At 42.4% G+C, this 288,358-nt stretch overlaps 2 protein-coding genes across 9 annotated transcripts; one reads left to right on the top strand and one right to left on the bottom strand.

Moving 5' to 3' along the window:
• Positions 1-39,452: 39,452 nt before the first annotated feature.
• Positions 39,453-47,994, bottom strand: LOC114450898 (uncharacterized). 6 transcript variants are annotated; one of them, XM_028429326.1, is made up of 11 exons: positions 47,828-47,994; positions 45,186-45,262; positions 44,786-44,895; positions 42,002-42,103; positions 41,779-41,921; positions 41,592-41,676; positions 41,067-41,211; positions 40,623-40,816; positions 40,399-40,537; positions 40,116-40,234; positions 39,453-39,873 (listed from the first exon to the last, which is right to left on the bottom strand). In XM_028429326.1, exons 2-11 carry the CDS (start codon positions 45,250-45,252, stop codon positions 39,577-39,579), a joined length of 1,401 nt encoding a protein of 466 aa, XP_028285127.1. In that variant the 5' UTR covers positions 45,253-45,262; positions 47,828-47,994; the 3' UTR covers positions 39,453-39,576. The 6 variants fall into 6 exon arrangements, 5 of the variants coding, with proteins under 5 accessions (XP_028285127.1, XP_028285128.1, XP_028285126.1 ...); XM_028429327.1 differs by lacking the exon at positions 47,828-47,994 and adding an exon at positions 47,140-47,175; XM_028429325.1 differs by lacking the exon at positions 47,828-47,994 and adding an exon at positions 46,678-47,076.
• A 42,985-nt stretch (positions 47,995-90,979) lies between these two features.
• Positions 90,980-187,189, top strand: pcdh7b (protocadherin 7b). 3 transcript variants are annotated; one of them, XM_028429615.1, is made up of 4 exons: positions 90,980-94,913; positions 138,402-138,621; positions 184,413-184,431; positions 185,466-185,595. In XM_028429615.1, the coding sequence occupies exons 1-3, from the start codon at positions 91,839-91,841 to the stop codon at positions 184,427-184,429; spliced, it is 3,312 nt and encodes a 1,103-aa protein (XP_028285416.1). In that variant the 5' UTR covers positions 90,980-91,838; the 3' UTR covers positions 184,430-184,431; positions 185,466-185,595. The 3 variants fall into 3 exon arrangements, with proteins under 3 accessions (XP_028285416.1, XP_028285415.1, XP_028285414.1); XM_028429614.1 differs by lacking the exon at positions 184,413-184,431 and having other exon boundaries at positions 138,402-138,597; positions 185,466-187,189; XM_028429613.1 differs by lacking the exon at positions 184,413-184,431 and having other exon boundaries at positions 185,466-187,189.
• The last annotated feature ends 101,169 nt before the right edge of the window (positions 187,190-288,358 follow it).

Genomic DNA, 288,358 nt, shown 5'->3' with positions numbered 1-288,358 from the left:
AATGATACTGATGCAGCCCTACATTAAATTTCGTTTTTTTTGTGAGATGCTTTTCCTTAGTGTGCATAACCTAAAATAGACAGTAGTCAAGAATAAAGCAGGTTCCAAGCAGCATTATCGCTCTCTTCAGTTGTTGTTGCTATTGACAAAAACTGCAATTTTACCTTTCACAGAATTTGCAGGTCAACTATGGGTGATAATTGTGGATCCAATCAATATTGTGTTACACACCAGGCTCAAACAGTTATCCAAACTAACAAATCAACCAGTAACTCAAGTGTTCAGTGCAGTAAAATTCACATTTTGTCAATGAAGTTTAGTGTCCAGTAAACTCAAGGCCTCACACTTTAACTGCTTAGTTCACACTGGAGTTACCACCTCACGTAAACTGTTCCCACTCGCAGCTTTATCGTTTTGTGTTCTTCATAAATGGGTAGCGGCGTTTGTGGTCCCACTGCCATATTTGATATTGGTATGTTCTGATGGCTGCAAATGCAGCCGTTAGGACTGCGTTTGATGCAGCAGCAAGGCTACATGCTTGTTTCTGTTCTGTTGACAGTGAGGAAAAAAGATGAGGGCTTTTAGGTGAGACCCAGGGCCATGTTATCATCGAGATTGTACCACAGCTCTGGCACAGACTAACACTCCAGCTGCCATGTTGCTTGCACTGCTGGCTTCAGGTACTCACCACTGACATTTCCCTAAACGACTACAAACTGGTGTCGGACAGGATTTTGGACCACGTTTTACTTCCTGTACGGCGCTCTAATTTCCCTCTGCGTATGCTCAAACTGAAAGTGGATAACTGACCAGCACAATCCAACAACAGCACCTCTCCAAGTAGCATCAGTCACAATAGTCCCTCTGAGTGAACGTCTTAAATAAACGTGAGGAATTACGTGCTGAGTGCCGTACATCAATCACATTGATTCTCCAGGCCTCATCATCCTATATAAAGTCCTTCGTATAATAATGTTGTCAGTGGATTTGGTGCGAGGTGTCTTCACACTGCCAGTGTCAGTTCATTTAGATGCTCCCTCGGAGCCCTGGCAGCTATCATTGCTCATAACCACCATGTCAGTCAAAGACGGGGGCAGAAACACAGCTTCCTGCCCTTCGGAGGTGCTAACATAATGAAAGAAAGACGCCACGGCTCGGCAAGAGGGTGCGTTAAATGTTGTTTCTATGAATACCAGATGTGTGACTTGTGACTGTAATGGAAGCAAACTACTTTTGACACTCTTGACTGTCAGTTTGCTTTCATGGTAAAGCTCATCCACTAAGACACGAGCACTCCCCCAGCAGCCAGTGACTGCTCGCCCCTGGACCCTTCACTTGTCAAATATTATTCTGAGATAAGCATGCAGGATTTGTGTTTTGATAGCAGAGCCTCAAATGTCACCTTGTGTTCATCATCATAAGAGGACTTAAATGCTTTCAGAACGGCAACGGCAACTGAGCGTCACGAAACAAACGGCAGAGAATGTCAATAGAATTTGGCGTCAAACTGTACATTTTTATTTCGAAAAGAAAATCTAAATTCCAAGCCTGTATTGTATTTGATTGCCAGGTGCACACTGTGTGAGACGGCATTCGTTCTCCGCTCATCATGCATTCATGAGATGTATTTATCGACTGACAGACAGTCAGGAAATAAGACGTGGGGAAAACATGTGCAGCAGGTACAGCAGTGTGGTGTCGGCAAAGGATACAAAAAATTTTAGTAGGTGTTCGTCACCACAGTTACCATGAAAAAAATTCCTGTTCAACCTTGGTGTTGCTTAGGGAACCAAAGCTATGAGCAAATGATATGAAATTGTTTAATAAATACTCATGATAGATTTGTTAATAACCGCCAATTAGGGAAACGCAGATCAATAAGGTGAAATATGCCACAACTGTAAAAGGGCATGTATTCACAAGCTGTTGCTGCACATGTAAAATGCAAAAACCTTCCTATTCAACTTCAAGGTGACTCCTCAATGTTTGGCCACAAACAACAACGTGTTCATTAAAATGATGTGAGCGGTAAATCAAAAGGAAAGTTGCCTGCTCCCTCCATTCTCATTGTCACATTCATGTGAGATCAAAAAAAACAGAGTATGTATGATCAGAGAAGGTTCACTGTTGATTTGTTATAGGGAAGAGGAGTAAACAGCCCTGTTCTCCTCCTGCAAGAGTGGATCCAAAGAACAGAGATCATTTTAAAGTCTGATTTTTATCCTCAAGGTTTTGGATTTATTTCTAGAATTCTGATGGGGAAAAAAAGTCTGAAAGCTGAGTTTAAATTTCATAAAGAACTAGAACGTTTATATCCACTAAAAAAACATATTAGTTACAGAATTCATATTTTAATCTAATAATTAGTGTTAATAAAAGGTTAAAAAAAATACGTTAAATTTGACCCTGGACTCAGAACCTCAGAAATCTGACAAAAGAGGCTGAAGTTGGAATCTGATTTTAGCCTTTTACTTCCAGAAACATGAGGAAAAAAAAAATACAGAATTCGGACTAACTTTTAATAAGAGAGGAACAAAGGAAATGATCTAATTGTTAAATAATGTTAATGTCCACCCCTTTTTCTTTCCATAACAAAAAAGTTAGTTTTCCTGTGCAAGATCATTTTCTGTCTCTCCTAGTCTTCCCATGTTCCACAACCCAATTAGGCTTGCACAGAGCTGTGCAATGTCTCTGAAAAGCCCTGAGCAGTGCGATGGCTCCGAATGCCCAAGGTGTGTTATTATCTTGTATTAGTGCACCACCTGCCTTGCCATAATGATTAGGTAATTGGCTCAGCGCGTGTCTTGAAATAATAAAGAAAGGAGACATTTTGCTCTGAAGGAAATGGAGTAGATCAAGAAAGCCAGAGCAAGGCCACCAAGACTTATACAAACTGCACTGGCTGGATTATTTACCTACACAAAAGAATTGTTAAACCTAAAAGTAAAAACAAGTGACGGAATATTCAAAGACAAATTTTGTTATTGACCAAAAACAAAACAAAAAATACATATAATGGCAAATTGCAGCTGAAACAGACTGTAACATCAGCTGAGGTTTCTCATTAGCCCAGCATTTGCATTTGTATGATATATTTACATTAAACCTTGAGCCCACCTAACATGTGTTAAAGACTACATACTGACTATGAATGTCTTTCATCAGCGTCTAGACTGCATACTTGAACTCATACTTGCATTTATGAGGCTAATTTCTATAAATGATAAGAATCTCTTTCACTACCGCTGCAGCCTCTAAATTGCAGACGTTTTATTTAAAACAATTACTGATGCTAGTTACTGCTGTTTACCTCTAAATGCCAGCTACAGTCTAATGTAAGCAGTGAACCACTTCATTATACGTCACTTCTTTCCCATTCTATTATGAAATTGCATTTGCTTTTGAGACATATACTTTGCACAGCAGGAAGGAAGCCAGTGATGACTGGGTTGAGGTTGTCACAACATCACCTTGCCATGCACACTGACGAATTTCAAAGACAAGGTGCTCCTTGGAGAGAAAGAAAATGTAGCTTGATTACCCTAGAAAAGTTTCAGCAATTTGAAGGATGTTAGCATGAGGTTTGACCTACAGGGTGACTGATAAAGCTCTGCAATTCAATTCTCTATGATCAGGTATGGTGCCAGCTAAAAAAAACTACGTGCAAAACAGGAAGTAAAAAAACAGACCATCCTTCCATCCACCCAAATGATGTGGTACTGGATGATAACAGCAGAGAAGCTTGTGTTTGACAAGAGAAGTTTGTCTTGGGACATCTATTTAACATTGTTAATAGGTCTGTTTTAGCCCCGAACCACATTCTTATTTTAACCTAACCAACTTTTGCTTGCTGCACTAAACAAAACAGCAAATGACCTCATTTAAGCAAACTGTATCGAGACTGTTAAAGAGTTTTTAAACACTAATAAACCTAAACCAGTACTTTCTTTCTCTTAGATGGCACCATTTCTTTTGCAAACAACTGATTAGAATTAAAATGTTTGTGTCATTTTGCACCTGACAGCTAAATAACATGACCAGGATGTATTATTTTCCAGTTATATTTGCCACCTCTGGTCATCAGGGACCTGTGATATGTCCAAGGATTTCATAAGCACCCATCTTAAACAATGCTAGGGGGGTTGCCTGGCATCTGCTCGGTCCCAGCCGGGCTCAGCTACAGTACTTGGGTCGGGGTGGTTGTCACTGGCATAAATAGTAAGGGGAAGATGGCTAATTGTAGAGGTTGCTCTGGGGAGTCCCGAGGCAATGGAGATAACATGAGCGCTCCACAGGGGCCTTATCAATGAGTAATGACCTTAGCTGTCTTCCTTCACACATGCACATACACAAAGACACACAGCGGTGGACAAGCTCCCCCGGATAGGGAATGACATCATCTCAAGGTAACCAAATAGATAAGTAGGAGTGGTTTGGTGGTTAGGGGATTGGTTCCATCTTTTAGGTGCAGTGGGAGCCTAAGGAGAGTGGTGGTTAAATTGTCCATTAGCACAGTTTGAAGATGGACTCCTGGGCTTTAGGAAGCTTACTTCACCATACATACTGAGAGTGCTTGCTCTGTTAAAGTGGGGGAAAACATTTTTCCTAAAAGCCTTTTGGAATTTTTTCCCCCCCTCTCTCTGCTCTGTACCGCCAGTAAGATCATGGGTTGTTGGGTGGGTCACAAAAAACACTTATTCCAAGAAAATAAAACTAATAAATGACTGTAGAAAAATAAATATAATATATATAGAATATATTATTCTACAAATGCAATGCTTTCCTCTGCATATAAATGACAGCATGAGACGAAGTTCCATTGTAGGTAGTTGTCTGATTAACAGTACAGTGTAGCGACTGCATGAGCAACTCCAACAAATGAGAGATGTTGTCAGGAGAAACGTAGTGCTGTCTGCTAATTTGCTGTTTTTTTTTTCCTGCCTCCACTAATGGGAAACATCCAGCAAGAACATCGTGTTTGTTTTGAACAATTAAAAACTTGCAGGTTGGTACATTAACACAATAAAATGAACATTGTTTTTTTATGTTTTTGTTTTTTTGGTTGAGCTGTTACTTAAAGAACAACTAAACAATTTGTGCCACAGCAGAAAGTTAATTGATAACAAATGGATTCAGAGAAATAACTTGTGCACAACATTTAATGCAATAAATTAATCTTGAGTGACTGAGTAAGCAAATCCACTTAAATAAGACAAACATTTTACAGTGGAGTGCTATGGAAATGCCACAGCTAATGTAAGGTAATTAAAACAAACAAAAGACTTCCTGTTCCATTATAGCCACCACAATTTCCATTACTGTCATCTCTTATATCCCACCAGACTAATTTGTTCGTGTAGTGTAGATACAATTTACTAGCACACTGGCAAATGGCAAAATTGCAGTGTAAATTGGTTTAATTTAATTAGTCCAGAGATACATTTTCTTCACCTCGGTATGTAACATTACACAAAAACTGTGTGTAATTTTATATTACTAAATATATTTAAAATGTTCAAGAGTTTGTTTATTTTTACGATGCTACAGTAAATGACCATAGCATTGCCAGTTGTGGTTAGCCTATAGCTATTTTAGCTGGCACTTGTAAAGTAATTGGCAGCCTAACTTCGCTAGGTAACCGAGTAGGTATCTTTATTTTAAGTGAAATGCTAATAACATAAATACTTTTACACCATTTGTGGTGTAGCTATCAGGGGCTAAGGACGTTTTTACTTAGCTACGTACATTTTAAAGGTGCAAATTGTAAGCAAAGAACGACCACCATGTGTTATTTGTATAAATTATACCATTTGACTGTATGTTTAGCTCAAATACAGGTGTCCATGTGTCTTTAAGAGCATTTAAAAGCACAAAAAGACATGAAAACTGGAAAAAGGACTAAACTTTTAAAGGGGTATGTGGATGTACTCTTTCTATAGGTCGATCACCATCTAATTATGTCCTTAACTTTCAAATGATCTGTGTAATTTTACAAGCTGCATGTGTCTGGTGAATAGAAAAGGAAAACAACACTGAAATTAAAAAACAAACTGCTCTGTTGATGTGAACAAACATAATTCATGCTTGATTTTTTTTACTATATTGTGTTATATTGTTATAAAGGTTTAAAATCCCACACAGAAGCACTGATAGTCAAACCACAACACAGGCCAGATCAGCGATTAATAATTCATCATTTAACAGCATAGATAAGTTACTACAGCCGAATAAAGTGGATGGGTGGGGGTTGGGGGAGGCGCTCAACATGCTTATACCTCCAGTATTGTTGCGAGTCCGCCTCGGCAGTTGTTTTTTTTTTTTTTCTTAACCCAGTTTCAAACAGAGTGTGTTTCACCTTGGAGCAAGCAGAGAGGCACTATTCAAATGGGGATAAAGTAGGCTGACAGTCGCTTTCCCCCCGCAGATATGTCCTGCTTCAAAACCTAAACATCTCTCCCTCGCTTGCACCCGGCGAATAAATAAAGAAATAAATTGACGACAAGCAGAAAAAGAAGAAATACTAGCACTGCTGCATCCTCCGGAGGATAACAAGAATAATGCCTTCATTTGCTGCAGGGCCTCCACTCTGCGCGAGGTATAGACATGGCTTTTATGGCTGTAGTATTTCTGATTGGCATCCTAGGACAGCCATTTGAATTATTTAATAGAGCTCCCATTCCCTTAGTGGAGAGATAAAAAGAAATATGTTTGTGTTTGTGTGTTTGTGTTACTGGGTGTTACTATGGTGCCTCGCTCTTTATTGTCTTTGCTTCTGCATTCTCTCAGGCTTAACTTAAGTCAAGTGAGGCTATTGTTTTGGCAAATAACTCAAATGTCACTAAAACAAAGCTGTGACTGAACAAAGCCAAAATATCTTTTTTGATGATTAAAAAAGTGAAATAACTCAAACTCGGCCTCTCCCTATACATGCAGGTTCTCAGGGGTGAATCAGTCAATCTGAAATCACAATGTAGAACACAGAGAGAGGATATTGAAGGAATCTGGGCCTTGGGCTTTCAAAAAAAAAAAAAAAAAAAAAAAAAAAGGCCTGATCCATTTCTAGCCGTGGAAGAGAGAAAGAGAGAGATGAGTTAGTCTCTGTGTAGCTGTCTCTCCCCTGAGCCTCATGTGGGAATGTGCAGGTGTTACTGGATCCGATGCCACCACATCAACTTTCCTTTTTCAGCTCGCTCTCGACTTTCTTTTTCTCCCCCTGACAGCAAAGCTTCTGAAATTAAATTAGATAAACTGCAGCCTATCATATCCATCCTTGATAAACGGAATGCATCGTGAACCAACTACACAACATGATTTAGAGGATATTCGGCGCATCAGGGAGGCGAGTCTAAATGTGACTCAAATATAAAAGCGCCTTCCTATCAGGGGGGTTGTTTAGATATGACCATCAACGCGACCCGTTTGACCAGGCCCCGTCGCAACCCCTGCCACTGCCGCCTCTACACACCCCCATCTCCACATCTCCACATCCTGTCTTTATCAGGACTGATCGCCTCAAGCCTGTCTGACCTTGGCAAGCAGATAAAACAGCAGACAGATAAGGAAGAAGGAGCAGGGGAATGAGCAAGAGGGAAGAAGGAGAAAAGAGGAGTAGCTTGCTATGAGATGCATTTTTTTTTTCCTAAACTCTGGCTTTTTGAGAACCCCAATTTACATTGCCAGGGAAATCCTCGGGGAAGCTTTATGATAGATGAATAAGACTACACAACCAGGGGGAGGAGATGAAGTCTGGGATGACCCGCTTTTGCAAATTTGGCCCAAGGGAGAAGAAAGAGGAAGCCCGGAAACTTAAGCTTTTGCAGAGTGGATATCACTGTTGCGCCTCTGAAGTGACATTAGAGTGCTAAATTTATCATTGTGTCATGTTTGGGATTATGAATTAGGCTTAATATGCAATATGCCCTGTCAGCGAGTTACCACTTAAGTAAGACAGAACAGTTTATGTAAGCCAATGCCGTCTCCATTCACAGTCAGACATACGATTATTTGAAATTCCAAACACAAGTGCGTACACAGCCAATGTATATATACAACAAATAGGCTAATATAAATGAAAACTGCAGGCAGTGTATTGCTGTGTGTGTGTATATATGCTACACAGCTAGCCCCAGCCTCAGCTGTAATGCCATTTTGTACCTCAAAATGGGATTCAACATCTAATCTGATTAGATTATATCTCAAGGCCAAACCCTAACCACAAGTGATGGATACTTTTATGGCTTGCTAACATGTTCTGGAGGAAAGTGATTATTAATCTGTGCCTTCGTACTCTACATATGCTGATGCTAGAGCCCTGTGTGAATTTAAGCATGACTATTGCAAATGGTGTACTGGTGTCATGTTTTTGACATAAAAACTACTACTACTACACATCTTCTACAGATTAGCTTTGTTACAGTTGTGTGTTTTACCTGCAAACCGTAATATAAAACCAAACTGTGAAGTTGTATTTCAGTACATCTACACTGCCTTTATTTTTGTTTGCGATGAAAAGGGTAGAATTTAATAAATAAAGTGACACCAAGCTGTAACCCTGTATTATGCAGTGACTGGAAGCAATTATAGGTAGCTATTGTAGTTGATTTGCATGCTCATAAACCCATCTGAATGACATCCTACATACAAATTAATGTATGTAAGTCAGCAGTACAGAATATGTTAAAATGATGAAAACTGCAGTTGCATTTTTCACAGCAGTTCAATCTATAATCTGATAAAAATAGATCACAGTTACAAAGTGACCGGTGAGGCGTTATTGAAAGCGGACATCATTTGGTCAATAAGCTCAAATCATGCTGGGATTTATTAAGGCCTGTATAGATGGATGTGGCACCAAAGTCGCTTGTTATTGTGACAAACTAAAAGCAATTGTGATTTAAGGAATCAAAACCTTTGATTATGACCATGGATTATTAATGACAACACAGAGGCGCTTTGTTCAGGGCAGACACTAATAACCAAACCATGTGTGTCTCCATGTTCCCTCTCGGACACAGACTAATGAGAAGTGACCCTTAATTGTGTTGTTCTGTTATGGTGGCACGCCATCAATGAAGACAGATAGAGTGAAGGAGGAGCTTTTCTGTTTATTAAAAAAAAAAAAACAATCAAAACAAAGTGGAAAAAAAATCTCCTGGTTATTAGAATGTATCTCTGCGCTCACAGTTGTCTAATGTGGGTTCTTTTTACTTGCTATTATGTCAAAATGTCACATGTACAATATATATATATATATATATAAACGTATCAAAACAAGAGCTCAAAGTTTACTTGCCACAAACAACAAGTTTTCTGTGTGTACAACCACAAAAGGGTAGCGGAGTGTTGTCCAGGGGGCTGCATTAGTCTTAAACAGTCTCACTGAGCTGGTGCTGTAATTGCTCCGCTCAAGGAAGTGTTGCCCCATGGCGATACCATTCCACACCTCCGTTTTCTCCAATCATGACAGCTGTATCTCAGCTCTGATTGGGCGGTTGCTTTGAGGAGTTCTTGACCTTTCAGATGGAGCCTGTGTGGCCCGATTCGGTTGGTTGGTTTACATTCTGTCAGACATGAGTCTGTGAGGCGCAGGAAACTGCATCTCTTCCAGAAAATGTCAAACAGTTGTGGCAGGTCTTTGCTGGCACTGTACTGCCATATTATTTTTGAGGAATCTTGGCAGGGGTTGACACTTGTCTCGTGGTTGACCGGAAGAACTTTGATTTGCATTTGCAAAGTGCTTGTTCAAATAAACAATTCCTGATGTGGTTCAAAAAGATCAAATATTCTCTAGAAGTGCAACATTGCCGTTTCAGATATAGAATTTATAGAAAAGTAAAGCTACGCTTGGACTCGTCAGAGGGAGGGGATATTGTACAGGACACTGCAAAAGCTCCAATTAGTAAGTTAATTACTCTTGTATTAATACTTTATTTGTGATTCATGGAGCTGACTGCAGGCTTGACACTTGCATTTCATTATGTTTGATTTGTGGAGATGAGAGCCTGAGTCTTGCCTCAGATTGCCACAGATGTGGCAGAAACCAGGCTATTAGAAAAGTTTGTAAATGTATTACATAAAGTAAAGTTTAGACAACTAATAATACATTTAACAATTTTTGTTGGTGACAAACTATTATATTTGGTTGGCACCTGAGTGGACACTAGTGGACCTAGTAAGTCCTAGGGCATCCAAAACTGTAGCCGTACCTCTAAAGTGAAGTATCCAAGGGGTCAGAAAACAGTATTCCAATCAAACAATGGCACCAATATATTGTTACATTCCTACTTATCAGGTTCCTGAACGGCCTCAAGTGGCTTAGTTGGAGTAAAGCCTGAGCTTTTCCTTAGATAATGTTTTTTTGAAAGCAAGTTTGCAGAAAATTCAGGTTGCACCTTGTTGATGTGTTGGTAAAACTCACATATTATAAGCCCAGCCACCCACCACAGTACAGGAAGCCTCTTCACCACATGCCTCATGTTCTGACATCTTATTCACCATGTTGTGTGTGTGTCTAGCTGAATGTGTGCGATTGTCAGAGCACCAGTCTGTCAGCTGTTAACCACCGCTGCCCACCTGTGCAGGTATTACAGCCCATTAACACGCACAAACAAACACACATGCACAAGCATACCCAGGTGCATTGTACGACGGATTAAAGCACTGGGGAAGGCACTTCGAAACCCTGCATGAAGGATCCTTCGTACATCTCCCGTTGGCCGGCGTCCAAAAAGTGTTAAGCTACAAAAACCATTAATTAAGTAACATAATTAGCATACTCTGTGCTAAAGTGACATTTCCCATCCCTGCCTGCAGCGCAAAGGTCTGGGCTCTATCCTCCACCAGAAGTGTCATGCCTCCACTAATGTCAGCATTAATAACGCGACATGATGTCATCTCCTTAGCTTATGTCCAGCAGGAGGTGCTTGGCACCGCCTGTGCCCGTTGTTATGACGATTAATCTGCCCCGAGTTGTAATGCAGAGGGTGGGCCGGGGTGGAATGAGCAGGGACCCTGTCTGATGAGAGACAAGGTGATAATTGCCTCTGTGTTACGGAGGAGAAAGGGCAGGGGCAGTCAAGGGCAGCGGCAGGGCAGACTATGGTAAATCTCTCGCCGCACGTCTTGTAAGGTAAAGGTGAGCGCTGCAAACACAGACTGTGTTTGGTTTCTCTGTTTGGTGGGTGGGTGATTGATGGGGTGAGAGATGCATTTTTAGCCCGCACCAGTGTGTGTGTGAGTGAGTGTGTGTGTTCGTGGGTGCGTCTGCATGCACAGACAGCTTTCCTTGTTTGTGTTTATACAGTATTTGCCTTGGCCATGTTATCTTGTCTGCAGGATAAACTAAATGTGTTTTTCTTGTAAACACCATTTCAGCTTTTCTTATTATAGATTCACATCAGTTGACTCAGGCCTGTTAGATTGGTATCAACTCTGTAGTGGACATAATGACACAAGATTTTGGTGTGCTAAAAGTTCGAAAATGGGGGCATATGGGGGCTCCATTTACTTTCCTTCACATCTACCTCACTAAATAATTGTGACTATCAATAATTTATGCAATCTTTTCGGCATTTTGTTTAAGATTGTAGATGAGGGATATAAATTAAATATTTTTTTAGGCTTTTGAAAAAAGAAACTGTAGCTTTTATGTTAAATTTCAGATAAATGCTATATTTATGGATGCATTTTCAAGGTAAAGAATCAAAACTATTCTGTGTGGGTGTTTTGTTAACATACAGCCTTTTCCATCTCTATGAATAGCCTTGGAGCCTATTGCTCCTCTTGGTAGCAACTCCAATCATTACGCAAAATTATCCTTCAAATGGTAAGTGCTTGATGAATGACTGATATTATCTGAGCTTTTTCTCAGTCACCGTAGCTGTCAGTTCTAGGGAGAGTCCACGCGGGGAGAAAACTCAAGACGAATTTGGATTTTCAGTGAAATTGTGATATCACACAGTTGCCTATTGACAATGTTTAGGATGGTTTCTAAATCTAAATACAAAAAAAATAAAACTGGACATGTCACTAATAACAAGTCAAGGGACTGTCAGCCTGTGTGCCAAAGAGGAAGTACAATCACATTCATCTGTTGCTGACTGTCCTGAGTCAAATGAGGCAATTCTGATATTTTCCTTTGTCTACTTATTAGCATTTGTGGTAGTGGCTCATGGAATCAAAAGAATGACAGCCTCTCTTTGTTTTATGTCCTGTTTTTCATCTTGTGATTCGAAGCAACAATTCTGGGACACATTCAGATCTCCTGAACTGCTGCCAGGAGATGCGCGCTACCTTCATTAGCCACCAGGGATCTTGACTGTATCTTTATTGGCTAGCATAAATACTAATCAAATTATTATGATACTGCATGGCCCCTTTCTAAACCTTACCTTCCCCCCCGGTTCCTGTAATGTGTCACTGTATCGGTTCAGATCAAATCTACCGATCCCTTTGTGCTGTGTTTACACAAAGAGCATGAATGTGCTTGTTTATATATATCTAAAGACAGGAGTGTGTGTGTGTGTGTGTGTGTTAAGGAGATGAGTTTCTTTGCATGTTAGCTCTGCTAGTCAGGAATTGATCGGCTGCATGCATTAGCAGATTGCCTATTGATGAGAGACAAGATTTATAATGCTCTGATTGATGGTAGCAATCTAGGAATATAAATAAATGAATATGTGCCTGCCCTCGTTGGTGATGGCAGTAAAGCCTTGATTTGCAAGCTCATCTGCAATCGCAAATGTCACATTTAGTATGCCCTCATCACCAGGCACCACTGACTGGTAATGTTTACAGTGAAGTCAGATGTTAGGCACACTGAAAGGACAACAAGTCTCTCGGTGCTCTTCATTCAGAGCGGCACAACCTTTACTGATGCAGCTGAAAGACAAACAGAAATGAATTTGGCTGTAATCTACACCTTTTTGTTGGGGTTTATCGTTTGACCTCGACTTTAGTGAAAATCTCATGGATCCATAAAACATTGATGTTAAAGCAAACGTCTTGGGAAAACAAGAAAGTGTATTTTCAGTCAGAAAAACATCTAATCTCTCGAAGAAAAATGATACTTAAAGTAAATGATAAATGATCATGACTAAGTATGGTGAAAGTACAATGTTAGAGTCAAAAAACTTAAGTTTTACTTACAGATGTATATTGTGTTTTCAAATATAAAATAATATATAATTATATTAAATGAAAAAATATCTTATACACATAGTGTATTTTTAAACCTGTTATTTAGTTCATACAAATGTGTACATTTGACCAGACATGTGGACTGCCATATTTGTAACTTTGTGAAATTCCACATTTATATTAAAGGAAATAATAATTACTTATCTATAAAGAGATTAAAAAACATTTTGTGCTGAAATATTTAGCAAATAATAACTTTTTTTGTTGCTTTCTAATGCATTATTTAGATTCAGTTGATAATTGAGCACATCCACTGAGTACTTTTTGTCGTGGTGTATGGTGGGCCGAGTGATAACATTCCTGATTAAGAACAGATGGAATCGTACATCAGGTTTCCCTAAAACGTAAACATACGTTTTATGCCTATGTGCAGATTTGGGCCTTGAAAAGTTTTTGTGTGATCTAGCTTAGACTGAATGACTGTAGAGTTGACCCCGTTTCCAGTCAAAATGCAACAACAGTGCCAATCAATGCTGCATAATGGAAATGACTCAGGTAATGGAGAGACGAGACTGACACCTCCAAGTACAGAAATAACACAGCTCATGGGAGTCTCCGAGGTAAGGTGACCCAATTATGCTGTCCTTCTTCCACTGGAAACTTAATAATACTTATTTTTTAATCAAGCGGCCCTCTTAATAACCATAAAATAATTTAGTCTAGACATTCCTCGTTTCTCAAGATGAAATGTATTAAAAGGTTTTGCTTATTTTGCAAAACACTTGTGGACCGAGTTACTCATTATCCATGGTACCACTGTAAATAATAACATAGGCAATGATTTTTAAAATCAAAGGAATGAATGAGGTTCCAATTGTGTATCAATACCAGCTGGCTGTGATGTGTTTCTTAATGGTATTCTGCAGAAGGTCCTTTGGTTTCACCTTGCCTCCATCTACAGATGACCACAATATATCGGGACCCTTCTGCCTGATAGACCTCTGTATCCGAGTCACAGAGACACTCCACTGATGCCCTAGAATGTAACCCTTACAGTTAAATCATTTACTTGAGGGGGGAATCCTGTGATAGTGTGGCTTGTCTGACCTCCACTCTCCTCAAACCTCCCTCAAACTCTAACCCCCACGCGCCACCCTTCCAGCCATGCTAAGGGAATCTAATCACCCATATTTGAGATTTCTGAACCTGATACGAACTTCCTACTGCAACTAGAATACAACTGATACGATTTTTATCCACCAACTGTGTGCCATGAATTCAAACCAGCGCCTCAGTACATTATTTATCTGCTTAGAAGGACCTTTTTGCCCTTGGTGATTTTCACCCATATCCAATTTTACTTTTTTTCATTTTTGATGGGAAGATAGTTACCTGGGGTTAAGTGATTGCTCCTCTATACTAAGTGGAACGTTTTTCTTTTATTCTTTAAAGTGACAGTATTGTTGAGGTATTAACTTGAGGTGTACAGACATGTTATCATGTGCCCACTGGGGTCATAAACTGTGTCTTCTTTATTATTTATTTACTATTCTGTTAAACAAACACCAACATTTCTTTTTAGAATTTTTTCCAGAATTTGTAAACCCTGCATCTCTCTCTCATGAATATTCATGACTGAAAATAGTTACTAGATGAAGTTCCATTATAAATTTAAGTAAAAAGCAGGATGTAATTTCCCAATGATAAAGCATGCATTAGAGATAATTTCTCTGCCTGTGATGTGTTTTGATACCCTTGAGTCAAAGACCGAAAATAATTAAGACATTTATGCTCATTTGGAGTTAAGGAAAAGTAGTTAATTTATATACAGAGTGATTTTACAAGCTGCTGTTTAAATATGCAGACACTCGGGCAAACATGAAGACAGGGGATGCGCACACCACACACAACTCTTTGGAGGGACTTGGTCTCCTCCTGGACAGAATATATAAATGTTTATCCACAGCCAGTGGTCTGCATGCTGAGCAGTCCGTCAAGCTCTCCTTCTTGCTTCTGTGAAGCAAACAAATGCTTGCGCTGATTCACCTGCCACAGCGGCATATTCCCAAAGCGCTCCAAGCTTAGTAAAGTATAGAGCAGAAAACATAGGGCTATGTGATCAAACCCATGTCAGCCATGTCTGAGCAAACACTGTCCTGCCCCTTATATTTCCATAACCCAGCCCCTATGTTTTTTATTTCATCCCTCCAGTGGAGGTTTCCAAACGGAGCCACCATGCTTATAAATTATTTGAACTATTGAAATGAGAACCAAAGTGTTGCACCTCCATGAGATCCCCTCACTTTTAATTGGGTTGGAGATAATTATCTGGGTCCACTTGATGATCCCATTATGGACACTTAGCATTATAATCAATTCTATTTTGGTGTTTAGTGCTAAGCTTTGCCAGATTGGTTATATAAAGCACTTTACTTGATTTATGTGCTACCTCCATTTTTTCTTTGCATTATTATTTTTTTTCTTTGCCTTTGTCTACCATAATCAATATGCAATAAGCTATACAGAAATAGTTTGCATGGCTTTGGCCAAAATAAACAAAAATAAACTTCACGTCACATCTAGCAAATCAAAATTATGCTCCACAGAACGCTCCAAAAACATAACAAAAACTGGTTTAAACCCCAAGAGAGAGAACAACATGCAGACTACGCCTTCTAGTTTTTCACATGCTGCTTATGCCCAGTCAGCCACCAGTATTAGACAGCACTGAAGACTCAAGGCTTGGTCCCCACAGCATCCCTGATTATGGTTATGCATGCATGTTGACTCACCAGCTGCTAGCTAGTTAGCATACTAACTTCAATAGGACATATATCTCTGCAACACCATTAATTAACATCATCAATATATCTGTAGACATAAGGACTTATTAAATCTAAATGTGGATTTGTATCATATTTTAAACAAACATGAAATATTTCTGCAAATATTCTTCACATATGTCTTTAATTATATCTGCCGTGAATATAGAAATGTATCATACTGGGTTCTAATTATTCACATGCAATTAACATGCGGCATCGCCTGACAGTAAATATTACAATAAGCAAATGACTTCCTATTGCACAATATGCAACTCTTCTAATTGCACATCGATTAAAGCAAGATAACAATCACACTTAATATGACATGTTTCACTGTTCTAATAGTCTTCAGTAAGGGGGTAACAGATGGTTTTAAATTGGCTTTTAATTTCGAAATAGACCTCTGATTCCAAGAAGGGACAATCCATTGTGTCAACAGCACTGCAGTGTGTATCCGGTGCGTTAGACACACTTGTGTTTGGTAAAACTAAAGAAATACAAGTCACTGGAGGAAATGATGGAAAGAAAAAAAAAAAAATCAATGCATGAGTGTAATTTAGCTGCAGGGAAAATTCACAAGTTGCAAATTGCTGCTGCTGCTGTCTGTGTTTCAGAGCTTTGTGCTTCGCTTAGCTTTCAGCATCTTCTCCCTTGGCTGCTTTCTCAGGTAGTCCAGCCCTCATTTGAGCTCCAATCCTCTTTAGATAGATATTGACCCATGCATCCAGCCATGCTGAAGCCAGGATGATCCCTCACACCAATCCGTCGTGCAGGAGTGAGCTAAGGAAGAAAAGGAGGGCTGAGGAGCAGGAAGGAGAAAATGAAGGAAGCCGAGCAACAAAAGGGAAAATGAAGTATGAAAACTAATAGTGAAGGAGGAGACGAATGAATCAATAAAGCTTGTACACTGTGCAGTTAATCTCTTCTCATGATTCATCACATTCGGCCATTCCAGGAAGTGTAAAAAAGGCCACCTGACCCTCACAGCCTCTGTGTATATTTCTGTTGCTGTAGGCATCAAGGCAATACCCAAAGTATTGATCGTGTTACACTTAAAGCCATTGATTGGGTTTCAAAGTTAAGAACGGAGAGAAGTTGAAGAACTGTCTTGAGGGTGGTGCAGTGGCTTGGCTTTGTGGTTGCTGTGCCATTTAAGGAAAGGGATCAGTTTCACTGAAACAGATCACAGGCGACTCCACTTCCGATATGGTGAGGGCAGAAATTGATTGGTCAACAAATGCAGGCTATATTTCCTCTGAGTGTATCGTACTCATTAAAGATTCTTTGCATCAGTGTTGCCTTCTCTAAGAACTTGTTAGAGCCTGAATCATCACACATCAATTGTGGTAACAGATCCCCTATTTCAATATGCTGGCATCATGGACATTTAAGAAGTCATCGTCATCATGACGATCAAATTTAGAAACCGACGAGCTTCTTCTTCCCCTTGAGGTAAAAGATCGAGGCTGCCAAATCAGGTTAATACAACAGGTGGACAGGTTAAAATCTACTTTCCAGATGGCAGACATCAACACAGGTGAAAGAGCATGCCTCGTGTCAGCTTCCCACACTGAATCCTGATTTTCTCCAAGTAGCTGCCTCAGAGATCGCTATAGTCCTGAGCCCCCTGTTACGGTGTGACCTTTTTCCAGGTAGTCTACCTGCTGCACTCCCTTTTAATCCAATAAATTGAAGGCCTAATGGTTAATGGTGTTTCTTCTGTTTCCTTTTCCACTCTGTTTGAAAGTAGTGGATCTAATTATTCAGATGATTATGCTCAAAAACTTGTGCACATGCATGTAACATGATCTGAATGACTCAATCTGCCTTAGGCCACAGGTTTCACCCACTGATTCTCATCTTTCCATGCATGCAACTCTAATTAAAGAGCAATGCTGTAAAGTAGTTCAGCTTAAAGATTTTCAAACAATATATTAGGATTTTTTTTTCATAGAGTGTCAGATATTTGGTTAATGGTTATGGAAAAAGCCTAATTAGCCGAGTGCAAATTGCAAAAACGTTTTACGATAACATCCACAGATGACCTCCTGATGCAGAAAAGAAGACCCCAGGGCCAACCAGCTATCAAACTGGCTCATTACCCCTTAACAAGCTAGCAATGTTCAAATATTTTTGGATTCTCTTCTAAATAAAGCATCAATTGGACTTCAGGTCCACAGGTGTGGGTAGGGCAAGTGAGGTTTTACAATGAGACATACTCGCAAGACACACTAATATACACACACACACCATTAAATCCACCAAGGAAGACTCTCAGGATTATCACTTTAATTAGACGCTTACATGAGCATCACGTTTTGTGCTGTGTTCATTCCATTTGTGTATAATTTTCCAGCCAATTAACAAACATCCACCCACACTTGAGGATTTTACAGCATGAGAGGATCAAAAATTAGAAATAAATACTAATTTACATTACTATTTGTACTATTTTTCAAAATAAGAAACCTCCCCAAGCTGGTGAGTTCAGCTCTCGAAAGCTGAACTCACCAAGGTGAATACTATGTCCAGGAGTTGGTAAAGTTCAGTATATTCAGCAGTCAGCAGTACAGGACTCGCTTTTAGTGCAGGAAGTGGAGAATATAAAGGAGGGAAAGTGACACTACCCACAGTGCTAAAAGTAAACTTCATTTTGTCACAGACATTCAGACAGTATACAATGCTTGTCTAGCTCCAAGGTTCCTCATAGCAGCCATGACAGTAGAGGGAAAGAAGAGAACTCTTAAAAGTGTTTCATGTTACTCTGACAAATAGCTAGTTCTGCAAAAACATACTTTTTCAACAGCTAAGGTAAAACTAACAAAATGTTGTTATCCAGCCATTAAAAGTTACAAATAAGGCTGCTGTACGGATATATATGTTTATAAGAAAACACTTTCACCTGGACGAGAGAGACTTAAGAGTGACACAGTTGTTCGGACAGTTGGAGGTGTGCAACCTCATAACCAACTAATCTAAAAATTGGGCAAGATAAACCTAAACTGTAACAGCGACTACCTGTCACAAAGGTACCGCATATTATCACAGAGTTTAAAAGCAATAATTTGCTTTTGAAGCCATCCTCAAATAGCCATGTGAAGAACTGCAGTTTGTGGTACTTCCTTGCTGGTTTATTTTACCTTGCTGTTTGCTGCTATATGCAGAGAAGAGGTGATGGAAACGTGCCTAGCACTTTTCACTTAACAAATTAGCATTTATGAACAGAAATGAAACACTCTAGATGTGAAAATAATTCATCCACATCTTATTTGCAAGCTCACAAAAACTATTGTTTTAATCTTACTGCAGCAACTCCAGCACTGCGGACTCTCTCAGTGAAAAAATGTGAAACTTCATCACAAAGCTGTGACCTGCGGTGCTTTGATGTGATATTTGTCCAAGCAGAAAATATGAACCTGTGTAATTGGAGTAATTTGTCCCAGTGGTCCAGTGGCATCGTGTGGTGTTTTAAAAATCGTTTTATCGTCTGGTAAAATAGTTAAAGGGCACTTTTGTGTGTGCCAGGTCTGTCAAATCAGCTGTACTGCCTCTGCAGCAATGTCCTAGCCAGCACATTTGACCTTGAACATGGCTGGACTATTGTCTAATTGAATTAAATCTCTCTGATACCTCTCTCAGCTTTGGAAAATTAAAGATATCTGAAAAGAAATGTGGAAAAAAGAAAATCTTTTTCTCAGGCAGGGTTGGTCAATTCGTTGGGGTCCTTTGCCTCCCTGGGCTGCTCTGGTTCTTTATCTGTTATCTCCTCCTTTTACCCTCTGTGACTCACTGAACATTCATGAAAGGTGGAAAAGAAACCTGCCAACAGTAAATGTTACGTCAGCCTGCTGCTGATTTATTGACAAAAATCAATGGAACCGCAGACAATCCATGAATTATTAAGCCGACAGAGGTGTACGACTGCCTGAGCTTCCTTTTTAATTTATGTTAAAATAAAGGATGCGTGTAGTAATTTGTGAAATCTTTTTGTCCATTATTAAGGTGAACTTCTAAATCCTTTTTTCACACTAAAATACCTGGCTATGTCTAGTTTTTGTACATTATTTAACGAGTCCAGCTCTAACTGGCTGTAAACTAGACATATGAGTGGACACCATTCAAAAACCTTAGGGGCTGAGAAGAAAGAAAGTCCCAAAAATTCCAACCCCTAAATCCACACATGCATCAGTAAAGCACCTGAAGAAGCTTCTTCTCCACATTCACCAGTCCCACTCTGAAAATCCGACCAATCACACAATAGTTCTTGGACACGACCAATAACAAAAGTTCTGCTCAGATAACATGTGCAACAAGCTGCGAGACCTGTGAGAGAATGACCTATACATATATAGAACTATACCTAAGAAACAGAGTGTAGGGTCGCACTGCTATTCACACTTTGAGGAGTGTGTTACTGGCAGTGATGCCAGCCGGTGGCAAGGCTGCTAAAGTAGTTAATTATGGATGAACTCGCATGTAAGTCAATAATGCAAACATGCAGACAACCACACTGGCTTGTGGCAAACAAAGACATTAAGACAGTGTTTTTGCTCTGTGTTTTACAAGTCTCCAGCGTGCAGAAACAATTTTATCTGTGATTTATTGCAGTGGTTACCTCAGTGGTTTATGACTGTTTATATCTGTGCAACCCGAGAATTAAGTCATCAGTTGTACATTACAATTAAAATTAGGCATCTGAGGCGTGTGTATGCTCTTGCAGACGGAGCGACAGATGCAGAACGGCATCACAGTGGCTGGGAAGTGAGTCAGCCTCCCTTCATCCACAAACACGCTGTGGGTTCTTTAAAACAGTTGCGAGGGGCAGCTCATTTGCGTCACACAAAAGAACAATGGGGGCGGACGAGTACGTCTGCGGGGCTCTGCGGCACAGCCACATGCAACTTGACAAAACATTTTCTACCACACATGAGTACACTCCACATTTAATGACCCCCCATCCTTTCAACAAAATAGCGCTATTCTCAATTGCATGCTCTGAACAGGCATCTGTAAATTAAGTAAATTACAAATGATTGCATTCTCTTTCCTGGCATACCACTATCAAGAGTGCAATCAAGTCAACAATTCCCCCAATCTTGTCTACATGCCAAAAATCAGGAAGGTAAAACAGGCCTGGGATTCTCATGGCAACACTACTGACTTGTTAGTGTGGTTGTGGAGCTTACTTGCCAGGGAGTAACATACAAAAGGCAAGGCTACGGGTGCATGGATGTTTATTTACAGCTCTTTGCAGTATGTATTCTTCCCTGTGGCTTTGGATTTATGCCTCTAGTAAAGCTCCCAATGTCAATCAAAGTCAGTTTAACCCATCAGCAGGCATTACTGTCGCAGAGGCTTCTGCTTGGCGTCTCTTCAGGTCAGGAGTGATTTGTATGTAGAGGAAAAATAAGGTGTATCACAAAAACAACATTAGAAACAACAACATATCAAATCCCCGCTATCGCACCATGTCACGTTCTGCAGTACAGCATTTTTGATGGGAATCCTGCACCACGACACATCCTTGGTGAAAGCATAAAAAAACATTTTTTTTTGAGTTGCCTTATCGCTGCCTGTTTAACTGGTGCACTGTGCTGTTATTTACAGGTTTCCACATTTATACCCCCACAGTGTGACACATCCTCAAGTCCCTCCTCTCCCAGCCCCCCCTGCTGATTTCGCTCCTGTCCCTTCTTATCTGGCTTCTATCCAAAGGCATCGGTTGGGGACAGGATTATATTGAGAGTAGTTATTAACTGCATCTCTTACTTCCCTCCTCTTCCACCTCCACTGTGCCTCTTGCACTGTCTGCTGGGCACCTTTCTGGTGAGATCCTGAAAGCTTATAAGAAGCAACAGTGACATGAGAGAGAAACACAGGCTCTAATGTTCGCTAAAAACATCAGAAAACCCATGTGCCCATCAAACAGATCCAGCATCATTACTGTGAGTCATAATGCTGTATTTGAACGTCATCATGTCACTGGATAATGACTATGAAATATGCAAGAATGTTATTTTAGAATCGGACATTACCTACCGATCAGGACTCGGATATATATTTATCAGAGCTCTCAAAGTTAACGCCTTCTATGCAGGGTGGCTCTGTGACTTGTAGTGTAGGGGTATGACAGCTGCTTTTGGCGTGAGAGGTCCTGGGTTCGAGACTTCGATGCTGCGTGTGTGAAATCTCTCAGTGTGGCGGTAGGCACACCCACACACACACACATACATTTTGCCGCAATGAGTGCCTTTATAGAGAGTCCTGAAAGTATCGGATCGGGACTCAGTATTGGCAGATACTCAAAATCAAATGACTCAGACTCGGACTCAAGGGCAAAAAAACCTGATCGGGACATCCCTATAACTGAGTTAACTGAACATCTCTGTTTGGTTGCTAACTAGTTTGAAAGCTAATGAACAAACCCTATAATTTAACATCACCTTTTCCCTGCATATTGCAATGACATATCACATCTCTTTATTAGGTTAAAGAGGCAGCTAACTTAGAATACATGACAGTTTTCCAATACTGGATTCATTTTTCTTTACTAAAGATCTTAATATCAGCCTTAATGTGCACTGCAACATATACAAATGCCAGTTAAAAGCCATAAGCAACCAATCATTGCAGACCAAGCATCACTGAACTAAGCACAGAAGGATTTGACTGGGCATGACTCCACCTACACCGACACCTTAGCTACACAAACACATGAAACTCTAGCATGCAATACTGCATCCATAACCAACACTGCCAATAACCCTCCTCACTAATATACAGTATGAGGGACGGGCATTTCCTTACACTGTACCAAAACCGCATTTCATCACAGCAGAGCAATAAACTAACAGTTATATATTTATTTAAGACCAATCAGTCAAATTTTGACAACAGCAAAGGGGAAGTGTATTTCCTGGTAATATTTCTCTGAGAAGATAGCGGAAATGAAAGGCAGAAGGGAATAAATACAATCAAAAAGCAATAACCTGACCCTCTAATGGAGCCTGAGTGGGCACCAAAATAAATACAGACATATGTGTGTTTCCAGTGACAGCGAGACAAATTAATAACACCTGATACAGACACTGCTGGTTAACTCCCTCACTGCAGGTTGCACTGCACAGTATAGGGAGTACTGTATATAAAAGCCAGAGTTGGATAGTGTTGCAACCAACTATTATTTTGCAAATTAAACTTCTAAAACTCTTGAGAGACAAAATATGAAACAGCCAAATTGGGAAACTGATTGCACGTCTTTTCATTTGATTTTAATTCAGTATTTATACTGGGTAAAGTTACTTCCGTGCACAAATCTGTTTTGCTGCACAGCGCTGAGCAGAATGTGAGAAAATATATCACCAAAAGTGAGAAATGAGTAAAAAAGGAGCAAACCAAGAATCTATTCTTATTGCGAACCAGCACCACTGTCTTTTCACTTGCACCTTGTGCGTGTGTCACAGTCTGGAAGCTTTGTCCTAACAGATGGAGAGAGAGAGAGAGAGAGTGAAGGAGAGAGACAGACAGACAGAGGAGAAGGAGGAGGAGGAGGTAGTGGGGAGAATGGAGAGAGGCCTGCTGGGTTAATTCTCCTCAACCGATCCTGTTCCTGTTCTGTCAGGGAGCAATTCGTCTATCCAAACCCCTCTCCCTGGACCTAGCACCTGCTCCTAGGCATGGCAATGAGCCTCCGCACACACATACACAAAGGATGACAGAGACGGGTCCATGAAAAAGAAGAGAGGGGGGGAGTGGAAGTGGAAGTGGAACAAGAGACAGGAAGGGAACGGGAGGAAAGAAAGGAATCAAGGGGCTGGGGAAGGTGGGACAGAAAAGTTTGCGAGACAGTTGAGTGAGTGTCAGGATGGAGGGAACGTGAGGAGAAAGACATGGAGAAGAAAATGAATGAAGAAGCCCAAACAGATGGAAGAATAAGAAGAAGCAATGATAAACAGACAGCAAATAGAGAAGATGGACGGAAAGACAGATGCTCCATGAATTTTGATAACATTTATTCCAGTTGTGAATGAGCAAACAGTGTTTCACTGCGGCATATAATGATGTGTTAATTGAATATACTGTATTTTCAATGGGCACTAAAGGGGTAGTTTAAGGTAGAGTAGGCCGGGAGAGACGAGGGTTTTTACCTTGTGTAATGCACAGCCATTTGTATTGTTGCTCTGATGTGAACAAAGGCCCCCTCGCTTTGGCATTTCAAAAGGTCACAAGCTGTTGATATAAAGATGTGTCGGCAATCTGAGTGATGCCCACCAGTTCATCTGAAGCACAGGTGTCAATCCCCCAAACAAGCTAATGTTTCTGCTGGTCGCATTGTTTCAAATCATACCTCCAAAAATAAAAAGGAAAAAGAAAATCGCTGCCAGTCAGAGGTGTTACTTCACAGGAACAAAGAAATCAAATTTTCAAAAAGAAAAAAAACACTGTACCACCCACAGATGGGTTACATAGCCATAGGTTCAAAATGACATCTGACAACAATATGACTAATGGAGTCTAATGAGGACCCAGCCAATCTGCAAGCTGGCTGAAAAACAGCTTGTCCTCACCAGGAAAATGTAGAAAGATGTCAAGAAGACCACCTGTAAGCTTTTAACACTCAGTAGGGTTATTCTACTGCAGACCTGGGCAAAATATGGCCTGTGGGCCAGACCAGGCCATGGGGTCCCTTCAATGTGGTTCATGGACACTAAACTGTGTGTGCGGGGAGACACTGTAACATACAACGAAAGTAGACATGAGAACACAGAGTATAGGGAGAGAAGAGGTCGATGGGTTTCTCTTTGTAGCCTCATGTGACCCCAAACATCACTGACAACAGATGAACCGATATGGACATATGAGATAGCAGTACAGTCAAAGGTCAAAGAACCAGTTCTAGTGGTCAGTCCAGCATGAACTTCTAGCAACAATCTACAAGCAAGCTACTTCCATTACACAAAGCTGGACTTCTGTTAAAGTCTCTCCATTTAATGTATCTTCTATTTCACTGCTATCCATCTCAGCCCATTAACTTGTGGTGTTGAATTTGTTAAATCACATCTCTATTTGAGACCGTAGCCAGCTGCAGACGCAGCAGCAGCAGGGGCTTCAAAGAGAATAATCACATCAAAGTCATTTAACAATCCAACTTGTGTCATCTCCGTGAAATATCATACTGACTGCAAATCACTATGAGGTAAAACTGGAGCATTAAAACAAAAAGAAAAAAAAGCATTTAATCACTGCAGAAGCATGCTGTAGTAATAACTAAAAGAAGTTACTGTTCCAAACATTAACTTTGCATTTTCATTGTACTTTAACTGCAAAAACAAATCATTTAAGCAACACTTTCAACCACTTATTTTGCCAGCATCCTACACTGTATTTCCTGTCAACCATTAGCACAGGCATGCCACCGCTTTCCAGCTGTGATAAGAGATATTCAATTCACATTGAAAATTGTGGAGGTCGACAAACAATAATGAGGCTGTGACACACACAGAGCGGGAAAAACTCAGGCATTATATTATCTTGGCATGCTCCACATGCAAAACCACCTGTTCGTCAAACCCAACGATTGTCTGCACAGGTGATGATCACAACCGTTTTGCACACATGGGCCCCCTGTGGGTAAGACCATGTGGGTGTTTTTCCCTACACAGGCCGCCCATGGGTTTGTCTACATGGGGCTCCCTGTGGACTAACCTATGCAGGGCCCACAGCAGTTTAAGCCACAGTGGTCACATTGTGGGTTATCGTAAGTGTATCGTTGTGTATTTATACACAAAAATTACATTATCGCTATGTCAAAACTGTAGACCGTATATCTCTTTAAATACAGGTGAAAAATCAAAGATTTTTTTTTTTACATTTATGGTTTTTCATTTAAATTGAAAGAAATATTTTAGCGATACAAACAAGCTCATGTAGCATCCAAGCATCTGCAGGTGTGGGAGATTCTGCAGGTTTGATTGACAGGTGTGCCAGCAGGGGGACAGTGTGAGGCATAATACACGCTTGCTGATTTTTAACCTGTAACTGCAGGCAATTTATTTTACATGCATTTGCAGTATCGCTTATTATTCATCATCACAGTGTGCTATATACAGATGTTTGCTTTTATTCCTGTACAGGAATTTTTTTTCAAGGCGCTGTTGCAATTTTGGACACTCAAAAAAAGGGACGGACTGTGCTACGTGACACACAAATGCAATGTCAAAATTTGTCTTACTTTAACTTAGATATACTGCAGCAGAAAACAACACTCTTTACTCAATCACGAAAATATGGATCATAAGAATATATGCATACTAAAATCCATTTAAAAAACTATTAAATATTTACAGTAAATACGAAATAGTCTTGAATGTAGCTTGTGTCCAAAAGAGCTGCTCTGTGTCACACAACAAAAACCTGTGAGTGGCATCTCATTTACTTCATGCTTCCCATCTGTACTTCAGATTTATGAACATGTCAAGGGCTTGTGATATTCATTTCTCTTCCTAACCCTCTTTCTTTAGCTGATTAATCTCCTGCTTTTCTACCAGTGCTGGGCTAGTTTAGGAAAGTTATTTTTCCTCCTTGCCTTGATGGCAACCATGAAGAATATGGTTTGATATTGCCACGCTTGTCACTCACATAGTCAGAAAGGTGTGTGTGCTTAGAGCTGTGACAGATCAAATAGGCACGCTTTTGCCATTTAGACAGCCGCGTGCACGTCCACGCATGCACACATGTGTGAGCGTGTGCATCAGGTGGAGGCACACAACACAAAAGGAGGAGGGTGAAAGTACGGTATCTGTGACAGATGAAGTTGAAGAGTGGAAAGAGGGGAACAGGTTTGCCTGGGGAGCTGATACACTTCCTTGGATGGGTGGGACCAAGGGGAGCCTTGAGGTGGCCATGACAGATGATATTAATTTGTTTAGATATCCGAGCATAGTGTCATTGTCACACAAATTTGACATATAAGAGGGAGAAAGCTATACACTCAGTAAATGTGTGTGTGTGTGTGTGTGTGTGTGTGTGTGTGTGTGTGTGCGTGTGCGTGTGTGTGTCCCTCTTCCCCCTTTGTTGGTCTTATTGTTGAGAATATATTTTTAAGGTTCACATGGTGGTCTAATTGAATCACAATCGCTGTTATTTTGTCCTTCAACAAATCTCCTTAATCATTCTGACCTTATTAAAAAATTCTATCCAATAGTAACATATTATTTTTCTACAAACTAAGAATGTGGCTTCACTAGTGATATGGGGTCAGAACTACTTATGCCTTTTCACTTCTAAAATCAAAGAGCTTTCTGTAATATACTTCAAAGTTTTAACAATCTACCCTAGAAACTAACAAGGCCATGTTCTCATCAGGATGGTGATCTCTTGAAGGTTTACATGTGTAATTTTGATTCTGATCAAACAGCATACTTAACATTGTTCTAATAATCAATTCTTATTTATTCTTCAACCTTTTATGTTTGTAAAATAGTTCAAACTCTCTTCTCTTTTCCACCAGGTCAGGCTGCCCGTTCCAAGGCTGATTTGCAATAACTATAGTTAAAGTGGTATCAGTACATGACATGCCAACCATGCTTGAACTTGCCCACTCAGACACAACAAGCACCAAAGCACAAGCAATGAAACATGGTTAAAACATGGTGACACCTTACCTTTGAGACAGCAGTGATGAAGTCCAGTTAAAAAAAACATTCCTTGTATATTTATATTCCTTATATGGCTTCTTTGACCAACTTTTTCCCCATAAAAGTACTCCAAACTTCGATAGAAGTCCATTTTCAAAGTCTGCACTGGTCCTCAGTCACATAAAAACTTAACTTTTAATGCAGATGCCATCTTCTCCACCGGTTAATTGGTTTTGTGCTGGTGGCAGTAAAACCCTAATCATTTCCTGTTTACACCTGGACAGCTCGAAGCATAAGGACCAATAGGCTCCCTCCACTGCTGCTATTGGCTATCAACACTGTCAATCATCACTGGCCGCATGCCGAGTTTTTCTTAAAGGGGAAGAGACACGAGTGGAAGACACCATTATTAATTCACAAATTACTGTAGATTATATGATTATAGGTTTATTTAGGACTTTAGAAGTAATGCTTTTCATCCAGTATTTTGTCTCATTAATAATATGTTATCTATTTTAATTGTGTTTTTTGTTATTTAATAAATGAATTTTAATCTGATTTTATTACTAATTATTTTACCACAGTCCTCACTTGCTCATAAAACAAGAATTATGTTTTATTTTACACCTTTATGAGGGTGTGTAAGATATATAAATATAGCATATATGTGAATGTAGAAACAATTTTCAACTGTCAATTCAAATTTTTCACTTTAGTTACTTTTAATTCTCAGGCATTGTGTTGAGCTGACAAAGGCACAAAACTTATTTGCTTCTTGCAAAAGTCTGACTGTCAAACACAAATAAATTGCAGTGAAGTCACAGAAACCTGAGCTTGTGAGTGTACATTCTGTCCCGCCTTTCAAGATGACAGTTAGAGCTGAAACGCGCACCTCTGAGTCTGAAAGCAGGTAATTTGCATTTGAAAAATGACAGCAACAATGTCTACAAGTGCTCATTAGGAACAAGGTGAATATTGGGCTATGACACTGCAGAGATCTGTTCTGTGTAATTTGACACTTCACAGGTGTGGACCGAGTGTCTTTACATTTGCATGTAACTGCTTTAACTAAATCAGCAATATTTTTCTTTTGTACCATCAATAAAATATAAAATAAAAGCTGAGGATATTTCCTCTAGTGATATTATTTCACTCACAGCTCATCTCCCAGCTTCATGTTTTGGATGTTGTGTGTGCTGTTGTATCATCTGCCTGGAACAGTGGTAACGGTCGACGCCCACCGCCTCGGCAGCACCTCGATCTCAATCACTAACAAGAGGCCCTTCACCCACAGTGCAACTGCACATTGCTCATTCATCCTAATGAAGCAGGATACAAACACACAATCTCACTTAAAATGAGGCAAAAGCCTACTCAGTGGTCCTTTTTGAATCATCTGTTCCTCCTCCTGAACTGTGATTCAAGAAACACTGCTATTTGTGGATGGAAACTGGTACTCAACGGGAGCAAAAATTTGTCTTTATGTAATGAAATGCGCTTTTAACCACAGTTATACTTCATAATCAGATACTTCAGAGGCCAAGCAAGTATCCTTCTCTAGTATTCAGGGAACATATAGTCATTAAAAAGCTTCTGCTGTTTTGTACCATCTTTATATAATGTGAAGAGGATTGTGGGTTCTTGAAGCATACACACAAGCATCCTTGAAAATTATCTGAACAAGAGAGGTCCTTGGTAGGCCTCCCTAGACGTCAGAGTGGCCCTTTATAGGATTGAAAAAAAATGTAGCATGCTTACAATGCAGCTGTTCAGGGTGGTAGTCAGACTCTGAGAAACACATTGTGTCTCTATGGTTCTTGTTGTTCTTCCAGGAAACGTTAAAGAACTACAAGCAGTACAAAGTAATACACTTGCTTGTATTGTTTACAAGAACAGCATCTTTCTTATACAGTATGAGTGCACAGGAGAATACTGCAGACTCAGACTGTCAGTCAGAGTATTTACTGCTGAAGAAATGCAGAAAGACTGAAGCTGCAGCTGAATTAACATTGCACAAGGTTAAGGCCACGGGGGACCATCTAGTAACTGAGCTGCTGAGAAGAAATTGAAATGTCCTCCATACTTTACTAATACTAATCCTAATGGGGCTTATATGTGTACTAAATGATCCTGCATGCACAGTGGACAAGCATCACGAAGATAAGCTGGAGAAAACTACCCAAATTTGTGATTCATTGAGACTTTCAGGAGCAATGTACAACTGGACAAAAAGCGACCAAACAGTGCAATAACTTTACTTTATGTGACATCTTTGACAAACAGACAGTGGTTTTGTATCTCTGCTGTTCCTGACCTGCTTTTCTCTCTGACAGGCTAGCAGCTACGATGCCATATCACATAGCCGGGCTCGTTCTCTGATCACTGACCCGGTGCCGAACACGTCTCTTTAAAGTCCCTCTAGACACTGAAGATGCAATCAAATATGATCCGCGGATTAAAAAGTGAGACGTTTTGTGTCAGCCGTCAGATGAGTCATGCCTTCCTCTCTGCGCATTTCCATTCATTCCGTCGTTCCCTTTTGTGACCCCTACAGACAAGGTCCCTGCATGCATATGCCTGCATATCTTTACATTTCGTGGTCGTGGGCGACGTGTCACAAGCATTTAGTATGAGAAATGAGCAGGGTGGCACAAACAGATTGGCAAAATATGAAAACCGGATGACAATTAATGGCTATGTGCTCTTAAGTGCAGAGGATAATGATTGTGTGCGGTCCGAGGCCTCCCTCTATCAACGCCATTAATATTCAGTGTTTGAATAGGCACCTGCCACCATATTCTCACCAGTCTTCAGGCTTTTTTTATATCCTCTGTGCACAAAATTGTTAAATAGAGAAGCTGATGAGGTGGAATGTTGAAGCAGATTGCATACGACAGGCCCCGACTTGAGGAGAGAGAAATCATCGTTTTCATTGCTTTTCTTGGCGCTTTTTTCCCCTTGACCAGCAGAAACTGATGTGACAATCGGATCCGGAATTGCCTCACATTTCCTAAGAAGGAGGAGGAGGAGGAGGAGGAGGAGGTGGAGGAATCAGGCAGCAGAGGGCTGTGCAGCAAGCAGAGAATCTATGTTCGAGTCAGTGTGTCTGTCAGTTTTGTGTTTCAGTGTCATTTGAGCGCATGTGGAATGATAGTTGCTGGGATTCATCTCCTGAGCAGCAGATAAAAGGAATGAAGAGATATAGTGTCTGGAACAGGAGAGAAGATTGGAGCGTGACGGATAGCATGAAGCACATCAGGGCACAACACATCTCAGAATCATCTTCAAGGCCGTGCGCCGCCTTCAGATACAAGTTGCTCGTGGATTCTCGCACATTGTGTACAGTCATGTAAATTTCTTATGACAGTGTTGCTGTGAGTAGTCAACAGAGTGTCACACTTCGGCCACTTATGTATTTCCAAGCATAGAAGCGAAAGAGACAGTCAGGCTTCCCTGCTTGGACTTGTTTTTCACTCCCTCTCCAATGTGCTTTTTTTAAACAGCTTTCCATCCTCCACAACATAGAATATAGACAAAAGTATGTGGACACCCCCATGTGTTACCATTCCATTAAGCATTAGTAGTAGTAGTGGTAGATCATATTCGATTGTACCTTCACGGTCTGCAGGGACTGGGTTAGTGATCAGAGAACTAGTTCTGCTAGGTGCTAACCTGTTAGAGTGGTACAATATTTTAGAAAGTCCTAATAATTAATAATAATAATTAAATATTATAATTTCCAAAATATGTTCTTGTCTTGTCAGATCATCTTTTTTCATTTATAGTTGGCATCATTAAGATGTGCTATCTGCTGACGATACATTCATTGATTAATCATGAATGATCAATAAATAACGCAAACAATGATCAACTCTGTAAATATAGTAGACTGCAGTATGCTTTCAAGTCACACATGCTGTCCGTTTACTTTTGGTCACATGGTGTGCCTGATCCCCCTTCATAACAGCAGCTCTGTGTGATATCCGTATAAAGCTGAGCCAAGCCCTATCCAATTTGCTCCGCTTCCTCTTTTACCTTTCCTCTTTAAATAATAGGTCTCTGGCCTTTATTGCCGGTCACGGACATTGTGAGGCCATAAGACAAGACGGTAACCAAAATTAATGGGCCCCCACCCCTTTCACCCCCCCTCCCGCCCTGGACTTTCTCCTGGCTGACCGCTTAACGGTCTAGAGAGCATGGACACAGAATAAGAGACTGCTAATGGGAATTGGACGAGCTAAAGCACACACCTTACCGTTCAATTATGGACAGTAAGGCGGTATTGACAGGCTAGATAACAGGAAGATATTTCCTTATTCAGAATGATGTATAGCCGAGTGAAGTGCTTTGGTCGTTACAAACGTGCGGCTGAATTCCTTTATTAAACCTCCACATTTGCCTGATAGTTACAAACGTGCGCGACATGACTTTATTCCTCAACCTTAAGGTGAAAAGTACTTTCGGCGAGGCCTTGTATCATCAAGCCTCTCATCAAGCTGCCTTCCCCCCCGGTGACAGCATTTTGTTTTTCCTGACAAGAAAACACAAAGAGGAAACATATTGAAAGGAGGGGAGAGAGAGAGAAAGAGAGAGGAGACGCGCACATCTCCTGGCTAATAATCCAGCAAGAGGAGACAACAGTCATTCATCTGAGCGCCGGTACCAGCAGGTTTGACTTTTCTTGACTAAAGAAGGGGGGAATAATTGCCAGGCTCTCATAACTGATGAATGCAGCTGAGACTGTATTGCCGAGAGCGTCCCGATTCTGTTTTTTTTTTTTTTTTTTTTTTGTTCCTTTAAAGATGAGAAGAGGAAATACACACAAAGGAGCGTTTATGTAACAACACAAGGAGCATGTATCAAATAAGCTGTGTTCCATTTTGCATAGCTCCAAAGCCAGACAAGAGGAATCAATAGGCACCAGCAATTTTGCCCTCTTGAGAAGAGGAAGCTATGAGCAAACAAACACGCAAGGCATTCAGTTTCGAGTCAAACACCTTTTTTTTAATAATATTTGCCATTCGTTGTGGGAATTCTTTATTTATTTTCCACAACTAAAGTGCAAGGATCGGTGGTACTAATCAAAAACTTGTACAGTACAAAGCCCGGAACTCTATTCGCCGTCTGCATTATTCTTCAGTTTGATCATGCGACTAACAGAAGTTTTTCCCTTTTGTCCCATCTCTCCCTTTCTCTCGTCCTCAACCTTCACTCTCTTTTGTCTTTTTGCTCTCCATTTTTCTGACTCATCATTCTCCCCATCCTCACCCCCTCTCCCTCCCTGCCTCCCACCCTGCCTCCCACCACCCAACCCTACCCTATATCTTCTTTGCCAAACTTCATTTGCAACACTATCCCCAGGTCAGAGGGGTGGGTGTGGTACAGAATGTGAAGTAATCTTACTTGCTTGATTCTATCAATCCTCTTTTTTTTTTTTTTTTTTTTTTTTTACACCCGGGTTTTGAACACCTCAATCAAACCTCCCCTCAAGGTCGCCTTTGTAGCATGCTCGGCAGATTAAGTCCCCCGTCCATGCGCTGTGTGCGCTTTGAACTGGAGACATCACCCACAGAAAGATAAAGAAGAGAGGGAGAGAAGAGAAAGGGAAAGAGATGGGGGAGTTTTTTTTTCCTTTTTATCCTTTGTGGGGGGGTATATTTAGTTTTTAGTTCATAGCATAAGAATGCACAGCAGAGGAAAACTACTTCAGCAAGGTCATTAAAGGGGCAACTTGTTAAAACTGAAGACCACAATGTAATTTGCTTGAGATATCTTCTTAAGTCAGCATGCTACCAAGCTAGCTCTCTCTCTGCATCATTTGAAGAAGAAGTGAAGTGAAGAAGAAGTAAAGTGAAGAAGAAGTAGCTCTGCCTCTATAAAGAGTGTGTTCTAATGCATGTCTGAACATGAACATCAGAGCTACTGGTTTAAACAGCTAGCATAGAAATCATCCATCAATCATCTTGTATAATTTTGTGCTGTCTATAATTTCAGCTTTCTGCCGGACTAGGCCTCCAGTGTCAGCGAGAGGTTTGAGTTCCATGCTAGTTTAAAAACAAATCCTGCTCTCCAATGTCTGCTTCCTAGACAATGACTTAGACTATGTCTGACTCTAACAGCCAACCTGTATTAATTTCTAGTGATGAAGCCTCACAATCTTAGTTTGCTGCTGGAACAGGGCTATAGGCCTTGGAGTTAACTGAGCAGAAAGTAGTGGCAAGAGGCCTGAGGACCATTGTAAGCTAGAAATAAATCCTGCTCTCTAATGTTTGCTCCTTGGACAATACATTTGACAACATCAAGTTTTTTTTTCAAAGAAACATGGTTCAGCAGGACATCTGGACACAGTCATAGAGCCAGACTGGCCCATCAGTTTAAAACAAAAATGAATCTGGAGTATTGTTGGTTTTATTGAAATCGCTAAAGACAAATATGAGCAGCATGTCATGATGATAATCTCTCTATTTACCAGGTCCAGCAGTGAGAGAAAGGGGCTCTTTTAAATGAGTCGACCTTTCCCTGCCTAAATCATCTGTAAGTGTTGAAATCTGTCCATATTTTGGAAGTGTATTGATGTAGGCTTCCTATTGAAACTTGTGCAACATCATTTTTCTCAGTGCTCTGCCAGTGGTTTAACCCCCTGTCCTGCACTGTATTGTCAACACTTGAGCGTTTCAAACTATTCCATTAAAACCCAAGCCTGTCAGCGGAAGAGAGTACGCCGTATGATGTCGATGATAGCAGCAGGGAAGGCGCGGCAGCATGAATGGTCGGCTGGACGCAATGTTCAATTTACAGCGGTCTGAGATTTTCATCTATCACGGGGACAATGAAGGAGAGAGAGAAAAAGACAGCAGGAAGAGAGAGGAGTGTAGCTCCTTCCCCTGTTCTACCTCATGAACTGAATACCAACTGGAGCGCCGCACGGAGACGAGAGCCTGCGTGCGACTGTGTGCATTGCTCATGCTCTTATCAGAGCTGTGAATGTTTCCCACATTTCTCCGGCTCTTCTTTCATCCCAGCAGTGTGGAGTGGTGTATGTTTTTCTCCCCTACTCTCTGTGCTTCCTCATCAATAGGGATGTACAGTATCTCTTCCTCAGTTTCTCTGCTTTCCTTTCCCTTCACCTGCTACATTCGCATGCATCTTGCAAACATACATCATTGGGCATCATTGTTATGCTTGAGGCTCAACAGCATTCATCCTAATATCTGCATGCTATACAATTTGCAAGAAGAAGAATGAAATCATCTCACCAAGACAAACCAATCATTTATCAAACTACATGGCCGCACCAGTCATTCCAACCACCCTCCTTCCCCATTTTCTACACCTTCTGTAGAAAATGGGGAAGGCATGACGCATCCTGTAGCCAGCAGAGCTAACAGCCAATGTCTATCATCATCGTAAAATATGGAAGTTATGCTCACATACCAAGATATTAATACACTGTGCGCTTTTCAGGTCCCTTGGTGCCAACTTTTTTTTCTGTCCTTTGAATTCTATCCCATCTGCACGCTTAAATAAATCTTAATTTAGACCCTCCCTCTATACATACTATGCTATCATGGATAGCAAAATATATCAGCAATATATTAAATGAATAATGCTGCCAAGACCCACCACCCCAACCTGTCTAATTACATGCACTGAAGATCTGTTGCCCAGAAAAGAGGTTGCCTTAAAGCCACGATCCCCATGAGGTTGTTCCCCACCTCTCTTCTCCGATTTTTCCATCGTTCTTCCACCAGGCCTACTTCCCTCCATCTGTAGCCTCTGGCTCTACCCATGTATCGCTATGATTCAATTAATTAGTATGCTGGTCGTCCAGAGATTTAACGCATAATGATATGTTAGCCCCGCCACTGTGAATATCTTAAATTGGTCTAATCCCAACGGAGGGCGTGGGTAACCTCTTGTTTCTCGCAAAAAGGGTCACATTATTAGAGAGCAGTGAGGTGTGTGAAGGGGAATAAGGTGATGCTGGGATACATGTTGGACTTGTGGGACAGGGGGGAATGTAGGAATCAATGAAAGCAATCACCATGTACAATTGAATTTGTTGTGAACTGCACAAAGGATGAAAAACAGATGGATTATACAGAGGTCAGGTAATCATATAGTCATTGTGAGTAATGAAAAGAAAATCATGCTTCGATTGCAGCCCTACACAATACCCGAACATAGAGTCAAAGGCTATAGATTTTAGGCTAATACAACAAGAAGATGTTGTTTTTTCACCCTGTACAAAAGATATCACAGTGCAAACAAAGATTAATAAAAGAAAAAACACCATATATATGTCTGCCAAGACACATATATTTGAAAAATAGTAGCATAGTGTTTGAGTGGTAAATAAAAACAGAGTCATAATTTGGTATAAAAGCAGCTCGTAGACAAACTCTGCAGGGAAACATTAGCCAATGTTAGCCACTTACATAGTGTCTTCTGCTAAATTTTAGCCAAAATATTAAAATATGTGTCCACATCTTCCTGAACGTTATCATCATAGCTGACATGAAATCAAACACGTTATGTGGGAGAAAAGTGCATGTAGGATAACAACTATGCAACATATTAGCCGAAAATGTTCATGAATTATTGGCTAAAGACACAGTTTGATGATTTGATGTTTATTAAGCTAAACTAAACTGACTAGAAGTCAACCAGGAAAAAGTATGGTCCCAAATTATATACTGAGACGTTAGTATAAACATGATCCATCCATCCATCCATCTTCAACCTCTTATCTGGAGCCCGGTTGCGGGGGCAGCAGTCTAAGCAGGGACACCCAGACTTCCCTCTAACTGGACACTTCTTCCAGCTCTCCCGAGGCGTTCCCAGGCCAGCTGAGAGACATAGACTCTCCACCTGGGTCTTCCCTGGGGTCACCTCCCAGTGGGACATGCCCAGAACACCTCACCAGGGAGTCGTCCAGGAGGCATCCGAAATAGATGCCCAAGCCACCTCAGCTGGCTCCTCTCGATGTGAAGGAGCAGCGGCTCTACCCTTCAAAGAAAGCTCATTTCGGCCGCTTGTATTCACAATCTCATTCTTTTGGTCACTACTCAAAACTCATGACCATCGGTGTGGGTTAGAACGACAGACCGGTACAGCGACCACATTACCGCGGAAGCTGCACTGATCCGCCTGCCTGTGTTCCATGATCTATCAATGAAACAAACTTTGTGTTTGTGTCCCAATGTTCAACTGGCTAACAGCCTGACCCGTCATGTTTTGTTCCTTCATCCCCCTCGCCACACACCTCTGACACATCCCTCACGCCATCCATCATTTAGTGAAAAAGGAATGATCTGCCTAATGAATGGCCGGGCTAATAAATCGATCACTCGACGGGAGCTCAAGGTTAATTTTGCACGTCTATTTAACGGTTATCTAACGGTTTAAGAACATGATTGAGCACTTTGACATGACTGCGTGAAATATAGCTGCAACATCATCTCAGGAGGACGCTTTCTGCATGTCCACAGTGACGAATTATTTGGTGCTTCAAATGGAATACATGCCCTCACATTCGTCGGAAAATACTGTGTGAGCAAATGGCAGATTGTGCACATCATTACATGCAACACCAGATGTTAAATTTCCAGCATAACAAAAGACATTAATGTAATGAATGCAATCATTTGTGCATCCGAATAAACTGGACACAAATACATGTAAATTGTACCACAAACAACAATTTACTTCTTCTCGTTGCGCACTCTCCCCCTCCCCCCATCTCTCAGGAGCTCAGTTATTTAAGCAGAGCTCTTGCCAACAGAAGGTAGGGATCGCTTTTCCTGCGATTAGTTTCATTTACGCAGTTTTTCTTTGCTTGGTAAATTGTTGCCGGTGAATGGGGGCGGAAAGACGCCTGGTTGGCGGAAGCTAATTTTCCACTTGAGGGAACTGTCTGCAAAATAATAATCTACGGTTTGTTATGTGAAAATGATGATCTCCCTCAACCCTGCCTGGTAGCTGGGTAATGGCACAGCACAGAGGAGGCCTTCGTGCCACCACTGTGCTTTTCCACAACTGGCTTGTTAGCCAGAGAACCCAGAGCCTGTCACCGTGCAGCCAGGCAGGCAGACAGGGAGGCAGGCAGGGCAGGCTGAGACTGCAGCATCTCCGGGATGTACTGCGCCTGTCTGGATAACAAACATCTATATATTTTAGATAATCTAGCAAAAATGAAAAAGCTATTTTAGATAATTTATATACTTTTGATATTGTCTCACATTATTAACAATATGAATACTTTCCAGACATTGATATAGGTGTACTGCCATAAAATAAAATGCATATAAGTGTAGTGGCAAAAATTTATGCTTGGCTCTAAATTTGTTCTTCTCCAAAAGACAAGTCTCGACAGGCAAATTAGCAATTAGCAATTCTCCTCAAGGCACCTGTGCAAACCCATGCCTCAGTAATACACACTCCTGTTTCATAACACATCAACACACTGGTAATATAACACAACACACATCCGCATACATGCTTCAGTGTAATTTTTCCACCACACAATTGTCCCTATTGTGCTAACAGGCTGCCTAATTAGCAACCTAGCCATGGTGCTAACTAAGCTAGGCTAGGCTGATTCACAGTTAGCTAGCAATTCAGCAGACCTAGGTGGCCCTCTGTTGTTTGGCTTAAACTGCACTGTGTGTGTTACTAGATGAATTAATGTGTGTAATACTTATTTATATTACTGCATGCACAAATATTAATATCACATCAAGTAACTTTTATTATGTTTAATAGATACTAGAACACCTACGTTAGCTAGCATTAGTGTCATCGCACCATTTTACATCGCAGGGATTTTACATGAGCTGGGTATTGTAGTAATTTTTGGTAACATTTGACTCAGAAGCTTGTCCTCTTTTATGGGACTACAAAACATGGCCACGCCGAGGCAGAATTTATAATGATAAGTGTTTTGTGTGGATGATCATGCCTGTACTTTTTTGGCCCTTCGGCAACCCGATCGGGTTTAACAGGTTAAGTCACGTGCTTATATTTCAGACCTTTCCTTGTGTTTGTGCATTTTTACAGTGATACTGTCGCCCACTGTGTGTCTGAGAATTCTGAATGCTGTATAAATGTGTTTTCTTCTAACCTGCAGCATCTTGTCAAAATGATAGTTACTCCAAATAGGCTCTAAGAAAAGCTTTGTGTGCCATTAAGCTCATTAAACTATTCAGTCTCTGTGTGTGACTCGCTGTTGTACCAGTATAAAAAAGAAATAAAAGGTCATTCTTCACTGAGGAGTTATGCAAGTGGCCTTTAGAAAAAGGAGCTTCATTTGGTATGGGGCGTGTGTTCCTACACTCAAAAAACTGCTGGGTTAAAAAATAACCCAACCTTAACCCCACTGCTGGGTCACTATGGGACAGAACACACGCTGGGTTATTTTGGCCCAACTGCTGGGTTCTACCTTTTTAACCCAGACTGCTGGGTTATTTTTTGACCCAATCTAGTGAGTCAAATTAACCATATTGCTGGATCAATGTTACATATAATCTGGGTTGTTTTTTGACCCAACCTTATGGGTCAACTTAATATATTGCTGGGTAAATTTTACCTATAGAGTGGGTTGTTTTTTGACCCAACCTTATGGGTCAACTTAATATATTGCTGGGTAAATTTTACCTATAGAGTGGGTTGTTTTTTGACCCAACCTTATGGGTCAACTTAATATATTGCTGGGTAAATTTTACCTATAGAGTGGGTTGTTTTTGACCCAACCTAGTCAGTCAAATTAACCATATTTCTAAATCAATGTTACCTATTACCAATTTGTTTGCTCCAACCTAGTGGGTACTCATCCTAACTTGATACAGTAGATTAATTTACTTTGGAACTGTTTATTAGTCAAAATTCAGATTCTGACAACACATTTCTATGTAACAAAACACAGGTAAATGTCAGTGGAAACCAAACAAACCAAACAGTCTTCAGAGATAATCCACACTCTAGGTATGGGCAATGGCTGTCCTCAAAAATTTGACAGCTGAAGATTCTTGTCCATTTATTTCATAAATGCAGTGCTGCAAAAACTCCCATGTGGGTTGGCACTCCTTTGGGTAATTCGTGTCAAAAACATAAAAAGACTTAAAGCACAGGTCCACAGCTTCAAGCAGCGAGTCAGTCTCAATGGCATGGCCTTCCACAACCAGAAATGTTTGAGACACTCTCTCATGTCCCAGCGACAGAACGTGTGGAAAGGTGTTATCCACATTTGTCAGGTACTCCACTATATTGGTTCCAACCTGTTAAATAACATATCAGAAGGTTAGTGTCATAATAAAACAGAAATTTATATTCATATCAACATTGAGTTATTGATATCATATATAGGATAAATGTTGTGAAAGCCTTTCTAGTTATCATCAGTGTTCAACTTAGTTTATATTTATCATTAGATGTGTAGTTTCTGATACTTACTGTCAAGCATTTTAAGAAGTAAAAATCCTCACATTTATTAAAAGAAATATGTGAAAGATAAACTTACAGGCTGCATGTTAACAAATGCCCTTTGAGACTCCGCTGTCGTGGGTCTCACAATTTTTCCACCTCTTTTGAAGAGTGATGGGGGAAGCAGGTTTGGTAAGGCCTTTAAAGCTCTCTCACCTTTATCAAATACACAATACATAGTGCCCCGTTTACTAGTGCTGTTTGTGATTTCCATTATGATCAATTATGGAAAATATATTGTGGATGGAATATGGATAATAATTAATTATAATAAGAACAGGTTTCACAAGATGGATACATGGATAATACAAATATCTTACCAGGTGTGACATCATCTGGCACAACATTTATTTTTCCCTCTCGTTGGGCATATTTTAAGATTTTGTCTGCAATTGCAGGCCACTTCTCAAACATTTGTCCTGCTGCCTCAGGATGAAGTTGCTGAAAGTCTTGCGATATCTGATAAATAAAAAAAAGAACAAATTAATTACGATAGCACTGAGAGTTCAATAAGTACATAATAAAACAAACTTTTTTAAATTACCATGCCAGGATTGTCTGTCAGCCTGGGAAACTCCCTCAGGATTTCACTGATGGTTTTGGAGCCGTTACATCTAATCCATTTGCTTCTGTGTATGGAGGTTTCCTTCATCTTGGCCTCCACTTCAGAGACTGGATATTTGTTAGCTTTCAGCCAGGCAACCATCTCTCGAATATTTTGGGGAGATGAAAGTGAATCTGTTGAACAATAGTAAAGGCAGTAAAGAGTGTGAACTTGTTTGTGAAAGTGGTTGTCACAATTAGATGTTGATTGGCAAGAGAACAAAAACATGAGTATAAAATTACCATCCCATTGCTAAAGAACGGCTGCTAAATGTATCATACAACCTCAGCAGTATCTATAGTCCCTCAAACAACTACCCTGCAACAGAAAAATACTGGAAAAAAATCATGTAAATGAACAAATAATGAAAATATGATACCTTACCTGGTGTAAGGACAGCATGGTCCTCTTGTGGTTCCTGTTGGCGCGGGCGAATCAGGCTCCTCATACGCTTTCTGACATTTCTCAAGCGCTCCTCCAAAAAACCTGTAGCAGGTCTGTGTTTTCGGCCAGGTGTGTACCATGCTCCCTGTGACATAAGATCCAATTCAGCTTTAAGTGTAAACCCAATAATAGGTAATGAAGCAATTAACAAAAAATGTGTTTGTGTTAAAAACCACATTAATGGAACACAGTTGCCACATTGCCAAATTGACTATTACTCATTTCACTTCCTTGCTGTCCTTCCATGGCACGCAATTTTTTTTTAAGAACAAAATAATTTGACAGTTTGTGACATCTACATAACTCACTCAACTCTTAACTGAAACAATTACAGCCTTTTCCTTGAGTAAGGATGTACAACTAAACACATTTGTAAACAGTTCAAAAACGCACATTTTTAATTTATGCATTTACTTTATTGGTGGGATAAAATATACTGATTACTAAATATCTGGGTGAACTTACATAGCTGCTGCCTGTGTCATCCTTAAGACATGGAAATTCATAAATCAACGCCATGGCAAGTGCTATCTTAGTGTCTGAGGGTGGCCTGTAGAGGATAGCATTTAAAAATGGGTAGAAAGGTTACGATGCCATTATATAAATCAACTGCATTAAAATTTTATTTTTTCTCCTTGCAAAACTTGCTTACATTTCGCCATGTTTTTCAATAAGGTGGGATACCAGAAGTCTCACAAGAAGCTTCCTCTCTTTGGATGTAATTGATTGCTTCTCATCCAAAGTGCTTAATATAGATCTCCCTTCAAGGCTACCTCCCAACATTTGGCGAATCGCCTATATTGGATATAAACAAATTACTTAAAGATTTTTACGCATTGCACTGTTATCTAGGTGCTTAGAAAATTCAAACATACAAATTCTGGATGAAGCACCACAGTAAGCAGAGTTGTCGATGCCACCGTTTCAACATTCTTTTCTGATAAACATTGATCCTTTGTCGAACAGGCAGCTTGGAGCTATAGTAAGGAGGGATTCAAAAACTCATCATGCACTTAAAACAAACATTTAACACAATACATATAATTCAACACCTGATCATAACATTGTGAATGTCAGATGAAATGAACAGCGTCTTAAAAGATTCTGTATCTAAGTGAAACATATAAACAGTCATCATTATCCCTGAAGGACTTCACTGCATGGAGAGTGTGATAGTCAAGGAGGGAACCTTGATCAACAGCAAACACATCAGTGGTTGCTGTTACACCGTAGGCAAAGAAATGCTTCTCAAATCCTACTGTATCCCATTTTTGGATGACAAGCTTCACTCTGTCACCCAACATGAGAAGGCTTTTCACTCTACCAAACTGGGGCTCGCCATCAGCAGTGTAAGACAGAAATACTGTGGTTCCAGGTTTGTAGTGTGTACCATTTACTTTTACCCAAGCTGGCACAAAGATCTCTGTAAAGGGTGGAATATCCTCAAGACCATTTTGTACATCACAAAAGCCATCCATTACGGCAAGCAAAACACTCTGGCCTGGACCAACCTCTGTTTCATTTTTAAACACAGAACCAGAGAGGAGTGAGTAGCATAGCATCATCTGATGCCGAAATGCCATAGTCTTACAAATATTCTTAAAGTTACAGGTGACATGGCTGATGCGTTTAAAGAAACCATGTTTGGCTTCAAATCGCATCGACCAGAACTGAACAAGTGGTCCCAAGTGTAGGATTGCATTTGGATAGTGCACCATGAGGTGGTGCTTCGGGCGAAGATGCAATCTGGGGTACAGCTCAAGGAACAGAGAGTGATGCTCATCAATCAGTGCAGCCAAGTAAACTACAGCCTCTGGTGTAATGGAAGAAGAGAAAATCAACTCCATACATTCCAGAAGGAGAAGCAAGAGCTCCCAGTGCTTGTTTTCTTCAGGAATGAGGTCCCCAATCATACATGGCAACCATCTGAGGAGACACCATGTTTGCGCTGCAGACTGATGCATTGCTCCTTCGGGATTTTTAAGTTCATTCTTCCCAATCAAGGATGGCTTATTCTTCAGATCAGGAAAGCCATAATCAAAACTTGTGATCCGGAAGTTGAGTTTTTCAAGGGTCAAGTGTTTGTCCTCAATCAGTGAAGAGATTACCAGCTTCAACTCATATGGCCCCACCCCTTCCAACAAGTCATGCATTATGTCTGCAACTTTGTTGTCTGTGACATGAAAGTAGGACAGACTGTTTAGGATGCTGTCTCTTTTAACACCAGTCTCAGACACATTACCATGACAAACATCTTCAGCATGGTTTGTTTCATTTCTTATCATGGCAAGATCCTCTTTTGTCTGTGTCCTTGTGATGTTCTTGTGTGCCTTGCACATGCGACAGAAGAAATTACTTGAGAAGCTCTCAGTAAAACCTAGAATGGCATTTAGGCCAAGATTGTCCCCACACACCTGTGCAACAGAAAACCTCATTTCACCCTTGAAAAGAGGTGTGTTGAGGGAGATGCCAGTGATCTCAAGATCTTTCAGCTCCTCTACAATTGACTGTAGAACACTATCAATCCCATAGGTTTTTGCATCATCTGTTCTGTAAACTGCTATGAGAAAGTGTGATGAGAGTTTTGATAGAAACTCTGGAGGCAGACTCTTGATAGTGAAGTAAAGGAACCCCAACTTGTGTACCACAACCTTTGAGCCTAGTGGGTTAACTATTTCACAGTCATCGTTGTACAAAAGAAGTGGAACAGACACATTGCTGGAAAAGAGACAATGCTGCTTGCAATACTTCCCATCATAGAAGTCTATGAGTACTCCATTTTCTCTTTTCTGCCAGGTGAAGATGGCCTCCAAAATGCCAGGGATCTCAAGCAGTTGAGTTAGCAGAGTTTTCAGTGGGACACGAAAAAACACATCCTGAACAGCAACCTGTCTAAGTGTCCCAGTAGCAGAGTCCCTTCTCTGCACATATGAGACTCCAGGCAGAGCCTGCTCTACAGGCTGGATAAAGTATCCTGACTTTGCAAAATACTGCATTTGTTTGAAGTCTGAATCCAAACCTTTAAAGGGGCACACTGCCTTATCAAAATCACGGGCAAGTTCTTGCACCTCTGGGTCATCCCGATGGCCGAATTTCGCAAAGAGAGACAAAGACTTTCTCTGAAGTGAACCCACAATGTCTGAAATCAAGCAGGATGTCTGTGCAACAACAAAATTGACTGTACTATATGTCTGTGCTGCCTTGGCCTTAAGAGCTGCTAAAAACAGAGCTACCCGCTGTGTTACAGTCTCTGGCTGCAACTCGTCCCAGAAATCATCTTCGTTTCTGCCCTGTTGTGTAGGAGCCTCAGATGTGTCTGCATTTGCTAACTCTCTATCAATGGGACCTGAGAAACACTGTACAGACATTGTTGTGGTACCAATTAAATGCTGTCCAGTACTTTGGGCACTTTCTTGGACAGAATGTTGAAGAAGATGTCGTCTGAATGACCGAATATATCTGAATGTCCGTCTGCAGCCATCTTCGCAGCATTGAAAAAAGGACGAAGCGGTATTAACACCATGAACTGCCCTTAAATGAACAAACAGTCCTTTTGCATGACCAGGGATTGCCTGTCTGCAGCGAAAGCATGTGAATGACATTAGAGAACTTACCTTTAATCTTTACCAAACTTACAAAAACAAAAGCACTTTACTCACAAGCTCCTTGTGATGTTTTTGAAATTTGAGACGTTGACCAATTTTTGGAATAAGATGCTGCATGGCAGCATCATCCAGCAAAAGGAAACTCTCCTCATCCACTTCCTGCTCTGAAAATTAAACAGACAAAAACAGACAGTTGTAGTTTTGAGTCCACACACAAAATATGCCACAGATAAATGAAGTCAACTTCGGCTTAGTTGGTCATAAAACCAAGCACATCAGCTGAAGAAAAAATTAAAAAAACACCTTCTGTTTAAATCTAAAAAGTTAGTTAGTTTACTGTAGTATTGGTGTAGCTCTTCAGGAAAGGCTATTTACAATGAAAACCCTCATAACATGTGCTTGCATCTTGATAGACGTTTTAGCAATGTTAACTAAATATTAAATATTAGCTTACCTTTGAATGTATCCAACAGGGTGTCCAGCTGCCATTCATTTAATTTTGTTTTGACAAATTCATCCATCAAGTCTGATCTAGAATAATTAGAATCAGAATCAAAATTACTTTATTCATCCTCAAGGGGAAATTCGGGGATAATAATAATACAATATTATTTATAATTATTTATAATATTTATATAATAAAAATAATATTAAAGATAAAATGTTTAGGCAATGAAACAGTCTAACTTTGTATATATAATTTGCCAAGAAACATATGCCAAAAATATGTAAACATAAAAAATTTAATCTAATCTAATAGATGAAAATTGGTACTTCGGCTATAGGGCGCTGCCATATTTTCGACGCGTCACTGTTGTCGTCATGCGTCATGTGATTCGGTACAAACGCACAGCAGTGAAACCTATTGATTTGTTATTGTTAAGAGAAGCCGGTCTGTTTGCAGTCACTTTTAACTTAAATGCATACGGCAGCGATTCATTCTCCTCTAAAGACACAGAGACCCGCAAATAAAATCTATTTAACGATAACGTTAAATAAAATTTGTTGTTAGTGTTTATTTGATTGATTATTTTATTTACATACCATTAACGCATTAACCACAGAAAGTAAACAATAGTGTTACGCCTCAAATAGATTTTGGGAAAAGGCCGCTAGCTTCGGGACTCTCCCAGACGCTTACTCCTGGCCCACCGCTGCTCTTGCCTTTCACACAAACACACAAAAAAAAATCTGTTCCCCCAAAATGTACCACCACTATCAAGCTGATCCTGCCAACAACGCCAAATGTTATGTGGCTATGAGACCAGCTGAAGAAATGATGAGAAGGTGGGTCTAATCAAATCAATTTATTAATGCAATCAAACAACATAAATTTGCCCACCTCCACTACCCCACTTCCAAAGAACGGCCGCCCGGAATGAAAGAAAAGTCCACCCCACACTTTATGAACACTGCAACTGTGATTCCACCACACACGTGAGTCAGGCACTGCAATTGTGTTTCACTGCACACGTGAGTATTTAGACACTGCAACCGTGTTTCACTGCACACGCCTGGCAGGTCGTATGGAAGTAGGGTAGGTACGGATTAAGGGGAAAACAAAAAAACGAAATAACAATAAACAAATTAAGAAAGAAAGAAAAACTAGTCCGCCCCAAAGGCACCTCCCAGTTCTTTTGTGCCACACACCGGCTCACTTGCCGGGCGGACTAGACAAAGAAAAGAAACCGACAATTTGCATGCTATGGCAAGAGCAGCGATGCCCATCAACCCGACGCTCTGCAACAAAACAAATACTTTCTTTTAAAACCTCTTTACACTTTATTAAATCATGCTTAAAATACCGGCATCTGCGTGACCAAACTACTTGTGAATACCGTCTACTTCTTTGCCTGAACATCCATCTGTAATGTATAAAACAAAGTCAATCAACCACCCGTCAAATACTTTAAAACAAAAAGGTAGGCTACAGCCAACCCGCATACCTGTATGGCCTCCCTGCACGCCAGTGTGGAGCAAGGTGTGCACCTGCCTTACTCCACCGGGCGGAACCAAACCCCAACACCTTTGTTCCCCCGTACAAGGAGCCCTATATATGCGGGTCGACTTACCCTCCCCTTTTTCCCGACCTGAGGCAAATAGCACCCGCTACAGGATGTTTGTGTTTAATACCAACTCACACAGTATGAATAAATCGATGCGATGTCAAGTCAAAACTCACGGACGTAGTCGCGCACCTTAAATCTTCGGTGCGGCTTTTGGAAAATGACGGCTCACTTGACTGCAGTCACGATTGCTGTGCTCACACTGTACGGCTGTATGGTGCGATTGTCGGCTGCGACTTCAGGTGATCACACTGAACCCGAAATGAAACATGTCTAACCCGGTACTGTTGCTGTTTCAAAGAAAAAGTCAGTCAGAATTTGTGTTGCATGCTGCTGCATCACCTCTGTCCTAAAGCGATAGAGTATAAATATATCTCTCTCCATGGCTGTGCTCTGTCCAACAACGTATGGGCGCCGCCATGTGTGTTATCGTCTGTAGCAACTTCATGGAGGCTCAGAGACATCGCGTATTCGGCCAACGCATGCGCAATAAAGGAAAAGAGACTTCGGGCCGTATATCTACTTAAACAGTGCTTTACTCTTACGAAGGGCAACAAAAATATCAAACATGTCAGAAATTCAACCGATCATCCGATTGCCGCTCGTGCCACTTTAACCGCCTCCAGTAAGCCCATGTCGACTGACGCACGACAAAGCTAAAATTAGGCCCGAGTCAAACGGACAAGTCTGCAGTGTGCTGCGTCCCTAATGGTCACTTTAAATGCTAAAAGAAGGATTCTCATGTTTGTTTTTAATCGAACTCGGTACTAAAGAGACTTACAATATAAACGGACACAAAGGTTAGGACTGTGAATTCAGATAAAGACACACAATGTAACTTTATACTGACGGCTTGTCTTAGCTAGCATATTTGCTCTGGCATACGCCAACCAACAAGTATCACGGCACAGAATAAGAAATATGTACACCACAAGCATTATAATTCAATATTGCGACGATAAGTGACAATTAACATTAAAATAAACACAATATGGTGACCTTAACCGACAAATGAAGAATATTAACCTACCAGAAAGTCCAGCAGTTGTTTCCCCTGCCAGCCGAAAAAACTGGAAACTTCCATGGGCGGGAAAATAAATGACACTGTGGCTGGGTCAAAATAACCCAACCAGATGGCTGGGTGGTGAAAATGCCTTTGATCCAGCATGAGCAACCCAACCATTGGTTCACAGTACCCCAAACAACCCAGAATGGTGACCCAGCATAATCAACCCAGCAATGTGTTTACAAAAATAACCCAGCACTTTTTTGAGTGTATAGGGGAGGTCTAGTAAAAACAGCACAGGGGCTGCCTGGCGAGAGCAGGGCTTCTTGTATTCAGCTCAAGTGTGGCAAGGGCAACAATCGACTAATCCTCTTTCCCCCCCTGAAGTCTGTCTGTTGATTCAAATCCGCTGAGCTGAACTTTAAGCATCCAAGAGGAGATAAGATGTTGAGATACGGGTGTGGGGGTGTGAGATTCAAAGTCAAGGAAACAAGTTATGGGATCTTACTCTGTTTATTCCTTAATTTTGCGGTATATATTTGAACTTTTCTGCACTTGTGCATTGATGTTGAGGAGGATTTATGATCTAATCATATTCAAAACTATCTGTCTCCTGATTCTTCCCTTTATTCTCTCTCAAGACTTTCAGATAAATCCACTAGCCTGCTGTACAGTACATTAGCGTGCAGCTAAGACGTACATGAGGAATTAATTAGCCATAGCATAAATGGTTTGATAAAAGATATACCGCATGTTTTCATCTTGACTGCAGAAAAGAAACGCCCCACATTCACTGAACTATTCATGAGGCCATGTATTATCCGGCATGTAATTTTTCCTCATTTAGTATTGAGTCTGTGAGTGCCTCCCTTCTGCTGGAATTTAATTACTTGAGCTGACTTAATGTGGAGCTATTGAACAAGACAAAGAGCAGAGGTTTTCCTACTCAGTCTGATTTTGACTGAATATGACTCTACAACACCCACTTTTACCAAGAAATGATGTGTATAAATGGTTAAAAATGATAGCTCTCATTAGATTAGAATCTAAACTCCATGTGTTACAATACATATCCAGTTGCTGTGGTGTTTCTGTGGTTACTTCTTTTGTGTCTTCCACTTCAGTGAATGTGTGGCCCAGACAGGTTTACATTACTGCCAATCAGAGCTGGAGCCAACAGAAAATCAATAGAGAATGTAAGTTTACATGGTAAACCACGACCATATGGGAAGAGTAACTAAGGAAGCTCTTCGAAAAGGACACACCAGAAGGTTTCTATACAGCAGGAGGTCCTCCTGTCAGCAGGGGGCACTGCTTTAAACAATACTCATACATGCTATCAACAAGAAATAGCATATCATAATACACACACACACACACACACACACACACACACACACATATATATATATATATATATATATATATATATATATATATATATATATATATATATATAGTACAGACCGTAGTAGCTTAGCTTAGGTGTAAAAAGGAATTTCATCTTCAGCCAATCAGATCAACAAAGTGGAAACCCACTATGCTACAGATCTGCTACTTGCTTGCTTCCAAAGACTTTGGAAGCAAGCAAGTAGCAGATCTTTAGATTTTTTTATTGATCAATAAATCTTCACACAGGGTTAATTTGAAACCACACGTTAGCACATAGTTTAGCATTTGAAAGATCTAGAGTCCAGCTTCTGTGAAAGGTGAGGCAAAACAGACAAACGTACTGTAGCATTATAGTCCAATTGAGATTTTAATTGCATGGTATCAGTGTTCATTTTTATCTCTCAAAAACTATTGATGAGCCTCTTAAAAATCCCATTGATCTTCCTGTGTATGTGCCTTTTAGCGGGCCTCTGCTCTGTTTAGCTATTTAAAAGCAGGTTAAAGGGTCATGGCTCTGAAACCTCTGCCTATTAGGTTTGACCCTATAAACACACACACACAGATCGACTCCAAGTGCCCTGTCTGGTTTTCATGCGAGCATGGGCCAACTTTATCATTTCCCTGTTCAATAATCCATCAGCATTTACATTCCATTAATCATCCCGCTGTCTGAGTTGGAGTAGCGCTCAAGTAAGGGCCCCCCCCCTCCGGGCTGTGTGGTACCAGCCCTTCCTCATTAACCACACACACACACACACACACACACACACGTGACTTACAGCTCAGGACAATATTGACCTCAAAACTCGATCAATGTGCTAAAATGCAGCAAAATGATGTGCAGTAGTGTATTTGTCAGCAAGTAGGGTTTATATGCACAGATGAGTTCACATGATTCAGACAGGATGAAATGGTAGCAGTGCTTAAAGACTTCAATTGGTTTACATGGGACAACCAGCTCAGTAACCATGTCTGCACCACAGCAGGGTCTCAGGCTCCCCATCTATCCAACAGGATCACATGTACACACACACAGACACACACAGAACATGCATCCTCATGGGCCTGAAGAGCTGTGAAATCGGCGCGTCACTAAGCTGCAGCGGCGTGGCAGTAGGGGGTGCTAGTGAGCCGGTGAGGCATGATACAACCCCTACTGGACTCTGTGTGTGTGTGTGTGAGGTTTTACTGTATGCACCCATGGATTTTAAACTCTCTCCCTCTCACAGCACACACATACACACTTTTTCTTAATCTCTGACTATGTGTTGGTCCATAGAATAAAATCTAGAATTAATTGTACAGAGGAGGAAACTGACATTAACATATTTCATTGTCACAGTCTAGTATCTCACTCACTGAAAGCATCCTTAGGCTGCGATGAAATGTGAATTTCCTCTTTTTTTTTAAGTACCTGAAATAAACACGGCTGCTTCAAATGGATGATGGGAAATACAATTTTAAATCAAAGCAATATAGTTTTCCTGGAACTGATTGTTCTGTATTTTTAATGGGCAAATATTGCCCAAACTGCAGGCGCTCCACTTGTGTTTGTCATCTTGGTTTTCTTTCAAAACAAGTCTTTTTTTTTTCATTTCATCAGCAAAGCCCTGTTTGGAAGCAAATTTTTGTAAAAAAAAAAAACAAAAGCACTACAGTTTATTTACTGGTGACATTTCAAAAAAGGTAATAAAATATGCAGCTGTGATAATAAGTAGCTGTGAAAGCAAACAAAATGTATGAATAAAGAAAAAACACCATGAGGGTTGTCCTCAGTACTACTACTTGTGAAATTGTCACCCTGGATTTACACCGGGTGCGTAGCGGAAGAGAAGTCCGCTAGATCAGAAGTCTAGAAGTCTAGATCTGGTGGTGGTGGAGAAGCTGGAGAGCAGGAGATAGGAGGCCTTGAACAGGCGTGAATCTGGTGGTGCTTGGGGTGGAGGAGGGTTGCCGAGTCGATCAGAGGACAGCTGGAAGAGACGAAAGACTTACATTTTTCTGCCAAGCTGTGATTGGGCAGGAGAGGGATGGAGTGAGTTGTGGAGTTGTGTCGCAGACCAAGACGCATGAACTTGCACCAATCGCACCGAGAAGTTAGGAAGTCAGGCACCAGATCACCAGAGAGAAACCGGTAGATTTTCAAAATAAAACATGGTGAGCAAAGTCTCCCTCATTTAACATGCAACCGGCAGAGAAACACTGTGCACGAGGAGAGATTCATTTAGGAGTAAATGGAGGTTTCAGTAATGTGCTCTGTAACCCAGCCTGACACATGTAGAGAGGACATTAACCATCAGGTAATCAGGCAGATCACTATGTAATCTACTGACGACACGCTTACGTCGTGCGGCCGTTACAGGGTCGGTGTAAATCCGGGGTTATACTCCATCACTGCCTGCCAGTCATGGGCTAAAGTTTCCATCTAACTGAGGGGAAATAACTTTCAGCAGGGTCACACAGACTGCAGTGCCTGCAGAGAGATTCAAGGCAGGAGTCCACACATCAAATATCCTTTCCATTAGAAGACTAATGACAGGCCTCCCAGCTGGCATATCTACACTTTGCACATTAAGGTAAAATATGCTAATGTGTGCATGTGAATATCACATTTAGAAGATTACAGTCGTTTATAGGTACACTGAGCTTCAAAATACTGAGCTGGCTGTAGATGAATATAATGTCTAATAAGAGGCTACAATTGTCTCCTGTTGTAGATGATACCGAAGATTTGTACATACATTATACATACATATATTCAGAATTCCAACATGTCAGCTGTGACCGCCTCATGAATGTCTATATGTTTGTGTGCACCGTTATAGTGGTGCATAGGCGGATGAGTGAGTTAGTTCAGTACAAAGTGGAATGAGATTTCTCTACAACACAGTTGTCCCCAAATTTGAATGTTTTTTTTTTATTGTGGTCACACATTTTACATTATTGTGCTAGCTTTTGCTCATTTTTTGTTTATTTTTTTTAATAAATCAAATTGGATTAAATAAATAAATTGAAAGGTGCTGAGAGAAATCACACTGGAAACAATGAGTGTCAGATGCAAACAGATCATTGGACGTGACAAAGAAAAAGGTTCGTCTTTCTTTCTTTCATCATCAGATTTTAACATACACAGACAGGGTAATAAGTTATGGTAATCATAGGGGCTGTTATTCAGACATGACTAGATATATTTGATGGTAAATGTGTGATTAAGTAACAAACACACATGTTGTGTCATAAGGTTTGTGTACTTTTTTTTTTATCACCGACACTCACTCTCACTAACAACTGATGAAGCCTGTAGTCAGACATCACAGATCAGCCTCCTCATCACAGCAGAAGATGATGAAGAATCACAAGTGCAAACATGATGGTAATGAGACGAACCATGTTGCTGAAAGTCTTGTGTGTTACGTCTCCATCAGGCCAAATGCAAATGTTACAAATTCTCATCCTCCTCACCTCTGCTGTTATCACGCCACCTCTTAAAATGGCTGCTTAAAATAGTACGATCGCTTACAGGTGAAGAAACCGAGATGAACAGTTAATGCTGAGGAGTCACGACTTGAGAAGACGTGCGGGCTGTTAACTAGTCGAGTGCAGATTTTAGAACACAGCGTGAGAAATAGCACAAAAATAAAGATTGATACTGGATTATGTTACTGTACCAGCCACAGACTGGTTCATTCTTCCAGCGTAAATGAAAACATATTGGTTAACTATGAATTACACACACACACACACCAAAGGCCTGGCAATCCAAAGACCTAATTAAATTATTTCCGTATTTGCACGCCACAATAGGGAAGAGTAATTAATTTTTTGCTCAAGTGCAATTCATTACCAAAGGCAATATCAAGTTTATTAAATGTGTCACAAATTAGTTTGATTAATTATATTTGCTGGAAGTTGGGAAATTGAAACTTCATCCACTTATAATTATACCTAATGGAGATATTTTCATGTTACAAAGTTTGAAAAAAAAAAGGTGGAAGAAAAGGAGGTGGCGGTGGTTGGGTGGTGGTGGGGGGGTGTCTTTGTTGGTCATTAGCACGTAGTGAATCGCCTCTCTGTAAACGAGGAACAGTGACAGATCGAAAAAGAGTCGTTTCACACGTACGCACACACACTCTCGCCACGACGCGAAGGAGAGGACAGCAGGAATCCACTGTCACTCCAACATTTTGTTGTATTCAAAAACTATTTATATTATATTCTCATACGCTCTCGCACCACCTTAAACCCCCCCCTCCCTCCGCCCCAGTAATTAAACAACACCTGTTCTATTCTCGTCAAAGGATCTGATGGCTGCTCGCGCTTCCCTATGGAGCGAGGCTGTTGGCTGGTGCTTCTTCTTTTTTACTTTGTTGCTAAATCTACAGCTAATAGTAACAATTTTTGGCTTGTGAGCGCTGAAACTCAGCATTAAAATGCATTTTAATGTGTGTGTCTTTCTGCTTTTTAGCCAAATTTTACAGTAACAGGTTCATTCCAAAGGAAATGTTGCCATTAGTGAGAGAGGAGAGAGTAATTTACTCTCTCACAAACACTAAGATTGGCACAAGCGTCCTTATTGTAATAAAATTAATTTCCCCATGGAAGCCTTTAATGTTAGAATTTAGAAGTGAATCCATATTCTAGCTTTACTGGCTAGCCATGACACAACTGTATAGTAGCTCCCTCTTCTTACTGTAGTACCATACATCCACGTCCCTCTCCCCATCCACCTCCACCTCTCAACCAGGAGGATACCGAGGTGTTCCCAGGCCAGGTGAGAGATCTGGTCCCTCGAGCGTGTCCTGGGTCGGCCCTGGGGCCTTATCCCAGATAGGCATGCCCAGAACACCTCACCAGGGCGGCACCTAGGGGGCATCTGAACCAAATGCCTGAATCACCTCAACTGACTCCTCTCAATGTGGAGGAATAGAACTGAGTCTGGCCACCCTGCGGAGGAAACTAATTTTGAGCTGTATGTCTTTGCGATCTTGTTCTTTCAATCACTACTGTTAGCTCATAGCCATGTGTGAGGGTAGGAACATAGATTGACCAGTAATTGTCTTTTGGCTCAACCCTTCGTTTGCCGCTGTGCCCAGACCTCCTCCTTAGAAGCAACTCCCTACCCCCCTGAAAAAGCTCAAGAAAGCTCAAGAAAGCTCCAACAATGGTTCCAAAGGTGCAATGTGACCTAACACAGCCTGTTAGTTCCTGCAGTGGAAAAACACAATTGTTTTCTCTTTCCTTAAAAGATGCATATATTTATTTTGCTGTGCTGCTCGGCAAACATGGTGCGGAATAAACAGGACGGATGTTTGTGTTTTGTTACCAGGCTGGAATTTACAGCTTCGCTTATGCATTACTGTCATCTGCATTTCATCATTAATTTCATGTAACCATCGTCTACATATTATCATCAACTCTGCATCATCAGCTTCCTCTATCACTCTCTTTCCTTCACTACTAAAAGGTAAAGCAAAGAAGGGAGGATGAAGGAAATAAAAAAAATGTATCCATCTTCACTATCTTCTATCTCTCAGAAGCTTTTTACTCTCTCCGGTAATCATGCAGCGCACCTCTCATTTCAATACAGGGCTGAGTGCGCTGAGTGAACGCTGCAATCTGGTCCATGTAATGAAAACGTATATTCCAGCTCCCCTTCCTGAAAGGAGGCCCCATTAGAAGACTCAGTCTCATTGATTGAAATGCTTTTAAAACTTGCACATGTCCATTAATGCAGAAGGGGAGGTTTTTGAGAGGCATAGGACAATGGTACCATACCTAAGCTGCTCCAAATGAAAGCAAGACCGAGTTTCTTGTTAAAAATGTGTTTTTAAGACCGATGAATGTACATCCCAGCACTTACCGAATTAACTCCACATTCTGATACTCAAATGACTGATATGCTGAAGTTTTTTTTAATCTTAATAGGAAAATTAAGAACCTGACTGGAATATTAAATAATAAATTACTCATTAGGTGCTTTACCACTGCAGAAACCAGTGACAGTCACACATTCTTGAAAACTTCCATTTGCAGTTGGTCTTTTTTTCAGACGAGAAGGTAGAAAAGTTTTTCTGATTAGCAAGAAGGTTCCTGGTCTGAATCAGGCAGGGGCCCTGTGTGGGTTGTCTCCAGGTACTCCGGCTTCCTCAGACATACCAAAAACCTTAAGATGCTGTTCACACTGGGGAAATCAATCCGGCTAGGGAGTGATTCAGGCCATATCTGGATATATCCGGATTGATTTCAATCCACCTCTCGGAGGTGGATCTAGCCTGATTGGCTTACATCTAGCTCAGGTCTGAACACAAATGTGGCTAGCGAATCCCGCTAGCTACGTGATACTTCTGGTTCAAGGGGACAGTGTTGCATACAAAAGCCGTATGTAAACAACCATCGAACTATGACAGCTTTGCCCCAAGTTTATATTCCACAGGGCTACAAAGGAATAAACTGCTTTTTGAACCGAAAAAAAATGAAAGAACGAGCAACGCGGGACCAAAAAAAAATGCACGACGCATGCGCACATGCGGTCCTACCACGGCCTGAACGGACTCTGTATATTACTAAGGAGATTTGTCCAGGGAGGACCCCCTCCTGGGAACCTGTAAAAATGGATAGATGGACGACTGATGATGATCAGCGTTTTGGTTCCCCATGTTAGTCAGTTAGTCAGTAAATTAGGGGCAGTTCCTGCTTCAGATTACTGCAGTAGACAAAAGCCTTCTGATACCTCCGCAAATAAGGGCATCTGAATTAGTAATGGGTGTTTTAAAACCAACCAAAATCCAATTTGATGGTGTTATCAGGGTTATGAAGAGACACCTGCCCAGCCTGGAGCCAAGACATCCCTGATAATATAAGGAAGTAATCACTAAGTAAACGGTGAGGTCATATCGGCAGCTTTAAAGGTATAAGTATGCAGGCATGTCTGGTAGTAGGCTCAGATGGCTTCTGCTTTAATGAAGGCAGAGAAATTGATTTGACATGCTTGGGCCCTGCGACACCATTAAGAACCCTGCTTTCACATGTAGCCAGAAGCTTCCATGTGAAGTTAAGATCTCAACGTTTTTTTTTCTTTTCTCTATTATGCACACTATCAATTATATCTAACATAATCTAATCCCTGTGAGGGGAAAAATACAGCCTAAACACATACAGTAAATGGCTCAGACTCTAAACCTGCTAGATTTAATCTCTCCTGCTCCCACTGGAGTTCGCCTTGGTATTCCTCTCGCTCTTTTCTCCGGAGGTTATCGTAGCTGTCAAGGGGAAGAGCTGTGCGTTTGATCTGACCCCTCAAATTCAATTATGGCCCAATCAGATCCTCCCCCACCCCCACCCTTAAAGACTGACCCCCTCGAGCCAGTCGAAGTGGTCTTGTCTAATTTGAAAAATAGAGGTGCGGGTCCAGTTGTGCGTTCGGAGAGACAAGTCTAGGAGGTCTAGAAGAGGGTGTTTGAGATGATTATCTAATCTAAAGGTGAGATAGGTAAGAAAAAGGCAGCGAGGCAGGCAGGCAGACAGATTTCGAATGACAACAACGACAAATCTCTTGATTCCACAAACTAACACATGCTGTTTTTTTTTTCTCCATCCAGACTCGTGAAGTGCTTATGTAGCCAGCAGGTTGTCTCAGATCAGAGATGTGTGGGATGCAAGAATCCATCCAGCACAGCCTCCTTGGTTTAATTTCCCTGAGTGGAAAGAGAATAAAGTGTGCATTTACTCTAAAAGTGCTGCAGGATGCAGACGGATCAATTTTGTTACTGGTGTGCAGAACGCTGTCAGAGCCGCCCTACCCTCACTGGAAGGACGTGATATAGAAAAGATAGCTTTGGAAATAGATGGAAAATAATCACACCTCCGATGTTGAATCTTCTATTATTTAATGTCTCTTTATAATGCAACGTTTAACTGACATAACATTTTGACAGTGAGCTGTTTTTGTGGACCAATTGCTTGACTGGCACCAGACTGGAATTATTCAAAAAACATTCCAAATATCACGCAATATCATTCTAGCAAACAGAAGAAGAGAGATATTCATATTTTATCATTTGACTCCTGACCTTTTCACAGGCCTGTTTCTCATTCACTCCCATTGCATCAGTATAAACCAATAAAATCCGACGGACAAAAGCCTTGATCAAATAGCAGCACCGCGGAGGCATCAGGGAAAGGAAAACTGGAGATGAGACCGCAAGCACTTGGCAAGTAAAAATAGCTGTAATCTGCCTCAGGTAAGTTAACTGTCTGAAAGTCCTCAAACTGATTTTTAGGTGGAGCAGCAAGTGGGGGTGTGAAAATGGCCCCAAGAGTCGTTAAGCTGCTTTAAGACAGGCAGCTGAGAGGATGCAGTGATAAAATATAAAGCAGCGGGATAGTTTAAGGAAACATTCGCACCTATTAGCACCGTTTTCAGGCTTTGATTGTGACAAGATTAAACACGATTACACTGGCTTTTATGAGCTCTCAGGTTAAATACTTGAAGGAAATTGTAAGGCGCAGTACTGAGGCCGTCAAAGTCTTTGTGACTACAACTGTTACGGCATAAAAACACACACAAAACTACAGATATGGTTGCTTATGCCTGAACCCCAAAATGACCCGATCCTGTATCAAACACACCCCTCCTTTAGCTTGGCTGCTAACAAGCGATACAGAAGCATTACTCTCATTATTGACAATGCAACTACAACATTGTAACATAAGCAGTTTGCAAGGAAACAGGAGCACAGCGAAAGCTCCATGCTATGCTAAACACAAACCCTAGTTGATCATTTTTGGGGTTAATCCTGCAAGCTTCATCCACTGCTGCACTTGCATGTTTCTCATAGGCTGTGTTTGAAATCACTTACTACCTACTCCCCATGTGGGGAGTTCAATGTAGGGCAACATACAGTAAACTCATTGTAAAAGCATTTTCGGACATTTCGGACACTACCTCCGTCATTTTCTGTCGCCGTTAATTACGTCATTGCTGTCGCAAATTAAACAAGCCGATCTCTGCCGGATAAACAAACTAAACTAACTAACTAAACAAACAAATTATAGCCGTTATAGCCCAATAAACAGGTAACGTAACTTCTATTTCTGTTCTTTTCGCCGGTCTGCGCAATGCATGACAGTACATTGCAAGATGCATTGTGGGATAGATTAAGGGCCCTATATGGGGTCTATAATTTCTTACTAAGAAATCAGACAGTACTACAAAATGACAAGCAGCTGGAGTTACAGTCCATCATGCAAACTTACGTAGATATTCAGATTCAATTCAAATGTAACTTTATTGTATCCACGGGAAAGCAATTGTATCTCTGCAACACAGGCATAAATTCCCAAACATTCATGTCCAGTAGAGTTCAGATGTAACTATTAACATAATGAATAAAACACAATACCCCTTGAGTGTGGAATGGAATAGATGACACCTTTCCATTAATTAATTGGTCCTGCTATGCTGACCATCTTGAACCCCCTAACAGCATTTTTCAAGTATTTGTTTTCCACTCTACCGCTTGCAGAAGTGAAGTAGAAATGATATTCAGTTACAGGAATAAACAGGTCAGATGTTAATGGATTATCCTGTTCTAAAAAAATAGAATAAAATCATCTGCCAAAGGGCATAAAGGGAAATGAACACTATCACTCTCTGTGTACTAAATGCATGTTTTTGTCACATTGATTTGTTTTTTTTTTTTTCGAAACCACACTGAGCGCCTGCATCTAAGTCCGTGATGGTCAGCCTCACTCAGTTTTGTAGCCTGGAAGCGAGGGCCGCTGCCAGGCCTGAGCTCCTCACAGGGGGTCAAGATGTGTGAGGGCTTGCATGATGAGACCAGCAGGAGTCTGCAGTTTTCTTCGACCAATCACAATCTGTCCACACTGTGTGGCTGCATGTATTTGTTTGCAAGTGGGAGTCGGTGACAGATCGATGTGTTGAAAAGTGTCAAAATTTAGCGATATTCCCACCTGGTAGATCCCCTGATTAGAAACACAACTACTGATAGTGTTTTACCCATATTGCATTATTTTTTACTTTACAGCAGCCAGAGGGCACAGGATGAACATTCACCAAAATATTATTGGATGACTTTAATTAGGTGGAAAAATACAGGATCAGCCTCCGGTAAGTCTCCATGCCTGCTGTTCATCAGACAATGACGGTCAGTATGCGTGCAGTAAGAATTAAATCAAAGTCAGCCTTAGAAAAGGAACAAGCAATGAACGGTATGCTAGATTCTGATCTGAAGTGCTTCACAGTGCATGCTGGTGTTAGAGGGACATGATCCCCTAACCCTGCCAGTGTTACGTCCACGTCCTACCAGCTGTGATAAACATCAGTCTTGCAGTCTGGACATGTCTTGTGGGCTGATCACACTGTGAAACACATCTGGCACACTCAGAGTGCTGAAAGTCGACAGTCGCCTCGGTTTTTTGGTTGATGGAGTATGACAGGTGTAAAACAGGGCTACTGAGAATATAACATGTTTTACTAAAACAGGCACAAATGGATCCTGGTAATTCATTTGAAACATTTTTGCCAATATGTCTTCTTCAGACTAGCTTACTAAGCTAAGCTAGCTAACTGCATATTTATCTAAAACAACATAAATAATACTGATCTTGATCTTCATCAAAAATCAAACATAATTCTCAAAATACTAATAGAAAATAGTTTGACCTCAAAGTTTGATTGGTGTAAGCTTGATTGCTAGCTGTAGCTAGCAAGCCTAGACAGTACACACCCAGTGAGTCATATCCTGTATCTGTATCACATGGGTTCCCAATAATGACCCGCCCCTTTTTGGAGACTTCTGGCGGGTCAATGGGAGGATAGTTGATGCTAAAACTTCACTTCTAGGTAATATTTATAAAGTTAACTATGGTTGCTAGTGTAGAATGAGCTTTTCATATCTGTTTAGGAAGCAGGTGCTCTACAACAGAGCCCACCATATTGCACCGCCATGTTTTTCTACAACTCATAAACCCTGAATCACAGACTGATTTAACTGTTTTTACAGTGTATTGTCTGCAGTATGGTTCCAGTCTGAAAGTTTACCACAAGCTGTCACCAATCCCAACACAATGGTCCTTTAAAGTGAACTTGGTTGTTTAGCGTGCTTTAGATTGAGCCACATTGTAAGAAACATTAACAAAGAGACACTTAATGTAAAATTCAGCTGCTGCCTGTCTCATAACAGTATTCATTACCATCCTCAGGCTACTTCAGACTTAACGGGTCAGCACAAAGCAGCTTTAAACCCCTCGGAGAAAAAGGGCCTTACCTCGTAAAAGCTTTATGCTGTAGCACTGGCAGACATTTGGCATTTACATTTATCGCCAACCTGGGTTAATTAAACTCGACCTGACCACCATCTTGATAACACAATGATAAATAAAGAAACAATATTTCTCTGCAGGGGTGTCAGGGTGACAAAGAACACTGGACAGCTAAGCAAACACAACAGAGACGTCTGCAGGAGGCTCTATGAGCAAAGTTATTAGTTTGCTTGTACTTCCTGTTGTCCTAGCAAACAACAATAAAATGACATATTTGTTTGTCTCACCAGATTTTGTTTTCTGTGCATGATACAGCACTTTTGTAAAGATTTTAATTTCCTTGTCAATCCTCCTAATAGCACAGAAACAATGGTTTCCCCCTAACCCCACCTCTGTGCGAGCGCTCAGCCTTTAAAATTGATCCTAATGACTCATGGCTTGTGCTGGGACTGTTTGTTTGAATGGGGGAGTTACAGTAATTGCCCGGTCATTAGAATGATCCAGTTTGTTTTTGTTTGATTTTTTTTCTGTGGTAATTTATAAAGCGATTCACTGCTCATCATCTGAAATGGTTTGTTAGGGCTCAGGCTGTTAATTCTGTAAACTGTTGTTGTGACTCTGTAAAGCTGCACTGAATTATTTTCTCACATACTCATTCTTGAAGCTTTAGAATTTGGTTTTCTGTCGCTGTCAGTCGCCGTTTTTGTCTCGTTTCAGCACAAAATCTACTTTGGGTTTCGGTTGCTATGGCAACAAGTCCTGCCCTGTTTGAAATAGCAAAGTTTGGCTACAGTCTCATTGAGTCTCTTCCTATTGACTTCCATTGAAGCCTAATGCGCTTATTAGGTCTGATGCCAATAGGTTACTAGCAACATTATAATGTGACATCACTGGAACCCCAGAGTCCAGTGATCGGCTCGCTGAGGCCCCCGCCTTCGACCGCCAACCCGATCCTCTTTGCATCGGCCCCTCATGGTTCTTCCTGCAGGTGGTGAGCCCATGTGAGTCGGCCCCACGTCGCTCTTTCAGGCTGAGCCTGGCTGGGCCCCGTGGGACAAGGCCTGGCCACCAGGCACTCGCTTTCGAGCCCCAACCCCAGGCCTGGCTCCAGGGTGGAGCCCCATTGGGCAATGTCACGGAACTTGAAATTTTCTTCATCATGAGGAGTTTTTTGGAACGCACTTTGTCTTTCACCCAGGACCTGTTTGCCTTGGGAGACTCTGCTTTGTCTAGGTGTCCCTGCTTAGACTGCTGCCATTTCTTATAAACATCGGCATCGTCTCACACCAGAACAAAGTTTCTCTGGTTGACTGTATAAAAAGATGGACAAAGTGGTGCCACCTCCACCCATTGTACAAAAGTGAGGTCAAAATACCTTGCTTACGGGTGCTATCTACTTTCACAGCTGCTCCATTGGCTGCAGACTGTGACGCCACTTCCTCCCGTTTTTAGCCAACAATAACTATGTATATACACATGTCATATATCTTTATATCCAGTCTATGGTGGAAACACACAGTGGTTTATAACAGTTAATGTAGCATCATCGTGTTTAAATTACCTAGAATGTCCGGATGCCTGAAACAAACACACTGTACGCGGCGGTATATGACATAATGACCGACTCACCAACGCACTAAAATCAATCCCATGTTATTTGCCACTGCCACTTGTCGTTCTTTCACTCTCATTTACTCGCATCACTCTGCTTTGTTTTGTTGTTGTTGTTGTTGTTGTTCCCTCAACAAGCAGCAGAAACACATTGTCAGTGGACCATCACTGACTCGGCTCAAATGACTTCTGAAATTGCTTTGCTTCCCCTTCCTGGCACACACATGTCGCAGATGTTGTTCGGCTGAGTGCGGGGCCGCGTGCCTGAATCAAGCGTGACGTGCCATTAGCGATTGAGCTGACTGCGCTCGCTTTGGTCTTTCCACCATTATTCTTTTACTTTGTTGTTTGAACTGAAGAAAATAAGTGTTGCAGCAGAGTGCAGCTGAGTCATCTTCATGTATTTTATGTATAGACACACAGATATAATAATCATAGGGGCCATGAGCAGCTTTTCAAGCTGAAAATCGGTGATGAATTTGCATAAATATCTGTCCGCGTGTTTTGCAGGAGGCCTGGCAGAGTCTTCAAGTTTCTCTGAGGTCAACTTCAGATTAACTACTGTGATGCATCCCTGCTGCCACCGTGCATTACCGCTCACATTGTTCTCCAGGTCCACTCACACGGCAGGCATTGCTTTCAATTACACCCTTAACTTTTCTTTTTAATTAAACGTACAGGCAGATTAATTACAGGACAACTTAAATGATGAAAAAATTAGTGGTGTCCTGAAACATTGTGTTTGGGTGTGAATCTGCCGGGCCTCCTCCTCCTCTTCTTCCTCCCCCACCACCACCTCCAGCCCCTTAAGCTGTCACGCCCCGCTGTTCAATAAGCAATCTGGTAGGGAGGCGTACAAAACGAGCCGAGTCGTGCAGGGCAGTTTGTTTCTGTTTGCCAGACAGGTTCGATTCTTTGAGAGACACGAACCACAAAACCAGACACCCAGGGCTGGAGGCTGGGTAAAAAAACTAATTATGGTGGTGTTAAAAGGCAAGCTCAATGAGGCACGGAAAAGACAGCTAGGTTCTCAGCACCTCTTGACTTAGGCTCTGCAGGCCGGCAGTGGAGACATGGGAGGGGGGGGACTAAACAGGCCTGTTTATGCAGGACTGGAACACAGTGTAAAGCCATTTAAATACTATTAGATCAAACCAAGATAATACATCATATGTTGAACTAGAATATTTTAGAAACTAAAAATAGTAAATAAATATTAAATTAAACCAAGTCAGTAACATAATTAGACTATAAAGAGCTGGATATAATGAAATTTGACCTTTGACCTGCAAATTTAGGACAGAAACCCCACCTAATATGGCTACTGAGAGCACAAAAGTGTAACAAAGTCCAGAAGGCAAGGTGAGGTGAGCTGACCAATCAAAATACTTTGTTATAGTTGGATGTAGAGGTATGTATTAGAGACCTGCAACAGGCGGGAATTCCCACGGGTCCCAAATCTCGTAGGATTGGGTGGGATTACATTGCCTCGGGCGGGAGCGGGCGGGCATGCATAAAGGTACAGGGTCCTGTCCAGTCTATGGTCCCGTCTCGCGAGGAGTATAGGCTGTTGTAACTAAAGTGAGGGAGCGCTGTGTAATTAATATGTTCATGTTCTCTTAAAAACACACATAAATAGCCCCAATAATAGCCTAACTTTTCATGTCTCGGACCCGATGGAGGTTCGCGGGCGGTCAGGTTGGGATCGGCTTTGGGATCAGGTCGGGAGTGGGATTGAAAATTCAGTCCCGTGCAGGTCTCTGGTATGTATCTTCAACACACACCACACTCCACTCATATTACAGCATAACTCCACTGCTTAGGAGTCCAGACCTGTCACATCCAGTGGAAACATTCAGTTATATTTAATATTTACATTTTGGAATATAATCTATAATCTGTTGTGGAAAAATTCTCTTTGGTCTGGGTGATCGTCAGCACCAATTAAAGGTTTTACTCAACCAGGAGCATCCGAGTGGGGAAAAATGTTTACACATACATGTATCTTCTGATCAATACCGATTGATTTTCATTCATTCAAAAATAAGAAGAGGAATGACAGTGCGGAAACATCATTTTACGTCAGACTACTCGGATCACTGTGTGAGACCAAAGTGGACAGATATCCATCACGTCGTCCAAATGATCATTGTGATAGAGCGCTGGTCTATATCTGGAAGACACCAGAGGGCTCTTTAAAAAGGCAGAAGAGCGGATATGTGGGTATCAGATGAAGGCATTAGGGAGAAAGTCGGAGTGACACAAACATGTTATGAGAGATGAGCAACATCTGCTGCGATGGATCTTATCCTCTGGCCGGGTTCACATGCGGAGGCAGTATTTGCTCCATAATCTTGGCTCCTAATTCCTCCATGTATCCCCTGGCCTAATGGACTCTTTAGGGTATTAACATTTTTACTTTTAGAGCATACTTTAATGTGTCTCCTTTTACACAGTTGTCGTCCTGGTACAGTGTGTTAATGCTTATTTAATTGTTCGCCCTGTTTAAGTAGCATAACAGGGGATTTTCAGGCCCAAATGAAGGTATTCATTCTAAATGATCAAAACAAAGAATGTTATTTCTAGCTGCAGTGTTTCTTATTCTGGTGTATAAATATATATATATTAGCGATGCACCGAAAAATTTCGGCTGAAAACCGAAAATGCACTTTTGGGCCACCGAACATTTTTATCACCAAACCAACTCGGCGGAAACAGGAAGTTGTGATGGTGCGACCAGCACAGGCTTGTCTGGATGCTCCAACATGTCTGCGGTGTCTTTTCTTGCCCCATATGAGCAGCTAACTAATGAGATCAGCTGCTCTGATTCATCTAGAGCAGACGTTATTCTTTTAAACGCGTCTTCTAAGCAAATAAAAGAGGTTGAGACGGACTGTGAAGTGAAAGTATTGAAAAGTACACTCATAGTCCATCAGCACGCGTTTCACTGAGATCTACCCGGATTCTCTGCACTTGATCGCGACGGTGCTCGATCCACGTTATAAAGATCATATTTAGATAATAATCTAAACGAGAAATGATCCAGGCCGTGTGGACAAGTAGAACCAGCTTGGAGACAGAGTAGGACACAGCATGCCACACAGACATTTTTATATATACGAGCATTTGGTCATATATATATATAGAGCTCCCTTTCAAAACTAGTGAGGAAGGAAGGAGTCAGAGAGCAATACAAGGGGTTAGAGAGGTGGTCGAAACTGCCTCCAACAAAATGAGCGCAGCCCCTGAACTAAACCCGGGGGGGATTGAGAGTCGATTGAATGCATCTCAGTGTATATAGACAGCCACTGGCAGCGTGGGGACAGCGATAGGGAAGAGGGGACCTGGAGAGAGTCAACGAGTGAAGAACAGGAGCAAAAAAAAGCGGTGGTGTGTGTGTTACCAGCTGACCACTGAAGCTTTTCAACTACCCCCCCTCTCCCATTATACCATTACTGAGAGACTGAGGGGGGGGGGGCGGTTTTCACCCAGCCGTACCAGAAGTGTGGTACACTGCGCCAAAGGCCTCGCCGCCGCGCTCCCACCATCTCCTCGCTGCACACCGGGACACAATTGGAAAAGAGTCAGACTAATTCCTGGATGGATGGCGAAGAGTAAAAGGGCACCGGGTTCCCAGGGGTTAAAATGCCTTAATCTTTTTTTTATCCTCTGCTAGAGAGGACTATTCACAGATTTGATACACTCACCCTAAATCCTTAAGTGGCATACGACAGCGAGGCTAAAGGGGGAATTCCCCACAAACAGATGAATCCTGGCAGCCAGCCCGAGGAGCCATAAAGCACGAAACATACAGCGCGAGGATTAAAGCGTGCGCCGTTTTCCTCCTGCCATCCAAGCCTGTGTATTATTTGTCAAAACAATATCACGCGTTGTGATGAAAGTTGGTCTCTCTCTGCAAATCTTTTCTCATCACATGATCGCCCCGCACTTCCTCAGCTATAGCGTCTACACTCCTTCCTCTCCTCTTTTCCCCTTTCTTACTACGCATTCTCAGCATCCCCAGTTCCCTAATGAGGCGTGATCGCTGTGTTAAACTGCTAATTAAAATCAGATATTAAAGCCTACTACCCATAATCCCTCTTGGCTTGCGCTACAAACACCAGCCTGGCTGTCGCCTGGTGTTATGCTCCGACGGATCTCAGGCAGTCGCTCTCCTCTCACCTTCACAGAGCAGCCAGTGCATCAATCAGCGGCTAATCTTTAAACTCAGTAATATGGAGCATCACGAGACGACGTAACCTTTGATTTTTCGTCTCCTGGCAGGGCGTGACCCACTTTAGCTGGTCACATTCAAGTTGTGAAAGGGAGGGAAGTGCATAAGTAAACAGATTACAGCAAACATGTTTGAGGCATCTGGTGCATGCCAGCATTGTACATATTTGAACAGAGAGGCTCTAATTTGAACAAAATGAGGCCGACGTGTCAGCGTATACGCCGGCTCCATTGTCTGTGAGGGATGTGGCTTTCACAGAACAGCTGGCGTGTCATTACGGAGCACACGCTAATGATCAGACATGCAAAATTGATGAGTCATTGATCTCTGGTGTTCATTGGATTTTAGGTTATGAAATGTGCTCTTAATTTGAAATACATTATATGAGGTGATGGAAGAGTTACCTGCTTTTATTATGGAAGGGAAGGAAAGGAGGTGCTGTTTGGAGGAGGCGCTGTTAGCATAGTTACTGTTTGTTCTGTTGGATTTATACGCCAACAGTTTTGCATATTAGAGCACATTATGGTCTATATATAGCAATAAGAGCAACTCTAACAGATTTGATAGACAAACCAGCTAACAAAACTAGCTTTTTTGCTAACAATGCTAACTAGCAAGTCATCAGCTAGCAAATTGGCTAAGTGTTTAGATATAGATATAAATCATTGTACATTGACTGGTCTCCACTTGTTTGTGGCACAGGCTAAGCTAGCTAGGCTAAGCTAGCTAGGTACAAATCAGCAAAAAAACTACAAAACACTATTCTAAAAGTAGCACAAAGACTACAAAGACCATCTGTTACAAGCTTCTCTGCCATTTTGTTGGCCACCATGTTGAACAAATGTAAGATTTATGTGCACCACATGAGGACATATAATAATTTAATGCTTTAAAAATTCAAACACTGCTCATATGCTACACGGTCCTTCCTCTCAAATCTTTCCACAGCACTGAGGGGGAAAAAAAATAAAAAATGTTTCTCCACCAATTTCCAATTAATATTCTCTGCTGTAGAATGGTCAAGACCTTAGTGATCTTCTGTCTCCTCTGCTCAGGGCGATGCAGCGCTGAGGGCGCCGCTCCAAACCAACTCGGGTCTCCACGGTGGAAAGCGGGAGTGAACTCTGAACCTTACTCTGCTACCTCATTAGCCTGCATACACACCGGCATCTGTTCCATCATGAACCCTAATATGACCGCACGAAAGCGGAAAGTAAACGCTCTCATTGGACCCGCGCGGGATTAGAACGGCAGCGACCCGAGTTCACAGCCCGCATGTCACCGTTCAGCTTTCATTCATTTGGAAAGGGATTGTCTATTTAATGGTCCAAAGAAATAAGCAAATGAATCTCCTCAGGTGGGATGTGGTTGTATTTTTCTGCTGCGAGAGAGGAGAAGCGATGAAATAAAAGAACAGGAGAGAGGGAATCGACAGACAGAACGAGAGGGGTCATTGAGCACAACAGGAACACGGGACCCCGCTCAGCTGGAGGGACTCTGGCGAGGACGCAGCCACCTATCTTGTGGTGACAAGCGGCAAATGGGGGCCCATTACCGTGCAGAATGCTAATGCCAAACTTTTGGGCCCCCAGGGGACTGGGGACTGGGCCCTGTTCCCCAAACACAAGGTAGGAGAGGAGGAGACCTGCCAGGGTGCATGCATGACAGCCTCAATTCACACCCACAAGTGCAAGAGATAATAACGGTATAAATCACCAGAGACTGTTTCTTTCTCACTCCTTCGCTACTCTCAATCTGTGTCCTGACTGCTTCTAACACTCGCTGTTCCTAATTGTCCCTTCATCTATTTTTTTTTTCCTCCTGCTTCTTCCTCCCACTCCCATTCTTTATTGTCTCTTATTAACAAACCCCTCCGCACGCGCTCTCACACTTCCCTTCAATGTGCTGCCGTTCACTCCGAGGACAGCTGGTGGAAAACCCATTCATATAGATTAAACAATCTATGTTCATCACATCCAAAAATAGAGCTGTCAATGTGCTGTAGATGATCAGTGTAACAATTAAAGGAGCCAGTGACTGCTAACAATATGTTTCCTAGAAATGAAATCCATTATTTTGATGACAAAATCACAAAATTGTGTATTTTTTGTTGTCCGGTTGTATTTGTTAAAGGGTAAAAACAAACAAATTTTAAAAAAAATCAAGAGAAAGATGAAGAGAAGAGAGTCATGCAGGAAGAGAGTGTTCCCTCAGGCCTGTGGTGTGGGCACTGACTCTATTTGACATCGAGATGCAGCGCTGAGAAAGACGGAGTGAAGCCGAGACAGAAGCACAGAGACGGAGACATCAGAGCTCCGCTGCCTTCAGGGGTTGTGTAAAAAATGTGAGTCATGCCATGATGGGGCCACTTGTTCAGGGTAACATCGCTCCTTATAACTTTCATTTTGTTTAGGGAGTTCAGATTCAGTTTCAACTTCTGCGCTCCTTCTACTTTCTAAGATGTGAAAAAAAACTGATAAAAATAATACAAAAAAAGTGGAAAACTGAGATTATATTAGGGGGGAGACAAGGTGACGTCTAGCTGTTTCTCATCGTGCCTTTCATCCACCTTAGAAAAGCACATAGAACTCAAAAGAGAAAAATGAATGATACAGTTAACAGTATACTGTAATCACAAAACCACAGTGCTAGTACATATGGATTATAGATGTTTAGCTAACAAGCTAAACAAAAAACTACTAAGGTAATATTTAAGGGAAACAAAGACAAAACATAGGCTATTTGATTGCCTACAAAAGCTTGATTGTTAAAAAAAATCAATAAAAAAAAATCAGATATTTCTAAGAAATGTTGCCAAATCTGAGCCAATATACTGTTGGCAAATCACAATGGATCACTAGATCCATGATGTGACATGCTAGCGAAAAGTTCTCTGTCATATAATCAGTGTTGCCAGATTGGGCGGGTTTTTAGAAAATATTCCAGTTGTCATTTTATGCAAAAAGTAAATGTCATTTGATTAATTCCAATTAAAATGGCAGTGTCCTCCCCCTCATACTATCAGTTAGTTTGTATTAAAATGATCGAGTGACATCAAGGATGAAGTCATCAGCCTCATGCAGACCGGCAGTTGTTGGAGGTTTGATGTATCGGTCCGCTGACCTGGCTTTACTGAGGGTAGCCTGATCTTCAGCGTTCAGTCCAAGAGAAGGACACATGACTTATTCATTCAACTGGTGAACAGAAAACATTTCATGTTAAAGAGAAACGTTTGATAGAGCTACACTAACATCCCTGATGATGTTAGCATGAAGGCATTTGTTTGCTAAGAGTTCATTCCTTAGTAAAGACATACATACATGTGTTAACTCCTGTAATAAAGTAATTTATTGTTTACATATATGCATGCTATGTTAGCTAGCATTATGTTGCTCTTCTTTACTTCCTGGAAAAACTACTGAAAGTATTATTATTAGCACTGTAGGGGACCTTTCAACACAAAGAGAACATCACACACACACACCTGTGTGTCCCTACATTTTATCTTAATCCCAAATGAATGCAAAAAAACATCTTTTTGAAAAGGGTCCCTGTGCACAGATGCATTATTTATAACAGTAAGTACCATTACTGTTACCATCTGAAGGAAATGTCTGTAAGGTGATTTTCACACTGTACTGAAACTAATGGAAACTAATAGTTGCCTGGAGGGTGTAAAAATCAGCCTGAAAGTGTGGCGTGCTTTGAAAAGGAGGTGGCAGCAGCATCGTATGCATAATTTGTAGTTGACAGGCTAAAACGCGCAAAAAGCTTCAAGTACGGTCCTTTGATTAGTTTTTGGTTACATCATTTATTTCAGTTTTTCAACACAACCCTGGTCCTGCTGAGTTCTCTGCAGAGTCCCTAAACCCACCGAGATTCTTGACTTCCACAGTGAAAAGTGAGGCCGATATGAGACCTGCCACAAAACCACCAGACACGGGAGTAAAACCTTCGGGTAATGCACTCCACACAATGCTTCTATTTACCGAGGCACCTGAAAGAGAGCTCCGATGGTGCAAAACAGCACATTACTGTGTGGGAGGACTGTGTAGGATTTCAGACCGATCACATGCTATCCTTCATGCAGCTGACAATAAACGTGCAGGAGGGAAAAGTGGAGAGTGGCAATCCCAGCGTGTGTGTGTGCGTGTATTGATGAGAGAAAAGCTATTTTCTTCCACATAGATGTGTGGGTGATTCACTGTATGTCTGTGTCTACTGTACATACACTATGTAGGAATCCAGAAAGGGTTTAACTAAGGGTCCTGTATCAAGTCACACTGTGAAGAAATAAATGATCATTCACTTTGGATTACTTTATGCTTTTAAAGGTGTTACACACACACACACTATATACACAACAGTTAACTGACGCTGAAGGCACACAGCAAAGTAAACAAAAGCTAAATCTAATTCAAATTAGTGCAAAGATGTGGAGTTGAACATGGAGGTCTACGAGGGTTGACTCACTTTTGGAGACACCCTCAAGTGGCCAATTGAGGAACTACAGTTTTTTTGCAGTATATACTGTATATGTATATATACAGTGCGTAATTTTTCAGCCACGGAAACTGATGGCTAACCAAGCTAGCCTAGCTTTACCTGAGAGACTAGGGTTCAGGTACCTTACTGCTGGAGAGCTGTTCCAGTAAGAGCCTCCAGGGTGGGACACAGTGGCGTGATTACACCTCTCAGATGGCCTGGGAACAGCATAGCATCCCCCTCCGCCCTGGAAGAGGTGATCATGGAGGTGGAGGGTCTGCCTTTCCCTGCTTAGGCTGCTGCTCCTGTGACCTGAACCTGGATAAAGTAAAGAAAATAGATGGATGGTTAGACTTCAGGCACCAAAACTACTATGTAATAGACCGTAGTTTGGATTTAAAGGAGACTCACAAGTTGTTGTATTTGACTCAAAAATTTGTTCTTTTTACCTTTCCTTTCTACATCATTTTTCTTTGCCACCATGATTAGAAAGTTTTAACTTACATTTCACACATAACCCCAAGAGAACACCTAGCTACTAAAACGGAGCTGTCACCGGCGACAGAAATTGACATGCGCTGTTCAAACTAACGTAGCTCTGGTTATGTTTGCACTATTGAAAAAATCTCAATGGATTCTGAAAGCTGAGAAACGGCTCTTTCTATTATTCATTATAGCAATGACCACATTGCGTGTGTGCCAGGGGCAGGAGTTTTGTGGGGTGTAGGAGAGTTCATGTAAAAGAGTTTGAGTTTGATTTTTGTAATCTCTTGTTGTCTTGTCTAGTCTTGTTTTTTTTACTTTTCTTGTTATTACACACTGTTCTGAGCATTTTTAACATAATAACAAATATGTGGCAGCTTTTGAAAGTTAGATTTCATCTGTCAAGAAAAACAGGTAATATAATGAATACAAAGAACATTTTCTGACAGGATCATTAAAAAAAAGGAGGTGAACTGTTATAATTATAGTAGTGAAAGGGTTAAAATCACTGTATAATCATTCTATGTCCAGCCATCTCCAATAAAGGCAGACACACACTGACAGAACACTTCTATAGTGCGCTGCAGCCTCTCCCTGTGGTTTGTGTGTCATTGTGTACCGTGGTCCATTTGGCCCCACACACAGTAAGAAGTGGAGTGGTTGGTGTTACAAATCCCATCTGAATTCCTCAGTGGAAGGGATTGAGCGCCCACCTTCTGACCGTGCATTCCAAAAAAGCAGCGGGGCGCGCTCTTTGATATCTGCCCAAAAAAAAAAAGAACAAAACACACAGCTCCGTCGCCTATAAGGTGGCATTTTCTATCAAAGCAAAAGGCCATAATCCAGACTTATACACTAAATCCTATGTACACTGACATAATGCCCTCTAAGCTGCCTAATTCCTTCCAGAGCCCTCGATGTTTTCTCCTCCGTCACTCTTATTTCTGTCTGTCTTGCTCTTTTTCTCTCTCTCTCTGTATCTTTCTTTCATGTCTCTCCATGCCTGTCAGTTCACCCACTTCACAGTATTGTTCTTTTATTATTGCCTTCCTTCTATTCATCTTCCTCTCTGGCCTTCTCTTTGCCTCTTTTTTTCCTCTCTCTATGTACTGTATGTATGTTTTATCCCATCATAACAACAACAGCATTCCCGACGATGCCCAAATAACCATCTGCCCGGTTGCTAGGATACCCCGCGGGCCATTATAGCATCTCATTATAGCTGGGATTTGCCATTTAATCCAGGCTATGTAATTGGCCTGCTTGTTCATTCAGGCTCGACTCTTCAGACAAGCATACATGCTGCGACGCTATCATGTAGCAACAATTGAAGCTAATATAGATATAAATATAACTCAAGCACCAACGTAAGTGAGGACCGAACAACCGCTGCATTGTCGGCCCTGGTCATGTGACCCTGAAAAGGTCAGATGACGCGGGGGTAGAATGATAGAAACCACGCACGCAGGCGAGGTGGTTACATCAGAAGAAGCACGCGATGACTCACAGACATATTGACCAGCCTGTGGAAGTGACACATCCACGTCGCCTTGTGTGTACATCGTGTGTCATTGTCAGCATATCACACAAAGAGTGTCACTGCATCCAGCCTTAAAGACTGACTCAATAGAAGAATGTAACATGGCTCAAACCATTAACAAATGGTTACCAAGACCTTGGTCACTCAATCGCACTTCACAACAAGGTCTGTGATGTCATTTTTAACACTTAAAACACTAAAAAAAAGAACTCAGGTTTTGGAATTCTGCACCAAAAATGGCCGTGCCATGAACTTCCAATATAAACACTATAAACATTCTTTCAAAGAACTAGAGTCTGCACCAGGCTGTAAACATGTTTTGGCTGTAAATGTTAACATGGAGGTCGGTGGCGATTTGGACTCTTCAAGTCTCCCTGTGGCCAAGTGGCCATTTGAGGAACTGCATTTTGGCACTCGGTTCCATTTTTTTCTGCTTGGTATCTAACAGATTAGGGTTATAATCCCGAGTCCATTGATCCATTTCCTTAACAGTAATTTACCAAAACTGCATGTCACTCATAAAGTGTTCAGTTAAGTTTAAAGGAGAAAGAAAGCTAAAAAGTCGAACTAAAGGACAGCTTTAAAAAGGCACAGATAAATTATATATAAATACATAAATAAAACAAAGTACTAAAACACACCAGACAAAGGACATGGGGAATCCACAGGTAGCCCACAGGAAGACAAAGGAAGGCACGAGGCTGAAATATGAGGGATAACAAGACACAGGTGAAACACATCAGGGCGGGGCAAGCAATCAGCATGGAGGGAACACAAGAGGAAGTAAAACAGACCAACAAGACTTTCAAAATAAAACAGGAACCATAACTATTCATCCATCCATTATCTGCATCTGCTTTGTCCTGCAGTTCAGGGTCACAGATAAAAATATTTGATTGATTATCATAAATATGTTCAGGTTTCAACACAACTCCTGCCTCTGTGTGTGTGTGTGTACTCATGTCTGGGTCCCACCCAAGTCAAGCCTCGCAGACTGTTTACGTGCTAATGGAGATATGGCTCCCCATATGGCAGCCGTCATGGTGTCGGCTAATACAGACACACAGACACAGTCATGCACTCACATCACATGTGCGTGAAAACACTAATACACACAACACAACTCCCACAAACAGAGTATGTAAACAACAACAAAATAAACTGTTGAACAAATGAGTAATGATATGCAAACAAATAAATCACACCTGTAGTTATTGACACGCTTTATGTTGTTCTTTAGAATTTTCCGATTGTTATTCTCTGCGCATATTTAGCGCCGCATGTGAAAATGCATGTTTTGTATGCTAATTAGCCAACAACACGGTACTGCCTGTGTATGACAACCCCCACCTCACATCTTGATTAATAGCTCAGAGAATGTATATGTAATGATTCCCTAAATAAGGATTAGCAGAATGTGGCTGCATTAAACCTGCTGGTCAGGCAGAAGAGCGCTGGTTCACAGCGTCGCCTCCTCCGCCTGACATTCATCTTCATCCTCACTGTTCTCACTCCATCACCGCTGAAGGTCAAGCCGAGAGATACATGTGAATGAAATGCTCCCCCTCTTTTTTTTTGCGGTCAATTATATGTCCTGGTGTCAGAGACATGATGGAGAGGATGTGACAATGTCGCATTGTGGAGGACTGTGGCTTCTTCTTCTCCTTTTTTTATGTCAGGGTTGGAGCATTACGCCGCCTGATATGGAGCTATATCATGTGAGGTGTGCTGGTGGGGAAGATAGGAGAATGTATGGCATCATAAAATGTCTTAGCTTGCTTTTTCTTTGTCACCTTAGGGTTTTTTTTAGATGAGATAATAAAACATTAGAGGCACTCGCTTCATGTTGATCACATATTTCTTCCTCAAATGATCACAGTGTTTGAGGACACTTTAACTTAAACACTAAGAAGTCATATTTTAAAGGACTGTTACAAGTGAGTGATGTGATTGTAGTAACTGGTAACATGATCAAAGCCGCAAAGGCAGTATCGGCTGAAACTAGAGAATCAAGAGCTGTCAACCCATTGAATGGCTGTTATCAGTGGTATAGTAAGCATCAAGAGTCAGTCCCCACAGACCTCCAAAGACTGGACAGATACACACCTCTCATCTCTGCATTAGGATTAACCAGGAGTTTAGGTGGACTACTAACTGAAGGTTCATCTATATGTATTTACAGGCTTTGCTGGATGAAGTCGTGTTATCATCTATCCTAATGAGATTATTTCTCTTCTGAATGTGTGAATAATGCAGGCATTTATTTTGGGATTTGTCACCATGGTAACCCCCAAAAAAACCTTTCTTAAACCTAACCAAGAAATTTTGTGTTGCCTAATCTCAACCTATGTGCGACATAAAACGATAAAAAACACCAAAAATGAAGCAAAAAAAGCAACCGAAAAAATGACTAATAACATAAGTGATGTGAATTAATGAGTGATAACGTACCTACTTAACTTACTGGGATGATATCGTCCAATCAGACACTGAAAATGTTTGCTGTGGTATTAAATTAGTCATTTTCTTAGACTGACTGATTAGACACCGATCTTATACTCATCGCCCCGATTGCCACAAAAAATAACGCAGGTTTAGACCATTTGTGTATTGACTATGCTCGTTGGCGATCCAGTTAACCCTGCACTCCAGTGATCACTTACTACAAATTTTTTCTCCTCTCATGTTGGAATGAGGGCAGATAAAGGGTTAAAAGTGGTATTACACAGCAATACAGGGGTACAGTAGGATAGTTGTTTTTTCTTTTGTAGACTTACAGATGAGTCAATCTTACACTCGTCGCCCCCTTCTGGCCATTAGCTGTAATCAATTCAGGTTACACACTTTAATGCCATTGCTTTCTCTTGGGAACTCTTAACAAGGCCATTTCTGAGTTGCTGCAGAGCTCCCAGATTCAAATGCATGCAGCTACAGCATGTGAGTGGTGACAGTGGGAAAGGAAAAAAAAACAGCTCACATGCTCAGCAAACCTTCCCAGGATGTGTAAAGGGCACATTAACCAGTGCTGCTGTCCATCCAACTCCCCCACAGCAGTCTCTCCTCAGCATCGCCCAGTCGAGCTGCCGTTTTCATGTGTCTGACTTGTGTTGTTGTTGTTTTCTCCTGTGGGCTGAGTTTTACACAGTCTGTCAATCTCCTGAGCGTCACACATTAGAAGGACCAGTGGAGTGAGACACCAAGAGTGATCCCTCTGGGGAACAACTCTTCTCCCACCTCCCACCCCAACCCCTTTGTGTTTGTCTCTCTTTATCTCCCAGCTCTCTTCTCTCCCTCACTCCCTTTCTCTCTCTTTTTTTTTCACTTCTCCTTCTCTACTTCAACAACTCCCCAGACTCCTGGCCAAGTTTGAGAGCGTCAGATCCCCTCTGTTTGGAGAGGCTACGCTACATCTGTTGACGCGCTCAGCGCTCGAGTGGTCGGCCAAGCCCAGCCAACATCCCCCCAGCATGCATCACAGCGAGCGTGCAAACTAATGAACACGACTGAGGAGGGAATGTGCCCACGGCCCCCGTCCCCCTGCCTTTTTTTTTTGTTTGATAAGTTTCACTCTCAATAGGGGTACTGTTTACAACTATTCGGTCCGGAACATGGAGCGGAAATATGGAGTCAGATGACCGTGAAATGTTTTGTGGAAAACCTCTCAAATGGATCCAAACTCCTGACTTTTGAAGAGTCACAAGTGAAACTTTAGAGCATCCTGACCCAGTAAAACACCTGACAGGCAGAAACTTTCATTGCCCTCTGTTCATTTAAAAGGATTGTAGAAGAGAAGACGTGTGCAGTCGGACATTTAAAGAAATATTAAAAAAATGCTTTTAACCTGAATCTCTTTGTGAATAGTCATGGCATTCTTTTGGATTTAATGAAAACCCTCAAAGTGGAATCCTGAAATAGCATTAAGTAGCACACAATGGTAGCCTTAACTCCAGGTATTAAACCTTAACAGCCACGACCTAATTGTCTGACCAGTGAATAGGCCGACGGGTGGCTGACTCTTAGGATACAATGTTGGAATGCGTCTTTCAAATGTCCCCCTGCAAATGAGAAAAGTTTCATCATGTATCACCTTCACATCTTGACCTATTCAGACATTTAACGCACTTTCATGTGAGAAAAAAACACACTCAGTCAAGCGAAGAAAACACCTGGATCTTTTACCAGAGGCGGGTGGATATGAGGAAGGAGGATGTGGGGGGGGGGGGGTCCTGTGGTTCATCCAATCACTGAGTCCAATGAAGTGAAGTACTCCCCGGGCCAATAGAAGAACAAGGCAGTGGGTATGGTGGAGTACAATCATGCAGTGAAGCTCCCCTTGTCCAGCCAAGTGTGCTAATCAAAACCTTGTGTGTCTGATCAATACCAGTGGACAACAGATTGCACTCCTGGGGAAACTGCTGCAGGCTGGAGGGGTGTATCAAAGGGCAGGGCGGGGGGGCTGGGGTGCAGATAAGAGATGAAGTGCATGGAAGGTAGGTTGGTGGGTGGAATGGGTGAGGGCAGGAGGGAGAAGGAGGATGTGGTAACCAGGGACAAGTTGAGTGATTTGAGCGGGTATGAAGTGAGACACTGCCTGGGCTCACAGAGGGGAAAGGATCACACACACACACAGAAAACACACACACACTGTGTAGTGGATAAATAAGGCTGTGTGGACAAAAAGTAACACAAAGGCCTCGTCTCCTCTTAAAACACATTTAGTTTTACCTTTGCTGTTTTGACTTGACTAACCAGTCGCATAATCAAACATGAAAATGCCCATCATGTGTCTGACGATAATATCATTAATAATAATATCAAGATAACTGCACAGGCATATTGTTAGGAGCCCTTAAAGGAAGGGTCGGAGATTTCAAAAACTTAGTGAGAGTCAGCCAGATTTCCAAAGTAAACACACGCCCCTTTCTCTCGGAGCTCACCCCCAAAGCCACGGCTCCCAATCACATGGACGCGCATTACCTGAAGATGAGCTGCGGTCTGTGACTTCGGCCATCATGCACGTACCTCTCTGGTGCGCGCAAAGCAGGAAGAGAGTGACAACCAGCCAATACTTGGATTGGCTGTTTTTGTCTTCCACAGATGATTAATATTCATCGTTTTAATGCGAAACTGCCAAACTAATCGGATTGTAAAGAGAATTTACACTCATTTAACAAAAAGGGCATCATGCATGTTTCATGCTACCCAGCTAGTACAAGCCTCTACATTGTTACATTACATGTGTAATACCAGTTTTTATTTTATGTTAATTTTCACATGTAATACCACTTTTTACCACAAGGTGAACCTCTCAGTTCAACGTGAGAAGAGAGGCTATAGCGCTTGTTGCACATGCAATCTTAGCTTAGCCATCATGCTAATTTTGAATCATCTTTATGCTTCTTTAATTAGTACCACATTAAAGTGACATTTTTATTACAATAAATAAATGGATTTTTTTGTTAGCGTATATAACTTTTTGTGGGTGGGGAAACATTCACAGGACTGCCAACGCATAATAATATGAATTCTTGCATTTTATTCTATATTTATTGGGCTGTGAGTCACCACATTATTAAATGTATGCTAGAGAAAAACAGAATATAATATTTAAAGTTTTACTCACTCTTTCTTTACTATTTAATAATAAGTACTTACTTAACGATATTTTGACACTGACTGATTAAAATACTGCATTCACCCCTCTTCCCCTGCTCCCCCCACATCAGCTCGAAGCGTGAATTACACAGATGCCAATTTCCATAACTGCACACGGGATCAGATTTTTAAAAAATTTTGCCCGACGAAGCTGAAGAGGAGCAGATTTGTCTTTTTCATTATCTGCTGAATACCTTCTCCTATGAATGTATTAATGCTAAACGCTATGATGCTCAGCTGTAATTGATGCACGCAGCATCTGCAACAAAATTAACAATGTTCTTTAATCCGTCTGTCATCTAAGCATGCTTTGAAACAAAGGAGATCATGGAGGGGGATTTGAAGCATTATACTTTTAATTCTTAAATCACATCAGCAAAGCCGGAGCCTTTAACCCCTGAAAAAATTCCTTCCTGTTTCAAAGAAGGAAACCTCCAATCAGTGGAAGCCTTTTATTAATTTTTCTCCTCTTTGTTTGATGACCATGACCGAGTCCTGTTTAGTGCCATGTGGAGGATAAATAGATGTGAGGCGTGAAGGTTGGAGATTAAGTTTGTAAGTTTGAAAAGTAGTTTATAATCTATGTCACTGTAACATTAATCTAAGATAATCTATTGATCAGTCCTGATGATCACATAAATCCTGGCAAATCACTGTCATTGATACGGGCATGTAACAACAAGAGCACGAACACTAACAAGAGCTGCGAGCTAAGGAAACAAATTAAATAGATAATTAGTGATAATAGGAGATAAATTATGATGCAGATTAAGTTGTATAACATGTTTTTACTGCTCATCATGTCTGAACCAGTGGGAGGGGAAAGGCTTAGTTATACAGCTACAAGAGGATGTCGACTCAAATTCCAAATATTCAACCTTACTTGCATGTTGTAAAGGCTGTTTCAGTGTCTGTTGCTTTAAGTGAAAATGAGTTACTTATGATCACGCCCCCTTATGAGGTAGGGGTCACAAGCCTGAGCCTTTCCGCCACTAGAAGAAATGTAACCAACAAAACCTGCAGTACCCTAAACGGCCACTTGAGGGTGGCTTAAAAATTGAGGTAATCAGTGACCCTTCCTAGAGGGCTCAATGATGCACACCCGTGTCCACCATCTTGGATTGCTAGTTGTCTGGTTAAAGGCCACCTGCCAACCTCAGATCCCCCACTTTGCACATATTTTACTGGGAGTCAGAAAGTTCAAGAAGAGTTCAAGATGGCGACAACCTGAGTCTCCACTGGTCCACTGTAAAAAAAAATTTCAACTAGTTTCAGTGTCCCTTCATGACATCAGAAGGAGCAAGAAACTCTTTCTTGTGGGTTTCCAGATACATTAGGAACAAAGAAGAAAAGTGGAGTTTGCATTTTACCTCTCTTTAATTTAGAAGAGTGAATCTGTCTTAAGGGCCTATCACCATATGACATCACAAGGGGCGACAAAACAAATGAGACACCTGGGACATTATTATATAATTATATTGTATGAAAAAGTGGATTTTTTTCATATATCTCTCCCTTTATTTAGACGTTGACTTTGTTGTTGCCAAGGCACCTATCCCCTTATGACATTAGTAGGGGCAGCAAAAGTGAACGACTTATTCAGACACATTTTTTGTTGTCATGTGGACACATTAGGAACATTTAATTAAAAACAATTAAGTGGGTTTACATTTTATCTGACTCTTCTGATGCTTTGACTGGGTTGTTGTTATATAGACCTATCCCTTTATGACATCACAAGGGGCAGTAAAACCAAAAGAGACAATAGGGATGAATAATTATATTAAATATAAGTGGATTGTGCATTGTGTGCCCCCTTTAATCCAGACACTTTGCTGTTGACAGCTGTGTCCTCAGTGAAACAATAACAACAGCAAACATGAGCACAACAGCAATTTATCTGTCAATTTTTTTTCAGCCTCTTGAATGCAGCTCCTAATTAGTTGTAATAACACTGTTGCTGTTCCATCATGTCTGAAACAGATGCATGAGATGTGTCTGTTTGGGCAGAGGCCATGCAATTTTTTTTATTTTTTTATTTTTTTTCCCCCTTACCGGCAATCTTAGGGCAGGGCTGCATGCTGGTTTGGGGTGTTATTCATTGAAAATCAATATTTTCCATTTCTGAGGATGCAGAATGAATTATTACTGAGATGAGCATTGTGGAGAGATTGAAGGCTTAGTCTGAGGCATCACTCATCTGAAGACTTTCACAAGGACATTTACTTCTTTTCCCTTTGGAGTTAACTCAGTGAACATGGATCTCCCTTTTTCTCTCACCACTGTCAGGGCACATATCACCCCGCCTGTCCTGAAGACTATATCTGAAGACCCAGCAGATATGTAGTGTTTTTTTTTTTTGGGTGTGAATGTGCTTTCTTGTGGCTCCTCCTCAGGGTTATCAAATGTACTCAAGTTCTACGCTGCCTAGAATTGCCATTTTTAATGAACGCGTCCAAAGAATGCCAACCGTGTAATTCGACGATGACCTCAAATCTTTTTTTTTCAGAAATGATGAGCTCAGCACGGGCGCGCTCTAATTAACGAGCCACTCACAACAGAGATGAACAAATTATGGGAGCCAGTTTGAAATGTCAAGATAACCAATTATCAAATGAAAATGGCCATTAGGTAGTTTCCTTCTGGCCACACCTGAAATAATGGGAAGCGCGCAGGCGGAATTAGACATCGTCGCAGGAGGAGTATTAAATCAGCCTTAAATGTAAGAAGCCGCAGGGATCAAAATTTAGTCAGACAGATTTATTGCTGGCACTATGAAATGAACAATCACTGGCTTTCTATATGGTCATATTTTAAGGTACTTTCAGATCAGGTCTTCATAGTGCTGGTGGATCCTTTAGAATTCTTTATGTGTCTTTGAGCTTCTTCTTCACAACAAGAAGTGTTCTGTTTGTCCGGGCTATACTGAACACAAGATCCTGACTATTCTATTCTGGCTATCATTAGCATTAGCTAACCTTCTTTGATGCTGCAGAAAATCCTGTCAAGACCATAGACTGTATATAAAGACGGACGACATGGCAGCTGCCCAATAATGAGGCCAAAATATCTTAATTCCTTCCTGGAAACCCCGCCTTCCACACCTTAGAGAATGGATAGGAGGATGTGATGTCATAGTCCTAGGCTAAACATTAAGAGAGGGGGTGGTGTTCAGGCAGAGCAGTGACAATGTGACTTCCACTCCTGACCTCTTCTGCGCAGACACTGGTTCCAAGATGGCAACGCACAAAAGAATCGCACAAACATCGTTATCATGTAAGAAAACCTTCAGAGAAGAGCGGAGCCATGCTGTTGAGGTGTCCACATACTTTTGGCGACCACTCGCTCATTACAGCATCCCCATCCATGTGAAATGACCCTGGCTGACGAATTTTATCCGCTTTGATTTTGTTTGCAATCGTGCCGACTACACAGATCATAATCGCTTCTGACAAAGGTACCAAGACCTGCACTGTTGTACAGACAGGACCCGGGAGATAGACATCATGTTTTAGTGAAGAATGGACTTCTGAGTGACTGGCAGATACCTCACCGAGACAGAGAGCTCTGGCAGGGCTCCAGTGAGAGAGAGAGAGAGAGAGAGAGAGAGAGAGAGAGAGAGAGAGAGTTTTTCTCGAAGCAAAGGCAGCATTCAGTGAGAGCTTCACTGAGATGCCCTTTCTGTGTGCGATGAAGGATGGACAGAAGGGGGGGTAGAGAGGCAGTGGAAAAGAGAATGAGGGAGCAAGAGAGGAAAAACAACGGGGGAAGAGAGGAGAAAGGAGGAAACTTTTCAGTCTGTGTTTTCCATTCAAAGACATTTTGACAGGGCAGAGCCCACTCTGTGGCAGGGAGTGGAGCCATTTTGAAGTCTCCTACCAGCAGCTTGAGGGAAGCAGGGAGCCAGAATAGATACATCTCGGGGCTGCCTGGGTGTTGTGTTGCTCTCTCTCTCTCCCCCTCTCTCTCCTACCATGCTTTCTTTCCTGTTTTTGACAGCCAGCTCTGAATCGGCGAGCAGGTGTCTTCTCATTTTCTGCCGAAACAGTGGGACAGTGCACACAAACACTCCCGACGCTGTTCATAAACAGATAAACACACGGGCAAGAGCAGACAGACAGGCAAACACACACACACAAACATAGCAGTGGCACTCAAGTAGTAACTATGCATTGGAAATGACTACCCTTCACACTTAATGTTTTCCACGGGCGTGAGAGAAAGGGGACAATCTGTGTGACTATCTACAGTGACACAAAATGAGTGTCACAAAACAGAGCCGCTATTTTCCCTTTAATGCATGCAAATAACAGACAGGCGCTGACACGAGGGCAAGATTTGGTATGCTCTGCAATTTTTAGGTCACAGGAAAGGGGGGGTAATTCATCCTTATTATTCCCACACCAGATCCTAATAATGTGTCTAGTGTTGCATGCCCGGGCTGGTGTGTGTGTGTGTGTGTTTTCCTGGTGCAGAATTAGCAGGGTTATTGTGCTGAACTTCCCTTTTTAAGTGTCAGATTTTCTCCTCTGTGTGACAAGTGGTGAGCTCATTGAGGATCAGCGGGTTGAGGGGAGGACTGCAGAGCGTTGACACTGGAATTATCACAATATAAGTTGCTTCGGATCCCCCCCCCCAAATTGACCCATTCACAGTGACCGCAGGCGACACGTTGAAAAAGAGGGCCTCTGAATGGGCCCTTTGAGAGGACCCCGCTTTTGATGTTTGAGGGGCTTTTGAAAAGCAGTGAGTCCTCTGTGTCACTGGTGTCAGTGATTAAGTTGTGACTGGGTGACTGACTGTGTGGGTGGGGGTGAGTAATGATGACACAGTGTATACGAGTCCACAGACTGATTGGAGCAATACACCGCTAGTAGCACTAAGTGCTTCGTTTTTAGCAGCTCAATACAATTATTGAAAAAAAAAATGAACAATTACTTTTTAAACTTAAAAAAACATTCACAAATACAAAATAAAATTATAGAATATGATTATAAAACTATAAAATCTGTGCCATTAAAAAATAATGTAAGGGTTAAAATTTATTATGTTTGTTATGTTATTTGTTATGTTACTGTCAATACAGTGCCATCATGGCACCATATGTTTTGCTAGCTGTAGCGTTAGCGTTGAATCACAAGTTTGGAAAGTATAAAGAGCAAAACAAATACTTTGTAGTTGATTGGATGAATCATTTGTCATATGTTAACAACCAATCAGATTGCTTCTTCCTAGATGCTGGTAGTTCCATGCAGTACACTGATTTGTCTAAACTACTGTTGTTGCTTGAAACCTAGTGAGACAACATATGATCTCGCTTCACAAGGTGAAGTCTTTAGTCTCCGGTCCAGCAGGTGGCGCTACTGCACCTATGGGTGTGGTTGCTAAAAAAAAAAAGAATAGCAAAATGCAGAAAAGTGTTAGCAAACACTGGTCACCAATATTGATTCATGCTGATGAAACAGGACCAGAGTCACAAATTAAATCCTTCATCTTCCATCTTGGTTATTTCCATCATTTGCATGACTCAGGTGTGTGAATGCTCTAATATGCTGGGGCTGGCTTCAATCTGCGTTCTGTTAGAGTGTGATTTTTAACACGTTTTTAGCCAAAGACACCCTCCAGAGTCAAAGATATGCTGATGCACACCAATAACCAGCAGCACTTGCAGTGTGAAATCGACAGCAAATTTAACTCCTGAAGGTCTCACTGGTTTTTATTATTCTTAACTGAACGAGACCCACTGCTGCCTCTTTATATTCAAAGCACATCTCTATCCATTTTACCCCCCTGTACCTGGATGATGTGGGCCTTATTGAAACTTTCTGAACCAATTCTATTGTATTGTGATCTCTTCAACAGTTCCTGCAAAGCCCAGAGGGAGAAGGCAGTGGGATTCTCAAAATAGCAACTCGCCAGAGGGAGTTGGAGAGAAAAAGGCTCGCTGAGCTGCACCACCACCACCGTGCCGGACTCTCTCCTTCTCTTCTGTTGAGTCACCCCTTGTTGATGTTTCTCTCTCTGCCGTTCAAAGTGGAGGATGCCGTGACATATTACCTCTGGGGCAGCACTACAAAGAGTTGCCTAAGAGTGGCCTGGCTGGCTGCCCGCTGCACGCCCGCCCTCTCGCCATCCTGCCAACTTTTTTTTTTACACGTTCTTGACAGGCCGTTGTATATTTCCCTTCCTGAGGCCATGCAGTCAGGGACAGGCTCCGTGCAGCTAGCGGGACAATGACTGACACATCCACACAGCGGCATACAAGGGAAAACCTATACATATGCAAAAGAAGTGTGAATCCATGCCGGCACCCACGCATGCAAAGACACATATGGAAGATAAGGACATTCAGAGATGATGCGTTAAGCCCGTTCCTGTAACATCAGGGAGTGTCGGCAAAGCGTCGATAAGACGTTGAGTGGGCACAGTTTCTGCGGTGAGATCTGATAATGGAGAGGGGAATCGTCCGAAGATTCAAACCACATCACGTCTTTGGGCTTCTGATTCCGAGCATGACACAGAGACTGGAATTCATAAATGATCTTCACATCCGTGTCCACATGGGAATCAACGTTACTGGTAATAAGACAGGAAATAATGTTGAGATCACCAAGAGACTGAGTCCAGGGTTAGCATTGTAGCACTTGCACTAAAGTCCATGTTTTATTTGTTAGATTCCTTTATGTCACCAAAAAGCTTTTAACACAAAGCACCACAACTAGGGATGTCCTGATCAGGTTTTTTTGCCCTCGAGTCAGAGTCTATTGATTTTGCTTATCTGCCAATACCAAGTCCTGATCCGATACTTTTAGCGAATGGTCACTCATTCACTCATCACTTCAAACCTACTACCTGTTACTGCTTGCATTTCTTTTTGCATAAGCAAAACTCTATGTGTCCGTGTGTCTCGAAAGGTGCAGTCGCCACCACACCAACTACCAAGTTCCACGGGCACAACACTTCAAACTGCCCAAAACGCATTGCCCCAGGCTATAAATACTTCATCCATCCCCAAACCAGGAAATTTCACAAATAAAACGGCTCATCCGAGTCTTGAAGCCAGGACTTCTGGCACCCAAATTGGCACATTCATACCCCTAGACAACGCGCCAGAGAGTCATTGATAGCCCTAATACATACAAACAACATATATATATCTATATATATATATATATATATATATATATATATATATATATATATATATATATATATCTATATATATATATATATATATATATATATATATATATATATATATATAGATATATATATATATCTATATATATATATATATATATCATATATATATATATCTATATATATAGATATATATATCCTAGTACTGATCGGGAAGTAATGTCAGATTCTGAAAGCATGTAATCGGGCCCAATTTCAGATCATGTGATTGGATCTGGACATCCATAACCATTACCTCTGGCACTGTAGCAGCAGACCCCACATCCTCGAAGTTGGGATTCCATATATCAGACATAACTGTATAGCACCATAAACTGTATATAAAGATGGATGCCTTGACTCTGCCTCCACCCATTTATCAAAAGTGAGGCCAAAATATCTTGCCATGGTGGGAAAAGACCCCAGAGTCTGAACAATGGATGACATGTCAGGAGGAGGTGAAACCACACATCTCCCTTCAACTTTTCATATGACACTCAGAGTCTGAATGTCACTAACTGGCTGCTGTGGCTGCTGTGTATCTAATAATATTCAACGTGTGACTGTCACCTGACTTTTTTTTCTTTTTTTTTTTTGGAGAGCATCTATTTTCATTCGGCAAAGTCATAATTAGTGCAAACATTGTGGAGCTCATCGCCGGCTCATACACACAGCAGTGTGATCCGCCACTTTTGCTGCATTATTAACAGTCTGAGCTCACAGAGCCAGCACAGAAAACAAACCAGCACAATTGTCTACAGTTTTAGGATGAGGAGAGTAATCCTGCTGTCACGGCGTACCATTAATGCCAAGATGACAATTACTGAATATATGGGAAATGTTGAAAGCCAATTAAGCAGCTGCATGCATCCTGAATATATAGTCCAATTGTTGTTGTGCAAATTAAGTATGGTTTTATAGCTTCTCCTGGATTGCAGACCTGTTTACTCACATTTTCTCAAGACTAACTTTTACACCCAGTAAACACAGCACACAGACATCTGTACACCATCTCTCAGCTGAGATCAACAGTAGCAGTGGTACTGTAGCTTTAAGTCCTTTAAAAATATCGCACATTAAGTAACACTGTCAACTTTCTCCTATCTGAAATAGAACACCTGAAGCTCAGTGGGAAAGTTGTGACAAGAAAAAATCAGTGTTGAATGCCAGTTAGTGAGAGTTCTGTGCAACAAAATGAGACTGACAATCACACAGTTTGAACATGTACAAGTGGCCAAATCATGTTGAGCTGAAATAAACTGCCTTTTTGTGGATTCCACGGATAGATGGGGAAAAAAAACAATTACTGTAATCAAACAATCTTTGTATGTCCTCCTTACATTGTTATGTATTTGTATGCAACATTATGCAGACTGTCTGCTGCAGCTTTTCAGTAAAGCTGTTGCTAACTATACATATATACACCATATTTTCCAGACTATAAGTCACATGTTTTTCCATCCTTTGGCTGGGTATGCGACTTATACTCAGGTGTGACTTATATATTAAAATATACAGTTAGTTAGCCTTGTGTCCTGACGTCCCATTACAAATATAATGGTAGCTGTTCTGTCCCTCTCCTGATGGTTATTTTCCACCTCCAGCTTGTCCACACTTTGCGTTCCGAGCATGATGAGCATGTTTATGGAACGTGTGCTTGCAGCTGAGAATGAGCCCTCACCTGGCAATGGGGAATTCTATTTTCTGATTGGTCGATAGGTCGCTAATTCCAGACAAAAAAAATCTATCTATCATACAGGAATATTGTCCAAAGTGACCAACATTTTAACATGGATATCTATGGAGACACCCTCCAGTGGCCACTTGTGGAACTGCAGCTATCCTTGAGCATTTTTGAGTGATATTCATATATTGTATGATATATACTTATAGAAAATATTATTTTAATAGTATTTTGTGTAGGTTTAAATATAAATGGGCTGTAATGCATATTTTATTTTCCCAGAGAAGAAGAAAACTAATCTTCTTCTGCATATGAAACTGTACTATGGCTCTCACAGGGTTAACAAGGACGTAGGCGTCTTTCTCAAAAAAAAAATTCTCATTGGCAAAATGTGTCAAATCAATGGTAGCAAAACCTGTAATAAGAATAAGGTGTATTTTTGTATTTTTACTCCGCCATGCTCACATCAGTGGACAACAAGAGTGTAATTTCATGTTGACAGCCAACGTAATTGCAACTTTATTGCTCAAAGTGTCACAGCACTACAATAAGCATTAACCACCGCAATGTGTTAAAGGACAGGCAGACATTTCAGCTCATATTATATTTATGAAATGGAAAGCATTAATTCAGCAGACTGTGCAATCATCTCAGTTTTTCATTTTCTCTTCCCACATTTCATTAACGCTTCAGGACCGTCCACTGGGACTGTGCAAAATAAGCACAAATATATAGAGAGACGTAAATCTGTTTTTTTTTCTGAAGCTGCAGCCATTTTGGAATTCAGCCATTCCTTTTACATTTAGAACGGATATTTAAAATGCAAAACATTTAGTCAGAGATGACTTTTTTTTTGAGCGAGCCCTGTATCATCTCTGATCAGAACTTGTTTTAATCTGGATCAGTCACAGCGTGGGAGTATGACTCACTTCTTTTTTTTTTTTTTCGCCGACATCTCGTTTTCAAAAACACCTCATTTGAGCTGATGAGGTCTTTGTAACAGCACTCGCATCATTTTCCAACACTCATCCACTTGAGAAGAAGATCGATCTTACGCACGACTATGATAATGATTTTCTGTGGTGATTTTTTTAGAGCCTTGATTTTGGTGGTTCTGATGGTAAACGCTGCCTCAGGATCACCTGTGTGCTTCTTCCTTATCTGTATCTGGGTCTTCAAATAGAAGCATGAGGTCATATTGACCGCTCCACTCCTGACTTCACTGTCTCTTCATTTTAGAATTGCTTAATTGATTTTACTGATCACTTTTGAGCTGGGTCTGCCTCGAAAATATGCAGCAGTGACCCTATTTGGATGTGTTTGCAGCCTCAGTTTTTCCCTGCCACAGTCTGTCTGCTAGAGCTTCCTTAGGGGTCAGGCTCGGGTGTAAAGCTCTTAGAGACAATTCTGATTATAAAACAACGTCTATATACTACACAAACACTACACAACACAATGAAACAACCACATTCACTCCTACAGCCGTTTTAGAGTCTTTAGTATGTGGGAGGAAGCCAGAGTTCTGGGAGAAAAAACCCATGCAGGCAGGGGGAGAACATGCCAAAACAGCAGCCATATTCAAACCATGAACCTTGTTGCTGTGTACCAGTTGTGCTGCCTGTGTACCAGCATGTAAATCTGGATATTTTAACATGGAGGACTAACTCACTTTTGGAGCCAACATCCAGATGCTACAAGGGGTACTGCAGTATTTTAGTATACAGCTACTTCATGTGTAGTAGGTACATGCATCAGAGTGGGGTGATGGCCCACCTTTCAGCTATTACTGGTTTTATTTGCACCTTCTGGTATCAGGTTTTTACCTGCCAAAGCATTTTGTGCACTTTGTTTTTGAAGGTGCAATAAAAATTTTTGCTATAACACACTTCTCCACAGCACACTCCACGTCTCTCCACAGGCTGTGGATTATAACCAAACTAATGCTGGGTCATTTATCCAAAATGTAGCTGTTAAAATAAGTTGCATAAGTATACTCTATCTGTTAGAGTTTTATGTCATGTGCATGCTGATTTGTGTGACTAACAATGCATACTTTTAGGTAAAAGTTGAGGCTTTGTCTGTCTGTGAGAGTCCGTTAGAAATAGAACTAGAAAGAACAAAACTTAATTGGTGATTTATTTATATTTATGGACCTGAATTAAACCATGTTTACTGTTCTGAATATCTTGTATAGCATGTTTAACTCATAGATGATGAAAAATTATTATTCATAATTGAAAAAGGCTACATTTCTGTTTATAATCAGCAGTTATTATAGTGCATATGTTGATTAGTTTTGATTAAATGAGTGTGTGTGCCCTCCTTCAATGCCTTTTTTAAGGGGGTTTGATTTTAATCTGCCGATAGAGGGCGCTAGTAAGCAAGGATAAAGCTACTGCTGGAATTCAGACAGCCGTCTGAGAGAAAGATGCAGCTGCTGAGACTGAGGCTGCCTCTCCTCCTCCTCCTCTTCCTCCTCTCCCACTGTCCCTCACTCCTTCACTCACTCATTACACTCACTTGCTGTATAATTTTACACACGCACACACAAACACACACAGAGAAGGCGCCGCACTGTCCCCATATTTAAACAGATCCTATTTAAAGTTGAGGAAATCCTCACGCACGGCAGTGTGAACGCGGATAAATCCACCTTAATGTGGCAATTTACCTACATTGAAGGCTACAGTGCGTCCACGCGTGGAGGATATCATGAGCATGGCATGACATGAACGTGCCCATCACTGTCATGCCAACTGTAGCAGGACACAGACACACACACACACACAGCAGCGTGTGGTTTGCGCAGTGGTCGATTATCAAAGAACTCTTGCATTTGGATAGAAAGAGCGTGTGTAAGAGTGTGTGTCTGTGTGTGTGTGTGTGTGTGTGGGGGGGGGGGGGGGGTCTGTATTAACCCCTCCTTTACACAAATGATTTCGCGACCACAGTCTTGCATTTCTGGGTGATGGGTGGACTGTACAAGCGAAAAGAGACACGCCGCGGAGAGAGCACATCCACCGGCGACCACACGCATTCATATTTAGTACCCAAAGAAGGGGGGAAACACACACACACACACACACAGCACTGCGCACACGACCAGCCCTCTGTCTGTCCCGCGTACAGTACCAGCAGCAGCAGCAGTCGTAGTAGTAGCGCTGCGTGGAACTGCTTCACATAAAAACAAAGCAGATAACTTGTGCGTAAAAAGTTGCGCTCTGAATCCTTTGCGGCAAAACGCCGCAGCACAAGCTACAAAATGTGTCCATATCGTTTAATACGACGACTGTAAAATACACTAAAGCACTTCTTTTACGCTACGTCGCCCACAGGAGCGTGCAGGAGGCATCACATGCACAGAACACAGAGGGAAAACGAGCATATTAACGCAAAGACCACCTCTGTTGTTTTTTTTGGTCAGTTATTGTATGCTGGCCTCAGGACCCGGCGATCGAGACCAAGTCCGACCCTGTTTACGTGCGCTGCTTGGGGAGAAGAAACCAGAGGGGGGCGGAGAGAGAAAGCGAGAGAGAGAGAGAGAGAGGGAAGGAGAGAGAGGGGAAGAGAGGGACTGCAATATCATTTGTGAATCCCTCTCACAGTGCTGCAGATAGGGGCTGCCAACACATGCGGCGCGTCTGCAGGTGAGGGAAACAGGCTGAGGAATCCAAGCAACGTTTCCTTAAAAAAAATATCTGGATATACGCTTCTTTATTTTTTTTAATTCTTTTTAACACAGACCTGAATTTTCAGTGTCGTGGAGTTGGCTCGCAGGAAGAAAAAGGAGCAAGAGATACAGAAGAGAACTGAACCATTCTGCTATAAGTGACTTGGAGGAAAGAGAGCAGAATAATAAACCGGACAGCTCTCATTTGCTTCCTTCATTCTCTTCAGGACCGGAGAGTTGACGCGCTCCGTTTCCTCGCCGTGTGATGAGTTTGGAAACTGCGCGGGCATTTAAATGATCCTCTGGACATATCACTGACAGGACAAGAGGAATTATTGCAGCCTCACCCAACAACAACAACAACACAAACAAAAAAAGGACATTCCACAAAGTGTGAGTAAATAAGCGGCGCGGACGTGGACTGACTTTGATTTTTGGCTTTTACGCGCATGACATTCACAGATTTGGGGCATCGTCCGGAGCGCACGGAGCCTCTCTCTGGTGTCTCTTATTAAATTAATATCCCAGCGTGTTTTTTAAAAAAAGATCTAGCACTAACACAAGGAAAGATCAACTAATAATCAGAGCTGAAGGGAGGAAAGAGAGAGAGAGAGAGAGAGAGAGAGAGAGAGGAAAGCCCGTGCACTTGCTGCTTTTCACTGCAGCAGGAGCGTCCGGAGGATGAAGTCTCACGCATCCCGAAGCAGAGGGCTCTGCTCTGAATGAAAAATAACATCCTCGGACTTTCCCTCAGTGATTAAACATCATTATCTCGGACATTTTTTTTTTCTTTAAGTTTTTCTTCTCCAGGGCTGAACAATGAGGACTACTGGTGCAGTGGACTATTTGTACTATTGCATGCTCATCCTGCAGCTTGTGAATCAGCCCGCTGCCAAGCAAGTGCTCCGGTATCGTCTGGCTGAGGAGGGACCAGCCGATGTCAGAGTAGGAAACGTAGCCGCCGACCTGGGCATTGTTGCCGGGTCTGGTGAGGTGACATTCACCCTCGAATCGGGTTCAGATTTCTTCAAAATAGACAACATAACAGGTGAGCTCACCACCAACGAGAGGCGGATAGACCGTGAAAAATTACAGCAGTGCCAAATGATCTTTGATGAGAATGAGTGTTTTATAGATTTTGAAGTGTCAGTGATCGGACCTGCCCAGAGCTGGGTCGACCTCTTTGAGGGAAAAGTCATCATATTAGACATCAATGATAACACTCCATCCTTCCCTTCTCCTGTCCTGACACTGTCTGTGGAGGAAAACAGACCCATTGGAACCCTTTATCTGCTGCCCACAGCCACAGACAGAGATTTTGGCAGAAATGGAATAGAGAGATATGAGCTTATTCAGGACAATGGGGAGAACTCGAGGCGCATGGGCTCTTCTGGGGATTCATACTCGGGGAAGAGGAGATTTGATGAAGGAGCGAGCAGGAGCAGCGTCTTTGAACTGCAAGTTGCTGACACTACTGATGGAGAGAAGCAGCCCCAACTCATCATTAAAGGGGCCCTTGATAGAGAACAGAGAGACTCCTATGAGCTCACGCTGCGTGTCAGGGATGGAGGAGATCCCCCTCGGTCCTCACAGGCCATTCTGAGAGTAATGATCACCGACGTGAATGACAACAGCCCTCGGTTTGAGAAGAGTGTGTACGAAGCCGACCTGCCTGAGAACAGTTCCCCCGGCACCCCCATCCTGCAGCTGAAAGCGGCTGATGCAGACGTGGGGGTTAATGGTCAAATAGAGTATGTGTTTGGGGCAGCCACAGAGTCAGTGAGGAGGCTGCTGAGGTTAGATGAGAGCACTGGGTGGCTGAGTGTGTTGCATCGCATCGACCGTGAAGAAGTCAGCCAGCTGAGGTTTACAGTAATGGCCCGTGACCGAGGACAGCCACCCAAAATGGACAAGGCCACAGTGGTGCTAAACATCAAGGATGAGAACGACAACGTCCCTGCCATTGAGATCAGAAAAATTGGACGCATATTCTTAAAAGACGGGATTGCCAATGTGGCTGAGGACGTGGTGGTGGACACACCCATCGCCTTAGTTCAGGTGTCAGACCGTGACCAGGGGGAGAACGGCATCGTGACCTGCACAGTGGTGGGGGATGTGCCCTTTCAGCTCAAACCAGCCAGCGAGATGGAGGGAGAGCAGAATAAAAAGAAGTACTTCCTCCACACGTCTGCACCGCTGGACTACGAGGCCACACAGGAGTACAACGTGGTCATAGTGGCTGTGGACTCCGGAAGCCCCAGTCTGGCAAGTAATAACTCTCTTATCGTCAAAGTGGGTGACACTAATGACAATCCTCCTATCTTCAGCCAGAATGTAGTGGAGGTGTCGTTTCCAGAGAACAATGCCCCTGGCGAGAGAGTGACAACGGTGGCAGCCATTGACGCAGATAGTGGCAAGAATGCTGAAATTGCCTATTCCCTTGACTCATCAGTAAATGGGATTTTCTCTATCGATGCAGACAGTGGAGACATCAGAGTAAACACCATTCTGGATAGAGAGCAAACAGAGCGCTACGAATTCAAAGTGATAGCCAAAGATAAGGGCATAAACACCCTTCAGGGTTCTGCTACAGTGGTCGTCCTTGTGGCCGACAAGAATGACAACGAACCAAAGTTCATGCAGGATGTGTTCACCTTCTACGTCAAAGAGAACCTTGATCCAAACAGCCCGGTTGGCATGGTCACAGTCATTGATGCAGATAAAGAACAAAACGCACAGATGGGCCTTTTCATTGAAGAAGACGAGGAAATCTTCTCTATAGAGAATGAGACAGGGACTATTTTCTCCACCCTGTCTTTTGATAGAGAGCAGAAAACCACATACACCTTCCTTGTCAAAGCTGTAGATGGAGGCGACCCTCCGAGATCAGCCACTGCCACCGTGTCACTCTTTGTCATGGATGACAATGACAACGCACCCACAGTCACCTTCCCAATCAACAGCTCCTATACCCTCCTTCCCCCCTCCAGCAACATCAGGACGGTAGTCAGGACCGTCATAGCCACAGATACAGACACAGGAGTCAACGCAGACCTGAACTACAGCATCATTGGGGGAAACCCCTTCAAGCTGTTTGAGATTGATGGGGGCACTGGGGTCATTTCGCTCATGGCCAAGCTGGAGCAGAAGCACTACGGCCTCCACAGGCTGGTGGTTCAGGTGAATGACAGCGGGCAGCCCTCACAGAGCACCACCACCCTGGTTCATGTGTATGTTAATGAGACACTTTCCAACTCCACAGTAGTGGAGGCCCAGGTGGCAAAGAGCCTTAGCACATCTCTGAACACCAACATCGCCGGTGACCCCAACTATGACCTCAGCAAACAGCGGTTAAGCATCGTCATCGGAGTAGTTTCGGGCATCATGACAGTGATTCTTATCATTCTTGTCGTCGTCATGGCCCGTTACTGCCGCCCCAAGAACAAGAACGGCTATGAGGCGGGCAAGAAGGACCACGAGGACTTCTTTACACCGCAGCAGCATGACAAATCCAAGAAGCCCAAGAAAGATAAGAAGAAGCAGAAGTCCAAACAGCCGCTGTACAGCAGCATCGTCACCGTGGAGGCCTCCAAACCCAATGGGCAGCGCTACGACGGCGTCAACGAAAAGCTGTCGGACAGTCCTGGCATGGGCCGCTACCGCTCTGTCAACGGAGGGCCAGGGAGTCCCGATCTGGCCCGACACTACAAGTCCAGTTCACCTCTCCCGACTGTGCAGCTTCACCCGCAGTCACCCACAGCTGGAAAAAAGCACCAGGCAGTTCAGGACCTGCCCCCTGCCAATACCTTTGTTGGCACCGGAGATAACATTTCCCTTGGATCTGACCACTGCTCTGAATACAGCAGTCAAACTATCAACAAGTACAACAAACAGGTAAGAAGACACATCTCAGTGTTCCTTTGTTTTCCCTCCACTACTCTTAAATGTCTTCTGCTTCTTCCTCTTAGTGTTCTCTCTACCATAATGCTTTCTGACAGGGCTAGTCTCAGTAGTCTTGTTGCCTTTATGGTGCTAATGTGTGTCAAGTTAGCAGTATTGATCTGTTTTGGTTTGGAGTGCCATTCACATGTAATATTGAAAGGACAGAAAAAAAAAAGATTAGATTAGCTCAGGACGGGGTTTTGTTACCACTTGACCAAACAAGTTTTTTTCATCACAGCGTGTGTGTTGAGGCCGCCTTTTCCATCACGGAGACTAACCCCAGCACACGTGTGTGTGTGTGTGTCGGGCAGCAACGCTGTAGACAGCTCACATAAGGGATTGGTTTGCAGTTATTTTATCCCAGAGGGGGGGTGCGTGGCAGGGGGCCCAGCTACACTTCCCCCTTAGCCGTGTCAAGCCCTGGCCTGCCCTCCATGTATGTGTGTGTGTGTGTGTGTGTGAGACAAGGCTTCCTTTTGTAGCTTGAATTTAACACCAGCGTGGCTTTTTGTGAGGTCTGCCATCTTGTACCTGCGTCTTCCTGTTTCTAAATTGATGGTATTAAATAAAAAAAGGAGGAATTGTGTGATGTCATCACATATTTTTATGTGAGCCAACTACATTTGCATTTCTTCCAGAGGAAAAAGACGCTATTGTAGTACTTTTTTGTTGTTGTTTGGCATCTAATGAATTATTGATCGTCCTTTTTACTTGGTGTCAGCACTACTCTGTTTGAATTCTTGCTCACTTTCCCTTCTATATGGACGCATGCTTGCATGTTTCCACCCACCTCTACAATGGCGCCTTTCCTTCTTTCTTTCTCCTCTCCCTCAAATCATTTCAGTCCTCTCTCTCTCTCTCTCTTTTTTTAACTTCTCTCCCCTCCTTTCCTTGCTCTGTCTCTAACAGCTTCTTATATGGCGTATTCACTGAGCTGCTTCCCAGAGTGTGAGGAGTGCTGTTGCTTTCCGATGTCTCCTGCATAATTAAAAGGGCACTCTATTTGCTGCAGCAGCAGCAGCATGTATTGTGTGTCGCTATGCTCCACTTAAATAATTATTTATTGACTCTGTACATTAACACTGCTGTAACTTTTATGGACTGTAACGTTATTTTTTTAGAATGCAGGGGGAGTGAAGAGTTTAGAAGAATGAAATCACATGGTGTGTTTGTTGTCTGTAAAGTGTCTGGAGGGCGTGGAGGGGATGGGGGTGATGAACAGGGCTCGATTGAATGTCTAATTGAAGAGAAGGTGTGCATTCATGTGCTCCAATTACGGCATTAAATAGCCACGTTTATATTACATTAAGTGGTGGAGCGGTCATGCTCTTGATTTTAGGCATCTAAAAATATTCCGTTGTGCCACGACCAGCTAAAGATGTAATAAAACACTCAAGGGTGCTTGTGTGGCTCAGAACAATCTGTGCCTAATTTATTATACTTTACATATTATTTCTGATCTCAGATGTATGGCTCCTTCTCTTTTTTTTTTTGTCCATCTGGGGGAAGAGATAGAGACGGGCCCTGTTAGCCGTAAAGAGAATGGGCCCTACTGTTTTCACAATGGGGGCCTGGGTAGAAACAGAGGAAGACAAGGGGGAGAACTGTGCTGACCGTTGACTGTAATCTCTGAGGTATCGGGTTCCGTCTTCCCTCCCTACTCGCCCACCTTAATCTTACAATAACAGCGCAGGCAGGCAACCTGCTCGGGCAGGTAACCAGGCAACTGAGGGAGTTTATCAGTGAGGCGAACCCTTTCGTTTTTAGCCCATCAGGCATTTATACAGTCATTAAGCTATGAGCTAACTATGGAAGGAGAAGCCAGCGTGTCACCTCGAGCAGGAGGGGCAGCAGCAGACCTGACATTTCATCTCTTCCTGTAACTCCATTGATTGCGGCTTGTGTTATTCATATGTCCCCCCCCCCCCCTCCTGTGTACAACAGGGCGTCTTGCCGCTCCTCACATGCCTGCATCCTGATGAGTATCTACTTAACAGATCACTTAACTTTATTACATCTGGCAGGAGCTTGTGTTGTGTCCAGTGCCAGCAAATAACGCTGTCCGACCCAAATGCAGCGAGCGAACAGAATCACTTAGCCACCGAATTAGCACAAGCCCATCAGCCCTTTGTTTTATCATTGCACTTCAAAGCGCCACTCGTGCCCAGGTGGATCACTTTTAATCAGTGGTGAGCTGCAGCAGCTTGTATGCTGTGCTCTCGCAGCACAGCCCCTCAGGGCAGGTACAGACCCCCCCCCACACACACCCACACCCCCTTCCCCCAGTCCCCGGTCTGCACATTTATACCAGGTTATCCTGCCTCTGGGCAGATGCAACAAGCGTAACTGGACGCTGGCCTTAACCCTCTATCTCCCGCACGCTGGCCAGCTGTTCCTCCTGCACCCCCCCCCCCCTCTAATAAGCTCTCCAGCACAAGCCTGCACAGGGCTGTGTGAAGCATCTCATTTGCATAGGGCACATCCTCACCCCCGCCTCACCCCTCATACAGGACAAAACAATATCACCATGCAAATGGAGGTCAGCAAGGTGGTGTTTGTAGCCAAAACATAGGATGTGATCTCGCCTTAAGGTACTAGGCAGATCCGGAAACCAATATGGAAATGTATCACTTTGCCTGTGGCCTCATTTGTTTTAACCTTACAAAATGTAGCTGCCTAAATACTTAAGAAAGCCACAACTAATCCAAATAAAACTCAAATCAAATCAAAGCTGCTCTAACCCGACACTTAAAGTGAATAAATGTTTGTACTGAAGTTTATTTTTGATTGAAAAGTTATCTAAAAGCTTCAGACATGTAAATCCACTAACAGGCTAGTCAGCTGGCAATACAGCTGAGAAATCACACAGAAACAACTTATTATGTTTACACTGGACAGTCTTTGTTTGCTACTTAGGCACCCTGCAGAGGATGCTAACAGACTGACATACAGTCAGCCATATTCCTCAATATGTTAAACATGCATATTGGCTAGCCAACAGTGCTAACAGGCTAATCTGCAGCCAGCTAGCAACTCAGCCGAGGTATTGGATACGTTCATTATATTAATTATGTTAATTTTACTTGATTATTTCTGTGTAGCTTCTATGCTAACAGACCGACCTCCCCGCATTTCAGACAATTTATTGAAAAACATACAAAAAACAAAATCAACACTTGGTCGTGTTTTTGTTTTTGTTAGCTAAACCAGCCTAGCAAGGATGCTACTCAAAGCAGCAAAAGCAGCTATTTGTTTGTTAGCAAAACTGACCTCTTGGTTTTGACAGTGTAAGATTATAGGCTCAATTGTTACTGTTACCAATTATTCCTGAAGAAAGCATGTAACTTCACAGGAACAACAATGTGGAACTCTTTCATTTAGCAAGAAATGAGATGAAGCTTCGTTTATTGCTATGTTTGCTTGTTATTAGTGCTCGTCCTTTTCGTATACCCCTGACTGTGGCTAACGTTATCACAATTGTTTTGGATCTATCACGGCTTAAATTCAATCTATGGCTCCTCTGGCTTTTTTGTTGTTTATGTTTCGGAGGGGGAAAATGGAAGGAGTGAGAGACCACAGTAATACTCGTGAAATTGCAGCGGGCAGCATTTTCTGGCATAATTTGGTTTGGTGATTTGAATGCATTTGCTCTAAGGCAATTACTAATCTAAGGATTAGACTTACCTGATATGAAGGCAGAAATAGTGGAAGCCGGAGAGAGAGAGAGAGAGATTGCTATAGCTGGTTGCTATATTAGTCTGCATAATATTTTAATACTGACTCTCTATACCTATAGGGGAAACCATGAAAAGGAGTGCGTCACTTTTATTTCTTTGTCTCCCCCTTTTCCTTCCTCTGCACACAGGAGACATTTGTCTCTGTATAAAAACAAATACTCACGATTGAAGAAGCTGGAGAACTTGTCACAGAGAAAGAGAAGAGCAAAGGGAAGGAGAAGACATGAAATTTAAGCCGCATGCCACTTTGATTGCTCTCCACGCCGCTGATTGTAAGTGGCAATGTCGAGGATACCACCTTCTTCTCGCCGCTTCTTTCAATTTGATGTCATCCAAAATGGAATTTCATTTCATATTCAGGCAGCGATAGCATTAGATAGGGCTCACCAGGATAAAGCTGATTCATATTTGCAGATTTGCCTTTCCTCTGGCACTATCAATCACAGTGCCCTGCTCGCCATATTGCAGACTTTTTTTTTTTTTTTTTTTTTCACAGCGATTGTTAGGAGGAGTTTGTACAGTAAATTGACTTTTACAAGGCTCCTAAGGTTTATGATAAGCTACGCTAGTGCCCGGTTGTTTTCTCTACAGCCTGTCCTCTTCGTATCGACTCCAGAAGCCAGAACCAACTAAATGAGAACATCACTTTAGCTCCGCCGCTCTACAACCCCGGGGGATAGTTGTTTGTCGACGGGGACGGATCACAACACGGATCAAACGCACGTCGAGACTATAATTGGCAAAAAACAATAGCGTTTACTGTGGCACCGTACTTCATCAAAAATGCAGCAAATGCGGATGTAATCATTTTTGTTAAAAGGTCACAAGGTCACAGGATGTGTTGTTGTGGGGGGCTCAAACAAGTGGCCGCATGCCCCCCCCCCACCCCCACTAACAGACTCAACACAGGCTGTTTGCAGGGCTCAGTCACAGTGGTGGAAAATTAATCGCTCCCCTGTCAGCGTCACTCACACGGGTGCAAGCGTGTCAAGGGACCTGCCAGCAGGGTCCGTGCCCCCCCACCCCCACCCCACCTTGTGTCAGACGGACGGGCGATTTAAGCCCCCCCCTCCTCCCGCCTTTCCACATCCAGCATCGCCGTGGTTGCGTGGCCTTCGCGAAAATGAGAACACGAGCCGCGGAAGGCAGACAGGACGATCCCGTGATTTACTCCTCTAAAGTTCCACCTTCTGCTCCCGCCACCCAACTGTAAAGCTCCTCAGCACTGGACTGAACTTGTTTATTAAAAACCGAGCAGACAGGTGAAGAAAAAGAGCCTTTAACTGACATGTTGTCCCAGAGGACGGACGCTGTGAGACACTATGTGTGTGTCTATGCATAGGTGTTGACGGGAAAAGTCCAACAGTGTAATTGGAGCATATTTAATAGGTACAACCTTCACCCTGGGTTCAGGTTCACATTGATTTTTTTTTAAAGCTCTGACAGATACGCACCTGTTCTATCGCTCTCTCTCCCTTCATTCTTCCATCTTTTGAGTTTCACCATCAGAAAACTGCTAAAATATTAAGATGCACTGAGATCTCCTGGCTGCACAAGACAAAGTAAGAATTGTCAGTGATAAATAATGCATCCAAAAGCTTTGTGTGTTTTTTTTTGTCCAAAGGATATGGCTTTTTATTAACAGGGTGCAGTCATACATGTTTTGCTAAACAGCAGATTATAATGGATATTACTTGACTGAAAAAAAGGGGGAGGAATAGGACAGCTTGACTGCTTCTATTAGCCCTGTTTTGGTAGCGGCTCCCACCGTGCGGCCCCCAAACGAGATTATACGTGTATGAAACAGGAGGTAGAGCACTCACCGACCATCAATCAAAGCCTGGGGGGACGTGAGTGAAAGTTTGTGCATGTGTACTCAGCAGGTACACTGGCTGCGCACGTGTGTGTACAGTATGACTGAATATGTGTGTGTGTTTGTGTGTGTATCCTGTGAGGGCTGGAGAAGAGAGAGCAAACGTGGGCCTCCACAGTTCAGCCTCTCCATCATCCGGCACGCCAGGCACACGCGCAGCGACATGCCTGAGAGGGTTTCAATATCCTGTGTGTGTGTGTGTGCATCAGCGCTGCTGTGTTTACCCAAGGAATGCAGTTCATTATATTTGTATGTGTGTGTCTGGTTATTACATATACTCTGTACACACACACATGAGGCAGATGGAGCCTGGAGGCTGCAGCAATACTTTATCACCTGTTAAAAACTCACAACAAGTTCAAGTAGTCTGGGTGGGTGACACACCTGCTCCTCACTCCTGCAGTGCCCCTAAGCAAGAGGGGAGGGGGAGGGGGGACTTATTTGGTTGTTTATTGGACGGTGCCATGACTAAGATGTTTTACCATGCACATATACCCACCTGTATGTGCAGAAATATTCATTAGCAAAGCCCTGGCAGGGGCAGCAGAAGCCTCTGTATCGATGAGGACCCTACCTGGCAGAGGAGCAGGCTATTAGCCGGGCCCCGATAAATCTTGTCAGAGCCTGGAAGAATCTGCCTGCCTGCTGAAGAATGAAGGTCACGGGGCAGCTGGAGTTACGGCCGGCCTCGCGAAGGGTAGCTGCTATCAAATGAACTGAAATATGAAGTCCGGCCTGGCTCTTTTTTTTCAAAATGCTAATTTTTTTTTTTCAATTTGCTGTATACTTCTCTCTGCTTGCTCTTTTAGCATGCGGCACATACAGGAATGTAGGATTAAATTCAAATCTGAATAACTTCTTCTACATAATATTGTTTTCTCGGTGTGTCTGCACTCAGCATTTACAGCATTGTGATTGAATGTCACAAAAAAAAACCCTGTGTCACTGCTGGAAGGGTGACTCGACAGATCAATCAGTATGACAATCAGAAATCTAATCAATTGTAGTGATGACAATAACGACATTCATGCTTCTTTCTGTAGCTTTTTGTAATGCACCTTGGTGCCACCAACAATAGAAGAGTAGAAGAAGACAACTAGCTGGGTACTTATCAAGCTACACAAGGCTAAAGTAAATCACAATAACAACACTTCCATCTACTTAAAAAATGCTATTAGCCAATTGCTAACTTTATCATGAATTCTTATTGTCATTTTTTAGCCTTTATTGGACACTTCCTGGTATTTCATAAATTAGATTAACTAGATTAGGATTAGAAAAAGTCATTAGTTAGCATATGGGTGTTCTATAGCTCATTTTATGCTGCCAGATTAATCTGGACTGTATATAATCTGACACCTCATAGGTCGGGGCTCTCTGTTGGCCGGTCCTGTTGGAAACTGCAGTAGAAAGCAGTGATGACTGTAACGCTGGCTTTAGTCAGATAAATTCTGCTGTGGATTGAGGAGCTCCAGACATTTAATATGGTTTCACGTATCGATTTGCGGCACCTTGCCCTATATAGCCTGTTTATTATCTAGCTTTGGTTTCAACCTTTTATTCTTTCTTTCTTTTGTCTCAGGAGTCCTTCTTATTTCTTACCAGCAACAATGTTCTCTGTAACAACTACAAATAGTCTATCAAACTGGCCGCTGGCAAAGAACCGAGCTGCCATTTTGCCGTTAGCCGCTTAACTCAGGTGTTTGAATAATAAGATGTTCCGAGCTGCAGCTTTTTCATCTTATTTTGCTGCGATTATGGGAGTGGAGGGTGGTTGTAATCAAGACTGAAAGACCCGCTCTTTGACACGGTTCATTGACTCAAGAGTCAACACATGGGACACAATAGCCAATTGTAAATTACAGAGTGGATTCAGTGGCGAGAATCGCCCTGAGGGGGAGCTAGTCCCATACAGGTGGGGCTGCTGGGGGTGAGGTGTTGTTACATTTGGTTTGGCTCTAGGTTGATGAGGTCTGGGATTTGGGGGGGAAAAGGGCGAGGATATCCATCAAATTGACACGTGTGAGGGAGGTACAAGAAATGTAAACAAAGCAGCTTTTTAACATTTCCACAACTTCATAATAAGCTTTGCTTAATGTCAGATTCGTCACTTTTAATCTGCCTGTAATGATATATTAATAACAGTCTTCAGTGGAAGGAGGCAGACCGCTGGGGAACATAAAGTGCACAAAGGAAGCCCGTCACACAGCGAGCAGCTCTTATGAACTGGTGACGAAGACGGGAGCTCAAAAGCGGGCGAGGAGAGCGCCTACGCGGCTGACATTTACGAGTGTGTGTATCGTAGAGAGAGATTCCCCGGCTGCACTTATAGAGCCGGGGGTGGGGGTGGGGGGGTGAGGGGAGAGACAGTTACTTTCTGTTTAATCACCGTCAGGATTCTGCAGCAAATGTTTGAGTAGTGCAGATTACTTTTCCCCCCATGAAGCCAATCGCGGGCGATCGTTTGATGTCTACGCAAATGTGCTTAACATGCAGAACCGCTCCCGCCTTTCCCCCGTTCCTCTGCACATTTTGAAAGAGTTTACGTCTCGGTGTGTGTGTGTGTGTGTGCGCGTGTCGACACTTTTGATTCTCTCTGAATGAGCTTTTCTCTAAGTGAATTGGGGACATGACATGACAATTGGAGACCTTGTAATTTATGGTAAAAATGCCAGTCTTATCCGTGCCAGTGAGTTTTTAGTTTGAACAAGTGAGGAATTACCGGCGAGGGTGGCGGTTTAAAACCGTATGTCTGTGTTTGCTTGGGAATCCTTGGTTGGGTTATCCATTGTTACTATGGCAATATACCTCCGCCACGCTCTCTCCCACCCACTGCGACTTCTACCAGTGGCCATATGCCTGGAGTTTTTTTTTTTTTTTTTTTAAAGGTTTCCACTGCTCTCTCTCATCTTGCTTGTACCCGGTAATTCACACTAGTTGATGCCAAAAGCTGAGCTCTGGGGTAAAAGAAGGAAAAAAAGGGGGGGGGGGGTGTCACGGTATTTTAACAGCGTTGGCCCGAAGTTGAGATGAGGCGTGGGAACGTCATGTTCCACTAAACTGTTTTGATAAAGCCATCTGGGCAAGCAAAGGGAGCATTTCAAAGATGAAGGTCCCCGAACACTAAAATTGGCAGCAGTCAGTGAGCTCATCTCATCCCCGTGTCACAGCTCTTTAGGGAACCTTCGGAATTTACTGCCCTTCCCACTTTGAGTTCTTGATTCATGAGATCAAATTAGACAAGTGTGAGGGGAACATCAGTGGTTTGCTCTTTTTTTTTAACTCAAGGCCAGTATTTTGGCACCACCTCCAAAGCGCTTCGCTTTGGTGGTTAACCACATCCTAAACTCTCCGTAATATTCATATCCCCATCTAGTCCTGCTTTGGGAACTGTCTGTGAAAGCTTAAAGAGATTTGAAATATGGCATGTGAAAAAGTATTTTAAGAAGCTTCATGTGGTAAAATAAAAATAAAAAGATCTTTACTCACATTTCAAACCGACAAGACGTGATTTTCAAGGTCAGGCCTGTCGTTAAAATGTGAAATCTAGTGTTTTCAGACATTTCGGCACATCAAATACCCATGAATTTTAAAAGACGGATGAAACAAGTCGTCTGTATTTCATTCCAGTATCTGAGGAGAATGATGGCTGAATAGCAATGAATTCATTCAGACAGATTAAAGGAGGCTGGTGTCAGGGATCAAACTGAAGGAATGTTGAATACATACAGTAAACGCCTAAGGAGAAGAGAGAGCGACAAATGTGTGTGTGTGTGAAAATTTTGCTAGAGAGTCACTGTAATGACTTTTGACACACATGTGGCCTGTAATAAAGGGCACTTCAGGGAAGATGGTGCAAACATTGTGTTTATAGACCAAAGTTAGCACCTCATAGGTTCCCATGTCAATAAGTGAACAAGCTAACGTTCACTATGAATATATTACAGCATAGTTGCATGACTGCGTGATTGTGTATCTACAGTACAAATGCCCGGATGCTGTTTGTCGCCACTTGTTAACAAACACGTAAAAGCTGGGAGGGTTTTCCAGTGTATTTTGTGTCATAGAGTCTCATCAGCTTGTATTTCAGGCGCCTATTTAAAAAAATACCCCTGATTTCAAATCAATGGAAGCAAAGGTGCTAAAATGCTAACAGATTTTTTAGAAAATCTAAACCTTCGCCTGTTTTAGGCAGATATCTGCTCCTGCTCTGAGATGTCAATGCAAATTTGAGTCAAAAATAAAATATTACATTTGCTCATGTGAGATTCATAAGGCGTCGCAGGTGAGGCCTAAACCTTGGGTCTAAAGCTGCCTTCAGGAAGCCGCGGTGGCTCCTGTTTGATTACCAGCCTCAGTGTCTCTGTAGACTTTGTGTCAAAGCTCATAATGAGCACTGTGGGCAGTGAATGGTGTGTACGTCCCTCAGACACACACTAACACACACACACACACACGCCTGCCTGCCTGTGGTGTGCTCGTCTGTAGCACGTATCTGACTGCAGGCTCAGCTGTATTTATTATTACCATGAGCAGGTATAATGCTGCCCATCACTAACCCATCATTGTGTACACACACACACACATATTATAATGTGTGTGTCCGTCCCCACAGTAAACGCCTTACAGTGTGATCTGAGAGTGACGCATTGTCGGGGGATGGGGGGGTGAAATGGACGTCGCTGCCTCACGTGTTTACCTTGCACGGGCACAATGACAACAACAATTGCGACAGCGCTAGGAGGAGGCCCTTTTGTGCAGCAGAAGCTGATACACCGAGAGGGAGTGACAGGTTTGAGAAATTGGCAAACAGTGTTTGCTGGAAGGCTTCCTTGGGGCTTGGGTACCTTTGAAATCATGTGCGAATGCAGAGGAGTGTGAATGAAAAATAGCTGTGTGATCCTGCCATGTTGCTTCTGTCAAGAATGCGTGATTTTTCTTCCCCCCCCCCTCCTCTCTCCTCCCTCCCTCCCTCTCTCCCTCTCTCTCTCTCTCTCTCTCTCTCTCTCTCTCTCTTCCACCACTTGCTGTCATCCTCATCTGCCCCTCAAAGCTTGCTTTTTCTCTCTCTCTGCTTCTCATCATCTCTGTTTTAACACTCCATTCTCCCTCCTCTGTAATTTCTCTCTCTCTCCCTTCCTTTCTCACAGTCCTATCCTCCCCTCCTCCTCCTCCTCTGTTCTTCCAGCTTAGCGGACGTGGTTATTTAAGGCTTAGAATCCATAAAACCCGCCTTAGGTGTGTTTGCTTTTGTTACTCTCCCAAAATGGTGCATTCACTGCCACATTGTTAGCTGTTGATCCTCGTTCAGCCACTGCCCGTCAAAGGAGAATTTCATGTGGTTTAGCGGCGACTTAAAGTCCAAGGTGGAGCACAGCGATCACATCAGCAGGTTTTTTTAAGTAAGTGGAGTGTACATTCTCAGGATACCTGCCCCTACCTTTCCCCCCGCTGCAGGGATGTTAGATATTTAAGCTCCTTATTGCAAAGATTTGCATGCAGTCTGAGCGAATGGGTACAACAAGTGTTGGAATTTCCAACAAGTCGGACACATGTGGCCGAGGTAGTAAAGTCAACAAACGTTACAAAGTTGTGTGTTTACCCACGCAAATCCATCCTGCATAGCTTCAAGCTGTGTACACGTAGCAGCTGAATTACAGGTGAACCAATCAGAGGCCTGTGAGGAAGTAGTGGCAGTTAGAGGTGCATTTTGTTTGATGTGATGACGACAATAGGGTGTGTGCTTTTTCGTAAAAGCTCCCAAAGATAGCAAATATCGACACGCTAACTTCTAGCTTTGATCATCATCAACAACTTACTGGTTCAGTTTTTTGCAACTGATCATTGATTGGTTAACAGACATTCTGTCCAAGTTCACACACATCACTGTATTTGTGCCTGCAATACATTCACGACCACAGGATGGCGCACAGCTACGTCAATGTACGAATCACCTTCAAAGCTGTTGTCATCCCTGGTGGAGTAGGGGTGGGAATCTCCTATTCCCCTTTATGTTTTCTGGTACGGTTGTGTTTACGTATGCGTGCACACAGGAAGTTATTTTTCTAGAATATTTCTCTCTCTCTCTCTCTCTCGTGCGACAAAAACCAACAGCAGTCACAGCAGGGTCCCTCCTGCACAACATCTGTCCCAGATTGCTCTACCCTTCCTAATTAAACCCTGTTTACCTCAACATTCTTAAAGCAGACTACTGACTAATTATTAGGCACAAGCTCCTCAAAGCCCCTGCTTAAATCTCACAAGCTGATGATAAGAGCGCGGGCATAAAAAAAAAAAGACGACAGGCAAACCTAACAAGAGACTTTCCCTTCCCTTTCCTTCCCTTGGGCATCTCCCCTCTTTGTGTCCATGCCTGGCCTTGATGACGCCATGTTTCACCACCAGAAAACGTATCGGTTAGGAAAAGAAAAACCTTAATTAATGCTCTGAACAGTGCTTAAATATTGTTTTGGTACGCTCAATTGAAGGCGCTATAAAAGAAGAAGGAAGGAATCTAGAACTTGCGGCAATTTCCAATCATACATTTTTAATGTTTATTCCGCTGTTTCTTAATTAAATCCATGCATCAGAATACAGTATCAGAAGTAGGTTTTTTTGGGGGGCTTGCAAATTTATAATGCATAATTTTCATGGGAATGTCCATGAGGGATTGTGATAGATATATTTTTTTTTAAATAGTTATACGTTGGCCCTCTGGGAGAGACCGTACACCAGCATTCCAACATGTGGAAATATATTGAAAAGTTATCTGATGTGCAGGTCAGACACATTTTAATGGTGGTCTAACACACACACACACACTTCCCACAGTTCCTCACACACACACACACACACACATAAAGAATTATCCTGGGCAGCAGCCTGATTCAATTAGTCAGAGGTGAGGAGCAGAGAGATGAGGGTCACGCTTGCCATTCCAGCCCAAATGGAGATGCATCCTGGGAGACCCAGTTCGTCTCTAAATTTGGCTGCTCCTGGGTCATTGTTTCATCACAGCCAGCAGAATGGCTGTGGGGCCTTGCCGTGACCCCGGCTATCTATACATCTATGTACATTTGAAAAAGCTCTGGCTTTGTTGTTTTCTTTCAGTGTTTGTCTGCCCCCCCTGCAGCTACTAGGGGAAAAGATGTGTTGGTTTCTTTACATTAGCATAGCAATGAAGCGGAAATGCACAATTTGCAGCACTGTGTGTAGGTTATATGTACATATGTGTGATAACACTGAGATCCAGTAAAATCCTAGCTGAAGGAAAAGATGGGAGGATTAAACACATCCATCCCCTACCCCTGCAGGTATAATGATAATAACTGCCCATGCTGGTCTGCTATTGATGAGATTTAAAATGAGCATCCATAATAAGACGGGTATTAGCTATGGATTTCCTGTAATGGTAGTTACTGACAACGCTGTCATCCAGGTGTAATAGACAGCAGGGGGATCAATGGTGGACAAACACCAGGCCTTCGTATTAGAAAGTTATTCAAACAAGCAGCAATAAGAGCGTTTATAAAGAGCACCTGGCTCTGCGGCGCCTCCCCACTGCCCGTCTAGACGCCTGAGGAACCTTTTTGGCTTAAAGGTCTGAGAGGACAAAAAGGGAAAGCATGACACTTACACAGTAAATAATGCTCCAATGCAAATGTACAAGAGCTGCCTCATACATGAAGGTCTCTACAGGTTAATGATTCTTTTTTAGTGACTCACAAGCCTCTATTCAGTCCTTTAGCTTTGCCGCTAAACATTCCTGACCTTTTCAGACGAGCCTTTTGCCGTAGCGCTGTTTTTTTCCCTGAGACGATTTAATAAACAGTAACTCAGGCCAGAAACATCTCCAGGAGGGCCAGCTGTGTGAGTTACAGAAGTTTAGCTGCACTTTTGCCAAGAGTGGGCGAGATGATGTGAAGACATAACGAGGCAAGAAAGAGCTGTAACAGCAGGGTAACAAGGGGGGAAAGAGGTATAATGCAGGTGTTGTTTTTTTCATAGTACAAGTGGTTCCATAGCTATCGGAATACACCTATTGGTTGTTTAAGTGCATGTCAGTGAGGACTATACAGTCCTGTAGATATCCAGATAGTAAACATGGACACAAGCTGGGCTTTAACCCTTTCAACCCATGCAGGCACCCAACAATAAAAGCCATAAAACACTGTACTAACCATGTAAAAAAATAATCATATTGCATATCAAATTAAACAGGTGAATCTCTACTACAAGCACATATAAGTCATATTTACACACATCAAACATAACTCCAACACCGTGCAAATCAATTATTACTCATCAAAATCAAACTCTCATATCAAAGTCGACCCACTTGCCACATGGTTCAAGCCACACAAACAAACAAGGTGTCATATGAAAGCTGAGACTTTCCCACATGACAGTTGTTTTGCTATATTATGAATATTTAGTAAATTAGAATATAAAGAATGTTACAGCGTTTGTGGAGGACTTTTTGGGGGAGAATGAGGGAACGGTCGTTTAGCATATAATGCATTTTCTTCCATGTGGCTGGTCACCAGGGGCCTATGTTCAGGGGGGCTGTCACATTATTCATCTTTATATACAGTCTATGGTCTTAATTTGTGTTAAGCTACCCCTCAGTTTACAGAAATGGTTCGACCCAAGTGCTATAAGAAGCCACTAGCAACTTATGACTGTTCAATCTTGACAAGTGGTGAAACTGGTGTGTGTGAGAGCAGCGTGTTATTGACATGTTGTTAACATGTTAAAGTCTGACAAGATTAACGTGTTAACTGTACGTGTGAACATGTTGCAAACAAGTTAAAGTCACGCCGTCTACACGCTGCATATTTTTGGACTGTTTGTGAACGTCCACAAAGGATGGGGAGCGTTCGGAAGCTTCATATTTTGTCTTTATTTTTAAATACTGAGTATAGTTAATATTAATATAAAAAAAAATACATTTTTTTGCCTTGAAGCAGTGTTTTCTAAATTCTAGGCCTCCATCGGTGTCACCTCTGTAGAGAGAGTGCTTCATATCAAAGCAGAGAAACAAAAAGGCCTTTGAACACTCACAGAAGCCGCCCGGGTCTTTGCTCTGCTCATGACGAACAAAACGAAACACTAAGACATCAACAACACCCACAGGATTTAGTGTCTCATCCTTTTCACGGCCATGTCTGCTTTTATTAATGGCAAAAAAAAAAAAAAAATCTTGCAGGTTTGTGAGTCTCCAAGAGTTAACACTTGTCTGAAGTCAAGTAAGTTTTTCTGGCACTCTGGCTCAGAATCAAATTATGTGTGAGGCATCTTCCCCTCGGGGGAGGAAAGGGAAGACAGAGAGAGAGAGAGAGGAAGGCAAAGGAGCTCAACAAAAACAAGTCTTTCTTGTTTTTTTTGATTCTGCTCAGTGATCATTAATTACAGACTGACAAGGCTCTTGTTAAGAAAGTACAAAAGGAAAAAAATACATCAAAAAATAGTTAAACAGCCAGCGTAATTACATTTATTGTGATAAGTTGGAACAAACACACTCCTCTCATCCTCCGGGGACTATGAGGAAATGAGCTTATTTTATTAAACAAACAGTGATATGTGAGTAATAGGTCGTTAAAGTGCTGAAATATGTCAGAATTTAAGGACCCTGTTGTGAGTTTACAGTGATTTCAGAACACCCCACTAGAAGTTTTGTGGGAAATAAACAAGGATGCCGTCAACAGAAGGCGCCCTAACTAGGCCAGGTTTGAACTTTTAACCACAACTTCCTCCAACTCACACTGCTGGAACGCACGCCTCAGCATACCTGGCTTAAAGGAGGACTCCGAAACCTTTTGTGTGGCTTTCCTCCACGGATCAGGGCGCAACGGATGTGGTGCACTCTGGATTAATAATGATCAACTGGCTCTTTTAAATGAAAGGCTACGGAAATAATTAAAGCTTTAACACACAGACTTTCTAAAATTATTTCTTAAGGACGACACGCACAACTGTTGTGTTTCTTGTTTGTGAAGGGTGTGTCCATTGTGTGTTGACACGGTGGAATGTGGCTTCGTCTCCTGTGTTTCCTGTCGTTCGGCGTTAAAGGTATGTCGCGTGGCGACGCCGCTCGTCTTACGGCTCCGTGCGAAAGCGTGTTGCGTGCATCTCTTTTAGTACGTCTTGTTGAATGCAATTCTAAGAGCGTTCCTTTTTTTATGAGTGCAACAAGGTCACAGCACTCTGCAAAGTTATTCCACTTCACAGCTACAGTATTTCTAGAATCAGCAGAGAAGAGTTGAAAGCCTGAAGAGAGAGAGACAGAACTGGCAGGCTGCTCATATCACAGCGCTTTTTTAATTCCAGACATTTCCCCAGCCTTTGCAACAGTACAGTCAGAGAAGAAGAAGTAGTATGAGTCACCTGTAAATCTTAGTGCTGCATATTTTAGGTGATTTTAGGTGATTTTGTGAAATGAAGTTCCAAAATAGGATCATTTGGAGGCAGTAATTTCTCTCTAAATCATCCCTATATTCATCATTTATTATCACAAATACATTCAAATGATGAAATACAAGGATTCATTTACAAATGAATGATTTAATTGATGCTTTCACAGCTACTGATAGTGTAAATTTCAACATTTTAGTGTCAAATGGGAAGTTAACAGCAATATATGAGGCGGTGATGGCTTCCATATAACTTCGATACAATGACGATCAATACAATGTGTACACGTATGACAGTCGACTGCCTTCTGCTGTGTAGCCAAGATGCTAATTAAGAGTGTGGATGCACTTGTGTGCTCAAATTAGCATGCATACGGTTTGCTAACTGATTAGCACTTTAGCAATGCAAGTTTACAGAGGACACACTTGCTAAGCTAATTTATTTTACCCATTGTTCGTGAAGTCTGATTAGCATGTTGGCTAATTAGTTTTATCCAAATGTCCTGCGCACAGGGTGGTCCGTCTACATCTTGTTGGAAAAGTCCCAATATTTTAGGGTTATCCAAGTATATATATCAGACCAGAAATAAAGGAAAGACGTCAGCAAACAAATCAGGAATTACAATTAGATGTTTTAAGAAGAAAAGACTAGGTTTTCCCAGCGTGTTCAGATTCCAGAGAAGAACTCCTTAAATCTTTGAGGCCGCCATGACACTTGGCTTCATGTCTGTGTTATTTTTTTTACTAGATTTATGTGATGCTACAAGGAGATGTTGGATTTTTGTATACAGTAATAATTCAGCTCATGTCTGGAGCTCACAGGAGCTCTGTCTGATGCCCCCCCCCCCAACCCCTCACCTCCCCCCTCCCCGCATCATTAAAATGCCTCTGGCAATGCACTCCTCGTGTACGCTGGTTTTTTTTTTTCTTGTCTTACATTCGCGCTCCCAACATCTTATTTTGGCAAAGCACGGTTGGATCAGCCCAGAAAAGTCCAAATAAGGTGTTTTCTGCACAAACACCTTCCCTTTTTCCTCTCTCTCTCTCTCCTGCCTCCTGCTGCCCCTCATTTTTCTAAAGCAGCATGCTCTATTAAAACACAGCCAAACAAGGAGCTGCGAGTGAGGAAACAAACTTAGAAAATTCATTAGTCAGGGCGTTGTTTTCACAAATTAAACATTAACTTTTTTCTCTCTCTTTCTTTCTCGGCAGCTCACATGAGACACGGCTGCTCGGGCGTTGTTTGTCGCGGTTTCATTCGCCGGGGATAATGAGAAAATTCTGCATATCAATATTAGCAAAAAAAAAAAAAAAAGAATCTCATATCCATACTCGGGGATGAGGCTGGTTAATTTGAATTTATTCTGTGGGATTTACAGTCATTCTGAGGGCGGGCAGAGGAAAAGAGAAAGAGGAAAGTCTGGCTAACAAATGGAGTCCGCATGGTTAACACCAAGCTCTCTGTAGGTTTGGTAAATAAATGATATTAGGCTTTTTTTGGGGTGGGGGTGCCTGAGTCTGTCATGAGTGGGTCTCAGTGGAGGGAAGCAGCTGCCACTGCTTGAAAGCAGGTCTTAGGCCAACCAGTGTTGTAGGGAGAGAAGTAGATAATGCTGGTAAATGGTCGGTTTTATGGTACGCTGACAGGCCTGTGTTTGTTTGGGGGCTCTTCATGGCCTCCTGAGAGCTAAATACTCAACCTAAAATTAGTCTGTTTTTGGTCTGGCCTTTGCAGGATTTGACTTTGACTTACTGCATCTCTTCATATTATCTCATCTAGTCTCTTAGAGGAACTATTTTCTTCGGAATAAGCACGCATGTGCACACATGCAGAACCTCATTACTCCACAGTGCTGTCTACATAACTTCCAAACCTGCTAGGTCTGTCTGATTATCATCATCAGTGGCTTATCAGTCCTCATGTGAAGCACTTTGAAGAGCAACAACCTGCTACATAACTGAATGACTGACAGGCTGAATGACTGGCAACCTCAAATATCCACATTTAGGTGATGGAAAAGGTGTATTTTAGGTCAAACTGTGATCTTCTCTTCAACCTAACCAAGTATTCTGATTGACAACTGAACAATAAGTATTGCCCAAAATCCTGAGCCCACCTAGTCTCTACAGCTATTGAGTGCGGTGGTTTAACTTTCCCTTTTCAGAACTGAAAATCTGTTCACATCTGCATATTTACCATGTATGAAAATCAAAGAAGTGAGTAAATAAACCAAAATGTGGAGCAGCAGAGTGGAGTATTTTAAGAAGTCTTTCTGGACCAATTGTTACTGACTCTGCTTACACACCTTAATAATTCATCTACTACCAGAACTGTGCTGTAGGCTGCACTACTACTACTACTAGTCCCAGTGCTGTACAGAGAGTGAATACAGATGTCACGCATCAGCCGAGGAGGCGGATAATATACATCCTAAGGTATAGATCCCATTAATATTCCATTCAAATCGAGCTTGAATTGCTGTAATTGCTGCGTTTAGAAGGTTCTGACATGAAGGATTTTCTACAGACTACACACACACACACACAACCTCATTATTCCACAGTGCTGTTTACATGACCTAAAAACCTGCTAGGTCGCGGCGCGCCACCACCAGCGCGGCCTTCAACTGCAAACACATAAATTTGAAGCCCATTGGTTATAACTCTTATTTTCAATTCATTACTGGAGGTAACCGAATACATTAAGTTACCTCTGCATGCGATGAGTAAAGAAAGGGCAGCTGTAAAAAGTCCCTTGGAGTGGGAGTGAGTGCAGGATCGCAAGAAGGAAAGCGGAGGAAGAGGAGAAGCAGGCGAACAGAAGAATAATAAAGGAAATGTAACACACGGCGCAGGGTTGCGTGAACGCATTAGGTCCTGGCCGGATTAATAATGTGAGCCCAAGACATACATAGCAAACGTAGCCTCGCCAGTGGCAGCAGCACCAACCGGCATACAAAGCAGAAAGATAATAATATCACATATTGACGGGATTGAGGCGAACATGCTCTAATGATAGGAGTTGAATTGCAAATTTCCTGGATTATTAGCCAAGCCTAGTTAGCGTGTTAGCTGTAGCTCTTGGAGTGACTCACAGCTGGATCTCAAGGAGCATAGAGCCTGCATGGATGATGATGTGAATGAAAGTATGGACCGTAGTATGACATGTGGTACTATCGTCAAGAAAAACTGGTAAAATAATGAATACAAATCACATTTTCAGACAGAATCATTAAAAAAAGAAAGGGTTAATGGATGGATGGATGGATGGATGGATAACCGCAACCACTAAAGTTCCTTTCAACACATGTATAGGTGCATACAGGTTTTCGGATTGACCCCCCCAAGACCCCCATGCATTTGGCACCAGAAGGGAAAAAAAATAGTGGGATTTGACTGAAAATAGAAGCTGGCAGTCGGGTGTCTGTTCAGTGAGATTTGGTGAGATTTCTCCTCCAAACAATAACCTGAAATCAGAGAGAGGCAAAAAAAAAAGCTGGGACACAATCTCGCTCAGCGGCCAAAAGTGGGATAAGAATACAAATGCCCGTTTTGTATGTGGGGAGAGAGAAGAAGGCAAGGCAAGGCAGGCTGGGATTGCACACAAAGTCCTTTAAAATCCTCTGAGGCGCTAAGGGGCCGTCATGTGCCGAGCGGTAAATTGATCATGACATAGGAGCCAGAACGTACAAGCGTGTCAAAGGCACAAAAGATGAGGCAGCAGTTGCAGGGCCAGAAGAGAAAGGAGAACACACACAGACCGCATCGTTTCAACATCTTGGCTGGAAAAGCTTGCACTGGAGCTTATGCGTTGCTGTCTTTATATGGACGCACGTGCGCGCCTTCACCTGTGTGCAGGCGTTGCTGCTGCTGCTGCACCCTCCTATTGCCTCCTGAGTTGAGTTCAGAGAATCAGATCCTCGCAGTCTGAAAGCATCCATTTGACTGAATTGCTATATATTTTCTAGGTTAAACGCAGCCTTCCTTTGAAGTGAATTTGCCCGTCCCAGAGCATGCAAGTATTATGGCTGACAACCTTGAAATATTAAAAGCAGAGTGCTGCAAAGATATCCGAGCGGATCCTCTCTCTTTTGCATTTTCACCCAGGCGCGCACTGGATAGTGACCATCTGGATAAACCTTGTAGGATTTATAGTAACGTATCCAAATGACCAAAGAAAGTAAATCCAGCAGTGAAGCATTGGGAGCGACCAGCTTAACTTAAACAATCTGCCGTCCTCTGACTTTTCAACGTTGAAATATTAATGGTGAGATGTTTCACATGACAGGCTGCTTTGTTTTTTGGGATTGAGTGCTGAGGACCTGGCGGAGACGACAGCAGCTTTTTATGTTTTTCTTACATGTTAGTTTTAATAGTTAATCAGGGGCCTTGTCCTGGATAGGAGGCTGGATTGCTTTGTTTGGACTGGAATGTCAAAGTGATGAAGATGATGCTCAAAGATGAACCGCTGCAACTGGAGACAAGCTGTTTCTTTCTGTGCGAGTGATGAAGCATGTTTAACCTCATACGTTCCATTGGTGATACTTCTGGTAGTATTGAGGAAATATTTCAGCACATCTTTACATTTTCAGTTTCTTCACATTCTTTTTTGATCATTGTTAGCTAGCTGGTTAGCAAGGTTTCTAGCTAGGTTGTTCTTGCTTTGTCACAGTTTCTGTATTAACAAATTAACCCCTGCCTTTAAACATGAAGAAAAAGAACAGGTTTCATAACTGATCCAATGTGTGACATGTTTAGAAGTCTATTCTGGTTGTTGTCTGGCAAAAAAAGGAGGAAACATCAACACATTTACTAGTTAGCTCGATTTTGCCGATTTTGCTGACAAAATGTCATTAGCTTGCTAGCAAAAGAAACTTTTTTTTAAAACTTCTGGTTACAGTGGAAGGTGATAATGCCACTTTCTATGAAATGGGGAAAAAAGCAGGAGACAACAGCATAGTAACTAGCAAATAAGCTAGTAGTATAGTGTAAAGCTACTTCCTTAATGGTAATAAGCTAGCTAGCCACTAGCATTCTGTGCTCCTGCCAAAAGGGACATATTTGGCTTTTTCACAGTAGGCAGTTACTACTGTGTTGCTAGTACTGCTGTGTGAAATAGTGTTGGAGGATTCTGTAAATTTATCTCATTGGTTTGTGTTACCTTGAGCTATTTGAGTCAAAGATAACCTGGACACACATCATTATGTTTTAAAAATTCTCTACATTTCAAAATATTTCTGTGCAAACCTGGTATTGTGGCATCCCTACCTTTAAAAGTGCTCTGATTCATTCTGTTTTGTTCTGCTTCAGTCATTGTCTGACTGCTGTGCAACTAGTCTGCTCCCTTTAAAGAGGTGCTTGCCCTCGGTCTGCCCTTTGATCAGGCCTGGCCTCCCTTGAACTCAGCGGAGTACGGCACGTAACATGAGGAATTAAAGAACAGGCACAATGGACGGCGCTAAATAGGGGCCCCGTCATTGTTACTCCTCCTGGAATTTCGAGGAGTTCTGGAGTGGCTGACGTCTTTTGTTGGCAGATTTTTGTTTTGCTCTAAGAGCCTCCCTGCTGTGGTTTAGAAGGATTTACCCAAACAGGTGCCCTTGCAAATAAAAAAAAGCACCATTGTGTTGTGGAGAGTAAGTGCCTCACACATTTTGCCTTTGACCACGGAATTACGACGGAACATTTCAGTCTGTATTCATGAGATATCCTGTCCCGTTTCCCAGCAAGGTTTGGTTAACCACTGAGCAGCCGGTGGGTGATACTCTAGGACTCACACAAACATCTTTTTTTTTTTTTCCCTTGGCGCAGTAGGGGAGCTCCCACTTTGTCTTTTATACACCCGACAACAATAGGAAGTGCTGTTGAGTTTTATTCTTCCTTTGACATCAATACAGTTTCAGAACTGTGCTGTTGAGGTGCGGCGGCTGAGCTGGCCTCTCTCCACCTGAGGCTATAAACGACGCGAGCAGCATACCTCAGCGCAGCCGGAGAACCTTCGCACCGGTCCCTTCTTGTCTCCGGTCCCCCCCCTTTCCCAATTACCGATTCCCTTTTGAGATACAATGACATTGAGTTTTGACAGCTGAGGTTTTTTTTTGTTGTCATTGAACTTTCTTTTTCTTTCTGTCTATTTTTGAAGGTCTTTAATCTTGGCTCCAAAGACAGGTGGGGTGGTTGAGCCGAGCCGATAAATGAAAGTGCGCGGAATCATAGTCGCCTCTTTGACCTTAGGTTCTCCTTCCTCGAGAGCAGGGCTCGTTACCGGCAGCGGGATGTCACCGCAGCACAAGCAAGATCAAACGCTGTGTGAAGTTCGTGCTCAGGCTCACACATACAGCCATGCATGTGTGTGTGTGCCACAGTCCTATCAGAACGCTTGTTAACGTCAAAAAAACTGATAGGGGAGAGATAAAAACCCTCAATGTGGACACATTTGTACTAACTTTCCTGGGTTCAAACTTCTCTGACATGCCCAAAATTTAAGCTAGGTGGGGGTAAATCTGGTTCCTCCTCTTGGCTGTCAGTGTGTTTTACATTCTCTCCTGATAACCATCTGCAATTTACAACCTAAAGGTCAAAGTCGGCATGAGGAAAAACTGAAGCTAATCCATCCGCCGAGGATTTCTGATGACACTCTGTGATGGTGACATCCCTAGTCTGGAGAAGATCTGATATTTGCTGATACACGCTGCGTTATTGAAAATGAGATTTTTCATCACGAATAGGAAAATAAAGCCTCAATAAAACTTTAAAACTATTTCTAATACTCTTCCTCCTGTAGCTGTCTGGTACTTTTCATGCCCAGAGCTTTTTTTTACTCGTCTCCTGTTTATTTAGTTCTCTCTCTTTCTCCCTGGTCCTCCCTGTTCAATCTTTTCTCAATCTGCTGTTTCTGTCTCTGGTACTGGGGGACGGGTCAAGGGCGGGAAAATGATAACATTCGCTCATTCTCTGGTCAAATTAGGAGCGCAGCAACCTGCACGCAAACACACGGCGGTGATGGATGAAAGGTCTTACGCCAAGGGTGCAAACATGATTCATGGCTCCCTTCGTTGGTATTAGTCCTAACACATGAACATTCACACACACACACACACACACTCAGCTGTACTCGTATTTCAGAAGTGTGCTCTTTTGTCAACACGTTTCTTTTATAGTGCCAGATGGATTCCACCTCTGGCACTTCACTAGCAACAAAACCTACTACACTGTCTGAATGTCAACAACAAGAAAGAAGCAAAGAGCATTCAACACACTGCCTCCAGTCAGTCACGGCAGGTGGAGGAAAGGTTCAAGGAGGTGTGTTTATACCCAGACATGCCGCCGACGCCGCACGCCGCCGCCCCACTGCCGCACGCGCTCACACACACACACACAGATGTCGGAGGCCTCTGATAGTATTAGCTTTGTTTACGTGCGCACATCAAGAGCGAGTGACGAGGCAGCTCTTTGTTGATGAATGTTCTACTTCCGTCTCTTAAACAGGCGTACATCAGTCTTCATAGAGTCGCAAGAGCCGAGTGGGAGGAAGAGAAGGCAGACATAGGTGTGAGGAGAGGAGGCACTGAAGAGACAGACAGATGGGAAATGAGGGCCGTTTACAGCATTTAGGTGAACTTAGATGGTGTGGATATTTCGTAGGGGTTCACTATTACACAAAAACAACACACAAGATAGGAAGTAGGGAAGCAAACATGATGAAGACGACGTCAAGATAAAGTAAGGGTCGCCTCATCTTAGGGGGACCATGAAAGTCTAATAGCCGGTTTACACTGTCTCAGACAAAAGAAGACCGCTGTTGTCGGCTGTTGTCAGCGTCTAGCGACCAAAGACAAGCTGAGATAAAATTCTAGCAGTGTCAGCAATTTAGGATGACTGTCTCACAGTGTGACAGCTGCTACGACCTGTCCACATCCTCGTACTCCTCCTCGCTTGATGACGTATGTCGTAACCTGCGTTCATTCATTTCAACTTCTTTCATCTCTTCACTGTATCATCATATATAGAAAAGTCTTTTTCCTCTCTGTGCTCTCTGAGGTGTTTTTTTTATTCACACAGTAGAGAAGATGTCTGTTTTGTCCCTGTGCTTGATGCTAAAAATCTGACCTATTTCTGCTAAAAGACTTGGAGGCAGGTTCTTTCTCTCCTCGCCGAGCCCAGCGTAGCAAAGCTAATTGTATAAAATCCTTACCGCATCATCTATTGTGAATCCCTCTGAGAGAATTATTTAAGATGGCCGACCAGGTTGATGTGGATAAATGTTCCCATCACCGCTAAAGTGAAAGCCGCTGCTCGTCTCTCTGATTTTAGACGACGGCGCAGACGGCTATTTCTCAAAAGAAATCTAATTCTGGTGCGCTCGTGAGTTTTTCATCATTTGTCGCCACACTTTGCTCTTTCTTAAGCTTATTTCTCCCAGTGGCTGTTAGTATGTGAGCACGGGGAAAGGCTCATAGCTCACCCATTGGGTGCCATCCAACGGATTTGATGCCCTGCTCTGGCCACGGCCATCTGTGTCTGTTGGCGTTGTAATGAGAGGAAAAATCGCCCGCTGGTCCTCTCCTCCAATCCCCAACCTCGGCCCTTGTGTACGAGCACCACCGGACAGCAGTAATTTGGTATCAGCCTTTTTTTTTTTCAAACGTACAGCGACCTCGTAGCCCCTGCCTCTGCTCATTGCTTGCATAACCTTGCGGATGATGAAAACCGGATAAAAGGATAAATATATATTTGGAAATGGGAAAATGAGCCAGGCAAAAAACAAATAGTATTTTAGCTGTCTCTCTGCTCAGTTAGGCTAAAGAGATAAGGGAAACATTTCTGCTTATCCCCACAGCTAATCCCTTTAGACAAACGTCCAATCCCTCAAAGCATGGTGCTCATTGCAACACTAGCCAATGTACCGCATTGTCAGATGATGATTGTTTACAGTCCTGTATTTAAATATTTGATCTATTTTTGTACAGAAGAGGGGATTGCGATGTCTTTCATACATATATATATATATATAAATATCAGATGTGCCATGTTTGATTGATACAAAAGGTCACAGTCTGCATCCAATCCACAGTGAAAGAGTACACATAATTCCATTTTCAAAACTTATCAGCAGAGTACAGGTCCTAATTTTGATTCCACAAATCCACAAATCTCATTTCCAACAAATTGAATATATTGATTTAAAAACACAGAAAATACGAATGTTTTAAGAGTAGAAAGTAAAAGTGATGGTCTGAAGCTGTAGCTAGCTATAGCTGTTATACACATACATACAACATGTTGATATATGAAATGATGTCACTGTATGTATCTAAACTTCAACACATAGGACTGTAACATAGTTTATTTTTTTTTTTACCAATGCTAAGCTAACCGGTACTGGGTCATTGCTGAAAGTTGAGTGTGCTTGTTCCAACTGTCTAATTCAAATTTCTGCAAAAAATGAAGCATGATGGGAGTTATATATCTGCCATGCCCTTAAACTGTGGATTAATTTTACTATCTTTTTAAAGCCAACCTCTTCTGGCCATTTAAGGAACTGCATCTTTTCATCCAGGAGTCAGAAAATGGCATCAATGAAAATGTGACACTGCTCCTTTAATAATGAATTAGAACAGGGTGAACAAGTGTTTAAACTGACTTGAACGTGAGTGAAAGTGTGTGTGTGTGTTTGCCTCTAAATCCCACAGTGGGTGCCTCCCCATAATAATGATGCTATTAAACCCAGCGCTTAAGCTGACTTTGCTTTCCTTTTCCCTTGTCCTTTATCCCCCCCTCCCCTCCTACCTCTACGCCCCCTGTCCCCTCCCACACTCTGAAACACTCAGTTGACCCCACCACCACCACCACCAACCTCTCTACACCGAACGCCCAATCCCTCTACCCCCCCCCCCCCCCACCCCTCCCACTGCATTATTAGTGCGTATAGCTCTCTCTGGCTCTGCAGAAGCCATTAGCTGAGATTAGCAGCAGAGGAGCCAGGCCCGTCTCTCTCTCTCTCTCTCACTTTATTTCCTTTTTTTTCTTTCAGGCTAGCCGTAGCCGCCACGCTTGCTGAATGATTACCATCCATTATAGGGCCTTATTGTGCTGACAGAAGCAACTTCAGAAGCTAGCCCCGGTCATAAAGAAAAAAAAAAGAGAAAGAGTCACTCCCTGTAAGTGTGTGTGTGTGTGTGTGTGTGTGTGTGAGAGAGAGAGGGAGATGATGTGCATGTAGGCAAAGGAGAGGAGGAGGAGGAGGAGGAGGAGGAGGAGGAAGAGATAAGGCAAAGCAGAACTGGGATGTTAGCATAAGGGATTTGGAAGCAGGAAGCGGCTGTGGGGAGTGCAGCCATGAATGTGAAGCAAGGAAGAAGAAATTTTGGTTATTTCTATTATTTGTTTCAAATTTGATTGATGGCAGAGCAGCCACGCACACACACACATACACACACACACACTGCAGTGAGCCATGTTAACCTGTCCGTTCCCCTCATCTCTTGCTCCTCTCTATGATCCCTTCATGCAAGACGCTGTCACAGGTGGCAGAAAAAAGAAAATACACACAGCGAACAAATCAACTGCCACTTTTTCATTTAGGATATATACACAAAAAAAGAAAAGAAATAAGAACAAAACAGCCTCATTTCCTGGCTGCTGGCTTGGAGTTGTTTGAGAGATAGAAAAATACAGGGAGAGAAAATTTAGTCACTTGACTGGAACAAGACAGGGATGGAATATCAATCGGATGTTTCTGTTTTCCACCCTCCTCTAAAAGCAGAGGATGTCTCTGTGCAGCTGAAGCTGAGTCGTACGTTGATGTTTGTGTAATGATATTTTACATGACATGGATCTAACATGTCAAAAAAAGCGATCACCTGACGAGGCAACACATCTGACTGACTCTCTGCTTTTTTGGACTTATATTTATATAATGATGGACTTTGTGTGACACGGATCCTAGATAAACCTTTACGCAGCATATTGTTCTTTAAAGAACGGCTCATTTCATCAATTATCACATGACTGAAAGTACAGATGGTTACGATGGAACTTGATGGCTGTGGAATTGACTCATATGCATATAAAACTTTGCCAAAAAAACACAGATGGAGGCAGCTTCATGTCCCCCCCCCCATGATACCCTGAATGTGTTTTTTTAATTTATGCATCATCACTTTACTTTTCTTAAAGCGGACCAGTACTGGTAATTTTTGGCTCACATTGTGACCACTCCTACCTTTAAAAAGCACATTAAACATCACATTGATAGGAAAAGTGGTTCTTTCAGATGCCTACAATCATTTTTTTTATTTTTTTTTTTTTGCCGCCGGCGGCTTTTAAAAGAGGTGTGGTGAAAGCAGAGAGGGTTAAACAGTACAAATCTCGGATTTTATGTAACACGTACAGGGATTTCTTTAACAACTCTCAACACCTCCCCCTCCTCCTCCCCTTCCCTCCCCCTTTTTTTCTATCTATCTGCCTCTATCTGTGTTTGCTGTGCTGCATTTCAATGAGTCTGTCCCAAAATGCCCCGTCGATATTCTTGACAGATCTTTAAAGCATGATAGGAGGAAGAGGAAAAAAAAGAATTTCACCTGACTTTAAATCTGTGTTTTAGTGCTAAAAAGATACAGAGAGAGTGGTGTGTAGACAGTGTATCTCTGCCATCCATCCGCTCATGGTCATGACTTTTTTTTTTTACAAGGCCTGGATTAGCATACCTCTCTCACTTTAGCGCTGATCTGCTATCCACCTGGTGGATCCGATATAATGTGACAGGTTTGTTGCTGGTTTATACTCCAGCTCCGGCATTGGTAAACATGAACTTCCTACATTTGTAGCCATACATTAGCACTTCCTGTGATTGCTTCCTCCTCCTCCTCCTCCTCCTCCTCCTCCTCCTCCAGACGCATCACTCTCAATCACATCTTTGGATCCTCCACCTTTCTCCACCTCAAGCCCCCTTCTTTTATTTGTAATCTATTTTACTCAACCGTCTTTTTCCCCTTCTCCTCCTCCTCCTCCGCCAATACCCTGCTATCTCTTTTCCACTTCTCCCCTTCTTTACTACTTTCAATCTCTCTCTCCACTCAGCCATGCTATTCTCTTTTTTTGTTTCCATCTCTCTGTCTCTCTTCTTTTTTTTTCTCCCCTGCCTGTGTTTCTCACCAGTCAATAATGAAAATTGCTTGCTACCTTGAATGGATTATGGGTGGTGCGCGGGGGCCCTAGGTAGTTTGTTTGAAGGCGCAGCGGTGTCAAATGAAAAGGCCCGGGCCATTTTCTACCTGCCACGCGGCCTTCTTCCTCCATGCACACACACATGGAGACACATGAATGGCCACATGATGAAAACAACCCAGAAATAAACACACACATCGTGAGCGCATCTGATCAATGACAGCGGATCAAGCGTTACCACACTCCTGTGCTTCCACTCTCCACTGCTCTCCTGTACCTTTCTTCTTCTTCTTCTCTGTCTAACACACACACACATGCAGTCTCTCCTCCTCCTCCTCTTCTTCTCTCCCTGCGGTCATGTATTATGAATGTTGCCTAATTACGCAGCCCAGAATTCTTCATACGGGCTGGCACATTTATTTGTTTGCTTTGTATCTCTTTGCCTTTCTCTTGTATGCAAAATCCTTCTGTGATAGACTTGTTTATTCTTTGGCTCTGCCTCGCCGAGATCAAACAATGAGCAGATTGAACGGGGACGGCGAGCGATTGATGGTCGAATCTCGGGTTGATACTACGCCGATGGGGCGGGAAAAAAAAAATCAGGAATACACGTAGCCAAAGCACATATGCTAAGACTTAAAATGTGTTTTGTTTTCTCCTGCTTGTCTGCCATCTTAATTATGCTGCCCAGTTTGCTGCAAGAGAACCTGATGTGTGTGTTGTGTGTGTCTTGTACTTATTGGCGCTGTTGTTTTTTTTTCCCCTCTTGTCTTTCTTGCAGCGGTGACTCATGACAACTATTGAGCAGACCCGCGAGTGGGAGTGTGTTTTGAAATTCGGTCAGCTTTGACTGACAGCTGCTGTGTGTCATTATTGAAAACAGAGTCACATAAAGCTCTGCGTCTTCCTCCAGCGAGTGTAAAGTAGCTGCATCTGTTTGACAAATATGTTAAGACGTCGTTATTTCAACATTGATGCACAGTGTGTGTGTATTTGAACCAATCCGCTGCCTGTTTTAATGTCATATCCATTTATGAACAGCTCGCGTCCTGTTTGTGTGTGTGGGAGTGTGTGTTTGTGTGTGCGCTGGATTTATTAATGTATGAACATTTTGCTCATGTGGGCTATTTTTTTTAAAGATCTGAATCCGAGGTGGCTCGTTGCTGAGCTGTCCAGGCAATTTTTTTTTTTTTAGGATAACGAAGAAGCAAATTGAGACAGAAAACACAGCTGAGGGATGAAAACAGGAGCAGGCCACTGTGAGGTCAAAGCAAAGAGGAGAAAAAAACAGCCTCACAACAGCCTCAGCATGTGGTGTGGGAGTAAACATTTTATATATATATCTATACGCTGATTTTTAAATATGTATTTACATATGTATGGATAAAGTTTATAAAGCTGAGAGAGCTCAGAGAGTTTCACAATAAAAGCCTCAAAACTTTATGAATCTTAGGCTGCAGCCATTAGCAACAAAAACTAAAGCAAAACCACCAAAGTGCAGTTCCTTTAATGGCCACTTGAGGGTGGTTCCAAAAGTGAGCCAATTCTCCAAGGGTGTAGATTTGCTTTTGGCATCGGTGGGGACCAAAACTCTGACGATTATTATTATGATGAAATAATTTAATAAGCAAACTTGACTTTAAGTCACTTACAAGTTTATGCCATCTCTTTATATGCACCAACGTAGCCACACATGTGACAGCAGGGACGGGCACAGCCAATCACATGGCCACGTGTGTTACGGTCGGACCTGAGCCCTTGATATAACCCAATCAGAATCAGAATATCAAGGGCTTCGGGACAGGAGGATATCTATTGGTAGGACGCTGCAAAAGAACGGAATTTAACCCTTCAAGCACCAATGAGAATCTGTTTTTTTTTTGGAGGGGATCAAATTATTGGTGGGGACTCGTCCACTCCGTCCATGCTAAAACTACGCCCTTGCAATTCTCTATAAACATACATACGTTTTAAAATGTCCAATTTTACAGCACAAATGCGCATTTACACACCACAAATTTGGCCCACCTTACTTACATTTAATCAGATTTACCATTCCACTTCCATTTTTTTTGTCACCAGGGTCATGAGTCTTGCTTAAACCAAAAACAAAGGCACTTTTTTCCCCTTTTTTTTTTGAGCTTTTATTGTGAAATTTGCAGTGGACCAGCTAATCCACATTCTTCTGTGAGACGGCGCTGGCATTCCTCCAGCACACAGTTGAGTGGGATAAAGAGAAGCTTCCAAATCTCTGGAAACATACTGTATCAAACTACTTCTTTATACAGTTAGTGGGAGATATGTTGCCTGTTTACAGCATCAGGTCTGGGACCTGATAGTGGTTCTGTGCTGCCGTCCATTCTCTTCTTCTACTCCTGTATAATTTGGTGCAGAAATGCTTTAAAAAAAATCCTCTTAAAAAAAAGAAATCATGCTTTCTGACTGAAGCCTGTGAATGCAAGCGGGAGCTTTGGGGCTAAGATTTCACAGCCACTAATAAGCATTCAGCCTCATCTCCTCCTCTGCCTTGTGGTGACTTGGCTGCTAATGTGTGACTGACAAGCCTCGGCTTCTGTGTTGATTGGGGCAGTTTTGCAGGTTGGCTAAACACACAGTTTGATGGACAGATCTGGGCTGGATGTGGGATGGGCGTGTCTGTCGTCTGGCGCGCGGCGCATCATACGCGCTTATATCAAAGTTTTATTCTGTGTCGGCTATGCTTTTACACAAAAAAATTAAAAAAAAAAAAAAAAAAGGTGCACGCTCTGTTCTCTCATTTGAATACTGTGTTGACTGACTGGCTTGCTTTTTGAGGTTTAGCGGAGGCTGAAAGATTCAGTGGATTTTAGCCATTTCTCTGTGATGGCCTTGGTTGGCTGGCTGCAGCGGGGAGCATTGGTTTTTATTTTGCCAGATTGCTGGGCTGCCTCTCTTGTTTGCCTGCTTAAATTAGCCCAGCAGGGACCTGTAGATGCCAGAGTGATTTTTTTTTTTTTTTTGGTCAAATTTTTAACATATCTCTTCCTGCACACACACACACACACACACACTATCCTCCCAAACAACTGATCAATACATATTAGCTTTAAGCAGGCTAGAGAACCGAAAGGTCAGAAGGTCATCGCATTAACATGCATTGCATGCCAGGCTCTCAATAATAAGCACTGGGCCCAACTCTGCAGTACTCCTGACCAACATCACTGCCAATCATCAAAGAAGCCATACATGAGAGCACTATTGGTATAAAATCATATTTATCTGACTTTGATTTGATTTGCAGGAACTGAAATGTTTTTTTGTAGCTTGTGAAGAAATATTACAGTTGGGCTACGTTAGCTAACTTGCTCATTTATTTAGCAAAACAGTGTCACATGTGGACAACTAGTGTCTAATTCATGCTGTGAGCTAGTTTGGTTACTTGGTCCATCCAGCATACTGAATTTAGAGCAAGCTAGCTGATGCTTAGCTTCCTGATGGTTAATAGCATTGACTTCTATTGGATCGTATTTCTACTTTACATTAACCCGCTATTGACACTATCATGTGGTGCTCTGTGAGACCAGACAGATCCTTTTGTTAAGCCTCCTAGCCCTGCGAGGTAAAGGCAGGGTTAATCAAACGTCTTCCAATAAATGAAGCATTGTTAATCCACTTCAGATCCAGTATCTAGGGTAAACCCACAGAATCCAGCATGCACTTAAGACCTGCACACGCTTAATGCGGCTACACAGATGTCCTTCAGTGAGAACATGTGTAATTACACACAAACAAGCGCCGCAATTGCAAATTTCAAACACACAATGGAATATTTAAAGGCACACGCAAACTAACCGGTGAGCTATAATTAGCATGGGTTTCCAGTTGAGTGTATCTCCGGCAGCCATGCTGCTATGACGTCTTTCCTAAACGAGGGATTTGTCTTAGACCAAAGAGACTCTGCACCCAGCAAACGACTGCGGTCGCTTCTCATTTAGCTGTGCAACACTTTAAAAACCCGGAATCCTATTTTATTCATTTGGATCCGGGTGGTCTCTCTCTCTCTCTCTGTCTCTCTGCTATCTCTGACTCTTGTCTGTATCTCTCTCATCAATGCACCACCACCGCACTCTACCACCACCTCCTCCTCATCCTCCACCCTTCTTCTCGGCCCCCACCATCACTCTCACTGTAAGGACTGCAGCGAGGGCTCAAATTAATTTCAACTTGCTAATTCCCTTTGATAAAAAAAAGGTTGCGCAGAAGGGTGAGGTGAAAAAAGAAGAAGAAGAAGAAGAAGAAGAAGAAGGAGAATTAAAGAAGCAAGCCAGGTCGCTGTTTGAGTTTCTAATTGCCAGGGCCCAGAATGTGACCTACAGATGTGAAATTCCCCACTTGATGAAATATTAACTAGATTGTAGGACTCGACAGAGATCAGCTGTGCTGGCAAGGACTGTATAGAGAGAAAGAGAGAGAGAGACGGTGGCATTGCAACTCAACACGGCTGAGGTTGATAGGGTCATGTAAAGGAATGTGGGAATGAAATGGAACTCATTAGTGGAGAGGGGGAGGGATGACAGGGACCTTTATTCGTGTGTGAGTGTGCATATGAGTGTGAAGACACCTGAAAATTTCTCCGAGGTCTAACATGGTGGAAAAAAATGCTCACCTTATCTACGGATTTACGACCCAACATCCCCATTCGTCTTTCCTAAAACCTTGTTAGTATTACGCCTCGGTTCCAAAGATAAGCAGAGCGAGAGACACGTGAATTAGGGAGTGTGGATTGAGTGTGATGGATGACATGGTGGGTAATATTCTTGACAGATGGGTAAGAAATGAAAAGTTGTTGGTGCTGAAAAAAAACAAACTCCTTAATGGCAATGATCACATCTGGATGGGCTGATACCTGCACGAACATCAGTTAAATTAAAATAAAATGACAACTGGATCGCGGCGCTCGTCTCACGGTTCCTGTTGCAGGCAGCGCTGTTACAAAACTGCTGAGGCACTGAACACACTCAGCAGATGCATCTTGGGAAAAAAAAAAAAAAAAAAAGGACAGTCACCTCAAACCCAATTCTCTTCAAAAGCGCTCCCTCGGGAGTGCATGTCAGCGGTTAGATTTACTACAAAGGCAGCGTGTGCAGATTTTCAGCACCTGAAATAATATTCAAAGACAGTTTTTTTTGCCTCGTGGTGATGCATGCCTAACCCTAACAGCTATGGCCACCACTGCTGTATTATACTTAGCTTATTGAATTGTAATTTTTTTTTTGCCTGACCTGCTTTTCATTCTAGCCAAAGAACAGGACCAGAGGCTCAGTGATGTGAGGAGGGGGGGGGGGGGTGGCTAAGTAAATACATGGGGGGAAATAACAGAAACTGTAGCCTTCTAAATAACCACTCTCCCAATGCCCTAAATTCATAATAATACAGTCTGCACTGCAGATAAATAAAACACACCCAATTTCCTTGTTAGCATAGAAATGTGGGCCAGGCGCCTGTTTTTTTTACCTCTTTTTTTGATCTGATTATTGTTTTAAGTTGAACTCCATGAACTCCACCTCTCAATTTACACAAGGGGTTAAATTAGCCGGCGTGATGAGGTCCATCATTAGTGCGGTGGGGTGCTCTGCCGCACTCTTTTTTTGACTAGGGAGAAAAACCTGTTCTGCAGAAACCAGGTACAACAGAGCAGAGAGGGTTTTGGAGACAATCCAGTCTGAGGCAAATCCTGGCTATTGTTGCTAGATCAAAGGGGGAGAAAATGGCAATGTAATACGAGCTCAAATTAAATGGATGTTTTGTCTTTTTATGTGACAGCTTCAATTCTGGCCTTGAGTTCTGATTTATGTGTGTGTGTGTTTGTGTGTGTGACTGGGTGTCAGAGGGAGAGAGAAAAAAAAAGAAGACAGAGAACCACATATTTCTTCTGTTCTCACTGAAGATCCGCAAGGACGCAGGAAAGCCTATTCATAGCAATCACAAACACACATATCGCTAACCCGACTTCATGCCTTTTCTATTGATCCGACATCATAGATACTTGATGTGTGCCGCACGTGACGGCCGGCGCGGCTCGTAATGCTATTATCTGTCACACTGAAGTCACTTTAAATCAATAACTATCTCAGAGTCGTTGACCCCCGCCCACCAGCCGCCACACTACCCACTCGCACAAGCTCTGTCATGGAGTCGTTGAGCAAAGATGAGAGCTGCCATTGTAGGCTGTGTGGTGTTTACAGCTCATGCCAGCTCAGCTATAAATGGATCCGGTGAGCAATGACGGGAGCCGCCCTTGTAGACTGAGGAGTCTACTTACCGCTTACAACAGCTCGTCAATGGAGTCTGTGAGCAGTGAAGAGAGTTGCCATTGTAGACTGCATAGTTTAAAAGTGTTCTGCATCGCAGTGCCGCTCACATTAGCTCAGTGAACAAAGATGGCAGCTATCGTGTTAGACCGTGTAGTCTAAAATATCCATCAGCTATCTAGCCACTCACCCCAGTAAAGATGGGAGCTGCTGTCGCAGACTGTGCAGTCTAGAATGTCCCATTAGCTTAGGTTACTTCAGCAGCAGCCATTCATTGTCCGAGCTCCTGTTTCTATCCTTCTCTTGATTAAAAAGGGGGAGAGGGGGAAAGTCAGGTGCATTCACCTGCAGCATGAGGAGAGCAGTTAAAGGGGGGGGTATATCAATTCAACATAGGATCCATTCTCCCACCCACCATCCTCCTTCATCTCCTGAATTTCGCTGACTATATCACAGGCAATTCTTTTATTCCTAGGATACCAGCTGCCAGTAACTCGATAGGTGAAAGACACACAAGGATGCGCACGCACGCACACACACACACACACACACACACACACTGGTCGGCAGGGATTGATTGGCACCGGGCGCATTGGTACACTGGCACAGAGAGCAGATACAGGTGTCCGGTAATCATGTCTGTTTGACCTTTCTGTACCCTTTGCTTAGTAAAAAAAACTATATTTTCTGCATTCTGCCTGTTTACTTCACAAAGAGCTCCATTGTTGGCCCTCCTATGTAACCTGACCACCTACTTATTCAATAAGGGGGAACAGCTTGTAGACTGAAGAGGGCAAAAAACAAGGCTGTGAATTCCTTCCATGGTTTTTTTGTGTGGTGTTCTTGGAGGGGTGGTGGTGGTGGTGGTGGGTTTAGATACCAGGAGAAGCAAAGCAGCCTGCACTGTTAATTGTGTTTTTGCACACTCCTGTGCCCTCTCCTTTAAAAACTGCAAGCGCTATGACAGTGGGGACCACAACAACCTGACGCCATTATCAAATTTCTCCATTAGCTGCTCAAAAAAAATGGCTGCCCAGTCAACAACTGAGTAATGAGATCTAATAGAGCTGGAGCTGAAAACGAGACCTTAAGAGCATGTTTGGGTTTTTTTTTCTCCTCTTCTCAATTCACCGGGAATCATGTCAAAGAAGAAGGCAAGGAGGAGACTGTTAGCTAAGTGCACTCGAAGAAGCGCCTTGGAGCAGAGGACTATTTTACATGCGGATTAGTGTGCATATCGCCGTCATCAGACAGTGATACAGGGCCTTGATAGACTGTCTCTTTGATGCCTTCAGAGGCAGGGGAGTGGGTGGAGGGGTGCGCTTATCCCTTTCGCCTATCTTCTCTGTAACACACACACACACATTGCACTGATCCAGCCCTTCAGAACTGCTGAGATGGAGCAGATTGGATTGTAAGATATATGTCATTTTTTTGGAAAGTACATCATATGCCTTTCAAAGTGAATGCAAATGTCTGAATAGGCACATGTCAGGATGCAAACTGGCTGCGATTTGCACACATGTTGATCTCACACAGAAATTCTCCGAATTTTTTTCCACCTTGGCCTTTCTGGTTGAAAATAACACATAGGGATTGTCTGGGGCATGAGCCAAACACACATAAATTTCAATATTAATTTGGTCGGCACCTCAGCAGCCTCCCCAGCCTCCTAATCTCCCGCTGCATATCTTCATTATCTGAAAGTGTGCTTTCATCTTAATTCCATTTTCATCCATCAAACGTCGGGGAGGTTTGACCTTGCGTGATCTCGACGGAGATAGCGAGTTAGGAAAGGGGAGCGGGCGGAGAGTGACGGAGAGATGGGAGGAGGGGGGGGGGTGTGGAGGTGGGGGAGATAAAGAAGTGAGGGAGGGGAGGAGTTAAATGTGTGCACCTCTCGTTATTCATTCCTTCCATCTCTATGTCTCGCCTTGGGCATTTCTTTTTTTTTTTATTCCTTCCTCACCGTCAGTTTGTTTATTCTGACATTAGGGTTTAATTACTCATTTGTAGTAATTGTTTTCATAATGGTTTGTATCATAATTGTCCTATGCTTCTGTTGTCAGGAACAGGTGGCGGATGGGACCTGTAAGGGAAAAGTGTGTGTGTGTGTGTGCTGATACGATCAGGATGCACAGTTTTTGCACATTGTTTCCCACGCCACCTGGTGGCACTATCCTGATGACTTTAGGAGGCTGCTTATGCCACATGAATGATACATGCCGCTATGATCATACTCAAATAGAACGGCTCATTAGCGGATAAGCTGGATATGCTCTCTAACCTCCTCCAATCTATCTCCCCCGCGCTCTCTTTTTTTGCCTGTTTGGATGGCAGCCCTGATCTCCTAAATGCAGGTTATCTGTCATCAGTGACTCAGGATGGTAAATAAAGAATCATTTATCAGCCTTATTAAAGCCTCTACACTGTCTCCTCCTTATCTCCGTCTTTATCCCTCGCTCTCTCTCTCTCTCTCTCTCTCTCTCCCTGTTTGATCATATCACTGCTTTTATTTTCTTTTGACATTTATTTCTCGAAGGCTTTCTAAATCTCCCATCTGCGCTTGGTGTGGGACAGGTAGCTCGTATCCTCAGTTTGAATCTGGCATTTGGCAAACCGTCGCCGCTTTTTGCGGGCATCCCTGACACCATGTCAGCCAGGACCTTTGCCACAACAAGTTAGCGGCAGCCTCAGGCTTCATCGCACGGCGACTAGTAGCAGTAGTAGTAGTAGTAGTAGGATGCGCACATGTGACACACCTGAGTGCGCAGACGTGCGCACCGTGCAGCTGTCAGCATAAAAACAAAAAAAAAAAAAAAAACAGGAAATGTGATCGTAGGATTCGAAGGCAGACTCTCTATGTAAGCAACACCGAGGTCGGCAGTTTGGTTGACACTCATTCCAAAGTGTCAACCCGTGTGAGCAGGACACAGGAGACGGTCCCATCTATTTCTAATGACAGGATGTAACACAATTCACAAAAGTCTGCCGCAGAATAAATGGAAGCACATCAGCCTCCCTGTGTGAGTTACGAAGCTTTCATTTATCCCTTTTTATGTTTTTTTTTGCTATCATGACACTGTCTTTCTTTTTTTTTTGCTATGAAAGGCTGTTATTTGTCAGCTTGGAGCTAATCCACTGCCACTCAAAGCCACCCCCCCCCCTTCAACCAAAATAAAAAGTCCTTCTTTGGCATTCAGAGCAGGTCAGGGGTTGGGCTAAGCTTCTTCAAATGCGCCCCCCCCCCATCCTTCTCCCCCTTTTACTACCACCTCCACCACCACCACCAGTACCAGCAGAATAGTATCACTAGTGGCCTAATCCGCCACTTGAAGAGCAATTAAAAGTTTAGCTCAGACTTTAAGAAAGTAACCATGTGTGATCTTTTTTCTTTCTGTCTTTCCTGTCTGTGTGCATGGGGCGCATGCTAATAGGAAAGCTGTGGCACTCATCCAAACAGAAAGACAAGAAAGAAAATGGAGCTTTTGGATGGAGGGATCTCTCGTTTTACTTATTATCTGTTTCATTTCTTTTCTTTTTTTTTTGGTGTGCAATCCAAAGCTGTTCCCGAGGCGCAAGCTCGGAGAATTTGATCCCTGCGGAGTTCCTTAGGAGGACATCTCTCTCTCTCTTTCTTTTTCTCTTTTTTATGGCACAACCCCAACAGCGAGAAGCATCAGGGAGTTTTGATTTATTTATTTTTTTTGTGTGTGTGTGTGTACTTTTGAATAGATTTTTGTCTTGCGTGTATTTATACAACTCCTGCCAAATGAGCGCAATAAAGGGTCAGCGAGGCTCCAGAGACGTGCGCTGAAGGACGTTCAATTGATCGGCGTTCTGTCAGACTATAAAACCACCACATGGTAAAATGGAAGATAGAAAGGGGAGGGAGGAAAAAAAAACTACTCTTAAAGATCGACAAGAGAGTGCTAATGGCATCATCAACCGTTAACGAGGCTGTGCGTCCCGCTGCCCGTAACGCCTGCACCTCCTGTAATAAAACTATTTTTAAAGGTGTTTAAAAATGTTATTATCAAGCTCCGTGCCCATGTGTATTGTACGACCTCCCGGCTCACTGACATAATTTTAAATGAGGGATTGGCAATTCAAATATGTTATTGTGTGCACAACTGGCAGCTGTGTGTATGTTTTTTTTTAATTCTACTGGGAGAAAAAAACAGACGTTGAAATCACAAGAGCGCCTTTCATCTTTTGTTTTTTCTTGATTTTTCTCCCGGAGTCTTGTGTGTGTGTTCTTTGGAAATGTTACCTCTGTCCTGGGAGGAATGTGCGTGTGAGGGAGTGAAGTTTGAAGGAGAACGTGAAGAGGAGCGCTGGAGCTTGACAGGGGCCGAAGCTATCAGTCAGGCTAGGACCGTGATACCTGAGACTCTGCAGGCGGCTGCCCTAACAAAGCTTCAGCCAAATGCTCCGCCGCCGCCGCCGACATTCCCAAAACTTATTGGGCCCAAACCGAAACTGCACCCCACCAACCTCACTGCTTGGTCACTCACAGGGAGAGGGAAAGAGAGAGAGGAGGGGAGGGAGGTGGGGTGCACCTGGGACACTTGTGTTTTTGACTGCTCAGGCTGCAAAGAGCATCCACGCAGTAATTAGGTACAACTGAGCAGCACCCAAATAGAACCTGAATCCACCTCGATCAGATTCCAATTGATTTCCAGTCAGTTCACCTTGAGGGCATTCGTCTCGTTTATCAGCCCGACATCAGTCTCTATCTCATGATCTCTGTAATTCTCCGTCCTGGACCAAGTTTCACTTGAATTTGAGCTTACCAAAGAAAGCAGGCAGGGTTACGCCGGGCTAATGTTGTCTCCTCGGTGAGGACACATGACGTCTTACATGCACACATATTTGTCTACCTGCCAGCAGCGAACATTAAGCCTTTTCTGATATCAACTTGAGTCACTTTGGTGCATTAACATGCTAATTTACATCTGAACTATTGTGTTGACACAATAAGATCGACAAACTAAGTCACTTAAGTCACTAAGACTGTGTTCTGTGAGCTAAAATGACTGATTTTGTCAATGAAAGCTGGTAACTTAATGGTAAGAAGCTCATACAACAACAACAAAATCTGTTTCTTTAAGATCCCTGCAGCCATGTTTTTTGGTGTACTGTGGCTATTTGGCACTCTGTGTGTGTCTCAGGTGGCATATCACAGGTCACTGTCTGGTTGGCCATTAAATATGAAACATAGGTTCTTAATTACCGAGTGGCACTTTTGGCAATCACGGCTGCACTCATGTGTCACTCCCCTCCCTCAAAGTCTCTTTGTCTCCCGGCCCTCCTTCAACCTTTTTTTTTTGTCTGTATCTTTCTTTCCATCTCACTTACTTCCTTCTCAGTATCCCTCCATTTTTTCCCTGGTTGACTGCAATAAGACACTGGTCCTGCAGTTTGTGTTTGCTCTCTTTGCCCCGAGTCCAGCCCAGCCACAATTACTTCCTGTGGTTCACGGTGGTGGGTCACTGCCATCCGCCAAAGGTATTTACAGCTGAAATTACACACACACAGTGTGTGTTTCCCGACCAGAATCACACGTTCCATTATCCTTCACGTGGTCCAGAGGCTCTGGTGAGGGTGGGCTTAATTATAACCCCAGACGTCCAGAGAGAGCCGGTTTTGTGCGTTAACGTCTGGCACCGTTGTAGGTTTAAACTGGTGTCATTGTTCTGAGGTGTCTCAGCAAACCTGCTCAGCGTCAGGCTCAAACAGAACGCGGCTGACAGTTTAGTTTGTGGAGGAGGGGGGAGTCGTGCGGCAAGGAAATGAAAATCAAATCCAAGAGGTCACACATTATTGACATCAGTGGCACGGCCCTGTTTTTATTGGCTCCAGGCAGCCCATGTGTTTTCCCTTTAGCATTCAGGAAATAGGCCAGGCCAAGCTTGGACCAGAGCGCCCGGTAAAAACCTGTGGCTTGTTTGCATTGTTCCTTTTTTTTTTGTTGGCTGTCACAGCTGGTTTTCAATCACAGGCCCCTAAAAAAAAAGAGGCTGGGGTCCCCCCCAGCATCTGGCACGAATAAAGCTAGTGCTAACTTGGAGTGAAAGCCCGGCTACTCCCACAGCGGGAGGGGGTTAGCCACCTAAGGCTACAAAAACAAGCATCCATCAAGTAATAGACAGTCAATACCTGGAATTGGCTCTTAAGTAATTTTTTAGACATAACGTGCTTCTCCTTTAAAATGAAATGGGAATAGAGGTCATGACATTTTAGTGTGTTTGCGTGCTCTCTCGTTGAATTGATTGAGTGGATGAGGGAGGTCAGAAGGTCAGGGAGTAGGAGGCAGAGTCACCGGCATCACGTAGGCTTAACCAACGTACAAAAACGGGTGATAAAGGGTTTTTTTCCTCCGATAAATATTTCAACGATAGAGAGAAGAGCCAGACTTCAGCCATCGAGCCACCACACACGAATGGCGGATGGTGTTGTATTTTATTCATTGATTTGAAAAGACACAGAACGGAGGGAGGGGAGGTTGCTGTGCAGACGGTGCTTGCTGCAGATTCTAATCCAAAGCCTCCGGCGATCTCTGCATGAACTCCATTTCTGGTCTGCAAACAAATTAGCTTTTTTTTTTTCCTCTCTCCCCCATCTCTCTTTCTCTCCCAGTGAATATAGTGAGGGAGAAATCCAGGTGAATAAAATCTATTTGTTCATTTACCTTTTTTTTCCCTTCCAGTCAGCTTCTTCTCTCTTTCTCTCTCTCTCTCTCCCCAAACTCAATTTTCCCTCGGTGCGAGCTAGCTGGAGTGTTTCTTTTCTTTGTAGCGGCCTCGCCGGGCAATTTATTAGGCAGCAGTCATTTAATTTGTATCATTAGAAAAACTGCGTTTTCCCGAGGAGTACGGCACTCCACTAAATCTGATCTAAATAAAGTAGTGTGTTTTTGTTGTTGTTGTATTATTTCTTTAACCCTCGCACAAACTGCAGGACTTGTCAACACACACCTCTACACGACTACAAACAAACGAAACATGCTTTAATATCTTAACGTCTCTTCAAGTGTTATTACACCTCTTATAGAGAGCAGTTCTCCTTCTGGGGCCCCTGGTTTTAATTATGCAACAAATGTTTGACTATCCAAGTGAAATTTGCATGAATATTTATACCAATTCATTTGTTGAGTGTTGATTGTAATTACATGGAAACATGATTTATTGCCAAGATTGCTGTGTTAGCCAGCCAGCCAAAGAAAGAGAGAAATATATAAATAAATGCAAATTTACAACACACACACACACACACACACACACACACATAAAGAGAGAGAGAGAGAGAGAGAGAGAGAGAAATGGAAGCCCATTTTTTTCCCAGTGGCTTATGGGAAATTTCATTATCAAAAAGAGATTCTTCCAACAGTGTGTGCACCTGGCAGAGTTTCAGAGGTGCTTACAGCAAGTGTCTCAGGATGGCAAAAATAACAAAGAGGTCCAGCTCGCTGAGGTTATTCCTGTCAGCATGTGTTTCTGCTACATCTGTGTTTAAGAATAATAAAAAGAAAATAGGAGCTGATGGTGGTTTTGCGTCCATCTTTAGGTCATTTTTGCACCTCTATGGAAACAGCAAAAATGTGGCTACAAATAGAAAGAACTCAAAAATATATTTTCTTGTGCAATATGGTGGCTTCACGTGCTGTAGTTTATTTTTTACAACTTCTACAAACTATTTTGAAGTCTAGAATGATGCAAAAATCCTATAATTCTTAGAATTTTAGTCATGTGACTGTTGCTTGTGAGTGGATCAACAATGGCTTATTTGTTGCGCAGATGAGTGTAGAATTTTTTGTTTTTTACAACAACCTGTTAATACAAATGGTTGATTTTTGGTGAATTTCTAAATGAAACATGCAGTATAAGGTGATCCTTTCAAATGACTCCTGTTATTGTTTTTGATAAATGTTGTGTTGATGATTTAAAAAAAGAAATCATGGCTTTAAAACATGCTTTTAAGTGTTTAGTTTCAGGGGCTTAGGGCGCAGTCGGTGTCTGATAATAGATTTCGTCCCATCAGATGAGACACAAACAGGAGAAGGCGGGAACATGAGCAAATTTTTGAGTAATGGGCTTCCGTCTTCTGTAATATTCTCGTGATGGAACAAGGAAACAAGGGGGACAGAGGGACGAGGGGGGTTGGGGGGGTGCTGGGGCGACGATGGGGGAAAGAACATGAGAAAGCGATGAGGTCCCGCAAGAAGATGTGCAGCAACAGAGGCGAGCTCTGACAGTGTTTGTATCTAATTAATGAACGGCATTAGCCATTCGTTATGCCATTTATTCTGGTAACGACCATAGACTCGCCTCATGCCCTACCCCACCCACCCTTTGCTTTTACCTTTGTGTCCTACACAGGGATTGAGAGACGATGCAGAGAGAGGAAGGGAAGCCGGCTGAGAGACAGTGAAACACAGGCTTTGTCTTTAAAGACAAGCTCGGTTTCTACACAGGATGCTGTTCAATAACGTGCTAACAGGCTACATGTATTGACACGTAGGAAAGAAGTCGTTCTGTGTGGTATAGTTGTGCGCTCCATGTTCAGACCTCCTGTTGAGCTTGTCCACTTTGTCCTTTTTTTTAAAAAACAAGCAAGGCTGCTTTCCTCTTTAGCTCTATTTAACACACAGGTTTAGCTGCCATGTCTGCTTGGTCCCCTGAGCCTCAAGCAAGCTCTAAAGACTCCCATTGTGTCCCTATTAGGCTACAAGGTCTTCCTATTCAGGGCTTTGAAAAGGTCTTTGTTGTGAAGTTTTGTGTCAGGACATTATAGCAAGCTTGGATGTTCATACCTTTGCTCCCCCCCTTTTTTTTCTGACCTATTCCCAAATCCCCCCCTTTCTTCTGCTTCCCAGCGGACCCACCTCCCTAGCTGACATCTTAACAATTAAAGAGTCCCTTTTATAGTGACCCCCGGCCGTTTGGTTTCTCTTGTAGCCGTTTCGCCGAGTGACCTTCTCGGTGGTGAGCCAGCCCCAGGACCCTCACCAGCAGGGATCGCTGCAGAGCTGCTACGACAGCGGCCTGGACGAGTCGGAGACACCCAGCAGCAAGAGCTCGTCGGGCCCCCGGCTGGGCGCCCTCCCCCTGCCAGAGGACAGCTACGAGAGGACAACGCCGGATGGCAGTGTCGGTGAGGCAGAGCACATGGAAAATGGTAGGGGCAAACACTGAAAGGAGATTAAGAAACCGCTAAGATGCAGGAAGCACACATGCACATGCTAAGTAGAAAGTAGGGACGCCCGATTGTAGAAGCCTCACAAACAGAAACACATCTCAGGTGTGGCTGCTGGTGGTGTAGTAGCTGCTATCAGAGCTAAAGCCCATTCACAGATGTACGAAGATGAGGTCTGGGATTTATTGTTAAAACCTCCAGTTTCAGGCGTATCTGATCAAAGGCGCTACATGAGGGAAACATCGTCTTTATCCTTTTAGTTTTGGACTATTTTACAATTCCCGCTGAATTTCATATGCTGCACAAGGTTAACAGAGTAAAGTCTTTCCATAAGATCTCTCTCTTTTCGTATTTTTTCTGAGATAAAGCAGAAGAGGTGTAACGATGGGGGGTTAATACTCAACCTGAAATGTTTAGGAGCTACGCAGGCAGCTGCCGCACTGATTTGCAATGCGTGTTTGGCTCCAGGCCCTTATGAAGGAGTTCATTTCCCTCCAGGTGGGAGATAGAAGTGATTTTTTGTGTAGACTGTAATGTTAAAAGAGAGAGAAGAAGAGTGGGAGCGATGCAAAAAATAAAAAGATTCTGTTGTTAAAGCAGTCTCCTGGTAAAGCACTGGATCTCCTTTTGCAGAACCTTCTCACAGCTAGCCTGAGCTAGTTTCCCACCAAGGCCAAAATATATGTATGAGTGTGTGTGTGTGTGTGTGTAGTGAGAGATGGGGGTAATGGTCCCATTCATAGTCTAGGAGTCTGAGGCGATGCTTAACAAGGAGTAGCTGTCTTGAGAGTGCTAAGCCTAAGTGCAGAGGCTTCCCCGCTGCAGCTTAGGATCAGGATATTCAAATTGCTTAAAGAAGCACATCCTCTCTCTGTCTCTGTCTCTCTGTGTCTTTTTTTTAGATGGAGCTGTTTGCTAGATGATGCCTTAACTTCTGTCTGTATCTGAAATATTTTCGTTATAACCTCCAGAGACAGCCAATAGAAAGTCAGGCAGATGGGGGACATCAAACAGGCAGTTACACAGGCGTCCACTGTGAGATTTCTCAAATGATGGGCCTTAAAGCTGATTAACATGTATTTGAAATGCTCTGATGTAAGCTGCTCGTTTGTATTAAAATTCGGTCTCATTTTAGTTTAGTTTGACGGCTTGTAAGACTTTATCAGCCTGTCAATCAAATTCACTTTCATAATATAGCACCTGAATGCCAATTATACACGTTGGGAAGCCTTTTCCTGTAGCGTGAATAGGAAGTTGCCATGGCAACTACAGCGCTATAGCCCTGGAATGTAGTAATTTTAGCAATAGCTAGCAAAATGTCCACAATGCAGCGTTTGTCTGTCTCAAAAGGACACTTATAAATCTATACTTCATCAGGTGCTACTTTCAGCCAATCAGATCAACAAAAAAAGAGGAAACACAGCGAAACAGCTGAGTATCATTGAAAACTAGCAAGTAGCATTTAGCGTGTCGCTATCAGGTTCAGGTACAGGACCCAGGTTGGACTGAACCACTTATGGTTCAAATGCAAACTCATAGCTCAAAGCCTGCCAAGACAGATGCACAATATATAACCTGCACACTGAGTCCAAAAATAATATATATATATATATATATATATATATGATGTTCTAATTCCCATCCATCTCAGCCTGGGTCTCAGTGTGCACATAATTCCACGGCTCCAGAGGTTACTAGTAAAAAGTATGGCAGAGCTTTGGAGGAGATTTGTTGGAGAGCAGAGTCAAGGTCAATTCATGAATCAGTCTCCATCTAAGAGAAACAACAAGCTCTGCTGCTGCTCGCTATCTTTAGTGAGATCAGCTGAACTGCTGTGTGTGTGTGTGTAGAGATGGAAAGCCGGGAGAACAAAGCGAGTGTATGTGAATATTGGAGCATTTTCAAATCTTTTTTTTTTTTTTGTACAAATATAATGTGGATTTCTTTGCAGGCAGCTGTGTAGTCCATAAAAGCATCCTTGAGGACGACTCCGATCCTCTGCTTGCTCACTTATGCGAGGTCGCAGCGGATGAGGGCATCAGCTAAATACCTAAGTGTAACACAATCATCGAAGGTTAGGGCAAATATTGGCAAACTGCTTCAGCCTCTTCAGGGAAGCTTGTCATTAGCACTCCCCCCTTGTGTTGTTAAAAAGCTCACATGGACACCATTGGCTGCTTTTGTTCTCTGTTAAGCCTTTTTTTTTTAGAAAAATTAAGTCAGCAGATGGCGTGCTGTGGTGTTCACTGCTGACACGGGCGTCATTTAGAGTCACTGCAGACATTTAGAGTGTAATGCTACAGCAGTTTCTTACAGTGGACACAGGGTTTTGTGTCAGTCTGGTAGCTCGGTGTATCAGTTTATAAACGTGAAAAAGTGAGGATTGTATTGTTGTTGTGTTATTGATTCATTGTGTTTGATTGTTTTGTGTCAGGGCGAAAACGCAGACAAAAGGAGAAATGTCCCTTTTTGATTCTTTTCCAGCTCTACGCTTGCTTCTTGTCAATCGATCGCTCACACTGCAGCTGCTCACATACATGAATGCATGCCACCCTACTCTTACACAAACACACACACACAAAAGGCTTCTTAACCTGCAGAGGGTGTGTTTTCCTTATCTCCCTCATCAAGGTCAGGTATCAAACTTTTATTATTGTTCTGTTGGGGAACTTATTTCCGTGGGGAGCGTCAAAAGAATAAGAAAAACAACTTCTCCATCCAACACAGACTCAAACAAACAGGGAGTGCCGGGGTCACCGCGGGAATATCAACACATTCTCGACCTAGTCCTCACTGCACTGACGAATCTTTGTTTGGAACATGTCGGGCACCTCTGAGACTTCCCGCTGCAGTTTGTTCAGCTGAATAAAAGCTCAAATTTGTAGTCTTTAGTTGCCATTTCAGATCACATCCCATTATTCTTGTGTACAGTATAGTGCTCGGCTCCTTCGCTCGGTTATGATGATCTTCCTTGATGCACAGCTGGGCCGCTCACTTATTTATAAGCTTACCCTGCTGCTCATCAGATATTCATAAATGCTGAGTGTTTAGAGTCAAACAGACGATTAGGCTGTTATATATGTCAAAGAGCCCCCCCCCCTTACCAGATGTACTGTGCTATCAGAGGGTCAGAGCCTCGTGCTCTATTATTGATCTCCTTATTGCCGGAAGGTTGGGGGGTGGCGGCAGTGGTGGATTTTCCAATTTTTTTACGGTGTTAGTTCGAGTGCATCTCGAAATAACACGCTTTCACGTTACTCTTTCATGATGTCTGAAGTGTGCAAAGTGTTTTCGTGTGAATCTGAACGGCTCCCAGCGCTGAAGATGTAATCGCTTTTCAGTGCAGCTGTGTGCTTGTTGTTGTGGGTCATGCTGGAGCTTCTCTATTTAATCCATCACGTGAATCAGGTGGACTGGAATGAGTGGACTGCATAAGTATGACAAGAAGGTCCATGAGGACATGGTGGCAACACCAGAGTGGAGGGTGATCCTTGTCCTGAGGCAAGATCCCAACATTTGACCAAGCTCTTAGTTTTTACTACTTTGGCCTTACAGGAAGTGGGAGTTAGGAGGGACACTCTGCCATTATTGAGGCAGATGTCTGTGGAAATCGAGCACCGCTTTGGTCCACCTCTTCTCTGGTTCACGAAAGCCAGATCAGAGGTGAGGTTTGCATAATGGTGATGGGCATTTTCTGGGAGTGCTGGTGGCAAAGGGTCGCAATATTACCTGGCGCTACTCTACTAATTTCTGAGCATTCTTCCACCAGGGCAACACATCCATCTTGAGAGGTGGATTTGATGCCTAATTCCAACATAACCCCTCAATTTTGGGGGTTATATCGGTCCTGGAATCATGTTAAGCCTAACCTAACCATCTGCGAGATATGATTATTGACTGATTGTGCCATTTGGAGTAGAAGGAGCTCAGTGGTCGCCATCTAGACAGTGATAATAACATCATTGCTCTAGTGGATATCTTTCTGATGGTCTAAGATGCTGCCTAAGTGTCAGCAACCATGATTCCAGGCTTACAAAGGGTCATACATTAGTTTACTCAACTTTTTATTTACTACATCTACATCACTGAGAGCATCTCACAGAGGCCTGGTGCCTGATTTCATTTATGCTGGCTGCAAAGACAGACAAAAAGTGCAAATTTAGTGTAGCCTCTAAGAGAGTAATAGCACGTCCTACTGGCTGCTAACATTTCTATTCTGCCTTGGCTGCCTGACACACACACACACACACAGCACCTACCAGACTATCACTCTCCTGTCTCTCCTGCTGAGAAATCTTGGGGTACCAACCGTTGGATTACAAACATATCATCATTTAGTGTTGGCTAGTCGGCTCGATAGAGTCAGACAGACAAGTGGCAAATCGCAGCAGTTATCAGTTAGGTGCAGAGACTGTCCGAGCAAACCTCTAAAGAAAACACAGTGGACAGACAGACTGGAATGTTCGCCTTTTTTTAACACACTAAAAAAACACACATGTTCAGAAAATGCACAGATTAGCTTAAAAAATGGGGCCCTGAATCATTTTCCAGCTTCATGAAGCACCTCACTAGATCACTTCATAGTTGTTGTTTCTCCATTTATAAAGCTTTGCACGTTGGAATGCTGCTTAGCCTGGTTAATAATGTTTGTGTGTAAGTCTGTTCATTAGGCAAGCCCAATTGTAGGGCCAGATGGCAAAGCGAGTTTGTTTAATTAAAACCATTCATATTTCAAGAGCGGAGCAGCAGCAGCGCTGGTCTTAGGTCTGATTTCCCTCAACTCGTTGGAAGGATGAGTGTGTGTGTGTGTGTGTTTGTGTGTCTTTGTGAGAGCGATGTAGTGAAAAATCACCCTGTGGAAGGCGCTATCAATCAGCATGTTACACACAATTCACGCCGTCCCCAAGGTCACAGTGCATGCGTTGAAGTTAAAAACAGGATTGAAAATTAAAATGATGCATCTAAAACGTCTGGATGTTTGCACAGCGGGGTTTGTATTCTGTGCAGGCTCGCCGTGCCTCTCTTATTCATTTCCATCTGTCCCTTACCCTCGCCCCTGATATCTCTTTGCGATATCCTGAGGCAAGGCAGCAGCCGGGGAGATATAGCGAGAACACGAGAACCGGGTGGGTTGATGTGAGAGGAAAGCACTGATGGGAGTGGGGGGGTGTGGGGGGCAGAAATGAGTAACACACTGCACAGGAGCCCAGAAAATGGGCGTAAGCAAGGGAGGCTTGAAAGACACCAGGAGATGGAGAAACACAAGTGAGGGATGGAAGTTACATGCATGGAGAAGTTGGCAGCAGGGAGTGACGGCTGACAGTCGTGGAGATGATTGATCATTGCTCAGCCGGAGCAGACAGGTATTCAAATCATACCACAGTGTCACATCCACAGTCCCATCCTCCTAATGTGCAGGTTGTAAAACCCCCTTAGTGGAGTCCAGTAACACTGAAGGAAAACCAGCCCCGTAAAATGAAGTACAGACGCACTGAACCAGTTCAAATAAAGTGCAGCCCGTGATATCCTCTCATTAGTAACTGTGCTTATAGAGGGTTTTCAGATATCTACCATTTTTTAGCCACCCATTTACAATTAGGTGCCTTCTCACTGCCTTAGGCTTTCCATGTATGTACATCAAAGGTCAAGGAGGTGTGCTGTCACCATCTTAGGCTCTCCCTGTATCTACATTGTACGATGTGGAGGTATGCCTGCCTTAGGCTTTCCACAGATATACATTGAAAGCCTTAGGCTTCCCCTGTATGCACACTGAACGGCATGGAGAGGTACTCTCATCATAAAAGGCCTAAGGGGGCTTTAATGAACGTATACTGAATGACAGGAAAATGTGCTCTCCTTGCCTTAGGATTTCCTTAAATATTACTTATTAACTGTAAATCAATTGAAATTAATGATGTAGAAAGTTGCAGAGGAGTTGGAACAAAAAAAATGATGAAATTCATCTACAAAGGAGCCTGCCAAAACATATGCAAACATACACACACACACACACATATGTATGTATGTATTGTTAACGTCCGAGTGTGGATAATGGAATTGTCGCTGCGGTGCATTGTGAAGCCAGAGGCGGACTGACACCCACTCCTGACAGAGATTACAAAAAGCCATTCAAGCAGGCTTACAAACACCGATACAGAGAAACAGCGTTACACAACCACAATAGCCGTTTGGTGCAGAAGTGCACCCACTTTATGTTGCACAGCTGCATGTATACACAAACTCGATTGAAATTAAAGCCACAATCTGGTAGGGTGGCCATATTGTTTTTTTGTTTTTTTTAAATAAACAAACTTTACATGTGTTGATGTTTTTTAGTTTTAAAGACTGTTCCTACATTGCAGTGTGGATGCAATGTTAATAAAGCAAGCACTTGTAGCAGTGAGAGAGAGAGAGAGAGAGAGAAGGCAGAATGGCTTTTCACTGCACTGCAGAGACATGACTGTATTTTCAATGAGGGCCTACAGTCAGACGCCATGTGCATTTTGTCTTTTTTTAGGCGCAGCGAAGCGGTGACTAGCAATTTGGCATGCCTCCAAATGACATTTGTTACGTTTAAAAAAAAATCGCCTCTGTCGACAGATGTTAATACGGAGCTTCTTTTTATATATCATCTCTCTCGTGATACCATCATCGCTCCTTAAGCTGTCAGGGTGTTTGAAGGGAACCGGTGGGGTGTTCTTCAATGAAGACAATTAAACACCTCAGCCAAACCCCCCCCCACCACCACCACTTTTTTTCTTCACAAGGCATTCTGTCTTATTCTCCCCCCTCCCTCCTCTCCTGGTCATCCTTTAGGATCCTGTTAGGATTCTGCGCATGAGGTGTGCGGTGAGTGAAGGATCACGTTCGAGGGAGCACGCTGGAACATCAGGTGGGGACGCAGTGGGCGCTGTGTCTTTCCCAGTGTGAGGTCTATAGCAAGGGAGGCAGACACGGGCGGGGCGGGGTGTTCTACCTGCAAGGCATGTCAATAATAATAATAATAATAATAATCTCCCTCGCTGAGTGTTTATTTATCTATTTATTTATCCATGATTTGAAAACAAGTAGCGTGTGTGTGTTGGTGTGTGTATGTATGTGCATATGTTGCCAACTTCACACACCAGAAGCTGAGAGGAACACTGAGAAAGACAAAGAATAAGGGCCGCCTTCTTTTTTTTCACACTTCAGGGAATTCAAAAAAACACAAACAAACAGAATTCAGTAAAAAAAAAATAAAATAAAAAACACATTCAGGTGTTCACACATTCTGTAGACCCGCGCCGAGCCGCGGCCGCTCATGCATTCATTCATGCCTTTTCCAAACATACTACACTTTATGTGCAAACACCGTCTCTCACTACACCCCCCCCCCCCCACTCCTCATATCTCACAGTTAAGGCGCCGACACAAATCCATGCATAATAACTCTGCTGGAACTCTCCTGCTCGACACATCTGAAAACTTTCAGTTTTTTTTTGTTGCACACAAGAAATGCAGCGCTGATTACACACAAGTTTCCAACAAAGCAAACAGATGTAACCCAGCTTCTGGCCAATATACATAAATCTGACTTCAAGCTTCGCCAAAATAGGTAAAAGATATTCTTTGTGTGTGTGTGTGTGTGTGTGTGTGAATATAAGCGATGACACTATTTTTGACCTTAAAGGTAGGAATTGCAAATTGCGTACTTTTTTTTTTTTTCCCTGGCTGTGTGTTTGTGTATGAGCTGACTCATGCGTGTTCTCTGTTTATGTATGTGTGGCGTCCAGCCTGGCAGCAGCTTAACCTTTGACCTTTCACATTGTGCTTTTTTTTTTTGTCCACCCACAACACATTTGAAGAAAAAAAATTCTCAAACTTGTGTGTGTGTGAGTGTGTGTGTGTATGTTGCACCTGGGTTTAAACCCACTGCGTGCATATTTACAGAACAGCTTGCCGCAATACACATCTCCAGCAGGAACGGGTGCCGACTGGCATTCCTTCTGGGAAAAGGATTTTGTCAGGATACTCCTCACTCTGCCAGCAACGTCGGGCTGCTACCGCTAATTGATAGCAATTAGGTCGTATTATTTAGGAATTTGACATCGTGTTCGTCTTTAATCGGGCTGCTTTGATGACTCAGAGACACGGCTAAATGCTGTAAAACTGTCAAAACACAGGCAAACAAATGCCTGTTTAGCTGCAGGCGTTATGTGAAACGCTAACGATAATCAGTATGTGTGCCTCAGTGTGTCGTCTGGGGTGTGTAGGGGTACAGCAGTTTAGGATAGCACAGATTGATCAGCTAGCCAACTAGCTTTAAATGTCACTCATGGAGAGTGACATGTAAAGCTAGTTGGCTAGCTGATGAAGATTAGTTCACTTTGATTATGTGACATTGTTTCTCTAAATAACAAATATAATATAACTGAGCTAGCTTAGCATAGATTTAGTGACCTAAGAGAAATGTTGTCTATTTGATGATGCACCAGGCTTGTTGACACAACAGCTAGGATTACCCAGGGCTAGCCAGCTAGCTAATACACAACTATTGCTCAGAGAACTGAGGAAGACTCTCCTATGCCTACAGGCAAACTCATTGCTGAGACATGGATTAGCTAAACTGAAAGATGGAAGATAGCTAAACTAGCTTAGCATAGACCTATAATACAATTTATCATTGGTTGTGTGATGACATGGTGTCTGGGTACCTCTTTAAGCAACCTCATAGAGGTTGAGTACAGTTGCTAATTTCTTTAGCACTAGCAAGCTAATCAATGCTAAGACAAAGATAACAAAGCACGTATAGCAGCAGCAGTACGTGAACTCATATGAGGTTCATTCATAGGTAAAAGTTTTACACTTTAATAAGTGCAACGGTGGTGTGTGTGTGTGTGTGTGTGTGCATTGAAGCATATACAGTACATCTGTGTGTGTGTGTGTGTGTGCATTCCCAAATCTGAGCGTAGATGGATCATGCTCTCAGCGGTGCACCAAGCCCACCAGAACTTATTTTTACTTCCCTCCTTCCTCTCGCCCCTTCCACTCCTCGCCTTATAAAAATAGATGAAAGCGTGTAACAATGGAGGAAGGGGGATTATCCTCCCGCTCTCCCCCTCTCCCTCTCTCGCCTTCTTCTCTCTTTGAGGACACAGTTAATGTGTCTCATATGGTGGAAGGGTGAAGAAATGAAAAGCTAACACACACTTTATTAAAAAAAGGAGGACTTCCTCTCTTCTCCTCTCTCTCTCTCCAGCACCACCTCCCCCTGTGGTAGTTTTGCATGCTGTGACCTTTGACCCCTATCATAGGCTGTGCTCGAAGGGGTTTCATAACACGCGTGCAGGAAACACACTGCATACAGCTGTAGGCCTACATACACCTAGAGGGACAATATCCTCCTGAGCTGCTGTAGCTGAGGAATTTCATTATTCTCCTCTCTTCTTATTTCCTTTCAGCTGGAATTTTTCAACTCATGGACACAACTAGTCAGGGCCGCATATGTATCACATTCATTTTTTTCCTCTTTAGAACTCAGAGAGCTGTAAGTGACTTAATGCTCTAAAAAACAAACTAGGGTTGGTGCATTTAGTGCATCGTTTCCTTGGTGACTGTGAGCCACGGTCAGCATTAGCACCATACATGTTTTATGAAGGCCGAGAGCTCACCCTACTTAAGACAAAAGAGGGAGCGGTGTGGTTTGTACATTTACTGTAGGTGCGTTAAAGAGGAGGAAATGGTGCGTGTGAGCTAATATTTCTCCTGCCTCCCTCATCCTGTGAGTGTGAAGCTGCTTGCTTATGCGTTGTTGACCCATTTAAAGGGCTTTTTGTGCCGTCTCTCTTAGCACACACACTCTCTTTTATTCCTCCGCATATAGCACCTGCCGACTTTTCTTCTCCTCTTCCTCTATCACTTCATCTCGGATTGTTTTGAAAAAGTTAAAGCATCCAATGACAGCTCTGAATCATGTTTTCCAGTTATATTGTTGTATTGGCTCCAAGTTGTGCTCACCTGGAAGAAGCATCCAAACACATTGCAGATCCCCACACCCTTCTTCTTCCAGGTGTGGTGGTGTGTGGTGTTTTTTTTTTTTTTTCCAACTCGAGGTCACAAAACAAAGAAGAAAAAAAAAAATGAAATGCTTTGTGCGCCTTTCACTGTGGCAGCTGTCTTTTCAAGCCCATAAAGGCTGCAATCACCTAACAAAGCTGCGGCTCAGCCGTGCAAGGCTGTGATGAATAACAGTCCTCATGGCGCAACTTCCTGTCAGGGATGCAGTCAAAATAAGCCTCCGTTTGAAAAACCACAACGCAACACTGCAACCACACAATAGCGGTGAGTTGCTTTTCTTTGCCTGGAGGACGAGGAGAGGACTGGGTGGGGGGGTTAAAAAGATTAACCCTTTGAAGACATGCACCGAGGGCACACCTGTTTCTGCACCACTTGTGGCAAAGTGTGTGATTCTTTGTCTGCTTTCTGGCCCCTTTTTTGTTATGTTTGCAGTCCCGCCCGCAGACTAATGGCTACCTCCAAGGCTAAAACAATAGCATTTATCTTGTCTGTGGTTGAAGCTAGCCCTCGGGCGATCGCTTAAGCAGGGGGGGGGCTAGTCGCTAAAAGTGCCTCTGCGGGGACGACACAGGATTGGATTTAAGTGGAGAGAGAAACAAACTATTGAGCAATGGTCAACAGAGAGCAGCTTTGAATTCCTGAGACTGACATAATGACAAAAGCACCCCCCCCCCCCTCCCTTCCCTCCCTCTTCACCTCTTCCCCTGTGCAAGCTGATGAACTGACAAAACAGAGCGTCCTAATCCGGATGATGTGCCTGCAAATCCACTCACATCTGCACACACACACATAAGTAAATAAATACATATGTGCAGGGCCAGATTCAAACACATGTAAAGTGAAAATCTCTTTAAGTGAATGCCTTCAGATCAGCTTTGGGCTGCCTGGAACTCACTGCAATAGGGGGGGAGTTCGTGCAGTCATTGGAAGGATGCTACAGGAGAGAGGCTCACTGTGTACACAAGCAGGAAGGTGCTGCAGGTGTGCAAGAAAAGACGACATGAGTAAGAAAGAAAAATCTTATCGAATTAGCACTCAAACTCCTAGATGTGCTTCACAGGCTACTGTATTCCTCCCTGCTGTAAGATGCAGTGTAGCAACTGTTTAGCCCGCCACCCACACACAATGTAAGGCTTGGATTTGAAAATCTGTCTGGAAGTGACAGATTGGGTTCACACACACTGCGCAGGGAAACAAGTTACAGTCATTATCCAGTTATAGCTGTTATGATGAACTCACAAAAAACTACTCTTTGGGTAGACTGCCACTCCTATAAGCTGCTGTGTATATGATGTTTGCCCATGCTGGGCGTCCTTTAGATGACACACATAGCCTGTTTGTGCCTTTTACTGCTCCACAAAACGAAACCACACTCAGGCGACAAGAATAATTGTTCAAGTTTAGGTTTACGCAGATTTTCTGTGACAAGAATTGCGGGCGTCACCTTTAATGACATCGACTGGGTGAACATCAGATGGAGTTTGAAGCATCCTAAACTAGCAGTTTAGCATTGTGGACTAATAATACACTTTCGTCATGCTAAGGGTTGTTAGCCAAATACCAGACGAGTCAACGCTTTCAGTAGAATTGGGTCTAATAGATGGATTTTTTACTGATGGAGAGAGAGAGAGGAGGAGAGGTGAATGATGGTTCCATCACCACACACATTGTGAATCTGAAGTCACGCCAGGGCAGCATAAATCATCTTAATCCCTGAGCGATTGCAGACGGTGCAAGGACACACACACACACATGTGTGCACATACCTCACCTTATCCAACTCCCCAAATTACTCCTCAAATCACTCATCTTTATTTGAAAAAAAAAAAAGATGATGCTGCATGCCTTTAATAGCTTGGCGAGGTTTAATCTTAATCAGAAGCAACTGCAGATTATAAAGCAGCAGATGGTTCGAGGGTGAAAATTATTATTTTCCAGACATCTCTTGATTGTTTGCGCTTTTCTCCCTCCCTTCCTTGGTGTTATTATTATTATTACTACCCCAGCTTTTGGCTGATTTCATTTCGGTCTTATACACATTATCTGGGCTTAAGACTGGCTGACCAATTTTCCCCCCTCCCAAAAAAAGAGGCTCCTGTCAGGACCTTTCATTAGCGTCAAAGTCTTAATCCACCTCAGTGCATACATGCGGTAATCCTCTGCTCCTCTTGAAAAGACCATAGCTGTCAACACTCATGTTCTTTGGCTGAACTCTGCAGCGGGGACAAAGCAATTTGCTTCTAAAGCATCGGAGGAGGAGGAGGAGGAGGAGGAGGAGGAAGAAGAGCAGTGTTTGGGGGGGGAAAGTATAAACTGATTTTGACTAAAAAAAATCAGCTCCATTTTAGTAGTTTTTGAGCCTGCAAGCCAAACAGTTTATCCTTTAGCAGAGGTGACGACGGAGGAGAGCAGATGTAGGAGTGTGTAGACGCCATTGTGCGTCTTTTTTAGGTGTTATGCAACCCTTCCCTCTTCTTGTGATTAATGTGTGTGTGTGTGTGTGCATCCTCTCGCTCAGGAAGGAGATCAGTTTAATCTGAACACTTCCCCTAATGAAGAAATACACAAGATTAATACTATGCAGAACAATCTGTCAAAGCTGGACGCGTCACACCGACCTTTTGTCGAAAAACAGGAAGTTAAAAAATTACAGTTTCCCCCACGTTTCTAATGTGAACTCACTTGTTTATGTTGGAGCGAAAACGAGGCCACACACTAATGTGCTCCCCTACAAAAAAAGAATATAGCAGAATAATCTACAACAAATCAGGCAAAAAAGGCAAATGTTCACAACCCACTCAGTGACACCAGGGTTTTGATTTCTGTGTGTGTCTGTGTGTGTGTGTGTGTGTGTGTGTGTGTGGACTGTAAAGGTCTGCTGGACAGAGCTCTCTTTACTCACCCTGACAGGCAGAGAGCTGTAAAGAATTGCACCATATTTCCTCTCAAGTCTCTTCTGATACATAGAAGCAATGTTTTCACAGCTGCCTCACTCTCTCTTTTCTCCATTTTCCCACTGCATATTTGTGTGTGTGTGAGTGTATAAATGCGTGTATCATTGTGTTTGCATACTGCAGGAAAATAAAAGTAGGTGTTCGAGCCGCAGAGAGACAGAGAAGTGAGGGTCCTTCTTTGTTTTGCAAACTTCCCTCTCCTCCTCCTCCTCCTCCTCCTCCTCCCCTATTCCTTCTTGTCTCTCATCAAGGTCCACACCTCCCTCTCCATCCCTTGCCGCCGCCACATCTACCCAGACATAAGTCATCTGTTTATGGAAAGAAAAAGACCCTCAATAATAAGATATTCAGAATAATCAGCTTGCCAACCTCCCCAACAAATGTGGCTTATTTAATTGAAAAGTTGATTCTCACCGCTCGATGGCCGTTCACGGCGTGTGAAACGTGTATGTGGCCTCCTCTGTATCCAATTAGAAGCCAGTCATCTATGATGACAGCGGCGCTGTGTGTCGGCAGCGAAGAAGGAAGAAGGAGGAGGAGGAGGAGGAGGAGGAAGAGGAAGAGAGAGGACTGTACCATAGCTAATAATAGACTAATAACTCTGACGACGTCTGCGAGGCGTGCTATGTTGCCATGAGATGTTCAGCGGTGGAGTTTCAGGTTATTACTGCCAACGTGTTTGCTTGAGATTTGCATATCTCTATAATAAGGCAGACATGTTCTAAATAGCAAGATATATAACTGAGAAGGTTTGACGCTTTAATGCTTCTACCGTTTATGATGAAATTCCATACAGCATCACATACATCCAACAGAAAAACAACTGCAAATACTTTTAAGACTTTCCTTCCTCCCGGACTTTAAAATATTCATTGTGCATAAAGCTCACGTCTCCCTCCATCCTTGAGTCTTCACTTTTTTCCTCCTGGAAACAGGCCTGTGTGTGTTTTTACTGCCCATGTTGTTCTGCTCCCCATGTTCCAGCAGCTACTACTCGGAGAAATATTGATCTTTGTAGACAACCTTGACTGTTGAAGGGCAGATATTTGTGCTGTATGTTACTTGACCTAAAGCCGTCTCCGCCTGGCTAAATGAAAAAACTCATTAACGATGGGTGTTTTTCTTCTGCTGGTGAAAATAGAGCTTAAACAGGTCTGAATATTTGGCGTGTCCCTTGCGAGAGTGAGGGTGGTGGATTCTGCAGGCGAGACGGTCACACCTGCTCGCAGAAGCCGCCGCAAATGAAAATCAAAAAGAGTAGCTGGAGAGCTCTTCTCTAATAATAGAAGTTAAGGTCTGGGAGCAAGGCAGAGTGTGAGGAGAGGTGTTTGCATAATGGGAACGGGAGTGTGTGTCATACTGGGATATTGTGTGTGTGTGCAACAGAAAGTGAGGACACTCTTTGTCTGAGTGTATTTTTCTCTCTGTCATATCTAAACAGCTCCTCACCCACATACTGTACATCACCTTGGATTAACTGTCACCCATATGCCACACCGAGCGCAGCAGAGCTGCTGACTGACTGTTGTGAGGCCAAAGGCTTTGGAACATTGGAATGAGTGTAAATGTCAACCCCTCTTAAACAAGTCTCAAACCTTGGCTGCCAAACTCTGCCCTTATTCACCTTTCATAAGGCCAGTGGAATGACACTGAACTGTCACAACTATGAACATAGCACAAAAATAAATAAATAAAAAAAACTGGGACAACTGTCTTTCTAACATCTTTGTCTTAAAGTACTATAGAAAAAGGTTGTGTGATATAGAAAGCCTAAGGTGAGGAGACAATGTGTCTTTTAGTAGAATGCCTAAGACAGGGAGAGTCCATACACGAAAAGTCTCAGGTGGGCCTAAACCGAGGAGAGGGTGGATGGACAACCTGGAAAGCCTAAGGTGGGAGAGTTCATATGTTGATATGAGTCTAAGGGAAGAAGAGTGTAACTATGAAAATCCCAAGGCAGGGAGAGTGCAAATGTGGAGAGCCTAAGGTGAAAGAGGTCATATGTGGAAAGACTAGGTGTATGTAAAGTCTAAGGTTTAGCGAGTACAAATGTGGAAAGCCTAAGGCAGCGAGAGTACACCAATTCTATATCTAAAAAAACTTTATCAGCTGTAAGACTTAAAAGCAGACCTGCTTTACTTAATCAGGGTGATTTTGCTGAGAGAAAAAAAAACCTTTTAATGTTTTTTTTTTTTTTTTTTTAAATGTGGGTAAAACTTGTGTAATTGCAGCTGAAGGTAGCAGCCTAACAGTAACATTCATAGTAGTAGCAGTAGTGATTTCAGTGAGGAGAGTGTGTGCACTGCTGACAGGGAGATGATATACCGGCTGTGGCAAGTGCTGTTTGACAGTAAATGTCTTCCCCCTCCTCCGTGTTTACAGTCATAAATGGATTATGGTCCATGGGCAGCTCGGCGGTGCACACATGCCTGCTCTCGGGTTCACGTGCGCCTCTGTGATGGTAAAGAGAGCACAAAACTAGCACCTTCACAAGAGCTAGTGTAGCCCGTCGTTTGATGTTAGCATGGCACTAATCACGTTAGCATCGATCATGTGAGTGCCCCGGCTTTGACCTTGCCGCATTGCATTCTCTTGTAGCCAAGCTGCCCCCCCCTCTCCCGACACAGCCGTTAAAAGCACATGGTGTCAGTGCATTAAAGGAGCGTTGATATGTGGAAACCGTGCAGAAGCCATCTCTCAGCACACACATTTTGACTGTGGTTGTGGGGTTGTGAGAGCTTACATGTTTTATCCCACATGTCAGTGTGATGTGTGTGTGTGTGGGCTGCTTCCCCCCCACCCCACCCCACCCCACCTCTACCCCTTGTAATGCGCTAATATGCATTAGAATTAAGCTTGTGCCTCTGAAATGAAAACACCGGAATTAGCCGTCAAAATCAGAGCCACACTGAAGAGAGCTGGAAAGAATGGGGTGTGTGTGGGAAACGATGGAGGGGGGGGTTGGTAATATTATGATTGTAATGTTTCTTTTCATAAAGTCGGGGATGAGGTCGCTACAAATGATTCCTCTCCGACGTAAGTCCGGGGAAATGAAGCTTGCTCTTTTCAGTCGGGATAATTAGCTGGGTTGACAGTAGATCCCCATTTCTGACACTGATACCCCCCCCCTCTCTAGTTTGGGTCTATAATCCCTCCTTTGAGGATGTTCAAGTGACAGTATTTTTGTCCTTCTAGAATATTCCAGCAATTAGAGAGCGTGCAATAATATCCATCAGGTCGCTGTAATTAGTGAGCATTTGAGAGAAACCGAGAGCCCCTTTGACCTCGCCGGGGACTGAAAGCACTGATACATCTGCCTTGCTACATATTTGTGTGTCTGTAGGTCTCGCTGTACACAAGGGAGTCAAGTTAGGATGACTAAGCAGTGTGCCTTTACCAGAGCACAAAGTGTACCAACGGCATCCTTCATCGCAAAACGGCTGAATCAGCATTAATGCGCGCACACATTCAAAGAGCACCAGCGAGGTTGTAACTAAAACCTAAGCCCGAGAATGTGTGTGTGTGTGTGTGTCTTTGAAAAGTTCTCTGTAGTTGTTTTCAGCTGCCAACTTGCTGTTGACTGTCTGTGTCCGGCGATGGTTATCACAGCTGATGATGCCCTTCCCTGTCAGGCCGTGACCCCGTACTCCCACTGAATTATCATCTGTCAGAGACGAGAGCGAGGAGCAGGCGGGAGGAGGGGGAGGAGGAGGAGGGAGGGTACAGAGAAGCAAAGGGACAGAGGGAAGATTTGGCCGAGTGCCTCCGAGGTGTTTAATTGTCTTCATTGATGACCGCCCCACCTGCTCGCTTGACACACATTTCCCAGCCAAGGCATGTCATGCATAAACAAATAACTCACGCGCTCAGAGATTTATAGCGACCGAGCAAGCCTCAGCGTCTCACCGAAAACAAATTCATTAGATCCTGCATGACACACTTAACTGCTGCCTTCCAACAGAGGTGCCTCTAGAGTCTGTTGGGACAAACGGATATCTCTAATCAACATTATGTTAAAAATAATCTAACCACAACAAACGTTCTTAGGCCTACTTTAGTTGTAGTGTCAGGGGCCCCTGACTGGCCTGGTGCCCCAAAGCATGCTGGGAAAGCACCACCTCTGCCTCCATTTGGAGCATAACCTGTAAAGAAATATCAACGATGTGACAGCTTCTCAAACAAGAGGTCACTATACGTCATAAACTCGCCTCCTCCGTGTTTGTGAGGAAGTAATGTCATGGTCAGTAACCAAGCTATGCAAAAACAGTTCAAAGAGATGTGTACACAAACTTTGGTTCCAAGATGGCGTCTCTTTCCAGTACAGCAGCTCCTGTAAGTGAGCTACTTTGACCTCATTGTGTACAACGAATCGATCAGTAAGTACATGTCCACAATAATGACAAAAATTCAAATCACATGGATCCTTAAAGACGTAAACATTATTGTCAAATCAGCCAAAAAAAAAGCACTTTTTTTTGCTGCTTTCAACAACAAATCTTCCGTTCTGCTCTCATCTTCAGGCCTCCTCTTCCTCGCTCCGTCTGATATACTGACTCTTCGGAATGATTGAATTAACAAGCAGACGCTGGGGGTCATTAAATTATCTAACACAAGGAGAAATATAACATCCCGGGTCCTTCGACCTTGTCCTCTTCCTGCTCCCTTTCGCCAGCAAAAAACCTAAGTTACTTCAAACGATGAGACGAGTGCTCATGTCATTAAATTTAATTGCAACCGAGAAAAAAAAAACCTGAGCTCCAAATAACACCCTCTCTCTCTCTCTCTCCTCCTGTATTCCTGCAGCAACCTAGATTTGAACATAAACACATTAGAAAAATTGGAGAAGTGTAAGTTTGTGTGTGTGTGTGTGTGTGGGAGAGGGGAAGGGGTTTCTAAAAAAGATCAACAAAACAGAACCTACTCCTCTTTTCATTTTCCTCGCCTGGAGGTTTGCTCAACGGCGAAAAAGAGCTGAAAAGTTTCAATTAGGAGTTTCAGCCACGGCGGTGTTTCGCTTTTTCCTCCCACCACCACCACCACCCCGTCTCTCCCTCTCTCTTCCTCGCAGACGGTAGTTTGTAAAGGTCAGCGCTGTCTGTCGGCTTTATTTGAGGGTGTCTGAAGACCCATTTAAGACTGACTTTAACTTCGAATGTGCTGACCTAGACGGCGCTGATCTGCTTGAGTCTGGGGTAGCAAGCTGTGATTTCTCCTTGGTCTCTCCGGTCATCTTTTTGTATTAGACTTTCAGCCTGCTTCATTCGTTTTGATCACTCTCCCAGAGAGCTCAGAAAGCCCTAGTAAAGTGCTTAGGCAGTCTAAATAGCACTTATAAAAATTTAAACAGATAAAGATGTGGTTACTTACAGGCCTTGAAAAAAACACAAAAGCATGGAATATGTTTTGTTCTTTTACATCAAGGGACGTATTGTAACCAACATAAATCTGTGACAATTCTGTCATTTAGGCATACATTGTTTTACTACGCCAAGTTACTTAGAAGATTCTTCTAACTTTGTTCCCGTGTCTTAGTGTGGGGGTACCAGAGGTAAAAGCCCGGCAGCACTGCCAGATGGGAAATGTTGAGTCTTAAAATGATCATATTTTGGGAACGAATTATGGTTGTGAACATTTAGAGGAACGCCCAATCACATCATCATCACAGCCAGGCTAGATATAAGGCAACCGAATCACAAAGTGATCATATATTGTGGGTATTGATGATGCAGAGAATAAAATTATCCAGCAAATTCACTCATTTTAGAACAGATATAATAATTATTTGTTAAATTTCACTATAGAACATGATTATTTTTGATGCTCCTTGTGATGTGCAGGAAGTTTCACTGATTTTTTTCTCCATGCTACAACTACAGCTGTTAAAAAAAACATGCCTAATTATGTAAATCCTTTATTAAATATTAAATAAGCCCCACTGTTTTTGTAAGCTGCCACAACTTCAACTGTTTTCCTATCATAATAATACTTTGGACACCCCACATTTTGTTTCATTTACACTTTCATTTTCATCTTGCAAGGACGGATTATATGTGCGCAGAAAAGTTCTTTAAGAGCACCGCCTCTGTTTTAACCTCATATCCAGGTATGACGCTAATCGTTCCAGACGGGAATGGAGGCACCAGGGGAGAGAAAAGACATGAGTTGGGGGGTGGAGTGGTGGTGGTGGCGGCGGCGGCAGAAGAGGGTGTAATGGAAGAAAAGGAGTCAAACAGAGAGAGCGAGGGAGAGAGCCGTAAAATGGCTGGAGGTGATGCTGTTGGCCAAAGTGGGCCATTTGTGTGTGTCTGAGTGTGTTTGTGTGGCTACGGTAAATAGATGTCAGGCCCTATCATCCTTGCCAGCTTAACGAGCCATGGCACTCTCACTAGGTGAGGCCACAAGGCCACACAGGTTAGTCGTTGTTACAGTGGCGCGCACACACACAAGCACACACAACCCCTCATGTGGATAAGCTTTTAATAAAAGATAAATTTGTTTAGAAGCAGCTAGGCGACAACACAATGACAAGAAGTGCAAACTTCCACATTTGTTAGTGTTTTTGCTCATAACCTCACACACACTGGGTATGATTAAACAGAAGTACTGTAAGAACACGTCCGGTTTATTTCCTCTAAGCACCCTTAAAAATACAAGCGTCATCTGCTGCTTGTGCACATTCGGCCTGAGTGTGTGTGTGTGTTTGCGTGGAGGACGCTGAAAATGTCCTGCCCCACTTCTCTCTCCTCATTTCTTGGTGAGAGTGTAGAGGGAGACTGCTGTCTGTCCCTTTCTTTAAATAGCTTCACCCACACCACCCCCCTGGGGGCACCACTGGACACATGCAAAGTCAACCCTGCTAACCCACCCACATTCTCCAGCCCATTTACCCTTCACAACACTTTTTTTTGTTTCTATCTGAGCATCAGCGGCGGTAGGAAAAAAAAAAGGTTTAAATCAATACTAAACCAGCACCTGCTCTCCGTTTCCACAAGCCATCCTCAGACCAACTCGACTACTTGTCCATCAAATCCTTCCGCCACTCACTTTTTTTTCTCCCCCATCTCTCTCTCTCTCTCACTGGCTCACAGCACATCCAATTTGCAGGGAGTGAGTTAGAGAGCAGCGATATGAATCTTATCTCAAGGCTGCTTTAATTATTCCATCTTCAAGGTGTGTTCCTTTTGGAGGGGGGCCGGGGTTATTAAATAGTGTCCATTTTAATCAAGGCATGCTATAGCCCCAAATTGGGCAAGTAATTAAAGGTGGAATAATGAAATTGAATTGGAGAGTCGACTACATTTTTCTCTGAACTGGATTTGCTTCATTTTGCGGTGGCCAATTGGTCCTCACCGACAGGCAGTAATCCCACAGGACTGAATGGGGGGGGGATTCATTTCTGAAGGGGTTTCTCTCTCATAGATCTCATGCACCTACTCTCCCTCAAACTCTACTCCGTCGCCTTTTCTTCCTCTCGGTGTCCTCAGTCTTTCCTGTACTTTGTAATGAAGCATTACCGCCTCTGTCTCCAAGGCAGACAGTGATAATTACCAGCAAAGTGAAGTAGACCGCAGTGTGGTGGCTTCATACACCACAAAGACACCTTTTATGGGATTAGAGTGTCCCTTTTATTGTGTTCCTGTCATGAGGAACAAGAGCACATTTGTGCGTATGCGTTTGGGTTTCCTTAGCAACGTCAAATCACAGTGCCCGAGAGAGATGTGTTGTTCGTCAGTCGGTGTTGAAGTATTTACATGCTACTTTTAGCATAGGTAAGAGCTTTTAGCTGGAGCCTGCTGGTTGTTGTTTACCATCAGAGTACAGTATGTGCTAACACTTCCTCCATCTAATATCTAGTATAGTTCTGCTGCCTGGACAATAAATTAAACTTTTAGTTACGCACACATGAAATGCACCGATGCTAATCAGCCAGCCGTGCATTGTAATCACACTAGATGAGCTAGCATCTAGTCTGCTGGAGGAAAAAGTGCATGTTGACAGAGTGCATGTTGTTGCAGCAGCTAGCTGAATAAGCAGTGCTACTCCTTAGCAATGCCTGATGCCAGTGGCAGGAAGTAACATAACAAGTGATGTGCAAAGAAGTGGAACTAAACACAAATTCAGCTCTTCCTTCCATGTTGCTCTCCAGTGTCTGCTCTCCAGACAATAAATTTAACATACATTAGGGTTAGGAAATACTGTTTACATACTGTTATACAGAAAAACTAGGTCTTTGTATATTAATATAGGATTCCCATGGCACAAGACTGTATACACCCATATATCAAAACCAAGAAATTGCTGATTATTGTGTTTTTTTCTGTGACAGAATTGTGACTTTTTTACTACTACTTCAACATGCGGTTGTACTTCACTTGTACAGGTATAGCAAAAGTCACACCAAACTTGTTTAGCCTCAGGCTATAACATGGCGGAAAACCTAGCGATCAATGTTTCCAGCTGCACTGGTGTCACCCAAACTTTGGGTTACAAAAAAAAAAAAATAAGTCACCATCTTGCTGGGAGCGAGTGCAAATACAACGGCAGCGCAGCCTTTTACCTCACATGCCTCTTCTTGCATCCCTTCTTTGCGCCTCAAGGTACCCAAGTGCCCTATCAACTGCACTCCAAACAAACAGCCGCTGGATCAGTCAGGCTCCCTAGGATATGCCTTAGGGAGACAGAGGGAGAGAGAGAAGGGGAAAAAAAGGGAAAGGAATGCACAAGGAGGTATTGCAAAGAAAAAAGGGTGTCGGAAGATGGAGACGTGACAGAAGACGGGGAAGGAAAATGAGGTGTGAGCATGTGTGATATATAGTGGAGGGATTGGGCTGCACAGAGAGTGAGCTCATTAGTCCTCAGTGTTCTGTAGATTCCTCTCTTCCAGGTACACGCCACTTGGAGTGTGTGTGTGCGCACATGTTGTTTTTGATGTTACTGTATGTATTTGCATATTCAGATTCACATGCATATGAGGTTATTTGTTAGCAGCATCATGTGTGTTTGTCTGAAGCAAACAATGAGGAGCGGTTTTTGTGCGTCTGGGTTCTTCACATGCCCAAAGAACACGAGTGTCTCTCTCTCTCTCTTTTTGCGTTGGCAGGCCTAACGCAGAGCCTCTGTAAGCAGGTAATTAATGGGAGTGAACTCTGCAGCGACGAGCAGGAGGAAGGGCTAGTTTAGAGGAAAATAAAAAAGCGGCTGAGAGACTTTAAGTCTGTTGAGGAGAAATAAAAACGGCAGCCCACGACTTGACGTCGCGGTTGTGAAATCAAAATGGCTGCCAGAAAATGGCTTTTATCCTCCGTGAATGTGCCGTTTGCTGAGTCACAGCTTAGCTCTTTAGCAACGCTTTATTACTCATTTCACACATTTTGAGTTTCCCATATGTCAAAGGCAGCGGTGAAAAGAAACAGATCCTCGTGAGGGAGGAAAAAGGGGACCAGACGACATTGATTGACTGTTAGTAACCCGGTTGTGTTAATGCAGGTAGCTGCATGATCGACACACACACACACACAGAGGAGCGTCACTGAAAGGACAAGTCATTTAGGCTTAATGATGCAACCGCCGCGTGCACCACCTGCATCGAGTCCAAGTTGGAAACCCAGAGCTCACTTGTGTCCACACGCTGGCATCATTAGCCGGCTTGTGTCCACTTCCTGAGTCAAGGGTCACAATGACAATTCGCCAGTACCGTATTTAGGAACATTACCACCATCACTCACAGCAGTAATGAGGGAGCAGCAGATGGATGCCATTCTAGAAACTGCTTTTAATGACCGAACAGGGGATTGGGCTCCCCGTCTCCAATTGGACCCCACAGACTCTCACTCTTAAAGGGCAACTGCCAGATATCCATGCCAAACGGAGGCAGGAGGGCTCATTTCTACCCTTTTTCCTTCTTGTCTTGCTCTGACGATTATTCTCTCCCTTGTGCTCGTGGCGAGTGGAAACAGTAGATGAGAGGGAGAGCATTATCCTCTGGTTTTTCTGTCTTGCCGTCTGCGCAGGCTCAGTGAAGCTGGCTTTGGTTTTATCCAGTGTCGGCCATTTGGGAGCGCCTTGTGTTGCGCTTTGTCCACCCACCCCACGCCCCCGCCAATCACTGACCCCCCCCCCCCCCTCCCCTAGTCGCAATCCTCTGTTTTGTAAATGGATGCTTGTGATGGCCAATCAATACTGGCAGATTTAGAATGGGATTTAGCATTACAAAGGTGGTCCCACAACATTGTAATCCCCCGCCCCCTTTTCCCTCCCTCGCACAAAACAGAAAACACTGTATAAATATAGCTTTTATCAACATAGACAAGCTTAAGAGCTCTTTTCTGTCTCTCTCTTTTTTGCCTTTGCCATTCTGCCGCCACATTGATCATTAATGCAGCCATTTTGCAGACTAATATTTCAGGTTTTAATTGCTGCACAGAGGGGCTGAGAGCTACAGAGAATAACAACATGCCTATTTCCCTCCGATGTGCATAAACCCCTGTGTGTTTTCTGCTTAAACCACACCGCAGAATAAGACAATAACTGTTGATGTGAACCTCCAGGGAGGAAAGGGGGCACGAAAACAGTGTCAGGGTGCACATCCAAAACCCCTTTGAGGATCTCTTGCCCTTACCTCATTTCCCCTGTTTGTAATTAGCGGTGTGTATTAGCAGTTAGCCGGTGTATACGAAAGGGCTTTCAGGACATGGAAGAGGCCACAGGGGGTACGCTGCAACAGGATATCAGGGCCGTCTTCCTCCACTCCCAGAGGGCAAACCAGAAAAACAGCTTAAGCAAACAGCCTCCCAGGTAGTGTCCTCATTAGCACTATCATCGCTATTAACAGCATTAGTGCCAATGTTTTGATTGCCGTCATTATCATTAGCAGCTTGAGCAGCGCAGCTACCTAGCAGGAAGGGGTTGGCAGTGGGGTATGACAGGTGTTTTAACTCACTGGCAGCCTAACAGGTTGTTGTTCAGTGTAGCCCTTTAAGATTCGGGAGATCTACTTTGACCTGCTTCAATACAGAGACGGCACACATTAACCTGTAGGTTAAGATTTTTTTTGTTGTTGTTGTTGTTGTTGTTGTTGTAAAGCTGCATGTACCAGGTCTCTTAACTGTTCCTGCTCTTGTCCATAGTGACTTGATTCATGAGCCTATTGAGCCTTTCTGCAGCAAATTGCTTTTTTCCCATAATGCCCTGCTGGTACCTGTGCGGCTTTAGAAATCACATGCAGCCCTCAAGATTCAGGCAGCACATGTCACTGAGTCTGGAGTTTTAAATCTTAACTAAAAAAACAGCGGCCTTTGAAAACAATTATCTGCTGACAACCAATAAAACAGGTAGACGAGAAACAAACACCCTCTGCTGAAAGCTGGATTATACAAGGTAGAGAGGAAAAGAAGGAGGGAGGGAGGAAGAGATAGGGGTGTAGAGCGGATTTGTATTTTTTTCCAGCTTGTTGCTGCACTGAAGCGCACATTTCTCAGGCCATCATGATTGACAGCTTTGGTATCAGCCAGGGAATGTGTGCATGAGGGAACGTTTGTGCGTGCGCATGTGTGCATTCCCCTGTCAATGTCATTCGTTGTGTTGCTGACCCCGATGTGCTGTGTGCATGGTTGGACAGAGACAGACACCTGGGAAAAGAAAAAGGGAGAAGGAAAGAAAGACAATGCTGTGCTTAGATAAGAAACTTTTTTTTCCCTCATCATGGCACAGATACATCAGATATAATCACATAGTACAGGGAATGGAAACAAGAAACATAAAAGTATGAATCAAAGATGGCAGCCCTTCCTCTAGCTCGTCCATGTCTTCCTCTCATTTCAAATGGTCCTTTTATACATGCTGTGGCATCTCCCACTCCGGGCCTATGATCAGGTGGTGGTACTAACAAGCATTCCACAGGGGGAGATTAAACGTGCGACTGTCAGACGCCGCACCCGACGCATTAAATTACAGCTGCTTACATGTGACATTAAGAAACCTGCCAGTACCAGACACATCAACAAAAGAGATACAGAGAGTGAAAGTGAGGGGAGGGAGATAGGCGCTGGATGTGATGTCAGAAGAAATTAAAGCCTTTCAACTATTTAGTGACTATTATTCAAGACTTAAAGAGGAGAGAGGGAACAAAGAGGGAGCAAATTCGAGTCTGGAGACACCGTGTGCACATATCAGCCTTTTTCCACTGCAGGCACCTAGAGGCTACTCTTCAACTACAGTTCTGCATCTGCGTTTTACCTCCAAACTTAACTGAAAGGAAACTAAGATGTCAAGTTTAGTCGTTCAGTATTATAGAGTCCTGTTGTAAATGTGACAGTTCAGTTGCCTGCCCTAAATGAAAATGCTTAAAAGCGCGTGCAACCAATAAAATGGCTGGTGAGTTCCTAAGAGGAGAAAGTTTAAAATAGCCATGACATAATTGGGTGACAGGGCGGACCAACCAATCAGCACTGAGCCTGGCTCTACAGTTTTTGAGAGTTGCTCAGTTATACCTATACCTTTATACCTTTTTTCCCTGCCAAAAATGGAGTTCCTACATGGAAAATTCCAGCTGTGGAAACATGCCAAAAGGTACAAGTTGTTCTAAAATGGCCTATTAGTTCCTGCGGTTAAAAAATATCTTTTGTGCTAAGGCTGCTGCAATTGCCACACTGATTGATTAAAGTCAACATCTTAGTTTCCTGATAGTTGTGTGCTGACACCACATCCCTGTTCAGTAAAACAGACATTTACATGTACCTGTCCTAATATCCCGGCAACGTGCAGGATTTATGCACCTTTTCTCTACAGCAGCCATTTGTATACAGTACACTTGGAGAGGGAGTTTGAAAATAAGTATTGGCATCAACCCAGGATACCACCATTTTTAGAGTCTAATCCTTCATTGAGGCCATTGTCAAAGCCATGGGGGTGATATTGATTGTAATTTGAAAAGAGAAATCTATGGTTTTTACACACTCAATGGCTGCCTCCCTGGTGCCTAACATTGGAGATGAATCAGGCTCCCCTTAAGGAGCCATTATTCACCCATTATTGGCAAGTGCTTGTGCTCACTTAATTGGACAACTTGTCTGCAACTGCCAACCCCCTGGGCTGGCCAAGACAGAGCCTAGGCCAATCAGCCTAATTGATCCCAGCAAATGGTATTAGTCACCGCTCATGGTTGCTCAGAGTGAAATCTTTTTCTTTCTTTTTGGAGAGTGCGTATGTGGTGTTTCATTTCTTGTAGAGAATGTTGGAAAATTTTTAAATTATGTTTTGGTACCAGCAAAAAATGGATGAAAATGTTTATTTACTTATTTATTTGGCACCCATTTCCTTTAGCAATCATGCCAGTTCTTGCCAGTTCTTATTGCCAGATCCATCTCACAGAGAAGTAAATCCTCCAATTAATCCACAAAATATTGGAAAAACTTTAGCTTCACAGCACACAAAAGTTGAGATATCTAATCAGCAAATGAGAGCACTACACTGGAAAGAGTCCTTTTGTCCCCAAAAAGGGCAAAGTGGGCCACCCAGGCAGAGGTGTCCTTTTCTTGGTGAGGCAGAAAACAAAAGGAGGACTCTTCCTAAGTGATTTAGCGTGGTTTGTGTCAGCAAACATCATTCCATGTCAGTAGCTTCCAAAGCTAATGTGTCATGATTGTTCAGATGAACTGCCAAAGACAGAGCTGTAATTTCTTATCTCATTTCTGCTGTGCAAAAAGAAAGAAAGAACGAGGTGGTTGTTAGGGCTGCAAGAGGAGAGGGGTGGGGCACAGAAGAAGAGACTTGTCCTGGAGTCAAACCTTAACTTGCAAGGCTTCTTGTGTTTCTTGTTAAAGTGCTCACAGCCAAGAATGATGCACTATTCATGGGTCCTGAAGGAGAAGAAGAGGCCTTGGCCCAAATACAAATAAACAGCACGAGGAATGAAATGCATTAGGAGCGGACTATTCAGATTTGTGAGATGTCACGGAGGTACAAGCGAACTGTTGTGCGATAAGGTATTATCTAATGGGTGAAGGGGGATGGAGGCAAGAGTCTGCTGCAAATGGGTTCAATCAGCTGCACCGGAGTCCTAATGTTGTGTCTTCTGCATAGTCAAAGTCAGAAGAAAGGATGACAGGGAGGGGGGTAAAGATAGATAGATAGAGCGGCACTCAGCGGGCATTTTAAACACTTTGGTGTTAAGCAGACACAAACTGATTCTGGTGGTATCGCTCCAGCTGGAGCCAAAGACGCATTTAAATTCCGCTGCTGATTAGAAACACAGAGAGGATGAACGTCGGGGAAAATCTGTGGGAGTTTGAGATTTCTAATCACACACACTCTGCCTTTTTTTTGTGAGCGTACCTCTTCAAGTGTTGAAGTTTGTGATAAAGGAGTACCTTTGAATTCGATGTGCTTTTGATCCAATCTGGCAACCCCCAAGTATATATGGAGGGGCAAAGAAAGAAAGAAAGACATGGAGATAAATAAATAAATAAATAAAAGAAAGCGAGCAGAGGACTTGTGTGTGTGGACGCCTGCTGTCAGGTCCTTCTGTCAGTGTGAAATATTGCTGATCCCACCACACTTCCAGTGGGGAGGTGCTTGTAATGATTCAGTCCTTGCGGGGGTTCAAAATGTCATCTGTCTCACCTACCTCTGAGTGTACTGGTGTCCTCTAAGTGCAGACTTTTTTACTACATAGGGATGGCTATTTGGGGCGATAAGGGTAGTTAATCTAATGCTATTATTAGCGGCGTTATGGGAGTGGCAAATTCACCCGCCGCAATACCCCTCTGTACACTGACATAAGTGCATCTATATGTGGGTAAACCCAGCAAAGAAGGATGATTGGCTCTTTTCCCAGTGTAAGCTGATGACACTGTAGCTTCAGCAAATAGTCACTGGTCTCCATGCTGGGTTTGTGACATTGTGAATGACTAACGCTGCCTAAATGGACACAGATGAAATTTACGGTTGGAATAGCAAAGAGTTGCTGACTGGAGTTACACCTTAAAAGGGCCAAAAATGAGCGTGTCCGTCACGGCGTCATGTTTTCGTCTCTGCTGATCAGAGGTAAAGGCGGAATGAAGGAATGAATGCCTTTGCAGAAGTCATGGATATTTATCAGCCTCAGCTCTGCAAGAAATGTAAACATGATGCACAGGTGGAGGAGCTAGTTTCCATTTCATCTATAACTTCAGCAACCTTTTGCCATCTCAGCCCCCAAAGTCCATCCGTCTCGGTTCGTAGCGGTTAAAAAAAATCTGCATATGCTCCAATTTCAAGGTAAAACAGGTATGAGTGTGACTTTGCTGCACTAGGTTAGGTCTTTAAGTGCTCGTGGAAGCAAGACCGTTTCCTTAAACAAGCAAAACGTTGACTTTGCAACAGTTTTTTTTCTTACGAAGACAAAATTGACTGCATTTCACACATTAATTACTGGCGTCAGAGATCCCCGGCTACACTTCGCCTTGTCCAATGGGCCACATTCCAACTCATGCCTGTTTGACCCCTTAAGCACCCCTGCTGCTGCTGCCGCTGCTGCTGCTCCTCACCCTCAGCTAATCAATAACCCATCCTGATGAGCGGAGACTCCCTGTCACCGGCTCCTCGGCCAATGGCAATCAATAAAAAAACAATACCCATCTACATCCAGGAGCTCAGAGACCATTTGTTTTTTTCTTGTTTACCAGCGACGGTTGCTATTCTATCAAACAATGTCTTCACAGAACTTCTGTTAGCATCTGTTGGGTGCACAGATGGTGTCATTTTCATGTCTGGAATCAAAACTCAACATCATTCAGCTAATTTATTAACAATTTATTGCACAACAAATCTTCAGTTTGAAGGTTAAACCGAGATATTTGAGCATTGTCTCTGTTTTTCAGCACACTCTGCACCTCCATACGGTCCAATTTAACATTCATATGCTGGCGCTCAGCAATCCCAGTAATATGCTCCCTTAGCTTGTCTGTGTCAGTAAATATGTGCTCACTTTCAGGAAGATGGTCTAATCTGCACTCAGCTGTTAGCGGCTGATATGTTTGTTGTGTATTAAATATTTGGTGGGCTTCCCTGCCTCTTTGAGATATCCACAGCTCCAATCGATTGGTGGAGATTTAGTACCCAAGAATTGCTTCCAAAATCTGTGCATAGTGCTGAAGATTGGTTGCCGTGTATATGCTATTGCACTCCCACACACACACACACACAAAAGCTTTGTTTCAGGCAATCTGAAGGATGACACAATATAGTGTATCCTTTATATAATGCCCTGACAAAAATAAAGAAACAGATAAATGGGCTAGTGTTGTATATTCTGTGGCGGTGCAGGCCTTTCACATGACACAAAGCCATTTGAAAAGCACAATATAGCATGTTTATTTATGCTATGCAGTAACTCCCAAAATATAGGACAAACAGAATCCAAGAATAGATAGCCTAAGCTCATTCCTTTGATTCTTCCTGAGGCTCCTGCGCTACTAAATCCAATGAATATACGGTTTTATTCTCCCTTTCCCTTTTCTAATTTATTTCACGAGCCAGACAACTTGTGTCAGAGAGAGTAAGGTATCGGATAAAAATCATGGAATATTCAGCGATAAGAAGGAGGATAAAGGGACACATCTGTGGCCAGTCTGACCCGCAGAAACAAACCAAGCAGTCATTATCTCCTGAGACCAGAGTTGGCGTTTTTACCCCCACTTTTCCGTACAGTGTGTCGGACTCACATCAATTTATTTCGCTCCCGCCGGCGCTCACATAGCATCCCCGTTTCATCCGGACAGATTTGAAGACTAATCTCATACTTTAGGCGTAATACAATTAAACTATATTGAACCGATGCATTGTTCCATACATGCAGGCTCGGTATTTGCCTGCAGGACCGGTGGAGACATATGAGCTGAGGTGAAAAGGTTATGATTGTGGCTCCGGGTAGAGGGCCGTGAAATAAATCCTGCGGTCCTCTGGTGGACCGTTATGGGAGAATGTATACATGACATTCATCTGCTGCCAACTATCTTATATGTTCACGTCTGCGTGAGTAATTTAAACATGAGTGATGTTGCAGATTCGTCTGTTGAGGCTGTAAAAAAACTCCAAGTGCCTCATAAAACAATGAATAAATGAGCTGCTGTGCTGCGTAGGAGGGTTTAAAGGGCAAAGACCGTCGCACATTTACACTTGAATTATTGATTGTGCAACATTTTTAGGACTCGAAAACACAAAACTAAGTGCCTTCCTGTGGTTGTACATGACAGGCAAGAAAATGGCAGAGAAGCTTGTTGCTGATTCAGCAAGTTTAAACCACGTCGTATGAGCTCCTGGGAGAAAGTCAGGATTTGGTTAAAGACTGCTATGGTGCAAAAGCAAAGAAGACAGAGGTGTATTATGGTGCTTAAACATCATCCTCCATATGATCAAACATATTCTTTGGCAGCTAACCTATAGGTCCTTATCTAGAAAGAGCCTAATTGTCAATAAGAAATTGACAATAATCATAACTCACTCAGACAGGTGGATTTACAGTAATTGAGTGTGTATTTGTTCCTCTGTGCCCTTCCCATAGCCTCAGCTGGAATGATGCAGCCTGGTGTTGAAAGCTCAGTACACCAAAGTGGCTATTCATAGACGAGCATTCGTAGTTGTGTGAAAGATTTAAAATATGACTTCGAGAGCGCAAAAAAAAAAGTGCTCTAAGTCTGTTCTCAAGGTCTGGCCACAGGTCCAGCAGGTGATTTTCAGCCGTTGGCAACGTCATGCTCAGACCCTCCATCATTTTGTGCTCGCTGTCACAGAGAGGCTGCACACTGTGCCCTGACAAGACAGAGAACATTCATAAAGTTCCTGCAACGTCTCAGCAACCTTGACAGAACGCAGTGTGCGTGTGTGTGTGTCCCACCCACCACCCCCTTAAACTTATCTCCAGAGGCAGGAGCTGAGGGCAGTTCTGCTCTTCACAAGTAGCCTAAGAGCAGCTGCCACATTCAAGGCGCAAAGACGTCAATAAATCTGGCCGCTAATGTACCGCAGAATCTTTTTCTTTCCCGCTCTCCCTCTCTCTCCTTCTTCTTCTGCTTCTAATATTAATGAATGCCGGCTGAATGCTGCCACAGGCAAAGATAGAAACATGTTCTTTCCACTATGCTAACATGAACAAGGTTATAGCCTCTTCTTAGTGGAAGGAGGGTACACTCGGCTAGCAAAGTTTTAGATGGGCATTAGCCTGTTGGTGATAGGCAGGAATTAAGTGCTTTATCCATTCACACTGGTTATTATTGCAAGCCTGAGCCATGAACCAGGAAAAAAGTAGTTCTCAGCTAAGTGATTAAAAAGTTGTAATGAAGAGAATAAATTAAAAAAAAGAATATAATAAAATATTTCCACCACTTCTACTCACACAGTGTGTGTGTGTGTGTGAGCGGAGAGAAATGGGTTTACAGCACATGAAACCTTGAGGCTATTTTTAGAGGCCGCCTTTGCCTGCAACTCAGCAGTTGTAGCAACCAAAGAAATTGTTATTCTCCTAAAAGAAAACTGTGATAATGAGGCCTCACTTAATATTTGATGCACGTGCATCCAGACGATATATACGTATACATATATAGTACAATTGAGGATATGATGCTCTATAGTGAGTGTGTGTTCTCACATCCGACCACTTCATCTCTCTTTAAAAAGGTAGTCATCAGGGAGTGTGTGTGTGTGTGTGTGTGTGTCTAGATATACTTGGCCTATTTCCTGTTGTGATAGTCACATGGCTTCTTTGAGACAGCACCCATTTGTTACTGTCCTTTTAATCATGCTAATGCAGCCCCCTCCTCTCTCGCTCTCTCTCTCTCTTTCTACTCTCACACACACTCGTATATATATCTGCTGAACACACACTCACAAGTGCACAGACATTAAAGAAGAAAGGGAGAAAGAACGGAGTTCCCAAAGTCCCCCGAGGCATATGAATATCTTAAGTGGAGAGTTCTATAACTCTGTATGTTTGCGTGCACACTTTACACGCGGTCGTATACGCGTATTCACATTAAATCGACGCACACGCAACACAAGAAGAATAGAAATCCGAGATGGTACAGTATTGAATCTAATTAAGTGGTAATTTTGTTGCACCAGAACACGCCGCCACTGTCTTTTTTCCCTCCCTCCCCCGACTCGTTTTCTCAAGTGCTCCACTTTATTAGTATTCTGCTCAGAAGCTACTCCTCTTTCTTCTCCTTCTCTCCCATAGCCCCTCTCTCTCTCTTTCTCTCTCTCTCCTCCTGGGAGTTGAGCCCAGTGCATGTTAAGTGATATGGCTTCAGAGTCTTACCGGCAGGGGTTGTGGGTGCCACATAGTGAGCAGTGAGAGGAGAGAGGAGAGAGACGAGAAAGGAGAGAGGAGAGGAGCCCTTTTAGTAAATCCGCCCACCCGTGTAAAAATGATCAATCTCATGAATTTGCCAATAGGGAGTCGTTGGCCGATCAGCGGAGACAGAAGCAGATAATGAGAGAAATGGGATGGAGGGGTGGGGGTGATGGGTGAGTGAGGAAACCGCAGGGATGACAGCGAGGAAGTATTCAAAGTTAAGGATTAGACAAGAGAAGGTGTGCCTTCATAAAGAGGGAATGTGAACATCAATGTCTGCTCACAGGGAAGGAGGAGGAGGGAGGAGAGGAGAGAAATGGTCCATGTTTTTTTCCCCTTTCATGCTTTGCGTCCCCCGTCTGAAAGCCAACAGGCAGTGGAGCAAGGTACATGTTTGGGATTCTTTTTTTTTTTTTTTTTGTCAAGCGTGAGTAGGTCCCAGTGAGGTAGTGACAAAAGAGAGGTGGGTTTGTTGGGTGCAAAAAAAAAAAAAAAAAAAGTGTCTGTCCTCAATTCAAGGCCTAGTATAGCCAAAGGGTGATTCCTACACCAGCAGGCAGTGTGGTATGTAAATGTCATAGGACTCAACAGAGCGAGAGGCTGTCTTTCTCTGTTCGTTTGACAGGACATGACAGGTCAGGGGGGTGCATTTCTCGGTTGTGTTGGTGTCAACATAAACGCATTGAGTTTGACATACTTGAGAAGGGTCTCAGTGAAATGCAGGAAAAGTCAGGGAAAGTAACTCATGTTCTTATACTAACTTGGCATCGATGCTGCCCACTTATTACACTGAATTTGCCACTAATAAACACAGTTTCATGTCACTATGCCAGGTAGGAACCAGGCGGCAACCTCAGGAAACACAAACACCTGTGGGTCGACCTCCATGCATTAAACAAGTTATTTAAACTAGCATGGATAAATAAGGAAGTGCCCATCTTGTGTAACAAGTGCCCCACAAGAGGTTGCCCCCTCAAATGTGACAGTACACATACAAAACTGTGGTGTCAATCACATCGCAGGTTTCTCTCTGTTCAACCTGGCTGGACGGGGTTCATAGACACACAAACACACAAGTCCCATATATCCCCCCCCCGCCCCTCCCCACTGCGTCCACCAACAATTCTGTGAATACAGCTAACATTATTCAGCTGCAGTCTGAATAAGTGTGCGGCGTGTGTGACCTTAAAGAGGGGGGAAGATTGGAGAATCGCAGCATAAGGAGAAGAAAGTGAATAATTCTTTAAAGTGTAGCCTGGGGCGCATTAGCATGAGCGCTAGCTATGGCTACGACACGTGGCTGTTTTTTTGTGTTTTTTTTTTTCCCTATATTTTTTTTTTTCTTACAGCGCTTTTAGCACACCCCGTTTGTCAGAGGGAGGCATCATCCTTTATCGGCACATTTCATGTTTCCCAGAGGACTCTGTGAAGCGGGTGATATTATTGAGGAGCGCTGAGCCTTATTAAATTCCCAAGCATATTACCAGTCTCTCTCTCTCTCTCTCTCGCTCTTTCTCTTATGCACTCTTGCATCTCTCACTCTTTCCTCCATCACTGATTATTTTCCTCTCTCTCTCTCTCTTAATTTGGTTGCACACTCCACAGTAGCTCAACAAGCTCCCTCCCATTCCACTCTCAAGAGGAAACAAAGGAAGTAAATACTTATTATTATTACTTTTATTTTCTTAAGACACTCATCAGGTAATAATGCAGCATGCGGCTCCACAGTATGACTCACACACTTCCCTTTCTGCTTATGCTATAGTGGGCTCTCATCTATATTTTTCCCATTCTTATAGACAGAATGCAGCAGAGATGGCTTATTGTTGCAGGTCAATGCTATGCTGAGAGCTTCCTTTGACAAAATATTGGATTATTGTAGAAAGTAACCTGGTAAACTAACTGACACTTGACATCAGAATAAATGGTGACCTGTGTAATGATTCCTGATGTATATGTGGAGTATTCCTTAGTTCATTTTGTGATAATCTGGGCATTTTATGTAAGAATTTTACATAATTTGCAAATATTCTGGTTGAACTGAACCACAGGTGGCGTGGACCAATCAATGGACAGCTAAGGGCACCTAATATTTTCCTACATGCTACCTGCCACCCTCCATGGTCTGTTGTATTGTTATTTAATAGTGCCTGTGTTAGCTTTTAGCTATGGGGCTACTTTGCTAGAAACATTTGTCTTTTCTAAGAAAATAAAGACAACCAAATGTACAGGATTATTTGCGTGGACATGCATACGGAGTGCAGACACTAGGCAGTACAATAAGAACCTGAAATCTTCCTCCTTTTATCAAGAGACAATGCTATTCTTTATTCAAGTGACCAGGATAGAAGGCGTACTCTGTGTGAGCTTTACTAGAATTAAGTTGGAAGTCTTCAAAGGGATTTTTTTTTGGTCTCCCTCTCTCAGTACAGGAAGTGATCATTTTTAAACTACTATTAGTTCAATATCATTTTACAACAGCTACCAGCTTTCCTCGTGATTAGTTATCAGTTATATGGGGGGCAGACCTGTTTGTAGTCTAGGAGTGTGTACAGTAATGATAATGAGGGTGAATCTCTTCCCTCACACTCTGTTTGCTCAGGCCGTGGGAACGAACGTGCGCAGACTGTGCACCGGGTGCATTTATCAAAACACGGCTTTTGCCATTTTTTTTTTTTTTTTATGATGCTGCAGACGCGCTGTGATGCCGCCGTCTCCCTCGCTGAGAGGGAAACCTATTTACATATGACCTTGCATGCAGTAAAGTGGGGGGTGGGGTGGGGGGGTCATGGAATTTTAGTGTGTCGGAATGATGTGCTTTTAGCTCACGTGTGACAGCAGAATATGAATATGAAAATAAAAAAGGAGCAGTTGAGTCAGCACGGGTGGTGATATTCATGAGGATTAGACATAATGTGTTTACTAGCTTGGCTGCTGACTGTACTGTACCGTTATGTCAGTGTACTGTTGTGTGTGGGCTGTTTAAATGTACATATGTGTGTGGCTCACTTTCACAAATTGTTTCCTGTGTACGAATGAATGGCAGCTGTCACTGGATACCAGAGCAGCATGTGTGTGTGTGTGTGTGTGTGTGTGTGTGTGCGTGTATACGATGTACATCAGCGCTGAAGGTGTGTGTGTTTGTCTGGGGAATAGAGAGCACACAGAAGGTCTATGAGGAATATACCGCCGTCTGTGACACAATACTACGTCTATATTGAATTCATTCAGAGAGATGCACACGCTCTAAGAACTTCATCATTGTTAGGTGTGTGTGTGTGTGTGTGTGTAGACGGATGAAAATTTGATGCAGAAAACATCCTGTCGGTGCTGCATTTTTAATGGGGGACCACGCAGATGCAGGAATTATCACCAGACTGCTCCCCTCCGGCCATCGATAGCACATCATGCACAAGCACCCAAATAACTCTGCACCTCGGGGACAAGGCTTGTCTACAGTCTGCTTCAGGTCTTTCAATCATTCGTAGAAATTCGGACCACTGACAGCTCGCAGGACTCATCGCAGAATCCACAAACACTCCATCACCGTTCAGACCGTTGCCCGTCTGCTGTGTATATATATATATATATATATATATATATATATATATATATATATATATATATATATATTTTTTTTTCTGTTCTCTATTCAGCTGTAGGAAAATGAGTCTGGCCTTTAGGGCTTTATTGCCCTAATCTGCAGTCTGGCCCCATGCTCCCCCCCCCCACACTGGTGATTGATATTTGGAGACATCATTGGGACAAAAACAGTTTGAGTTCTAACACTCATGAAAGACCCATCAGCTCTGTGGTCAATCAATGTGAATAAATATTTCCCACAACTCAGAAGCATTAAAAAATCAAGGACGGGAAGAGAACAGGGACAGACAGAGGAAAGAGGAAAAATCAATTGGTCGAGAGAAAACAGGTGATGGGAAGAGAAGTTCGGGGGGGTCTGTCAAGCCGGGTGAATAATGAAGCATGTTTTACGTGCTTCAAAGGAAGAGGAGAGGAGAAGTCATCTAATGTCACATTAATTAGCCAGGAACAGAATGCTGCTGAGGTGAACATGAACTCTTCGAGAAGTAAATGTACAACTCTGAACTATCTGTTTGAGGTGCAGTTTGCACAAAATATCTGCAGGCAAGAATCACTGATCAATGTCAAAAAAAAAAAAATCAGAATGCGGATACAGTTTTTGGCTGAGCTTCAGGCGGCCCATGACCAAACAGGCCCCTGAACTACACCATTTAACTACGTAGCATTTGAAACAGATGCCCTTTCTGTTCAAATGCCAGCTTGTAAGCAGTTAGTTTAAGCCATTTCAAGCCTCGTGAGCCAAAAGCTATTTATTGTTTTGACTGGACTAATTGAAATGTATGCCTGTTAAGATGGTGTGAGTCTGTTACCGGCCATACGGCAGAATCACATTGGAAATCGTGCAATTGCTTGGGTAGTCTGTGATGACGTTCCTGCCAAAACACGTATTTCCTGGTTAGCAAGCTAGAATAATTACACCACCGATCTCCCAAATACACCACTAAAATCATAAGCGTACGGTTAGCAAGCTAGCATGTTTAATCAATTAGCTGTAACAGTATTATGAGCTAGTTGCCTGTGACCATGTTCCTGCCTGAATCATCACATCCACAATTAGCAACTTAGTAAAGCTAACGAGCTATCAGCATGTTCAATCAACCAATCATCCATTAACCACCTTCAGGGTCACGGGGAGCTGGATCCTAGGGGGGCATGGCAACCAAAATCTAGCAGTGATCATCATGTAGCGAAGAGGTTCAAAAACACACCTACAATCAGATTTACCCCTACATCTGTATTCTAATCAATCAAGATGAGGCCATAAACGTGTTGTCTTAGCATGTCTTATACAAACAGTTGGCGTTTTGTTCAGTGGAGCTACACTAGTAAATGTCATTTCTGTCCTCCATCCAACAATTTCCTGTCTCCATCAGAGAGGGTTGATTCCCCAGTTACTGCCCACCTGCCCAATCCTCACCCACCCGCAACATGAATCTCTTTCTCTCTGTCGCTCACTCTCGTTATTTTGATAGGGGATCCATTTGCTTTAAATTGACTCATTTTGTCAGTGGGAATCAGAGCAGGGAAACTGAAGGAGGGAGAAACGGGCAGGGCTGCTGCTGCTGCTGCTGCTGCTTTGATCCCTCTGACAGGCAGCGTGAAAAGTGCATTTCATAAAGGATGTTCGCCTGTGATGAGCCCGCCAGAGTGACAAATTGGGCCCCCGGTGCTTTAAATAATACACTGTGTATGGCTCTAGTCGTGGCGCTGCTGTATTTCTATATTGCTAACCTGGCCTGTTAAAATGGGTGTGGGTTGAAAGAAGGTTTAATGGCTTCAAATCCACAGCCGATCCCAACATGTTCGTACAAGCTCCACTTTTAAGCGTCCGCTCGAATCTAGATATGAAGCTTCGAGGATGTGGAGTGATGACTGAGAAGAGCCTTGTTGTCTCCCCTGTGGTGTTTGCATGTGATGATAAAAGTTTAAGATGTGGTGCAGATAGTGGAAATGTTCAGATTTGTGCTTCTTTACTCTGAAGGAATTGACCTTTGACCCTTTGAGACATGCTAAAAACAAATGTATACAGTGCAGAGACATCAGACTACATGATGTGTCCAGCATGACAGGTGTCACTACCGTCCCATTCATCCTGTTTGTATGCTCCTTCATCATCATCATCATCATCATCACAAATGGTCATGTGCAGATGGTCATCCTAACACCATGCAACAGATCTCACACCTCCCTCCCCCCTCCCTTCTCTCCCCTTCTCTTCCCTCTGCATGCAGACTTTAACAGAGGAATCATAGGAGGAAAAAAAAAACATGGAGGCGGAGTGACCGGCAGATAGTGAATGAATAAGGAAGGTGACAGCAAGCAGCAAATCCAATATACTGTTCCAGAAGGGAACAAACCGCGGCCTATCTGCGAGATAGTCTATAATCCGGGACACCTCAGCGTTATCAGGCTGTATCACTCTGAGCTTCTGCCTGAGCAGGAGTAGATGGAGAGTCTTTAAGACACTCGAGAAATCAAAGATCTTGATTCAAACCGAGTGGAACAAGGAGGCCTTTAGTCATTATGCAGCATGTTTTTGTAGACTACTATGCAAATTTGTTCTGATTAAGACTCCGTCACCAAATGTCTTAATGCTGTCATGGAGGCTTTCGTTCCTGAACGCAGTGGGAGGTTTTACACAGCAGAGGCACCCTGGTCAGGCTCAAGGAGAGGTGCTGGAGAACCTATTTGCTGACTGGCACATCCTTTTAGCACTTTAATCATCAGGAGCTGCACTGAGGAGCACAGCCATTTGATGCAGTTTGTTTTTAACCTTCCCCAGTAGGTGTTCAGTCTGTCCTGAGGGGAGAATTCACTGAAATCTGCCTCATCGCTTGTTAGGTCTCCCAGGTCGTTACAGTGCAGAGCTCTGTCCGGAGGGGTCGGTGCGTTCCAGTATTTTAATATTTAGGAATCTGAGTCAATAATAATCATGTCAGAAAACTGCAGACCTGCTTCAAGTCCTAATTATGATGCATTCATTTTACTCCCACAGGAGGTTTATTCTATCATTATATATTTCACCTTTGAGAAGGAGTCTGTCTTCAGTTTTATTTACATCATTAAAATTAAAGGTTTTATATCCATATTAATAGATTTTTGTTGATAATGTGTGATGAATGAAAAACTAAAGCAGCACTGACATTCTTTTTTGTGATTTATTAAAAGACTTTGAGTAGGTGAGCAACACCGGCTAATGATAGCTAGTAAATTGTGCCTTAGCTACATGGCATGCTAGCATTGAATTCAACTTTGTTATTATACTAATAATAAAACAGCTTTAAAACAATAAAACACAAGAGAGAGCGATACTTTTAGCTGGCAAAAACACAATTTGAGTTAGCTTAGGAGCTAACATGATTCATAACACCAACAAATCAGTGTCCAGGATGCTAACTAGAGTTAGCACAAGCCACATTAACAAGGGTTTTGTACTTCTTGCAGTTAAGATCTCACATTAAAAAGGTACAACTCGCAATAAAAAAAATCATCCTAGTTGTTTCCTCTGAGTTTTAAAATCTAAACACATAACTAAAAGCTGGTCCCTTTAGGTCAGCATAATTACCCCCACCACTAGCTTTCAATTAAGGTCGTGACTCACCGCGAGCTGCTCACGCTGGTGTGGAACGTGCTAGCAGCTGAGAGCTAATTGCCACACTCAGGATGACAAGAATGGTAGATGGTGGGTGTTATTTGGCTGACTCACGAGCTAACTAGTGAACACAAGTGGAGCTTTTGTTTTCTGTTTTTGTGTGCATGTGTTTGGACTTTTATTTTGGGGGGGCAGGGCACATAATGATATTGCTAATATTCTACTTCCTGTGTAAGGATCAGGAAAGCCGCAGGTTCTTTAATATTTTCTTGGAATGACCCCCATTTGTACGTTTCTTTCTCCATGTAGACCTACAGTAGAGTATGTCCATACAAAAACCAGGATTTAGATGTTTTGGTACAATCAGTTAAAAAAAAAGAGTTTTTTTTCCCTTCATTTTTTTTCATTTTATTTTAGGGAGGATTTAATTGAAATTGTATTTTGACAAATAACCATTTAATGGTGTAAAACAGGCCATTGTGTGAGCGTGCCTGGGAGTGTGTGATAAGAGTAACAGTGGAGGAGAGGCAATGACACTTCTTTTTCTAAAGACTGGAGACAGACAGACAGACAGACAGACAGACAGAGATGTGTGTGTGTGTGTGTGAGGGGAGAGAGAGAGAGAGCGAATTTAGAGAAATTGTAAACAATATAAAAAAACACATCTTTAACTGATTTAACCCCTTCAGTAAGCCCTAACATTTTCTACACACTCCCTCTGTGTGTCTTATCAGTAAACATTGTCTGTGCCTCGCAAAGCAGCACACACACACACACACACACACACACACTGCATGGTTAATGTATGGTTTAAAAAAAAAATGAGCCCAGGCTGCCATATTGTTTTATCGGCTGCTAGCAGCGTCGCATGTGTGCACCGTAGCAGAGCGGCTAATCCTTACGGTGCTTCCGGAGTACACCGGGGTGAAGGAAACAGGGCGACAAACTGAGCGGGGGGGGGGGGGGGGGGGGGGGGGGTGGGAATACTTTTTTAAAATGCTGTAATTGGTTGTTTTCTGAATTGTATACACAAATATGTGAGTACGGGCTTGAAAAGGTGATTAGAAGTGTTTATTCCTCGGTGATGATATGAAAGTCTGGTGAGAAAATCCCTCTGTTTTCAAAGATTCCGTGGTATTTTTGAGTTGTTTCTGTGTGTGTGTGAGTGTGTGAGGAAGCCATCAGTGTTATTAGCAGAGTGGATGAGTCACACTGCTGCTGCTCCTCTCGCCAGCGTTATCCTTGCTCTCCTCTATAGGCGAGGTGAAGAGTCAGAAGTGCTCTCAGAACGAAGGCTGCGGCGTCTACATGTGTGTGTACCTGAGAGCGACGCCACATGCATGGCGAAGGGGGCACGGCCAGCTTTTATTTATGGCGACCGTTGGCTTTCGGGAGACCTGTGTGCAGAGTGTGCGTGCACAAGCCAGGGTTTGATAATTGGCCAAGAGATTGTCACCAGAATGAAATTATGCCAGTTAATCTCTGCTCAATTAATTACCTCAGGAGCAGGCTGCAGTACATTTATTATTCCAGAAAGAGTGTGTTGACCCTGCTTGGAGGACAGGAGCGGCCATGTCGTATGCCGCAGCGCAGAGCTAACGAAGAACAGGAAGTATCTGTTCTTTCTCTAAGCACTGGATGGCCTTGTGTGTGTGTGAAGCGACGGCTTGATAGGATCGCACCTCTCCAAGGCGTGGTGGGGATCCAGATTATTCACTTAGACCCTGTTCACACTGGAGAAAGTCAATCCAGCTAGAGTGGGATTCGGGTCATATATGGATATATCCGAATCCTCTCGGAGGTGGATCTAGCTGGACTGGCTTACATCTGGCTCAGGTCTGAACCCAAATCCGGCTAGCGAATTCCGCTAGCGACGTGATACTTCTGGGTTCACGGGGACAGTATCTGGGTTGCGTACAAAAGCCGTATGTAAACAACCGTCGAATTACGACAGCTTTGCCCCGAGTTTATTTTCCACAGGGCTACAAAGGAATAAACTGCTTTTTTAACCCAAAAAGAAACGAAAGAACAAGCGACACGGGACAAAAAAAACACACGACGCATGCGCACACGTGGTCCTAACGCAGCCTGAACGGACTCTGTGTATTACGAGGCGCCACCTAGTGTTTTTTCTGTTCTCATTTCTTAGTCGCCCTTGCCAGGTAGTAAATACTTCAAGAAGCTTGAGAAGGCGATGAATGGATCATCTGCTGCCACATTCGGCAGCATTCCTTCAACTGGACTGTTGTTAGAGTGATAGTAGAAAGATAAAAAGATAAGTAGTCATATTAATAATAATAATGATGATATTGTGTTATTTGATGCCTCCTGCTTGCTGGATTTGAACAGGGTGAACGAGGGTTAGCTTCAGATTTAATGCCACTGAAAGAGTCTCCACTGTTAAAGCCATCAATTAACGCTGCAGCCAGCAGTGCACGCCGTGACTCGGCGTTTTCAAAGGTCATGGCTCCCCAGGACACCCCCCCCCCCTCTTTTTGTTCTCATTTCCCACTGCACCGCTGCACGTCTTCCATCCCTCCTTAATTGTCTGGCAAACATCTCAGCAAGCGAAAGACAAATATGGCTTTTTTCCCGTGGATACTGTTCTGTCTGAACTCGTCGTCACCGCATTAATAATTTAGCGCCTATTCTTCTTCCTCCCGTTCACCTTATTTTCTTCTCTTATTCCCTCTTTTCTTTCCTTTTTTGTTCATCTTCAGCTATGTGTGTGTGTGTTTGTATATTATGCAGAGCAGAGGGTCCGTCTGCCCGTCTGTCTTCGACGGCGAGGGCCTCTCTCTGCCCGCGAGGCGATGCCACGGGGGCCTGCTGTAGTGAGACAGAGAGACTAAGTAATTACTCGGCAAGTTTCACCTAATTAAATGGGACCTTATTAGAGGGTAGAATGAGCCGAACGATGGAAACAAGAGAGACAAGAGAGAAGTAACAAGGTTTCATGAAGTTTGTGAGGTGCTTTGGTGAACCCTGCAGTACCAAATAAACAAACGTAGCGATGGTGGCAAAGCTTGTTTTTGTCAGATTTGAGTTTGCCGAGTTTCCAGGAAAAAATAGTTCCTGTTCCCTCTTTCAACCACATGGAGTAATCCGTCTGTACACCCGGCCGATGTACACCGACTCTGATTGCTCCGTCGCACCAAACAGATCTGTCCATACAAGCGGTACGCCTATGATGAAGGGAGCAAAGCAATCACAAGGCCATTTCCAAGCAAGACTCTCTCTCTCTCTCAGACATACTTTCTCTCTGAGAAGGTTTTCTATTTTGGTTTCAAATTGAAATCATGTGGACGGGTGTAAACAGCATTTAGAGGTTAAAGTGTTTTTTGAGACGGGCGCATATTAGATCGAGTTAGAGGGGCATGAGGCATCTGGTCGCACACAGGAGCTCATTGTTGTGAGAGATAATTTTCAAACTTTCAACGGGCTAAATCAAGCTCATTGGGTTGATGAGTAAATGTGTGCATGCAGACTGACCTGGGAACACGTGTTAGCAGGATTTATTTACAGTACAAAGTCGCGCTTATCATCACTCTCTCCCTCTTCTGTCCTCCTCTTCTCCTCCTGTCTTTGCTAATGTCCTCAGTTCCTCCTCCTCTCCTCTCCTCTCCTCTCCTCTCCTCTCCTCTCCTCTCCTCTCCTCTCCTCTCCTCTCCTCTCCTCTCCTCTCCTCTCCTCTCCTCTCCTCTCCAGTGTGTTTGGCCTGTGACAGCCCAGAGGCAGCCATGCTGTCTTCTCCACTCAGTCTGCTGTTTCCCTGACCCTGCTATACTCACACACACACAGACATATACTCTCCATCTCTCTACATCATCCTCTTCTTCCTCCTTTTTTTGTTGTTGCTCTGACCCCTATCTGCTATCCAGCCAAGTGCAGTGTCTGTCAGAGTAGAGGCACAAAAAAAAAAATCCATGCCAGCATCCTCTTTCCGTCTCTCCCTCCATTGCTGGAAACGGTCACAGAGTTTCAAAAATGAGACAGTCGGTGATTAAAATGCAGACCGCTGACATGCTGCAGCGACACAAACAAACACAATCGCCGGCTACACAAACACCAGCGCGCTCGAAGCGGTGCCTCCGCCGCTAAAGACAGCGCATCAAATTGCTAGTGTATCCCAGCAGTGGAGCTTCTTTGAAATATCCAAAGTGTAAAGCTCGTCAGCTGATAGGGTGGCTGACTAAAGCCAGCTAAGAAAAGCCAGAGTGCAGCAACTGGCCCACTTTAAGGCTGAAGGAAGTCTTTTTCTATAGACTCTCACAGTATGAGGCGCTAATATCTCTGCCGTACAGTGGCGTCTCTGTGGGTGTAGCAATCATCGCTTCACTCCAGACCTTTTTTTGTCCGTGTGGATTTACATCTCAGCTGCTACTCTTCCTTCTCTAACACACATGCCGTGATCACTTCCCCGGATTCTCCGTCATCTTCGTCCATCTTTCAGAAGCCTCTTTTTTTGAGTAAAAGAGGCTTAATGGCTTGTGGGGCCATTATGATGAGCAGACCAGCGTGGCTGAGAGCCCTTGACTTCCAGCGACAGACAGAGATAGCTACTCCTTAAACAACAAGGCCCGAACACCCCCCCAGGGGGATGCAACCTTGGACAGAGAGAGAGAGAGGCCTCTATGCTCAGCAGTGACCCACTTGTATTGTGGCTGGGGGTGTGGGGTGTGAATATGTGACAAAAGTCTGCTGTGTGTGCGTTCTAAGGCCTTTTCTTTGACGATATTTTCAACGTCCTGATTTCTTAGTTGAAAAGGACCATGGATTTGAAGGGAAGCAGTGGTGCGTGCCTCCTTCATTGAAGCTGTTATTTGTTATTTTGTGCCGACCATAGACTGTAAATAAAGATGGATGAATGATCCGTGATGTTGCCATTAGGTTTCCTAAAGTTCGTCTTGAGGGTGCCTGTCTCCATTTAACTCCCAATTGATCCCAATGCAGGCTAAGCTTTTAAATGTACCCACCTGTCAATAATATCTATAGAACTATCTGTATTCCTGCTATGTTTTGTGGATTTTTAATAAACTCTAAATATCAGAGCCACCCTCTAGTGGCTATTTGTGGAAGTGCACATTATTTCTAAGCCCTGCCACTCCTCAGCCAGCAGGTAAAAGTACTTGTCCAGATTTATTATTTGTCCAAAAGCTGGAGGACGGATGAATTTAAGTGGTTTTCAAGTACCCACATTGATGTCTGAACCTCAAGAGGTGGGTGGCACTTTTTAAGAAAGGGGGAAAAAAAAGAGCATTTATGCTTTGATTTAGCTGCCCAATTCGTCAGCTCTGTGGGAAATGTCTTCATTTTTAGCAAGCCTGTGGAGTCAATGGACCGCGGTTTGAAAATCAGCCTCCACACAACACACAGAGCTGCAGCTAACTACCTCAGCATCTGACTGTGCAGGGCAAATGCTTACTCATGAGAGAGCAGGAGGGAGCACGAGGTTCCACCCTGCTGTTCCTCCCTTCGTTTGAATGCGACTCGGATGGAACATTCAACAGGGGCTCGAGAGAGAGAGCGCCGCTGTGCATTGTGGGTAGCCCTGATGGCTCAATCGTGTAGGTGTAAAATGAGGAAGACAATCAGTACCTGGTATCCGCTTGTCTCTTTGATGGCTGTGTTTGTCAAGGCGAGGCAGCGGGAAAAAAGAGAGAGGGAGGAAAAGAGGGAGGGAGAGGCACGCCGTGATCTGCACTTATCATTTCCATCACATCAGCTGGCATGTTAACTGTGACTGCAGTTACATCTCTGTTTTTTTTATTTTCCCGCCTTTCGTCTCATTTATTTATCTATTTACGTCTCATTAAACAGAAGCACTTGTTTGGGCTCACTAATGGCAAAAAAAGTTATATGATTTTTTTCTATCGAGTTGCTCCCCTCAGGCGCCAGCTGACAACCTGAATGATGTAATTTTTGACATGAAAATGGATTCCAGTAGGTATTTAGCACATGAATGGCACTCTTGAACTAACATGGAAGGTTTTAGTTGATGGAAATAATAAATAAAAAACCCAAACCATCCTTCTTCCTGTCTCCCTCTCTCTTTCTTTTGCTGTCCTCGTCTCGGCTGCATCGTGTCCTCCGTCATGTGTCTGCTCTTGCATTTTGGTGCAACGTGTCTTTCATTTTAGTTTCAATGCTCTCTCATACAGTTATATATATATATATATATTATATTATAATCCTGCAAGACATAAAAGAGTGATTTCTGTTCTATTTTTTTCTTTTACAGGAGAAAAAGAGCATTAAAAGTAAGCCATGGTCCAAACTTTTTTTTGTTGTAAGCAAAAAGGCATGCTTTGGCTTGGTTTGCACTCACCTTTCGCTTTCTTGCTTGATTTTTTTTGGTTTTCCATACTTTGCATTGGGTCATGAATTTAAAATCTAACATCGCTATAACACCTCTGTGATAACTCTGTGTACCGCCGCGGCTGTGAAGCTTTCACAGTCACCACCGACGGTGGGGTATCCGTCTAACCTGTTGTCCTGAGGCGCCATTGTAAGCACATAATTTGCTTTTCTATAATAATACAGTAGGACGCAGATAATCTGAGGCCAGCGCCCCAGCTAGGTAATTGGTTAAGACCCTTATTAGTGGATTTAAGAGGATATAAGAGCGCTTGAGCCACGCAAAGCTATTAAGCTACTTAGATCCGACTGTGATTGCCGTCTGTCAGTCACTGCAGTAAGAAAATATGGTGTTGTTGCTCCCATCTCACACTCACACACATACAAAGAGGCCTAACTGTGAATCTTACATTTTTTAAATCCAACCTCCCCCCGCCTCCCTTGCCTTCTCCCCTCTCAGCACAAACTCGTTATTGAAGCATGTCTCTTATTCACGCCACTGTTTTTTTGTTTTTTTTTTTAGTTTGAGGCTGTTGTCGTAGCCGGTGGACTTTTCTTTGTTATTTATTTATTTATTTATCTTGTCATGTGGTATGGGTTCTGCATGTAAACAAATGCAATTTTTAACCATTAAAAAAAGCTTCACTACAGTGATAAAAAAAAAAAAAAAAAGCTGATGGAGACCGCTGCTTGGTAACCATCCTGACCAGCTTTTATTGTTTTCTGCCTTCTCCATTTACATAAAGATGCGGTGATGACCACATTTAGGGAGAAAATACAGATTCACGCATCTAATGAATATTTCATGATGTGACACGTACCACAACAAACACATAGTAGCAGGAAATTGTTAGTTTTCATTAAATATGCCACTTCTGTGAATGAAGCATTATCATTTACTTTTCTTTTCTCTCTCTTTCTCCTGTGCTTCCTCTAGACTCCCGGCCCTTGCCTGACGTAGCCATGACTGGCAAGTGCACCCGGGAATGCGACGAGTACGGCCACTCGGACTCCTGCTGGATGCCTGTGCGTACGTCGCCCGAGCGACGGCCATCCAAGTCAACCACCAACCCCCAACAACCAAAGCTTTCCACTTTCATGAGCGGCAATGGCAGCGGCAGCAGCAGTGCCGAGCAGCCCGGCAGCCAAGAGACCCTCGCCATGGCCGCCATGGCCAACGGAGACCCCGCCGCTGCTCACATGATGGGCGACCGCAATCGCAACCTGCTCAACAAGAAGATGGCCTCCTCCTCCTCCTCCTACGAGGCCTTCGGCTCGCCTTCCTACGGGTCGCCAGGAGGCGGGGAGGAGGCACTGGGCCACCCCACTGAGGAGATCCCCCTTGCGCCTACTGGGGAGTACAAGCCCACGTCCTGTGGTACTCTGACACGACGGGAGGTGTACCTGTGAGCTGGCATTTCAAGCCTAGCTGCTTAACCCACCACCATAACAGCTCTAGCTCTTTTTAGGCACCCTTGTTCTAAACAAGGCAGGACTCAACTTTCTCCAAAGACTTTTAACAGCTCCTTAATGAAAAATCTGAGTGGATATATAAACACAGTACCATTTTTTTAAAGTGCTAATTCCGGCCATGACCTGGAAGAAAAAGAAGGAGGAGGAGGACGAACTGTTGACAGCACTGATTTGGGCTTTCAGTGAGGCTGTTCTTACTGGCGAGTCGGGCTCTTGGGACACAGTCTGCTGCCTGACAGCTAACCTGTACAGTAACCAACTCATTTTACATATACATGCATGCATTACCCTGTTGTTTCCCATTGACGGCCCCTGTCATCCTGAAGACGACACTGTACAAAAAGACTTTTTTTTGTTTTTTTACTAGAAACAAAGCTGTACATGTAGACTATTTTGACTTTGGAGTGTGTCTGGATAATCCCTTTTTTAAATCTCAGAACAGTCCAGGCTTGATGTGCCATGGCTAGAGGAACACACAAATGGTCTCAGAGCGACCAAGGATTCTGTCATCTTTACAGTTTGTGATACAAGTTGCAGACCAAACATTGACCACATTCAACTCTCACGAGGACGGGAAGCTTTAAATACACAGGCCTCTCTCGGTACGGACACATTTTCGGGAAAATGGGAGCCTCTGGATTTCGCTGCAACACCAACAACCATTATATTAGATTGCTGTTCAACCAATACTGGTAGACTCTTGACGAACTCACTATGACGCTCTTCATTGTACATACAAGATCGGACCATGTTAGCAACAGTGCTCTCATTCCCTTTCTGTCTCGCTACCTTGCCTCAGTCTCTCGTCCTGTGTCTTGTTTGATTTGGCGAGACCGGAAACCCCGTCCATAGGAAATGCAAGATATTAGAGCCATGACATCACATTGGCTGGAAAACGCATGTGTACATTTTTAAAAGAAGCTGATGCATTTTAACTGCTATACCGACTGAAAATTTATGGGGTTAAGCACAGTGTGTGACATAAGATTCAAACTGAAACTTGTATGTATGGCTCAGATATGCAGTATGTAGTGTGTTTGTGTAGAGGTACACCAATAATAGGAGGCACAGGAGGGTACAAACATGGCCAAGCTGGTTTGAAAAACAGCTGCAAGGTTTTGAATTATTATTTTGTTTTGTTTCTGTGTGTGATAGGACTGAGCAATAAATATCATAATGTACATGTGACCAACAAGCATCAACTTCTTTTTCACTTCCTCTCGAGCCTTCAAGGTGTACATTAGCCCAGCACACGGCCATCCACAAGAGTCCTTATTAGCACTAAGCAGCTTTTCACAGTACAGTACACGGCAATGAGCATCTTTTGAGCATGAATGTAAGAATCAGCTCAAATGCAGAACAATCAAAAAGCTCCAGGAAGATTTTTTGCGGATGACAGGCTGAGATAATTGGTGTCAAAAAGTGAAACCAAAGCTTCGCAGACAGGAAGAAGCAACCCCTAAAACCCCCCCCCGTAACCCACCCCCCTCTTCCCCCCTATTTTCACACTGAAAAATAAAATAGCTTTCCGGGAGAACTTTGCTTTACAATTCATGAAGGATTGAGCTCGAAAGATAAGAATGTGATGTCTCAACAAAACATCCATTACATCCTCACACACAGACACATGATAATGTTGAGATGTTGTGCCTCCCCTGTCGACGGTGATTCCTTTCTTTTCTTTTTCTCTTTTTGTTTTTTTGCAGCTGCAGAGGCGCAAAATCTCATGACTGTAATAAAACTTAAAAAAATCAGATGCAATGGAACTTTTTTGTATGTTAGCAAAACCCCTTTGGTTCCTCTCCGGCGATCTATAGTCTGTAAGTACTACTCGTTGTTTGAAAGAAAGTGCTCCTATACTTATCAACTGTATACATAAATATTTACTTTTTACTGCACGTTTAATGGGAACTTACTTCACTTACTGAGAAGGAAGAAGAAGAAAAAAACTGTAAAACAAAATGTACCAAAAAAAAAAGTTTTTTATCCCTGTAAACATGGAGATCCATCCTGTTGCTTGCTTTTTGTTATAACTTAAAAAAAACAAACACATTAGCCATGTAGTACAACTTAGTACATTAACTGCAGTAACGTGAGTGTTATACTTTCCACCCGTGAGAGTAAGGCCCCCTTCACACTGGAGAAAATCAATCCAGCTAGAGTAGGGTCAATCTGGATAGCCTTTAAACTGGACGCGTTCAGAACACACGCGTGTCCGCGCTCAATCCAGCTTAACCCGGCTTGTTTGTTGTCCTCCAAACCACTAGGTGGCACCTCGTAATATACAGAGTCCGTTCAGGCCGCGGTAGGACCGCATGTGTGCAAACGTTGTGCGTTTCTTTGTCCTGTGTCGCTTGTTCTTTTTTTCCGGTTCAAAAAGCAGTTTAATCCTTTGAAGCCCTGTGGAAAATAAACTCGCGGCAAAGCTGTCATAGTTCGACGGTTGTTTACATACAGCTTTTGTACGCGGCCTGGACACTGTCCCCGTGAACCAGAAGTATCACGCCCCTAGCAGGATTTGTGTTCAGACCTGAGCCAGATGTAAGCCAATCCGGCTAGATCCACCTCCGAGGTGGATTGAAATCAATCTGAATAGATCCAGATTCACATTGTTCAGACTCCGAAAAAAACTATCCGGATATATCCAGATACGGCCCGAATCCCGCTCTGGACAGATTGATTTCCCCAGTGTGAACAGGGTCCGCAGAATGTTTGCGACACCATTACCGAGCATGTACGTGGAAGGTACAACACTTGCCTGAAGACTTTTTTTCCTCCATCACACATATCTTTCATACGTTTTTTTTTTCATTAACTTTATACCATAAAACTGAATGAACATTTTTTACCTTCATCTTATCAAATCCGTGAAAATGATCATGTTTGTTTATTTTATCTGGTGCCACTTTGTATATTTAGAGTGCTTCTGAAAAAAAGGAAAAAAAATACAAAAAAACAAACATACTAGAGTGAATGCAAATATGCAATTGTGCCTTTTTATACCAATTGGTATGATTAATTGTTGGTTTGGAATGGAATGGTGCATAAACTACAAATTACGTTGACATGCTTACAAAAGTAGATTGGGGGGGGGGGGGGGATTTTTAAGGACTGAAACACATTAGATGAAATCCCATATGATGTCAAAAGGCTTTTATTTTGAAGGACGACCAGTCAAATGTCAGTGAGCCTGTAGCTCTATCGTTCAAATATCCATTCCTAGCTTAGTGCATTACCGAATGAGTACAGAGTACATTCAAAAGTTGCTTGTTGGTAGAAATAATAATGATATAATGGATTTTTTTTTTTGTCGTGTTCTAACTCATGTACATGTGTGACATCAGAGGTCAAGTAACCTTCTTTGTGCATGAAACAAGCTCTAGGACTGAATATAGAAGCTTAGAAAGATAGAGGTGGGAAACAGGAAAAAAAAAATAAAACTTGCTTGGAGACATTTGACTGCTCAGAGTTGAGGGAGCCTGGAGATAAAAATGCTAATGTGACGGTTTACTCGGAGGAGGAGTGAGGGGAGGAAAATAAAAAAAAAAAACTGCAAGGGAGTGAAGCTGGCAGAACACACACCTCAGGATGTGCTGTGCAACACAGCGCTCGCAGATTTACACTATATGCATATCTGGAGATGATGATGATGATGATGAAACCCAGGCGTACAAACAGGCGCCGTGCAGGGTTTTTTTTCGCTACGATGCTGTGAGGCTGAGGCTTTGAATTTCTAAGATCAGATGAAGTGAAAACAAAAAAGAAGAGATGAAAAGACAACTACACTTTTTGATATCACAAGGTTCCTGCCTGAGGTGTGTGATCGCTCTTGTGTGCTCCCCTCTCCTTCTATACATTATAGCATTCACAGTGTGTAATGAGATTTGTAATATTAACCATAACTATTTGTCCTGCGACTTGGATGTTGATATAGAAATTGAGGAACAAATTTATCATTGTTTAATATGAGTCACTATGCACGCAGCTTAGCTGAACATGGCAAAGTGTATTGAACGCAAGTCCACTTCTATTTATGAGATATTTTACATAATTTAATTTGCTTTTGTACAGGTTTGTGTAAATAAATTGCTTGTCATTTTTGTCTCTGCAGAAATTAAAATATAACATGGTAAAAGAAACGACCGTCCTTCCTGTTTGTTTGGCTTGTGCACTTTTGTGTAATTAAAAACATCAAGTCAGTTGGATTGTTTGTTAAACACATGCTAATTGTTAGCTTTTTTTTAAAGGACCACTCATTAAATGGACACACAAAATTAATTTAATCTTTAAGCAAATAATTATCTGTGAAAAACAGTTAATTTCCATATAACCTTTATTTTTATGTTATTAGACAAATAATGGAAGCATGTAGTTGTTACAGCTAACATGTTAGCTAACATTGCCCTGATAGTGTTCTCATTAAGGTTAAAAGGTCATCTTTCATTCTCAATGGACGCCATCTTTGCTAGCAGTAAGGGACAATCCTCCAATGTACTTTCCAACAGAAAAAAAATGATGCTAAGCTAATTTGGCTAGTTTGGCACAACAAATGTTTAGCTGAGTAGCTAAAAATGCAGTAAGCATAGTGTGAATAATTATTATTAATCCATGTCTTTCTATTTAAAGATAAAATTATAATGAAAATTAACATTACATGGCAGTCAGCAGTATATTCACTGTGCGCTCACCTGTCTATTCGCACATATTTTTAGTGCAGCTTCTTTGCACCTCGCCTGTGTTGTCTGGTTTGATGTACGAGGCGATTACAGTGGAGGTAATTAGAGATCCATTCTAATCCATTCCCTACGCTCTGATTAACAGTGGGGCTGCAGACTCTCCTACATCCTCACACACTGCTAATGGCTTCTCCATACAACCCACGGTTAAGTCATATCTCTGAAGTTCAACAATTTAGAAAAAGTTTGCCTCATTTTGGAACATTTAGAGGACTTACGGTAAGGAACACGACACGCTGCAGCGTCACGTCACATGCATGGTTTCCCACAAAGCTGGCAGCTTTTGTTTTTGTTTGATTTCAACTGGAAATTCAAAAGTGTCACAAATTTATTTCTTTATCCCCCCTCCCCCTCGCATGTTTGTCTTCAAAAGATGCCACTTCTAAGAAAATACCAGGACTGAATCGTGTTGATATGCAAATCGTCATGCTCATTTTCTTGTTCTCTCTGAAGCATTCTGAATTGCCTGGCATGGAATAATCAGCGGGTAGTATTATTTTTTTCTGTTGAGAGAAGGGGGGAAATTAAGACAAATTAGAATGAATCTGAATGTAATTAATGTTTAGGCAATGCATACCAATGAATTGTTGTGAGATTTTTTTTTAATGAATAAAACAGTGACTGAATACTATGAATACCATAAATAAGAATAAGAGCAAATGTGCAAATATGATTAGTGTAGCTGTCATTGACATCACTGGAAAGTAGGAGGCAGCAGGAATTATTAGTATAGAAATATTATATCATATATCACATCACATTCATATCTTTATATAGAACTGTTTGTATTCATTTTTTAAGGGTATAATTTCCACTCCGGATTGGGCCTCACTTTTTTGGAAAAAAAAATACATAGAATACGTGTACATACGTATACATGATACACCAGGTACACCTTTCCAGCCAATATCTATGTCAATCTGGAGGTCAAAGGTCAAAATCAAGGTCAGTTAAAAAACACTGAGAGACCAACTAAAACCCAGAATTTTTGAGACCAATAGTGATGTTTTGAGACTAAAATATTCCAATATTGATTTCATAGCTGCTATATGTACTACAGACAGGAGAGGTGGTGTAAACCAGTGTTTCCCAACCTCAAAACTCCTTTCACTTATCTAACACTAGGGGGTAACTATACATTATATAGACAATCTAAGACAAGTTATTTACCATAAATTAATAATAATTTTCAGACCAATAATTTCCTACAGCACACCTGATGATCTCTACTGGCACACTAGTGTGCCGCTGATGGGAAGCACTGGTGTAGAAAATGGTGTTCAGACGAATGTAAGTGTGAAAACATGACAGCCAATATGGTCACCTATACCGATACCCATCAGCTTTAGATGCATAATACCTTACATATATAAAAGGAGAAAATAATTACTCCTGGCTTCCTCCCTCCACTTCCTGGTATTCACTCACTCCAACTCTGATTATAATGATACTTTTAGCAGAGCTATACAACAACAAAAACAGAATATGATCTCCTTAACCAGCAATTATATCTGCTTAAAGTCCATATACATGCAAAGCTGCAAACATGAGAGGTCCAGCCATGCACTGACCTCCCACATTGGTTTTACTGCAAGAGGCCTTAACAGAGGCGTAGGTGAAGAAGCCGTGATAGTCATCAGGCATTCGCCTGAATCCAGTGGTCCACTCTGCAGTGGTGTCGTGTTCGAGCAGCCTATGAGGAGGAGAGATTATGTGGGACTGACAGGCAGATAAAGCCGCAAGGTGCAGGAGGATGAGGAGGGGAGGGGAGCGGCCCTATAGGCCAAAAGACAGAGAGAGAGAGAGAGAGATAAAGTGAAATCAAAGGTACTGCTCCCTTAGCTCAACTATGTAAAGCTAATTAATGAAATCATTGATCACTTCTCCAACATCAAACATGAGGTATGCCATTTTAATATAAATTCCAATCCCATTTATGCTCACTGGTGTGAAATAACGACTTAAAATCACATCAGCGAGGGGAATTCAACCATAAACCTTAGAGGAAGCTATTTGATATCCACAATTTATGACTTTTTTATTGTCTTTAAATTTCTTTTTTTTTTCAGCACAACCCTGGGAAATGGCATCCCAGGAATAGCAGTTAGGGCTTTGTTAAATTGATTTCTATTTCATACTTATTTAATGAATGCACATGCGAATTGGATGGCAGCTTTTTTTTAATGTCGTGGTTGGAAAATAAATAAACAAGTTCATAAGAAAAGTCTTTCAATAACTTTGATTTAATTGTGATCACATAATCACAATCCCCCCCCCGAGGATGATGTCATTACAGATCATTTTATTGCTTTCACAGCGAAGATGGACACACACGCAGGAGCTTTCACCACTTAATCTGCTGAAGTCGATGTTTTCTGATGGAAATTTGATGGTCTGAGTGAATTTGTAGCAGAAGATCTGCATTGCTGTAATGTAGAATACAATGAGTTTCATTTTATCCCCTGGACTGTGCTGATTTAGCAATAGGTGGCGGGGCAAACTCACACCGAAGTGCTTTACATCTTGGATCCTTTTCAGCATCCTTTTAGGGGTATTTTAATTAGATTTTTAGAACTTTTTTCCATAAAAATACAAACACAAGACATTAAGGGTTAATTTAAATGTACACATATTGAACCACAGTGGTTTGCACTGTCGCCTCACAGCAAGAAGGTTCCAGGTTTGATTCCGACTGGGGCCTTTCTGTGTGGGGTTTGCATGTTCTCCCGGTGCCTGCGTGGATTTTCTTCAGGTGCTCCGGCTTCCTCCCAAATTTTAAAAATGTGCTAGGTTAATTGGTGACTCTAAATTGCCCGTAGGTGTGAGTGTTGCCCTGCGATGGACTGGTGACCTGTCCAGGGTGTAACCTGCCTCTCAACCCGTAGTTAGCTGGGATAGGCTCCAGCCCCCCGTGACCCTGCACTGCAGGACGAAGCGGGTTAATAGATAATGGATGGATGGATGGACGATGTATTATTTGCTGTCGATGGAACAGGGAGCACAAACCCTAGGATACCCAAGTCATGGGTTTTGCATGCCAGCCATTGACTCCCACTTTCTATGTGATGCTAATAATTAATGCTTGACTCTCACCAAAAGTGTCCCCTTTTACTTCTTCCCAGCTAACTAGCACTGTATGGATGCAGACCACATAATTCCCACAAGGACCTGCAGCAGCAATGGAGGCGCTCTCACGCGATGTTGCTGCAAAGATGATGTACAAATACTACTTGTTGTGAGGCCTTCAAGAAAAAAAAAGAAAAGAGAAGAAAAGAAAAAGAAAAAAAGGGAGCGGACAAATGTACTCACACCCATTAATCACACCTCAGTGGTGAGTTGAATGCACACAAATTTATATGTGCTAGATTTATGTGGCAGAAGCAATTTGACAAAAATCCATACAGGTCTTAGTAGTTGGAGCCGGGCTCGTGATTAATGAGAACTACTTACATAAGAGAAAGTGAGCTGGGTGTCAAGAAAAGGGTGAGACAGAGCTGGAGGAGGCAGAGAGAGAGAGAAAAAAATGACAAATAGATGGCAGCAGACTGAGGGGGTAAAGGGATTGAGGAGAAGGTGACTGCTTGATTGACTATCCAACACCCAACGCCCCCCTGACGCCAGACTTTATGTTCTAAAAAATAAGCCTTGACAAATGATGAATGTTCTTATTTATTGCAGCCAAAGTCCTGCTTGAAAATTTGCTTACTTTTGGAAAAGAAGAAAAAAAACATGTGCATGTCTTTACAAATTCGAAATGTATTACCTTCACCTTTAACACAGGATATAGTGGCTAAACATTCTGAGCTTTATTATCGTTTTTAAATTTAAAAAAAATGATGTATATGAATATCCTAACAATGGCAGCCAATGAGGCTCAACGATGAAAACATTCAATGGTGAATGACGAACGCCTTCTGAAAAGTTCTCATCTTTGTAAAACAGAATTTAATATCTTGAACTGAGGTCACCAAGTGAAGTATGATATACAATGCAAAGGTTTGGACCTGAATATAGTACATGTAGCATAGTGAATGGTATATTTTGTAATATCTTCTGGAAAGTTGAAACTAACGGTGTGGCACAACTGTCTGAGCACCGTTCTGTTTCTATGGGTAGCTTCAACGTAACACAAGAGCCAGAGGTTGTTTCATTCACTCTGCAACATGGCGGGCTCCCCTATGAAGGTCTCATTTAAACACAATGACTTATGGTTACATTGATAAAAATACATTTCTCACATTTAGCTTTAGCTCAAGTTATTATTATTATTTTGACGCTTTACTATGTGGTGCTGGCATAGACTGTATATAAAGATGAATGGCATGGCTCCACCTCCAAAAAAAAAGCTAAAAAATCACTGCCATGAAGAACCAGAGTCTATGCGGTATATGTCAAGAGCATTGATGGTAAAAACTATGGACAGAGCTTCCATGACATCGCCCTCTGAAGAGCCGTTTTGAGGCTCGGTGGGAGGATCCGGGACGCTCTGACTGCCGCCATGTTGGCAGCGTCACGTCTGCCAAAACACCAAATATGGACAAAGAGGGGGAGCACGAGTGGAGTTTAGGGGGTCGAGCGATCGTGGAAGCAGGAAACCTGCTCTGTGATATGGCAACCGCCTGACGCTCAAAGCGGCATGCCCACAATTATGCGTAATTTTCAGTCAGATTATAATTAAATGAGTGCGTTGTAAAACAATTCACCCCCCGTACAATTGACACTAGAAGAGAACCCATCATTTGAGACCACAGTGGTTTTTTGTACCAGGATGTAAACATGTTCATTTCTGCTGTGAATTCGGCCATTTTAACATGGGAGTCTATGGAAAATGACTCGCTTCTGGAGCCAGCCCCCAGTGGTTGCAGCGTGAACTACAAGTTTTGACACTTCCGCATGGGCTTCAAGTCTGAGCCCCAAAGGTTGCTGCTTGGTCAAGAGGAAAATCTGCATGGTCACTGCTCCACCCAAAACACCCACCCGCTTTTGAACTGAGCACAACCCTCCACCGGCTGCTGAACATGGCACTACTTCGTTTGTAGCTTACACAATATAAACAAACAAAAAAAATCTGCATTTTAACACAGAGTGTGATAAAAACTAGGTAACCTTCTGTGGGAAAAATATGGGGGGGCTTAAGGTTTTTATGCCTCGCTCTTTGGGGAGCTGTCATGTCGTCAGATTTTACGTACTGTATCACATTGCACTGAAGTTGTTGCTACACTGTTTATTCCAACAAGGTTAACAGGCTAGGTGCATCTAATACAGTATTTCTTCCCACACAAACAAGACAACGGGTCAGTGACACTGGGAGAAAGAGCCCCATCAGTACAGTCATACAGTAGACTGATAGAGAAGCCATTTTTTGTCAGGCTAGAAATGTCAGATTTTGTGCCGAATCAGTATCGATCTGCACCTCTGCAAACCTCTGCAGAAGGTTGTGAAAGGATTTTTTGGTTTTCTTTTCACTTTTTGTTGTTTGTGAAAAATATGATGTCAGTCAGAGAGCCATTAGTAATGCATACATATGGTGCGTGCTAGCTGTGGGGAAAAGGCCACCATGTAGAAATTCTCACTCATGCCACACATTCGTGATGAGGATCGTCTCTGACATATGAATCACGGGGTGATATCATGCAAAAAAAAAAAGACAGCCGGGTGGTAACGTTTCACTGCTTACACTTCTTACACATCTTATCTTTGCCCTTTTCCACCTGCACGGCTCTGCATTTTAAAAATCAGCACTGTGTGCTGTTCTCTAATAGAAACCACCAGGATAACAGGTGTATCACCTGAGCTAGGCTGTCAAGCTACTGACCTGAAATTCACATCTGCTTCTTTAACCCGTTTTTTTTCCAGTCCTATTTCCTCTCTGTGGTGCTTCTTCTACACATGCTCTAATTTTTGCATTAACAAAAGCCAGAGGCAAAAGTGAGTGAGAAAGGCAACAAGAGTAAGAGAAAGGCACGTGGAAGGAGAGTTGTTTTTTTTTTCACCTCGCATCACACTGTTAACATGCACAGAGCACCAGCCATGCAAATGCAAGAGAATGATCTTAGTGATCTCATTATTTCCCTGGTGGATTGATGTATAATGTACCGAGCAGCTGCGTGTGAGGGCCTGACCACACACATGCCAGTGCACAGCCCTGGAAGCTCCAGAATTAACCCTTTCTGATGATTTCTGATGCTCCTTCTGTCTGCGTCTCTCTCCCTGACACACACTCGCACATGCTTCCATGCCAGATCACGAACATAGGGCTTGACTCAGCAGTGATTGTATTGACCTTACAGCGTAAAGTGTAGGTGTGTGTGTGTGAATCCCTGAGTCACTCGGTGGCTCGAGGCCAGAGTGTAGCGCGGCTATATTCCATTTTGACACTTTGATAGACACCAAGCCATTTCCATCCCACTGTGCCCCGCTAGCCCTGCCACTCTGCAGCACTTCTCATTACTGTTAAACCAAAAGAAATCACCAAGTAGGCAAAAGGATTGTGGAAATGTATAGACACGCCAGACCAGCACCTTTTATATGTCAGTTATTTATAACTATTAGTTAGCTGTGTGTCAAACATCAGAAATACACCAAGTAATCTTCCACTGGAGGAGACATATCAATCAGTCTCCAGACAAGTCCCATTTAGTAGATGTTCTGGAGCTTTCAGTTTTATTACATAATCAAATGGAGTCGCTTGGTCCTTTGAAAGTGCTCAGAAAAATAAATGTGACTTTCTACAACTGAATTTGCAGAGGATGGCCAAGTCTTTGGCCATCAAATGGTTAAATATTTGTTTTTTTTCAAACAGAGCATTGAATGCAAATTTGAATAAATAACAAATACACTATTAACTACTCAGACTAAACTCTAATAGTATGTTCAGTGTTCATAGGCAAGAATGCAATTTGTAGGTTTCTGTCTAAACAACAATGCTATTTACACCCAGGTATCCCTTCGTCAACAATGCAGCTGTGTAGCATGGTACAAACCAGCACCCAGGTTCCCATAGAAATCAATAGTATTTATATCTGAGATGGTATACAAATGTGGATATATTTACACCATATTAGAGGAAAGCAGCATCTGTCTTTAGCAATGTTATTCACATCCCCTGGTGGAAAAGTAGTCAGCCTTACAAGTATTCATTACTATTTGCACCCAAGTTGTAAAGCAGACATGCTGCCCTGTGTCTAAAGCAACACTGCTATTTGCACCCAGGGTGAGGCAGGAAATGTAGTGAGCTACAGCTGGGTGTATAACCTGGCAGAAACACCCAGAGGTTCGTTGTCAACAATGCTATTTGCACCAAACCTTTCCACATAGTATAGGGTCAGGTTAGACTTATGTTAGAACCAATAGTTATCAATTATTGTTGTTCGCACCTCAGGTAAAAATAACCAGTGTGGCTATTTACACTCATGCAAGCATACTGGTGGTCATAGCAGCAATGCTATCTGCACTCAAGATGGACAATGCTATTTGCAACCAGGTACATATTATGTCAAAGACAAATACATACAGTAAGTCATCATTGCTGCCTTCAAACTACAAATACTCACTGTCACCTAACTTCTTAAAGCTGTTCAGGTGGGTGTGGGGATGTGGCGGCAAGGGTTAATAGATACTGTGTGACTATTCTCACCCTCATACAGACTGTGTAAGCCACAAACACGTACTCAGTAATCACCTTCTCTGTAATCTTTGTCACAACATCGTATTAAATGCAGTCCTGGCATTCCCTGCATCATTTCAGCCTCTGAATTCATGCTCACATATACAGTATCTGACAGGATCATATGTACATATTTTAGCAAATGAATTAAATGCCAAGCGTTCAACTATTGATCCCATGGTGATCTGTTAAACCCACTACTGGTCCAGCCTGCTGCTGTATGTTTACATATCTCTTTTGCATACCAAAGTAACACTGCCCATGACACTCGCTCATGAATACTTCATTAGAGGTATATTTACATAAGGTACAGAGCCTCAACCTCAACCTAAAGTCTGCTGCTGGTATGGAGTGTCTTCTGGATGGGTCTTTGTTTAGTTTTTTTTCTTTTTGCATCAGGCACTGTGTCTCTGTCTCTGCTCACCATTTCCAAACTAATTAATTAGCTAATTTCAGCTTCTGCCAAGATCAATGGATTTCTATGCAGGCTAATACAATTTGCGGAATGAGGGTCGGGAGAAGAAACCGAGATCTATGGGCCAATTCTCCTGGGAAAGTGGCTTCCTGTTTTTTTGTTCTTGAAGCTCATCTATAGAGTCTACAGCAGCAAACAGCAAACAAAACACTCTTGTGATGTAAATAAAATAACTATTTACGCATGCATTATTCCGACAAGGATGGCACTTTGTCTTTGATGTTTTATTGTAGATGAGGTTCCCTGTATACGCTTCCTGCATGCATGTTTTTGCATAATTATTCCACATATCGGATTGTGGTGAGACACTGGAAAGTTGTGAGGAGGAATATAATCAGTCAGGCATGTATGCATGCATGTTGTATTTACTCATTTGCATAACTGTGATGGCTCTATGAGCAGCGCAGCTTATTTGTTGAAGTATTTAGGTTATCTATCTATATCAACATCTACATCAGCATGCGATTGATTACCCGGAACATGACGTCATACACGCATCATGAACTTGAATTCACCCTGACCAGGAAGTAAAAGCATAGTATATGTATGTATGTATGTATGTATGTATGTATATAAAGATAGGAGACGTGACTCCAAAATCTTGATTGCTTGGTTGTTATATAATTCATGAGGTGTGCTTTATGCCGAAGTGGCCATGCTCTTCTACTCACTCCTGTTCCAAGATGCCATCTTTTTCCAACATGGCACCCGATACCCGATACTTTGGCTTCACTTTTTTATAATGGAAGGAGGCAGATTTGCATCCACAATCTTTATGTACAGTCCATGCAGTTCTACCAAACGGTCTAATTCTGGATGTGACTCTGCATTTTCTCTCAAAGACACACACCACACAAGTGTGAACTGCAAAGCCTCCACGGCCACCTTGTTTCCTTCCTGCTGCACCCAATGGGATAAAGAGCAGTATTAGAGGGAGGGGGGGGGGTAGGGTTGGGAGCTACAGTGTATATCCCACATGTGTCTGGACCCTTCGCTAAAACCTCTCTGCCGGCTGCTTTCCCCCCTTAAGGAGAAAATGTGTATGTGTGTGCAAGAGCTACAGCTCAGTGCACATAAACACACACACACACAAACACACAACTTGCATACAAATTCATTCTTGCATGTATGGCAATGCAACACACGTATAATTACACACACGCGTGACAAATCCTCGTGGATTCCATGATGCTAAGCAGCAGGAACCCCAGGGAGCAGGCTGTCTTGACAAAACAAAACAGATGTTTATGTGCACAATGTCACCCTAATGTCAGCAGCCGTGCGCCTATCCTCTGTATTAATCACACGGTTCTAGTATACGGCAGCGGCGGGGGGGGCTTCAATTTCTGTTTTGATTTAACGTTCCCATCTCTGTGCTATTGGGTCATGTGTGATAAAAATGCGTGATAAAACCACCTGTGTCACCGCCGGGATGTTCAGGATTTATGCTGTCAGGTTTCATCATCTATATCAAACGGCTGTTCATATAGCAGGGGGATCTACTGCTCCATTGACAGCTGCTGACAGTGTGCCCTTGAGCAAGACCTTTAACCTCCTTTGCTGCTTGATTGCTGCGAGAGTGTTTGAGTGAATATTCATCTTACTTGATCTCTGTTGGATTATATATATATATATTTATATATATTTGTATAACCCTGAGCTTTCTTGTATGAATTACTGCTTTTTAAATGATTCTGAATGGTAGTGAGGAAAGTATGCATGACGGCTGTGGTTGTTGATACTAAAGTGCAGCGTAATGACGGGAAACAGATCCATCACATATACAAAGTGTGACTGCTGCTGTACATTAGGACGGAACACAGCAACGTAAACTGGCTGCAGCTTCCCAGCTGGTGCAAATATAGTTAAAGATGGCTATATTATGGGACGCACATTCCTATGTTCAAAAGTCACATGACATGGAGGCACTTTGTACACTAAGTGATGCAGAAACGATCAATATCTTCAATAGGGATGCACAATAACTATCACCACCGATAATTATCAGTCCGATATTGAAAAAAATGACGTCATTCAGATAACTCCGATAATTAGAATTTTCACCGATAAAATAGAACCCATAATAGTAAACGTAAAGGGTTTGGATTTCGCACATATTACAGTACACGATACATGCTGCTGTTCCATGGCCAACCACCATAAAAACAAAGAAGAAGAAGAAAAGGGCTGTTGCCATTGGCTGTTGCCCTCCTAACCTCGGCCCCCTGTTTTTATAGCCTTTTGTAACAAACTGACTTTTTCACTGTTTCAGAGAGAGACGATGCATTTGCAATTTGCGCAAATTGTTCTGCGGAAGTTTACAGCTGGCTGTAAACGAGGCTTTGCTGAGCCAAAGGAGTATATCTGAGTGTGTGTCAATTGGGCGAAAAAACGTAGGATATTTCAGACTCTCCCAAGTCGCTACCTCCCGTCTGGCGGAGTTACAGACACGACTAGGAGTGAAAACAGCACGGCTGCAGTCAGACATATCCACGCGATGGAACAGCACGTTTTACATGCTGAGGAGCACCGAAAGCGAGCGCTTGCAGTCTATGGAGTAGATTATCAGCTACCTGCAACTCTGAGCGCAAACCAATGGAAACTAGTCGATCCGTGTGAACAGCTGACTAGAGACAAGACCGCTGGGCCCACACTTCCCATGAGCCCAGACTGGAGAAGCAACAAGTTCCGTTTTCCAACCCCTGCCCATCTTGCACGTAAATACCTCTCTGCCCCTTGCACTGGCGTTGACAACGAGTGCTTGTTTTCTGCTGCTGCACAGGTGATTGATGATAAAAGAAACCGAAATTTATCAATTACATGTTTGATTTTATTGCATTACATTTATGTCTGAAAGCTTTATTTTTGTATTATATCATGCACTTGTTAATATGACTGGGTTAACGTTGACACTGATTTGACAATCACACATTTCATTTATTTTGATTTCAGAGAAGTAACTGAAAAGTAACTGGAAATCCTTGGTCTATTGTGAATTAAAGCAGCCATAGGCTTTTGGTTCTGTAGAACCCTTTATTTTATTGTTAAGAGAGTTTCGCTAACTCGAAATAACAATAAAGGTTCATTTGAAGAATTGGAACTATTGTTGTTTGTTATCGGTATCGGCTACAAGAAGCAGGAAGTTATCGGTTATTGTTATCGGTTGTAAAAAACAGTGCATCCCTAATCTTTAAATGTGCATTTGGATGGTGTCACAGTTTTACTCAAGACAAAAATGGCCCCTTCACTTTCCGTTGAACTCGTGACCCTTTTAGACGCTGACCCGCTCTGTCAGGCCGCTGCCATCTCCTCTATGTAAAGGAAGCACATAAAACTCTCAGTCTCTCTGCGTCTGCGTCATTCACTGAGCCTCCCAACGTACCATGGCAGCATTACTTCTCTAAGAGTAACTTGTTTATCTGTGGAAGTGATAGCAGCTCGTGCAATGCCTCCAACCTGGCACATGAGATTAGTGTCTGCTCCCTCTGCTGCCATGCCAATCAGTTCAACAAAGACGGAGGGATGGCAGCCCACCCAAAGACACACATGCAAGCACCACACAGACACACACATACACACAGCGGCCACCACCCCCCCTCCCTCCCTCTGAGGAGAGGAGCCAGATGATGGCGCAGGACAAGAGCGCTGGTGACAGTTCTTCTTGCGAGTCAACATGAGGAATACAATGGAGTGTGTTTAGCCGGAGGGTGGAGGAGGACAGACAGAGAGAGAGTGGGGGGGGGGGGGGTAGAGAAAGTTGGAGAGATGTGCTGTACACACAGTGCATGCTGCAGATGTCTCCTCTATCTATCTGCTGTAAAGAAAAGCAGAACTCCCCTCCTTTTACACATAGCCAGGCAGGATGTGAGAGATTCAGAGCAGAGCTAAGGTATAAAGACACATGCATGTATGTAAAATGTAGATCTTTTACTGACAACACTTCCAACCTTGCAGCTGCATCTTCACTCTTATTTTAACTACATCTTATTGTCCTTTTGCTTACAATGACACATAAACCTGTGTTTGATCCTTTAATGGGTGCTATGACATGTCCTTCCCTGATTCGTCACACTCGCCACCAATAAACCTCTTAAGACGACTACAAGATACAAGCTATACAACAGCTATTGGCTACCCCATTGGCAGCCTCCAGACATATTTGTCATTCCAAGTAGGACCCCTAAATCTTCTGTATTGCTATCTTTGCGTGTACACCCATTGTTGAAGTGTGTGATTGGACTCAACTTTCTTTCAATACCTTTGAGAGTGATTGAAGAAAGAGCGGCAAAGCTGGGGCTTCGGTATTGCTCGCCGTCAGCGCTCTTGCCCGACTTAACGGTTTATTTGTCATCCCATTGACACCTGGGATCAGAGAGAAAGGTCGGCAGTCTATCATATCACATTATATCTCTGCCCTGCTCGGTATTGACACAAGTGGTTCGGAGAGGGCGTCTTGTTTGCAATGCATCTCAGAGCGGAACGCGGCAGGAATATTTGCATTTTTCAGCTGAGCAGACAGTTAGTCACTAGAGATGGGATTTAATGATAAAACAACAAAGAGAGATGAAGAGGTGCTGAACTGGCCGCCTCCTTTTTGAAATTTCGGACCATATCTGTCTCTACTTCCTCCTTTTGCGCCCACCTGTCATCCATCTCCCGCCTGCTCCTTCTGTGTATTTACAAATTTTCCCTCCTTTTATAGTTGCTTCATACCTCCCCATCCTCCCTGCTGGTCCTCTACCCTCCCCTCTGCCCGCCCAACACAGTAAAACACAGTGATGATAATGAGTGCTCGTCAGTATTCCCAGTTTGCCTGCTCCTCTACCATCCTACCGCACTCTGCCTCGCTTCCTCTCTGACATTACTGTTTTCAATTAGGTGCTGTTCTGACGAGCCCTGTGGCCCTCCACCTTAACATCTACTTCTTCCCAAAAATGCATGAAGTAGAAACACCACCTGGGAATTTTTCAAAATGTGAGCCAGCCAGGTGATGCTAGACAGCTGATAGTATGCATTAAAGCACACTTTAAATGGCACATCTTTTACAAAATAACTCTGACATTCATACCACTTGGGGTAAAAGTAGTCCACAAGCTTCCCTGTTGATTTTCCCATTTAGCATATTTATATATATATATATATATATATATATATATATTTCTATGCAGTCCAGGCTTCATCTGCTGTGCGGCTCCATCCCTTTACATAATGTGGCAGGAGAAGTGTAAATGTTTGTTTTGGGGCTTGGCAGCGGTCAATCCTCTTTCACTGTCAGTTTGAGGGCTAAGAAATATGTCCTCAGGAGCTCTGTAATCTACTCCCAGTCCTGCCGCGTGTGTGACGGACTCCTCCCGTTTTTCACTCACTTATCCACAGTGTGTGTGTATGTGTGTGCTTTACACTCCTTGCACTGTTTTTCCCACACACTGTGCCAGAGGTGAAGAGGAAAATAAGACAGAGAGATGCTTGACTTGTTCATGTGTCGTCAGATGTTTAGGCGGGTTTATAAGGTTTGAGCCTCCAATTAAGATTCCGTTCAGCCAGACTACTCCAATGGCTCAATGGGGCGAGGATACGCAAGCTCGCTGGTGATAAATGGCCCACACCGCTGTCCATGTCCTTCCAATATAACCTGGGCATTAATTACACCAATTGGTATTGCACTGTCATCAATATCCATCAGCCCATATGCATGAGAGTGTATATGTGAATGCATCACTCTCATCCAAGCAGATAGTGAAGTGCTTGCACTGCACAGTGGAATGATTTCATCTTTTAAAGCAAACCAATAAAATTCAGCTCAGAGCGTTCAATACAGACGTGCACAGTGCACGCCTTCAGCAACGTGATCATGGGTTTTGGCAGCCTGTATAGACTGTCCCTCTACATTGTCAGAAAGAGAAAAAAAATACAAATAAACACACAAACTTCCAGGAACTTAATCGAGCTCTGTTTCAGCAATCCATCACAGCGAGCCTTTGATTATCTTTGTGACAGCTACTTCTCACAACAGCATCCTGAGCCGTCAATCAAAACACATCAGAAGCAGAGGAACAGCATGTAATAAATCTGAGAGGAAATATTCCTGGAAGACCCGACCGGATGGTGTTATAATTCTCAAAGATTCATAATCAAGAGGCCTTGCTGCTGGCTAAACCTGCAGGGGGTTCAGGCTTTGGTTATTACCTTAATATCTGTGCACTAAGACTGCTAAGAGGAAATCAGCTAAATGTTAACAAATTGAACAGACAGGCCGGAAAATAGCTTAGAAACGTGTAAAAACAGGCCTATTGAGCAAACAGACATAATTAGTTTTGACATAAGCTGTAAAGTATGTTTTTTTTAACTACTATTTAACTGTTATTTAACTATGAAACATGGATTACATGAACATAGAAAATGTATGTACATATATGATTTCCCACATGGCCATAAATAATCAATATCAATGCAAATATGCTTCCTATTCATTTGAATGGACATTAATCTTTGGTTCTCTTTTCGTCACAAGCTCATAAGCATGGCCATCGTCACCTACAACACTACTGATAGTGGTGGTTTAGCACTACTATACACAGTTAAATTAACTGTTTAAGCACCGCGAAGACTTTAGCCTTAACAATGGCTGTCAATAATAAAAAAAAATGTAACAAAACTGAGAGAAAAGGACACAGGTTATCACAACTTTACATGGTGCTCTTCACCAGTCCCTGTAAAATACTTACAGTTTAGGTGACTTTAGTGATTTTCTGCATTGCTGCAACACCCTAACTTTGCAGTATTTGCCAATTCAGCATCTGCAGTACAGTACAATCAAAGGAAGGTGAAAAGAGTGCAACTAGCTAAAGTGACTTTGGCTGAAAAACTCAGACCATCTGGCCTGTCAGGTAACCTGCACCTTTATGTTCCCTCTCTGTCCCTTGAACCTTTAACTGTACCTGCCCCGTCCATCCTTATGAAACAACAGAAGTACGTTTCAAGATGGAAGCTATTGTCTGTGTCACCGTGCATGACTGACTGGAGGAGCATATGGTGAGCAAGGCCGATGTCACAGTGTCACTCTGAAGTTTATTGTTGTCTTATAGAGAGGTCGAGTGAAGTGTTGTATGTGTTAAGAATTCATAGAAACATTGCAGCAGACCAATGCTATGTGGCCAAGCTACAGCTAGCAGCTTCATTTTTCCTCCCTTGCTGTCTTTTAGCATCTAAGCTAATTAAATAGTTGGCTAACATGCCCTGTTAATTTACCCACTAATGTTTCTATGGTACAAATTTGCGTCAAAGAGAATGAAGGTTAGACAACAATAAATTATTTAACAGTACACAGCAAATGCATTTATTTATCCCTGTAAATCTGAATTTCAGAATATGCCCACAAAATAAATACTTTCTCCCACTGGAGAAATTAATTTTGTGTGTGAAATCAAACTGAAAATGTCAGCTGCATGCTTTGACTTTTGCACTGTTTGCAGTTGTAGTAATTTGGGAATAGGGGCAGTGAGATGTTTACTGTGTTACCAAGTGGTTCGGGTGATTGGATTCTGCAAACACAGAGGCCGGTTGCTGTGTAAATATGAGCAGATTCTGTCTTTGGGTTGACAGAAATAGTTTAACTTCGCTCACTTTTAAAAGCTAATGAGCGACTGCTTTCTGTTGCAGTCGATTATCCTCAGTTTGTGAGGGTTTTTTTTTGCTTGTGTTGACTCATCAGTCAACATTCAAGCTTTCCAAAGTCAAGACACAGCAAGCTATTCAGCAAGCTCTGAGTCCACAGAGCTGTGAAATGTGTGCCTGCTACATTCCTGCTACATTGCTGTGAGCCAAGAGGCCATTTGTCAAGATTTATGCATGACAGAAATGCACACAAAAGCACGAGCTCAACAAACTGCTAATCAACCTTGATAAGGTTTCGGAGTTATGAGTCGTCAAGATCAAGGAAAACGCAACCCAGCGACATCATCAAATTTCAGTGGCGAAAAAAAAGAAACTCTGGGAAGAGTCATTAAACACAGAAAGTCATCAAGAAGGGCAGATGTGAGACTATTGAACCTGAAAAAGATGAATCATAAGAATCTTTATTGGCGTGGGAAGGTAATTTAAGCATATTTTATGAAGTCAACACGTGTTTCAAGATGGATGCCGTGAAAACAACAAGACACTACCAGGTTAGGTTTAGGAAGAAAGACACCTACTCTTCTACAACAAGCTTCTCTGCCGTTTTACAGGTTGCCATGGTGACGTGTCCTATCCTACCTGGGAGATTTCACATTTCATATGACTACAGGAGCATAGCTACAATTATTGACAAAAACAATTGACCACTATTTTTCTTTTTCTGTTGCTAACAAAGCAAAGCTAACAAAGTGCCCTGAGTGATGTAATCTGAGTCAACACAGAGACCCCAGCTGCAGTGGGATTAACAAAATCTCATGACTTAAACCTAGTGCTACCAGCAGATCAATACTTCCTCTAAACTAATTGTAACATTATGCCTCCTAGATGACAGCTCCTATTGACTTTCATTGAAATGTTTAAATTTTCTGCTAACACCTCCAATATTTTTTATTAAAAAGCGTTTCCACTGTGTGAGAAGCACACTTCAGGAAACACTGAAGTGTGAGCTCATCTGATTATTTTTATGTGTATGTTGTTGAGAGCCACGTCATCCCTGTGGCCCCTCGTTCTCCGTTGGTCACCGATTTAGGTCCGTGGACAGAAATACCTCCTGTTTTGTCTGAGCAACTGTGGATGGTTTTGTTGTTTGAACCATATTTATGAGATCTCATTATTTTCATTTCCTATGCTGTCACTTAGTATTAGGTTTCCTCCGTTCAGCGCACACAGGAATAGCTTGAAAAGCCAGGGTTCCTCTAAAAGACATGCATTTCGGTAAGAAAGGGACATACTTGTATCAACAGGGAGAAGGAGTTTAGTGCCGTAATATCAATGATTTTGCTTCACTGCATTGGAATGGGATTAGACATAAAACGGGCCACTTATTCCATGTGGGGTGGGGTCTATTTCTTAGTCCCTCCCTCATAATTTTGCAAATGAAATTACAAATCGTTGTGTTCCGAGCACAATGCAGGGATGGTGTTAATTCATGCATGAAAGCCGAGTTGGTGCTGTTGAAAAATTCCACTGATTCCAGACGCTGGAATCCACCGTGGTATTATTCATTAAGACAAGTGAAACGCTGGGAGTCTGCAAGTGTATCTCAAAACAGGGCCGACCATATGTTTAGTGTCAATATGACTTCACGGTTGCCCATGTGGAAAATAGCTCCGGGCCACAGAATGCACACTCGCACAGTGCTGTGTTTAGATAAATAATCTTGAACTGTGAAATGCGAAATAGGAAATGAGAGCCATGTCTAAAAATAATTTCCATCTAGTGCTCCTTAATTGTGACAGAGAGGGAAATAAATGGTTGATTATGAAGAACTCAGGTCTGTTTTTTTGGGAGAGGGAAGAGTTGCCTGATTGTTTCCAATGCCCTTGGTGATTCTCCAAGGACTGGCCTGGCATGAAATTGGCAGAAGCATGGACCGGAGCGAGGAGAGAAGAAGAAAGCAAGAAAATAATGTGCAAGCGAGAACAGATATAACTGTGGGTAAAATGTCCAAGAGTAAAGGAATGGTGTGCAAGAGAGCTGAAATGATGAAAAGACCCAGAAAAAGGAGGAGGATAATTTGAGGTCTGCTGGGTTTCCTCGCGGCCACAGACACTCAGAAACTCTGTGGTTTAAAAAAAAAAAAAAGAAGAAAAAAAAAAAAAACAACTCGGGAGTTCAATGCGAATGACCAGGAGGCCTTTAGCAAGAGTTGGACACGGTAAAGCTCTCATTAATGGGAGAGTTCGCACCAAACATACACGCCAGATTACAAAAGAAGAACATTTTATCACTTGTTACCACATGGAATAATTAAAAGGACATTCCAGCCCTTATTTCTCTCAGTAATAATGCACTGTACTAACCAATATGTTAGTAACATTATGTGTAAAATCGTTGATTCTTCTTGTATATCCAGTTAGATGTATAGTCTGTAAATAAAGCTATGAATGACGAATCATCTCCTGGAAGTGGTTCGGAGTTGGTGCTGTCTTGTCAGTCCCTAGCTCTCCCTAGATTTTGGATAATCCAATATAATCTAGACAAAGCTGCAGTGCTAAACTGGAGCTTTAGAGGACACACAGCTAGCACCCACCTGTTATTTAATGCAGGTTAAGCTTCTAACTAGCATATCAGGATTAATTTACGTCTGGGCCACTTGAGGAACAGCACTTTCTGGTTTGCTTAGTATTCCAGAGCTTGACATTTGATTGGGCTACAGTAAAGACTCCACCTTCCTTACAAACCTCCACCCATTCCTTAATGTTAATAAGAATGGGTCTTCAGTACCAATTATGAGTGTAATTATCAACAATCAATACTGTTGGGGCATTTCAAGTCCCACAGACACAGATCATCCTTTCTCTCTGCCCCTGTTTTTTTCTCCCAGGAGTCCCTTGGCCACCGTGTTCGTGTTCCCCATTGCCTCTCTCACACATAGCTCCTTAATGTTTTTTATGAACCCGTTTCATTAGCCACCTAGCTCGAATGGTCCCAGAGGAAAAGCCGAGGGCCTCACTGTTTACTAAATGTGCCTTTTACTGCACATCAGCCTTGTAAAAGATGCAAAAGCCTCTATTTAGGAAGAGGCAGCTAAACGAGGACGTGCTAATTGGATTGGCATTTCACAAAAGGGAGATTTGACTTCATGCTAATGTGATTGTGCTTTCTCTCCCGCTCTCTCCGCTCAGAGACCAGAGTGAGGTGACTCAAAAGAAAGCATGCATGCAGCTGAGTTTAAAGAGCATTTCTGTCAAATTCTCCTCAGATTTACTGTTGTTTATATTTTTGGTTGAGTCTACAGACTTTCTTTGCCAACATTCATTAAGCCGATATTGACTTTTCTCAGTGTCATGACCTGATCAACTTTTCTACACTCCATCTTTTGACTCTCACACAGCTCTGCACTGCCCTCCATCGCTATTGGACTAATCAAGCTTATCAGTGTTTGAAGTCTGGAGCACTACCCACTTACAACCTCAGCGGATCTCGAGACGCTGACGAGTGCGAGGGGGTATTACTGTCCAATCACATACCCGGCACTGACACTCCGCATCGGCCTCATCGACTCGGCCTCCTAATCCTGCTCCGAAGCATCCGTCTGAGATGCAGATGGAGTTGATTCCAAGTGTCTCCATTTGTTTTTCTGCTGGAGCTGATGTATAGAGGCAAGCTCACTCTCTTCTCTCTCTCTCTCTCTCTCGCTGCTGATTAAGACGGATCTTTCCGGAAGGCCACACCAAAGCTAAATTAATCATCCCAGAAATGGGTTACATGTCAATTCTGTGGTGATAAGTGTAGAGCTGGATAATGGTTGTCACACTGTGTTGGATGAGGGGAAAACAGAGAAGGTAACGGTCGACTTTTCTGCTGATGCAACCACTATGGATTATTTTGTCTATGTTTTAAGGTTTTAACTACAATCAGCTTAGTCTGACATTTTTACCAATAGAGCAAATAACACCCTAGTAATATACAAAATAGACGTCTATTCAAGTTGGTTTTTGCCATTTGAAGCTCAACCAGAGCAGGAAGGAGGGGGGAAATGTATTTTTTTTGCACATAAACAAGCCCAAAAGGAAAGTGAGGGCAAGAGACTTGTTTTCATCTTGTAGTAAACAAAACATTCCCCTGCGGGGTGAAATCTCCTCAAACATCTGGCTCCATTATAGGCCCCTGTCCAGTCTGCACTCGCTGTAGAAGCTAATTAGAAAGAGAGAGCAGATGAGGGGAAGAGCGAGGGCAGAGAGAGGAAGACCCAAGATAGAGCTCCAGATTTCTTTATTTATTTTTTTAAGGCCAGTAATACACGACCCACATTTTCTCTAAATCCACTTTCTTCTAGCAAGCCACAACGTGAAGAGAACGTGTAGAACCACGTGAGGTTCTACCTGAGAATATATTGACTTTTATCTTCTTATCAAAAATTGTGACATGCCTTCATTTTTACCTTACATTAAGAAAGAATGTGTGGGCAGCTAAATTAATGAAACATATGCAGAGGAGACCGAAAAAATGCTGCTGATGTGCCAACACATGTGTACTCAGTTTTGATCAGAACAAGATTCATCACATGGTTTTGCTAGGTTGTGATGTCTTGCTGGCACAGACCTCCCTTAATGCTACCGCAATGCATACTGGTAAATACTGTGTGTGTGTGGCAAAACATGTGAACCTCATGAACCTTAAGGATTAGCAGTTTAGTTAAAGACCAGCTTAGAATCTATCATCTGATCAACATGTGTGTATATAAAGACATAGTCAAAAGAGGATTTTTGAGGACCTATTATATATAAATAGAGGAAATGACCAGGTGAGACCAGAATAGAATTATATAGCTTGAAAGAAGGGCTTTATGCTGGGAGAAATAATCACACTGCAGTCCAGAATATGACCCTGTCCCACAGTGGAGGGTAATGTAAAAATATAGCAGCACTGTACGTAGTCATTTCAGTGAGGTAGTATTAAGACTGACCTCAAAATGGAGACGACAGGAGAGATAGTAGTAAATACTCACATGCTTTATTATACAATGTTAAACGCATTTTACAGGGCACATAAGTTTGCATCTGTAACAAACTTCTCTGCCATTTTTGTGGCTCCTATAGTGATGAGTCCTGCTATGACACAGAGCTACCTAAACACTGACTGTTTCAAACACTGCTAGTTTTCATTTTATAGACAAGTCAGACTGAAGTGAGGAAGCCCAGATCTCCATGTTAAAATGTTCTACATTATAGACGATGCCAATATGGTGACACATTCATGATGTTACAGAGAGTTCTTTCACTGTTTGCCATAATGACATACATAGATTTAGATCTCCGTCACACTGAACATGTGCTGATACTTAGCACAGCAACACAGGCAGGCTGCCTCCCTGTCAACGCAGACAGTGGCCATCGCATTGCATTTGGGGGTTTACTCCCTCTGCATAACAGAGCTGCTGCACATGCTGCACAGTAACATGTCAACACTCAGAACAACCATGATAGATCTCATCTTTCTTCTGACAGCTGACATTTTATGAGAAGAACAGGTGTAATGCATGCTGGCTCACTGCCATGGTTTTCAGGCCTACTTAATGAAACCCGATTTTATCACCTGCTGTGATGAAGCAGTAAAAATGGTAAACACATAGCTCAAATGGACCGAAATAACACACACACACACACACACACACACACAGAGAGAGAGAGAGGCAGCAGAGTGGCCTTAATGGACAACAGTCTGAGAGAGATCTGCCCATTGGGTCTGAACGGCTTCTTTGAAAGGCCTTTGACAGATCCAGGGGCCGTTCACACAGAGGAGCAGAGCGGTGCATCACCCCACATTTCCGCCTCATAGCTTCTTGGAAATTCTTCAGGAGAGGAAACCAATCTCTCCCCAAAGCCCTCATGACAAGCTGAGACTGCTGACGCATACACTCTGAAAGCCGAATGTGACGGCGCCCCTCTCTCCAGCAGAAGCTGCAGGAAAAGAGAGCGCAATGTTGAGCCGCTCACCAAATCAGCTTCCCTCTCCTCAAACCACTTTTGAAAGCTCAACAATTTACCTTGTAAGCAGAACTGCTGCGCAGTGCGTGTGCATTCTGCAGAGTTTGCACCGCAGCACCAGAAAATCCTACAGACATCAATCTGTGCCTCTCTTACACTTCAGGCTGCTCTTTACTCTGCATTGGCAAAATGGAGCCATTTGCATGACCATGCTACTCAGGAAGTGACCCTAGGTGGAGTTATATTTGTTTTTTTATATTACAGACCTGCAAGCCACTGAAGGGGAACCCAAAAAAATCTCCCTGTGTGACGAACACACCTGTTCACGTCAGTTTTTTACTGGACAAATGTCCAGCCAACACTAAGACAGAGACAATGTGGATGATCTCATTAACCCACATTCAGAATTTCCAGGTTTAGGCACCAAAACTACAAAGTTAGATGTAGACATCAAAACTACTTGGTCAGGTTTAAGCACCAAAACCACAACATTAGACATTTAAGCTTCTTTATAAGGTTTAGGCAGTCTTTACATGCACTTATTTATATGACCAGAAGGGGGCGTATACAGTTCCTATGTAATTATTAGACACTTACAGATGTTTGGTGAGGATCGACTGGTTTAACTTTTAAATTTACCACATAAACAAGTACTGTCTCCTCATTTCTGTGGAGCCAACTCCACTATCCAATGCCAAAGAATCTCCATGGTAACAGGGATGTGTTGATTTAAGAGCTTAAGTTTAGAATAAAAAAAGTTGATATTTTTTTTGTTTTTAGTGGTCATTTTAATGGGTGCAGCAACCAAACTTGCTGACACGGCCATTACCATTTAACAATCACCGGCGGCCAGCAAAGTGGAATTAACTGCTAAAACTTAAGAATATACTAGAGGAATTAACATCACTTGTGTAATGCAATTTTCCAACTTTAATTTATGGAAAAAGTCATTAACAAACCTACTCAGGTGAAAAAAAGTCTTAAAGCTTTTATTACATACAATATTTATGAAGAAGCCATCCAATTAGTAGCACACGGCTAAACCTGCCTGGGCTTCTGGCAGAAGCAGAAAAAAAAGGTGCAAATGCACACGTCAGGATCAAAATGTTACTTTGATGGATGGAAACAGATGTGTGTTTGTGAAGTGAGGTGAAGATGCAGCTGTGCGAGTTGAAAATGAATGTCATTAAACCTCCTGAGTGGGAGACACCAACATTGGATGCACACTTTAGCTTTTAAGAGGTATTTTTAATATGCATTTAATCTGCAGCTGGTTAGCATGGCCTTATAAAAACAAAAATATAGCATGTTACTGGTTATTGATAAGAAACCGCCCTCTCTTTTCAGATTGCTCCAAGATGCAAAGTTGAAACTCCAGTATCTGGATTCTTGCTTATTCTAGTCATATTTATGCAAACTGCTGTTGGTGAGTTACATGCATCCCGCTTACCTCCCACTGTAATTCTATGCAGTCAATCGCAGTCTGGGTTAATCCCGTGGCCCTCACCTTTCCCTCTCGCTGTGGAGAGAGCAATTTGCCCGATTCTGTCGCCGCCATGGGTGGCTCTCCGCCCGATGACATCTCCTGCTGTGAGCCCGGCGTCGGAGGCCAGCTCGCTCCCCAAGGGGTGATCAAGATGCCAGAAAAAAGCTCACTAACACCTGCCACCGAGAGCATTGTGCTGATTAAGGGGGAACTTTGACTCTCAGCCGACAAGAGCAGAAGGAGAGGGGGAGTGCGAGAGAAGGAGACAGCGAGGAAAAAGAAAGGAGCTGGCGGGCATGTTGGGGGTCAGAGGCAACAGTCTTGTTATGCTGACAAAGTCACGGCACTCTGTTGCTTCATTCAATTGTTTCCATTTGCATGAGACGCCTACAGTTCCGTCTTATTTCCATGGATACAGGCTATCTAAAGAAACTGTGTGATGCTCTGAGGTTGAGGACTGGACACAGTGTGCATGAGCTGCTCTAGTTCACGCTCTGTAATTTGGCCCGTAATCCCGGTGAGGACGAGCTTCAGCTGCTTGTACATCCAGACAGTGTCTTTTATGTGCTTTTAAGGGAGTCTCCTCCTGATGATATTCTTAATGAGCCTCGGCGGAACCCCCTGTCATCATTAGAAGGCCCCTGTGGGGAAAAAGGCGGTTTGACTGCTTCCTGCTTGACCGTGCATTTTTCCATTTGACGGATGGCGGGGATGAGGCGGGGCGGCCAATGAGGCTGCAGAGTGGGCGGACCTTGTCTGGTCACTGCTGACAGGGTGTCCTTTTCTTTAGCATAAATCTATTGATATTCATGCTGAGACACTGCAAACAGAAAATGATTCATTTGTTTGGCTCAGTCAGCTTCAAATGATAAACTGTGTAGTTTGATTGTGGCAATTATTTTCAACAAAGTATTAATGAATAAGAAATACTCCTTGTACTTGAAAGAGCACTGCATAACCTGCTGTGCTGCCCTGTTCTTAATTAACCCTTTCCTCTGTTGATCTCTCCTTTTACAGGATAACAGTTACATACTAATCACTGTTTGCAGTCTTTTTCTGTGTTTGTGTAAGCTCCTAATCACTGTGTTCGGCTTTTTTGGGGGGGCTCCATGCTGAGTTTCATTAAGGGAACAGCACTCCCCCAACCTCTAAACCAAATGGGCTTGAGGATGCTACTGGGAGATTGCAGCCACGTTCTGTTGATTGTAACTCATTAAGCTGAGGTAATTAGGGCCTGTGAGGTAAGTTTAGCAGGATTTGGTGACATTTTTCTCACATTGTTGTTGTTGTTGAAGATACCACAGTTTCAAATAAACCATTAATTACACAATGGTGCAATGCACAAAGGCTTGCATGACTAATTCGGAGACTTATATGATAGCTGATTGATATTTTTAGTGACTTTATCAGGGTAGAAGTCTTTGTATTAAGGTCTTATCACTCTAATATGTCCATAAGGACAAGGTGTCAACACTATCACCACACCAGAAACCACTGACAAAATCAAGAACATCGTCCAGACAGATCGGTAGAACACTGGTGAATTCATGCACTTATCCACAACCACTATACAACAAGGAGCAAGGTGTCAGCTCACTGAGGTCCCTAAAACTCCCCTGGACTGAGAAGGAGACCTTTTTGAGTTAGATACACAGAGATGAAGAGAAGCCTGTTAAGACTTATGAGGTCAAGGCACAAACTTGGCATGTTTGCTTTATTGGGTTAAAGAAGACCACTTTCTGGAGTTCAAAGACTCTTAATACAAACAAAAACAAGCGGGCTTTTATAAGTCTGTAGCAGATCCTGGATCCTTGGCTATAATGAAATCTCTCCATTGTGCTAAAACCAACAAAAGCTTGCCTTTGTAGAAGAGGAACAACTCCCATTGGTAGAAACCTGGATGCCAGAAAGTTACTGAAAAGGCGACCATGCCCTGTTTGTTGACCATGACCTTTCAATCATCCCTGGCTGAGGAACGTCTTACCAATAAAGAAGCAATAGTTGGACAAGTCTGTTTAAAAAGAAAAAAAAGGTACATTCACAGTGTAATTATTCTCCAACATAGATCCTTATTGCATCCACCTCGCTGCACAACCACTCGAATTAAAAGCTTCTGCTGTGCGACGCAATCACCACAATCACAACGGTTAATAAAAATAAACTGTTTTCACTTGCTCTGCACGGAATGAAACAAAAGTCTGTTTAAATGAATCTTGGTTGTGATTACATTGCAGAGCAGAATGCATTTTATACTTCAGCAATTTGAATTCCGCAGTTTTAGGCTATACGTGGTCAGGGGGAGGTTGCAGGGAAAACATAATTACAAAAGCTAGTCAAGCCTAACAAAACAGTGCTCAGAGCCTGTACAACTGTTGCTGCTGAGCGACCCCCTTTTTTTGTCACTCCCATTATTCATAGTCTGAATCAGGAATTAGTTTATTGTAATTCTAGGAGAGGACAAAACGGAGACAGAGATGGAAGAATGTGTGCGCAGCATTATTTTATGAAAGTTTACCTCTCTATGTGTTTGAGACATGAAGACACAGAGGAGCCATACACATACTGGAGACAATATCCTATGTTAATCAATGCTGCGCATTATGAGAGCGACACCTGCTGAGGTGACATTCAACTTGAATAACGGCCTCAACTTAAACTCAACTTTAATCCGCAGTGCGTAGTAAAGGTAATATTGGATGAATGCAATTTAGATCCCCATTACCTTTAATGCCATTATTCTCACAATTAGAATGAGCTAAGGACTCCGGATAGAATACAGATACCACCTGGATGATAAGGACTCCTGTACATACCTGCATTAGGAGAAGGCGTACTCATACTATACAGAATACCTGAGGACATTGTGTAATGTAATGCAACAGAGCAGGAAAACTCACCACATTATTGGATAGAGGCAGAAATACCTGTCTTGGGTGCGTGCCATCTGTCCCTGGTAATCAATCAATCGGCTCAACCCTATTACGTCATCAAAATGAGCGAGGGAAGAGACAGAGGGAAGGCGGACGAGGGCAAACTCCTTCTGACCAACTTTCCACAGCTCAGGATCTCTAGAATTTATTGTCAGTCAACTTCCCTGCCTCAAGTGTATGAGCGAACGACACACCTGATCTCAAAACGACGTCCAAAACGATCCATCAAATATACGGCAATCACACAAATCTTGTTTATTGTCTCTTACTTCCACAGCGTAAATCCAACAAGACTGTGCCGACACAGCTTTCTGCACAGAAAGAGCGCACCTGGATCGGAAAACCACATGTTACGTCTGAGTGCCGTAATCGTGCTGTAAGGCTTGGCCCTTTGAATTCACTACGCACTGTGGAGTCTGTCTCTGGTGCTAAAGTTAAGGCTGTTTTAAAACTGGAAAAAAAACTAACTTTATAGGCAAGGCAGATAGAGTTAAAAAGCTGTTTACTCAGTAATCAGGCTCAGGGTTTGGTGTTGGTATTATGAGTAACATGAAAAAGCTTATACATTTACAAAGGGGGTTTTAATCGCAAGTTAAACATTTTGGATAATCCTTCTTTGATATCCACCCAAGAAACTACAAATTGGTGGGTTCATGAACATCCGGGCAAAGTACATACATGGTCACCAAAACAAAACATCCATCTGCAGCAAAGCTATGTTATTCTGTGATGATGCAAAATAATAAAGACTAGTGTCAAAATCTGAATTTACATCTTTCTGTTTTTAATGTGATCAGAACATTTGAAAGTTACGGTCAGGAACATAACTGCTAGGTGAGCAAAACAGTTCCTAATAAAGATACAACTGTGGTGTTGTCAAATGTCCTTTTGCATCATCGTTGTTTGTAGAAATCATAAAGTCCTGTTGCATTCCTGTGGATTAAGATTTACTGGATGCTGAAACGTGTGTACTTGGTGTGGTTGTGGGCTGCATTCACAGCAGGCTGGGATGATCAGAGAGAGAAGCAGGGGTTGTCTTTGCACTGTTAGTGTAAGTGTGTCCACTTAGATGGATAAGGCACTCATCAAACCACGAGTGCGCTCATACTGAGTTAATTGAAGAAGAAGAAAAATCCGCCTCAAGCTCATAAACAGCAACATTAATTGTCATCATTCGGCTGGAAAGTTACTAGCGCCCCTTCTTCTACTCTCTTATCTGCACGCATTTTTGGGAAAAAGCGAATTCTTCTCTCTCTGCTGTTGCTGCTGACTCTGCTCAACAAATAGGAGGTGGTTGCTTCCTCCTTCAGGCCTAGGAACTTCCATGTGACAAGCGAGAGTTGACGTCTGACCACATTTGTTGTCTAAATGTTACAAATAGTTGTAATTTACAATGCCACAGCACTGACCTTATTAGGCGGTGAACAATAGCACTGCCACTTTTTTGGACTTCCTCTAGGCCAATGTCGAGCTCTTGATGATATATAATACCGCTTGGCAGGCAAGTTAATTATAAGCTGGCCCCCAACACTTGGCTTTGGAGGAGCCCGCCATCTGAAGGCAATGTAACAGCGCCGGTGGTATGTGTGTGTGGGCAGCGAGGAAGCAGGGTTAGCACTGTTATCCAAACTGTCAGAGTCACTTTCAAAAGAGTCGGTGAGACGCCATCGGTGTCCACACCTCTTATGCATACACACTCACGCACGTGCACACACAGTGCACACCGCCGCAGATGCTTCCCACACAAATGCACTGAAAATACAAGCTGTAACAGGACGCGCCGCACACAAGACAAAATGGAATCCTGGCACGTGTTTAACGGCGCACACGGACTCAATGACCTCACGGCGTGTTTCAGTAAACAGCAGCCATGCAATGTGGATCTACTTTAATACCTGTTAGCCAAAAACAATACTAAAATTTCAAAAATAGATTTATATTTACACATATTGATTTCACACTCTTCAAAAAAAATGTCTCAAAAAATGTATACAAATAAATTAATAAACAAATAGATAATAAAGTATAATGAAATAATAAATAGTAAAAATACTAAAACAGTCAGGTCATATTTAATGTTGCCAGAACTGGAATTAGACATTCAAATCTTATCTGACAGCAGTTGTAGTTGCACCAAATAAGCATCAGACTGCTAAACATTTATACTCAGAAACACGGTTTCAATTATTTTGGGCTGCTTTCACAGTTTAAATGAGATGGGTTACTTTTAGTATTAAAACGTGATTTTAATTCTGCGGTATTCGTGTGTGTGTTTTGAATTTAGGGCTGCCAGAATGGAGGGGGAAAAAAAATCATAAAAATCTATCAAATGTAGATTTTATACTTAAAACCTTCATGTGTTTAAAGTAAAAGGAGCAGCTGCTGCCTGTGTTCGGTCTAACTCTCAGTATCATGTTTTCCAGCCAGCCTCACTTTAAAACTAACACCGTATTTATGTCCTCAGAATTACAACTAATCTCCCCATCAAACCGACAAGATTTACAGCAGCTTACAGGCAGAGAATCCAGTTTGGCTTTGCCTGTAACAAGCCCGAGCCATCTCCCCCTTGTCTTCCATCAATCTGACAGTCGACATCGCTTCAATAAACCTGGCCCCGTCTAGACTCACTCTTGCAGATTTAATTCAAACAGCTGTTCACTCCTTAGTCCTGACGCCCAGAGCGCTTCCACTGAGGAATGGGAAGTGGATAGAGGGGGTAGTGGAGAGGTAGGGTGCAGAGGTGGGGTTGAGGGGGGTTCTCGCCTATCTGGAGAGTGCATTCTGGAGGCGTGGGAGGAAGACACCTCAAGGGATCTGAGGACGTCAACTGCTAGTTAGCTACACGTTTTGGGCTGTTTTGTTTCTGACTCTCACACAAATTGCTGTGGCCTGAACAGCTGTTGACTGTTTTTACAGCAGCGGAAAAAAAACATAAAAAAAACATACTACCCATATTATTCCACCACTGAGATGTTAATTTATATTATTTGTATTTATGAGGATGGTGAACAGGGGCTTCTTAACATTTTAGTCTTAGCACCCCACATCTCAGTCACATGGCCTTTGTGTTGTGTATATATGTGTTTTATAACAATTTCACTCCTGTCAGTAAATGTTAACCAAAAAGGTTTTGTTCTGGGCTGCAAATATGTACCTCTGCTGTTAAATCAGACAGTTTTAAGATGAACTTCTATGGAAACTGATTTACTAGACTAGGCCCCAGAGCAGGCACAAACAGGTTCACCAGCGAGGGAGAGTCCATAAGCTAAGTCAGTAAACAAAAGGAAGTCCATTGGGGCAACAGTACAAAGCTTGACCAAAGCAGTGACAAAGTTCAAGTGAGAATACAGTAACCAGGGAAATCAGTCCACGAGGCAGAAGCACAGATAAGGGCAAGGTGAGAAAACCACAGTCAACCAGATCTAACCAGAGGGAGAGCCGAATCCAAGCCAAAGTCCAAACCAGGAAATCAGTCCACTAGGGCAAAGGTACCAACAAGGAGCAGGCTAGTAATCCAAAGCGAGGTCCAAAGGGAGTAACACACACAGGTAAGTAATCCGAAGAAACACTGGAACGCAATGGTAAATCCACAAGATGATCTGGCAGTGAGTAACAGTCAGCGGGGTGTTCAGTCTCCAGTTCGCATGCAATTACGGGAAAACCTGGGCGTGGCCAGAGCCCGGTGGTGGGAATTGCCCCGTGGCAGAAATCGGAAGTCATCCGTACTTCTAGCAATCAACATCCGGGGTGGCTCCTTAGACTTTTAGAGCCAGCCTCAAGTGGCCATTTGAGGAAGTGCAGTATAGCAGCTTCAGACTTTGGTTTCCGGCATGCTTGGAAAGCTAGTTGCAGTTTGAAACCTTACCACTAGATGCTGCTAAATCCTACACACTGGTCCTTTAACCTAACAACGTGATTTTTTTTTTTTTATGATGGTCAGGTTCAGTTCCTAACGTTATTTCTTTGACATAACATGGCATGAAGGTGTTAAAACAGATTAGCGGGAGTTCGGTGGGAGCTCGGTGAAGTTCAAGTTCACAGCCTCATTGCTGGAAATGTACATTTTAGTGTAAATTATCATCTAAACACAAACACAACATTGTTCAGACGACCACTTGTCAGTCAGTTCACATACTCTCTTTGGAAACCACCCCTGTGGTCGAGGTACTGTTTGAAAATCACTGGTACATCTGTGAGTAGAGACTCCATGTGTTTGTTGTGCCTCATCCACCATCTTGCCTCAGCTCCGATCGTACTCCTCAGTGGGTGGGCGGGTGCATCGCATGTGTGTATATATATATGTGTGTGTCCTCTGCAATCCACCAAGCAGGCTGGGGCTCACAGAGCAGATTGCCTGGCTGCTAAAGAGGTGGCGGTGCCTGTGGTGCGCCTCAACCCGTCCCTCCGCCCACCCAGCGGAGCTCCGCAGATGCCCAGGTACAGTAAGCGGCCTTGTATGCACAAGCCCCTGCCAGTATAGACGGGACGGGTGGAAGGAGACGTGACAAGCACGGGCCCCACGCTGGTCTCCAAGCTGTCCTGCAGATCTGCTCCCTTCGCTGCTGATTCACTTTCTCTGCTGCTCGTCACCCCCCGAACTGGACTGATAAAGATGAAAAAAACACACCAAGAAAGGGAGGGTGCAGAGAGGCATGGTGTGAAAGAATCGTGTTGACAGTGGGAGAGCAGTGAATGCCCTTCATTATGAACAGTTGGAGGCCGCATGTGGCACCCACATCTGTCTCCCTTCTGTTTTTTTAGGTCTTTCCTGTTCCTTCTGCATGTTTTTTTTATGAAACATTGCCACCTCACAAACCATTTCTTCATCACAATACCCTCAATAGAAACAGCCGTTATTCACCGTAGCTAAACTCATTTGGTGTGAATAGTGATTTTTTTCCCTTTTTTTGTGGTCTATTGTAGACACTTCTGGGAAAATGACAAATGGATGGCTGAGCAGTGCCTCTGTCTAATGCAACGTAATGACTTCTGATTAGGGTAGAATGGATTGCATTGACTTCATCACCAATAGCAGTGTTTCAAATGTTCACCGTGGTCAATCGCATTATCCTGGGAGAATCCAGGGTGCGAAAAAAATCACGTTTTTAAAAGCAGAGAAAATCATGATTAATGGGAAGATGGGGAGTTTATGTGGCATTTTAAAGTACATTTCCTCATCAAATGAGTAAAATGCATGAGTGCACACATCTGTAATTGTACCTAATATTTTGGTGATTTAGCTGTTGGCAAACAAAAAGCTTTAGAGTAATAATAGTTTTCTACATATTTAATGCTAATTTAATCCAAAATGTATTTACTGTTATTATAGCCTGTTGGTCAGCCCATCACAACACTGGTGGAAGCGAGCAAGTGTGTGCCAATCCAACAGCCGATGATATAACCTCAACCTTAAAGTCATGTTAGCCCATCAGAAGCCTGAAAAAAAGCAGCTTGCTCACTTGGTTGTGTGGGTCTGGGCTGTGGGAGTGCTGGTTTATGGAGCAGTGACCTCCATAGCACATTTTGAACTGACCATTTATGTGGAATCATGAAAAAAAAAATCATGTTAGCAAAGTCACAACAATTTGACTTCATCCACCAGAGTCTACAGTTCTGTTCTTCACTCTATTGGATGGACTGCCATGAAATTTTGCACACATGTGGGTCCTTTATCTACCATTACTGAAGCTTGTATTGATTCCCATCAATATTATTTAGCTATTCTTATTTAGTCTTCATTGCTTTTAATATTAACTCTTTCAACCCCACTGCCCCCCCTTTTTAAGAGGCTTTTGCAGCTAGCCAACAATAAAAGCCATAAAACACTGTACTAACCATGTAAAAAACTAATCACATTGCATATCAAATTAAAGCAAGCACATATATGTCATATTTACACACATCAAACATAACTCCAACACCATGCAAATCAATTATCAATCATCAAAATAAAACTTTCATATCTAGGTTAAACCACTTGCCACATTGTTATTGCTATCTCTTTGATTCTTCAAGTCACACAGACAAACAAGGTGTCATATGATTGACACTGTTACATTTGTTTTGCTATATTATGAATATTCGATAATGAGGTTGTTGATTATGCTATTACCATATTTTCTGTAATATATTCCTCACTTTTATTTATTTATACATTGCTGCTTGAATATTTAAATTTGGGGTTATCATCAAAAGCGTGTTGTTGAGTCAACTTCTTGCTATTAGGTTAAGCAAGTAAAAAAAACAGTTTACAATATGTATAAAATAATTATTTTTTTACAAATGAAATTAAGCCAAATTACATTTATTAAAAGTATTTTTGGTGTATTAATAAGATATTTATGTATGTTTGTATGACAGTTTTATATGTTGTTTTTTTAATTTTGGCACCCTTGGCCCTCCGTAGATTTGCATTGCTGTGCATCACTGTGCATCACAGGTAAGTTTAAACTGCTGATGTTGAAACCTACAGTACTGGGCTGTTTTTTTAAATATATAAAATGACACTGTGCTACAAAGGCCATGTGTGAAGACACATTTATCATATTTGTGTTTAACCTTGTGTATAAAATAAAAATATGTGAAGTTGTTGTGAAGGAGAAACACGGTTTATATAAAAAAATGCACTGTACCACCATAATATTTGGCCATGTGTATTTAATCCCACCAGAGTGAATGTGATACAGACAGAATGTGATGTCTGTGTGTGAGGATGAGTGCAAAAAGGTGAAGCATGCTTGGTCTCAATTGACACTGAATGAAACAATCCAGTTAGTGGATTTTTAATGAAAACTAGTTCTATTGAAAGGTCAGCGTGCCATATCTTAAATGAAAGTGCGCACATTGAATACCTTCACAGATAAAAAAAAAAAAATTACATTTTTGTTAAAAAATGAGAACATGTTTTTAAATTAACTGAAGGAAAAAACTGGAAGTATCCATTGGTATCCACCATATCTCATCGCACAAGAACTCAGGAGGTGTGTGCAGGCTTATCCGCCTACAGATGGGCTGGATTTGAAAGAAAAAGTTTAAAAAATAAGGTCGCTGAAGGTCACGTACTGGCTGCTAGTCTAGCCCTCTCCATATCCATTTGGCCAGATGGACAGTAAATATAGTGGAGAGCGAGAATACTAATGGAGCTCTTCATTCTCTCAATGGCATAATTGAATCTCCAGCTAAAAAGTGTTATCCAAATCAACCCCTCTGCTCACACTGCTGCATGAAATGGAGTGGTGGACACACATACACACACAACCTCCCACTCACACACTACATATGCGGTCTATACATTCCACACAGAAATGTATGTGTTCATACTCCTGGGGACAATTATATGCTCTTCAAACACATGTACAAACAAGATGCAAACGGACAGATGAACACAGATCGGCACGGACAGGTATACAGAAGGATACCCACACACGCTGGGAGTCGGTGCCGAGACGCCCCACAGGTTTGGCATCCTCTTGACCCCTCTAGCGGGCACTTAAAAGGCTCGAAGACAATCTACCCCTCCTCTTTCCTGTTCCTTCTTCCCTTTCTTTCTCTCTCTCTCTCTCTCCTTCCCTCCCACCTTCTGTCCTCACTTTGGCCTCTGTCCAGACAACCAATCATGTTGATGGCTTTGTTTTCAGCTCTCTCAACCCCCTTTCCTCTACCATCGCATCATTTCCTTCTGCAGTGTGGGTAACATCCAGGAATCCAAGGCTGACGAGCCCAAAGAGATGTTTTGGGAGACAGCCAGCGCTGCCAAGCCAAATTGAGACCAACCTCCCATTGGCCCCAGCACAGGAAAGAAAAACTATGAGTGGATACTGTTACTGTTACATCTATGAAAGAGTTTTGTGTTGTAAATGATTTTATAGCCTATGCTCCCAATTTTTATAACCTACATGATTTGTAAGTTGGGCAACATGACTTCATCGAGAATGTTTTTTTTTTTTTCCACAGGTGTTGTATGTTAGTATTCACAGATGGCTTGCTAAGGGTCTGCTATCTCAGTCATTAGCCCCTTTTACACAGCTACCCATTACATTAATTTCATATATTATAATAATTAGGTATCAAATTTCCAGCTTCCCCTTTTATACAGGTACATCTATTTAGATATTTTGGAATATAAGGAGATTAAGTCACTTTTAAAGCCATCCTAAAATGGCCATCTGAGGAATTGCAGTTCTGTTCTATAATATTCAAATTTATGTTTTAAAAAGTCAAATATAAAATGCTGCAAAGCAAGCATTTAAGACAACAACGAAAGAAAGAAGACATCATGACAGTCTAAATATCCCAGATATGGGTTTTGGGACATGGATCATCTTGGTCAATAGGAAGATCAATAACTGGTCACTGGCTGCATAATGCTTAGTAGTAGTATCCTGGCTAGACACACCCATTCACTTTGTGAAAGTTCTCTCTGTAAAATGGATCTGGGATTTCTCACCTTCACAGCTCATTCCGCTCGGATGGGGCGGGGCTTTATGCCTATTTCGCTGCACGACGGGTCGCCTACGTCACGTACTTCTTTTCTCTCATTACTTCTATGTTTTTCCAGTTGCGTCTAGAGGCAGTTTATTCTACACCTGTTGGTACTTTCCCCCCTGAAAATCCAGCTCAAATCCTGACTAGAGTCATAGCATTTTTGTATAAAAAGATAAAGTAGGATCGGGCTGGTCGGGCTACTAAAACTAGTGCATGCTAATTTGAATGAGGAAGACAAAAGAACTAAGAATACAGCATATAAACTTGGCCATCTCATCCTTTGAATGTAGAGCACTGATGGCCATCAACCATAAGTTTAGCCTTTGTTGGTGTGTTAGAATGTTAATCCTCACAGACATACTTCTTTTGTTCACTTTACTCCGGCTCTCGTCACTTGGTGTAGACATTTTGACACAGTTCTTCTACACTCACAATCCCATATGAGTCGCATTCATATTTGAGTAAAGCCTAAATATTCTGTGAAATATCTAGCAGGCCTATTAATGCAGTTTAAATGTATGCACTGCATAAAACGCCAAACATAAAAGAAAGATGATTGACCATTCAGTGGAAGAGACGGCACTCTGATCGCAGACATGCGTTTCAGTGGCTGCAACAGAAGGGAAAATATAAAATATGCCAATTTTGATGATAGAAACATGTTATTTCATTTGGGATTAACGCTTCCTTTATGAGGGCGAATATGCAAATGGAACACTAATGAACTTAAAGTATTCTCTTTGTGGGAACTGATTAACCGAGGGGCTCCTCTGCTGCACATTTACATTTTTCTCAAGTCAAGTCAGGGTTCTCCAGTCACAAATTACAGCGCTTTTCCAGGCCAATTACATTGAACAAGTGCACCATTATCCAGTTCTGAACATCACACATGTATATTTGCCCCCTTCATTTTCTCAAGAGTGCTTCAAGCCGAGGGCTTCTCCAGAGAGACGGGAGGACAAGAGGAAACAGGGGGAAGTCAGAGAGAGAGAGAGATGGAGAAGGGCGCAGGGAAAAACAAGACAGAGGGCAAAAATAGACAGAAAATATTGGTTGGTAGAGAAATTATTGTAGAAAAATGAGGGCAGCCTTTAAGAAAACAGGTGGTTTGTTATTGAAAGTAGCATAAAAAAGAAAAACAGTTTGAGGGCAATAATATCAAAGTATATTATTAAAATGGCAGCCACTATAAAGTGATATTTTTTTAATTTGATCGTTGGCTGTTGTGTGTGGTGGCTCTCCGTACTATCAGGGGCAAGTCACAATGTATACAAGTGCTGCGACTTGATGTGCCAACAGCCACCACTTGACTATTTCTGTCCCCAGAGGAACAATAAGGTAGCGTGACTACAACACCCCCACCCCACCCTGCAGAATAGGCTCCAGGATTAGATTGCTTTCGTTCTCATGCATGAGGCAAAGCAAAGGGCAGGAAATATTGTTAGCATCCCACAGGAGACGAAGTGAGGTGAGAACCCCCCCCTCCCATCTAAAAATACTGCCTCCGACGTGTGAAGCTCCGCTGGCATTCAAGCACACAGTTGACACCCTGCCTTTTTTTTTGCAAAACAACAATAATAAACCAAAATCCAATCTCACAACACAGACAACTCCTGTTGGAGTGACAAATGTTCAGGGGCCATCTCCAGCTAGCTTTCCAACTGTTCTATTCATTACCTTTCCCTCTCTCACTTATTCTCCTCAGCTGCTGCTGCTGCTGTCTCCTCTCGGCATGAAATAGACACTCCAGGAAGTACATTTTGTGCAAACTCTCCTCCCGCTGCTACAGCTGATTTCACAAATGATGGTGAAATGGCCAGGAGAGCGAAGGGGTAAATGGAAAAAGATGGCTGTTGCGCGCTGCGACCATATTCCTCCACTCTCCTCCTTTTTCATAGATAACAGGGGATGATTAGAAAACAGCAGATGGGAGGGCCTCACATTAACCTCCGCCAGGGCCGTGGCAAATTCAGTTTGAAGACTCCCCCGCATGAACTCAGCTCTGAGGTCACGCACGTATAAAAAGTGCGTGTCAACACACAAAATGGAGCGAGTGCTTTCCCCCCCGAACCCTATCTGTTGTGACAAAAGGCCGTTTTCTGTGACAGGAAATATCAGCTTGGATATTTCAGATGTATAAGCTCCATGTGCTGAGGGGGAAAGTACGGTGAAATTTGTCAAACACTTGTCATTTATTTAAATCGTACGCTTGTGGTGAAGCATAGAGGAGCAGGATGTGGTACAGGGGTGTGTTTGAGAGGTAAATCAAAGCCGGAATATCATTTTCCAAACCCAGTGGGTGCTCCAATTATGCGACTGTACAAGGTCCATACGTACACAGTGGATAGATGTAAACATGAGAAAATGTGGCTGTGACAGATCTCTTCAGAGATGGCAGCTATTGCCTTTTGCAACAGGGGAAACACAGCGGGAAGCACAGAGACTTGTGATGACTCTGAGTTTGGGAGGATACACTTCAATCAAACTTGTTGCATCAACATTACAAAATGACTGCATGAAGTGATCAAATTACAAAACTACCACTAAGACTTTAATGTCCACTTCTAAATGTCACAACATTGTTTTGAAATAATGTAAAATTGTGTGCATTTTAAGCACTTTTTAATGTTAAGTGATGCTTAAATGATGATCATGGCTGAGGATGGGAGACCACTGTTTGGGCTCCTAATAAAATGAATAATAATTAATTAATAACACTGCTTCCTATTCAGAGTGTGAAACAAGCCACGCTAGTGGCTGTATGAGTGGTGCTTTCAAGCTAAATGCTAACATCAGCATGCAAACAAAGGCTAAAGTGCTGGCGTGAGGCAGGTGTAATGTGTACCGTGTTCATCAACACAGTGGCATGCTGACATTTGCTAATTAGCACCTAACAACTGGCAGGCTGACATTACTTCCCATGGTCCGTCCTCATCCTGAACACACTCAGAGTTGAAGCCTCCCCTCCATCAGTATGCAGCACCACTGCACCCACTCTCAGTAAGATTACCTTGTAGATTACTAACTGTTGAAGAAGATTTTCATCTGAAATGATACTTCTCCATCTCTTTGGGGCCCACTCCATTCCAGAAGAGGATTAATATTTGGCGGGACATCAGTCACTGAAGTGTCACAGGATTCCCCCAATGTATACCGACTACAGCTGCTTAACAAGTTCTTTAGATGGTGAGTGACAGGTTATTTGCTTGTTTTGGTTCAAAATGGTCATGTGGGAATACTACAGTGTTTCCTGTTAATGCTGCCCAGCTAATCCAACTGGTGGTCGAATATTCAAAGGACGTGATGGATTTCACAGGATTTAATCAATTATTTCTGTCCCACTTGGGAATTTTGAGCTTTATAATAGCAAAATGTTAAATGTATATGTTAAAAATGTGTTGTTGAAACATCTAAAACTGATGAAAAAAATTAAACAACAAACATATTAATTAATATGATGACATCATCATGGGTCAACACATAAACTTGGTCAGGTCTATGAAAAATTGGGCTTTAGATGAGGGCTGATCTGATGATGTCATTAGCTTCACTATCTGATGACCTATAGGTGCTGCCGTGTTGGAAAAAGACGCCATCTTGGTACCAAGAAAAAGAGATGGTTTTGGGGAGCTGTCATGTCCTCCATCTTTATCTATAGTCTACGGTAAATCAGGGTTTTGAGGCTTTCCATGTACTGTAGCCAGCAGAAGCATGGGCCAGATTATTTAGATTATGGACTAATACAATCAGACAGTTTGTGCTCCAGTAACATTACACTACAGCTATCGTTATTAACATCTTCTTTGAAAATGTGAAACTGTCGTTCCTAACATTCGGAAGATCCAACAACTCCCTCTGCATGTCCGTCATTGTAGCTGGCGTGTGTGTCTGAGTGACAACAAAACAAGTCTTACCAACACAACCTGCTTATTATTGGTGTAATCTGACACCATAGACTGCTGTATGTTCTCAATAACGTCGCCTTTTAAAAAAAAAACGCATACACTGGTTCAGCCTTTTGTGACGTTCTCGTCATTACAGCAAACAATCAGAGGCTGGGAAGACGGAGCAGATGACAGAGTGCTTCATTTCAATTAAAAGTTACAGGATTACAGCATTCTGACTGCTTTTAGGAAGCATAACTTGCCCATAATCAGTTTCTGTATTTGCACTGTATTTATACTGCTGCTCTCCATTCATACTGTTGGATCAGGGCTTAAATTGGACTTGGATTCTCATTACACCGTCTATTGATGTATACACAATAAAAGCTCTTCATCGGATACTGCACCTGTGTCTGATTTTTCTTCTACTGACTGTGCAATACAGGAGGAAATTGATCAATCATATGAGAGTCTGGCATAGAGACAGTCACGAGTAGAGACAGCAATATATATAGCAGCTAACTGTGGTGTCTGTAGAATATGGTCAATGGTCAATAACTGGTCAATGGTTGAAAGACACATTAGCTGCTATTAGCATAACATGATAGTTTGTTAATCAATCATTTCTTCATCGGTTTTATGATGCCACTGCTGAGATGACACAATTGTTATTTTGCAGATATTAGGGAGAACTGTGTATACACGTTGAAATAGAAAACCCGCTCAGGAAATTAATCAATAAGCAACATATGAGAGGACATGCTGTCGTCAGTGAGGATCAAATCAGCGGCCTTGGCATCAATCTACTGCGGCATGTCTGCGGTTAATGGGGATCAATCACTCCAAACTTCCTCCTGCAAGTAATTCAAGGTAGGCACGATACACCGAGTGCGCCTGCAGTGTCATCAGCAGCATGCATCAAATACTAAAAGGGTGCTGACACAGTGCTGTTAGCAGACCAGGAAAACAATTAAGCCCCAAAATACGGACTCAGCTAATTTAAATGGAATAAAGGTCTGTATTCTACTTAACTTTCAGCTGCACTTTTGCACATTACATCGATGTCAGTGTACATCTTTGACTGCACAGTGTGCACAACAGGGGGACAAAGAAGGGCCTTTACTGGAATGTATCAATATTTTTCCTTGTTGGGCTTAATTTAGATTCTCAAAATTGTGCAACAGTGAGAGTCAGAAGGAGTGCACGTTTCGGATCATGCATCCACTGCATCAAATTAGTGGTTGCAATTCATGCATACTGGAAAGTGAAAAGTGCATACCCTTCCAGCAAGACAGTCAATGCGGTCAGAGCAGTCTGCAGAGTCAGAAAAGAGAGAGAAGCAGTGCTGCACAGTGCATTATACATCCGATCGATACCTACTAGATTATGAGAAATATCAACTTTCTAAAGGTAGTGTGGGAATGAAAAATCAAAAAGCTCCAATATGATTTGGCTCACAGATTTTATTTATCAATAGCAGAACTGTGCGTCATCACAACAGAGACTTTTGTATTGTAATTTAACCCATGACCACGAAGTATTTAACCTAAGAGATCCATCAGAGCAGAAAATTGTTGCAGACGCCACAAACTTATCATCAATGTTATGTTGTGTTGACACTTATAAATGTGTTGTAATTAAAACAACAACAAGCTGCCTCAATATTTCCATGGCCACATTACATTAGCTGAATGTCAAGTGGTCTTTTACGTTGCAAATCTCCTCCTGAAAAGGCTAAACATAGCCGCGTCCTTACCATAACACACAAAGAAAGTCAACAAGGTTTTGATAATATACAGCACCCTTCCGGTGATTAAGCAGTGTAGGAGGTGATTCAATAAAAACAGCAAGCGAATGGAAAATGTGCCTCATAAGCAGACTTCAGTTTGGTGGGCCTGATCAATTTATAGGACCTGTGCTGGGAGAGAGTCGGTCAGTAAATCTAAAAGCTTTGCTCTTGTTCAGAGATAAATAATTATTATTAAAAAAAGAGGCCTTTGCGGTGCACGGTTTAATTAAAGGCTTCTGGGAATTATAATCAACTCTAAAAGAGATGCCATGGTGATGAAGCATAAATCCATAACCGTGGAGCCGACGGCACAGCCAATCTAATGGCCTGCAATACTGCTCACTGGTTAAACCTGTGGCTTGGAGTATGTGACTGTTTATATGCTGTATACGTTGCTTACATGGTTTCTAATGTTAGGCGAGTAGTATGACTTTACCAAACACTTAGAAGAGTGCTGTCCTACAACCAGGAAATACAGCATTTTAGCGCCTCCACTCCCCTTGTCAATGTTTTTTTTTTGTTTTGTTTTTTTTGGCATAAAATGTTAATTAAAGTTCCTGAAACAAGGGGTGTGGCCTTTTACACTTCTACTTCGTCTTGAATAAAGATGCCTACAACTCGACAAACTTAGCCATGTTTGGTGGTCAGATTTTAGCTTCAAAACAAAGTTGTGTTAATTGGTTAAAAAGTGTAAATACTGAATCTTCTAGCTATGCTTTGAAAAAGAGGGAGGATAGTTACTAGCTAAGGGAATAAGCAGACTATTTTCTGAGGAAGCTCAGACCCTTCAATGCGTGCAGCAAGAAGCTGGAGATCTTCTATCAGTCCATTGTTGCCGGTGTCATCTACTGTGCTGTGACTCGTTTTAGACTATATAAATCTATAGAATCCAAATGATGTCACTATTTAGGGAGTAAGGCCTAGGTGGAAGTGGAGAAATTTGCATTGATTATATTTTATTTTTATGTCTAGCTGTTCCATCTTAAGCAGATAAACCTCCACTTGTGGAGCACTGTGTGCCTTGTATTTGGAGTACAGTCATGGCCAAACGTTTTGGCAGTGGCACAAATTTTATGTTTTAACCATTTTTTAAAAATGGCTACCTTCAAAGAAACTTTTGCAGCCATCATTGCTCTTCATCAGTGGCCTCACATGCAAGGAAAGTTATGCACCTGAAATAACTATTTACCAGATCATCAGGAGAGAGGTTCAACTGCTGTAAGGAAGACTTCAGGACGTCCAAGTTAGTCCAGCAAATGCCAGGGCCACTTTCTTCTGCGGACTCAGCTACAGAACTGTGTAGCCACCAGTACAGAGCTTGCTCAGGAGTGGCAACAAGCAGGTGTGAGTGCATCTGCACGCACAGTGTGGCGAAGACTTTTTGACAATGGTCTGGTGTCAAGGAGGGCAGCAAAGAAGCCGCTTCTGTTCAAGAAAAATATCAAGGACAGATTGAAATTCTGCAGAATGTACAAGGATTAGACAGCAGAGGACTGGTCCAAAGTTATTTTTTCAGATGAAGCTCCCTTCAGAATTTTTGGGACTGCTGGGAGATCAGATGTTCAGAGAATAAAAGGAGAACGATACCATGCTTCCTGTGTTGTGCCAACAGTGAAACATCCTGAAACTATGAATGTGTGGGGTTGCTTCTCATCCATGGGATTGGGCTCACTCACATTTTTGCCCCAAAACACTGCCATGAATAAAGAATGGTACCAAAAGGTCCTGCAAGAGCAAATTCTGCCAATAATCCAGGAGCGGTTTGGTGGGGATCTGTGTGTTTTCCAGCATGATGGAGCACCATGTCACAAGGCAAAAGTGATAACCAAATGGCTTGGAGAGCATGCCACAATGAATTGCAGAAGTCATGAAGAAAAAAGGTCAACAATGTAAATATTGACTCTTCGTGCAAATAAGTATTTGGCAATAAATATCTTTAAAAGTTATGAAATTATTATAACTCTTCTTCAATTTACCATGGAAACATGTGTAAAAATAATCACAAATGCAGGTAAGGTGGTAAAATGTGAAATTTGTGCCACTGCCAAAACATTTGGCCATGACTGTAGGTCAATCCCTCACACCTAAAATTACGTACAGCTTTTCATTGTTTACATATGAAAACCAAAACTGGGTCCATCACATTTTACACGAGATTACAGACACTATAAAAACTGCTCTAACAGTCGTCTATCTGACACTAAAACCTGTGCCACGTTCCCAAATCCATGCTGACAGGAAGCAAGTCCAGCAAACCCACCAGGGCCACAGCCGAATGGCGTGCAAGTGTATTTCCTCATTCATTAAATGGAGACATTTCCTGGTGATGGGGTGGAAAAATACCAAATATGAAGTGACAGCTATCAGAATTAGGTCGCTTTCCCTCCCCTAGATTCCTCAAGAGAGTCACAAGTTTGTTGAGCCTGCTTAGCTTGCACAATATTCAGGTAACATCAGGAGTGGTGCAATCACCAAAGTGAAAGCTTTTCAGGGTAGCTGAGCCAGCATTAGAATGAATGTGAGCATGTGCATTCAACTGCCAGTAAAGTATAATTAGTAATAACTTTTAACATATTGCTCATTGCACAACAAATGGATTTTCCTCAGCCTAATCAACTTAGTGATATTAATAGTACAAAACACAATCATCAGCAAATATACTCAGCTAACACAGGCACATATTTTAAGCACAGTTACATTATGAAGCCGACTGCAATGTTTTAAAACATCCATGACTCTGATTGACCTCACACTATCACACCTCCATTTCTTAACATAGTCTATTATGCTACATTTTAAATGAAGTGTTTTTAGCAGCTTTGATTCTAGCAGAGCTATTGAACGGCTCCTTTTAAGTAAACCTGTTGCAAACAAGATATAATATATAAAATAAGTCTAATGACTAAGACATTTAATTCACAATTCAGATTGGGTCACACAACACATGTCATACTTTGTCTCCTATACTTTTGAGGGTGTTGTGATAAAATGCACAGTTAGCATTAGCAACAGTGAAAACTGTTGACGTCAGAGTTAGGCACATTTAGAAGACTCTCTATTAAAACTTATTTTTAACAAAGCATCAAGGGGTCACAGTAAAACAGGCATAGAAGGCTTTAATCAATACGCATAAGATTGTGCAATGTATACAATATTAATATCAAGGCTTGTTCATATTGATCGCAGTGCTTCCCACAGTTGTGTGTTTTTTTGTTTGTTTTTTTTGTGCTGCCGGTGCTGAAGTGATTACTTTTATTATTTTACATTGATCAAGACATGTTTTTAATTTTCACAAGCTATAAACATATTTATTGGGGGGGGGTGCTTCCAAGAAAATAATTAAGAATGGTAAAAAAAAATAAATAAGAAATGGTAAATTATTTTCTGAGAAGTAATCAGAAACATCATTTTCCGTGTGTATAACTTTAATATAGCATCGAACGGCACCACCACAGAAAAAATATTGCCCCTAGCAACCATGATGTTTTTTTTTTTTTTTTTCTTACTCAGATGTTTCCAATCAACTCCTTCGGCTTACATCGAACGCAGCACTAATATGAGGAAAGCAATAATTTGTGGGCATAAAAATGGATTTCTAATGAAATGCTAGAGAAGTGTACACATACGGTGCTTTCCCAAGGCAATTACCGCTGAGATGGAAATATTATTGTTCTTCCAAGTTAGAGCACTCATTCCTTTTTTTTTGTTGCAGCACGTGTGTGAATTCTTCTTCATCATGTGTGCCAAGGAATTTTTTTTTATATTATGATTCAATTCAGGGATCACGTTCACTGTCAGCTCTCGGAGATGACGCTCACTCACACAAAAGGTTAAAATAAAAGGAGTAGTACAGTAAAATAACTTCTGACTTGAACTTTTCACCAACATTTTATGCCATCATTTTCTCTATTAAGGATATTTAGATGTTTAGATCTCTGGTCAAATGGCGCCATAATATTCACAGAAATGTGAGTTCTGACGATGAAAGACTAACCCAGTGTTACAAGTTGGTATCTAATTTGTTAAAATACTATAAAGGAAGTCATAAGGAATAGCACAAGAGCCAGAATTTCTCTCTCTTCATCCTCTAAATCCCATTTAAAACAAAGAATATTATCCGTTCACTTGTATAGTCAGTTATTTATGAACATCTTAAAGCCAGAAATCATTATGTTTCATCATCGATTTCTCTCTCTGATGTAAACCCCCGGAGCTCCTCCACTGATGATTACCTCCAGGAGAGAACACATACAATATTATTTTGAACTTTACCATCCTCTAATTATCATAATTCATACACTTCCATAAAATCATCCCATGCGGTTATCACACCTTTTTCTTCCAGCTTTAATCTGCATAATTGCACAGCATCAGGTGATAGTGAGGGATAAATCACTGCTGTTTTAGCCCTCTGATGACACTGTTAGATCTGCTGATGGTTATGTACATTTCAGCACTGAAGAAAGCAGCAGTGTGACACATGGTGCTAGGATGCCGAGCAGAAATGAATCCATTTCGTTCACATTTTCTGCAGTGCAAGAAATGAGCCCGAATGTGGCCGCAGAACTTCTTTACATTGGGGGAAATATATTGTTCTCTGCACAGCTGTGGAGGCACAAAGGCTGATTGTAGGTTTAGGAATTTATTTTTTTGTCCCCCTGCAGCTGTACAAATGTAAGTTTTATAGTGTGAAATAATTTCTCCCATTTCTATATGCAAACAACAGCAGGAAATTATTTGTCAAAGTGAATGTCATCTCATTTAGTTCGGCGTAATCCCGCTTGCTGATACAATCTCCTCAGCTGGTCTGAGCTTCTGCCTAGATATATTGTTCGGCAGTTTCCCTTTTTAAGATCTCAATCTACATAGAGCGCCTCGCTGCCCCCCCTCCTCCCCTCACTCCCTTTCCTTCCACTGCATTTTATTACATCGAGGGCATTTGACTAATGCAATGCACTGCTGGCCTGCTGCCACATGCCAATTTATAACACGACAGCTTTGGCCCCTCCGTGCATACAAAGTAATGCTGATTTGTTGTATCGGCTGTACTGCCTCTGTACTGCCTCTCACTCTGCTGCTGTTTTTTTTTTGTTGTGTTCCTGCATTACCTCTTTCCAAAATGGTAATAAGTGTGGTAAAACACAGCACTTAGAACTGGACAAGAGGTGACGAAGTGGACGATGATAGCAAAAATATCTATATATAAAAAACACTATACAGATGCAACACTTGTGTAAAGTTGCGGATGCATTGATGAGTCAGTGAACACTGTATTTCCTTCTCAGGCCTCATAAAAGCGTATAACTACACAGCTCATGGAGGTTTTTTGTAATACTTCATTTTGTGTTTGGAGGTGGTCTTTCTGAATGCAGGTTTTAGTAGCAGAGCATACAAACGGCTTGAAAATAGTGGCATGCATCAGTGGTAGCCCTGTTAGCTAACGTAGTGGTGGAGGTGAATATGGTTTTCTTAATTTATATATTGGCTGAAAACCCTTTTAAAAAAAAATTCATTCAGTTATTTATTAAGTAATTTGAGTTTAAAAGTATTTTTTGTGCAAGATAATTTAAAAAAATGAAAATATTTTACTCATCTTAGTCTTAAATCAGCAAGAGGCATATGAAAGAAATATAATGTTGCAGATAAAGTATTTAAAGCAACTTTACATCTTTTCTCAAAGTATATTTTATACGTTTGAATTCTCTCTGGAGCATAACACTGAAATTTGCATAAGACTTTCATACTCTTTGTCTGCTCACAGACTTAGACTTATAACCTTGTAATGGACCATTATAGGAGAGTAAAATTCCACCACAGATAGGGGTTGATAAAGCTTCACAGCACACTGGTTGACCTTAAAATATATGCATTCAACGACAACTGCTTCCAAAGTGCATTACAGAACAGTTATTATTGTTGCTGATGATAAAAAAGAAAATCTGTGTAAACCACAGGTTTTAAAATGTCACCCATTCTTAGTTTACATCTGCCTCAGCGAGTTTGGTTCGATGAACGCTGAGCACCTATTTTTACATCGTCTGCTTTCCCGTCGCTGTGAAAATGTCAGCGGCTCACAATGTGCCTATTTGGAACACAACTGCCTCCTCTGAACAGATGCATTTAAATACTGGTCTATTAGTTAAATGGATCATCCACAAGTGCAGCTGTCATGAGGCAAGAGGCATCTGGACTCGAAGCGAGCCAGGGGAAAATTGCTGCATCACCAGGACTTTGCAGCAGAAACATCCACCTGACTGTTTTTGCTCAGTGCCTCTGCTCTGGCTAACCTCTAAACATAGTTGTAATCCTCGGCAATCTGTAGACCAATGAAATCAATCCCGAAAGTCTTTATTAAAAGTAATCGTTAAATTATGTTTGATGTTTCTGGACAAACTAAAGGAAAAGTGTTCAGATTATGCACCATAAAATAATGCACCACTTTCCATTACAGACTGCAGGTGCTGTCATAAAGGTCCTCCAGACCTAGCTAAGCATGAAACACAGCATGATGAAAGGTAATTTACTCTTGAGGCTCGACTTTGGCAGTCATATTCATTGGCCACCTGAAATGAGAATGTGGCCCCCAGAGGGTCAACAATGGGGATTCTGAAGTGAAGAGTCGGCATAATTATCACTTCCAATTCCAGACTGGAAGGGATGTGGCCGAAGAGCTAGAGAGAGTGCTTGGATGGAGGCCCAGTGACAAAGGTTAGCTTGCTATAAATAGCACTGACGGAGTTAGTGTTAATGGCAGGAAAAAGGCCTGGAAGAGGACCATGCAAGTCTGCAGTGGTGTTCGGACATGGAGTGCTCCATCGGCTGTGTATTTAGTACTGCTGAGAGTTCTGTCCTGTCACCTTTTGCCTCCCATATGTCAGTGTCGTATCTATTGACGTTCACCATTTGAGGTAATTGGCTGTCTTCTGGCTGTGTAAAAGTCTGCAAGCTAGGACTAAATAATATAATATTGACCTTAGTGTACAAACAAGAAGAAGAGGAGGAGGAAAACACTTTTTGCAGTTTGCAGTAAATATCTTGTTTCTGAAACTCTCAGGTAAGAAAAAAAGGAGAAAGAATCCAATAAGCTGAAGTCACAGGTTCTCTGTGTGACAGCAGAGACTGCTGAGAGAACTGTGACTGTGTTCTCTGGAGGGTAAAGAGTCAGAAAGTGCTCCTCACTATGCACATAAATGCACATACGTGAGTTACAGGTCAACTAGCCACCATGGGATTTTATAGGATTACGTATGGATGGATGGTTGTCAGACAGTTGTGCTTTGTTAAAAATCCTAAAATATGACTCAACATATGATTTATGTAGGGCTGAGGCTCAGTCATATCCTACCTTTGTGTGTTTTAAACTGAACTAATCTAATTGGATTTCACGTATCTACCCCTGATTACACCCATTGCTGCCCATCAGGATTGTTTACTGCCAGCTAATGTGAACATTAGATGTGTGCACACATGCAAAAGCACACACACAAACTCACACAAGAGAGTGAAAGAGCTATGAATCCTAAAATCCTGGATAGCCTGACTGTAATGAACCTCCGATAAAGGGCTCCTGGTAATTCAATCTCCATTCACAATCGGCTCTCTCTGCATAAAATTTCATCTGGCCTGCATCAAGATCCGTCTCCATGTCAGCAAATGATCGGGCTCAGGATGTGGCAGCATCATTAGATATTGCTTAGGCACCAGGCCTAAGTACACGTATAACGCGTCAGTCGTGCTAACGCTGGGAAATCAGCGAGGCCATCCCAGCGTTAATTGTATGGTGAAGCAGATCTTATTCCTCCTCTTCAGTTTGATAATTGTTACCATTATGCCTTGACAACACCACTCACTGTATTTCAAGTCAGTCTGAGGCCCCCCTTGCTCAGTGGCATGAATATTCCACCTCGCTGTTCTCGCCGAGCTGTCTCCAGAGAGCCAGTGCTCATCAGCCCTGAATGGGCGTGCGCACTCAGCCATTGTAGCTGATGCCCATCATGCTGAAATGTGTTGTGAAACCGGGTAGGTGTTCACTTTAAGAATAAGGTCGCCGCTGTAGCATGAAAGAAGCTCTATGTACCACCAGCAACTCACTGTGGAGGGGTCCCTGCATAGGGGAATAGGATGTTATGCTGTATGGGCATGCATGTAACATATTCTTAATGCAATAAATGTACAGGATTCATGTTATTATATTGTTGTAGATGCTTAAAAAACGAGTATATTGTAAGTGAGTATGAATACAACACTCAATATTCAAAAAAAAAATATACATACAAAAAATCTAAATGTAAATTTTAATTGTTTGGGAGGTGGTAGAGTGGTTATATTCTAAAAAAAAAATATCAACACCACTGTGTATCTGATAATAATATTTATTTTTAAAAATGTCAAATTTTCTTTTTTTTAATAAAAAAATTATTCAACAAATAATAAATAAAAATAATTAATTAATGTAATTTTTGCAAATAATACATCCGTCTTTCAAAAATTAAAAAAATATGTTAAAAAACACTATTTATTTTGGTCAATGAAGAAGTATAGAAATATACTGAATTATATTTTAAATGTATTATATATATATATTATAAATAATATATATATTTAAAAATTACTTTTTCTTTTTCCTGCTGCCAGGTAGAGTACCTTGACTGACTGGAGGGCCACTAGAGTGAATTCAATCACTGGCTTATTACCATCAGATTAACATAACTGCGTGCATACATGCCCACTTAGCTATTGTGCATTCATGTATGTGCTCCTGGTTTTTATTTATACATTCTGTGTCTGACACACTTTCACATTCATATTGTGTTCAATATTTTAATCTGCGCGTCTATGAAAGAACAATACTGCCTGCAATTTACAAGTAAAATTATGACTCAAATGAAGCATAAATTACAGCAAAAGGTGTTTTTCTCTTGAACTCAACCAACAAAGATATGAGGAAATTATTGAGGGTCCATTGTCTGGACATACGCATGCGTGTCACTTAGAGTATAATAGGTAAGAGTATCATATGGTATCCTTATTTTATGATGGTTTTAGACACTTCATTTCCGAAGGCTAAATTCCTAATTTATTATTTTAACACTGGAAATAATGGTGGATGGCATTTACATAGATGAAAAGGAGAAATGCCCTTGGCCTCTTTTTCATCATAACCAACGGCAAGGACAAAAAAATGCAATTTTTGTGAATTTGCCTTTGATTCCTGCCACAGAAAAGAGCAAACCACATCAAAATGACCTAAATATTGTAATTCATGAAATATTAATTAGACAATAACCACAGATGCAAATCTGTATATATTCTCAAGAAATTAGGGAAAAACATGCAATATGTATATTAATTTCATAAAGAAATCGGGGAATAAACATCAAATTTAGTTTAATATGCAGTTATGACATGACAAAAGTTTGATAGCTCTGATATGATCAACACCATCCATCAGGCGCCCAGATTTTTTTTTTGTTTTTTAATTATCTAAAATGAACCTGTCAAACGGTGGGAGCCCTAATTGTGAAACTGTCAGTGGAATAATAACAAAAACATCAATATCATGGTAAATGATTAATGTATTTCTGGAGAGTGGAGGTATTTCATCCTGTGTGGATGTGAATCTGCTGCATGTGTGTTGATCCTGTGACCAAAAAGCCTGATCAGAGCCTTCCAGCAGCACCTTACATCATAAGTGGGTGTAGATTATAGAAGGGAATTTGAATGTTCATATCTATACATCTATAGATTATAATAGATGTACAGTATATAGCAGATAGGCTATGCCCAGATATTGCAGCTAATACCTCAAATAAGCAGGCTCATAACTTCACAATGGACGGGTTGATTAGGATGATTGACACCTCTATCGAAAAGTCAGAACCAATAGATTTAACAGGTAGTAGTAATATTTGTGCTACACTCACCAACATGGAAGAAAATGCATTATATGCTAAACGACCGTTGGCACATTCTCCCCCAAAAAAGTCCTCCACAAACATAATACATTTTTTGTTACTTGCTCTAAACTAGTGATTTTTTACCTTTATATTCTTTATACTCTAATTTACCAAATATTTATAATATAGCAAAACAAATGTAACAGCGTGAATTGGGAAAGTCTCAGCTTTCATATGACGCCTTGTTTGTTTGTGTGACTTGAAGTATCACAGAGCTAGCAATAACCATGTGGCAAGTGGGTCGACTGATATGAGAATTATACTTTGATGATTGATAATTGATTTGCTTGGTGTTGGAGTTATGTTTGATTAAATATGACTAATATGTGCTTGTAGTAGAGTTTCTCCTGTTTAATTTTATATGCACTATGATTTTTAGTGGTTAGTACAGTGTCATATGGCTTTTATTGTTGGGTGCATGCATCCCCCCAAACCCCCCCTCAAAAAAAGCGGGCTGGTTGGTATTGTGAGAAGGCTATAATGAGATTATAATTTGAAAATGTAATCACATAACTGCTCTACAGTGCAACATCTCACAGAAGACAGAGGAAACAAGAAAGTGCAGGTAAACCTCTGCTTTTCAGGAAAATATCAGCAGGCGGCATAGAAGCTAGCTCGCTAAATAGGTGCAGTAACAAAACACACCACTGATAACACGTGCACAACAGATACAAAATGCTAAAAAAAAATCAACATGTTCGCAAATTTGATTAGATTTTGTATTTTGTGGCGTTCTCTGTATGTTAACTGTAACACTATTTTGAGAATCCCAGCATTGTTCACAGTGGCACCTAAACGTAGGTGGACAGTCCCTGTTTGTGGTGGTCTGATAACGAGAGCTGTCCTTCGACATGTCTCTGTTATTAACTATGCACTGCACATTTCAGACAGGGCACAAGATCCTGCTGTGTGTGTGTCAGCTAGTTTTGGCCCAGAGAGGTGGCTGCTAACTCACTCACTCACTCCTCCTGCAGCTTACTATCACGTCTTTTTTTTCTACCAACTAGTCAGTTGGCTTCTGTTAGTTTTGGAGAAAACGGCTTCAAAACTGCGAAATAGTTTGTCATATATTTACAAACAAAGTAGAACATTTTGCATAGTAAATTTTACAGGGAGTTAATTTGGAATTCAGAAGATGCTCTCTCTCTCTCTCTCTCTCTCTCACCTGTGTTAATAACAAGGTTTGAACCATGCACCCGTGTCTACTAATGGCCCATCCATCTGTGTGCTGACGCAGGAGCACAAAGAGCACCATTCCCTCCTGTTCTCCCTCCTTGTTTCTAGAGCTCTTTCCCCCTCTTCACACTGTGAATGATAGCACCCCAGTGGCATTGTGGGTGATAAATAAATCCTGCAGGAAATAGGAACAGGATCTTGAAGGGGAGGGTCCATGCAATAGGAAGAGAGATCAATGCATCTTTTAATTATCAGTGTGGCTAAAGCACACTATTGGGTCCAGTGTCTGCCGCTACAGGCACTAGATCTATTACACCGGCTTAACCAACCAGACGTTACAATGTACAATTCAAGTGTATTCATTACAGGCCCGGAAATGTGTTTTTCTGACCGAGAAGCCATTAATTTCACATTATTATAGATGCCAACAGATATCTCTGGTTATCCACTGCAAAGTTGGTCGATATAATGCGAGCAGAGTTGTGAATTATTTTCGTTCTTCCGTACTTGTTTTTACAAGCTTGTCTCCCTAACGTTGTACAAAAATCAATCCTGATACACAGCTGTCTCGCTTGGGTTTTAAACCGCTATCATAACTGAGTCCTGAAGTTGTATTTTCACTCCAATCTGTGTTGCTACTACAAAATGCTTCTGCCGATGTCCTCTTAAATTATGATTCTGAGAAACAAATACAAGGACGCACACACACGCATAAACACATACACTTATCAGATAGCGGGAGAGGCGAGGTGCCGGTTGAGGATTAGGGAGGAGGGCTGTAGATTAGCAGTGATGGTTAGCGAGGGAGGGATTTAGCTGTGTCTCACCCCTCACCCCCACCCCCATCCCCCCCTCCGACCATTAATTCCTACTGTAACTGAATGAAGCAGATGGCAAACCAACAAAATCTAGTGACACTGATGGAATCGCTGCTAATGATGCTCCTAATCCGCAAAGCAAGACAAACAGAGCAGAGGATGCTAACTTTCATCCATGAGACGGAAGTGTCAACATCACAAATATCCTTCTGCTACTTCCATAGTGTGTACACACTGGCTCATCTTAAGACTCTGGGGGGGGGGTCCGTGGTTCCGTGGTCAAATGACGTGCAGCTCAATACCTCTGGCTCTAATGTGTAATGTTTAGGGACATTTGACTGATCCGTCTAATCTGTAGTGCAGCCACAGCTGTCAAAACAGCTTTCCTCTGCTCGGGCTGTTAATGTTTAGAAGATACTTTCATTACAAACCGAGAAAAAAACAAATGCCCAAAGGTGTGAAATAGAGCACAGTTAAGAGCCAGAAATAGAAGTCTTCTTGGGTGCTGTTAGGCCACATAGGTGCAAAAACAATGTTTTGTTGCTGAGACACGTCGTGGTATGACTCTTGCAGTGTAGGGCAAACACTGTTGGTGTCAAAGAAAACACTTAAACCGCGGGCGAACACTGAAAACTGTGTTCACTATTTTAACATGCTTGAAAATGGCTCGGTGTTTCCCCAAATGGCAACACAATCAGAATGACCATGATGCATGTTGCTAGCTGAAAAGATGGTTGTTATTGCATGTAACATGTTAGCCAGTTTTAGCTTAGCATTTAGTCATTTTGACTGGAGAAAACTGGTCAAAGTTATAACTTGTTTACCACAACATCTAAAAAAACCAATATTGACTTCAAGAGCAAAAACCGCATTCTCTCTACCACCGCCGCCAACGCCCTTGGTGATAAGACAACAGCCATGTTTACATTGCAGGTGGAGGCACATTATTAGCGCCTGAAAGCACCTCCAAGAGTCTCTGTTCTAATTAATCATATTAGCGATTGATAGGCAAAACAAGCTACCATGTCTGCACAGGTGGTAGTCAATATGTTCTGAATTATTGTGTTTTTATATTTGTCTGCACTCTCACTTTTGAGCGATGAATGTGGGTGTTAAATATTTAACACTTCATTATCATGTTGACATTTGATTGGCTGACACCTTCTGGTTGGAAACAGTGCCACGTACAGTGGTTAGACTGCTCAGTAGCTTTAGGTTTCACCTTGGGGCGTTAAAGCAGCTTTGAAGATGTATTTATTGAATTTACAGCCACTACATTTATTATTATTTTTTACTTTTTTGAACTCATGCAGTACACCCTCCATCTTGGCATCAGCTTCCTTTGTATCAGATTGCTTCATTCTCTCCCTCAGCTCCACGCCGTTCTTTTCAGTGCAGAGGAATCAGCTCATGTTAAGACCTCACAGTTATGATGAAAAGGGTAATCATCCTGTCAGAGTGTGCAGCTAGACGAGCGATTTTAGATTTTGAGAGTTACAGCTGGCAGGCCAGGTCACTGCTGCTGTAGTCAGGGGAGGAGAGGCAGAGGTGTGGGGAGGATGGAGGTAGGGAAGAGTAAGACAAAGGAAAGAGGAAGGAGCGGAACATGCCTTTTATATTGTGCAGATTTCGAAGCATTTCTGGGTTAAAATGACTCTGAACAGCCCTGGTAGACATTTTGACCTGTCATATTAGTAAAAGCAGAGATAATAACATCCCTCAAGGTTTACTAGTAACCTTGCTACCCTACAAATGATTACCTGAGAAAACAGCAGACTGAAATGAATGTTAATATTTGGCTTCCAAACAAACCCGTTTGGAAACAAGACATCATTACAATACACCTGAACTGATATAATCAAGGCTATGTTAGCAACTTATTCTACTTCCTCTTCCATGTTCTGTTGGAAGTGTAGTTCTACAAATATCCACTTATGGATGGCTGCAAACGTTAGTCAATCAAGTCGACAGCCTGGTACAAGAAATAGCTTCATTTGTCAGGTATAGGAATCAGTAGCTGCTTCCTGAGGCGCTCATGCCCCAGCTCTTTGCTATTTATGAATAAGCCAGCAGTTAGAGGAGTCAGGCACAGCTAAGATGATGGCAAATGGCATAATGACCTGAAAAATAAACTCTCTCAGAAACTTCTCTGTGATATCCTCAAGGGTTTTTGTCTGTGTTTGCAGCCTCCGCAAGGTCATAATAAGCTAATTGCTAATGTTTAGCAACATTGCTATTTGTAGCCATGACCCTTTATGGATATTTTCTCACCTATTTGCTATGCACCAAATAAATAAATGACAAAATCTATGTCCAAATTACCCGATTAAATGCCACAAGTAGGTGTACTAGAGGTGATTGATTGAGGTGATACATGTCCACATTTCTGCTGTTAAAGTCTAGACCGTCAATGGAGCCATTCTCGGATAGAGAATACATTAATTAGGATGCATTCTGAATTTTCACAGCTGATTTAACAATGACAGAACAATGATGTCCTCTGTCAGTTCATCCTTTGTTATCAATAAGCAGCGTGAGGCTGGGGCAAAAGTGATGTCACGTCAGAGAAGCCCCCCTCTGTCTCCAGGTGACGGAGCAAAAAAAGGAACGGGTCATTGGGCTGCGCCAAGGGAGACTGGCAACAAACACAGTACGGGACAAAATGCTATCAGCTCGCTCTAGCGTACGATGATGGCATTAGGCACGGATGGACAAAACTTGCAGCGTCAAAGGTACACGAGGGACCGCACTTTCCACCTGTGTGAATATTTGTGCGTGGAGGATTGCACATGTGCTCACACAGCTGGGTAGAGAGGGATTACTAGTGACCGACTTTTCTCTTGGACATTGCATCAATTCAGCATTTTGATTCAATGTCACAATTAAAGCTTGGCAAACGGATTGAAAATAATGTTAAAGTGCCTGATTAGACAGACTCAGAGGAAGCCACCGATGTTTGAATGTTTACATCTGTACGTTTGCAGGGTGGTTTTGTCCTGCCAGGATTTGGTTGTAGTTCATGTTCTCACTTTCCTTGGTGAAACAGAAACAGATGTCATTGTAAATAACTTTAGACAATGCCATGGCTAATCTGAACAGTTAACACAGGCTGTGGCACGTTGCCTCGGGATGGAGAGCCGTGCCTGATTTCAGGCCATCTAGACAGAAAGAAGACTGAAGGGAACTGGAAACAGTTTCCCTGGATTATAGAACACCTCGCCTGAGGAGGCTGAACTCTGCACTGAGCAAAATTATTTTTTTTAATGTTCTATAATGTACTTTTGATGTTGTTGATGTTTTTTTTTTACTATGTTTTTTATGTCTTTGCTGTACTTCACTTTAACTTTCCATTGATTGTTTCACAGTTTTTATCTCATCCATCTGTTTTACTGTAGTTTTGCTTCACTTGGCCAAGTCTACATTAAAACAGATGCAATTTAAACAGTCAATATCTGAAAGGTCCATGAGGCTCAGTGTGTGAGAATTAGTGCATCAACATGAACGTGATTTATGAAAAAAATGTGTTGCTCCCCAAGTGTTTTCAAAAGTTAAATAAGGCACTACACATACTTTGAAAAAGAAAGAAGAAAGCATGGGTCAGTGCAGATTATACAATCCAAGATGGCCGCAGTATTAGCCCCACATTACCGCTGTGCATGCGTATAAGGACACACTGATATTGAGGAAAAATAGTGATACAGTGGTCACAAATGTGTGTCAAAAATATGTACAAAGGTTTATATTGACATGCACAAAAATCGTGTGTATGTCTGCAGTCAACCTGACGTTGTTGGGTCTTTAATCATCAGACACCCTCGCCTAGGTGACCCAGCCACAGGTGATGGGTCCCTGACTTGTGTTTAAGTGGCCCACTACACCATGAACCATGACTACATCTGATCACCATCTGATCATCAAATATCATCAAATATCTGCATACATGTCACCTGACACATATCAATAAATTCAGATTTTGTGTTTAAAAATAGTCACTGTATCAGAAATGAATGCTGCATTTAAGTGCTGGTGGACATGTGGGACATCTGGCCTTTCTGCGGGAAACATGTCCTAAGTCAAGAGACTTTTTTGATTTGATCACAACCATTTATCAAAGAGATTTTTCAATGTGAGAGTTTGCAGTGCAGATTATAGGGATTATACAACTTTTAACCCCATAAAACAATCAGTGATATCAAAGCTATACATAATGAAATAGCACTCAGTATTGACTTGAGTTTTGAATATGCATAAATGTCTGAAAAAAAGAAAATAAAGCAAGAAGAAGTCAAAGCTTAAGGGTTGGAACTGATTATAGTGTGTGAATTTCCCTCTGGGGTACATTTACAGTTATTTGTTTGCTGGAATAAGTAATAAAATTTCAACATGAAATACTGACTAATAAAGATGGCTGCTAAATTGCATAAATGCTTTGCACACAACAAGAAAAATAACGCCTATAAGTTTGCTTGCACAAAGCTTGAGTGGAAGCATCTCATTCAAACGTTAAGAAGCAATGCCTCTGGAGTTTTTCTGCTTACTTCCCACAAACCGATCTGAATGCAAGACTTTTTCAATATCCCATCTAAATTACACTTGCCTGTGCCAAGAAGCATCTACCTATAGGAGAAATGTCTTCACAGGCATGAATATCCTCTCTCTTCCCCTCAGTCTTTCTTCCTGGAGCACAGATGTGCTTTTTTGGCAGCATCACCCCTCTCTCACCGCATCTGCCTGTACATCAGTGCTCAAAGATTAACTGGGACAACTGAGGATAATTAACCATGCAAAAACCCGGCCTGACTCTTCATCCACCTGCCTAACAGGATAGATAAATAAATTGATGACCCTGGCGTGCATTAATATTCAAAACCCTCTCTCCGTGCGGCAACTGTAAACACTTTCTCCTCCGTTTTTTTTTTTTCAAAAGCTTGTCTTCGGAGCAGCATGCCGCTCTTCACCGTCTCTACAGAATGTGTAGGTGGAAAACTTCAATCGGAGACCGGTGTGCTTGGAAATGGTACCTTCTCACTCGCTTTCTCCAAACACGAGATGAAACGGGTGAGGCGCTGACGGAAGGCCTAATTTGCGGAGCGACAAGAAACCCGGGCTCACTAACACTCTTCCATCGATCAGTGCCGGGTGAAGCTGAGAAAAAAAAAAAGCAGCATACAAATGATTGGATGCAGCCTGTTGAGATCAACTCCAAGCTGAACCACAAAGGGATATCACAAAGTTTTTAAACCTTTTGAACTTCATCTCATTTGTGTAATCAATGGGAGGATTCATACCGGCTTCCACTTGGAGAAACGCTCATTGATTGGCTGACAGATCAGGCAGGCAATGCTCCTGCCACGAGGAGGAAGATGCCATTAAGAGGATTACGTTTGAAAGATTTCACCATATTCTGGGTGCAAATGGGATCACTGAAACGACAGTTCACACACGTTGGCAGAAGCTGTTTTTGTACGGAGGAGTAATAGGATCATGTTTGGAGGTATTAGGTGTCATTTAAGGTTACCTCCTCAGCTGTTTATGGATGTGGGAAAAAGAGCGAAGCTGCTTGTCGGCTAGCTGGGAAGCTTTTCCTGTAACCGAAAGGTCAAACAAACGATTGGTGTCTTTGAATAGGAAACCTAGCTGCAGAGAGAGAGTGCCCATAATAACTAACTGAAACAGCAAATTCATTTTAAGGCATTGATATGCCTCCATTAGAATAAATAAACATATTAATTAATTGTTTTTTTGTTTCCTGGCTAAATAATGAGTCTGAGGAGAATGCATTAAATGCCACCTAAGGGCCTCAGGGAAGGCAGAGGTGCTGGCCGCCCGCCTTATAATGCTGTTTTCAAATGACAGAATAATATGTTATGGATCATTTGACTCCCCTCTCATCTTGTCCTTCTCCCTCCCTGCACTATAGCATCTCCCCGAGACGAAAGGCGAGCGTCGCTTGCAGGGGTGAACAACGCTGCCTTCTCTAATGTGGCATCTGGCTACAGTGAAATATCAGAGCGTGGAAGGCAGCCAGGAGGGAGGTGTGTGTGTATGTGTGTGTGTAAGTATGGAGGAGTCCTGGAGATAGGAGCCAATAAAAGTGTCTTTCCGTGGGGGTATATGCCATTCAGACCCTCCATTCCCCCAAAGCTGGAGGCTCTTTAAAGAGTCATCTCCCCCCTTTTTTCTGCGGCTGGGAGCTAAAGAAGTGGTATTACTGAAGCTCAAGAGGCTGTGTCGCATGATTCAGTGGGCCATTGTCGGAAAAGGTGCTCAGGGAGTGGAACACACCATCACATGAGAAGATTGCAGCAGGGGGAAGAGAGTGTGCGTCAGAATGTGTGTAAGAGAGAGAGAGGTCATTTATGAGAACGGGAACAGGTTAGCAGGCAAAAATCATTGTTGGAGTGTGTGCTGTTGGAGGAAGAGAGGATGTGAGGCCGGGGCTTGCTGCAGTTTACTCTGACATTTGCCTGAGGTATTGCTATGCTGACCTTTCCATCTCGTTTTTAATTAGTATTTCTGCTAAAATAGATTTACAGTTGAATAAAAAGGGGCGGAAAAAAAATAAAGCACACACTGGATGTTCTTTCACTTCATTTGTCCTCTGTGTGTTGTAACGTTGGGTTTTGACAGGCTTGTGAGTGTCTGTCTACACATTTGAGGTGCCAAAGAAAGGAAGCGAAGCATAAAAAATTCAGACAGTCTGGGAGAGAGAAAGAAAAGAAAGTGAGAGGCAGAACTGATAGTGGTGAGATGAGAAAAGAAAATAGGGAAATCTGCATTAGCAATGCAAGCAATGATTAATATCCAAAAGTGGGAAGGAAATTTAGTGCAGCATGAATGGCACCCTGGCACTTGTCTGGGATCTACTGTACTGTCAATGCCCAGGGCCATGATTACTCATCTCCTCACTGAATTAGAATCACGTCTGGTAGCTGCAACACATGATATACAAGCTCAAGATACCATGCTGGTACATAATTGACACATAAACCCCCTTTTTTTACTCCCTTCCCCTTTACTTATTTGCTTGCTGGCATTTCATCAAAATCGCAGTAAATACATAAAAACACTCAAACTAATTAATGATTATGGAAGACTGTGGGGTAATGAAAAGTATATAGATGGTGTAGGAGTGCTAAAACCCATTTAATTTCATTTAGAGACAGGAATTAATTAGGAGAAGGAAAGCCAGCCAAAAAAGCAGCAGATTTATAAAAGCAGGGAGTTCCAGCCAGTCATCCTTCACTCATTAGGGCGGTGACAGCCGCCGGCATGTACAGGAAGTCGTCCAAAGGCAGGGCGACACACGCATTTTTCAGGTGGGCTGTGTACAAAGTGACCTTGGTGCCTTTATATTTAATCCTATCCCTACAAGTGAAAGTAGCATTATTGACCATGGTCACTTGAGATGTTATAGCTACATTGGCATTTTTGGTCACTTGTGGTGAATAAATCACGCTCCAAGATCAGTGAGGAAAACCCCAGATTCCACTGATCTTCTATCACCATTATAGTTCTGAAAAATAACCCACTGAATATATTTTGCTGCTGCATATGAATTCTGGAGAATCAATAACCCTGTGTTTATTTCTATTTCCATCCACGAGCAGCCACAGTTTTAATAAGTTCCTCTTTGCAGTTTGAGCTTTTGGACATTGGACACTGCAAATACTGCAGAAGCCCCATTAGAAGTAGTTTTTAGACTTTTTGAGGCTGCTGTGTACCCGGATATGTACCACTTAGACTTGACAAGTGTAGGGTTACTTGGAGAGACTTTCTGAAATTTCTCAGCACTTTGAGACAAGCGCTGACAGCACTTTTCCACAAGAGTAGTGAAAGTGACACCGTTCTTGAGATGGGAGGGCGACGAGAGAGGAGAGAAAATATGGAAGGAGATAGACAGGGAGAGGGAGGGTGAGGGAGAACAGATTTGGGGGTGAAACTTTGCTTTTGCATTTCATCTCCAGAGAGCGCTGACTTCAGCATGGATTAGGCAACGTGTTTGTTCTCTGCACTCTGTTCTCCTGTTCGGAGGAGGAGGGAAAGACGAGAGAAGCTGTACTTCATGCACTGTCAAGGTCAGCAAATGCCTTCAGATAATGATATTCCACTGTAATTTTACCTGTGTGTTGAAGCCAGCTGTCGGTGTGAATAGATGAGCAGCCCGGGTGCTGTGTGGATGCTACTGGAACAAAGTGTGGTGCTGGTGGTGTGTTTTAGAGGAAAGCCGTTTGTAGTTATGTGCATTAATACACAACTTTGTGTCGGTTTCTGTGTATAAATTAGCCTCCACACTTCTCTGGAGGGTACACACCGAGTGGTAACTTTCCCTTTAAGATAATGACAAAGTGCCTTTTGACTCTCCCCCGCCATTTGTTAAATGAGCCTAAGGAAGGCAAGCCAAGGCTAGGAAATCCCTTTTGAGTGAAAGATACAGGCAGTTGAATCATTGCCATGATAACTTTCCTCTGGTTCACGATGTGCTGGCTACTGGAGCTCGTGTCTCTATAATGAACCTCATGGGCTTTGCAGAAGACACTGTGAGCTGCCTGAGCTGTGTGCGGTAGCCCTTTCCCATAGCCTCTGGCAACCTAGCACGCTAATGATGCTGTACTGGTTCAAAGTGTTCCACTGAGCACATTCCTGTGTGTGAGCAGGATACCCGATGTGCTGTATGTGTGAGTGTGATAGAATGCATTGCCACTAGAAGTATATTGTGTTTTTTTTTAAAGCACACTGTGGATTATGTTCTAATTAAGGAAAATTTGCTTCGAAGGCGACTGGAAATAGCTGACCGGCATTTGAAGGAGGAGCTGACCAAGGTGCAAATAAGGAAGTCCAGATGCTGCACTGTCCCGTGGCACCAAGTTATGAATGCAGGATCAACTGTTGCCAGAGTCATTATAGCCTCGGATAATTACCCAATTCACCCCATGCACTAGCAAAGAGACGCTGCTACCTTTATCCTGCTGGAAAACATAACATATGGTGGGAACTTATCTGCTAAATTGTTTTGTTAGCACATCTGAACTTCCGTATCTATTATCCAGAATTGCTTTGTTAGCTCATTGGGGCTGATACGGAAAAATAATTTGTTAGCATTTATTTTGCACACATAAATCAACCACTGCTGTAGCAATACTTGTATACAGCCACCATAGAGGATGGAGGGGTGGAGATACTGAGCAGAAACAGGCTCAAAAAGCAAAGTAATCCTGCTTTGTATAGGTATTGTTGGCAAAAAAGGACTTGCTTACTCTGTAAAAATATAACATATTTATAAAAAATATTATAATATTTTGTGTTGTGGATATATTTGGCCTGTTTTGGGTTCATTTAAAGCTCTTGGGGAACAGCCACCAATAGGAAGCTAGAGAATGATATAATTCAAATGAAATCATTATGATATGCTTGTCAATGGTGTCTAAATAGAGAGAGAAAAAGGAGAAAAGAGCCACTTACAACATACGCATGGTGCCAGACTATTTCTGGACATCACCAAACAAATCTTAAGGGCCCTGCAGAACAGTATTTCGCCCACAAAATGCTTCACGAGTACCTGTTGTGCAGGCTTGGCTACACACAATGTAAAAGAGTCAGAATTTGTTTGCCTTATTTTTTCAGTGACTAAGCCTCACCGACTGAAATACACACCATCCGTACGCACAGTGCAGCAGTTGTGTGTTGCCTCTCAGCCACCTGCATGCTCTCTCAGTGGGCAGCTAACCTTTATATCTGTTGTGAAAAGAGAGACAGTGTCGGCACAGTGGAATTATCCCGACCCCTCAGGTCTGCGCTGTACACTTAGGAACCCGTGCTGACGCGCTCCTCGGCTAAAGGTCTTTATACCACGTCACCTAACCCCTTCCAATACCTGCAATTTCAGTTTCCTTAATGTCAAGGCACTTTTGTGCATTCAGCAGCAGCAGTCTGCTCCTCAGAGGAAAAGGTTAAGATGCTGCGTTTGAGGGGTTTTTTTTTGGGCTAGGATGCCTCCCATGCTAACACCAGGAAAAGTTCCCATGGGGTGGAGGGCACAGCTGAAACTCGCTGACGAGGCCACTTTGCCAGTAGGTCATTGTGTAAATGTGAACCAATTAATTTTAGATGCAAGCAAACAATTCTACTGATCCTGATGCTAGACAGCAGCAGCACACACACACAGTGTCTAAAATTTGTTGTGCCAAATGTTGCTGAGCATTTTTTGCCCTCAGGGCTTTTGGATACCCAAAGGCAGATCCCTGGGGTGACAGTTTCTGACTAACAAGTGGAGCTGCTGCCTTGTGCAGCCTGATCAGTGTGATGTCTACGGACTGTTAACCAATGACTGCACCTGATAATGATGTGAATTTGTTTCATGCGACCAGCCAGACTAAGTACCTATTTATCAAAAATAATAGTCAGTCCGCTGTGGATTCTTTTAGAAAGTTGGCCACTTGACTGTATTTGTAGCTTCAACAAAGACAGAAGCATAACTACAGTTGGAGAATATCTTCTAATCAGGGTGCAAGACAGGACTTAGAAAATCACACAAACACCACGAACACTGAATTTGTCTTAATTTATCAAAAGAAGAGAAATGAATTATTCATGTTTTCCCTCTTTTTTAACAGTAGATGATCTCCCTTGTCTGTGAAAAGTTGTGGCATGACAACAAACAACAACCAACTTTTTAGTGCCGCTAAAGAAATGCTTTTATTCTGGAGCTTTTGTTTTGTTTTGTTTTGGCTATGCTGGACTGTGTGTTTTTGCTTGTGTCAAAAAAAGATACAAATCTAACACAAGACAAATAAAAAAAAGTCTTATCTTCTGGGCTGCCTTGATTTAATATCTGTATTCACTAATAATTTGGAGCGGTTCAGAATATAGAGCCAAGATTTGAACTCCGGACAAAGTTCCACATAAACAGCATACAACCACTCACACATGGAGCAAACCACTCCCTCTTATTGTTGCTGCAGTGTGGCTGCTGACCACAATGTTACTTCCTCCTTTTTAATGCAACAATAACTGATTAATAAATATAAATATCAGCCTGATAAGAACTAGCTAACAAGCCATTATTAACCACCTCTGAAGCTGACACATTACAGTTACAATAAATGAAGGGCAACTTTTTTGCACCACCATCAAATTTTTTTTTTCCCACTGCAAGAAAAACCTCTGCACATTATCTTCTTTATCGTCTTGCCCTAGAGTGCAAATTACAGGTTTCCACTAGCTGAAGGTTCAAGGTGGGAGGCAGAGATCAGAAATCTCCCACGAGCCCCTTGAAGGAGGGGGGCTGTTTCTGCCTCCGGTCCAGAAATGCTTGCCGCAGGCCCCTGGCACCCATTTTCCATATTCCTCACGCTGCTCCAAGATCCGTACCGCACACCTCGGCGAGAGAAAAATCCCCCCTCGGCTCCTACTGGCAAGCCGTACCGAACATTCTGACCTGAAACTATCTCTTTCATAACTAATTAATGCTGCATTTAGGCCTAATCTCCCACTGCAGCCCCTTTTATGTTTTTCTTGCTGTAGTTTATCATCACAAGCGACAGCAGGGATCCGCTTCCGCCAATTTCACGAGCACACTGGCTCACAGTGGGAACAAATTCTAAACAATCAATGGCTATATGAGTTCAAATGCCAAAAAAATCAACATGTGCTGTCACAGTTCAAACAGCTGATTGGATATGTGAGGTCTCGGTGGTCAAGGGACAGCTGCTGGTGAAGAGCTCAGCTTGGAAAATGACACCACACTGAGAAGATAAAGACAGAAAATCAGCAGCCAGGCTGACATAACGCCAAGATGTGGTTACATCACTGCTCATGTTAAAAGAGAATTAATGACACAACAAACACTCAAAAGGGACTGTATGGTACCTGGCAATTTCGCATCAGTCGCATCAGGACAGATGAGATACAAATCCCTAACAGGCTAAGGATGGTCATTTGTGTGAATTAGGCTAACAATGACAGCCAGTTGATATGTGGTCATCAGTGGAGAATGGAAGTTTAGAGTGGGTGTTTTCTTTTGCACTATGAGGAATTGAGTCACTGCAGCTGCCTCAAAATAAAAGAAAGAAGAAATAAGGAATTTAGTCTTCTGCTTCCACTCCACCAGCATATGCAATCATCACTTCTCATCATGTTTTTTTATTGGCATGCCTACGAGGTTGACGGTGAGTCCAATTTGTTACGTATTACCCGCCATTATAAAAGACACATACTGTGTTCTAACCAATTACTCGACATATTGAAGCTGATGTGGAATAAATGTGTAATACTACATGCTGGGTTTGTGCACGAGCAACAGAAATGAGTGAGAAAGAGAGAGAGAGAGTGTGTGATCAAAGTCAGTCTTTAATCTATATTCTACTGCAAAGACTGCTGTGAATAACAACAGATCGTTGGACATAAACCAATCAACCCAACACCCTACAGCTACGAGACCAGTTCTAAACTACGAAAGTCTTAAAAGTGACAACGTAATTAAGGCTATGGCTAACGGGATAGAAAGAAACAATGACCCAAAGAACCAATAATGTACTGTGAGAAATTATAAAGAATCATAGACTGTATATAAAGAAGGACGACATGAGAGCACCCCCCACCCCACCCCCAACACCTGACGAATGACAATTACTATATCCATAAATAAATTGATTGTAATCAATCATGACTAAATACATAAGTAATGGATTTATGGCATCTATTAGGTATCAGGGATAGTGTTCATCCATCGTCCAGGATGGCATTTCTACATCTGTTTAATGTTAATGAAACCTTGGGTTTATTAATACAGAGTAATACACTAAATACTATAAGTATATAAGTATATTCATTAACTTAACTTCTGTACTAACTAAAAACTTGTATTGTTGCACTATGAATATTTTAGTGATCTTACTAAGGGCTCATAGGCCCACATCAGTCATTCACATGGAGAATATTTGTGTTGAAATTCAGACAAAACAATGGTTTATCTGCATTTATATGAAAATAATATGTATACCTGAACACCCAAACAAAGCAGACACAAACAGTGTTATACACATTGACAGTAAAAACTATGGACAGAGTTTCCGTGACGTCACCCGTTTGTTTCTGAAGAGCCGTTTTGAGTCTCAGTGGGAGGTTCCGGGACGTGATGACCGCCACCATGTTAGCAGCGTCACGTCAACTAAAACTCCGAATATGGACAAAGAGGGGGAGCACGAGCGGGGTTTAGGGGGGCGGGCGATCGTGGAAGCAGGAAACTCACGCTGTGATACGTCAACTGTCTGTCACTCAAGCGGCGCCCATAATTAGGCGTAATTTTAAGTCCGAATACAATTGAAACGAGTGAGTTGTAAAAAATTAACTCACTTTTGGAGCCAACCCCCAGCTGTTGCAGCGTGAATTACAAGTTTTGACACTTCCGCATGGGCTTCCACTTTGAGCCCCGAATGTTGCTGCATGGTTATACAGCACAGCGAGCGCGCAGCGATCACACTGATTTATAGCAGGCCGGCCGCTGTCGCTGTCCGTGGTGCTGATAGTGTGTATAAGAGTGTTAGCATACAAAGGATGATATTAGACTGTGGGTTATTTACCATCTTTTTAAAAACTGCTATACACACACTGAACAGAATTATTCTCAGAATTTAGAGCTGTTATATATTTAGTTGTATTTGTAGGGTTTAATAATGTAAAGTCAAAGCACTGATCATGAATATTCACAGTGTGAGCAGCATGTGCTGTGCTGTTAGGGGAAATGCCATTTGCTTTTCAAAACTGTGACAAGATCAACTTTTATGAAAGGAGTGTAGGTTGGCTAGGTGGGAGGTCCATCTGGCGCTATGGGATGCCCTTGTCATTGAGGGGGGACACAGCATGGACATGCACAAGGAGGAGGAAGGCGACAGATGCCAAAAAAAAAAGAACAACAAAAAAAAATAAACAAAAGAAAAGTACACGCCTGGACAGGAGCTGCAGCTGGCACCCGAGGGTGGCATATCCTTGACGTGCACCCGCCTTTCCTTGATAAGAAAGTGAGAGACAAGAGTGTGAAAGCAAAGCAGGGTATGTGTGAATGTGTGTTTTGCTGTTTTGTGTGTGGTAGACTTTTCCGCTGTTTCAGCTCCTTGGCGCTGTCTGTCTGTCGCCAAGGGGCCCCAGCCCTGGCCCCGAATCAGCCGCCGAGCTGTGTCCACTCAGCACTTCCCCTAGCCGCTGGTAAATTAGTCCCAGCAATATGCCACACGGCTCCTCACACCCTTCTCTCTTGTGTGCTATTGTTCATGCCCTTGAGGTAAAGTAAGCGTGTGCGTGCGTGTGTATGTGCACTGCTGATGCAAATGTGTTCATGTTCAGTGGGTATAGCTTTTTGCTTGATACAGCAGAGTAGCTTATGATTCCATGATATATATTTTCTACTTTAACTGTTTTTTTGTTATTAATGACACAATAAGCAAACAAATAGTGTGCCAGTGTGTGTATATGTATACACACAATATATATTTTAAATTGCCATGGGACAACAGGAGCTCATCTCCTTCAGAAACAAACATTTATCACATGAGAAGATGCGTAAACACACAGGCAGACACATGGCTGCGTTTCAACAGATGCATTAAGTGAGAACATTTAGTTAACTTGTGATCATACATTGCCATACAGAGACTTAAACGTGTGCACAAATATGATAATTATCAAAGCCATAAACACGTGGGAATGTTTGTCTGTGCAACAACGGCATTTTACTTTTGAGGCTTTGGTGGATAAAAAGGGAACTAAATGTGCAGAAGAAACCGACTAAACTTTGAGAAATGAACAAAGTGTCGGCATCGATGATACAATCCTGTAGAAGTCTATCCACTGGGCATGTACATAAATGCTAACACCCATGGTGTCCGTGTTGTCTACATCCACGATCCCTGCCTCTGCAAAAGACCACTATATCAGTATTAGAATAAATGCACATATATATATATATATATATATATATATATATATAAAATGCACATTTTCTTCTACTAAAAAGTAAACTTTTCTTCTGTAGGTCTCTCTTTTGGTTATTCTTGTAATAAGGTTACTTTCTGTGGAGTTAAGACATGGCAAACAGCAAGTTCTTTGGCCATATAAAGACAGTAGGTGTCCTCACTTAGTTTTGGGATATAAATGGCAGACCACAGCTGATCACTGAGGTTCTAAAGCCAAGTATACAAAGTTTGTTTTCTCCTAAATGTAAATCCTCACTCCTCAATAATGTTTTTACTTTTTAGGGTGTTCATCTACACAGCATAAAATGTGATCAGAATGTATGCATAAAGGTATGACATTCAAAGGGGGCCAACATTTCTGGTTATAATGGTGTGCCCTCCCCCAGTGGGTGGTGGATTTAACGAGGCCACTGGCTCCCAAAGCACATGGAGGGGGTGGGAGGAAGGAAGGAGGGGGGTGGGGGGGTGTGCCCTGGTGGCTACCTTGCCACTGCCAGGTCTGAGCTAGCTTTGCTATCTTAACCACCAGCAGGCTCAGAAGAAAACATGGATTCTGTGATCCATGACCCCCTTTCCCAGTGGTGCATCAGATCACTGAAGAGTACCCCCTTATTCTGAGCCTCCAGGCAGGTGCACAGGTGACTGATCATACTCCATGTTCAAGGCAACACCACCTGGAGCCCGTAGGCACAGCTGGGGCCATTCAGCTTCATCACGGACACCTATACGCCTGTATTTACGTCAGGTGTGTAGCCCAGTCAAGAGTGTTTAGCCCATCATTAATAAAAGAAACCATTTTTGTTGTTTGGAAAGTTCAAATGTACTCCACCTACTATTTTAATTGGGGGGGGGGGGGTAAATAAATAGGATACAGGATTCATAAATCAGTATTAATACTACGTTTGGTGGGCATCGCTTTCCCAGTGACATGTGGTATTATGTTCATGTGTGTATTGTATTGCAAAGGACAACGTGCGGTTTTGCATCTTCTTTTTTTCCACTAACCACCTTTATCATGGGGAGGAGAAAGAGATTGATCTCCAGTCCGTTAAAAATGTCCAGCTATTGCACAGACAGCAAAGTGCATTGTCCATGTAAAACTGATACATGTTTTCATGCATGAGTAAACCATGGCGCTGAGATCTAAAATGGCTCCCCTTCTCGTCTTTCAAGCCAACACATTAAAGAAAATGGAACGGAAATGAAGCCTCCATCCCAAAAGTGCTGAGTGTCTCGGGGTTGTGCAATTGATATATGACCTGGATCAATTGCCCCTGGCTGTCCAACCTCCGCTTAAATCAGACAAAAGAAGCAAGCGTTAGATGGTAATTTTGTATTGACAGGGACCAATCTGCATGTGGAGGTAGGGGAACGGAGCGACGTAACATTTGAGATCCGAAAGGGCAACCAATTTCTGGTAAGACTGAAAGAGAAGAAATAGAACCGGAGCTGCAGTGGATTTCAATTCAAGCCCTTATTTTATTAATTCCCCAAACACATGATATGGATGTAAATATTAGAATCCAAGCAGCATTCCTGGGGAACTTGTAAGTGTGGTAAGAACATGCTGCTTGCCATAGTCTGGGGAAATGTAATTTTACATTTGTATGCAGGCGGAGCAGCTCCTGACTCCGGCATGTAGATACCTCAGAGATGAAGTGCTGATTTCATGGGTTTTGTGGATTTTTCTTGCTTTCATTTAGCCCCTCTGTATGATTCCCATGTGCACCTCGGCTCCTTTCCTCACCTTTCCTTTCTGAACATTGTTGTTTTCTCTAATCTCCTCTTTTTTTTATTCGTATGCGGGAAAGCACCTGGCCGACTTAATACCATTCATCAGGACCCTTTAGCATATGAAATGCCTTCTGTCAAGGGTCGTTTGCATATACTCTCGTCTTTTCCGGGGAAAGTGGTCTCCATTGATAAACTCCTGGATATTAAGGGGCGTGTGATGCATGCTAAAAGTAAAAGCTATATGAACTTGGGTCTCTTTGTCCTTGCTTCATCTGTAGCTGAGCCATTAAAGCAGCTTCGTGTAGAGTGAAGGCATCTGTTTCCCTATCGTGCACAATGTCATTTCCACAGACGCTCAGATGGCGATGACACCTCATTAGTGCTACCTTAACAATTCAGCTTAACTTTTCCGACTGTCAATACTTGCTGCTGTTTAGACAAGACGATCATTTTGCCACACAGCAGTATGACGCCTCATCTCAACCAATTAACTAATGCTTAACAGATCTATATTTAAATGTGCCGGAATGATGACAGAGTGAGAGAGAGAATGTGGCGGCTTTCTTCTCCGTCCTGTTTTTCTGTTCCTTCACATGCACGTGGCCATAATCCTGTCACTATGGCCGCTCTGTTTGATATCTTAATTTAGCTGTCAAATAATAAAAGACCCTTGCAGAGGGATCATGGCCAAGACAAGAAGGCTTAATATGAAGATACAGGTGACCGCAATGCCGCAACCTTCTCTCAGGCCAGTAAAACAGCGTGGACTTTAGACACATAAAATATTCATACGCGGCTGCCATGTGACTGCATGATCCTGCAGCGGAGGCATAATGTCTGAAATATACATTTGTAGGCTTTGATGAGAGCAATAACAATGCAGGCAAGAACTGCTGCTTCGGCAGGCACAACAGACGCCGCAGATTGCACCGTGCCATATATTTTATTTTTAATCATGCAAAGCCCCCCGAGTCTAACGACCAAAACAAAATGCTACATCAACGATAATGATAATGGCGCTCATGATTAAGAAAGCAAAGCACTAGTAAAGTGTGAAAGAGTTTCGCGGTGACAGAAACCGCATTTACTGTCCATATGGTAGCCTGTTGAACCCCCTATAACTCACAGAGCAAAGCATGGCAAAGGGAAAAAACCTGAGAGGAGCACTAAAACAAGCAAAATAAATAAATAAAGCCTTACAATTACCCTTTTATAAATCGAAAGGGAACAACATTCATCCTGGTACTAAAAACCAGTAGCGCGCAATCAGGGAGTGATTAGTTCGCTTGAAATTTCAACAGTGACGCACTAAAATAGTATGTCACAAATTAGAGGTGATGATGATCTCCATAGAAATGTGCAAAAAAATGAGAAGAAAAGAAAAAGCAGGGCAGATGGCAGCGGCTTCATCATTGGCCTCTTCAGCGGCGACACACCAAGCAGCTCTGCCAGAGCAATATCAGCCCCCCCATCCCATATGACCAATTATCAGGGTTTCACCTTGGGCTGATGGCAGTAATGGTGCTGGTGGTGGGTGGGTGGATGGGAGCACCTGTTACTGAAGCGAACTCCATTCCTTTCTATTGTTGTGAGCAGTTTTTATGGTTTAAAACTGACTGGATGTACATAAATGAAGTGTTAATGGGGGAAGATGGTGAAGCCGCATTGTGGCGGCCGTCGGATGTTCGGCCTTCTTTGATGCCCGTTGGCTTTAACCATCCTCTAAATTTGTCAATTACACCTCCTTTGTGTTCATCCATTGTCAGGCCACACAAAGCCAATTTCTGGCTGTGCACAACAGGGACTCCCCGTCTTCAAAAGGCTACGGGGGGTGGGGGGACGACAGTGTTTATTGGATTTGGAACCTGGCCGGAGATAAGGTGAATTACCCCGTTGTGTCATCTCCCAGATGAGAAAGCGAGTGTGAAATGCAAGTCGTTTGATTGAGGAAAAGGGAAGCAAATCACAACAACAGATTAGAGCGTTAAATCGTTGGAATGTGCAAATACCTCCAGGCCCCCCCTGAAATATTTACTAATACTACTAACATCAGTCAACATGCATACTGATAATTAAGAACACACTCGATCAGGATCACGTCCGCATTTAGGAAACAACTCACAGTAGCCATTATCCTCATGATACAGTTTTACAGTCAACCTGGCACGCAACTGACGGAACATCAATGTGCTCATTAGAACTGATGTTATTTAGCGTTACACATTATCCCGAGTAATCATGATCACAATTTTTGTGGCTTATTAATTAACAGCTGGTCAATTTGCTCTCCAGGGCACAAAGGGAGCCTCAATGTCTGCAGTCAGCACAAATCAAATACATAATACACCGGGTCAGAGGCCAAGCACCACTCAACACCTTTTATAGTCAAAGGTCCTCAGTAAAGTACTCCAGAACAAAACACACACACAGGAAGCTGGGTAATGGAGTGCTACAGGAATGAGCCTTAAGACCGGTCCAAACGTTAGCATGTTAGCATCATCACAGAGTCAAAAGGGCTTTTTGAATTGACCTACAAAAAGTACATCAGTCCCTTCTGTTCTGTTAGCTACAACCTATTTTCCTACACTCCTTATTCCTAGTTATGATTTCAATCTTCAGTTGCATGCTCATCTTTTCATCATACATTTAGGTTAAAGGTGCAGCATCAGTCAAATCTTGTGATCTATATATTATTACCTACATGTGCATTATCTTTAACATCCCCCTAATCCATGTGTTTTATAATGTGCACAGTCTGTATTACTGAAGCTTAAAAGAGAAATCTGTCTTGACATCATGTTTGTTAATGATATAAATCGAGCCTCGGTGTTGTGACTATAAAACGCCTCCGCCAACCTTGCATAAATGCACCAGGATCATAAAGCTGGTGTGCTGCAGCTGCTGGTTTACGTGGAGCTACAGTTTGGTCCTCGTGTGTCAGCAAACATTCAGTCACAGAGGTAACAGCAGTTTCTCTGAGCTCATTAACCAGAGGACTGTTTGAAATCCCTCAGTGCTGTTCTGAAGGTGTTTTCAGACTCCTCAAAGTCTCTCCTAACCATCTGGATTTCTGCTAACTGTTCAGACCTCTATTTGCTTGTAGTCTAGTTTTTCTTTGCACTCTCACACATGACACATAAGAGATGAATGTGCAGATGTTACAGCGAAGATAGTGGTGTTGAAACTGCGTCGGCAGTACACGTACACAGATTTTTCTTCAAACTTGTGTTTGAAGTGGGATGTCTGACACCAATGTCACTGCTCCACCTGGCGTGAGCGTCTGCTGTCACCTTTGGGGAAGGAGCTGAGCCCTCGCCAGAGTGTCGATCAGCCAAACTGTCGTTAGGCCAGAGAACAGTTACGCACTGCCAACTTTAAATCGCTGCCAAGACAATTTTGTATGCAAGCGTCTCCTTCCCTTCTCACGCTCCTCTTGCCTTTTTCTTCCTCCTTTCTCTTCTCACTTCCCTCCATCCTCCTCACCACCTGTCCTGCATCCGCTGAGATCGAGTGTGAAGTTTCTCACTTTTGTCACAGAGACAAGGGATCGTGAGGAATTGTGCGATGGCGCCCCCGATGCCAGAGACTTGTGGGGTCTTCAAGGAGCATGCTGGACCTCTCGTTTCCTTCCCCCCCCCTATCTGTCACCCCCGTCGCTGCACTGAAGTGGGGTCCATCTGTTAAGTGTCTGTACGTCTGCCTTCCCAACCCACACGAGGACCCCTCACCATGCCACAAGTTCATCTAGAGTGCACACCAAATGGATGCACGTCGCATTAGACAGACGGACGTCCTTAGTCCAAAACAAAATACGCTAGTAGTTAGCATGGCTACAATGTGATTTGGCTAAGGAGAATCTGTTACTGAATGCTTTGTGGTTTCTCCTTAGAGTGTGTGTGTGTGTGTGCAGATATGAAAAAAAATTACAACTTTATTTGTAAAGCGACAGACGGCATTAGTCACCTTTCGCAGCTTTGTCATCTGTTCCAGCCAAACGTGCTGAATGACCGGGAAACTGCCAGGCAGCAAGTGTTAGAGAGACGAGGGAAGACCAGCATCTGAACGCCGTTAACTCTTTATGTATTGTTATTCAGGCCACAGTTTTATTCTCTTGTGTCTGGTAGAGGAGCCTGGGGGGAGATAACCACAAGTTATGTGACTGGGCTTTTGATGAGCCCCAGCAAGCATTCAGAGGAGTGTTTAGGAGGAAAAAAGAGGAAAAAATGAAGGCTGTGTTGCATTATATACTATTCTATAAAGGTGTATAAAATGTTTAAAAGTGAGTCTGTTAAAATGGTAAAAGCTCAAAGGACGAACAAAGGTGTTGGTGCTTGTTTACTTTTGAACAAGAATCTCGGTTACATTTTTACATTTTGACTTTTACACCAATTTCACTGAGAGAAACCACACTTTATGTTATTTTCCAAAGATAAAAGATGGTTGCTTGACGAACTGTGTGAGCTGTGGAAACGCTCTTCAGCATCAAAGTAATCCAGCGATCGCTGTCTGCACTGAATAACCTACAGCTAATTTGACTCTTAATTCGCAAAAACAGGCCTCAAAGTTTAGCCGACGGTGATCTCAATCATGGATATTATACAGTAAGCGTGCATCCCCCGAAGCACTATGTGAACTCTAATTAGGAATGATTATGAGTAAGAAAAGACTATATTAATTAATTTAGCTTTTTTTTGCCTATCAGTACATTGTTTTGACATCACTAAGCTGCAGAATGTTCACTAATCCTGCAACAAGGATACTCCTCTCTCTATCTATTCCTCTGCAGATATTTCCCATGTGTTCCAGAAAATGTATAGTACAGCTCATTAATTGTATTTCTGACAAGCACATCTTACAGTAATTATTCTGAAAATAACTACATGGCAAGACCAAACATTACTCTGTTTAAAAGCCTGTAAATAAATGAAGAGAAAATTATAGGGCTTAGCTTTATATTAATGCACCATGCTTAAAGGAAAAGGGTCACATCTTATGTTGAAGCACCTTCAGATGTAGCTTCAAACTTCAATCCACATTTGCAAGCATGTGTTAGGTTGTGTGTGTGTGTGGGTTGTGTAATTTCTGCATCTGTAAGGATATAGCGAAGGCTACGTGAAGAGGTGGATACAGCTTACATCTGTCTAATGTGTCTTAGAAAAGAGACAACAAAAACAGCACAATGAGGAAGGGAAATGAAGATTGTTTTATGCCTGTTTTCTGGAGGAAAAAACTGAACCTATAAAAGCAACCATCAATATTGAGTTTTATCACATCATAAACAAAACAACCTGTAAATGTTATGTATGGTGCAGTACAAATCTATGAAGGTTCAGGAAGAGGAAAAACTTTTTTTGTGGTCCTGGCAGCCTGGGACAGTAACTGACCTGAAGACTTGTGACTCATGTGTTACATATAGGTGCCTAGACGATCTCACATTTTTAAAACACAAGTATCTACAACAGTAGGTGTGAGAACAACATTTGCTGCAACAAACAACTCGCCTTTGTCAGAAATAACTAAACTAAAATCATCAATAGGAAGATGGTGAGGTGGAAAAAAGGTGCCTAAATCCCTGGCTGTGTCATGCAATAGAAGTTTGTCTTTCAATCAAACAAAAATAGATTAAAAAAGAAAGAAGCTCTTTCCCTTCAGTACCTTTTGTCTCCCTATAAATGACGAGTCTTTCCCAGTTTCAACTCTGAGCCGAACAAAGAGGACGGCATTTAATTGAAACCCTTTTATTAATCGTGTTCAATTTCATATCAGTCTCCAGGGAGAGAGATGCAACGATCTCAGCGCTTTGTCTCATTACGTTTCCTATTCAGCACACTAGTTAATGTTTATTTATTTAACTTGATATGGTCTACAATGGAGGTAATGAAGATGAGAACACACGCCTGAGTGGAGGGATCTGCAAAGCAGGACCTGTCAATTTCGATTAGCGCAACGGCAGCACAAACGCAGGCAGACAAAGGCGGAAAGCTCAGGGGAACTGTAGTGTTCTTAACTCTCAAAACTCTCTTTGAAAGAAATGTTTGGTGGATCGGTGCATTATTGTAAAATCCTTTACTTTTGCTTGTGTGTGTGTACACGTATTGCATGCATTTTGGGGACATACGTATAATTACACAATCACATTTTGGGGACTTGCCATCATTCTGGGGACCAAAAAAAAGCACAGTCCTCATTATGCAAATCACCAAATCTTATTATAAATAAAGACTAGGTAAGTAGTGGTCATACAGGTATAATGCCAAAAAAAGGGCAAAGACATGCTGGTTTCTCTGCCTGCTACATTTCTGTTGCTCTTTCTAATAACCTTGAAGTATTTTGTTTTTTTTTGTTTGGTACAAAGATGCAATTATGTGGAAAATATATTGTGCTCTTTCACTGCAGGCCTGGTAACATAGAAGAAGAAGAAATGGTCAGAAGCAGCCACAACCATTGCCCCTTCAAGTATACCTATTAAGCTTGATGAATTGAAACTGAAATGACTGGAATCCCTGCAGCCAACGTATAAATAAGCTTCTCTCCGACGGGACAACAACGGAATGGGCTGGAGATTTATTGACAAGTTCAGAAATAGGAGAATATTTTTGGGGGGTGGAAGGCAGATTTTTAACCTTATGTGTAAATGAGTAGATTTTACCAGATGGTGTACAGTAATATTGTGTAGATAAAGTCAGGTTACAAAATAATCAGGACATATTTTAGCAGAAACTATAATGCTAATCGTCAAGACCTGGCTTGTACCATTGCATGACTTAATACCACAAGACGTATGAATATAAGGTCACTTAACCAGTGTTAGCACCACACCTCCCTAGCAGTCATTAGGCAGACTAGAGCTTCATCTGACAGTCAGACTAGGCAGCACAGGTTTTCTCACAGGTAGATACCATCATCACAGTCTGATGGTGACACCTACAAATCAGTGTTCTGTAGAAATAAACTAACATCTAGCTAAGAAAAAAACCTGTATAATAACACCAGCACCTCCAGTGAAACCCTGCAGAGAAAGTTACTGCAGCTCATTCATCCTGTATGTTAATAAGCAAAGTAGTAGTTATATAACTGTGTACTGATACATTTCCTGACATTTTATCTACAGTGTATTTTGAAATAAACAAATTCTTAACTGAAGCCTCTGGTGACAGTGTTGGGACTGCCAGCTTGCTGGATAGCGTCTCATAGTTAATGAACTGTGAGATGTCCAAACAGAGATTATTTTACCTGGGCTTCTCTCTGGAGTGTTATGGTTTCATTGTCCTTGAGGATTGTTTTACTGGTGTCACGTTTAGATGTTAAAATACAATCCTCATAGCCTGGAGTTTCTTTCTTTTTTCACATATTGTCTTACCTGATGGTTTCGGCTGTTATGGAAACGACTTCCAAAATCACCACCATTATCCTACAACTCATTCTTAATACATGCCTGCTGACTTGTTTGACTGGAAAAGAATCCACTCTATTAGAGCTTTAGTTAATTAATTAACTTTATATAAGGACAATTAATGGCGGATATTACACTCTTTTGTGCAGGCAATTCTACTTTAAACTCAGGTAATGAGTTTGTGGACCTCTGCCACCAGCTGTTGGTCTGCAGCCTACAAAAGACTTTCGTAAGACTTCCCAAGGTAATCCGACTTAGTTAAAATGCTGGGGACTTTGATTATGAAGAACAAAAAGGGAAAAGGGACAGGTAGGAGGAGGTGTGGAGGGGGAGCAGGGGAGGGAAGGTAGGGGGGGCGGCATTGTTGCACGGTTCCCCTTCAATTAGATTTAGCTGTAATTGAACCCCTGGGGAAGCACTGATCGTCACAATAAAGTGCGGCATTACCTCAAACCGGATTTAGTGGCAACATGATCCTCCGCTGCTCTAGGTGAGACATTTAATTAAGTCCCATTGCTTTTGCAGAGCAGCCATATAACTGAATTAACAGTGCAGAGACCCACCAGGCATGCATTCAGCCAGCCTCGTATACAGTGGTATCTCACTCTGGCAAACATTAACAACAAAAAAAGGATTTGAAAGAATCTTTGTGTGAGAGAAGGGCAATAGCACTGAAACTTTTAATACACAAACATAAAACTCACAGTGTGAACATTATACTTTTATGTCTGAAAGTGTGGGAGCAGTCTCACAGCCAGTCAAGTGTGTCTGCACCTTTTCTGCAGTGTCTGGCCTTATTGAAGTTTACTGAGATTTACTCTTGCAGTAATGAAGGGCAGCTTTGGTGAGGTTGGTGGCATTGGTGTGTGTTTGTGTGTGCGGTGCGAATCAGGGCACGCTTGACAACGCCTCTAGCCTCCCTCTCCTCATTACTGCCAGACAAATAAATGCTGCACATCTCACTCGGAACATCGGCCAGGGCGAAGGACAATATAGGACTGCAGCCTGCAGGAGTCTCTCACTCTGAGCTGGGCATTTACAGCCAGATACACCAACACACCACACACACATGGTCACTATGTGGAGAAATTGGCAAATAGTAAAGCAAGGGTTGAACAGAACCAGCATTACTACAGCATAGAAACTCAGAAAAAAAAAGTTCAAAGGAACATCACTTTCAGAAATTTCTTCTAAGTATCGGCTTGGCTAACCTCTCAACATGTTTCACAGCAGCACAAGGTTCACTCTGGGCTGTTCATCCCTTAGATGGTACAGTCAAAGGAGACGTCATGGATTAGAAGTTTTAAACAGTCCATTTAACAGCATTACATCTGAGCTATTCTTTAGAGCCCTCCTACATGTGTTTGTCACCAGTTTAAAAAAGTCAAATGTCATGATGCAAGAACATTAAATGGCTAAAAAACATGTTTACACTCAGTATAACCTTCTAAAATTATAAAGACAGCAACAGCACAGAAATATGACCATTTCTGTGCTGTTGCTAAAAGTTCTCTATTTGATCAGACCAGTGTTGTGTGTTTTTTACCTTTACATGTTTCGACTACTTCCTGCAGTCTTCAGAAGTCATGTGATGTTACTGGTGACATGTCTGCCACACCTGTGACACTGTTCTGAGGAAGCCAGACTGCTGTCCTGCACCTGGGACACAGTGCTGAGCAAGCCGGACTACAGATACCACTGATCCCTTACTACCTGGATAAACCTGCATAAATCAGCTGGCAGACACTTCACCGGTAACATCACTTGACTTCTGAAGAAGACTGCAGGAAGTAGTCGAAATATGTAAATGTAAAAATCATGTAAATGTAAAAAACACGTAAAGGTAAAAAACACACAACACTGGTCTGATTAAAAAGAGAACTTTTAGTATATAACTAGGTGAAGACCAAATGAATCTTGTTTTCTGTGCTGTTTGGTTAAAATAACAACAGAACAATTAAATGCTAACTAATCGAGATGCTAACTTCCGCATAAAACACAAACTGTTCAGAAATACAAATTGATTTGTTCCTTCTGCTATTTCCTCATAGCTATTTGTTTGTCTGTGGCTACAGTCTAGCTCAGTTATGTAGGGTGCAGTACTTTGTAACACTCGGTCACACCAGAATGTGATACAAATATATATTTAGTGTCTTTGCAAAGTGTTTGATGATGTAGTCAATATATATAAAGAGAAGATAGCGAGGCATCTTCTGCAGTTAACTCAGTGGCTGCTAACTTGCTTGCTTCCTTGTCCAGGGAGTGGCATTTGGTCATTTGGTCATTTAATCTGACGCACACACACAACATGGATAGTAATAAGAAAATGATGGTTTTAAAAACAAAAAAACTGTCTGTGAGTTTGAACAGAAAGGGAGGAAATCGAACAACCTCCACCTCCTTACTGTGTGGACTGCATCGGCTGACGTCCTCTTTTTCTCTCCTGATGTTACTATGACCACCACAAGGTGCTGTGCCTATGGAAACTGTGAGTTGTAGCTGTATTTATTATTTCTGCAAAGATATATATATATATATATATATATATATATATAACACATTTATGTCACTGTGCCACTAGACAACATCTGTCATAGTAGCCCTCAGGCTTACTCTGACTTGAGCGTGTAGGGTCAATAGATCTAAAGTGACCCAAATCTCACAGGGCGGCCCGGGCACAGAGCAGCGAGGGGAAGATGGAGGCATGGAGTCAGGAATGAGATTATTCTCTTCTTTTTCAGGCGAGGGCGCGGTCTCCAGCTCACTCGCCTGTCACACAGGAATAGACAGATGAGACATGAGAAGTTGATGTCGGTGAAGGCGGGCATGCGAACGTGAGTGAATTCACACTCAAATAAGCAGACAAAGGAGAGTCGACTGCAGAGAGAGAGTATCTTCTTTCTGTTTCATTTAGCCTCACAAAATACCCATCCAAAGCTTTTTTTCCATTAAGACACTCTCACTGGCCCAGTAATCTCTTGAAAGATTTTGGTGCAAGGCCAGCTGGGGAAAGGGCTTTGCAGCCAGGCAGTCCCCCCCCTTTTTTTTCAATCCACTCTTAGGAAAGCCAAAGCTCCAGAGATCGCCTAACCAGTAGGCAAATCTGGACAAACAGGACCTTTTGTGCCCCACGCTGGATTACCTGCTGAGTCCCATAAGCACCAAATGTCTCCTCTCTAAAGATTTAACAAGACCCGAGGGGAAAAAACATCTAATTTGTTGTATTCAGTGGAGTTCTCACAGGCATTATGGTCAGCACTATTGGGTCCAGCCAATCTAGATCTCCACAGGGTCCGGACTCTGGGTTCGGGAGCAGTCACTGAGGTGTATGCACATAGCAGACGTAAAGAAAGAAGACTCAATGAAAGGTCGATTTCAACCCTCTGTGTTGTTTACGTTATGGCAATGGCCTATAGATTACCCATCAGGCTGGCATTTAGCTTCAGGCTGTGTGTGGCCCTTGTTTCTCTTACTCAGCTCTCTCCTGATATGTTGTCTAAAAACAAAAGTTACCCATAAGAAACAAAGGATCTTTGCCCAAAGCTATACAGACACACACACACTTATTGATTTCTGGCCACCAGAAGGCAGAAGATCTCCAAGGCAGGCTGACAGAAGTAAGCTAACATGCTAGCAAAAAGCTTTGTGCTAAGACACTGTGCCAGCACAGAGCAAACACATCCCACCGGAGTTGTTTTCTGGCCATCTGACAAAGTATGCCGAGTATACGTTCCACTTTGAGCTCTGCCAACTAATGAGTAAAAAATATGACCTTTTGTTTGTAAGTGGCATATATTTTTTTGTACTCACACAGGTTCCATGTAGGAAGGTCGAACACTTGAGTAGATGGAGAGGTGGTGAAAGTCCCCCCTAAAAAAGGTGCAAAAATTAGAGTTTTTAAATCCTTGCTGATTGGTGTTGGAGCTGATAAAAACTGCTGATTAAAGCTTAAATTTGATTGTAACCTGTCCTTTGCAGACAAAAGCCAGATGTTTTAGTGGGTTTGGACTTCTACAAAAGGGGCACACACTCCTGTGGGTACACCTCATTAGTATTCAGTGACATATAATAGCTGTCCGAGGAGGCTTTATAATGACAATCAAACGGTTTCCTCTCAAATCCTGGGTCCAAGCATTTCAACTAGGAAGTACATGTTATTACCCTTATTGGCATTCACAGCATCCATCCCACAGTTTCATGAAAGCCTGGGACAATTGCCCTTGAGTATGAATGAAATTTATACAACTTCCTGCTATTAAGATATCTTCCCATTAGATATATGAGATGTTATCTCTCTATTATAGATGTATTATTTATGGCCAGCCATGCTTTAAAGTCAGCTATAAACAAGTGACTGAACACAGGAAACAAAAGCTAAGAGAGGGAGACAGGCGGCCTCAGCATTACAACATCTCAAGCTGCCCTTAACCACTTAATAACACCCAATAGGATTATATCACGTAGTTAAAGCTAAAGAAATAACTTGATTATACTTCAATCGTCACCCCTGACGGTGTTGTTTTGACTGGGAGGTTTTCACAAAACATTAAATCTGGGTAATATACTGGTCTGTGTCACGTGAGCCGAAAATGTGCAAACACTAATCACAAGGTACAACGATTGTTATGTTTAATGTGCCATTTTCATTACCTAAGATGTAAGAAATAAATGGAATTTCTTTTCAGTTGCCATGCTAATAGCATGCCCGGAGGTGAAAGTCTGAGAAAAAGGGAGAGGAGGAAGGCGTGATTAAGACCCGTAATTAATCTGAAGTCTAGTTATGAGGTTTTTGATGGAATTCATGTGTAGGTGCACTGTTGCACATCTACAGAAGAAGTTATGTGTGTGCCTACACATATTGAATTCAAGGAACTTCAGGAACTTCGTAATCATTTTAGTGTAGTACAGAAATGTGTACAACTGGAACTTTACTGAGCTGAGCCGTAAGGCGAAGTTCTCGATGTATCGGTCAATCTCTGTTCCAACTCTCACCTATGGTCATGAGATTTGGGTAGTGACCGAAAGAATAAGATCGCGAATCCAAGCAGCCGAAATTAGCTTTTTTCAAAGGGTGGCTGGGCGCTCCCTTAGAGATAAGGTGAGGAGCTCGGTCACTCGAGAGGAGCTCGGAGTGGAGCCACTGGTCCTCCGCATCAAGAGGAGCCAGCTGAGGTGGCTCAAGCATCTGTTTCGGATGCCTCCTGGACGCCTCCCTTGTGAGGTGTTCCGGGCATGTCCCACCCGGAGGAGACCCCAGGAAAGACCCAGGATACATGCGGTGGAGAGACTATGTCTCTTGGCTGGTCTGGGAATGCCTATGGATACCCCCAGAAGAGCTGGAGGAAGTGTCTGGTGAGACGGAAGTCTCGGTGTTCCTGCTTAGACTGCTGCCCCTGCAACCCGGCCCTGGATAAGCGGTTGAACATGGATGAATGGATGGAACTTTACTATGTTAGACCATTTTCAAGGTTGTTTTTAAGAGTTGGAAACAACAAAAAAGATGGTGGTGGGTACATGCATTGCAGCAGACTTTCACTTAGGAGTCCAAGGTTTGAGCCCTGGCATGTTCTGTCACATTTTGTCGGTGAGGACGGGCTGATTGGAATCCTACCAAGGCCAAAAGGCTGATGAGGACCCTGAGGTCCTGCAGTTGGGGAAAAAAGCCTTAATGGGGTTCATGATGTTTTGAGCAGACCGTTACTAAAAGATGTATTATGCCTCCTGAACCCAAACTGGATACAATCAGGATAGAAAGTGTTAATGGTCACTGTTATACATGTTTAGGGCTTGTAGCGAGGAAACACTTTCTACTCACTCTGTCATCCTTTCTGTGAGTTTCCATTCATATCAGTATCACCATCCATTATCCACCCTTTTTTTGATATCACAATTCAAGACACTGTCGGCTCGTAACAGGTGATGATTAGATCCCATCCGAGCCCTCCTAGCTTTTGTCAGGCCAAAAGGGTTCACCTAATTCCTTTTGGCATTCATTCCACTTAGCCTCCACTCTTTGCTTCCAACTCTCGCTCTCTTTCTCTCACTCATAGGGGAGTTGTCAGACAAGGATAACACCTCTCTGTGAAGAGAGAGAAAGGAGTGAGTGGGAGTGAGCGAGGGAGGGAGGGAGATGGCTGCTGGGATAAAGAGAACGCACACTGAAGAGTCAATTTACTTAATAACAGATTTTTCTGACATTTTTTTTTCTCCCGTAAGCCTTAAGAAAAAAAAGCGCTGCTGCTTTTTACCTGTGAAGATGACTGCCGTTCTTAAATCTCATTATCAAAGGTCTGTAAATTGAAGGGTGTGATCTCCATCTGGAGCTGCTGTAGACTAATGCGGCACAGTCCAAACAATGTGGGCTGATATTTTTTTTTAGGTGGTACAGAATGTTAATTGGCACGAAAAAATAATACTGAATCTGATGAGATGTAAAAACTACAAAGAAATAAAGGACTGGAATTATCTGTTGAAAGGATACACACGGTGAATTCACCTTGCGGGTCAGTGTAGCTGCACCTTATCAGCATGCTGAGCGGCCATCACGTGTAGTGCGTCTCCAAGGGACTGAACCGTGACCGTCTCACCTCTTCCAAGCCAAACTGTCTGGCACTAAACTGACTCAACACATGTATGGTCATGCAGGAGACTAGAGAAGAACTCTCTTTAAAATGTCTTGCTGTGTTCGAACCCACCGAGAGTCTTTCATTGTGAAAGAAACATGGGAGATAACGGCGCAAGAATATAGACTACAAAAACTTGGCTTTTATTTTGGTGTTTACTATAAGGACTGAAGAAGGACTTATCATCCACATCTCCTTTGCCATCTTTCTTAAGGTATAAATAAGGCATTTGCACTGTATTTTCATTGGTTTCCTGTTTGGAGCATTTTGTACACTGTTTATGTTTGGCTAGTAGCTTTATACAGAATGTAAACAGCATCTCTGCACCTGCAACGTGGACAGAAACAGCACCTACATACATCCGAGAGGCAGATTCCTTAGGGCCAAACAGAGAGGCAACAGCAACGCATATAGTTCTATTTATACCTTCTTTACAAGGTTGTCATAAAACATTTGGAACAATCCTAGGGATAAAATTTACCTCACACGGTCACACAGATGTAAAGATCACAGCAAAGCCCTCATATAACATTAGGGTCTACTGTGATCTGTGCAAAGCAGGATGCCTCCTACACATCATTAAGATAAGCAAAGCCCGGACCATCTGGTGGCCCAGTGCTTAAGATGCATGACATATAACTGCAACGTCCCAGCTTGATTTTTGGCTGCAGACCCTAGTTGCATAGCTGTCTCCGTCTCTCTCCAGATATTTCCTGTCTATATATACACTCACCATCAGCTGTCTAATAGAGGCCAGGCATCACATACTGCAGCAGACTTTCTCCAAAACTCAGTCATAACATGACTGAGTTAAGACCTGAACATGTAACCTAGATTAAGCTAGCTTGCTAGATCTTTATGTGAAAACTGAGACTCAGACAAGATTAGCCTCTGCAGTAACAGCCAGGAATTTGTAGCTAGTTAACTAGCCTGCTATGAGCTAAGCTAATAGTAAAGCAAACTATTTGTAGTTACAACATTGCATCTTAGTTTTATAATACAACAAACACCCCAAGACAACACAACAATTCAGGGTTAGACTGGGGAGCTAACCCTCTTTTAGACAAGATTATCCTAATTTGTAGCTAGTTAGGTAGCCATATGCTAAGCTAACAAAGCTAGCACAATGTCACAGCTAGCAAGCTAACTTTTTGGGGTCATCCAAAAAAAAAAAAAAACAAACACTGATGCTTTACAGATGTGGGCAGAGTTTGTCCGCCTTCTACTCTACAACAGAACTAGCTTCCCTTTACCCATATTGGCAATACTAACCAGCATCAAAGTATCACCACCACATCATAGCAATAACTAAAGAGTAAATTTGACCTACTTCTGTTTTGTATACATATTCAAAAGCATGCTTTTATTTTGAAATAGAGTGTAACCTTGCCCCTGAAATAAATATCTGTTTATTTTGTAAACAAAGGTTGCCAGGGACACACCGCAGCATAAGATAATGTAAGTGCAGGATAAATGTTATAATGTGATCAAATGAGATGCTACATCCACTCATCGTAACACTCGCCCCTTGGCTGCCCACTCACACAGCCCCCGTGGACATTGTCAGTGTCTCTGTCACCAGTTGTATGCCCCCTAAATGTGTGTGCATGAGTGAAAGCAGGCACGCACACACACACAGACAGACATTATGGATGGCAGGGAAAATGCGGAGAGAGTCATCCTGTCCACCATCACCGCGGGGCTTCTGGAAGAGTGGACACCAATTACAGCCAACCAGACCGAGCCAAACACTGCTTCAGTCCACCAACCGCCCCTCCATCCGGCCGCCGCAACCCCCGACACCCCTTTTTCTCTCTCTCTGCCTGGCTCTGTTGCATTCCCTTTGGTCATAGCTGTACGATGGCCAGCCATGTGTTACAAATGGGATAAACTGCAGTGGTTGGGTGATGTGCGTGTGGGTGGATGCGAGTGGGTAGCCATGGCAGCCAACACGAGAAAGAGAGAGGGGGGAGAGAGAGAGAGAGAGAGAAAGGGGGAAGTTGTGTTGGGGTTGTGGGTGTGAGAAGAAAATGGGTACAGTTTCAATGTGTGTGTTAGAGGCTGCATGTGGAACTAGACATTTGACAGCTTAGAAAATATGACTGCAGAATAAACAGCAGTTGTATGAAACCTACACAGGAAAAGAGAGCGAAGCTGCTCTCTGATGTACCTCGAGTGCTCATCAGCTGTGTTTGTTTATCCACAAGGTCTCATTTATTCCCGTGGTCCCGGCACACTTGGCAGGTGGAGGGGGTGAAAATGACTAGTGCTGGGTGCAGCACTGCCAGTCCCTGCCTTGGAAGCACATGGCAGATCGGCAGGCGCGTTGTGCCACCATATTGACCTGGCACTGACTGACACATGTCGGGAGAAGGGAGGTGTGAAGAAGAGGGGAGGAGAGGTCACCGTTTCGCTCGTCTCGTCAAGTGCTCCTCGCGGTTCCCCCCTGTTTTGGATGGACGGGAAACATCTGCTGCGGTGCCCCCGCCCAACCTGAACTCCACCCCCCCTTCCCGCCTCCCCTGAGGGCAAAGCCAGCTTGAATGCCTTCCACCGCCTGTGCAAGGCTGGAACTGAAAAAACAACTAACCTGCGACTATCCACTGACAAACAGCCATGAGCACACAGACGATTGATGTGCAGACAATTAAAGTCATGCCTGACATGTTAAAAGTAGCTGATGAGATCTTGATCTGAATCCATTCGGATCTTTCATCACGTTGTTGTGATTAACGATTCCTCCCTAGACACCTTGCCAGCTTCATGCAGGGACTCCATCAAACAATTGGACTGGAGGTAAACCAGGAGGCCTGATTTGCATCAAGGCGACGACGGCCCGCTCGTTTGTTAAAAAAATACTGTGGATGCTGAGCTCTAATTAAGTTATTCATCAAGCTGGAGCTGATATTATGCAGGAAAAAAGGGTTTATGTCAAAAAGGGATTTAACTATACCTTTAAGGTCCTCCATTGGTCTTCCAAATAGGCCCTGAGTGGCTACACACTTTATGTTGTGAGGATCAGGCCTGGATTACACCTTAAGACGAGAGCTTTAGAGCTGAGGTATGCAAACTGTGAGTGCACGAGGAGAAAGTTTATTTGAGCAGCTTGTCTGCATTGTTGGTTACATTCTTTTTCATTCATGCTAGCAGTTAGCAACAAAAACATGTGTCAACAAATAAAGGCTGGATTGCCATTAAATTTGGTTGAGTGATGCCCAGCAGAGGGGCTCTGATGATGTTTGTGTTACTTTTACTATTATTATATATATCTATTGGATGGATTAGCATAGTGTTGGGTGGAAACTCACTGAAATTTGGGCCTAACCTGTCGGGGAAAATGAATAAATCTTTATAAGTGACTGGGGTTTATGTACATGCCCTCTGGTGGTCATGTGAATAAGTGCATGTAAAAACCCAATACAATGGTAGCCAAGAGAAAGATTTTTATGCAGTTAACCCTTTCAACCCCACAGCCCCCCTTTTTGGGGGCTTTTGCATGCACCCAATAATAAATGCCATATAACACTGTACTAACCATGTAAAAAAAAAAAAATAAATCATATTGCATATCAAATTAAACAGGAGAAACTCTAGCACAAGCACATATAAGTCATATTTACACACATCAAACATAACTTCAACACCATGCAAATCAATTATCGATAATAAAAATCAAACTCTCATATCAAAGTTGACCCACTCTGATACTTCAAGTCACACAAACAAACAAGGTGTCATATGAAAGCTGAGATTTTACCAATTCACACTGTTACAGTTGTTTTGCTATATTGTAAATATTCGGTAAATTAGAATATAAAGAATAGAAAAGTAAAAAAGATCACTAGTTTAGAGCGAGTAACAAAAAGTCTTCTGTAAATTTGCAATAAAAAGTCTTATTTGAGGGCAGTAAATGCTTGGTTCAGATAGACCAACATGTCTGTTGGTTAATAAGTTAATTAAGTTTTCAAATAAATCTTGAAATTATGCTTTTTCCACAATAAACACTAATTTACTAATTTAATTTAATCTAATCTGAATTTTTACTCCATAGTCTTAACTCCCTAAAACAAAAGTACACATGATCATATCTGTCACTGCAGGTGACACTAGCAGTTGACCTTTTTTTGGCCTTTATATATGACGACACACTCTGACATTTATAATCCCCTGATAGCATAACCACTAGGACTCTCTGTGGATTATTATTCAGTAAAGCAGATTCAAACGAGGTGTTTTAGCAGCCTGATATACAAGTGCTGAGTTTGTGTCAACATGTCTGCCTCTGTTTTAAATTCATTGTGATTCATGTTGCACACGAAGCAACATGTACCTTTATTAACATAAGAGCAGCATCTATTACTATGTAGGTCCTCCTCTGCCTCCCCCCCTCTCTCTCTCCTCATATAAAGCGCCGTTATATTTATGATGCTGATGATGACTTTTGTCATGTGTTTTACAGATGAGACGACACTTCCAAAAATCTTCATCATGTGCACCTATGACACTTGGGGGAGGCTGAAGTAATACTACAGCAGAGATGGTTGTGTTGCATGCATGTGACAGGAAGCAGTGAAGGAAATCTAACTTTCAAAATAAAAGCTTTGAGTATTTTGAGAGTTGTTTTTTTTTTTTACTTTTTATTTGTGTTCGGTTTTTCATCATGTTTAGTGTTTGCATAAAAATCATGGTCACTTTCTCCTGTGGTCAAATCATCTAATACAATTTTACAGCTTCTTTCAATTTGGTTCGATTTCATGTTTTTGGTTCCGCTTTGTATTGTAAAGTGTAGGCAGAAAAACCTCTTGGTTCCATTCAGGTTAAAAAAAATGTCATTTGTTTCAAGGTTTCACAAAATCGCCCCCCCCCCCCTTCAATTTTGGGATTGTGGATCAACAGAACCGTCGATAGTAAAACACCAATAATAAGTAAATAGACATAAAAGAGAGACTGCACTATTCATTATTAAGGCCTCTGTCTGATACAAAATACAACTCTTACTGTGGGGCATCTACTTGACTGACCACTGTGATGGTTCTTGTTCTACCTCTAACCTCTTGATCAGACCACAGCCTTGATGCTAGCCTTAGGCCACGCTCACTGATGTGTAATGTTTTATTGAAGGTGCTGCCAGTGCATGGTACTGTCATTGGAGTATTTGAGATTGAAGTTAGCAAAAAAAAAAAAAAAAAAAACTTGAGGTGTAACAAAGGCAGTCTTTCAGCACCTCCATTTTCTACCCTTTTTCATCTGAAGGAAAATCCAGAAAGCAGAGAAAATGAAAAATTGGTTTGCATCTTTAACTCGGCTCCTATTTAAGCTGTGAAATAGTGAGCCGAATCAGCCTTTATACCAATTGGTAAATGACAAATTAGACTTTGCCAATACTTAATTGAAACGCTGGGCTAAATGTGCCCACGCTGTTGCAGCCATGCTGTTGTGAGAGTAATTACTAAACTAGTGCACAAAAAAGTACAGAGGGGATAAGAATTATCATTTGTCTTCATTGCTGCAGTTGTAGAGAATTTGCTCCTAGGGTCAAATTAATTCATAACAGCCATCCATGTAGTAAAAAAATGGATAATTACACTTGAATACTGATTAAAAGTTGTTGTTTTTCATTTTATTTATTTGGCCAGTCATTATACTATATATTGACTATATATATATATATATATATATATATATATATGTGTGTGTGTGTGTGTGTGTGTGTGTGCGTGTGCGTGTGCGTGTGCGTGTGTGTGTGTGCGTGTGTTTTGTCCATTGTTATGGTGAGAAACACATTTTGGCCTCAGATTGTCAGGTTACATCTTGTTAAGAGTGCAGGTGCGGTCTGATTTCATCATTTTTTGTGAATAGTGTATTTACTTTGGAGTATTGCATTGCCAGGATTTTGTTTTTTATCTTGACCAGGACCTGACAGCTAGCACAGCCAATATTTTACCATCAAAACACATTTTTCCCCCTTTTTTGCACAAACAATAAACATGCATAGCTTGATCGGTTTCTACAACAACTGTGTTTGACCATACCTTCAAGGTCTGCGGCTCTGTTCCAAAGTTCTAAATGAAATTGAAATAGTCTCTTAATATATTATTATAGATGCTCTAAACTATTAAACTATTAAAAAAAAACCACTTGTCTTTTATTTCTTCCCAGAACGCACACTAAATCTCAGGATGATAAAACCTGGCATACTCATCTTGTCTATTTACATCTTCCACTTGAGAACTAAAAGGCTTTTGAGTCACAGATAATGTTTCTTTCTATCTCCCCTGTTCATCCCTAACCTTTTGTGTTTCTTGCAGGCCATTTCAGGACTAAAAAAAAAGGAAAGAAAAAGCTGTCTCTAAGTGCAGCCCCATGCACTACTTAACAGTGAATACAGCCAAGCTGAATCAGTCCTCAATAGTCATGCAAAATACAATTCCATCTATTTTTTTGGTTGCCAGAGGGTTTTTTTTTTTTTTTTTTTTTTTTTTTTTACTTATTTTATTTTTTTACTATGCGGCTTAGTGTGTTCACATTTCCATTGTTGATTCTGATGACCCTGACCTCAGTGTTTGTGCAGCTGGAGAAGTAGTGAGTCTACGCAGCTCCGTCATTTTTGGACCAGGATGTGCAGTCATTTTGATATGCTAAGTACATATCACTAAAAGGGGACAGTCCTCAACCCAGAGACCTTTAGTAAACGTTTAAGAACAAACACCTGGTGCTGGGTCTGGGAGGCGAATACCAGGCAGGTGACTGGGTGATCTATTTGACTCTTAACAACAAGTGAACTTCGACCAATCACATTGTTAAGCGAAAATACAACAAGTTCATGCAACCCCTTCGTAAATGTCTAAAAATGCCCATACTTCCTCAAAAGATGCTAACTGGTCCAAACCAACAGTGGTTTGACTGCGAGCACGTACTGACCAAGCTGCTTTGACACTTACAAAAACTGAAAATGAAAGTGAATAGTCTGACCCATTTTGCTGTTTATGAATGAAAACACGTGGTACACTGTTTCCTCTTTTGCTCACATTATGTACTGCAGGACTGTTTGACATCATTGTTACTTGAGTGATGATGTTTTTGGGGCAATTTTCTGCAATGACTATAGCCAGTGTACCATTTTCCCCTTTTTTTGACAGTTAGCAGTTTTATCGCTCTTCAGACTTTAATCTATGTGTAAACTAATCTAATTTTCCCATGAGGACACAGTCATAGTGAGTAATATGTGCATTTTCTGTGGAGCATGAGTCATATCCATTATTATTATTCTCTATTATTTCCAGCTTCATCTGGCACAGTTTATATACTGTAGGCTCTGTGAGGGAGACATTACCTTAGAGTGTAACAAAAGTCAAATACTAGAGTTTAATGTTAAGTTTGAGGAGCTTCAGCTTCAACTACTGAAACAACTATTATTCACGCCAAACACCACAAAGCACTTAAAGGTATCCACCCAGCTAGAGGCAGCAGAGCCCCTGTGCCTAAGGACTCCTGCCACCCTTAACAGAGGAGCTCCATTCACCCCAATCATCATCCATTAGCAAAATGCTAGGACGTGGCTAGCTTTTCAAGTCATTTCTGATACGTAATCAGAACTGTAAACTGTAAAAGTAAACCTTAGTTAATGTGTGTGTATGCTCTGCACATACTCTACACACATTGTTTTATTTCACTTTACACTGGAGTCTGCAGGGTCTTTTATTTTGAAAAATAACTGGATCACATGTATTTGCACATCTTAACTCTCAATAAATGACACATTCATGTTGGCCAGCCTGCAAGCTAGCTAAGATGCAACTCCACAGATGTTCTGGATTAAGGTGACTAAGGTAGACTAGACATAAGGAACACACTTTGGGTGATGGATATGACCGTCTGCTTGCAAGGAAACAAGCCCCCCCCCAACACACCCTCTCTTTGTTGTCAGTGATCCCTGGTGCAAGAAAAGGAACTGCTGCTCCGCACAAACAGCCAACACATAAATTCACTTACACACATGGCCTGACATCCTCAATCACATTTCCAACTACTCATGTTCACTTTTGTCATTTAACACAATCAAGGCAGGCCATCTGACATTAGCTCAGCCACCCACAGAGGATGTGCACACCAAAGGTTTTGGTTCTTCGCTTCCTCTCCTGCCGGCACCACTGCAGGTGTTCCTGTTGGTATGCCAACAATCCGGCTGGTGAAATTATCCTTTCATTAATGCCGCCACGTTATTTCAATTTCCTTCCGTTAAAAAAAAAGGTTATATAGGTATAATTATTGGGGCAAATAGTTCTACCGATCTACAAGGAAATAATTGGCTTTTAGCTGCAGAGAGAGATTTCCTTGGCTGCCTGAACACAGAGACAGCTCTGGAGTCGCTTGGCGTGCTTACAGCATTAGCAGGGGACCGGCAGTGTGCAGAGGCCCCAATGACAGGGAGAAATAATTATGAACGGAAGCAATGTTCAAGCCAAGAAGCCAATTTGTAAATGTCTCTTGGTTGCTGCTGCTGCTGTTGTGTGTGTGTGTGTGTGTGTGTGCTCTCACGAGTGTGTCTGTTTATATGTAAATGCATTTTTGTGTAGCGCAGCATCATGTGTACACGACTGTGTCCATGTGTTTATTAGTGGCCACTGTGTAGGCAGATGCTGCGATGGACTCCCCACTCGTCACACAGCCTCTCTGTGACCTTCAGTCACTGAGCTGTGAACACCAAAGACGCCATGCTGAATTTGACACATTGCAAATGCAAACATTTACCTGACCAATAAAAAAAGAAAGAAAACACAACCAGCTTCCAAATGAAGAGGGTGTTACAGTAATGAAATGCTGGAAGCCTCTGCGGGCACCAGGCTGCTTTCTATAGGCTACGTGATGCATGGTGATTACCGCTGAGCCTGAGTTTTAGGTCGGAAATGAAAATGTTTGCAGGAAGTAATTAGGCATTCTTACAGCAGAACATTTGGGACAGAGTAAAAAGTGGATTTGAGTTCTGGCAGTTTCACTTGTAAGAATTCCAGAAATCAAAATTGTCAGTATTCTGGCATTAAACAATCAAAAATGATTTCTAATTGAAATGTAAGAATCCTGACAGTGATAAGTTTTTATTCAGAGATTAATGGCAGAATGGTGGTTTCAGATATTTTTACTGACAAGAAAGATTTTAGTTAAATTCTACTTTTTAAACAATACTTTTACAAAATGTTCTTTAAATTTTGAGAAAAAAATGCACATTTGAAAATGTAGACTAATATATTTCAACAACTATTATTCACGCCAAACACCACAAAGCACTTAATAGCATCCACCCAGCTAGAGGCAGCAAAGCCCCTGTACCTAAGGACTTCCGGCTGCCCTTAACAGCATTAGCAAAATGCTAGCATGGCAGGGCTAGCTTTTCAATTCATTTCTGATATGTAATCAAAACTTTATTAGGCAAACGTAAAGTAAACCTTAGTCAAGGTGTGTGTGTGTATGCTCTGGACATTGTTTTATTTCACTTTACACTAGAGTCTGCAGGGTCTTTTATTTTGAAAAATAACTGGATTTGCTGTCTCAGAAAAGAATCCGTGATTAAACTTTGTGTTCATTGGAATTCTGACTTAATCTCATTTTAAATTTTCATTTTGGAACTTCTGAAACTTTTCAAGTTTAACTTATTTGAATTGAAGTATACATTTTTGTACATCAAAATCCAGTTGGTCTAGTCGCCCTCTGGGTTCACTTTTAGGCAGAGGCTTCTCTCTCTCACACAGTTTCTTTTCAGCCTCAGGGCTCCCCCTTTGCCAGAGACTCAGAGGTGTCACCTGGTACGGCAGACGGTGCCCAACCCCCCCACCCCCCACCCACCACCACCACCACCCCCTCTTCTACCCTTGTCCCCCCACACCTGTCACTCCTGCCAGAGTGTCCTCTCACTCTGGTCATCAGCGCCATCGGTGGGGCGCCTCTTCTATGACATGAGGCCTGCATAGAGGCTGATAGTCGTAGCTTGGCGAGCGATCAAACACCTCTGCGGGTGTCTCTCTCTCTGTTTTTAGTTGCAGTCTAAAGTTCTTGTAAGGATCTGCTAAAAATGTGGCATATTTTATGGCGGTGGCAGGGAGAGGGGGGTGGCGGGTGGAGGGTGGGTGGTGGTGGTGGTGGGGGTTTTTAGAGCTGGGGAGAAAATGAATATGTATGTGCATATTTATCCAGAAAATGATTACTTGCTGGAGCATTCATTAATCGTTTTTTCATAATTCATTCTGCGCATATTCTCCTTTTTTTATTGAATTTAAACAAACCCATTAACGGGGATTAACTTCCCTGAATGAGACTTTGGTTCTCTTCCCAATTGCTTCCAAAAAGGGGCCCCTTGTTCCGTCAAGTGGAATTACTTGTGAGCGTCTGCAATCTCCTCGGAAAAGAATTATAGAACACGAGGGTGTGCTGCGCCGTCCCCTCTTCCCCGTTTTTTTTGCCACTCTCCCTCAAGTCAATTTATAATCACTTTTCAAAGGATATATCCCCTTATTGTTCCATTTTTTTCAGCAGAGGGGAGTGTATAAAGTGTTTTTACAGTAATGAGCGCATTATTTGCTTGTTGTTTTTTTAATAGCTGGTAATTTGTGTTTGACCATCATCTCGCCATCTCTCCCATGGTTGTTGTCAAGTTATTTCCCCGGCCTTTGTTGCTGCTTATTACACATCACTAATTATAGCCTGAGGAGAATAGCTTTCCTGGACCCTGACCTCTTACCTCTACTTAAGGCCACGATGAGGGGGGGTAAAAAAGTGAATGAAAAGGAGGGTATATAGAGCGCTTTGTAGCTGATTAACCATAAGGCATATATTAATGATAATTGGATGAGAGGATATGAGAGGAGCCAGGAGCAACAAACCCTTTTTTTTTCCTAAAGATTCTGTTCATCACTGCTCTTACTTCCTGTTCTGGAAAGCCAACAAAGAGTGCCATCAAGTCTGCATGGAGGATGTGACTATACTTTACCTTAGGGGGGCAACACAGAAAGGCAGCATTGTATCCCACTGTGTAATGCTGCCCCAGATCTGTAATTACAGCACGCATTGCTTATTACAGCGTATAGGTCAATACATTGGTATTTCCAGTTACATTTAAAAAAATGTATTTTTATGACATAATAAAGTGCTATCTAGCATGGTTTTAAGACAAAAGTATATCGGCGAGGAAGTAGAATTACCACCAAGTCTCCCAGGCAGGTGCGCTGTGGCCACAAAGACGTCCCACTCAGCTAGATAAATGTGCACACGCATGCATAAACGCACACAAACAGAACATGCAGTCATGGCTTCAAAGTGTTTACCAATTGTGTACCCGATTAGATTTACTTGCCCTGTTGGCACAGCTTGAGAACAACATGTAAATGATGCCAGCCAAGCCAATTAGCTTTGATTCAGACACAAGACAGGAGGCCAAATATCACACGGGATAGACCGGCGTGGCTACAACATCATGTTTTCCCCGAGCTAATAAAAGGCAAGAACGCACCGGCTAGGCGGCTACAAAGATAGCTTTCAGAGAATGGTACAGGAGGGTCTCTGTGAATCACTCACTTTTCCATCTCTCTCGCAGTTGTCCTTTGGTAAAGAAAATAAATAAATAAATATGATCACGCTTCTCTGAGCACCATCTGGCAGCTCGTACTCTTATAGCACCCATCACATCTCTCACTTCTCTGCCAAGCCACACCACACTACAGTGGTGCATTTAACACTTTGTGCCATGGCATGGAAGTCTAAGGGAGCCACACACAATAGCTCCTTTTTAATGATTTGACCTTGACAACTTTAGTCGCTATGACGCCAATGGGCAAAAAGAACCATGAATGGTCGTTTTGGTGTGTGTGTGTGTGTGTGTGTGTGAGAGAGAGAGAGTTTCTTTCTTTAAAGAAAGATTTAAAATTATTTGGCCACATTCATGCAGTGCAATTTAAGGTGCGATTAGTCAGAGATAAACACACCTTGACATGTGACACTTTGTGTTGACAAACAACATTTTTTAATTAGTGGTTGTAGGGTTCTTTGTGTAGCTAAACTGAGATGCGTTAAGTGTTCTTACAAGCCAGTGTCATGTTGCCTGTTGGTGTTGAGTGCTCTTTGGTTGCAAGGTTGCCTTTAAGCAGAGACCAGAGCAAAGTTTACACTCTGTCACACAAAATCAAGTATGTCCAATGGAACCGAGGGGTATCACCCAAGACACAATGGAGAGTGTATACAAACGTGTACGTGCGACCACCATGATACTTATGCTGGAAGCTTCTGTCTGATCCTTCTTCTGCCATTATTCACTGCAAAAGTCACTTCAAGTCCATCGACTTATGTCATAGAAGCATTTTTACTGAACAGCTAACAGTAGTTTCCTTTAGCAGGATAATCACTTTGTATTAGGAACGTCTAACAGAGCTGGGTTATCAACTGCTAAAAATAAATCAATGACTGCAGAAATAAGTGTCCACACCATGTCACAGCACAGATGAACAGAAAGCTACTACAAACCCAGCACATTAATATCTAACATCTTGCATATTTCATATGATCATACAGCAACGTGGGAGGTAATTTTCAGCCTGTACACTTTCTGTTGTTAACAGGGTGTCACAGGATATTTACATCACCCCCAATAAGTGACCTACAAACTGCAGAAAAAAAGACGATGGCGATGGTGATGGCTCTGCATTTCTGGTCTGGTGACTGACTTGATTTTCACTGCATATTTTATCAGTTAAAATGTGTTGTGAACTTGATAATGTAGTTTATTTTTCGCCGTGCCAAATGCACGATGATAATTCTGTGGCAATGCGGCATTCAAATATTTATGTAACATTGTGTATTGAACAGTTCAACACAGACCTGGATGCATGTGGAGTTATATATAACTATAACATCTGGTCATTTACATGGAGACCAGCAGTATTGTATGGGTCACATTTTATCAGTGTCCTTATTTTTCTCATATTTCATATTTTTTTTTTAATGGAAGTCGGTGCTGCATCTCTCATCTCGTCACTTTTAAATCCACCTTGAAATTAAAATTTTATTTCTGTCAATCTGTTTGATGCATTGGCCTTTGACCAGTTTTGAATTTTTTTTTCTTCTTTCTAATCTTATTTTACATCTTTCTGGGTTTTTCAGATAGTGTGAACACATGGTGCTATAGCCACGGGCTGAAAAACTGATTTTTTTTTTTAAAGAAAAGATTTCACTTATTTTGTCACTTTCTGCAGAAAATAAACAATAAAAAAGTTGTTTGTATTGAAATTTGTGCGCCATGAAAGTCAAACAATCCTTGTTACTGTGTGATTGCAAAACCGTTGTGAATAAAAGCAGCGATTAAACGTCTAAAAGGTTCAGCTCTTACTGGGATTGGTCTATTCTACCAGGCACACTTTCAATTTTAACTGCTGGTTGCAGGAAATCAGGAGGAGAAATATGAAAATAATGTAAGTGCTTTCTGACACAGACTTTGGCACTTGGATTTTTTAACAGGAATTTGCTCGGCTGACAGGTGGAAGGTGAGTAAGCAAAATGTGGAGAAATGAGAGATGGAAGTGGATGTAGAAATGAGTGAGAGAGCAAGAGAAATGAGAGAGAGAGTAGGAGTGCAGACAGAGACGAAAAGACCTGCAGGACATAATGAATGTTTCCTCCTTTGGGGGAACCGGACACACAAGACCTCCGTCCTTTTGCAGACTGCCAACACATCACAGATCAGTCCTGCCTAAAGAGACAACATCTGTCCCCAAAACACACTGATTATTGTAATTTTATGAGTTTTAGCATAGCATGTTAGCTTTCATGCTAGCAGCTGTGTGCAGCCAACACAGCAGTGCTTCAAGCTAAATGTCAGCATGCTAACCTCATGTTGGGAAGTTATGGACTATAGGATGTATATATGGAATATAAATTATGAGTGCCTGTATGTAGTTAGCATACCATTAAAGTTACATTTCTGCAGTTCTGGTTGAACTGCTACTTAGCGAGCTAAGCTACTTACTTTTGTTAGCTGACAGCTGATCAGTGTACAAATGATTTCTATCCATTTACCTAAAAAAAACTTTTGTCAACCATCTGAGAACTACAAAGACCAAGTCTGACATATAGCATAAATACATCGGACATATTTTGCTTCAAACTCCAACGCAGGACTGTAGTGGTAGCAAAAGAGCAACTTAGCATGGTAATCCATCCTAAAAGTTGTTGAGCTATTTCAATTTTGGTGTGTAACTTTGTGACACCGTTTATGGAATACTAATGCAAGGTTACATCACAACCGTTGTACCATCTGTTGGAGGAACGACTTAAAAAGTTGCTATGAAAACACTTACTGAATGGTAAAATCAAAACATTGCACTGTTTGAAGAAAGGTAATGAGCCACAGCCAACACATCTGACAATGCAGCGGGAACAGCAGCAGCAGTAGCTTAAGGCTGCAGCTAAAATTAAAAAGACCGGCCTGTCTAAATATGTTTGGGTAGGAAAACACTTCATAGTTTCTCCTCACAGTCAGCTCCTTTCTTCCAAGCTTTAAAATCATTGGCTGCACATAATGCGGAGGCCACGCTGTGACCAACACGCTATGCTCAAGCTGCCTATTTGCAGTTTGTAAATTACTGTGATTAC

The sequence above is a fragment of the Parambassis ranga genome, chromosome 18, assembly GCF_900634625.1.
Source record: "Parambassis ranga chromosome 18, fParRan2.1, whole genome shotgun sequence".
NCBI classification, from domain to species: Eukaryota; Metazoa; Chordata; class Actinopteri; family Ambassidae; genus Parambassis; species Parambassis ranga.
Note: the sequence above shows the minus strand (reverse complement) of the source record. Positions and strands in the feature narration are given on the sequence as shown.

What these genes read in the sequence shown, in the direction of transcription:
- pcdh7b (XM_028429613.1), top strand. Translation starts at nt 91,839, where the DNA reads ATGAGGACTACTGGTGCAGTGGACTATTTGTACTATTGCATGCTCATC. An exon ending in TCAACAAGTACAACAAACAG is followed by an intron (nt 94,914 to 138,401) that starts GTAAGAAGACAC and finishes TTTCTCTTGTAG; the next exon opens with CCGTTTCGCCGAGTGACCTT. An exon ending in GGCAGAGCACATGGAAAATG is followed by an intron (nt 138,622 to 185,465) that starts GTAGGGGCAAAC and finishes TGCTTCCTCTAG; the next exon opens with ACTCCCGGCCCTTGCCTGAC.
- LOC114450898 (XM_028429326.1), bottom strand. Translation starts at nt 45,252, where the DNA reads ATGGATGAATTTGTCAAAACAAAATTAAATGAATGGCAGCTGGACACC. An exon ending in ATGACACAGGCAGCAGCTAT is followed by an intron (nt 41,212 to 41,591) that starts GTAAGTTCACCC and finishes CTTATGTCACAG; the next exon opens with GGAGCATGGTACACACCTGG. An exon ending in CCATGCTGTCCTTACACCAG is followed by an intron (nt 40,817 to 41,066) that starts GTAAGGTATCAT and finishes ATTGTTCAACAG; the next exon opens with ATTCACTTTCATCTCCCCAA.